The 242,955-nt window shown below is 47.0% G+C and overlaps 1 protein-coding gene across 1 annotated transcript; it reads left to right on the forward strand.

Moving 5' to 3' along the window:
- Positions 1-28,805: 28,805 nt before the first annotated feature.
- On the forward strand, positions 28,806-164,080 carry LOC134350351 (uncharacterized). Its single transcript, XM_063055428.1, has 5 exons — positions 28,806-28,903; positions 47,379-48,623; positions 52,458-59,525; positions 121,255-121,432; positions 163,801-164,080. The coding sequence occupies exons 2-3, from the start codon at positions 47,397-47,399 to the stop codon at positions 53,265-53,267; spliced, it is 2,037 nt and encodes a 678-aa protein (XP_062911498.1). The 5' UTR covers positions 28,806-28,903; positions 47,379-47,396; the 3' UTR covers positions 53,268-59,525; positions 121,255-121,432; positions 163,801-164,080.
- The last annotated feature ends 78,875 nt before the right edge of the window (positions 164,081-242,955 follow it).

Genomic DNA, 242,955 nt, shown 5'->3' on the forward strand with positions numbered 1-242,955 from the left:
TCTCAATTCTAAGATTTCGGTTTATTCTGCAGCAAAAACAAACATACAAATAAGAAGCAAACTAAATAAAGAGCTAAGAAACAATGCCAAGAGGTGAATGAATGGTGAGGACAGAAGTATAAAGATGGCGCCTCTGAAAAATCCACCTCTTTTATAGATAAGAAATTAAGATAGATGTAAACTAGTTAATAGATGACATAATTAAAACAATTGCATCGTGTGGGTAATGTGCTAATACTTAGCCACATGATGAGAAAAGTGATAAAATAAATTAATTTAGATGCTACGCCACTTTCTGCCATGGAGTGGCAATGAACCACCACGTACTGTGAAAAATACATGTTTGTTAAAAAGTATTTGATAAAAAGTATTATTTAAAAACCAATGGTTCACATTTTGATTTCTTAAGGGACCCTGGCAGAATGATATCTGAAAATTCAGAGAGGAAAAACTTAAAAGTATCTATGTTACAGAGCAATCAAAAACTACTTTTCAAAAGTATCGTAATACTGCATAATGATTTGGACTGCTTTATATGAGTTTGAGTTATTCTGGTAATAATTGCTTTTAAGCAAACATAAAAAAATGTAGATTATAATAATAATGTCCAATAAAAATATCCAATAATTTTAATTGTGCTTGAAGTCTTTGTCAGTACTTGTCTTTATTGGGAGTCACTTTAGTTCACTAGCAGTGGCCAGTGTGCATCCACTTACTTTTAAATAAAGGCATCCGTTAGTCTTGTGAGGCCATGGATCTGCGCCTGGAAAGTTCTCACTCTCCAGGGCACATGCCTAGGCAAGTTTGTATGGAAGACCAGCAGTTGCCCATACTGCAAGTCTCCCTTCTCCATGACACTGATGTTGTCCAAGGGAAGGGCATTAGGACCCATACAGCTTGGCACCAGTGTCATTGCAGAGCAATGTGTGATTAAGTGCCTTGCTCAAAGACACAACACGCTGCCTCAGCTGGGGCTCGAACTCACGACCTTCAGATCGCTAGTCGAATGCCTTAACCACTTGGCCACGTGCCCACACCTACTTACTTTTACCTTCTCCCTTAAATGCTGAATAAGGACTCAGATGAGACCTTCCCACTGAACTCCCAGGGGTTCCATATGCAGTTTCTTGACCAAAACCCACTCGCAACGAATCAAGGTGTGTTCTCCTTCCAACGGACCACTCCAAGCAGCGGAAACATGTTGCCAAGCAGACTGAATAGCTTGTGTTAGTTTTGCACAATAATCAACTGAACTATCTAACATTGCACGTACATTGGCCTCTCTGAGATCGAGAGCTCCCGGCAGTGACATAGTCACCCTGTCATCACTTCAAATGGACTCAGTTTTGTTTTCTTCTTTGAGGTTGCCCTGTTGCTGCATAAAAGCAACGGAAGAGCTGTAGGCTGTGGTATGCCTTCCTCGTCTTAGTTAATTAGCCGTTGTTTGAGGATGCCATTTATTCTTTCAACTTGTCCGAATTGTTGTGTTCTTTATACGTACTGTTAGTTACTAAGAACAAACCATATTCTGGAAGAATTAAAACTAGAACTTTTATTTAACACAGCAAACAGCAACCACATTTTCCTTACAGCCATGCTTTCTAGATCATTCTCTCATTTCTGCGCAAGCTCCAAACTCCAAACTCTATCACATGACACATGATATCACCACATCTTCCTTTCCTTAAAAAGAAAAACAATTAGCAACATTAATCAAAACAAATGCAAATTTAACATGTCTCTATCTGTCTCTCTGGGGGTTTATGAACACAAGTAGACCTTCTAAGTGGCTCACACAGTTCTTGTGTTTCGTTGTTATTTTCATGTTTCATCTGGTCTGCAACAGTTAACTGAAACTCCGAAGTTGGCTCTTTCTTGAGGTCTTCGAGAAGAAATCGCAATTCATTTATTAACTGTGTGATCTCTTTTTTATGCTGAGACTTCATTTCAATAAAACTCAATTCCTTCACTTGTGTTTTCACTTCTTCAATTGGATCCTGATTCTTGTCACTCTTTGGCTTCAGATCAGTATTGTCCTGTACTGGAATGTTTGGATTTTGGTGGCAATGCTTTGTCAGACGCTGGTAACAAAGGGATGGGTCTGGGAGCTTTCTTTATGACGTCTTTTACTTCTGCTGCATTAGAATCAAATTCTGTTCTCTCTCGCTCTTCCAACAAGTCACTGTATTCTGACTCTGTGTCACTGTCCAGGACTAATACTCTTTTCACCAAATTCAGTCTCTCACAGGCAGATAAATCAAGTATTGACTGTACATTTTTTGGCACGATGACAAATGAAAGCGTGTGCTCAATATTTTTGTGCGATACTTTTTGCCACACATGTTCCTTCAACTGGAATGTCTGCACCTGAATGCCCAGTCACTTTTACATTTGTCTGATGTAACTTTGGTCTTGGCTTTAATGCATTAAACTCAGATTCTGCAAGAAAACTTACTTGTGCTCCAGTATCCAATTTAAACAGAATAACGTTTTGGTTCACTTGCAATGGCATAGTCCAGTCATTCTTACTTTGTTTGTTTTCACAAAGCATTTCCGATATGCTGGACACTACTTTTAGATGATGTTGCTGCCCACAGTGATCACAAAGTTTTTTTCTTTCAGATGACGTCTTGCTTTCTGTCGGTTTCATTGTCGCTGAATTATTTTTTCTAATATGTTCGTGTTTTACAGTGTCTACGCAGTCATTCTCGATAAAAAGCTATTTAGCCTGCGACATCATGGTCTCATAAGCTTTGCAGAGTGCCACTGCTTTTTCCAAATTCAAATCTTGTTCTAACAGTCTTTATCTCAGACCATTATCCAGAATGCCGCAAACAATTCTGTCTTTAATGAGAGAGTCTGTAAGCACTGCAAACTCACATCTTTTACTGTGGTTTCTCAACTCCGTAACAAATTGATCAATCGTTTGACCAGGTCTCTGTTGACATTTGAAAAATTTATAGCGCTCATACATCACAATATGCTTCGGTATACAAAATGCGTCAAATTTGTCGATAGTAGCTTTTAGATTCAAATTATCTCCATTTTCAAAAACAAAATGGTTATATACCTCAATTGCATCGTCCCCTATTACGTGGAGTAGAATTGCAGCTTTCGTTTTTTCCGTTTTATTATCTGCTCCGATTGCCGATAAATAAATTTCAAAACGCTGTTTAAATCTTTTCCAGTTTTCAGCTACGTTTCCAATCAGCTGAAACGTCAATGGAGGTTGCAAAACTTCCATTTTTAAAGCTGTTAGCAAACAACGAAAAAGTTTGTGCTCTTTTTTTTCGATTATTTTCTCTTCTCCCATGTTAGCGAAACATATTATTCTTCCAGACTGACTTCTGACACCATGTTCTGTTTTTTTATACATACCGTGGGTTACTAAGAACAAACCATATTCTGGAAGAATTAAAACTAGAACTTTTATTTAACACAGCAAACAGCAACCACACGTTTCTTAAAGCCATGCTTTCTAGATCATTCTCTCATTTCTGCACAAGCTCCAAACTCCAAACTCTATCACATGACACATGATATCACCACATCTTCCTTTCCTTAAAAAGAAAAACAATTAGCAATATTAATCAAAGCAAATGCATATTTAACATGTCTCTATCAGTCTCTCTGGGGGTTTATGAACACAAGTAGACCTTCTAAGTGGCTCACACAGTTCTTGTGTTTCGTTGTTATTTTCATGTTTCGTCTGGTCTGCATCAGTTAACTGAAACTCCGAAGTTGGCTCTTTCTTGAGGTCTTTGAGAAGAAATCGCAATTCATTTATCAACTGTGTGATCTCTTTTTTATGCTGAGACTTCATTTCAATAAAACTCAATTCCTTCACTTGTGCTTTCACTTCTTCAATTGGATCCTGATTCTTGTCACTCTTTGGCTTCAGATCAGTATTGTCCTGTACTGGAATGTTTGGATTTTGGTGGCAATGCTTTGTCAGATGCTGGTAACAAAGGGATGGGTCTGGGAGCTTTCTTTATGACGTCTTTTACTTTTGCTGCATTAGAATCAAATTCTGTTCTCTCTCGCTCTTCCAGCAAGTCACTGTACTCTGACTCTGTGTCACTGTCCAGGACTAATACTCTTTTCACCAAATTCAGTCTCTCACAGGCAGATAAATCAAGTATTGACTGTACATTTTTTGGCACGATGACAAATGAAAGCGTGTGCACAATATTTTTGTGCGATACTTTTTGCCTCACGTGTTCCTTCAACTGGAATGTCTGCACCTGAATGCCCAGTCACTTTTATATTTGTCTGATGTAACTTTGGTCTTGGCTTTAATGCATTAAACTCAGATTCTGCAAGAACACTTACTCGTGCTCCAGTATCCAATTTAAACAGAATAATGTTTTTGTTCACTTGTTTCTTGACAAGCATTTCTAGTCAAATGTGTTCCTTGCTCAGAGTCAATGTGGCATGGCGATCCTCATCTTGGAATATAGTCGCTGATCAGAGTTCTGGCTGTGTGTGTGGCAGTAGCTTTTCTTGCTGGGGTAGTTTCCACCCATCCTGAAAATTTGCCCTCTAACACATCTGAGTACCCCTGGCACTTTGATAAAGTAATGTAGCCCACTTGTAGATGTGAAAATGGACCAGGTGGGGCAGGTAGCTTCTCCATTGGTCTGTAGGTTGTCTTCTGGCATGTCATACATCTCTCAACTGTTTGTTGAGCTTGCATCCTAATCTTCGGATTCCACCACCACTAGAAAACGTCATCCTTCTTTGCAACCCATTGTGTCCTAAGGAGTGCCAGGTAAGCAAGCAGCTCAGCTGGGGCTACCAGCCTATGACTAGTGCTATATCTCCATGCTCCATCATCATTAAATAACCCTCCATCTTCCACCCAGGACCACCTTCCTTCGTTTGAGCACCGATCTTGCATTTCTTGAATATCCCGCATGTTCACCGGTGACACGATGCTTAACTTGGTTTCAGTCACCGGGTTTTCTTCCGTTTCTCTGGTTTTCTTTATCCCTTCTCTCGCTGCCCTTTTTGCACTTTCATCTGCAAATGCTTTTCCACGGCTTTCCATTCTGGTTGTTTTCGAGTGACCTTTACATTTTAATACTGCAACTTCAAATGGTAGTTACACGGCTTCCACGAGTGCTTGTACCAGTTCACCATTCTTGATTGGAATTCCCACGGCTGTAAGAAATCCTCTGCCTCCACAAATTTCCGAAGTCGTGAACGACTCAGAAAGCATATGGAGAATCTGTATAGATATCAGCTGATCTTCCTCTGCTCGCTTACAGCTTTCTGTTCTGCCTGCTGTGCCGAGGTACCAGGAGCCATGGTTCCTGAGACCACCACTTCACTTTCTGTGACAACAGCCCAAACGGCCATTCTAATTCCTCCCTCGCTGGTTGAGGAGCCATTGATCAGATCTGGGTTCAATAAAGGAGCTTCTTTATGATAATTTGCATCTTCTTGGCATGTTACTGTTCTTTCACAGTCATGACCATCTTAATCTTCTGTGTCCACTGACAATGGTGTATACAAACCATCCGATTTTTGCTCGACCACTGTCGACGAAGGTTGCAGGGCTTGGACCCAGTCAGTTTTGCAGTTTTAACGATGCCTCTGTCACTTCTGCAATTGTAGCCTGAAGCTGTGACATCCAATCAATGTTTACCTTCCCTTGTGAGGTAGGGGGTTGAGCTAACCACTGAGGTTATTGCTGTCCTTGTGCCAGAGTTGATTTCTTGTGCCAACAAGATCTAGCCCAATGTCCCCCTCTTCTGCATTATTTGATTGATTGAGATTAGGCCCTACCAGGCCTTAGGGCTATGCCACCCAACAATCCCACCATTTAATCCCAGCCTAATCACGGGACAATTTAAAATGACCAATTAACCTACCAATGTATGAGACTATGAAGGAAACCAGAGCACCCAGAGGAAACCCACACAGTCACAGGGAGAACATACAAACTCCTTACAGTCAGCGCCGCGAATTGAACCCGGGTTGCCTTGACCATAAAGCGTTGTGCTAACCACTGCGATACTGTGCTGCTTCAACTGCATATCCAATTCCGCTTGTTCTGTTGCTCAGCAGGTTGAAACTGAACCGATTTTATTCAAACACCGATATCCCACTCCACTTGTTTAGCAGCTTGGACTAGTTCACTGTACGAAAACTCAGTTTCACTCCAATTTGCTTTAGTAGGCTTCACCATATAGGCGACATCTAGTTTAAACCATTGTTGAAAGTCGACTTGAGAGGGTCATATTTAGCGACTTCGATAATATCTTTGTTTATTTCTAGGACTCCTGAGTAACTGAGGCAAACTGTCTGTCATGGTCCTGACTGTTAATTCCTCATTTTCTCCTAATTCCCTTTGATCATGCCACGATTCCAAGAGTTAATTCCTCATTTTCTCCAAACTTCCTTTGATGGTGACACACCTGGTTCTCATCAAGATCTGAAGCATAAGAACCCCAGCTTTGCACCCACTGGTTGCCAGATCGTTGGTGTAGCCTGTGTGGTAATTAACATTTGCTGGCCTCTTAGGATTGTGTGTTCTAAGTTTTGCTTCAGTACCAAGACTTACCTGTGAAACTCAGTCTCTCCGTGTCAAGATAAGTATTCTAAGTTTTACTTCAGCACCAGGTTTTACCTGTGTAACTCCGTCTCTCCATGCTAAGAAAAATTTTGTCTGCTGCTTGCCTTTCTATGCTCTGTGTCAAGATAAGTTCTGCCTGCCTTCTGCTTTCCTGCACACCCTCCTGCCCTGTTTGCCGTTCAACTCCAACACCTTCATCTGCATCCTAACTCAACCTCCGTGCCTGTGTCCTGCGTTTGGTTTCACTTCATTCCTTGTAACACTGTCCTGTAGTGGTCTTCGTGTTCAGAAACATCCTCTGAAGGTTTTAGTTTCCAATTGACCACTTTCTTCCAATCAACGTAAACACGAGGAATTCTGCAGATGCTGGAAATTCAAGCAACACACATCAAAGTTGCTGGTGAACGCAGCAGGCCAGGCAGCATCTCTAGGAAGAGGTACAGAAGACGTTTCGGGCCCAGACCCTTCGTCAGGACTAACTGAAGGAAGAGCTAGTAAGAGATTTGAAAGTGGGAGGGGGCTAGTAAGAGATTTGAAAGTGGGAGGGGGTATTTCCATCTGGGTAGCCTCCAACCTGATGGCATGAACATTGACTTCTCTAACTTCCGCTAATGCGCCACCTCCCCCAGTACCCTATCTGTTATTTATTTATATACACACATTCTTTCTCTCTCTCTCTCCTTTTTCTCCCTCTGTCCCTCTGACTATACCGCTTGCCCATCCTCTGGTTTTTCCCCCCTCCCCCTTTTCCTTCTCCCTGGGCCTCCTGTCCCATGATCCTCTCGTATCCCCTTTTGCCTATCACCTGTCCAGCTCTGGGCTCCATCCCTCCCCCTCCTGTCTTCTCCTATCATTTTGGATCTCCCCCTCCCCCTCCCACTTTCAAATCTTTTACTAGCTCTTCTTTCAGTTAGTCCTGACGAAGGGTCTCGGCCCGAAACGTCGACTGTACCTCTTCCTAGAGATGCTGCCTGGCCTGCTGCGTTCACCGGCAACTTTGATGTGTGTTTCTTCCAATCGATCTGGTTTAGGGCTTGCCCCTCCAACCATGCCTTAATTGCATCCCAACCAACTGGTAAATTCTATCTATCCTCTCCTATACTATCTCCAACTCACCATGTCAACTGGTTTATTTGCTGAATGCAATTTGTATATATTCTTCATTTGTTAAAGGTCAGCCCAAGCTTAAGGATCAACACTGGAGCACCTTAGGGGTGTGTGCTTAGCCCACTGCTCTGTTCTCTCCATACCCATGACTGTGTGGCTAGGCATTGCTCAAACACCATCTATAAATTTCTTTGTATATTATCATGTTTTGCATTGTGGTGCTGCTGCAAAGTTAACACATTTCACAACACTTGCGGTGGGAATAAATCTGATTCTGAAGTCTTTGCTACCTTTTTCAGGATGTGGAAGTTCCCTGGGTCATCCGCCAAAGTTTTCCGGATCTGGTGGTTGATAACAAACCTCCTGTTTCCTTTCATACTCTCCATCATTAGTCTTGCGTGTTTTCGTGCTCTAAGTTTTTACTGGGGGCAAGTCTTGCCATACTGTTATCATCGCTGCAGCCACTAGAGGGCTCTGTTAGGTCAGAATCCCTTTGCAGTTGCTTGGAGTTCAAAGGTTTCGCCGTGTCTGGGGACTAGTCAGTGTTGGCTGCACTTCAACATGGCAGACATCACTATTAACACCGCCCACCGGTTGCCTTTCTTGCACAAACAAGACAAAATCTGCAGATGAATGTCACAAACAAGAGAAAATCTGCAGATGCTGGGAATCCAAGCAACACACACAGAATGTTGTTGGAACTCAGCAGGCCCGGCAGCATCTCTGAAAAAAGGTGCAGTCGACATTTCAGACCGAAGCCCTTCGGCACGACTGGAGAAAAAAAAGCTCACCTCTCGCCTGGAATTTCTCTCTCTTTCCCCTCCCGCCTTTTAAATCTACTCCTCAGCTCTTTATCTCCGACCCTGCCGAAGGGTTTCAGCCCGAAACGTCAGTTGTACTTTTTTCCATCGATGCTGCCTGGCCTACAGAGTTTCTCCAGCATTTTGTGTGTGTTGCCGCAGACGAATGTGTTGCCTTTCCGGCAGTACAAATTTGTGTCAATTCACTTTGCAACTCTGAACAGAGCTCTCCACTCCGCATGTACTTTGCACACCGTCTTTTTACCCATTCTGTTAATGCAGAAATCCGTTTTATTTTGCTGATTTATTATTATCTTCATATTGCCCTTTTAGCATGTTATGTATTTTTAAAAATTTTTCAACCAATTGAATTCTTTTAAATCACTGTGTTCTCATTTTACTGTATCTATCTGGACTTGCAGCTCATTACACTTATCGCTTTGCAGCTTTAAGGGTGCTAAATCCAAGCTGTCTACTTAGTTCCCAACTACATCTTTTTGATCTTCTAGCATATCATAGAAACGTAGAAAACCTACAGCGCAATACAGGCTATTCCACACACAAAGCTGTGCCAAACATATCATTAACTTAGAACTACCTAGGCTTACCCATAGCCCAATATTTTGCTAAGTCCCATGTATCCAACCGAGAGTCTCTTAAAAGACCCTGTCGTTTCCGCCTCCACCAACGCTGCCCGCAGCCCATTCCAAACTTACCCCTGACATCTCCTCTGTACCTGCTTCTAAGCACCTTAAAACTATGCCCTCTCGTGCTAGCAATTTCAGCCCTTGGGAAAAAGCCTCAGCATCACTTGTGAACCAGTCCTCACTAAACTTAGCATTGATAACACATTTCTTCTGTATTTCTTTACCAATGGTAACAAGTTTATATGCATCACTTAAGTAAGCGCTTAAGATTTCAGTTAACTTTTCCCTCTCAGCAGAGAATTCATGAGACCCACCACTGGTCTGTTTCAAAGCTTTGGCCATTATATTAGTTTTGATCTTAAGGAGTACTCTTCACTTTTAAACACCAAAAATCTCACAAAACTCACAACCCCGCGGTGACTAAAATACTAGGTTACAACCAAATAAACATCCGTTCAATATCTTAAAACTTTTGTCAGACAACTCACATCATCCTGTTGTAACTGTAATATCAGACACTGGGTTTCCAATAATTCATACCGGCCCAACATGGGTTGTACATGACTCTGCTTGCTCTTAAACTCCCTTAAAATGATGCACTGAACAGATTTATTTGTGGACAATTAAGAAACAGGGGAAAGGCCTGCCTCCCACTGCTCGCTTAAAACTTCCTTCCTCAGATTTATTTGTGGACAATTAAGGAACAGGGGAAAGGCCTGCCTCCCACTGCTCGCTTAAAACTTCCTTCCTTAGTCTTTTTTTCAAGTTATCGGCCTGCATTTGGGCGCCAATTGTTGGATCTCTGTTTATTTTCTAATCCTTAGGGTTTTTCCAGGAGTCAGGAATGACGAGCCAATTTAATTCTAAGATTCTGTACCTCCTACCTGATGGTAACAGTGAGAAAAGGGCATGGCCTGGGTGCTAGGATTTTTTTTATACTGGACACTATCTTTCTGAGACACCACTCCTTAAAGACGTCCTGGATACGTTGTGGGCTAGTACCCAAGATGGAGCCGACTAAATTTAAGACACTCTGTAGCTTCTTTCGATCCTGTGCAGTAACCACGCGCCCCCCCCCCGCCACCCTGCCAAATCAAACAGTGATGCAACCTGTCAGAATGCTCTCCATGGTACATCTATAGAAGTTTTTGAGTGTTTTTATTTACATACCAAATCTCTTCAAACTCCTACTGAAGTATAGACTCTGTCTTGCCTTCTTTATAGCTGCATTGATATGTTGGGACCAGGTTAGATCCTCAGAGATCTTGACACCCAGGAACTTGAAACTGCTCACCTTCTCCACTTCTGATCCCTCTATGAGGATTGGTATGTGTTCCTTCATCTTACCCTTCCTGAAGTCCACAATCAGCTCTTTCATCTTACTGACGTTGAGTGTAAGGTTGTTGCTGTGACACCACTCCACTAGTTGGCATATCTCACTCCTGTATGCCCTCTAGTCACTATCTGATTCTGCCAACAATGGTTGTAACATCAGCAAATTTATAGATGGTATTTGAGCTATGCCTAGTCACACAGTCATGGGTACAGAGAGAGTAGAGCAGTGGGCTAAGCACACACCCCTGAGTTGCACCAGTGTTGATTATCAGCAAGGAGGAGATGTTATCACCAATCCGCACAGATTGTGGTCTTCCAGTTAGGAAGTTGAGGATCCAATTGCAGAGGGAGGTACAGGGGCCCCGGTTCTGCAACTTCTCCATCAGGATTGTGGGAATGATGGTATTAAATACTGAGCTATAGTTGATGAACAGCATCCTGACGTAGGTGTTTGTATTGTCCTGGTGGTCTAAGACTGTGTAAAGAGCCATTGAGATTACATCTACAGTTGACCTATTGTGGCGATGGGCAAATTGCAATGGGTCCAGGTCCTTGCTGAGACAGGAGTTCAGGTTGGCCTTAATGACCAACCTCTCAATGCATTTCATCTCTGTAGAGTACTACTGAGTGATGGTCATTAAGGCAGCCCACATTATTATTCTTAGTCACTGGTATGATTTGCCTTTTTGAAGCAAATGGGAACAGCCTCATGTGTGGCACCTTGTCAAAGGCCTTCTGAAAATCCAAGTACACAACATCAACCGATTCACCTTTGTCTATCCTGCTTGTTATTTCTTCAAAGAATTTCGACAGATTTGTCAGGTGTTGATTTTCCCTTAAGGAAACCATGCTGACTATGGCTTATTTTATCATGTCTCCAAGTCCCCTGAGACCTCATCCTTAATAATCAACTCCAACATCTTCCCAACCAGTGAGGTCAGACTAACTGGCCTATAGTTTCCTTTCTTCTGCCCCTCTCCCTCATTGAAAAGTACAGTGACATTTGCAATTTTCCAGTCTTCCAGAACCATTCCAGAGTCTAATGATCTTGAAGGATCATTGCTGCTGCCCGGACAGTCTCCTCAGCCAGCTCTTTCAGAACTCTGGGGTCCAGGATTTGCCCTCTGCCCATTACTACCATCAGGGAGGAGATCCGCAAGCTGGAAGACGCACACTCAGTGTTTCAGAAACCGCTTCTTCCCCTCCGCCACCGGATTTCTGCACGGACAATAAACCCATGATATTAATATTCCTAAACACAAGAGATTCTGCAGTTGCTGGAAATCCAGCGCAACAGACACAAAGTGCTGGAGGAACTCAGTATCGATGAAAACGAGTGTTTCCGGCTGTAACCTGCTGAGTTCCTGCAGCATTTTGCGGGTGTTACCCTGGCATTCCCTTCTTTCTCGCGCTATTTATTTTGTAATTTATAGTAATTTTATGTCAAGCTGCACCGCTGTTGCAAAGTTGACGTCATCAGTGAGAATAAGGCCGGTTGCAAAGGTTCCGGTTTTGAAGGTGTGATTTGCTGTTGCGGATGGGAGAGGAGGGAAAGGAGGGAAAGGAGGGAGGGGAGGGAGAGGAGGGAGAGGGAGAGGAGGGAGGGGAGGGAGGGGAGGGAGAGGAGGGAAGGGAGGGAGAGGAGGGAGGGGAAGGGAGGGGAGGAAGGGGGAGGGGAGGGAGGGGGGAGGGGAGGGAGGGGGAGGGGAGGGAGGGGGAGGGGGAGGGGAGGGAGGGGGGAGGGGGGAGGGGAGGGAGAGGGAGGGAGAGGGAGAGAGATGAGGGAGAGGAGGGAGAGGAGGGAGCGGAGGGAGAGGAGGGAGTGGAGGGAGGGGAGGGAGGGGAGGGAGAGGGGGAGAGGGGGGAGGGGAGGGAGAGGAGGGAATGGAGGGAGGGGAGGGAGGGGAGGGAGAGGGAGGGGAGGGAGGGGAGGGAGAAGGAGGGGAGGGAGAGGAGCGAGAGGGAGAGGAGGGAGAGGAGGGGGAGGGAGAGGGAGAGGAGGGAGAGGAGGGGGAGGGAGAGGAGGGAGAGGAGGGGGAGGGAGAGGGAGAGGAGGGAGAGGAGGGAGAGGAGGGAGGGGAGGGAGAGGAGGGAGAGGAGGGAGAGGGAGAGGAGGGAGAGGAGGGAGAGGAGGGAGAGGAGGGAGAGGAGGGAGAGGAGGGAGGGGAGGGAGAGGAGGGAGAGGAGGGAGAGGGAGAGGAGGGAGAGGAGGGAGAGGGAGAGGAGGGGAAGGAGAGGAGGGAGGGGAGGGAGGGGAGGGAGAGGAGGGAGAGGAGGGAGAGGAGGGGAGGGAGAGGAGGGAGAGGAGGGAGAGGGAGAGGAGGGAGAGGAGGGAGAGGGAGAGGAGGGAGAGGAGGGAGAGGAGGTAGAGGGAGAGGAGGGAGAGGGAGAGGAGGGAGAGGAGGGAGAGGGAGAGGAGGGAGAGGAGGGAGAGGGAGAGGAGGGAGAGGAGGGGGAGGGAGAGGGAGAGGAGGGGGAGGGAGAGGGAGAGGAGCGGAGGGAGGGGAGGGAGAGGAGGGAGAGGAGGGAGGGGAGGGAGAGGAGGGAGGGGAGGGGAGGGAGAGGAGGGAGGGAGGGGAGGGAGAGGAGGGAGAGGGAGAGGAGGGAGAGGAGGGGAGGGAGAGGAGGGAGGGGAGGGAGAGGAGGGAGAGGAGGGAGAGGAGGGAGAGGAGGGAGAGGAGGGGAGGGAGAGGAGGGAGAGGAGGGAGAGGAGGGAGAGGAGGGAGAGGGAGAGGAGGGGGAGGGAGAGGGAGAGGAGGGAGGGGAGGGAGGGGAGGGGAGGGAGAGAAGGGAGAGGAGGGAGGGGAGGGAGAGGGAGAGGAGGGAGAGGAGGGGGAGGGAGAGGAGGGAGAGGGAGAGGAGGGAGAGGAGAGAGAGGAGGGAGAGGAGGGGGAGGGAGAGGAGGGAGAGGAGGGGGAGGGAGAGGAGGGGAGGGAGAGGAGGGAGAGGAGGGAGAGGAGGGGAGGGAGGGGAGGGAGAGGAGGGGAGGGAGGGGAGGGAGGGGAGGGAGGGGAGGGGAGGGAGAGGAGGGAGAGGAGGAAGAGGAGGGAGAGGAGGGAGAGGGAGAGGAGGGAGAGGAGTGAGAGGAGGGGGAGGCAGAGGGAAAGGAGGGAGGGGAGGAGGGAGGGGAGGGAGGGGAGGGGAGGGAGAGGAGGGAGAGGAGGAAGAGGAGGGAGAGGAGGGAGAGGGAGAGGAGGGAGAGGAGGGAGAGGAGGGGGAGGCAGAGGGAAAGGAGGGAGGGGAGGAGGGAGAGGAGGGAGGGGAGGAGAGGGAGAGGAGGGAGGGGAGGAGAGGGAGAGGAGGGAGGGGAGGGGGAGGGAGGGGAGGGAGGGGAGGGGGAGGGAGGGGAGGGAGAGGAGGGGGAGGGAGGGGAGGGGGACGGAGGGGGAGGGAGGGGAGGGAGAGGAGGGAGAGGAGGGGGAGGGAGAGGAGGGAGAGGGAGAGGAGGGAGAGGGAGAGGAGGGAGAGGAGGGAGAGGGAGAGGAGGGAGAGGAGGGGGAGGGAGAGGGAGAGGAGGGGGAGGAGAGGGAGAGGAGGGGGAGGGAGAGGGAGAGGAGGGGGAGGGAGAGGGAGAGGAGGGGGAGGGAGAGGGAGAGGAGGGAGAGGAGGGAGAGGAGAGGGAGAGGAGGGAGAGGAGGGAGAGGAGGGAGGGGAGGGGGAGGAGGGGGAGGAGGGGGAGGGAGAGGAGGGAGAGGAGGGAGAGGAGGGAGAGGGAGAGGAGGGAGAGGGAGAGGAGGGAGAGGGAGAGGAGGGAGAGGGAGAGGAGGGAGAGGGAGAGGAGGGAGAGGAGGGGGAGGGAGAGGGAGAGGAGGGAGAGGAGGGGGAGGGAGAGGAGGGAGAGGAGGGGGAGGGAGAGGGAGAGGAGGGAGAGGAGGGAGGGGAGGGAGGGGAGGGAGAGGAGGGAGAGGAGGGAGAGGGAGAGGAGGGAGAGGAGGGAGAGGAGGGAGAGGAGGGAGGGGAGGGAGAGGAGGGAGAGGAGGGAGAGGAGGGAGAGGGAGAGGAGGGAGAGGAGGGAGAGGGAGAGGAGGGGAAGGAGAGGAGGGAGGGGAGGGAGGGGAGGGAGAGGAGGGAGAGGAGGGAGAGGAGGGGAGGGAGAGGAGGGAGAGGAGGGAGAGGGAGAGGAGGGAGAGGAGGGAGAGGAGGGAGAGGGAGAGGAGGGAGAGGAGGGAGAGGAGGTAGAGGGAGAGGAGGGAGAGGGAGAGGAGGGAGAGGAGGGAGAGGGAGAGGGAGAGGAGGGAGAGGAGGGAGAGGGAGAGGAGGGAGAGGAGGGGGAGGGAGAGGGAGAGGAGGGGGAGGGAGAGGGAGAGGAGCGGAGGGAGAGGAGGGAGGGGAGGGAGAGGAGGGAGAGGAGGGAGAGGAGGGAGGGGAGGGAGGGGAGGGAGAGGAGGGAGGAGAGGGGAGGGAGAGGAGGGAGGGAGGGGAGGGAGAGGAGGGAGAGGGAGAGGAGGGAGAGGAGGGGAGGGAGAGGAGGGAGGGGAGGGAGAGGAGGGAGAGGAGGGAGAGGAGGGGAGGGAGAGGAGGGAGAGGAGGGAGAGGGAGAGGAGGGGGAGGGAGAGGGAGAGGAGGGAGAGGAGGAAGAGGAGGGAGAGGAGGGAGAGGGAGAGGAGGGAGAGGAGGGAGAGGAGGGGGAGGCAGAGGGAAAGGAGGGAGGGGAGGAGGGAGAGGAGGGAGGGGAGGAGAGGGAGAGGAGGGAGGGGAGGAGAGGGAGAGGAGGGAGGGGAGGGGGAGGGAGGGGAGGGAGGGGAGGGGGAGGGAGGGGAGGGAGAGGAGGGGGAGGGAGGGGAGGGGGACGGAGGGGGAGGGAGGGGAGGGAGAGGAGGGAGAGGAGGGGGAGGGAGAGGAGGGAGAGGGAGAGGAGGGAGAGGGAGAGGGAGAGGAGAGGAGAGGAGGGAGAGGGAGAGGGAGAGGAGGGGGAGGGAGAGGGAGAGGAGGGAGAGGAGAGGGAGCGAGGGAGAGGAGGGGGAGGGAGAGGGAGAGGAGGGAGAGGAGGGAGAGGAGGGAGAGGAGGGGGAGGAGGGGGAGGAGGGGGAGGGAGAGGAGGGAGAGGAGGGAGAGGGAGAGGAGGGAGAGGAGGGAGAGGGAGAGGAGGGAGAGGGAGAGGAGGGAGAGGAAGGAGAGGGAGAGGAGGGAGAGGGAGAGGAGGGAGAGGGAGAGGAGGGAGAGGGAGAGGAGAGGGAGAGGAGGAGGGAGAGGAGGGAGAGGGAGAGGAGGGAGAGGAGGGAGAGGGAGAGGAGGGGGAGGGAGAGGGAGAGGAGGGGGAGGGAGAGGGAGAGGAGGTAGGGGAGGAGAGGGAGAGAGGGGAGGGGAGGGAGAGGAGGGAGGGGAGGGAGGGGAGAGGAGGGGGAGGGAGAGGAGGGAGAGGAGGGGGAGGGAGAGGAGGGAGAGGGAGAGGGAGAGGAGGGAGAGGAGGGAGAGGGAGAGGAGGGAGAGGAGGGAGAGGGAGAGGAGGGAGAGGGAGAGGAGGGAGAGGGAGAGGAGGGAGAGGGAGAGGAGGGAGAGGAGGGAGAGGAGGGAGAGGGAGAGGAGGGAGAGGAGGGAGAGGGAGAGGAGGGAGAGGAGGGAGAGGAGGGAGAGGGAGAGGAGGGAGAGGAGGGAGAGGGAGAGGAGGGAGAGGAGGGAGAGGGAGAGGAGGGAGAGGAGGGAGAGGGAGAGGAGGGAGAGGGAGAGGAGGGAGAGGAGGGAGAGGAGGGAGAGGGAGAGGAGGGAGAGGAGGGAGAGGGAGAGGAGGGAGAGGAGGGAGAGGAGGGAGAGGGAGAGGAGGGAGAGGAGGGAGAGGGAGAGGAGGGAGAGGAGAGGAGGGAGAGGAGGGAGAGGGAGAGGAGGGAGAGGGAGAGGAGGGAGAGGGAGAGGAGGGAGAGGGAGAGGAGGGAGAGGGAGAGGAGGGAGAGAGAGAGGAGGGAGAGGAGGGAGAGGGAGAGGAGGGAGAGGAGGGGGAGGGAGAGGAGGTGGAGGGAGAGGGAGAGGAGGGGGAGGGAGAGGGAGAGGAGGGAGAGGAGGGGAGGGGAGGGAGGGAGGGGAGGGAGAGGAGGGAGAGGGAGAGGGAGAGGAGGGAGGGGAGGAGAGGGAGATGAGGGAGGGGAGGAGAGGGAGATGAGGGAGGGGAGGGGGAGGGAGGGGAGGGAGAGGAGGGGGAGGGAGGGGAGGGAGAGGAGGGGGAGGGAGAGGAGGGGGAGGGAGGGGAGGGAGAGGAGGGGGAGGGAGGGGAGGGAGAGGAGGGAGAGGGAGAGGAGGGAGAGGGAGAGGAGGGAGAGGAGGGGGAGGGAGAGGAGGGAGAGGGAGAGGAGGGAGAGGGAGAGGAGGGAGAGGGAGAGGAGGGAGAGGAGGGGGAGGGAGAGGAGGGAGAGGAGGGGGAGGGAGAGGGAGAGGAGGGGGAGGGAGAGGGACAGGAGGGGGAGGGAGAGGGAGAGGAGGGAGAGGAGGGAGAGGAGGGAGAGGAGGGGGAGGGAGAGGGAGAGGAGGGAGAGGAGGGAGAGGAGGGAGAGGAGGGAGGGGAGGGAGGGGAGGGAGAGGAGGGAGAGGAGGGGGAGGGAGAGGGAGAGGAGGGAGAGGAGGGAGAGGAGGGAGAGGGAGAGGAGGGAGAGGGAGAGGAGGGAGAGGGAGAGGAGGAGGAGGGAGAGGAGGGTGAGGGAGAGGAGGGAGAGGGAGAGGAGGGAGAGGGAGAGGAGGGAGAGGGAGAGGAGGGAGAGGAGGGAGATGAGGGAGAGGGAGAGGAGGGAGAGGGAGAGGAGGGAGAGGAGAGGAGGGAGAGGAGAGGAGGGAGAGGAGGAGGAGGGAGAGGAGGGAGAGGGAGAGGAGGGAGAGGGAGAGGAGGGAGAGGGAGAGGAGGGAGAGGGAGAGGAGGGGGAGGGAGAGGAGGGGGAGGGAGAGGGAGAGGAGGGGGAGGGAGAGGGAGAGGAGGGGAGGGAGAGGAGGGGAGGGAGAGGAGGGGAGGAGGGGAGGGAGAGGGAGAGGGAGAGGAGGGAGGGGAGGAGAGGGAGAGGGAGAGGAGGGAGGGGAGGAGAGGGAGAGGAGGGAGGGGAGGAGAGGGAGGGGAGGAGAGGGAGAGGAGGGAGGGGAGGGGAGGGAGAGGAGGGGGAGGGAGGGGAGGGAGAGGAGGGGGAGGGAGGGGAGGGAGGAGGGGGAGGGAGGGGAGGGAGAGGAGGGGGAGGGAGAGGAGGGAGAGGAGGGAGAGGAGGAAGAGGAGGGAGAGGGAGAGGAGGGGGAGGCAGAGGGAGAGGAGGGAGGGGAGGAGGGAGAGGAGGGAGGGGAGGAGAGGGAGAGGAGGGAGGGGAGGAGAGGGAGAGGAGGGAGGGAAGGGGGAGGGAGGGGAGGGAGGGGAGGGGGAGGGAGGGGAGGGAGAGGAGGGGGAGGGAGGGGAGGGGGAGGGACGGGAGGGGGAGGAGGGAGAGGAGGGGGAGGGAGAGGAGGGGGAGGAGGGGGAGGGAGAGGAGGGAGAGGGAGAGGAGGGAGAGGGAGAAGGAGGGAGAGGAGGGGGAGGGAGAGGGAGAGGAGGGGGAGGGAGAGGGAGAGGAGGGAGAGGAGGGAGAGGAGGGGAGGGAGAGGAGGGAGAGGAGGGAGAGGAGGGAGAGGGAGAGGAGGGAGAGGAGGGGGAGGGAGAGGAGGGAGAGGAGGGGGAGGGAGAGGGAGAGGAGGGAGAGGAGGAAGAGGAGGGAGAGGAGGGAGAGGAGGGAGAGGAGGGAGAGGAGGGAGAGGAGGGAGAGGAGGGGGAGGAGGGAGAGGAGGGAGAGGAGGGAGAGGGAGAGGAGGGAGAGGAGGGAGAGGGAGAGGAGGGAGAGGAGGGAGAGGAGGGAGAGGGAGAGGAGGGAGAGGGAGAGGAGGGAGAGGGAGAGGAGGGAGAGGGAGAGGAGGGAGAGGGAGAGGAGGGAGAGGAGGGAGAGGGAGAGGAGGGAGAGGGAGAGGAGGAGGAGGGAGAGGAGGGAGAGGGAGAGGAGGGAGAGGGAGAGGAGGGAGAGGGAGAGGAGGGAGAGGGAGAGGAGGGAGAGGGAGAGGAGGGAGAGGAGGGAGAGGGAGAGGAGGAAGAGGAGGGGGAGGGAGAGGGAGAGGAGGTAGGGGAGGAGAGGGAGAGGAGGGAGGGGAGAGGAGGGAGGGGAGGGGAGGGAGAGGAGGGAGGGGAGGGGAGGGAGAGGAGGGAGGGGAGGGGAGGGAGAGGAGGGAGGGGAGGGAGGGGAGAGGAGGGGGAGGGAGAGGAGGGAGAGGAGGGGGAGGGAGAGGAGGGAGAGGAGGGGGAGGGAGAGGAGGGAGAGGGAGAGGGAGAGGAGGGAGAGGAGGGAGAGGGAGAGGAGGGAGAGGGAGAGGAGGGAGAGGAGGGTGAGGGAGAGGAGGGAGAGGAGGGAGAGGGAGAGGAGGGAGAGGGAGAGGAGGGAGAGGAGGGAGAGGGAGAGGAGGGAGAGGGAGAGGAGGGAGAGGAGGGTGAGGGAGAGGAGGGAGAGGAGGGAGAGGGGGGAGGAGGGGGAGGAGGAGGAGGGCGAGGAGGGAGAGGACGGGGAGGGAGAGGAGGGAGAGGAGGGAGAGGAGGGAGAGGGAGAGGAGGGAGAGGAGGGAGAGGGAGAGGAGGGAGAGGAGGGAGAGGGAGAGGAGGGAGAGGGAGAGGAGGGAGAGGGAGAGGAGGAGGAGGGAGAGGAGGGAGAGGGAGAGGAGGGAGAGGGAGAGGAGGGAGAGGGAGAGGAGGGAGAGGGAGAGGAGGGAGAGGGAGAGGAGGTAGAGGAGGGGGAGGGAGAGGGAGAGGAGGGGGAGGGAGAGGGAGAGGAGGTAGGGGAGGAGAGGGAGAGAGGGGAGGGGAGGGAGAGGAGGGAGGGGAGGGAGGGGAGAGGAGGGGGAGGGAGAGGAGGGAGAGGAGGGGGAGGGAGAGGAGGGAGAGAAGGGAGAGGGAGAGGGAGAGGAGGGAGAGGAGGGAGAGGGAGAGGAGGGAGAGGAGGGAGAGGGAGAGGAGGGAGAGGAGGGAGAGGGAGAGGAGGGAGAGGAGGGAGAGGGAGAGGAGGGAGAGGAGGGAGAGGGAGAGGAGGGAGAGGGAGAGGAGGGAGAGGGAGAGGAGGGAGAGGGAGAGGAGGGAGAGGGAGAGGAGGGAGAGGGAGGGGGAGGGAGAGGGAGAGGAGGTGGAGGGAGAGGGAGAGGAGGGGGAGGGAGAGGGAGAGGAGGGAGAGGAGGGGAGGGAGAGGAGGGAGAGGAGGGGAGGGAGAGGAGGGAGAGGAGGGGAGGGAGAGGAGGGAGAGGAGGGGAGGGAGGGAGGGAGAGGAGGGAGAGGGAGAGGGAGAGGAGGGAGGGGAGGAGAGGGAGATGAGGGAGGGGAGGAGAGGGAGAGGAGGGAGGGGAGGGGGAGGGAGGGGAGGGAGAGGAGGGGGAGGGAGGGGAGGGAGAGGAGGGGAGGGAGAGGAGGGGGAAGGAGGGGAGGGAGAGGAGGGGGAGGGAGGGGAGGGAGAGGAGGGAGAGGAGGGGAGGGAGAGGAGGGAGAGGAGGGAGAGGGAGAGGGAGAGGAGGGAGAGGGAGAGGAGGGAGAGGAGGGGGAGGGAGAGGAGGGAGAGGGAAAGGAGGGAGAGGGAGAGGAGGGAGAGGGAGAGGAGGGGGAGGGAGAGGAGGGAGAGGAGGGGGAGGGAGAGGGAGAGGAGGGGGAGGGAGAGGGAGAGGAGGGGGAGGGAGAGGGAGAGGAGGGAGAGGAGGGAGAGGAGGGGAGGGAGAGGAGGGAGAGGGAGAGGAGGGAGAGGGAGAGGAGGGAGAGGGAGAGGAGGGAGAGGAGGGGGAGGGAGAGGAGGGAGAGGAGGGGGAGGGAGAGGAGGGGGAGGGAGAGGGAGAGGAGGGGGAGGGAGAGGGACAGGAGGGAGAGGAGGGAGAGGAGGGGAGGGAGAGGAGGGAGAGGAGGGGGAGGGAGAGGGAGAGGAGGGAGAGGAGGGAGAGGAGGGAGAGGAGGGAGAGGAGGGAGGGGAGGGAGAGGAGGGAGGGAGGGAGAGGAGGGAGAGGGAGAGGAGGGAGAGGGAGAGGAGGGAGAGGGAGAGGAGGGAGAGGGAGAGGAGGGAGAGGGAGAGGAGGAGGAGGGAGAGGAGGGTGAGGGAGAGGAGGGAGAGGGAGAGGAGGGAGAGGGAGAGGAGGGAGATGAGGGAGAGGGAGAGGAGGGAGAGGGAGAGGAGGGAGAGGAGAGGAGGGAGAGGAGGAGGAGGGAGAGGAGGGAGAGGGAGAGGAGGGAGAGGGAGAGGAGGGAGAGGGAGAGGAGGGAGAGGAGGGAGAGGGAGAGGAGGGGGAGGGAGAGGGAGAGGAGGGGGAGGGAGAGGGAGAGGAGGGAGAGGAGGGGAGGGAGAGGAGGGGAGGGAGAGGAGGGGAGGAGGGGAGGGAGAGGAGGAGGAGGGAGAGGAGAGGAGAGGAGGGAGGGGAGGAGAGGGAGAGGAGGGAGGGAGAGGGAGAGGAGGGAGGGGAGGAGGGAGAGGAGGGAGGGGAGGAGAGGAGAGGAGGGAGGGGAGGAGAGGGAGAGGAGGGAGGGGAGGAGGGAGGGAGGGAGGGAGGGGAGGGGGAGGGAGGGGAGGGAGGGAGGGGGAGGGAGGGGAGGGGGAGGGAGGGAGGGGGAGGAGGGAGGGAGGGGGGGGGAGGGAGGGAGGGGGAGGAGGGAGAGGAGGGGGAGGGAGAGGAGGGGAGGGAGAGGAGGGAGAGGGAGAGGGAGGGAGAGGAGAGGGAGGAGGGAGAGGGAGAGGAGAGGGAGAGGAGGGGGAGGGAGAGGGAGAGGAGGGGGAGGGAGAGGGAGAGGAGGGAGAGGAGGGAGAGGAGGGAGAGGGAGAGGAGGGAGAGGAGGGGGAGGGAGAGGAGGGAGAGGAGGGAGAGGGAGAGGAGGGAGAGGAGGGAGGGAGAGGGAGAGGAGGGAGAGGAGGGAGAGGAGGGGAGGGAGAGGAGGGAGAGGAGGGAGAGGGAGAGGAGGGAGAGGAGGGAGAGGGAGGGAGGGAGGGAGGGAGAGGAGGGAGAGGAGAGGAGGGAGAGGGAGAGGAGGGAGAGGAGGGAGGGGAGAGGAGGGAGAGGGAGGGAGGGAGAGGGAGAGGGGGAGAGGGAGAGGAGGGAGGGAGAGGAGGGAGAGGGAGAGGAGGAGGAGAGGAGGGAGAGGGAGAGGAGGGAGAGGAGGGAGGGGAGAGGAGGGAGAGGAGGGAGAGGGAGAGGAGGGAGAGGGAGAGGAGGGAGAGGAGGGAGAGGGAGAGGAGAGGAGGGGGAGGAGGGAGAGGAGAGGGGAGGGAGGGAGGGGAGGGGAGGGAGAGGAGGGAGGGAGGGGAGGGAGGGAGGGAGGGGAGGGAGGAGGGAGGGAGGGAGGGGAGGGAGGGAGAGGAGGGGGAGGGAGAGGGAGGGAGAGGAGGGGAGGGAGGGAGGGAGGGGGAGGGAGGGAGGGAGGGAGAGGAGAGGGAGGGAGAGGGAGGGAGAGGGGAGAGGAGGGAGAGAGGGGGAGGGAGAGGGAGAGGAGAGGAGGGAGGGAGAGGGAGAGGAGGGAGAGGAGAGGAGGGAGAGGAGAGGAGGGAGAGGAGGGAGAGGGAGAGGAGGGAGAGGGAGAGGAGGGAGAGGAGAGGAGAGGAGGAGAGGAGGGAGAGGGAGAGGAGGGAGAGGGAGAGGAGGGAGAGGGAGAGGAGGGAGAGGAGGGAGAGGGAGAGGAGGGAGAGGAGGGAGAGGAGGGAGAGGGAGAGGAGGGGGAGGGAGAGGGAGAGGAGGGGGAGGGAGAGGGAGAGGAGGGGGAGGGAGAGGGAGAGGAGGGGGAGGGAGAGGGAGAGGAGGGAGAGGAGGGGAGGGAGAGGAGGGGAGGGAGAGGAGGGGAGGAGGGGAGGGAGAGGAGGGACAGGAGGGAGAGGGAGAGGGAGAGGAGGGAGGGGAGGAGAGGGAGAGGAGGGAGGGGAGGAGAGGGAGAGGAGGGAGGGGAGGAGGGAGAGGAGGGAGGGGAGGAGAGGGAGAGGAGGGAGGGGAGGAGAGGGAGAGGAGGGAGGGGAGGAGAGGGAGAGGAGGGAGGGGAGGGGGAGGGAAGGGGAGGGAGGGGAGGGGGAGGGAGGGGAGGGAGAGGAGGGGGAGGGAGGGGAGGGGGAGGGACGGGAGGGGGAGGAGGGAGAGGAGGGGGAGGGAGAGGAGGGGGAGGGAGAGGAGGGAGAGGGAGAAGAGGGAGAGGGAGAGGGAGGGAGAGGAGGGGGAGGGAGTGGGAGAGGAGGGGGAGGGAGAGGGAGAGGAGGGGGAGGGAGAGGGAGAGGAGGGAGAGGAGGAAGAGGAGGGAGGGAGGGAGGGAGAGGAGGGAGAGGAGGGAGAGGAGGGAGAGGAGGGAGGAGAGGGAGAGGAGGGAGAGGGAGGGGGAGGGAGGAGGGAGAGGAGGGAGAGGAGGGAGAGGAGGGAGAGGAGGGAGAGGAGGGAGAGGAGGGGGAGGGAGAGGAGGGAGTTGAGGGAGAGGGAGAGGAGGGAGAGGAGGGAGAGGAGGGAGAGGGAGAGGAGGGAGAGGAGGGAGAGGGAGAGGAGGGAGAGGGAGAGGAGGGAGAGGAGGGAGTGGGAGAGGAGGGAGAGGGAGAGGAGGGAGAGGGAGAGGAGGGAGAGGGAGAGGAGAGAGAGGGAGAGGAGGGAGAGGGAGAGGAGGGAGAGGGAGAGGAGGGAGAGGGAGAGGAGGGAGAGGGAGAGGAGGGAGAGGGAGAGGAGGGAGAGGGAGAGGAGGGAGAGGGAGAGGAGGGAGAGGAGGGAGAGGGAGAGGAGGGAGAGGGAGAGGAGGGAGAGGAGGGGGAGGGAGAGGGAGAGGAGGTAGGGAGGAGAGGGAGAGGAGGGAGGGGAGAGGAGGGAGGGGAGGGGAGGGAGAGGAGGGAGGGAGGGGGAGGGAGAGGAGGGAGGGGAGGGGAGGGAGAGGAGGGAGGGGAGGGGAGGGAGAGGAGGGGGAGGGAGAGGAGGGAGAGGAGGGGGAGGGAGAGGAGGGAGAGGAGGGGGAGGGAGAGGAGGGAGAGGAGGGGGAGGGAGGGAGGGAGAGGAGGGGAGAGGAGGGAGAGGGAGAGGAGAGAGGGAGAGGGAGAGGAGGGAGAGGGAGAGGAGGGAGAGGGAGAGGAGGGAGAGGAGGGAGAGGGAGAGGAGGGAGAGGGAGAGGAGGGAGAGGAGGGTGAGGGAGAGGAGGGAGAGGAGGAAGAGGGAGAGGAGGGAGAGGGAGAGGAGGGAGAGGAGGGAGAGGGAGAGGAGGGAGAGGAGGGTGAGGGAGAGGAGGGAGAGGAGGGTGAGGGAGAGGAGGGAGAGGAGGGAGAGGGAGAGGAGGGAGAGGAGGGAGAGGAGGGAGAGGGAGAGGAGGGAGAGGAGGGAGAGGGAGAGGAGGGAGAGGGAGAGGAGGGAGAGGAGAGGAGGGAGAGGAGGAGGAGGGAGAGGAGGAGGAGGGAGAGGAGGGAGAGGGAGAGGAGGGAGAGGAGGGGAGGGGGGGAGGGAGAGGAGGGGGAGGGAGGGGAGGGGAGGGAGAGGAGGGAGAGGAGGGGGAGGGAGGGGAGGGAGAGGAGGGGAGGGAGAGGGAGAGGAGGGAGAGGAGGGGGAGGGAGAGGGAGAGGAGGGAGAGGGAGAGGAGGGGAGGAGGGGAGGGAGAGGAGGGAGAGGAGGGAGAGGGAGAGGGAGAGGAGGGAGGGGAGGAGAGGGAGAGGAGGGAGGGGAGGAGAGGGAGAGGAGGGAGGGGAGGAGAGGGAGGGGAGGAGAGGGAGGGGAGGAGAGGGAGAGGAGGGAGGGGAGGGGAGGGAGAGGAGGGGGAGGGAGGGGAGGGAGGGGAGGGAGAGGAGGGGGAGGGAGGGGGAGGGAGGGGGGGGGAGGAGGGGGAGGGAGGGGAGGGAGAGGAGGGAGAGGAGGGAGAGGAGGGAGAGGGAGAGGAGGGAGAGGGGGAGGAGGAGGAGGGAGAGGAGGGAGAGGGAGAGGAGGGAGAGGAGGGGGAGGGAGGGGAGGGAGAGGAGGGGGAGGGAGGGGAGGGAGAGGAGGGGGAGGGAGGGGAGGGAGAGGAGGGGAGGGAGAGGAGGGGGAGGGAGAGGAGGGGAGGGAGAGGGAGAGGAGGGAGAGGAGGGGGAGGGAGAGGGAGAGGAGGGAGAGGGAGAGGAGGGAGAGGAGGGAGGGGAGGGAGAGGAGGGAGAGGAGGGAGGGGAGGGAGAGGAGGGGGAGGGAGAGGAGGGATAGGAGGGGGAGGGAGAGGAGGGAGAGGAGGGAGAGGGAGAGGAGGGAGAGGAGGGAGAGGGAGAGGAGGGAGAGGAGGGAGAGGAGGGAGAGGGAGAGGAGGAGGAGGGAGAGGAGGGAGAGGGAGAGGAGGGAGAGGGAGAGGAGGGAGAGGGAGAGGAGGGAGAGGGAGAGGAGGGAGAGGAGGGGGAGGGAGAGGGAGAGGAGGGGGAGGGAGAGGGAGAGGAGGGAGGGGAGGAGAGGGAGAGGAGGGAGGGGAGGAGAGGGAGAGGAGGGAGGGGAGGGGAGGGAGAGGAGGGAGGGGAGGGGAGGGAGAGGAGGGAGGGGAGGGGAGGGAGAGGAGGGAGGGGAGGGGAGTGAGAGGAGGGAGGGGAGGGGAGGGAGAGGAGGGAGAGGAGGGAGGGGAGGGAGAGGAGGGGGAGGGAGAGGAGGGAGAGGATGGAGAGGAGGGGGAGGAGGGAGAGGAGGGAGAGGGAGAGGAGGGAGAGGAGGGAGAGGGAGAGGAGGGAGAGGAGGGAGAGGGAGAGGAGGGAGAGGAGGGAGAGGAGGGAGAGGAGGGAGAGGAGGGAGAGGGAGAGGAGGGAGAGGAGGGAGGAGGGAGAGGGAGAGGAGGGAGAGGAGGGAGGGGAGGGAGAGGAGGGAGGGGAGGGAGAGGAGGGGGAGGGAGAGGAGGGAGAGGAGGGGGAGGGAGAGGAGGGAGAGGAGGGAGAGGGAGAGGAGGGAGAGGAGGGAGAGGGAGAGGAGGGAGAGGAGGGAGAGGAGGGAGAGGAGGGAGAGGAGGGAGAGGAGGGAGAGGGAGAGGAGGGAGAGGAGGGAGAGGGAGAGGAGGGAGAGGAGGGAGAGGGAGAGGAAGGAGGGAGAGGAGGGAGAGGAGGGAGAGGGAGAGGAGGGAGAGGAGGGAGAGGAGGGAGAGGAGGGAGAGGAGGGAGAGGAGTGAGAGGAGGGGGAGGGAGAGGGAGAGGTGGGGGAGGGAGTGGAGGGAGAGGAGGGGGAGGGAGTGGAGGGAGAGGAGGGAGAGGGAGAGGAGGGAGAGGAGGGAGAGGAGGGAGAGGAGGGAGAGGAGGGAGAGGAGGGAGAGGAGGTAGAGGAGGGAGAGGAGGGAGAGGAGGGAGAGGAGGAGGGGAGGAGAGGAGGGAGAGGGAGAGGAGGGAGAGGAGGGAGAGGGAGAGGAGGGAGAGGAGGGAGAGGGGGAGGGAGAGGAGGGAGAGGAGGGAGAGGGAGAGGAGGGAGAGGGAGAGGAGGGAGAGGAGGGAGAGGGAGAGGAGGGAGAGGGAGAGGAGGGAGAGGAGGGAGAGGGAGAGGAGGGAGAGGAGGGAGAGGGAGAGGAGGGAGAGAGGAGAGGAGGGAGAGGAGGGGGGAGGGAGGGAGGGAGGAGGGAGAGGAGAGGGAGGGGAGGAGAGGGAGAGGAGGGAGGGGAGGGGAGGGAGAGGAGGGAGGGGAGGGGAGGGAGAGGAGGGAGGGGAGGGGAGGGAGAGGAGGGAGGGGAGGGGAGGGAGAGGAGGGAGGGGAGGGGAGGGAGAGGAGGGAGAGGAGGGAGGGGAGGGAGAGGAGGGAGGGGAGGGAGAGGAGGGAGAGGAGGGAGGGGAGGGAGAGGAGGGAGGGGAGGGAGGGGAGGGAGAGGAGGGGGAGGGAGAGGAGGGAGAGGAGGGAGAGGAGGGAGAGGAGGGAGAGGAGGGAGAGGGAGAGGAGGGAGAGGAGGGAGGGGAGGGAGAGGGAGAGGAGGGAGAGGGAGAGGAGGGAGAGGGAGAGGAGGGAGAGGGAGAGGAGGGAGAGGGAGAGGAGGGAGAGGAGGGAGAGGGAGAGGAGGGAGAGGAGGGAGAGGGAGAGGAGGGAGAGGGAGAGGAGGGAGAGGAGGGAGAGGGAGAGGAGGGAGAGGAGGGAGAGGAGGGAGAGGAGGAGGAGGGAGAGGAGGGGGAGGGAGAGGAGGGAGAGGAGGGAGAGGAGGGAGAGTAGGGAGAGGAGGGAGAGGAAGAGGAGGGAGAGGGAGAGGAGGGAGAGGAGGGAGAGGGAGAGGAGGGAGAGGGAGAGGAGGGAGAGGAGGGAGAGGGAGAGGAGGGAGAGGAGGGAGAGGGAGAGGAGGGAGAGGAGGGAGAGGAGGGAGAGGGAGAGGAGGGAGAGGAGGGAGAGGGAGAGGAGGGAGAGGAGGGAGAGGGAGAGGAGGGAGAGGAGGGAGAGGGAGAGGAGGGAGAGGAGGGAGAGGGAGAGGAGGGAGAGGGAGAGGAGGGAGAGGGAGAGGAGGAGGAGGGAGAGGAGGGAGGAGAGGGAGAGGAGGGAGAGGAGGGAGAGGGAGAGGAGGGAGAGGGAGAGGAGGGAGAGGGAGAGGAGGGAGAGGGAGAGGAGGGAGAGGAGGGAGAGGGAGAGGAGGGAGAGGAGGGAGAGGGAGAGGAGGGAGAGGGAGGAGGGAGAGGAGGGAGAGGAGGGAGAGGGAGAGGAGGGGGAGGGAGAGGGAGAGGAGGGAGGGGAGGAGAGGGAGAGGAGGGAGGGGAGGAGAGGGAGAGGAGGGAGGGGAGTTGAGGGAGAGGAGGGAGGGGAGGAGAGGGAGAGGAGGGAGGGGAGGAGAGGGAGAGGAGGGAGGGGAGGGGAGGGAGAGGAGGGAGGGAGGGGAGGGGAGGGAGAGGAGGGAGGGGAGGGGAGGGAGAGGAGGGAGAGGAGGGGAGGGAGAGGAGGGAGGGGAGGGGAGGGAGAGGAGGGAGGGGAGGGGAGGGAGAGGAGGGAGAGGAGGGAGGGGAGAGGAGGGAGGGGAGGGGAGGGAGAGGAGGGAGGGGAGGGGAGGGAGAGGAGGGAGGGGAGGGGAGGGAGAGGAGGGAGAGGAGGGAGGGGAGGGAGGGGAGGGAGAGGAGGGAGGGGAGGGAGAGGAGGGGGAGGGAGAGGAGGGGGAGGGAGAGGAGGGAGAGGAGGGAGAGGAGGGAGAGGAGGGAGAGGAGGGGGAGGGAGAGGAGGGAGAGGAGGGGGAGGGAGACGAGGGAGAGGAGGGAGAGGAGGGAGAGGGAGAGGAGGGAGAGGGAGAGGAGGGAGAGGAGGGAGAGGGAGAGGAGGGAGAGGGAGAGGAGGGAGGAGGGAGAGGGAGAGGAGGGAGAGGAGGGAGAGGAGGGAGAGGGAGAGGAGGGAGAGGAGGGAGAGGGAGAGGAGGGAGAGGGAGAGGAGGGAGAGGGAGAGGAGGGAGAGGGAGAGGAGGGAGAGGAGGGAGAGGGAGAGGAGGGAGAGGAGGGAGAGGGAGAGGAGGGAGAGGAGGGAGAGGGAGAGGGAGAGGAGGGAGAGGAGGGAGAGGGAGAGGGAGAGGAGTGAGAGGAGGGAGAGGGAGAGGAGGGAGAGGGAGAGGAGGGAGAGGAGGGAGAGGGAGAGGAGGGAGGGGAGGGGAGGGAGAGGAGGGAGGGGAGGGGAGGGAGAGTAGGGAGGGGAGGGGAGGGAGAGGAGGGAGGGGAGGGGAGGGAGAGGAGGGAGGGGAGGGGAGGGAGGGGAGGGGAGGGAGAGGAGGGAGAGGAGGGAGAGGAGGGAGGGAGAGGAGGGAGGGGAGGGGAGGGAGAGGAGGGAGAGGAGGGAGAGGAGGGAGGGAGAGGAGGGAGAGGAGGGAGGGGAGGGGAGGGAGAGGAGGGAGAGGAGGGAGGGGAGGGAGAGGAGGGGGAGGGAGAGGAGGGAGAGGAGGGAGAGGAGGGGGAGGGAGAGGAGGGAGAGGAGGGGGAGGGAGAGGAGGGGGAGGAGGGGGAGGGAGAGGGAGGAGGGGGAGGGAGAGGAGGGGGAGGAGGGGGAGGGAGAGGAGGGAGAGGAGGGAGAGGAGGGGGAGGGAGAGGAGGGAGAGGAGGGGGAGGGAGAGGAGGGAGAGGAGGGGGAGGGAGAGGAGGGAGAGGAGGGGGAGGAGGGGGAGGGAGAGGAGGGGGAGGAGGGGGAGGGAGAGGAAGGGGAGGAGGGGGAGGGAGAGGAGGGGGAGGAGGGGGAGGGAGAGGAGGGAGAGGAGGGGGAGGAGGGGGAGGGAGAGGAGGGGGAGGAGGGGGAGGGAGAGGAGGGGAGGAGGGGGAGGGAGAGGAGGGGAGGAGGGGGAGGGAGAGGAGGGGGAGAGGAGGGGGAGGGAGAGGAGGGAGAGGAGGGAGAGGAGGGAGAGGAGGGAGAGGAGGGAGAGGGAGAGGAGGGAGAGGAGGGAGAGGAGGGAGAGGAGGGAGAGGAGGGAGAGGAGGGAGGGGTCGGAAACCGGTCCTGCGACGCCTCTGGCCATGTGACAGGAAATCAGAGCGAAGAGCCAGGAGCCTCGGCGCCACTCAGCTGGATACAGCGGGCGCTGTCCGATCCTCGGACCCTCGCCGAATCGGAGCGCCATCCTCACCGCGTCTGCAGAAGCCGAGGTACGTGATTCACGGGCTGTCCTGCCGTTCCTACCCTTCCCGTTCACAGCCCCACCCTGCAGAGCCCGGGCGCAAGCCGGCATGTGAAGGCAGTGTTTGTCCGTGTCACAGAGACCGAGCGAGAGGCGGAGGGACGGGAGGGAGAGGAGGGGGAGGAAAAGGGAGGGAGAGGAGGGGGAGGAAAAGGGAGGGAGAGGAGGGGGAGGAAAAGGGAGGGAGAGGAGGGGGAGGAAAAGGGAGGGAGAGGAGGGGGAGGAAAAGGGAGGGAGAGGAGGGGGAGGAAAAGGGAGGGAGAGGAGGGGGAGGAAAGGGAGGGAGGGAGGGGGAGGAAAAGGGAGGGAGAGGAGGGAGAGGAGGGGGAGGGAGAGGAGGGAGAGGAGGGGGAGGGAGAGGAGGGGGAGGAAAAGGGAGGGAGAGGAGGGGGAGGAAAAGGGAGGGAGAGGAGGGGGAGGAAAAGGGAGGGAGAGGAGGGGGAGGAAAAGGGAGGGAGAGGAGGGGGAGGAAAAGGGAGGGAGAGGAGGGGAGGAAAAGGGAGGGAGAGGAGGTAGAAAGTGAGGGAGGAGAGGGGGGTTAGGGAGAGAAGGAGGGAGAAAGGGAAGCAGAGGAGGGAAAAGGGGACAGATGGAGAGAGAGAGAGAAAGGAGGGAGAAGGAGGAAGAGGGAAAGAAGGGGAGGGAGAGCGAGCGAGGAGGAGAGATGGAAGGTGAGGAAAGGAGGGAGAAGTGGAGAGGGGTTAGGAGGAGGAGAGAGGGAGGACGAAGGGGAAGGGGGTTAAAAGGGTAGACAGTGAGGGAGAAAGAGGGGAGGGAGAGGGAAAGACAGTGGGAGAGGGACGGAGTAGGAGAAAGAGAGGTAGGGAAAGGGGGATGGTGTAAGAGGGGGCAGAGAGAGAGTGAGGAGGGGAGGTGGGAGAGGAAAGACTGGGAGGTGGTGGTGAGGCAGGAGGTTTGATGGAGAATGGGCGAGGGATATGTGGTGAGTAGAGCTGGACTTGGTTGTCAGGCTATTGGAGTTGCATGCCACTGGGAGCATTTAATTGGTAGGGGGAGTTTGTCTCCATTGCCACCCCGACTATAACACCGGTCTGGGGATGCACACACAGCAACCTAGGCAGATACAGGGATCCTGGAATTCTCTCCAGCTGCCAGAGCGTGGTGAATCTGGGGAATTCATTGCCACACATTACTGTGGAGCCCAGATCACTGGGTCTTTTTGAAGCAGAGGTTCTTCTCGTCTCTGCCGAAATGGTACACCGACCCATTTTCCCCACCAGCCCGCAACACCCCAGTCGGAGAGGTGTTCACTCTCTACCACCAGCTCCCATTCTGAAACACAGAGTCCTTACATGTGTGGCAAACACAGTACCCCAGGGAACAACCTGGTGGGGTATCTGTTGCCCTCCCGGTGGGAAGTCTAACCCTCCCCAGGTGAGGAGACTGGACCTGTGCAGAATATTCCAGCGGCCTCCCTCCATGTGAGTGGAACAAAATGTTTCTCGCCTTGTGCTGGATCTTCTCGCAAAAAAGACGGGCAGACATGTCAGTCTGCAATGAAATGTGTCCAAAACCAGCCAGGTCCAGCTGAACATCAACACCGCTCTGTTTCAGAATTATCTCATCTTCCGGATATTTCCGCATGTTGTCCATAAAGCACAGGAGCAGGATTAGGCCACTCGGCCCGTCGAGAGTGTTCCACCATTCCATCATGGCTGATTTATTATCCCTCTCAACCCCATTCTCCTGCCTTCTCCCCGTAACCTTTTGCTTCCTGACTGTTCACAAACCTGTCAACCTTTGCTTCAAATACACCCAGGGACTTGGCCTCCACAGCCACCCTCTGGCTAAAGAAAGTCCTTCTCATTTCTATGCTACGGTTCGTCCTTCTACTCTGAGGCTGGAATGGAGACAGTTTTCAAAAATGAGGGACTTGAGAATTATAGTGAAGAGACCCAAGAGAACAGTGCAGATCAGGGGAAAACAGCCATCATCACGCTCTGAAATTTTACATTAGATTATGAGAACACTCAGTCCTCTTTTCGATGATTTTAAGTTCCCTGGCCCCCACCGCTTTATTTTCACCATGGATGTCCAGTCCCTGTATATCTCCATCCCCCATCAGGAAGGTCTCAAAGCTCTACGCTTCTTTTTGGATTCCAGACCTAATCAGTTCCCCTCTACCACCACTCTGCTCCGTCTAGCGGGATTAATCCTTACTCTTAATAATTTCTCCTTTGGCTCCTCCCATTTCCTCCAAACTAAAGGTGTGGCCATGGGCACCCGTATGGGTCCTAGCTATGCCTGCCTTTTTGTTGGGTTTGTGGAACAATCTATGTTCCGTGCCTATTCTGGTATCTGTCCCCCACTTTTCCTTCGCTACATCGACGACTGCATTGGTGCTGCTTCCTGCACGCATGCAGAGCTCGTTGACTTTATTAACTTTGCCTCCAACTTTCACCCTGCCCTCAAGTTTACCTGGTCCATTTCCGACACCTCCCTCCCCTTTCTAGATCTTTCTGTCTCTGTCTCTGGAGACAGCTTATCCACTGATGTCTACTATAAGCCTACTGACTCTCACAACTATCTGGACTATTCCTCTTCTCACCCTGTCTCTTGCAAAAATGCCATCCCCTTCTTGCAATTCCTCCATCTCCACCGTATCTGCTCTCAGGATGAGGCTTTTCATTCCAGGACGAGGGAGATGTCCTTTTTTAAAGAAAAGGGCTTCCCTTCCTCCACCATCAATTCTGCTTTCAAACGTATCTCCCCCATTTCACGCACATCTGCTCTCACTCCGTCCTCCCGCCACCCCACTAGGAATAGGGTTCCCCTTGTCCTCACCTACCACCCCACCAGCCTCCGGGTCCAACATATAATTCTCTGTAACTTCCGCCACCTCCAACGGGATCCCACGACTAAGCACATCTTTCCTCCCCCCCCCCTCGCTTTCCGCAGGGATCGCTCCCTACGCAACTCCCTTGTCCATTCGTCCCCCGCACCCCTTCCCACCGATCTCCCTCCCGGCACTTATCCTTGTAAGCGGAAGAAGTGCTACACATGCCCTTACACTTCCTCCCTTACCACCATTCAGGGCCCCAGACAGTCCTTCAAGGTGAGGCAACACTTCACCTGTGAGTCGGCTGGGGTGATATACTGCGTCCGGTGCTCCCGATGCGGCCTTCTATATATTGGCAAGACCCGATGCGGGCTGGGAGACCATTTCGCTGAACACCTACACTCTGTCCGCCAGAGAAAGCAGGATCTCCCAGTGGCCACACATTTTAATTCCATGTCCCATTCCCATTCTGATATGTCTATCCACGGCCTCCTGTACTGTCAAGATGAAGCCACACTCAGGTTGGAGGAACAACACCTTATATTCCGTCTGGGTAGCCTCCAACCTGATGGCATGAACATAGACTTCTCTAACTTCCATTAATGCCCCACCTCCCGCTCCTACCCCATCTGTTATTTATTTATACACACATTCTTTCTCTTTCTCTCTCCTTTTTCTCCCTCTGTCCCTCTCACTATATCCCTTGCCCATCCTCTGGGCTTCCCCCCCACCTCCCCTTTTCTTTCTCCCTGGGCCTCCTGTCCTGTAATCCTGTCAAATCCCTTTTACCAATCACCTTTTCAGCTCAAAGCTCCATCCCTCCCCCTCCTGTCTTCTTTCATTTTGGATCTCCCCCTCCCCCTCCCACTTTCAAATCTCTTACTAACTCTTCTTTCAGTTAGTCCTGACGAAGGGTCTCGGCCTGAAACGTCGACTGTACCTCTTCCTACAGATGCTGCCTGGCCTGCTGTGTTCACCAGCAACTTTTATGTGTGTTGCTTATCATCCGATTGAATGGTGGAGTAGCTTTGACAGACCTAGTGGCCTATTCCTGTTTCTGTTTGCTTGTATTCTTTCCTGCAGCTGACATTATATTCCATCTTCAATGCCTTTGTCCCCCTTTTCTCGTTGCCCCGAAGCCCCCCTGCATCCACCACGTGGTCACCCTTCTGCCCAGTGTTGTATCACTAGTAAACCTGGAATTGTGATACTTGATCCTTTTGCCCAGTCACTGATGCCAGTCGGGAACCAGCCCAACCCCTGCAGCACCTTGCCAGTCACAGTTGTAGAATCCTTTTATTCCCACACTCCCCCGTCAGTTAACTAATGGCATGAGTAGGAACTGGCCGAAGTTAACTGGAAAGGGATATTTGCAAGAAAGACAGCAGAGCAGCAATGGCTAGAGTTTCTGCGAAAAATAAGGGAAGTATAAGACAGATATATTCCAGATAATAAGAAATTTTCAAAGGGAAGAAGGACACTACCGTGGCTGACAAGTGAAGTCAGAGCCAAAGTAAAAGCAAAAGAGAGGGCATACAAGGTAGCCAAAGCTAGTGGGAAGATAGAGGATTGGGAAGCTTTTAAAAACTTGCAGAAGGAAACTAAGAAAGTCATTCGGAAAGAAAATGTGAATATGACAGGAAGTTGGCGACTGATATCAAAGAAGATACTAACAGAGAGCCTGCAGTGAGACTTAGATAGTTTAGGGGAATGGGCAAAGAAGTGGCAAATGAAATACAATGTTGGAATGTGTATGGTCATGCACTTTGGTGGAAGAATTAAACAGGCAGACTATTATTTAGATGGGGAGAGAATTCAAAATGCAGAGGTGCAAAGGGACTTTGGAGTCCTTGTGCAGGATACCCTAAAGATTACCCTCCAGGTTGAGTCGGTTATGAAGAAGATGAATGCAATGTTGGCATTCATTTCGAGAGGTATAGAATATAAGAGCAGGGATGTAATGTTGAGGCTCTATAAGGCCCTCGTGAGACCACACTTTGAGTATTGTGTGCAGATTTGGGCTCCTTATTTTAGAAAGGATGTACTGACATTGGAGAGGTTTCAGAGAAGATTCACGAGAATGATTCCAGGAATGAAAGGGTTACTATATGAGGAACGTCTGGCAGCTCTTGGGCTGTATTCCCTGGAGTTCAGGAGAATGAGGGGGGATCTCATAGAAACATTCTGAATGTTAAAAAGCCTGAACAGATTAGATATGGCAAAGTTATTTCCCATGGTAAGGGATTCTAGGACAAGAGGGCACAACTTCAGGATTGAAGGACATCCTTTTAGAACTGAGATGTGGAGAAATTACTTTAGTCAGAGGGTGGTAAATCTGTGGAATTTGTTGCTGCGAGCAGCTGTGGAGGCCAAGTCATAGGGTGCATTTAAGGCAGAGATAGATAGGTTCTTGATTAGCCAGGGCATCAAAGGGTATGGGATGAAAGCAGGGCAGTGGGGATGACTGGAAGAATTGGATCATCCCATGATTGAATGGCAGAGCAGACTTGATGGACCGAATGGCCCACTTCTGCTCCTATATCTTATGGTCTTATTATGGTCCACCCCCCCCCCCCCGCCCCAATGCGGTATGCTTTAATTGTACTAACCACTATGCCAATGCTTATCTGGATAGCTTTCAAATGTGCCCACCTGAACCACTATTTCTGACAGCTCATTCCAAATGCACACATAGATGAAAGGAAAATGGAGGAGAGGGGTAGATGGAGTCGGTTAAGAGGTCGGCATAACATTGTGGGCTGAAGGACCTGTACTACTCTATGTTCTTTGTATTGAGAAACTGCCCTTGATGTCCCTTTGAATGGTGCTCATGTTCCCATTTCAGCCGCTAATCGTGTTGGTGGCTTCTGTCCATCTGATTACATCACTTGTTCTCCCTTCTCCATTCGGCTTGGTGGAGCCCCAGGGACGATTCTGTCAAACATGGCATCTATTTCTGAAATTCACGTTAACTGCTCAATACAACTGTTGATCTCAAAGTGTCCTGCACCCACTGGAGAGCGGGTGTGGGTGACCTCAAGAGTCGTAGAACGTGACAGCACAGAAACAGGCCCTTCGGCCCATCGTGTACGTGCTGAGATGATGGGGAGAGTTGGGTGTTGGGACTCCTGGCGGGGTGGATGAGGTTCTGGAGAAGTCGTTGCTCGGATGTCCCAGTGGGTGTTTAGTTCCCACATTCTGTCCTTAGACTGAAGTCGGTGTGAATTAGAGGTCTGTCTCATGGTTACTAAATAAACTTTACGGTAATTCACCCAAAATACTGGAGGAACTCTGCAGGTGAGGCGGTATGTATGGAGAGGAATAAAGAGCCCACTTTTTTGTCCAAGGCCCTTCATTGGGACTGGGGGAAGAAGATGGTGGGAGGAGGGGGAGGAGTACATGCTGGCAGTTGATAGGTGAGGGGGAAGATGGGAGGGTGGGGTAGGGGGCAATTGAATTGAGAAACTGAGAGGTGATGGGTGGAAAAGGTAAAGGGCTGAAAAGGAAGGAATCTGATAGGAGACGAGGGTAGACCATGGGAGAAAGGGAAGGAGGAGGGGCACCAGCGGGAGGTGATAGGAAGGTGAGCAGAAGAGAAGGGGTAAGAGGGGAGCAAGAAAGCAGAAGGGGTGGGGGGAGATATTCCCAGAAGCTGGAGAAGTTGATGTTCATGCTGTCAGGTAGGAGGCTGTCCAGACACGAGAGAAGGTGCTTCTCCTCCAAACGGAAAGTAGCCTCACCATGGCAGTAAAGGAGACACTGTACGGTAGCTTTTCTTTCTTGATTACATGGGACTTGGGTGGGTTGGCAATTTGAATTTACTTTGTGTAGGATGGGGCAGAAGGTCAATTAACTAAAAGCAATTCCCAAAATAATGGGGAGTTACCTTGGGCTCTAAGTTCATAGCTCCCTCAACATGTCAACATAAGTAGACAGGATGGTAAAGGGTTACATATACAAAATGCAGGAAGATATCAGCTGGTCAGTCAGCATCTGTGGAAAGGAATATGTTTCGGGGCGAGACCCTCCATTAGATCTCTGGCAAGCTGTCCTTCATCGCATGAGGCTTAGAGTTCAACAGTCAGGAAGTCGTATTGGAGATGGATTCGACCCTTAGTTAGGCTGCAGCTAAGAGTATTGCCTGCCATTCTGGTCACCCCATTGTAGCAAAGTTGTGGGTCTCCGGAGAGAGTGCAGAATCAGTTCACCAGGACCCGGCCTGGATTTGAGAGCATGTTCTATTTCAAGAGTCTGCACAAACTTGGGTTGTTTTCTCCAGAGCAGCGAAGGCTGAAGGGAGATCTGATAGAATTTCATAAGATTATGAGAAGCATAGATAGTGTAGAGTGCTGGTATATTTGAACTTAATTGACTTTATTACTTGCATCCTTCACATACATGATGAGTAAACATTTTCACGTTACGTCTCCATCTAAATGTGCAATGTGCAATTTATAGTAATCTGTAATAAATAGTTGTCGTCGTGACTATCCCTCAAGGTCAAGGATGATGGTCTTCGTTCTGTTGATCTATTTATGGGCTCTCAAATGGCTTATGAGTCCAATCTTGAATAAATAGTATGTACAACAGGACAGCTAAAAAATCATAGAAGTACAATTGTATCAGTATGAATTAAGCAGTCTGATGGCCTGTTGGAAGAAGCTGTCCCGGAGCCTGTTGGTCCGGGCTTTTATGCTGTGGTACTGTTTTCCGGATGGTAGCAGCTGGAATAGATTGTTGTTAGGGTGACTCGGGTCCCCAATGATCCTTGTTTATGCAGCTGTCGCTGTAAGTGTCCTGAGCAGTGGGAAGTTCACATCTACAGATGCGCTGGGCTGTCCGCACCACTCTCTGCAGAGTCCTGCGATTGAGGGAGGTACAGTTCCCATACCAGGCAGTGATGCAGCCAGGCAGGATGCTCTCAATTGTGCCCCTGTAGAAAGTTCTTAGGATTTCGGGGCCCATACCAAACTTCTTCAATGGTCTGAGGTAAAAGAGGCGCTGTTGTGCTTTTTTACCACACAGCCGGTGTGTACAGACCACGTGAGATCCTCAGTGATGTTTATGATGAGAAACTTAAAGCTGTTCACCCTCTCAACTCCAGATCCATTGATGTCAATAGGGGTTAGCCTGTCTCCATTCCTGCTGGAGTCCACAACCAGCTCCTTTGTTTTTGCGACATTGAGGGAGAGGTTGTTTTCTTGACACCACTGTGTCAGGGTGATGACTTCTTCCCTGTAAACAGCCTTGGTATTGTTTGAGATTAGGCCAATCAGTGTAGTATCATCAGCAAATTTAATTATCGGATTGGAGCTGTGGGTAGCGACACAGTCATGGGTATACAGAGAGTAATGGAGGGGCTTAGTATACAGCCCTGAGGGGCATCTGTGTTGAGAGTCGGAGGGGCAGAGGTGAGGGAGCCCACTCTTACCACCTGCCGGCGATCTGACAGGAAGTCCAGGATCCAGCTACACAAGGCAGGGTGAAGGCCGAGGTCTCTGAGCTGCTTGTTGAGCCTGGAGGGAATTATGGTGTTGAATGCTGAAATGCAGTCCGAGAACAGCATTCTCACGTAAGCCTCCTTCTCCAGATGTGTAAGGTCTGTGGCAATTGTGTCATCTGTCGATTGATTTTGGCGGTAGGTGAATCGTAGGAGTCCAGTGTGGGTGATAGCAAGCTGCAGATGTAATCCTTGACCAGCCTCTCAAAGCATTATTGAGGTGAGTGCGACAGGACACCAGTTGTTCAGACATGTTACCTTGGTCTTTTTTGGTACAGGGACAATGGTGGATAATTTGAAGCAGGAGGGCACTCTACACTGGGAGAGGGAGAGATTAAAAATGTCTGTAAACACAGCTGCCAGTTGTGCTGCGCACATCCTGACTACTCGCCCTGGGATGCCGACCGGTCGGTCCCGCAGCCTTGCGACTGTCCACTCGTTGGAAACACCTGCGTACCTCGGCCTCGGAGGTGACCAAGCTGCAGGTCTCTTCGGTCGCTCTCCTCGGGCTCAGTGTCGGCGACATCGAATAGAGTGTAAAGAAAGATTGAGCTCATCTGGGAGAGAGGCACTGACACTTGACAGCACCACTGCGCTTAGCTTTGAAGTCCGTGATAGTGTGCAGACTTTGCCATAAGCTGCGTGTGTTGTTGGTGGGGAGTTGTCCCTGTATTGTTTTGCTGCCTTGATGACTGTACGTCGATCGTAGCTGCATTTCTTGAGTTCCTGCTGATTACCGGCAATGTAACCTCTGTCTCGCAGGGTAAAAGTTGCCCGCACAGAACTGTGATCCATGGTTTCTGGTTTGGGTAGACCCTGACCAATTTTGCGGGGGAGCAATGTCTGTCATGCACTTCAGTATGAAACTTATGACCCCATCTGTGAACTCGGAGACATCCTCGTCATGGAAGGCATTTCAGTTGATGTCATCAAAGCAGTCCTATAGCATGGAGGCCGTCGACGGTGGACGGTTTTAAATATGGACGCCTCTTGTTTCAACTTCTGCCTGTACATCGGCAGAAGCAAGATGGAGGAATGATCCGACTTTCCAAGCAGTGGACGGAGGAGCACTTTGTAAGCGTTGCGGAAGGGAGATTATCAGTGGTTGAGTATGCTATCTCCCCATGCGCTCACCTGGATGTGTTGACAAAGCTTCAGAGAGAAAGTAGACAGTGACGCTGTTTTAAAGTCTCCAGCAACGATGAAGGCAGCCTCTGGGTGTGCAGTCTCCACGGTGCTGGTCTTGTACAGTTCTGTGAGAGCCAGGTCAGTATCAGCCTGCGGCAGAATGTACACAGCTGTGATAATAACAGCCACAAACTCCCTGGGCAGCCAGAAAGGTCTACACAGCAGCCCCAGGCACTCCAGATCCAGGGAACAAAAGAATTTGAGGGCTTGCATATTCCAGGGGATCGCACCAAGTATTATTGACCCTGAAGCCTACCCCACCTCCTTTATTCTTCCCAGAGAGGCTTTTTGACCGATCTGCCCAGAACAGGGCGAACCCAGAGGGCTCAATGGCGTGATGTGGTATCTCCTCCGTCAGCCAGGTCCCACGAAACACAAAACGTTACATTCCATTGTTTCCCACTGGCAGGAGATTCAGGCTGTCAGTTTGCACAGCTTATTGAATATGGACTGAACTTTAGCCAGGAGTATGCTAGGGAGCAGCAGCCTTTTTAACAAACTTTTTTTTAAACACAGTTAGTTCATCACCAGTTGCCCAATTACAGGAAGGAGTTGGCAGGCTTTGGAAAGGGCGCAGGAGAGGTTCACCTAGGTTCAGCCTAGGTTAGAGGGTATGAGGGTTAGAGGTTATGTAGTGCGTATGCGCCGGTCGTGCATGCAGCCTGTTACAGCTGCTCCGGCTAGTCTTCTTACTTTTTCTTCTTATTTTTTTAACTTACGTTATTCGTTGTATTTTTTTTCACAGTAACACATTGAAGCTGCACCCTCTCTAACATGCTGGTGGAGAGAGTTTTATCTGGGTTTTTAGCGCTGGAAATAGTTACATTCCGACATGTCTCATTAGCCGGGCAGCAGTATGGTCACATTGTTTATTCCAGGGACCAGCTGATTGAGTTTATGCCGGCCGGTTTAGCGAACAGAGCGGCGGACACCCCAGCTGAATTCTGGAGGAAAACACACAGAGGATGCAGAGGGGGATCAAAAAGGCGAGGGAAGAGGACTGGGTCGAGACAACAGAGACTTATGAAGAAGAGGATTTATGAGCCGTGTCTTCCCTCTCTCATAATGGGCAATGTGAGATCGCTGGGTAATAAAATGGATGAGTTGACGGCGCTAGCCAGGAGTCAGAGAACATTTCGGGAGTGCAGTCTTATGTGTTCTACTGAAACATGGCTGCACGAGGACATACCCGACCAAAACGTTTCCATAGAGGGTTTCCAGACTGTTCAGGCTGACCGGAAGTGCACTGAGAGCGGTAAGCGTAAAGGAGAGGGGCTTGCTGTTCTGGTTAACAACAGATGGTGCAATCCTAGTCATGTTACGATCGAGGAACGTGTTTGTAGTCCAGATATTGAACTTTTTGCTGTTGGACCCCGGCCATATTCCACCGAGATACAACACTGGGCGTCACGGGAGGTTGTTCCTGCCTGTGGCCATCGAACTTTGCAGCTCCTCCTGTGGAGGGTCAGACACCCTGAGCTAATAGGCTGGTCCTGGACTTTTCCATCTGGCATAGTTTGCATATTGTTGTTTGATAGTTTGTGGTTTTGTATTTCTATATTTATGCTCTATTCTTGGTTGGTGCAGCTGTAACGAAACCCAATTTCCCTTGGGATCAATAAAGTATGTCTATCTAAGGAGAGGCAGGGCAAACTTAAGTTTTTTTTCTCTGGAGTGTCTGCATAAGGTAGATAGTCAGAATCTTTTAGATAAAAGAGGTGGAGATTCACGGTTGTGGGTGGAGTGGTGGGGGCCTGGAACAGACCGCAAGGATGCAAATGCAAGCAAATGAGATGCTGGGGAGCAAGAAGCCTTAATGTACAGGGGATGGAGTGATATGGATCACGTGCAGGCAGGTCAGTTTAATTTGGAATTGTGTCCAGCTGAAGGCTGAAGGGCCTGTTGTTGCTCTGCACTGTTTCACTCTCAGTGGTCATTTTATTAGATACACCTGCTCGCTAATGCTAACGTCTAATCAGCCAATCATGTGGCGGCAACTCAATGCATAAAAGCATGCAGACATGGTCAAGAGGTTCAGCTGTTGTTCAGACCAAATATCAGAACAGGGTAGAAATCTGATCTACATGACCTTGACCGTGGAATGATTGTTGGTGCCCAGCAGGGTGGTTGGAGTATCTCAGAATCTCGTGGTATTTTCAAAAACCTCTATCTCTAGAGTTTACAGAGAAGAGCGCGATAAACAGAAAAAAATGATGAGTGGCAGTTCAGTGGAGGAAAAAAGCTTGTTTTTAAGAGAAGTCTGAGGAGAATGGCCAGTTTGGTTTAAGCTGACAGGAAGTCAACAACCCAAATAACCAATTGTTACAACGGTAGTTTGTAGTAGAGCATCTCGGAACACACAATATATCAAACTTTTACGGGGATAAACGACAGCAGCAGACCTTAGGTCTTCTGCTTCTCTAGGCCATCCCCTTCAAAAGCAGGATGACACAACTGTGGCTAACAAGGGAAGTCAAAGCCAACACAAAAGCAAAAGACAGGACATATAATCGAGTAAAAAAATTAGTGGGAAGTTAGAGGATTGGGAGACTTTCAAAACCAACAGAAGGCAACTAAAAAGCCATAAGGAAGGAAAAGATGAAATATGAAGGTAAGTTAGCCAATAATATACAAGGATACCAAAAGGTTTTTGAATTATATAAAGATAAAATAGATGAGAATAGATCTCAGACCTCTGGAAAAATTATGCTGAAGAGGTAATAATGGGGTCAAGGAAATGACGGATGAACTGAATAAGTATTTTGCATCTGTCTTCACTTTGGAAGATGCTAGCAGTGTGCCGGAAGTTCAAGAGTGTCAGGGGGCAGAAGTGAGTGCAATTGCTTTTACTAGGGGGAAGGGGAGGGAACGTCGACTCAGACCATGAGAGGCCTGCGTCGGGCATTTTCATGCCTTACAAGGCGCAGATTGGAAGTCTGTGTGGGGCGACACTCCTCACACAGACTAGAGCAATGTGTGATTAAATGCCTTGCACAAGGTGCTTGGGAAACTGTAAGGTCTGAAGGTAGATGAGTCACCTGGACCAGATGGTGTACACCCCAGGGTTCTGAAAGAGGTGACTGAAGGGATTGTAGAGGCATTAGTAATGATCTTTCAAGAATCATGAGATTCTGGAATAGTTCTGGAAGAATGAAAAATTGCAAGTGTCATTCCACACTTCAAGAAGGGAGGGAGGCAGAAGAAAGGAAATTATAGGCCAATTAGCCTGACTTCGATGGTTGGGAAGCTTTTGGAGTCGATGGTTAAGGATGTGGTTTTGGAGTACTTGGAGACACATGATAAAATAGGCCATAGTCAGCATGGTTTCCTCAAGGAAAATCTTGCCTGACAAATCTGTTGGAATTCTTTGATGGAATAGCAAGCGGGATAGACAAAGGAGAGTTGGAAGAGGTTGTGTGCTTGTATTCTCTAAAGGCCTTTAACAAAGTGCCACACATGAGGCTACTTAACAAGCTACAAGCCCGTGGTATTACAGGAAATAATACACGGGTAAAGCAGCAGATGATTGGCAGGAGGCAAAGGGTGGAAATAAAGGGAGCTTTTTCTGGTTGTCTGCCTGTAACTAGTGGTATTCCACAGGGGTCTGTGTTGGGACTGATTCTTTCTATGTTATATGAGGGGTGATTGACAAGTTCATGGCCTAAGGTAGAAGCAGTCAATTTTAGAAAACCTAGCACATTTATTTTTCCTACATCCACAAGTGGTCGTGGAGCAAATGGATCCCTTCTTTGTAGAAGTTGGTGTCTTGGACCTCCAGAAAGTGGTCCACAGCAGGGGTGATTGATAAGTTTGTGGCCTAAAGTAGAAGGAGATGAGGAGAAACTTCCAATTTTCTGCATTTTCACTCAAAAATTTGAACTGCACGTGCATGTAACGAGAGCTGTGTAACTCATCTCCTTCTACCCTAGGCCACAATCTTGTCAATCACCCCTGCTGTGGGCCACCTGGAGGTCCAAAAGGCTCTCGTTACATGCTCGTGCAATTCAACTCTTTGAGTGATGATGCAGAAAGTTTGAAGTTAATAACTCATCTCCTTCTACCCTAGGCCATGAACTTATCAATCACCCCTGCTGTGAACCACTCCTACAAAGAAGGGATCCGTATGCTCCACGACCACTGGACTAAGTGTGTACATGTAGGAGGGGACTGTGTTGAAAAATAAATGTGCTAGGTTTTCTAAAATTGACTCCTTCTACTTTAGGCCATGAACTTATCAATCACCCCTCATATGTCAATGATTTGGATGATGGAATTGATGGCTTTGTAGCCCAGTTTGTGGACAATATGAAGATAGGTGGAGGGGCAGGTAGTATTGAGGTAGTAGGGAGGCTGCTGATGGACTTTGATGGATTAGGAGAATGGACAAAGAAGTGGCAAATGAAAAACGGTGTCGGAGAGTTTATGGTAATATAATTTGGTAAAAGGAACAAAAGTAGATTATTTTTTAATTGGGGAGAAAATTCAAAAATCAGAGGTGCAGAGGGACTTGGTAGTTCTTGTGCAGGAATCCTTAAAGGTTAATTTGCAGGTTGAGTCTGTGGTGAGAAAGGCAAATGCAATATTATCATTCATTTCGAGCATATAAATAGAAAAACAGATATTTAATGTTGAGGCTTTATAATGCACTTGTGAGGCTTCACTTGGAGAATTGTGAGTAGTTTTGGACCCCTTATCAAGTTAAGTCAAGTTTATTGTACTTTCCACCATAAGCTGCTGGTACAGTGCACAGTAAAAACGAAACAACGTTCCTCCAAGACACTGGTGCTACATGAAACAACACAAAACTACACTAGACTATGTAAAACAACATAAAAACTACACTAGACTACAGACCTGCACAGGACTACATAAAGTGCACAAAACAGTGCAGGGCAGTACAATAATTAATAATTATTTAAGAAAGGATCTGCTGATATTGGAAAGGGTTCAGAGGAGGTTCACAGAAATGATTTCAGGAATGATAAGCTTATCATATGAGGAGCATTTGATAGCTTTGGGCCTGTACTCACTGGAATTTAGAAGAATGAGGTGTGATCTTATTGAAATCTATGGAATGTTGATAGAGTGGATGCTGAGAGGACGTTTCCTATATAGTAGGACCAGAGGGCATCTCAGGATGGAGGGATGTCTATTTAGAATGGAGATGAGGAATTTCTTTAGCCAAAGGGTGGTTAATCTGGAATTCGTTGCCATGGGTGTCTGTGAAGGCCAGGTCATTGAGTGTATTTAAGGCAGAGGTTGATGGATTCTTGATAAGTCGGGGTGTGAAAGGTTATGGGGAGCAGGCAGGCGAATGATGTTGAGAGGGAATGAATCAGTCATGACTATGGTGGTCTTAAAGTTGTACCTAATAAAGTGGCCACTGAGCTTTTGTCCTTTGTGAAAGGCTTTAGCTGGAATGGTGGAGCTATCTTTTGAGAAAAGATTTGACAAACTGTATTTGTCTCCGTGGGAGTTTCCGGGACCACCAGTACTTTTAAGTTGCTGAGTTGAGTGGACGAGGTGGATGTGGAGAGGAGGTTTCCTCTTGTGGGAGACTCGATCTGAGGGTCATTGTTCAAGGAAAAAGGTGAGCCATTACAGATACAGCAGCTGAAGAAGGTGGTGTCTGAAGGACATCCCTCAATGGTGGGGCTTGGGGGACTGGTGTGTGTTGGTGAGGGACATAGTGCCACAGCCTTCCGCTCACCCAACGTGAACCAGCGCTCTCCCGTCCACTCCTGCACGGGCACTGTCGCGTCACACGATACAGTGCCAGCTGTAAGATGGGTTCCAGTTCACACCGTCATCTATAAGGACTTTGTATATTCTCCCGCAAACAACAGGAATTCTGCAGATGCTGGAAATTCAAGCAACACACATCAAAGTTGCTGGTGAACGCAGCAGGCCAGGCAGCATCTATAGGAAGAGGCGCAGTCGACGTTTCAGGCTGAGACCCTTCGTCAGGACTAACTGAAGGAAGAGTGAGTAAGGGATTTGAAAGCTGGAGGGGGAGGGGGAGATGCAAAATGATAGGAGAAGACAGGAGGGGGAGGGATAGAGCCGAGAGCTGGACAGGTGATAGGCAAAAGGGGATACGAGAGGATCATGGGACAGGAGGTCCGGGAAGAAAGACAGGCGGGGGGGGTGACCCAGAGGATGGGCAAGAGGTATATTCAGAGGGACAGAGGGAGAAAAAGGAGAGTGAGAGAAAGAATGTGTGCATAAAAATGAGTAACAGCTGGGGTACGAGGGGGAGGTGGGGCCTAGCGGAAGTTAGAGAAGTCAATGTTCATGCCATCAGGTTGGAGGCTACCCAGATGGAATATAAGGTGTTGTTCCTCCAACCTGAGTGTGGCTTCATCTTTACAGTAGAGGAGGCCGTGGATAGACATGTCAGAATGGGAATGGGATGTGGAATTAAAATGTGTGGCCACTGGGAGATCCTGCTTTCTCTGGCGGACAGAGCGTAGATGTTCAGCAAAGCAGTCTCCCAGTCTGCGTCGGGTCTCACCAATATATAAAAGGCCACATCGGGAGCACCGGACGCAGTATATCACCCCAGTCGACTCACAGGTGAAGTGATGCCTCACCTGGAAGGACTGTTTGGGGCCCTGAATGGTGGTAAGGGAGGAAGTGTAAGGGCATGTGTAGCACTTGTTCCGCTTACACGGATAAGTGCCAGGAGGGAGATCAGTGGGGAGGGATGGGGGGGACGAATGGACAAGGGAGTTGTGTAGGGAGCGATCCCTGCGGAATGCAGAGAGAGGGGAGGAGGGAAAGATGTGCTTAGTGGTGGGATCCCGTTGGAGGTGGCGGAAGTTACGGAGAATAATATGTTGGACCCGGAGGCTGGTGGGGTGGTAAGTGAGGACCAGGGGAACCCTATTCCTAGTAGGGTGGTGGGAGGATGGAGTGAGAGCAGATGTACGTGAAATGGGGGAGATGCGTTTAAGAGCAGAGTTGATAGTGGAGGAAGGGAAGCCCCTTTCTTTAAAAAATGAAGACATCTCCCTCGTCCTAGAATGAAAAGCCTCATCCTGAGAGCAGATGCGGCGGAGACGGAGGAATTGCGAGAAGGGGATGGCATTTTTGCAAGAGACAGGGTGAGAAGAGGAATAGTCCAGATAGCTGTGAGAGTCAGTAGGCTTATAGTAGACATCAGTGGATAAGCTGTCTCCAGAGACAGAGACAGAAAGATCTAGAAAGGGGAGGGAGGTGTCGGAAATGTACCAGGTAAACTTGAGGGCAGGGTGAAAGTTGGAGGCAAAGTTAATAAAGTCAACGAGTTCTGCATGCGTGCAGGAAGCAGCGCCAATGCAGTCGTCGATGTAGCGAAGGAAAAGTGGGGGACAGATACCAGAATAGGCACGGAACATAGATTGTTCCACAAAGCTAACAAAAAGGCAGGCATAGCTAGGACCCATACGGGTGCCCATAGCTACACCTTTAGTTTGGAGGAAATGGGAGGAGCAAAAGGAGAAATTATTAAGAGTAAGGACTAATCCCGCTAGACGGAGCAGAGTGGTGGTAGAGGGGAACTGATTAGGTCTGGAATCCAAAAAGAAGCGTAGAGCTTTGAGACCTTCCTGATGGGGGATGGAAGTATATAAGGACTGGACATCCATGGTGAAAATAAAGCGGTGGGGGCCAGGGAACTTAAAATCATCGAAAAGTTTAAGAGCGTGAGAAGTGTCACGAACATAGGTCGGAAGGGATTGAACAAGGGGTGATAAAACAGTGTCGAGGTATGCAGAAACGAGTTCGGTGGGGCAGGAGCAAGCTGAGACAATAGGTCGGCCAGGACAGGCAGGTTTGTGGATCTTGGGTAGGAGGTAGAAACGGGAAGTGCGGGGTGTGGGAACTATAAGGTTGGTAGCAGTGGATGGGAGATCCCCTGAGCGGATAAAGTCGTTGATAGTGTGGGAGACAATGGCCTGGTGCTCCTTAGTGCGGTCACGATCGAGGGGTAAATAAGAGGAGGTATCCGCGAGTATATTCTCCCTGTGACCACGTGGCTTTCACCCGAGTGCTCCAGTTTCTTCCCACGTTCCAAAGACATACCGGTTCGGGTCAGTGAGTTGTGGGCATGCTGGAAGTGTGGTGTCATTTGTGAGTTGACCCAAATGCATCCTTGGACTCTGTTGATTGTCAACACAAACGATGCGTTCCACTCAACATACATGTGGCAAATCAGATTCAAAGTAAATTTATTTTCAAAGTACATGTATGTCACCATATACAATCCCAAACGTTCATTTTCTCGCGGGCATTCTCAATAAATCCATAATAGACTAATAAGCATGATAGAATCAATGAAAAGCCATCTCAAATTGGATGTTCAACCAGTCTGCAAAAGAAATAATAATAACAAATAAATATATAAGCAATAAATATCGAGTACACGAGATGAAGAGTCCATGAAAGTGAGACCATAGGTTGTGGGAATAGTTCGGTATTGAGGTGAGTGAATTTATCCCCTCTGGTCCATGAACCTGATGGTTGAAGGGTACTAACTGTTCCTGAACCTGGTGGTGTGGGTCCAGAGGCTCCTGTACCTTCTACCTAATGAAGCTAATAGGTCTGTCGTCTTTTCTTTTAAAGGGCAGGCTGGCAGTGGGTGCATCGAGGTGAGGAGGGGTGATAGGGAGATGGAGGAGGGGAGTGTGTACATAGCAACAGAGGCTGTGAGGTGAAAAGAGGGCTGCAGATGGTGGGATCTGATAGGAGAGGAAGGTAGAGTGGAATGGAGGGAGGGAGGTGTTGAGGGCAGATGGAATCATGAGGGGCGGGTGACCCAGTGGGGTGAGGGACAGGTAGAGTGGGTAGAAACAGGGTGACACATTTCACTGTATTGGTGTTTAAATAGGCACATAACTGAAAGTTAATCTTTAACACTTTGCTCTTTATCTTTGGATCACTGACTCATCCCAAGCTTCCCACTTCTGTTGCCAGGTGAAGAGCCTGGTCATCATGGCAGCAGAAGGGCCCCAGGCCCTGGCCAAGGTCAGCAGCATGGCGATGCTAGATGCGGCGGAGGACGCCAGGAAGGACCTGGAGCTGATCATGAAACCCTACGCCAACTGGGAGGAGTTTCTGACGCCGGGGCCTGTCTCCATTGCCGTCCTGGGCGAGCTGATCTTCATCTCCGCGGCAGAGGCCTTCCAGGTGAAGCTGGGCCCAGCAGGCGGCTCGTCGCGGTCCCTGAGGCAGCCAGAGTCTTTCCACGCCTGCCTGATGCAGGTGAGTGACCAGGGATGGAAGGCCTTCCAGCAGGCCCACAAGAAGATGGACCAGATCCGCCTGTACACAATGATGGCCCCCAAGCACCTGGCCAGCGCTGTCCAAGTACTGGCCCGCCCACCCAGTGTGGTCAAGGCCATGTTGCCCAGTCGGCTGAACAGCCTGAGGAAGGTGGCTGACCAGTGCCAGGGACTGGCGGCATCCGTCGAGGGGGAGTTTGCCGCGCTGATGGACCTGGTGCAGGAGCTGCTGGAGCTGTGCGCCGCCTCCCGCACGGAGTGCCACCACCAGGCCAAGGAGGTCGGGCAGGCGCTGGAGGAGGCTCGGGCGCAGAAAGCGGCAGCCGAGAGGGACAAAGGGCGGCTGGAGGCCCAGTTTGCTGAAGCCTGTGCTAGGATGGAGGAGACACGCGCCCTGTACCAGAAAGCTGTGCGGGCCATCCCCAGCGGGAAGAACCTGGTGGGGGTCTACGTGACGCAGTCCCTGCTGGACCTCACCAGTAGCCTAGCCACTGAACTGGTGGCGGCGGGCTTGACTGAGCCTGTGGGCCTGGCCCTGGAGATCACCAACACGGCCACGCAGCACTTCAAGAAGAAGCTGCAGGACAAGAAGGCGGCGGCCAAGGGGGACGGGGGCCCTGGGAGCTCAGCTGCCCTCTGTCTGAGAGCTATGGAGATGGTGATGGGCAGCGTGCTGCTCCAGGACCTGGTGTCGGACAGCGGGACCCTGGACCCGGCAAAGCTGGGCACTACTCCCTCGGACAGTGGGGCCATGTTCCAGAGCAGCAGGGATCAGCTGGAGCAGGAGCCGGAGGGAGCCGACAGGAATGCGGGCCTGGAGCTGTGCCGGGCTGGGGTCGAGCTGTGCCAGAGGCTGGAGCAGCTTGGCCAGGCCGAGAAGCCCAGTGAGGCCCAGCTGCAGGAACTGGCCTCTGCCGTGCAGGAGCAGAGCACCAAGGTACTGTAAGAAAAATATCTCAAAACTTATTCCGTTGTTCGTTTCTGATTCAAGAGATATCCACAAATGATAAAGTCACGGAGCATGTGTTAAAAGTTGTAAGGGATCAGAGTTACTTAATTTTATTCAGAGATACAACATGGTAACAGGCCCAAGCCACCCAATTACACCCACGTTCCCAGCTGACCTACTAACCCGTACGTCTTTTGAATATAGGAGGAAACCCACTCTGGTTATGGGAAGGATATCTAAACCTCTCACAGCCAGCAGTCGGAGTTGAACCCGGGCTGTTGGCTCTGTAACAGTCTTCCGCTAACAGCCACATCTATATATTCTTCTGTATAAAGAATAAAATACATAGAAAAAGGAAAAATGTTTAATGTATTAGTAGGAGAAACAAAATAGTACTTACAGTGGCATGCAAAAGTTTGAGCACTCCTGGTCAAAATTTCTGTTACTGTGAATAGCTAAGCGAGTAAAAGATGAACTGATTTCCAAAAGGCATAATGTTAAAGATGGCACATTTCGTTAGTATTTTAAGCAAGAAAACTTTTTTATTTCCATCTTTTGTAGTTTCAAAATAACAAAAAAGGAAAAGGGCCCGAAGCAAAAGTTTGGGCACCCTGCATGGCAGTACTTAGTAACACCCCCTTTGCAAGTATCACAGCTTGTAAATGCTTTTTGTAGCCAGCTAAGAGTCTTTTAATTCTTGTTTGGGGGATTTTGGCCCATTCTTCCTTACAAAAGGCTTCTAGTTCTGTGAGATTCTTGGGCCGTCTTGCACGCACTGCTCTTTTGAGGTCTATCCACAGATTCTCGATGATGTTTAGGTCAGGGGACTGTGAGGGCCATGGCAAAACCTTCAGCTTGCACCTCTTGAGGTAGCCCATTGTGGATTTTGAGGTGTGTTTAGGTTCATTAAGCTGTTGTAGAAGCCATCCTCTTTTCATCTTCGGCTTTTTTACAGACGGTGTGATGTTTGCTTCCAGAATTTGCTGGTATTTAATTGAATTCATTCTTCTCTCTACCAGTAAATGTTCCCCATTGCCACTGGCTGCAACACAAGCCCAAAGCATGATCGATCCACCCCCATGCTTAACAGTTGTAGAGGTGTAATTTTCATGAAATTCTGCACCCTTTTTTCTCCAAACATACCTTTGCTCATTGTGGCCAAAAAGTTCTATTTTAACTTCATCAGTCCACAGGATTTGTTTCCAAAATGTATCAGGCTTGTTTAGATGTTCCTTTGAACCTTTTGAATAGAACTTTGTGGCCGCAATGAGCAAAGGTATGTTTGGAGAAAAAAATACCGGAAAATTCTGGAAGCAAACATCACACCGTCTGTTTAAAAAAAAAGCCAAAGATGAAAAGAGGATGGCTTCTACAACAGGATACTGAACGTGTAAACACACACATCAAAATCCACAATGGACTACCTCAAGAGGCGCAAGCTGAAGGTTTTGCCATGGCCCTCACAGTCCCCTGACCTAAACATCATCGAGAATCTGTGGTTAGACCTCAGAAGAGCATTGCATGCAAGACGGCCCAAGAATCTCACAGAACTAGAAGCCTTTTGCAAGGAAGAATGGGCGAAAATCCCCCAAACAAGAATTGAAAGACTCTTAGTTGGCTACAAAAAGCACTTACACCCTATCCTCATTATATGCAAAGGATATGTTCCTCGAAGTTGACGCATAATGTGAAATCGCATAATGTGAATAATTATTTAAGTGGAGAAAATGGGGATGCGTTCCAGAGGGCTTCCTAAATATGTTTTGTCTGTAACTTATTCACATTATTATACCAATACGACACAAAAGCAGTATTACAAGACAACATTTGTATTTAATCAATTTAAGGTAATATTCAATGTAATAAATCATAGGAAGTCAACATCCTAGGGTGTACAGTACTCACCAACAGTGGCAGGTGTGTTCGCTCCGGGAGATGAGTGGTTGTTGTGGTATCGGGCAGCTTTACACGGATAACGTGGATGGTTGTGGTCGTCGGGATAATATCAAGCTCAGCAAGGGGTGAAGAAAGACTCACAGAACTCTTAGAACTGCCGGCAGCAGAAGATTACAGCGATTTGCATAAAGTGGTGAGGGTTGTTTGCTTGGCAGCATTTCATTTTTCAGCATAAATTTGCTTGTAGGGAAGAAGGGTTGACGGCAGGGAACGACTGAAATGCTGACTCCGATCTAAACTTGGGTCCATGTCCATCGCCATTGCCATTTGTGCCAAGTGTTTATTCCCTCACCATTGGTAAACTCCCAGGATTTTCAAAATCGTCTGTTGCTTGCAGCATCTGAGAGACAGTTCGCCGTAAAAAAAATGCGCACGTCTTGAATGTGGATTACACCTTGGTCGAGTGGTTGAATCAGCGATGTTGTGTTAAGCGGCAGGAAATAGGATGAATGCTGTCCAAATGTTTAGGATGGGCTGGCGCATTGGAAGCAACAAAAGAACTTTAAAGGCAAGATTCTGTTCCTGGCAATAGCGTCCCAGAGCTGTGTTACCTTCAGCTGATACCGCACTGTTTATAATTTCCAACTTTTTTTCAAGTGTTAAAGCAGTTCTCTGCCGCTCGGCTGACGGCCCAGGACATGACATCGGACGCTTAGGAGGCATAGTTAAATATTTCAAGCGCAAAATCACTGCACCGTAGGTAAAACCAACAAAAGTTTAAGATTGCGCATCCACACCTTGCCAAAACCAATGCGAGAGTGGCGGGGGAGAGATTGTGAGGCACGCGCACCTGGCTTGTATTGGCGGGAAGGCAGTGCTCCTCGCATAACTGTGAATCCGCACAGTCTGAAGATGCATATAACGAGGATTGAGTTTACAAGCTGTGATACTTGCCAAAGGGGGTTTCACTAAGTGCAGGGTGCCCAAACTTTTGCTTCGGGCCCTTTTACTTTTTTTGTTATTTTGAAACTGTAAAAGATAGAAATAATAAAGTTTTCTTGCTTAAGATATTAAAGAAATGTGTCACCTTTAACTTCATGCCTTTTGAAAATCAGTTCATCTTTTACTCGCATAGCTATTCACAGTAACAGAAATTTTGACCAGGGTGCCCAAACTTTTGCATGTCATTATATCAACTAATCACTAAGCCACTTCATACAGTACATTGCCAGAGGGAACCACAGCTGCCCAGCAGGTTTTCCAGTCCCTCCCTCTCCCCATGTCCTCATCTCTATCTCCAAGTCTTAGCACTGCTCACGAGCCAGAGAAGATTCGCACATGCACAACGGATTTGGCCCTTTTTGTATCCCGCAAGACCCTTTACTCTAATTATTTCCCAGAGAAACATTTTCTCAAAAGGAAGATTGGGTTGTTGGTCACATGTGTATTAGAACGCACAGTGAAATGCGTCATTTGCGACAAATCCATTCAGCGAGGATTTTGCTGGGGGCACAACAGCCCCCAAGTGTCGCCAGAGTTCAGGTGCCAACACAGCATGCCACAACTCTGTAACCCAAACCTGAACGTCTTCCTAATGTGGGAGGAAACCTACATGGTGAAAGGGAGAATGTGCAAACTGCTCACAGCCAGTGGTGGGAATTGAGCCCTGATCGGTGATCACAGACTTGCGCTGTAGAACAAGGCACTAACCACTGTGCTACCATGCCACCTCGTTATACTGTGTCATCGACTATCGTATATGGTATGTACTATCACTTCTCCATGATCTACTGTAGACTGCTACTCACATTAAATTCCCAAAACGTTCCCCCTTGAACTTTCCCAAAACGTCCCAACTTCCCAGACTGACAAACTGCCATTTTGTGACACACCACGGAGGAATCAAATGTAACTCTTTCCTTACAGGTGCAGGCGTACCTGTTGGATGTCAAGAAGTCAATCAAGGCTCCAGCCATTGCACCGCAGCCGCCCAACCTGAGCAGTGCCACCGGGGTGGGGAAGGTGGAGAAGTTGCAGGAGGGGTTGTCCAAGATGGTGCTGGAGCAGGCCTGCTTCAGGGTGGAGCAGGCCAAGTCTCAGCTGGACACCAGCAGGGAGAACTACCAGAAGGTAGCCGAGAGCAAGGAGAAGGTGACCAAGGAGCTCGATGAGGTGCTGCTGACCATGAAGAGGTGCCAGGTGAAGGAGGTAGACTACGACACCACCCTCAAGCTGCTGGTGACAGGTCTGGGCGCCCTGAGCCAGGTCAAAGCGCAGTGGGCAAAGATGACCAACTTCTTCCAGATGATGTCCAACCTGATCCAGGTCTCCCTCAATGATGCCGTCACCCAGTTTGCCAGCGACAGCGAGGGCTGTGAGCTCATCCCCGGCTACACCCAGGATGCTTTCGTCAAGGATATGATCTACACCGAGGCCTTCCAGGCCTGCAGTGTGGCCAGCCTCTGCCACCTCATCGCCAGCACTTATGTCGACGTCTCCGCGAAGCACCTGATGGACCAGGTCACCAGCCTGGAGACCTACATCAGCCTGAGCCCCTCGGACCCCCTCTTCAACGTGGAGCGCTCCAAGTTCCAGGAGGGCTACACAGTCGCCCAGGAGGCCGTCAGGCAGCTGGTCCTGAAGAACAAGGAGGAGTTCGAGGCCCAGATACAGCAGAGGATTGACCGCATCAACTCGACGCTGCAAGAGGTCACGCCTTTGGCAATGAAGCAGTAGGTCACAGTCGTCCAGCACCACCTCCCCGCAACCCTACCCCACCCCCAGCAGCCAGCCCTCCACCGGTTTCCAGGCAAGAGAGTGTGAATGAGCTGCCATGCAGTGCAAAACCAAGTAGAGCCTTGCCTTGCGCACTGAGCACCGAGCAGGTCAACACCTGGTTGGTCATGGTCCCCTCCCTCCCTGCCCCCGGCCGCCAGGTCACCCCTCGGGGTTCTGTGCGCAGACTGACAGATATGACGACTCCTTGATGCTGGGAGCCAGGTGCTTGCTCAGTGCCTACACCATGGTCCTTTCTCGGCAGGTGCCAGGGGTTGTCTGGATGTCCTACGGCAGAAAGCAATTTCCAATAATTCCCAAGAAAGAAGCACGGTAGCTTCATTTGCCACGTGTACATTGAAACATACAGTGAAATGCATCGTATTGTGTCGGGTCAAACCAGAGAGGGCTGTGCTGGAACAGCCCCCAAATGCCACCATGCCGCTGGTGCCAGTATAGCGTGCCCACAAATGACTAACCCTAACCCGTCCATTTTGTACTGGGGAGGGGGGAACCAAAGCACTTGGGGGTCACAGGGAGAGCATGCAAACTCCTCAAAGGCTGTGCCGGGAGTTGAAACCCAATCTTCATTGTGAAGTGGTGTGCTGACCGCTACTCAGCAGTGCTGCCCCTCTTGTAATGACCAAGCTGGACATCCCATTGGCAGTCCCTCCTCCCGATTCAAGATGGGGAAGAGGTTTGTTTTACAGGTGCAAATGGATTTGGTCCTCCGGCACGTGATGACCCCATTACCTGTAGCACTGACGAAGGTCTTGCACGGTTCCCTCCTGCTGACGGAAGACGTGCTGTGTCCTGGTCTAGGCAGACACAACAGCAGTGTTATCGTTATTGAGTCGGACCCAAGGCACTGCCCAGCATCGAAACCACTGCCTAGCATTTCCATAGCACCTCTTGTGTCCTTGAGAGATCCCTGTGCTCTACTGCTGCTAAAGTACTTCCCAGTTTAGAAGTACTTTGCTACAATGTCAGCTTGGCAGCCATTCTGTGCACGGCAGAGGTTCTTGGCGTGTGGCATTGATTTGGAGAATGCTGGGGGAGCTCTCTGCGTTCTGGAGCCGAGACTGTGGGAACCTCTACGGAGGCAGATCACGGACAAAGTCGCAGTAGAATGGGCCATCTTTCAGTTTGTTGGTCGCACCATTGAAATGCGTAATTTGCGTTAACGGCCAACACGCACAAGGACTTGCGGGGGGCGGCCTGCAAGTGTCGCCTCACTTCACTGGGAACGGCCACCACTGAAGTAGCAACCCAGCTAAGACCAGCGGAGCGCTGCTCGTCACACCGTACCCTGTGAATGAATGGTTAACTCCAGAAACCTTGTGACAATCCCAGCCCAAGTGTCAGGTCACCTCGAGGTCGACACGGGCCTACCGTCCGTGTGAGTTGGAGAGGAGATGTGATGGGGTATCAGTTTTAAGAGGTAATCTGTAGAAGCCACATTAGTGGGGTTGGGTGAACTGTGTTCACCTTGGTCACCCAGGCCTCCCAAAGCACGACTCCCCTCAAAATTCCCACACCGATCTGTTTGTCCTCGGCCTTCTCCACTGCCAGGGTGAGGCAAAGCTCAAATTAGGGGGACATCTGGGATGTACTCTGGGTACTTGGAAATGCTGGCTCCAGCCTCTCTGAAAATGTGGAAATGAGGCAAAACAATATTTGCTCCCAACATGAGCGGGCCACTGAACACATGTCTCTGGCCCCAAAGGAATGCTTCAATAAATAATCTAAAAGCACTTCTCTGTTATTATTTTCTGTGTTTTTTTTCTACTTCCATCTGCTCCAGTCTGGCCTGTGGATCAGAATCAGGTTTATAATCATTGACAGATTGTGTGTCAAGAGATTTGTTGTTTAGCAGCAGCAGTACAATACAACAAGTAAAATGTACTAAGAATTGTAATTAAGAAATATATTTTTTAAAAGTGCAAAAAAAGAGCAAAAGTAATGTTCATGAACTGTTTAGAAATCTGATGGTGGAAGGGAAGAAGTTGTTCTTAAACCATTGAATTTGTGCCTCCACCCTGATGGTCGTGATGGGAAGGTGCTGGGGAGGCTGGTGCCCGGGATGGAGCTGGTTGAGTCTACAACCTTCTGCAGCTTTTTCCGATCCTGTGCAGGGGTCCCTCCATACCGGACGGTGATGCAGCCAGTTAGAATGCTCTCCATGGTACATCTGTAGAAATTTGCCAGTGTCCTTCAAAGTTCTCAGTACGTTTATTATCAAAGGATGTATATATTATACAACCTTGAGATTTCTCTCCTTACAGGCAGCCACAAAGCATGAAACCCAAAAAACCATCAGACACCCAGTGTGCAGAGGGAAGAAAAACATAAACCGTGCAAACAATAAAAGTAAGCAAATAGGCTTCAGAGCGAAAGTGAATCCACAGAAACAAAGCCCGGAGCAGTTGGAGCAGGCCCGGAGCCTCAGCCTTTCTCAGCTCATCACACAGTGGAGCCAAAGGGTCACGGAGCTTACAGATACAAGGCCCGGAGCCTCAGCCTCAGGTCATCACACAGTAGAGCAAAGGGTTGCGGAGCTTACAGACACCAGGCCCGGAGCCTCAGACTCACTGCAGCGGAGAGCAGAACTGGCCCAGCGCTCGTCTCCGGTCTCAATCCATCTGGCCCAGCATTTAAATTGTCCAAAAATTGGGTTGTCCTTCGCTTAGGACCCAGGCCCTGTCACATTGATACGATCTGGGCCTGGGTTTAGCTGGATGGGCTCAGAAACTCCTCCATAACAAGATATGAAACAGGAGCAGGAGTTGGCCATCTGTCTCGTCAGGCCTGATCTGGCGATGGACTCATCACCTTCCTGCCTTTTCCCCATAACCCTTAATTCCCTTACTATGTTAAAATCTATCCAGCCTTGCCTTAAATATATTTACTGAGGTAGCCTCCACCGCTTCATTGGGCTCCACACTCTTCAATTCTGTCTCAACCTTCTTCCAACCACTTCTCTTCGAACGTGCCTTGACCTCGCTCTGATCTTGCACTATACCTGCACACCTTGATCCTCGAGTTAGCCTCGCCTTCACTCGCCTCTTCATCGTTTGTGCTCACCGTTTACCACAGTTTCCACAGAAAAAGTGTTATTGGTGACATTTAAAAAATCTCCACAAACTCCTAATAAAATATAGCTGCTGTCGTGCCTTCTTTGTGATTGAATCAATATTGATGTAAGGATGTCAAAGGTTACAGGGAGGAGGCAAGAGGATGGGGGTTGAGAGGGAAAATAAATCAGCCGTGATGGAATGGTGAAGACCTGATGGCCTAATACTGCTCCTGTGTTTTATGGTCTCATCAGCTGCCCCAAGATTCTTTCTCCCACCAATATTGAGGGACAATGACCTACACATCTATACGGTGTGGGGGGAAACAGGAGCACCTGGAGCAATGTTCTGGTGGAGGGTGCTCAATCTGAAACTTCTACTGTCTCTCCAGAAAGCTGTGTTTTAATTTATTCGTACCGGTTCATAGATGTACGATTGTTCCTTGTGTTTGGGGAGGGTGGTGCGGAGGAAGTGCTCCCAATGTAGTGCATCTTACTGTGAAACTGGGTATCAAAAAACATTTATTACAGGTTCTTTAAGGTTGTTGTAATCGGGGTGGTAATAGGAACAAGCTCCCACTGCCTATCAGATGCTCCCAATGTTGTGCATCTTAAATAGCCTCTGACAACCAAGTCTGGCTCCTGGCCTTCACATGTGGCTTAGCTACGAACCCTGACGGAACTGTTTACTGGTGCCATAAAACCGGTCACGTCAGGCAGATGGGGCTCGTCATCCATGGCAATTCTTCTGAGAAGGAAAATTGATCTCAAACCTCTGCTGTCTTGTGGTTTTACCCACTCGTGGCAAAGGCTTTGGGAGTAACCCCCAAGGGGAAAATCTGGAGCTGGATTTCCTAAGGCAGGTCAATGCTGGCTGGTAACTCCTGTGACACTGCTGGTGCCAAACTCTATCGGTCTCTGCCATTCCCTGGGATTCATCAGCTGCATGGCGAGGGGAGCCTGCTACATGGGCAACAGCTTGCTCTTCGTATCGTACTGCCCTGGCTTTCGTATCACATAGGCAGCCGGGACACAATATTAGTGGTCATTCGCAACACTCACAACACGCTGGAGGAACCCAGCAGGTTGGGCAGCATCCGTGGAAAAGATCGGTCGACGTTTCGGGCCAGAACCCTTCGTCAGGACTGTAGGGGGAAGGGGCAAAATAATCTGCAGATTATTTTGTGTTAGCGTGTTGTGAGTGTTGCTTTGACCCCAGCATCTGCAGATTATTTCGTGTTTATCAGTGGTCATTCCCTAGCCAACGTAGGGACTCCAATATGTGATTTAAAACAGGAACTGCTGGAAACATTCAACAAGTCAGGCAGCGTCTGTGGAGAGGGAAGGCGGTTTAACGTTCCTGGTTCAGAGCCCTCTCTCAGAATGAGGAAAGAGAAGGTAAATTGGTGTTAAATTGAAGAGTTGGGAGGGACGGCTAAGACAAAGGGAACATCCCTGATAGAGCAAGGTCACAATTGCCACGGGGATCATCTGTAAAAGTCTAGTCAGAAAGCTCGTTCAATGCAGGAAGTGACTTTTGGCCCATTGAGTTTATACTGCCAACTGAGCACCCATTTACACTCAACCCACTGTGTGGACTGGGCACAGGTGACGTGTAAGCACGATAGAGGAGATCACGCAGTGCACAGTGAGTGTGTTACAGCAGAGGGCATGGGAGGGTCGTGAGGAGTAGGTTTCAATGGGCAGAACTGCCGGAGGAAATGGTCGAGGTGGATACAATGACAATTTAAAAGACATTTGGACAGGTAAATTGGTTTATCATTGTCACATGTATTGAGATACTGTGAAAAATGCTTTTCCACCCAACATACAGATCATTTCATTCCCACAGGCATTGAGGTAAGAAATGGGAAATGTCTAATAACATGGTGCAGAACAAGGTGTTACAGTTACAGAGAAAATGCAGTGCAGGCAGACAATAAGGTGCAAGATCATTATGAGGGAGATGGAGAGGTTGAGGGTCCATCTCATCATGTTAGTCATGTCAATGGTCTTATAACAGCGGGGTAGAAGCTGTCCTTGAGTCTTGTGGAATGTGTAATCAGGTTATTGTGTTTTCTGTTTCATGTAGCACCATGGTCCTGAAAAACGTCTTGTTGTTACTGTGTACTGTACCAGCAGTTATTGTCGAAATGACAATAAAAAGTGACGACTTGACTTGAGAAGAGACAATGGTTGGGGTCTTTGGGGGAGGGGAGAAAAGACAATGCCATTGATTGTGTTGGCTGCCTTACCAAAGGAATAAGACCACAGAAGGAAGACCGGTTTCTGTGATCTTCATTGTCCTGGGGTCCTGAGCAAGACAGTTGCATACCAGGCTATGATGAATTGGTACATGGATAGGAACTATTTGGAGGGATAAGGCAAATTAAATTGGCTCATGTACATACAAACAATTCGATTTAGATTTCCGAATGGTGTATGTCTCTGACTATATGCACATCACCTCCCTTTTCTTTGATACCACCTATGCTCAGAGTAATTAACACGAGCCAGATATCTGTGGAGAAGCCCGCAACAGGTGGAAAAGGGAGGCTATGATCACCATCAGATCAACCGTGTCTTTACCGGATGCTGGGTCAGGGTGGATGGACTAAATGGACCCCTCCTGCTGCTAATTCGTGTATACACTTCCAGACTCACCTTGGTTCCTGAGAGTCATAGAGCACAATAGCACAGAAACAGGCCCTTGGGCTATCAAGTCAAATTAAGGAAATGTATCGTCATGCACCTTGGTAGAAAGAATAAAGGTGTATGTGTACGGGGTCTTTCTTTTGTTACATTTAAAATGGCGATTTTGTTATGTTAATCTGGGGAATGCGGCTTTGTTGTGTTTTAACGCTGCAGAGAGTTTGCGCTAACAGTTTGTTTTATTTTAAAATGAGATAACAAGGTTCTATTAGCCAATGGGTGGTTATGTATCGTTCTGTTTTCGGATGCCATGCTGTATGATATGAGTTTTGGCGGGGGGTCGGAGGAGAGACGAGGAAGACCGTGGACGTGCGGAGAGGCTCCGGTCGATCACTCCGGGTGGTCCCGAGCCGTGAGTCGACGGGATTCGGGTGGTCGTCTGAAGTCGAATTGAGCTCCAACGTAGCGCGCAAAGAACTTGGACTTTGATAAGTGTTGGCGCCTTTTTTTCCCATTACTTTCCTCTCTGTGTCAAATGCATATTAATGTCATAGAATTAGTAATATCTATAAAGTGCATTTGTTAAAATTTACTGGGTGTGCTGGCTGATGATTGATGTTTGTGATTGATTCGGGTGGCGACTGACCCGGTTTCTGAATAAAGTGTTTTTGGGAAAAAAAAGTGTTGAAGCAGGTGCTGGGCGGGATTTCCCCTAGACATACACGAGCCAATATAACGGAACGTTACATATGCAATACACAAAATGACTTCAGTACTGTGCAAAAGTATTACGCATCTTGGCTATGTACATGTGCCTAAGATATTTGCACAGTACTGTATGTAACACCCAGCTCCTGTACTCAATATGTTGATATATGAAGGCCAACTGCCAAAAGCTCTCTTTATGATCCTATCTACCTGCGATGCCACTTTGTTCTATGACACTCCTCAGAGCCCTAATGCCCACTACGTAAGTTGTACACTAGCTTGTCCTCCTAAAGAGCAACACCTCACATTTGCCTGCATTAAGTTCCATCTGCTGTTTCTCAGCCTATTTTTTCCAGCTGGTCCAGATTCCCTTTCATAAGCTTTGATACTCTTCTTTGCTGTCCAAACTTTGCGTCATCTGCAAGATTAAACATCCAGTTTGCTAAGTTATCATCCAGATCGTTGATATAGGTAACATATAATATCAGATCCAGCACTAATCCCTGCAGCACACCGCTAGTCATAGGCCTCCATTTAGAGAGGCAATCATTTACTACCACTTTCTGGCTTTTCCTGTAAGATTAATATATAATCCAATTTAATACCTTATCATGAATGCTATTATTGACAAGCCTCCCTTGCGGGATCTTATCAAAGACTTTGCTAAAGTCAATATAGACAACATCCACTGTTTTGCCTTCATCCACTTTCCTGACAACTTTCTTGAAAAGCTCAGGGAAAGTTGCTCAAGATTGATTAGGCATGACGTACCACACACAAAACTATGTTGACTATCCCTAATCAGCCCCTGTCTATCCAAGTGCTTACATATCCAGTCCCTTAGAATACCTTCCAATAACTTACCCACAACTGATATCAGGCTCATCAGCTGATAATTTTTGACTTGTTCTTAGAGCCTTTCTTAAACAATGGAACAACATTAGCTATCCTCCAGTCCTAGACAATAAAATAGCCATCCGTTAGTCTCGTGAGACCATGGATTTGCGCCTTGGAAGGTTTCCAAGGCATAGGCCTGGGCAAGGTTGTATGGAAGACCGGCAGTTGCCCATGCTGCAAGTCTCCCCTCTCCACGACACTGATGTTGTCCAAGGGAAAGGCATTAGGACCCACACAGCTTGGCACCGGTGTCGTCGCAGAACAATGTGTGGTTAAGTGCCTTGCTCAAGGACACAACATGCTGCCTCAGCCAAGGCTCGAACTAGCGACCTTCAGATCACTAGACGAACGCTTTAACCACTTGGCCACGTGCCAACACTCCTAGACAATAAGACCACAAGATATAGCAGCAAAATAAGGCCATTTGGTCCATTGACCTGGCTGATCCATTTTTCCTCTCTGCCCCAATCTCCTGCCTTCCCCCCGTATCCTTTCATGCCCTGATCAATCAGGAATCTATCAACCTCTGCCTTAAATATATATATATATATATATATATAGACTTGGCCTCCACAGCTGCTTGTGGCAACGATTTACACAGATTCACCACTCTGGCTAAAGAAATTCTTCTTCATCTTGAAAGGATGCTCCTTGATTCTGAGGCTGTGTCTTCTGGTCTTAGTCTCCCCCACCACAGGAAACATCCTCTCTACATCCAATCTATCGAGGACTTTAACCATTCGATAGGTTTCAATGAGGTCACCCCTCATTCTTCTGAGTTCCAGTGAATACAGGCTCAGAGCCATCAAACGCTTCATATCCTGGAATAATTTTTGTGAACCTTCTTTGAACGCTCCCCAGTTTCAGCACAGCCTTTATAAGATAAGGGGCACAAAACTGCACACAATTCTGCAAATGAGGCCTCACCAGTGCTTTAAAACGTCTCACATTATATCCTTGCTTTTATATACTAGTCCTCTTGAAATGAATGCTAACCTTGCATTTGCCTTCCTTAGCACAGACTCAACCTGCAAATTAACCTTTTGGGAATCTTGCACAATGACTCCCAAGTCCCTTTGCACCTCAGCTTTTAGTATTTTCTTGTCATTTAGAAAATAGTCAACCCTTTCATTTCTTCTACCAAAGTGCATGACCATACACTTCCCAACACTGTATTCCATCTGCCACTTCCTTGCCCATTCCCCTAATCTGTCAAAGTCCTTTTGTAGCCTTTCTACTTCCTCAAAACTACCTTCCCCTTCACCAACTTTCATATTGTCTGAAACTTTGCAACAAAGCTATCAATTCTATCATCTAAATCATTAACGTGGAAGGTAAAAATAATTGAACCCGACACGGGCCCCTGTGGAACACCACTAGTCGCCAGCAGCCAACCAGAAAAGGCACCCTTACTGGAGAACCTCTGCAATTTCCACACAAGCCTCCCACAAAGATCCGAGGGAACCCCTTGTCAGGCCCTGGAGATTTATCCAACCTAATTTTCCAAAGACAGCAAACAGTTCGCAATTGCTTGTTATGTGACTACAACCAACAAAACACCATTCCTCTGGACCACAGTGCGCCCACAAAGCATATATCACACACAGCACAAAAAACAAAATAGTACCATAAGTAAGTCAATAAATATAATTCAGAATGCTTGTAGTGCACAGCACAGGTAAACAATAAACAGCTCACAGTCCTAGTGACGAGACCTCAGTGGTGGCAGGGTATTCATTAGTCTCACAGCCTGAGGGAAGAAGCTGTTACCCAGTCTGACAGTCTCATCTCCTTCCACCTTAGGCCACGAACTTATCAATCACCTTTGCTGTGGACTCTTTCTGAAGGTCCAAGATCTGTATGCTCCACAACCGCTGGACTAAGTAGGTTTTCTAAAACTGACTCCTTCTACCTTGGGCCACGAACTGATCAATCACCCCTCATAAATGTCACCATATAAAGCTCTGGAATTCATTTTCTTGCAGGCATACTCAGTAAATCCAAGAACCATAATAGAATCAATGAAAGACCACACCCAACAGGATGGACAAACAAGCAATGTGCTAAAGACAACAATCTGTGCAAATACAAAAGAAAGAACAATAAAAATAACTTAAGCAATAAGCATCAAGAATAGGAGATGAAGAGTTCTCGAACAGTGAGTCGATAGGCATCTGCGGCTGTCGTTGTGTCTTCCCGTGCCCCATGGCACATCGGGCAGCAGCTTGCCACTTCTTTAGCATTTGTTTTTCATGAGGCTGAGTTGCTGGCTAAAAGCTCAACCCAGCATGGATGGATAGTGAGCAAGGAACGGCTGGGTTCAGACCAGGGACAACTCACCTTGAAGTCCAGTGTGGATGCTACTGTAGGTGCTGTAAACTATTTTGCCAGTAGGCAAATTGGAGTGGAGCTGAGTCACTTCCCAGGTACGAGTTGATACGTTTCATCACCCAACCTCTGAAAGCACTTCTTCACTGTGATTAAAAGACTATATTTGTGATTCTTAATTTGACTGAAGGGCTAGTAAAGGAAAGAACCAAAAAAAAGGAAAAGAGCCCATTCACATTCAGATCTTCACAAGTTGGAGCTCAAAGTTTCTCCATAGTCACCAATCCTCAATCGATCTCACACTTGGCTCCATCAAATCACGATCCCGTTCCGGGTCGAATTCCACAACATTTTCTCTCCTGTGCCTTTCCTCTTCATCTCCCCTCAAACAAAAACCCCAACCCCTTAGTGTCCCTCACCAGAGAAACCTTACCTTAATTCGACCATCCTAATTGGATGGCATAGATTTCTCCTCATCTCTTATCTTCAACAGTAACTCAAACAAGCTGAAAACAGAACAGACTGTTCTTACAGAGCAGCTGAATGTAGTACAAACAGTATAACAGTAACAATATGAACCAGGGCATTACAAATGGTTTTACTTTGTTGGAGCTGATTGCATTCAACCCCTGCTAATCTGTTGAGCATCCTTCAGTGATTCAAGTTTGGTCCGGGATGCTATTTTGCACGTGAAATGGTTTTCTGGAGATCGTTAAAGTCAAAGTGTTTTTGTTATCAAAGTACACATATTCTACCTTGACAATTTTGTTCTTGTAGACATTTACAAGAAAATGAAGAAATACAATAGAAATAGAAACTACACACAAAGACTGATAAACAGCAAATATGGTATAGAAGGCAAATCAGGCAAATAATAAAAAAGTAAGTAAATAAATAAACAAACAAATACGGTCACAGGCAGAGCAGTCACCGCATCGAATCGTGATGGGAAGATCAGTTGCCACACTGAGCCGTTATGGGCAAAGCAGTTGTCACACTGATCCATTACAGGAAGAGCAGTTGCCACACTGATCCATTACAGGAAGAGCTGTTGTCACACTGATCCATTACAGGAAGAGTTGTTGTCACACTGATCCATTACAGGAAGAGCAGTTGTCACACTGATCCATTACAGGAAGAGCAGTTGTCGCACTGATCCATTACAGGAAGATCAGTTGTCGCACTGATTCATTGCAGGAAGATCAGTTGTCACACAGAGCTGTGATGGATCCAGACAGAATGTTTTCTCTATTGCATCTATAGCCTCCTGGCCACCCTCAGGGTCACTTGGCTCACTGTCATCTCAGAAAACAGCCCTCCGCCCCGCCAAACTGGGTAATCAGTTTGTGTGGATGCTGTGTGATGTACCCCACCCTGCCCAAATAACAGACAATACACCAGATACGATTAAATGATTTACAGTTTATAGATATTACTGGAACTATATAATTAATAGAGAATAAAATATAAAAGGAAATTAAAAGGCGCCACACTTATCAAAGTGCAATCTCTTCATGCACAAATAGTTGGAGCTCAGAACCCTTCTTCTTCACCCTGCGACCCTTCAGACCACCTCAACCGGCCGCCTGGGACCGACAACAGTGGTTGACCAGACGCTCCACACGAGTCCATCTCTGTCTCCGCCTTCTCTCCTCGCTGAATGCCCTCCTCGGGGTCCGACCCCGTTAGCGGACATCACAGCACCTGGTCCATCCTCTGTCTCTCTCTCTCTCTCTCTCCCGCCTTCTGCCTCCAAAACCCCGCGCATACAAATCTTCCAGATACACCAAAATCATAACAACTATCCCAATTGGTTCGTAACATCTTCATATCACCGCCTAACCCAAAACAAGCTGCTAGCGCAAAACTTTCTCAGGGTTTAACATAACAAAGAAGCATTCCCAAGTATAACATAACAAAGAAGCCATTTCAATTAACCTACGCAGTAACATAAAGATTGGTAAGGGTTGATGGGAAGATGCCAATTTTCTTTTGTCTCCTGAGGAAGTAGAGATGTCTGTGAGGTTGCTTGGCCATTAAATCAAAGTGGTTGTTCCAGGACAGGCTGTTGGTGATATTCACACCTAGACTTGAGGAAGTAGAGGTGTTGGTGAGCATTCATGGCCAGGTTCTGGTTTTAGATAGTTGCAATGGCACCACTGAAGTTGGGCAACTGTTTACTGCTGATTAATAAAGCAAGAAATATGACTAAATCCTTTAATAATAACACTTTTTCAGTGCTAAATTAGGGTAAACTATCACCACAAACAATGAAGAGGCAAGAGAAGGCAGGGTTGACTCGAGTGTTGATCATTGCAAATTCAGAGCATGGCATGTTTGAGGAGAAGTGAAGTCAAGACACAGTTGAGATGGAGTTGGATTGAGCGATGCAGAGAGGAGTCGGTGGGAGGAATGTTGCAGCCCGCCCACCTAAGCCAAGAGTGAGGTTGGGTTGATCAAAGTGATGAGCTGATTTGGAAAGGTCGAGAATGACCCCGTTCTGGGAAGTGGTTTACAGGCCCAGAGTGTGTCACTGTGGTGGGGCCTGGTGTTTGGATGAACTAAATACCGGCCCACATAGACTGAAAAGGCAGGATGTCGGCACCGGAGGCGAGAGTCAGGCAGATTCCACTTGCTCTTCTGCGACATTGACTCCTCTCACTGGTACTGAGGCTGAGTGACTGCTCCGGGCTTCGTGTCTGCCGTGTGAGGAACCGAGACTGAGGCTCTGGGCCTACTCTGGCTGCTCTGCGATTCAGGCCTATGGACTCAGTTTGGTTCAGAATGCTCTCCTTTGCATGATTTGTGCCTTGTTTCCTCTCTTGATGTACATTGGGTGTTGATCTTGTAGTTTTTAAATTGGGTTCTTTCAGCTTTCTTGCTTAGTGGCTGCCTGTGAGCAGACGAATCACAAAGTTGTATAACTTATACATTTTTTTGTCGATAAATGTACTTTGAATCCTTTACATGGACGGACCAGGAGCAGCTGCAGTTCCTGAAGTGCTGCTTACCATTCTTCCGTCGAACCCCCGATATTCAGTCTGTAAGTCAACACCCCTGGGTGGTGACAGTCTGACTGGACAATTCCTGATCCCTTTCCCAGTAAGGCACCAGCTGGAAAACAACAGCCCAATCAGTGTCGGGAGCAGGCTACAGCAATGAAGTTGTTACAGGTTGTTTAAAAGCACAGAATAGACAAGGAAGCGGCCATTGTTGTGAGTAGGCCGGTGGTGAGAGTAGGAATGTCAGGCTTTGGCTCGAAAGAGGTGTTTGCTCTGAGTAAGTGTCTTTAAAATTCCCTGTTTTTTCCCTCTCACTGTACCAAGTGTAGTAAATGGCTAACAACAGGAATTCTGCAGATGCTGGAAATTCAAGCAACATACATCAAAGTTGCTGGTGAACGCAGCAGGCCAGGCAGCATCTATAGGAAGAGGCGCAGTCGACGTTTCAGGCCGAGACCCTTCGTCAGGACTAACTGAAGGAAGAGTGAGTAAGGGATTTGAAAGCTGGAGGGGGAGGGGGAGATGCAAAATGATAGGAGAAGACAGGAGGGGGAGGGATGGAGCAGAGAGCTGGACAGGTGATAGGCAGAAGGGGATACGAGAGGATGGCTGTTGTGTGTTCTTCATGCCGGATGTTAGAGTCACAGGAGACCCAGAGTCTCCCAGGATCTACATCTGAGTGAAGTGCATCCGGCTGCAGCTCCTTGAAGACCACGTTGGGGAACTGGAGCAGCAGCTGGATGATCTTCGGCTTGTACAGGAGAGTGAGGAGATAATCGATCAGAGTTACGGGGAAGTAGTCACCCAAAATTGCAGGAGGTGAGTAGCTGCGTGACTGTCAGGAGAAATGGAAATGTGAGTAGGCAGTTAGTGCACATCAGCCCTGTGGCTATTCCCTTCAACAATAAATATGCTGCTTTGCATACTGTTGTGGTGGATGAGTTCCCAGGGAATTTCCATGGAGACCAGGTTACTGGCATTGAGCAGGGGTCTATGGTGCAGAAGATAAAGAGGGAGAATGGGGTGCTCTAGTGATAGGGAACTCAATAGTGAGGGGAGCAGACAGGAGATTCTGTGGACGTGAACGGGACACCCAGATGGTATGTTGCCTCCCAGGTGCCAGGGTCAGGGACGTCTTGCACCTTGTCCACAACATTTTGGAGAGGGAGGGAGAGCAGCCAGATGTCTGGCTGGACTGAATAAACTGGACTGGTCAAAGAACACTGAGGCTGTCTACAAGAAGGGTCAGAGCTGTCTCTGACAAGGCGCTGGTGAGGCCTCACCTTGAGTATTCCGTACAGTCTTGGACCCCTCATCTTTGAAAAGATGTGCTGGCATTGGAGAAGTTTCAGAGGAGGATTCCGGGAATGAAAGGTTTATCATACAAGGAACGTTTGGTAGCTCTGGGTCTGTACTTGCTGGAATTTAGAAAGGTGAGAGGGAATGTCATTGAACCCTTTCGAATGTCGAAAGGCCAAGACAGAGTAGATGTGGAAAGGATGTTTCCCATGGTGGGGGAGTCTAAAACAAGTGGGTACAGCATGAGGATATAGGGGTGTCCAATTAAAACAGAGATGTGAAGAAATTACTTTCACTAGATGGAGGTAAATTTGTAGAATTTATTGGCATGTACATCTGTGCAGGCCAGGTCATTGGGTGTATTTAAGGCAGAGCTTGGTAAGTCCTTGACTGGACACAGTTTCAATGGTTGTGGGGAGAAGGCCGGGTAGTGGGGCCGAAAAGGGGAAAAATGGATCAGCCATGATTGAATGATGGAAAAGACTCATGGGCCAAATAGTCTAATTTTGCTCCTATGTCTTATGGTCTTAGGGTCTGAAAAAAGCCCACAACCTAGTTCCGTGGAACTGTCAGATCCTGACAGTGAACAAGGCTTGAACTGTGTTTGAATCATCCCTCCCTGTTCAACCATCTCAACTAGACTGGTTGAGAGCAGTTTTGTTGGCAGGGAGGCATGGTATGTCTTCATCTGAAAAATACCAGACCCAGTAAACAGGTACTACCAGTCTTGTACAGCTCCTGTTGTCAGACTATTGAATGGTCCCACAGCATTCTACCTCACTGTGGCTTTGCAGCTACATGCACTACACTTTCTCTGTAACTGTAACACTACATTCTGCAACATCGACAAAATGCTGGAGGGTCTCAGCAGGTCAGGCAGCATTTCTGCAGAGGAATAAACAGTTGATATTTCAAGGCAAAACCTTTCATCAGGACTGGAAAGTTTAGGGGAGAAGCCAGAATAAGAAGTTGGGGGTGGGGGGGGAGGAGGGAGGGGAGGGTTTTCCAGCTGGCAGGTTACAGGTTAGGGGGAGGGGGAATGAAGTGAGAAGCTGAGTGGTGACAGGTGGCAAAGGAAGGGGTGAAAGAAGAAGGAATCTGATTGGAGAGGAGAGCGGACTACAGGAGAAAAGGAAGGAGGGCAGGCAGCAGAGGGAGGTAATAAGATCATAAGATATAAGAGCTGAATTAAGCTCTATGGCCTACAATCTCTGTTTCACCATTTCATCATGGCTGATCCATTTTCTCTCTCATCCCAAGTGTCAGGACATCCTTTCTAAGATATGGGGCTCAAAACTGCTCATAATATTCCAAGTGAGGCCTCATCACTTCTTTATAAACCCTCAATAATACATCCTTGCTTTTATATTCTTGTCCTCTTGAAATGAATGCTAACTTTGCAATTGCCTTCCTTACCATAGACTCGACCTGCAAATTAACCTTCAAGGAATCAGATCTTTGAATTGTCTCTTCATTTAGAAAATAGTCTACACTTTTATTTCTTCTACCAAAGTGCATGACTATACACTTCCTGACACTGTAATCAATCTGCCACTTCTTTGCTCATTCTCCAATCTGTCAAAGTCCTTCTGTAGTCTCACTACTTCCTCAAACCTACGTATCCCTCCACCTATCTTCATATCATCTGCAAACTTTGCAACAAAGCCATCAATTCTGTCTTCCAAGTCTTTGACATATAATTTAAAAAAGAGCCATTCCAACAGAGACCACTGTGGAACACCACTAGTCACTAGAAGCCAACCAGAAAAGGCTCCCTTTATTCCCACTCAGCCACTGCTTTATCCATTCTAGTATCTTTTCTGCCATACCATGAGCTCTTAACTTGTTTAGCAGCTTCATGTGTGGCACCTTGTCAAAGGCTTTCTACAAACCCAAATACAAAACATCCACCGATTCTCCTTTGTTTAATCTGCTTCGTATTTCTTCAAGGAATTCCCACAGATTTGTCAGGCAAGATTTTTCCTTGAGGAAACTATTCTGATTTTGGCCTATTTCCTATGTGCCTCGAAATGCACCAAAACCACATCCTTCCAATTGACTCTAACATCTTCCCAGCCTCTGAGGTCGGACTAACTGGTCTATAATTTCATTTCGTCTGCCTCTCTCCCCGCTTAAAGAGTGGAGGGACATTTGCAATTCCCCAGTCTTCCCGAACCGTTCCAGAATCTAGTGATTATTGAAGAATCATTACTAATGCCTCCACGATCTCTTCAGCCACCTCTTTCAGAACAATAGTGTAGACTATTATCTAAATGGGGAGAAGGTTCGAATATTGGAGGTGCAGAGGGACTTGATGGTTTTGTGGCAAAGTTGTGCATGATACAAAGATAGGTGGAGGGGTAGTTAGTGCTGAGGAAGCAATGCGATTGCAGCAGGACAAAATGGAAGAATGGGCAAGAAAGTGGAAGATGGAATACAGTATTGGCAAAAGTATGATAATGCCTTTTGGTAAAAGGAACAATAGTGTAGACTATTATCTAAATGAGGAGAAGGTTCAAACATCAGAGGTGCAGAGGGACTTGGGAGTCCTCGTGCAAGATTCCCAAAAGGTTAACTTACAAGTTGAATCTGTGGTAATGAAGTTAAATATAATGTTGGCATTTATTTCAAGGGGAACAGAATTTAAAAGCAAGAAGATAATGCTGAGGCTTTATAAGCCCCTAGTCAGGCTGCACTTGGAGTATTGTCAATGGTTTTGGCCTCAGGTCTCAGAAAGGATGTGTTGTCATTGGAGTGAGTCCAGAGGAGGTTCACGAGGATGATTCTGGGAATGAAGGGGTTAACACGTGAGGACTGTTTCTTAGCTTTGGGCCTGTACGCAGTAGAATTTAAAAGAATGTGGGGGGATCTCGTTGAAACCTAGCGAATGTTGAATGGACTACATAGGGTGGATGTGGAGAGGATGTTTCCTGTGGTGGGGGTATCCAGCACAAGAGGGCACGGCCTCAAAAGTGAGCAGCTACCTTTTAGAACAGAAGCAAGGAGGAATTTTTTAATGCAGAGAGTAGTGACTGGGTGGAATGCTCTATCCCAGTGGAGGAGGAGGCCAGGTCCGTGGGTATATTTCAGGTGGAAGTTGATTGATTCCTGATTGGTCAGCATCAAACGATATGGCGAGAAGGCAGGTGTATAGGGTTGAGTTTGAAACATAGAAACATAGAAAACCTACAGCACAATACAGGCCCTTCAGCCCAAATTGCTGTGATGAACATGTATTTAACATAGAATTAACCTCGGGTTACCCATAGCCCTCTATTTTTCTAAACTTCAGATACCTGTCCAGGGGTCTCTTAAAAGACCCTATGGTATCCGCCTCCCACCACTGTCTCCGGCAGCCCATTCCACGCACTCACTACTCTCTGTGTCAAAAACTTACCCTAACATCTCCTCTGTACCTACTTCCAAGCACCTTAAAACTGTGCCCTCTAGTGTTAGCCATTTCAGCCCTGGGAAAAAGCCTCTGACTATCCACACGATCAATGCCTCACATCAACTTATACGCCTCCATCAGGTCACCTCTCATCCTCCATCACTCCAAGGAGAAAAGGCCGAGTTCACTCAACCTATTCTCATAAGGCATGCTCCCCAATCCAGGCAACATCCTTGTAAATCTCCTCTGCACCCTTTCTATAGTTTTCACATCCTTCCTGTAGTGAGGCGGCCAGAACTGAGCACAGTACTCCAAATGGGGTCAGATCAGGGTCCTATATAGCTGTAACATTACCTCTTGGCTCCTAAACTCAATCCCATGGTTGAATAAGGCCAATGCACCGTACGCCTTCTTTACCACAGATCCAACCTGCGCAGCAGCTTTGAGTGTCCTATGGACTCGGACCCCAAGATCCCTCTGATCCTCCACGCTGCCAAGAGTCTTACCATTAATACTATATTCTGTCATCATATTTGACCTACCAAAATGAACCACCTCACACTTAACTGGGTTGAACTCCATCTGCCAATTCTCAGCCCAACTTACATCATATCGATTTCCCGCTGTAACCTCAGAGCCTTCCACACTACCCACAACACCCCTGACCATCGTGTCTTCAGAAAAGTTACTAACCCATCCCTCCACTTCCTCATCCAGGTTATTTATAAAAATGGCCAAGAGAAGGGGTCCCAGAACAGATCCCTGAGGCACACCGCTGGTCACCGATCTCCATGCAGAATATGACCCGTCTACAGCTACTCTTTGGCTTCTGTGGGCAAACCAATTCTGGATCCACAAAGCAATGTCCCCTTGGATCCCATGCCTCTTTACTTTCTCAATAAGCCTTGCATGGGGTACCTTATCAAATGCCTTGCTGAAATCCATATACACTACATCGACTGTTCTACCTTCATCAATGTGTTCAGTCACATCCTCAAAAAATTCAATCAGGCTCGTAAGGCACAACCTGCCTTGGACAAAGCCATGCTGACTATTCCTCATCATTTTATGCCTCTCCAAATGTTCATAAATCCTGCCTCTTGGGATCTTTTCCATCAACTTACAAACCATTGAAGTAAGACTTACTGGTCTATAATTTCCTGGGATATCTCTAATCCCTTTCTTGAATAAGGGAACAACCTCTGCATTCCTCCAGTCCTCTGGACCCTCACCCATCCCTCTGATGATTCAAAGATCATTGCCAGAGGCTCAACAGTCTCCTGTCTTGCCTCCTACAGTGGACTGTGGTACATCTCATCCAGTCCTGGTGACATCCAACTTGATGCTTTCCAATAGCTCCAGCACATCCTCTTTCTTAATGTCTACATGCTCAAGCTTTTCCGTCCGCTGTAAGTCACGCCTACTATCGCCAAGATCCTTTTCCATAGTGAATACTGAAGTAAAGTATTCACTAAGTACCTCTGCTATCTCCTCTGGTTCCATACACACTTTTCCACTGTCACACTTGACTAGTCCTATTCTCTCATGTCTTATCCTTGTGCTCTTCACATACTTGTGGAATGCCTTGGGGTTTTCCTTAATCCTGTCTGCCAAAGCCTTCTCATGTCCCCTTCTGACTCTCCTAATTTCATTCTTAAACTCCTTCCTGCAAGCATTCTAGATCTCCAGCATTACCTAGTTCTTTGAGCCTTCCGTAAGTTTTTCTTTTCTTCTTGACGAGATTCTCAACAACCTTTCTACACCATGATTCCTGTACCCTAACATCTTTTCCCTGTCTTATTGGAACATAGCTATGCAGAACACCACACAAATATCCCCTGAACATTTGCCACATTTCTGCCATACATTTTCCTGAGAACATCCATTCCCAATTTATGCTTCCAAGTTCCTGCCTGATAGCCTCATATTTCCCCTTACTACAATTAAACGATTTCTTAACTTGTCTGTTTCTATCTCTCTCCAATGCTATGGTAAAGGAGATAGAGTTGTGATCACTATCTCCAAAATGCTCTCCCACTGAGAGATCTGTCACCTGACCAGGTTCATTTCCCAATACCAGATCAAGTACAGCTTCTCCTCTTGTAAGATTATCTACATATTGTGTCACCAAACCTTCCTGAACACACCTAACAAATTCCACCCCATCCCTTGCTCTAGGGAGATGCCAATCAACATTTAGGAAATTAAAATCTCCCAACACAACAACTCTGTTATTATTACACCTTCCCAGAATCTGTCTCCCTATCTGCTCCCCGATGTCGCTGTTACTATTGGGTGGTATATAAAATAACCCAGGAGAGTTATTGACCCTTTCCTTTTTCTAACTTCCACCCACAGAAACTCCGTAGACAATCCCTCCATGACTTCCTCCTTTTCTGCAGCCGTGACACCATCTCTGATCAACAGTGCCACCCCTCCCCCCACCTCTTTTGCCTCCCTCCCTGTCCTTTCTGAAACATCTATAGCCTAGCAGTCTAAGGAACCATTCCTGCTCCTGAGCCATCCAAGTCTCTGTAATGGCCACAACATCATAGCTCGAAGTACAGATCCACGCTGTAAACTCATATGCTTTGAACGCATCCCTTCTCTATCACCTGCCTATCCTCCCTCTCGCACACTCTACAAGCTTTCTCTATTTGTGAGCCAACCGCCCCTTCCTCCAATTCTTCAGTTTGTTTCCCACCTCCCAGCAATTCTAGTTTAAACTCTCCCCAGTAGCCTTCGCAAATCTCCCTGCCAGGATATTGGTCCCCCTGGAATTCAAGTGCAACCCGTCCTTTTTGTACAGGTCACGCCTGCCCCAACGAGGTGCCAGTGATCCAGAAATCTGAATCCCTGCCCCCTGCTCCAATCCCTCAGCCTACATTTATCCTCCACCTCACTCTATTCCTATACTCACTGTCACATGGCACAGGCAGTAATCCCGAGATTGCTACCTTTGAGGTCTTACTTCTCAACTTCCTTCCTAACTCCCTGTAGTCTGTTTTCAGGACCTTCTCCCTTTTCCTACCTATGTCATTGGTACCAATATGTACCATGACCTCTGGCTCTTCTCCTTCCTACTTCAGGATATTATGGACGCGATCAGACACATCTCAGACCTTGGCACCTGGGAGACAAACTACCATCCGTGTTTCCTTCCTGCATCCACAGAATCTCCTGTCTGACCTTCTAACTGTGGAATCCCTTATTGCTGCTGCCATCCTCTTCCTTTCCCTACCGTACTGAGCCACAGGACCAGACTCTGTGCCAGAGGTGCGACCACTGTTGCTACCCCCCGTTAGGTGGTTCCCCCACCCCCAACAGTACTCAAACAGGAGTACTTATTGTTAAGGGGGACAGCCACAGGGGTGTTTTCTAGTATCTGACTCTTGCTCTTCTCTCTCCTGACTGTTTCCCTCTTTTCTATCACCCAAAGCTACTTGCCTATAGCTCCTCTCTACCACCTACTCACTCTCCCTGACCAGTCAAAGGTCATCAAGCTGCATCTCCAGCTCCCTAACCCGGTCCCTGAGGAGCTGCAGCTCGACGCACCTGGCATAGAAGTAGCCGTCCGGGAGGGTGGGAGTCTCCAGGATCTCCCATATCTGACACCCAGTGCAGAACACCAACCTCACGCACATACTTCCTGTTTCTATATTCACAATTAACTGACCGTGCCTCGACCCATTATCACCTCAGCCCCGTTGAGCCCTCCTACTCTGGCTCCCCTTGCCCTATAAAGCTGTCTCCTGTTAAACTCTTCTCGCTGGTCTAACTCGCTGACGTGCTGAAACCCCTTAGGGGCCGGGTTAGGGAGCAGGAGATGCAGCTTGATGACCTTTGACTAGTCAGTTGTGTCTCAATCAAACCGCTGAAGGAAAAACTGTCTCCTTTTAAACTCCTCTCGATCGGGGATCCGGGATCAGCCATAATGGAATGCCAGACCAGACTCGATGGGCTGAATGGCCTAATTCTGCTTCTGTGTCTTATGGTTATATGGTCTCTGTTCATCATCACTGTTGAAGATTTTGCCACTAACAGTGTACTGTTTCTTTACATTTAAACTACCAAAGTGCAGCAGTTCATGTTAGTCTGGGTTAAACTCCCCCTGGCATTTCTCTGCCCATTGCAGCACCTGATCGATATCTCGCTTACTCTTTACCAGTCATCTACTCTGTCCACAACATGACCAAATGTGATCTGTAATCTTACTAACACACGCATCTGATGCAGCACAAATAAAACTACTTAAGATAAAGATTAAAACACACCATACACAAGATAGCTTATGTAAATAGATTGATCATATATTCATAAAAAAAAAGGCACCGAACCATTCAGGCTCTCACGACCAGACTGTGTAACAGTTTCTTCCCCCAAGCCATCAGACTCCTCAATACCCAGAGCCTGGACTGACACCAACCTACTGCCCTCTACTGTGCCTATTGTCTTGTTTATTATTTATTATTATTTATTGCAATGCCTGCACTGTTTTGTGCACTTTATGCAGTCCTGGATAGGTCTCTAGTCTAGTGTAGTTTTTGTGTTTTTTCTTATGTAGTTCAGTGTAGTTTTTGTATTGTTTCATGTCGCACCATGGTCCTGGAAAACATTGTCTCATTTTGGCTATGTTCTGTACATGTCCTGAATGCTGAAGAACTTTCAAAGCCAAGATTGGACTCATAAGCCACTTGAGAGCCCAGAAGTAGATCAACAGAATGAAGACCATCATCTTCGACCTTGAGGGATAGCCGCGACGATGATGTTCTGTACCAGCAGTTATGGTTGAAATGACAATTAAAAGTGACTTGACTTGACTTGACTTGGTTAGACTGAACATAAGGTAACTAATGGGAAATAATGAAGTAGAGGTAGATTTAGTGGGTTGAGGTCTTGATCAGCCTTTCTGCCTGGGAAATGTAAATGTTTTTGAGTCTGGGGGTCCGAGCATGGAAAGTGTGTAGTCTCACCCTGATGGATGTGGGATAATCTTGCTTGATAGAGAGGGTGGGATCCTTCATGATCCTGGCACCAGGGCAGGAATGGATTCTCAATATTCCTGGATTTCAGTGCTTTAAAAGGGATAGAGAGGGGGTAAAAGGGGAGGAGGGGGTGGCATTACTGGTCAGGGATACTATTATAGCTACAGAAAGGGTGGGTAATGTAGCAGGATCCTCCTTTGAGTCAGTATGGGTGGAAGTCAGGAACAGGAAGGGAGCAGTTACTCTATTGCGGGTATTCTATTGGCCCCCTGGTAGCAGCAGAGATACAGAGGAGCAGATTGGGAGGCAGATTTTGGAAGGGTGCAAAAATAACAGGGTTGTTGACAATCCTTCACATTGTCAAGGGTGAGGTTACAGAGTACCTGGAGGCATATGACAAGATAGGCAGAATTCAGCATGGATTCCTTAAAGGAAAATCCTACCTGACAAACCTATCACAATTTTTTGAGGAAATTACCAGTACGCTAGACAAGGGAGATGCAGTGGATGTTGTATATTTGGATTTTCAGAAGGCCTTTGACAAGGTGCCACACATGAGGCTGCTTAACAAGATAAGAGCCCATGGAATTATGGGAAAGTTACATACATGGATAGAGCGTTGGCTGATTGGCAGGAAACAGAGAGTGGGAATAAAGGGATCCTATTCTGGTTGGCTGCCGGTTACCAGTGGTGTTCCGCAGGGTTCAGTGTTGGGGCCGCTTCTTTTTACATTGTACATCAACGATTTAGATTATGGAATAGATGGCTTTGTGGCTAAGTTTGCTGACGATACGAAGATAGGTGGAGGGGCCGGTAGTGCTGAGGAAACGGGGAGTCTGCAGAGAGACTTGGATAGATTGGAAGAATGGGCAGAGAAGTGGCAAATGAAGTACAATGTTGGAAAGTGTATGGTTATGCACTTTGGCAGAAAAAATAAACAGGCAGACTATTATTTAAATGGGGAAAGAATTCAAAGTTCTGAGATGCAATGGGACTTGGGAGTCCTCGTACAAGATACCCTTAAAGTTAACCTCCAGGTTGAGTCAGTAGTGAAGAAGGCGAATGCAATGTTGGCATTCAATTCTAGAGGATTAGAGTATAGGAGCAGGGATGTGATGTTGAGGCTCTGTAAGGCGCTGGTGAGACCTCACTTGGAGTACTGTGGGCAGTTTTGGTCTCCTTATGTCAGAAAGGATGTGCCGACGTTGGAGAGGGTACAGAGAAGATTCACTAGAATGATTCTGGGAATGAGAGGGTTAACATATGAGGAACGTTTGTCCGCTCTTGGACTGTATTCCTTGGAGTTTAGAAGAATGAGGGGAGACCTCATAGAAACATTTCGAATGTTAAAGGCATGGACAGAGTGGATGTGGCAAAGTTGTTCCCATGATGGGGAAGTCTAGTGCGAGAGGGCATGACTTAAGGATTGAAGGGCGCCCTTTCGGAACAGAAATGCGAAGAAATTTTTTTAGTCAGAGGGTGGTGAATCGATGGAATTTGTTGCCACAGGCAGCAGTGGAGGCCAAGTCATTGGGTGTATTTAAGGCAGAGATTGATAGGTATCTGAGTAGCCAGGGCATCAAAGGTTATGGTAAGAAGGCAGGGGAGTGGGACTAAATAGGAGAAAATGGATCAGCTCATGATAAAATGGCGGAGCAGACTCGATGGGCCGAATGGCCTACTTCTGCTCCTTTGTCTTATGGTCTTATGGTCTTATGGTCTTGTTATCATGGGTCACTTTAACATTCCTGATACTGATTGGCACCTGATTAGTTCCAAGGGTTTAGATGGGGCAGAGTTTGTTAAGTGTGTCCAGGACGGATTCCTGTCACAGTATGTTGACAGGCTGACTCGGGGGAATGCCATACTAGATCTAGTATTACGTAACGAACCGGGTCAGGTCTAGATCTCACAGTGGGTGAGCATCTGGGGGACAGTGACCACCACTCCCTGGCCTTCAGCATTATCATGGAAAAGGATAGAATCAGAGAGGACAGGAAAATTTTTAATTGGGGAAGGGCAAATTGTGAGGCTCTGAGGCTAGAACATATGGGTGTGAATTGGGATGATGTTTTTGCAGGAAAATATACTATGGACATGTGGTCGATGTCTAGGGATCTCTTGCAGGATGTTAGGGATAAATTTGTCCCGGTGAGGAGGATAAAGAATGGTAGGGTGAAGGAACCATGGGTGACAAGTGAGGTGGAAAATCTAGTCAGGTGGAAGAAGGCAGCATACATGAGGTTTAGGAAGCAAGGATCAGATGGGTCTATTGATGAATATAGGGAAGCAAGTAAACAGCTTAAGAAGGGGCTGAGAAGAGCAAGAAGGGGGCATGAGAAGGCCTTGGTGAGTAGGGTAAAGGAAAACCCCAAGGCATTCTTCAATTATGTGAAGAACAAAAGGATGACAGGAGTGAAGGTAGGAACGATTAGAGATAAAGGTGGGAAGATGTGCCTGGAGGCTGTGGAAGTGAGCGAGGTCCTCAATGGATACTTCTCTTCGGTATTCAGCAATGACAGGGAACTTGATAACGGTGAGGACAATATGAGTGAGGTTGATGTTCTGGAGCATGTTGATATTGGGAGAGGAGGTGTTGGAGTTGTTAAAATACATTAGGACAGATAAGTCCCCGGGGCCTGATGGAATATTCCCCAGGCTGCTCCACGAGGCTGAGCCTCTGGCTAGGATCTTTATGTCCTCATTGTCCACAGGAATGGTACCAGAGGATTGGAGGGAGAAGAATGTTGTCCCTTGGTTCAAAAAAGATAGTGGGGATAGTCCGAGTAATGATAGACCAGTGAGCCTTACATCTGTGGTGGGAAAGCTGTTGGAAAAGATTCTTAGAGATAGGATCTATGGGCATTCAGAGAATCATGGTCTGATCAGGGACAGTCAGCATGGCTTTGTGAAGGGCAGATCGTGTCTAGCAAGCCTGATAGAGTTCTTTGAGGAGGTGACCAGGCATATAGATGAGGGTAGTGCAGTGGATGTGATCTACATGGATTTTAGAAAGGCATTTGACAAGGTTCCACACAGTAGGCTTATTCAGAAAGTCAGAAGGCATGGGATCCAGGGAAGTTTGGCCAGGTGGATTCAGAATTGGCTTGCCTGCAGAAGGCAGAGGGTCGTGGTGGAGGGAGTACATTCGGATTGGAAGGTTGTGACTAGTGGTGTCCCACAAGGATCGGTTCTGGGACCTCTACCTTTCGTGATTTTTATTAACAACCTGGATGTGGGGGCAGAAGGGTGAGTTGGCAAGTTTGCAGACGACATAAAGGTTGGTGCTGTTGTAGATAGTGTAGAGGATTGTCAAAGATTGCAGAGAGACATTAATGGGATTCAGAAGTAGGCTGAGAAGTGGCAGATGGAGTTCAACCCGGAGAAGTGTGAGGTGGTACACTTTGGAAGGACAAACTCCAAGGCAGAGTACAAAGTAAATGGTAGGATACTTGGTAGTGTGGAGGAGCAGAGGGATCTCGGGGTACATGTCCACAGGTCCCTGAAAGTTGCCTCACAGTTAGATAGGGTAGTTAAGAAAGCTTATGGGGTGTCAGCTTTCATAAGTCGAGGGATAGAGTTTAAGAGTCGCGATGTAATGATGCAGCTCTATAAAACTCTGGTTAGGCCACACTTGGAGTATTGTGTCCAGTTCTGGTCACCTCACTATAGGAAGGATTTGGAAGCATTGGAAAGGGTACAGAGGAGATTTACCAGGATGCTGCCTGGTTTAGAGAGTATGCATTATGATCAGAGATTAAGGGAGCTAGGGCTTTACTCTTTGGAGAGAAGGAGGATGAGAGGAGACATGATAGAGGTGTACAAGATAATAAGAGGAATAGATAGAGTGGATAGCCAGCGCCTCCTCCCCAGAGCACCACTGCTCAATACAAGAGGACATAGCTTTAAGGTGAGGGGTGGGAAGTTCAAGGGAGATATTAGAGGAAGGTTTTTTACTCAGAGAGTGGTTGGTGCATGGAATGCACTGCCTGAGTCAGTGGTGGAGGCAGATACACTAGTGAAGTTCAAGAGACTACTAGACAGGTATATGGAGGAATTTAAGGTGGGGGGCTTATAGGGGAGGCAGGGTTTGAGGGTCGGCACAACAATGTGGGCCGAAGGGCCTGTACTGTGCTGTACTATTCTATGTTCTGTGTTCTATGTTCTATGTTACTAGCCCTGTTCTGCCACCTTTCTGTATATTTGTCCTTCATAGTGTAGGGACTGGTGCTGGTGATGCGTTGGGCAGTTTTGACTATCTGTTTCAGAGTCTTTTTGTCCACTGCAAAGCTGTCTCTATATCCAGTACCGATGCAGCATGTTAGGATGCCCTCTACTGAGCATCTGTGGAATGACGTGAGTATGGATGTGCAAAGTTCTCTCTCTACAGCCTCCTCAGAAATTGAGTCACTTATAGAACATAGAACATAGAACATAGAATAGAACAGCACAGTACAGGCTCTTCGGCCCACAATGTTGTGCTGACCCTCAAACCCTGCCTCCCATATAACCCGCCACCTTAAATTCCTCCATATACCTGTCTAGTAGCTCTTAAACTTCACTAGTGTATCTGCCTCCACCACTGACTCAGGCAGTGCATTCCACGCACCAACCACTCTCTGAGTAAAAAACCTTCCTCTAATATCTCCCTTGAACTTCCCACCCCTTACCTTAAAGCCATGTCCTCTTGTATTGAGCAGTGGTGCCCTGGGGAAGAGGTGCTGGCTATCCACTCTATCTATTCCTCTTATTATCTTGTACACCTCTATCATGTCTCCTCTCATCCTCCTTCTCTCCAAAGAGTAAAGCCCTAGCTCCCTTAATCTCTTGTCATAATGCATACTCTCTAAACCAGGCAGCGTCCTGGTAAATCTCCTCTGTACCCTTTCCAATGCTTCCACATCTTTCCTATAGTGAGGTGACCAGAACTGGGCACAGTACTCCAAATGTAGCCTAACCAGAGTTTTATAGAGCTGCATCATTACATCGCGACTCTTAAACTCTATCCCTCGGTTTATGAAAGCTAACACCCCATAAGCTTTCTTAACTACCCTATCTACCTGTGAGACAACTTTCGGGGATCTGTGGACATGTACCCCCAGATCCCTCTGCTCCTCCACACCACCAAGTATCCTGCCATTTATTTTGTACTCTGCCTTGGAGTTTGTCCTTCCAAAGTGTACCACCTCACACTTCTCCGGGTTGAACTCCATCTGCCACTTCTCAGCCCACTTCTGCATCCCATCAATGTGTCTCTGCAATCTTCGACAATCCTCTACACTATCTACAACACCACCAACCTTTGTGTTGTCTGCAAACTTGCCAACCCTCCCTTCTACCCCCACATCCAGGAAAAAATCACGAAAAGTAGAGGTCCCAGAACAGATCCTTGGGACACCACCAGTCACAATCCTCCAATCTGAATGTGCTCCCTCCACCACAACCCTCTGCCTTCTGCAGGCAAGCCAATTCTGAATCCACCTGGCCAAACTTCCCTCGATCCCATGCCTTCTGACTTTCTAAATAAGCCTACCGTGTGGAACCTTGTCAAATGCCTTACTAAAATCCATGTAGATCACATCCACTGCACTACCGTCATCTATATGCCTGGTCACCCCCTCAAAGAACTCTATCAGGCTTGTTAGAAACCATCTGCCCTTCACAAAGCCATGCTGACTGTCCCTGATCAGACCATGATTCTCTAAAAGCCGAGAGATCCTATCTCTAAGAATCTATTCCAACAGCTTTCCCACCACACACGTAAGGCTCACTGGTCTATAATTACTCAGGCTATCCCTACTACCTTTTTTGAACCAGGGGACAGCATTCGCCTCCCTCCAATCCTCCGGTACCATTCCCGTGGATAACGAGGACATAAAGATCCTAGCCAGAGGGTCAGCAATCTCTTCTCTCGCCTCGTGGAGCAGCCCGGGGAATATTCCATCAGGCCCCGGGGACTTATCCGTCCTGATGTATTTTAACAACTCCAACGCCTCCTCTCCCTTAATATCAACATGCTCCAGAACATCAACCTCACTCATATTGTCCTCACCATCATCAAGTTCCCTCTCACTGGTGAATATTGAAGAGAAGTATTCATTGAGGACCTCACTCACTTCCACAGCCTCCAGGCACATCTTCCCACCTTTATCTGTAATCGGTCCTACCTTCACTCCTGTCATCCTTTTGTTCTTCTCATAATTGAAGAATGCCTTGGGGTTTTCCTTTACCCTACCCGCCAAGGCCTTCTCATGCCCCCATCTTGCTCTCCTCAGCCCCTTCTTAAGCTCCTTTCTTGATTCCCTATATTCCTCAATAGACCATCTGATCCTTGCTTCCTAAACCTCATGTATGCTGCCTTCTTCCACCTGACTAGATTTTCCACCTCACTTGTCACCCATGGTTCCTTCAACCTACCATTCTTTATCTTCCTCACCGGGACAAATTTATCCCTAACATCCTGCAAGAGATCTCTAAACATCGACCACATGTCCATAGTACATTTCCCTGCAAAAACATGAGTTTTTTTGACCATGTCGGATGTGTCATGAGACCATGAGAGGTTGTGAGAGATGTGCCCTCCCAGGAGTTTGAAACTGTTTTCAATTTCCACTGCTGTGCTGCTGATGTGATGGAGAGTGTAAGGGGTGTGAGTTCTCCTTCAGTCAATAGCCATCTCTTTTCTCTTTTTACATTAAGGAAGAGGTTATTTGCCTGGCACCTGGACTCCAGTCTTTCACTCCTCTCTGTAAGCCGTCTCATCATTGTTGGTGATGAGCCCCATCTCTGTCATGCCATCGGTGAACTTGACAATGTGATAGCTCGGGTGTTTGGTGACACAGTCGTGTGTGAGCAGAGTGTACAGCAGTGGGCTCAGCTCACAGCCCTGGGGGCTCCTGTGCTGAGGATGATGGGGAGGGAGGTGTGGTCTCGCATCCTGACTATCTGGGGTCTGCTCGTTAGGATGTCTAACACCCAGTTGAACAGTGAGTATTTGGTCAGAAGAATAGTAGTTTGTTCATCTAGTCTGTGGGACAATGGAAAATGAAATCCGGAAAAGCATTTTGACAGAGGTGTCCTTGTTTTCTGGGTGAGTGACAGGTGCTGTGACCTCTGTCGTGGAAAAGTTCTGTCAGTAAGCATATTAATGAGTGTCCAATATTGCAGGAATAGAGTTTTTGATATGTGCCATTACCAGCCATTCAAAGCATTTCATTAGGGTAGGCGTCAGTGCCACTGGGGAGTAGTCATTTTGTTCTGAAGGTGCAGAGTTCTTTGGTACAGGGATGATGGTGGCTGATTTGAAGCATGTGGGGACATCAGCCTGGATGAGGGAAGTGTTGAAGATGTCTGTGACGACACTTTGCAGAGTTCTGCTGCTGCTACGGGCAGTGGCTGCTCACTTTTGTGGCCAGCATTGTGTTGCATGTCTCGAAGCGTGAATAAAGGTTATTTAAGGAGGGAGGCTTCACTGGTACAGTTGATGCTGTTTTTCCTTGTGTCATCGGGAATGCGCTTGAAACCCCACCACATATAACGAAAATAATTGGTCCCAACACTGACCCCTGTACAACACCACACATCACCAGCAGCCAACGTGGGATTGCCCCTGTATACCAGTGATAAAGTTCTAACCTACTCAATTTATCCCTGTATCTCAGGTCCTCAACTCCTGGCAACATCCCTGCAAATTTTCTCTGCACTCTTTCAGTCTTATTGTTACCTTTTCTCTAGGTAGGTAGCCAGAGATGTGCCCAATATTCTACATTTGGGCTCATCAACATCATATGATATATAACATCCCAACCATATCCTGTACTCATTGTCCTGATTTATAAAGGCCAATGTGTCAAATCTCTCTTTCTTCTATCTATCTGTGCTGCCAGGTCCCTTTGTGCTGCTGTGCACACCAGCGTCTACCATTTACAGTGTAAGTCCTACCCTGGGTTGTCATCTCAAAGTACAACACCTCACACGTTTCTGCATTAAAATTCCAGCTGCCATTTTTCCGCTCATTTTCGCATTTTTTCCAGACCCCACTGCAAGCTTTGATAGCCTTCCTCACTGTACATTATGACCCAAATCTTGGTGTCATCCACAAATTTGCTGATCTGCAAATTTACTAAATTATCATCCAAATCATTAATATAGTGACAAACAACAACAGGCCAAGCATTGATCCCTGTGACACTCCAGGAGTCACAGACCGCCAGTCAAGGCATCCATTTGATATCACTTGCTGGATTTTCTCACTAAGGCATTGTTGAATCTAATGGACTACTTCATCCTAAACACCAAGTAACTTTACCTTCTGGACCGGCCTCCCATGTGGGACTTTGTCAAAGGCCTTGCTAAAGTTCATGTAGACAACATCCACCACCCTCCAGCTAACCTCCCTGAAAAACTCTGTTAGACAGGTTTGACACAGAAGACCATGTTGACTATTACTAATCAGGTCCGATCCAGGGACCGGCGCTTGCGCTAATGCCGACCGGTTTAGCGAGCAGAGCGGCGGATACCCCTGTTGAAATCTGGAGGAAAACACACAGAGGATACAGAGGGGGATCACAAAGTCGAGGAAAGTGGACCGGGTCAAGACAACAGAGACTTATGGAGAAGAGGAGTTTGGTGGGTAATAAAATGGACGAGTTCACGGCACTAGCCAGGCGTCAGAGAACATTTCGGGAGTGCAGTGTTATGTGTTTCACTGGAACGAGGCTGCACGAGGACATACCCGATCAAAACTTTTCCATGGACGGCTTCCAGACCGTTCGGGCTGACCGGAAGTGCACTGAGAGCGGTAAGCGTAAAGGAGTTGGGTGCTTACTGTTCTGGTTAACAATGGATGGTGCAATCCGGGTCATATTACGATCGAGGAACGTGTTTGTAGCCCAGATATTGAACTTTTTACTGTTGGACTTCGGCCATATTCCACCCAGATACAACACTGGGCGGCACGGGAGGTCGTTCCTGCCTGTGGCCATCGAAGTTGCAGCTCCTCCCATGGAGGGTCAGACACCCTGAGCCAATAGACTGGTCCTGGACTTATTTTCCATCTGGCATAGTTTGCATTTGTTGTTTGATTGTTTGTGGTTTTTGTATTGCTATATTTATGCTCTATTCTTGGTTGGTGCGGCTGTAACGAAACCCAATTTCCCTCAGGATCAATAAAGTATATCTATCTAGAATATATGCTGTCCAAATGGTTGATGTGATGGGTCCAGTGTGGAAGTGTAGTGGGTAGCGCTTGTCTCTCTCACTTTCAGCCACCACTGGCTAACAGTCTTGCGAAAAGGAGAGCAAAGTGTGTAAGTCTCTCACTGCCAGTACAGAGCCTCATGTGGTGCCTCCTCACTGCCAATGCATGGAAACTGAACTAATTTCAGACTCTGGCTGAATTACAGAGGATGGGGAGGAGATCTGTCCCCTGCACTCGCAGCACGCAGGTTGACTGGTGTGCGGACACGCCCTGGTGCTCGTGAACCAGATCTCTAGCAATGGGTTAATAGTCCCACTGACTTGTGGGCAGCGCCAGGAGAGGCAAAGGCTCCAGGAGTAAACGCAGATATCACATCCTGAGTGGAGCCCCTAAGGTGGCTGGATGTCATACAACATCCTTCTGGCAGCTGCTGTTTCATAAGCTGTCCTCTGGTCTACACTGGTGAGGCCAAGAGGGGGATAGTGACAACTGGGCACCTCAGGGTCTCCACACCTTCCTCCCAGGCTTGTGATGATGATGATTATCACCCACTGTCCATCAAGTCAGGCGGATGCCAACCATCCATCTATATCCTGTCCATCATAATGAAAGAGGAAAGCTGAACAGAATTTAACCTCAATAGCATGTTTTATCAAGGGCAAATCACATTTGAATAAAAATCCCAAGTTCTTTGAGGATTTACAGAGGGATTTGTTAGAGGGAATCCTATAGATGTTTGTACTAAGATTTCCTGAAGAGAATTGACAAGGTTCCACAGGTGGCCGTTGCATAACCTAAAAGTCTGTGCTGTTGATGGATTAACAGGACTGGGGATGTGTTGACAGCATTTTCAGTCGGATTAAGTAATCTCCATTCAAGAGTATAAATACTTCTAAGACACATTCGTGATCTTATAAGAATAATCTGTGAGCATGATCAGAGAAAATTGAAGGATTCAGTCAAACACTTTATCAAGTTCTGAGCAAAGCCAATTTATTGAAAAGCAGATGCAGTACATGGATATATCGCATTCTGGATTATTTTAAGCAAAATACAATAGAGCTTCATCTAAAACAAGGGGTGGCCCTGGGGGACACTTGGTCTCAATTAAAGCAATCCTCCAAGACCACTTCCATTGCTGGAAACCACTTAAATCAGAACCACAAGGTCTTTACTGAATCATACAAGTGCATAGGAGAAACGTTGGCCCACTCGGTTTATGTTGGGGTCTGTCAAGAAATTCTTCTCAGTTCCATTCTCCAACGCTTCAAAGAGAGAACTGCATCCTATTTTCTCTCATGGTCCTGATGTAATCCCCTTCGAAAGCCACAATTGAATTTCATTTTGAAACATTCGATGTTGCAGAGGATCATCTGGATCTATAGGTGGTGGAAGGAGGTACTCTCACAACCCCTCCCAGCTTCTCACTTCACTTCCCCCCTTACCTGGTCTCACCTGTACCCAGCCAGCTTCAACTCCTTGCCCTCACCCCACCTTCTTATTCTGGCTTCTCCCCTGCTCCTTTCCCGTCCTAATGAAGGGTCCCAGCCTGATACTACGACTGTTTATTCCCCTCCATGGATGCTGCCTGACCTGCTGAGTTCCTCGAGCATTTGGTGTGTGTTCTTTCAAGCAATGCTGTGTTGCTCTGTCACTCTATCATTAATAGTGGTCCTATCTGCTACCCAGCAATACCAATCCACCATTCTCCAGCCAGATAAACAACCATTTTCCACTTTTTCTGCCCCGGATCAGATCCGGTTAAACATTTCCCCAATCTCCCTCCTCATCAGCCAAGTGGCAACATCCATCTCAGTAAGTGCTGATGTCAAACATTAATGGAGACATTTATTTGCACTCGCTGTGGACCCTCTGATCTCCAAGATCTACAGCTGTGTGCCCCATTGAGCCTACAACTTGGGCCACCCTGGTTTAGATGAAGACTTGATTAACATTGAATGTAATTCCCTATGTTTCTATTAAATTTATACAGCAAGGATATAAGCAACCAAAACACTCAGGTGGGGTGGAATTTATAAAATGCATTCAAAAAGGGGAGGGTAGATTTTAAATCAGTATATAGAAATCCCATCAAGGGAGGGAATGAGAGTGGTCATATGGTGGGAGATACCTTGGAAAACAGCATCCATATGTTACAGACCCCGTGGGTATCTTGTGACTGTCTTATGAGCTTGATGTAATGGTCTTGTGGGGGTCACTTGATGTAATTTTCCCGCCAGTGTGAGGTCACATGATGACGTGCTCTCAAAAGGGAAACCCTGTTGTGACACAGTTAGTTTCAGTTTAGTTTTGTGATAGTTCGTCAATTACTCAGTTATGCTGCGTACTTGTCTCATGACGCAGTTCCGTCTTAAAACGGAGTTCTCCTTTCTATTTTACAGTGCAAAGATTGATGCTGGCAGTTTCGCCAATTGCTGCCAGGTTTGTGTGTTGCATCTACAAAGGATTGACCTTAACGAGCATTCATTCAAAAGTGCTGACCTGTATCTGAGCTAACTCCTGCATGAGCTGGGAAGTTTGTGCAGTGTTCACTCACCAGGAAAAGTCGTGAATCCTTTGGAAAATCAGCAGTAACGTCACGTCTTCGAAGAAATCTGTTTCCAGAGAAGTCTCTCCTTAGTGACTGCGAAAATCACTTGGACTTTCGAATTTACCATTTTAAGACTGGGTTCAAATTTTTCACTTTAAGAACTGTTTTCACATTTACCCTTTTAAGAACAGTTCCAGAGTTGACCTCCCACATCATTGAAGACCCTGGAGAGACTTGTTCTGGAGCTGCTCCGGCCTACGGTCAGGCTACACTTAGATCCCCTCCAGTTCGCCTATCAGCCCCGACTAGGAGTTGAGGATGCCGTCGTCTACCTGCTGAACCGTGTCTACGCCCACCTGGACAAGCCAGCGAGCACTGTGAGGGTCATGTTTTTTGACTTCTCCAGTGTGTTCAACACCATCTGCCCTGCTCTGCTGGGGGAGAAGCTGACAGCGATGCAGATGGATGCTTTCCTGGTGTCATGGATTCTTGATTACCTGACTGGCAGACCACAGTACGACAGAGTGATCAGCAGCACTGGGGCTCCACAGGGGACTGTCTTGTCTCCCTTTCTCTTCACCATTTACACCTCGAACTTCAACTACTGCACAGAGTCTTGTCATCTTCAGAAGTTTTCAGATGACTCTGCCATAGTTGGATGCATCAGCAAGGGAGATGAGGCTGAGTACAGGGCTACGGTAGGAAACTTTGTCACATGGTGTGAGCAGAATTATCTGCAGCTTAATGTGAAAAAGACTAAGGAGCTGGTGGTGGACCTGAGGAGGGTTAAGGCACTGGTGACCCCTGTTTCCATCCAGGGAGTCAGTGTGGACATGGTGGAGGATTACAAATACCTGGGGATACGAAATGACAATAAACTGGACTGGTCAAAGAACACTGAGGCTGTCTACAAGAAGGGTCAGAGCCGTCTCTATTTCCTGAGGAGACTGAGGTCCTTTAACATCTATCGGACGATGCTGACGATGTTTTACGAGTCTGTGGTGCCCAGTGCTATCATGTTTGCTGTTGTGTGCTGGGGCAGCAGGCTGAGGGTAGCAGACACCAGCAGAATCAACAAACTTATTTGTAAGGCCAGTGATGTTGTGGGGATGGAACTGGACTCTCTCACGGTGGTGTCTGAAAAGAGGATGCTGTCTAAGTTGCATGCCATATTGGACAATGTCTCCCATCCACTACATAATGTACTGGTTGGGCACAGGAGTACATTCAGCCAGAGACTCATTCCACCGAGATGCAGCACAGAGCGTCATAGGAAGTCATTCCTGCCTGTGGCCATCAAACTTTACAACTCCTCCCTTGGAGGGTCAGACACCCTGAGCCAATAGGCTGGTCCTGGACTTATTTCCTGGCATAATTTACATATTACTATTTAATTATTTATAGTTTTATATTGCTATATTTATACTCTATTCTTGGTTGGGCAACTGTAGTGAAAATCAATTTCCCTCGGGATCAATAAAGTATGACTACGACTATGACTATTACTATGTATAGCAGTTAACTTCTGGTTAAGTTAGTCGTTTGAATATTTTTCGCTATTGTTGAGCAGAGTTTAATAACTGTTTGTTTATTTTTATAAAAACTGTCTCAATTGAGAATTCATGTTGCCAAACACATGACATACAATTCAATACGTTTCAAGATAGTTATCGAGAACCATCAGGAGGACCACCAACTTGTCATAGGGTTGCTGGCTTTATGTGACTCAAAGACCCAGCGAGCGATGTTGGCTGGAGTCAAGGCTTCATGCTTTGACTCTTCGTAAGGTCACCCATGCCAAACAGGTCAAAGGGTAGAGGTCACACTAAGAGCGGTCCAGCGGTCCTCCAGGTTCAGGGGTTCAGCTCAGAGCCAACAACTCTGAATGAAAAAACAAAATTGTTACCAAAAAAGCAATGAAGAATCCTTCTACATCTCAGAGTGACAGTATTCCTCAGTCTCCACCTGGAACTTGCATGACTGACAGTAGTGAAAACCAAGCCACTGACACGATGAAGGAAGCCCTGAACATCACTGGAGATGGAGGCCATTCATTGCTGCCCTAAACGCCAGTGGTGAAATAGGCAGTAGAGAATTATTGAGAAAGATTGGGTTGGTTGCATAGATAAGGTGTGAGATTGGGAGAGAACTGTTTTTTTTTCGCATTATAAGGAAGGTGCAGGTAACAGTAAACCAGGTGCAGCTGCCAGAGTGTAAAACAATATCTGAATAATAGAAGGTATTTGAAGCAAGTGAAAGATCAGGGTCAGAGTGTCCTGGTGAGAATGAAAAACAGCCATGATGATATTAAAGAGACTTGACTAACACAGGAAAGTACAGACTTGATTAGGGAAAAAAGAGTCAGTTATGAAGCAATCGGAATCGAACATGTCCTTTGTTGTTTACGGAAATACAGAAGAACTCGTGCTCTCCTTTTGCCCTTGAAGATGTAAAGAAGAACAAAAAATGGCATTGTCAATCTGGTTTAAGAAGTACAAAGGCTATTTTTAGCATATTAGAAACAAGTGTGAGGTTTTGCACTCTGGATGTCAGTGTGAGATTTTATACTCGTGGAAGTCAGTGTGAGATTTATTCACTCTGGAATGTCAGTGTGAGGTTTTTCACTCTGGGATGTCAGTGTGAGGTTTTGCACTCTGGGATATCAGTGTGAGGTTTTGCACTCTGGATGTCAGTGTGAGGTTTTTGCACTCTGGAATGTCATTGTGACATTTTACACATCGGATGTCAGTGTGAGGTTTTGCACTCTGGGAAGACAGTGTGAGATTTTTTTGCTCTGGTATATCAGTGTGAGATTTTGCACTCTGGATATCAGAGTGAGTTTTTTTCACTCCACGATGGCAGTGGGAGGTTTTGCACCCTGGGCTGTCAGTGTGAGGTTTTTGAACCCTGGGCTGTCAGCGTGAGGTTTTTGCACTCTGGATATCAGCGTGGGGTGTTTAGAATCTGGATGTCAGCTACTCTGTGATGTCAGTATGAAGTTTTATACTCGGGGATGCCAGCGTGAGTTTACTTCATTCTGGATGTCAGTGTGAGATTTTGCGCTCTGGATGTCAGTGTGAGGTTTTATACTCGTGGAAGTCAGTGTGAGATTTATTCACTCTGGAATGTCAGTGTGAGGTTTTTGCACTCTGGATGTCAGTGTGAGGTTTTGCACTCTGGGATGTCAGTGTGAGGTTTTTGCACTCTGGGATATCAGTGTGAGATTTTGCACCCTGGAATGTCAGTGTGAGATTTTGCACTCTGGATGTCAGTGTGAGGTTTTTGCACTCTGGGATGTCATTGTGACATTTTACACATCGGATGTCAGTGTGAGGTTTTGCCCTCTGGATGTTAGTGTGAGGTTTTTGCACTCTGGGATGTCAGTGTGAGATTTTGCACTCTGGATGTCAGTGTGAGGTTTTTGCACTCTGGATGTCAGTGTGAGGTTTTTGCACTCTGGGATGTCATTGTGACATTTTACACATCGGATGTCAGTGTGAGGTTTTGCCCTCTGGATGTTAGTGTGAGGTTTTTGCACTCTGGGATGTCAGTGTGAGATTTTGCCCTCTGGATGTCAGTGTGAGATTTTGCACACTGTATGTCAGTGTGAGGTTTTGCAATCTGGATGTCAGTGTGAGATTTTGCACTCTGGATGTCAGTGTGAGATTTTGCACTCTGGGATGTCAGTGTGAAATTTTGCCCTCTGGATGTCAGTGTGAGATTTTGCACTCTGGATGTCAGTGTGAGATTTTGCACTCTGGGATGTCAGTGTGAGGTTTTTGCACTCTGAGATATCAGAGTGAGATTTTGCACTCTGGATGTCAGTGTGAGATTTTGCCCTCCGGGATGTCAGTGTGAGGTTTTTGCACTCTGGGATATCAGTGTGAGATTTTGCATTCTGCATGTCAGTGTGAGATTTTGCACTCCGGATGTCAGTGTGAGAGTTTGCACTGTGGATGTCAGTGTGAGATTTTGCACTCCGGATGTCAGTGTGAGATTTTGCACTCTGGATGTCAGTGTGAGATTTTGCACTCCGGATGTCAGTGTGAGATTTTGCACTCTGGATGTCAGTGTGAGGTTTTGCAATCTGGATGTCAGTGTGAGATTTTGCATTCTGGGATGACAGTGTGAAATTTTGCCCTCTGGATGTCAGTGTGAGATTTTGCACTCTGGATGTCAGTGTGAGATTTTGCATTCTGGATGTCAGTGTGAGATTTTGCACTCTGGATGTCAGTGTGAGATTTTGCCCTCCGGGATGTCAGTGTGAGGTTTTTGCACTCTGGGATATCAGAGTGAGATTTTGCACTCTGGATGTCAGTGTGAGATTTTGCCCTCCGGGATGTCAGTGTGAGGTTTTTGCACTCTGGGATATCAGTGTGAGATTTTGCATTCTGCATGTCAGTGTGAGATTTTGCACTCCGGATGTCAGTGTGAGAGTTTGCATTCTGGATGTCAGTGTGAGATTTTGCCCTCTGGATGTCAGTGTGAGATTTTGCCCTCTGGATGTCAGTGTGAGATTTTGCACTCTGGGATGTCAGTGTGAGGTTTTTCACACTGGATGTCAGTGTGAGATTTTGCCCTCTGGATGTCAGTGCGAGATTTTGCCCTCTGGATGTCAGTGTGAGATTTTGCACTCTGGGATGTCAGTGTGAGATTTTGCACTCTGGATGTCAGTGTGAGGTTTTGCACTCTGGGATGAGAGTGTGAGGTTTTGCCCTCTGGATGTCAGTGTGAGATTTTGCCCTCTGGATGTCAGTGTGAGGTTTTGCACCCTGGGATGTCAGTGTGAGGTTTTGCACTCTGGGATGTCAGTGTGAGATTTTACACTCTGGGATGTCAGTGTGAGATTTTGCACTCTTGGATGTCAGTGTGAGATTTTGCACTCTGGATGTCAGTGTGAGGTTTTGCACTCTGGGATGTCAGTGTGAGATTTTACACTCTGGATGTCAGTGTGAGATTTTGCTCTCTGGGATGTCAGTGTGAGGTTTTTGCACTCTGGGATGTCAGTGTGAGGTTTTTGCACTCTGGATGTCAGTGTGAGATTTTGCACTCTGGGATGTCAGTGTGAGGTTTTGCACTCTGGATGTCAGTGTGAGATTTTACACTCTGGATGTCAGTGTGAGATTTTGCACTCTGGGATGTCAGTGTGAGGTTTTTGCACTCTGGGATGTCAGTGTGAGGTTTTGCACTATGGGATGTGAGTGTGAGGTTTTGCACACTGGATGTCAGTGTGAGATTTTGCCCTCTGGGATGTCAGTGTGAGATTTTGCACTCTGGGATGTCAGTGTGAGATTTTGCCCTCCGGATGTCAGTGTGAGATTTTGCACTCTGGGATGTCAGTGTGAGATTTTGCACTCTGGATGTCAGTGTGAGGTTTTGCAATCTGGATGTCAGTGTGAGATTTTGCACTCTGCATGTCAGTGTGAGATTTTGCATTCTGGGATGTCAGTGTGAAATTTTGCCCTCTGGATGTCAGTGTGAGGTTTTGCACTCTGGATGTCAGTGTGAGATTTTGCATTCTGGATGTCAGTGTGAGATTTTGCACTCTGGATGTCAGTGTGAGATTTTGCCCTCCGGGATGTCAGTGTGAGGTTTTTGCACTCTGGGATATCAGAGTGAGATTTTGCACTCTGGATGTCAGTGTGAGATTTTGCCCTCCGGGATGTCAGTGTGAGGTTTTTGCACTCTGGGATATCAGTATGAGATTTTGCATTCTGCATTCTCAGTGTGAGATTTTGCACTCCGGATGTCAGTGTGAGAGTTTGCATTCTGGATGTCAGTGTGAGATTTTGCCCTCTGGATGTCAGTGTGAGATTTTGCCCTCTGGATGTCAGTGTGAGATTTTGCACTCTGGGATGTCAGTGTGAGGTTTTTCACACTGGATGTCAGTGTGAGATTTTGCCCTCTGGATGTCAGTGTGAGATTTTGCCCTCCGGATGTCAGTGTGAGATTTTGCACTCTGGGATGTCAGTGTGAGATTTTGCACTCTGGATGTCAGTGTGAGGTTTTGCACTCTGGGATGTGAGTGTGAGGTTTTGCCCTCTGGATGTCAGTGTGAGATTTTGCCCTCTGGATGTCAGTGTGAGGTTTTGCACCCTGGGATGTCAGTGTGAGGTTTTGCACTCTGGGATGTCAGTGTGAGATTTTACACTCTGGGATGTCAGTGTGAGATTTTGCACTCTGGGATGTCAGTGTGAGATTTTGCACTCTGGATGTCAGTGTGAGGTTTTGCACTCTGGGATGTCAGTGTGAGATTTTACACTCTGGATGTCAGTGTGAGATTTTGCTCTCTGGGATGTCAGTGTGAGGTTTTTGCACTCTGGGATGTCAGTGTGAGGTTTTTGCACTCTGGATGTCAGTGTGAGATTTTGCACTCTGGGATGTCAGTGTGAGGTTTTGCACTCTGGATGTCAGTGTGAGATTTTACACTCTGGATGTCAGTGTGAGATTTTGCACTCTGGGATGTCAGTGTGAGGTTTTTGCACTCTGGGATGTCAGTGTGAGGTTTTGCACTCTGGGATGTCAGTGTGAGGTTTTGCACACTGGATGACAGTGTGAGGTTTTGCACTCTGGGATGTCAGTGTGAGATTTTGCCCTCTGGATGTCAGTGTGAGATTTTGCCCTCCGGATGTCAGTGTGAGATTTTGCACTCTGGGATGTCAGTGTGAGATTTTGCACTCTGGATGTCAGTGTGAGGTTTTGCACTCTGGGATGTGAGTGTGAGGTTTTGCCCTCTGGATGTCAGTGTGAGATTTTGCCCTCTGGATGTCAGTGTGAGGTTTTGCACTCTGGATGTCAGTGTGAGATTTTGCACTCTGGATGTCAGTGTGAGATTTTGCATTCTGGATGTCAGTGTGAGATTTTGCACTCTGGATGTCAGTGTGAGATTTTGCACTCTGGATGTCAGTGTGAGATTTTGCATTCTGGATGTCAGTGTGAGATTTTGCACTCTGGATGTCAGTGTGAGATTTTGCCCTCCGGGATGTCAGTGTGAGGTTTTTGCACTCTGGGATATCAGAGTGAGATTTTGCACTCTGGATGTCAGTGTGAGATTTTGCCCTCCGGGATGTCAGTGTGAGGTTTTTGCACTCTGGGATATCAGTGTGAGATTTTGCATTCTGCATGTCAGTGTGAGATTTTGCACTCCGGATGTCAGTGTGAGATTTTGCCCTCCGGATGTCAGTGTGAGATTTTGCACTCTGGGATGTCAGTGTGAGATTTTGCACTCTGGGATGTCAGTGTGAGGTTTTGCACTCTGGATGTCAGTGTGAGATTTTGCACTCTGGATGTCAGTGTGAGATTTTGCACTCTGGATGTCAGTGTGAGATTTTGCACTCTGGGATGTCAGTGTGAGGTTTTTGCACTCTGGGATGTCAGTGTGAGGTTTTGCACTATGGGATGTGAGTGTGAGGTTTTGCACACTGGATGTCAGTGTGAGGTTTTGCACTCTGGGATGTCAGTGTGAGATTTTGCCCTCTGGATGTCAGTGTGAGATTTTGCCCTCCGGATGTCAGTGTGAGATTTTGCACTCTGGGATGTCAGTGTGAGATTTTGCACTCTGGATGTCAGTGTGAGGTTTTGCACTCTGGATGTCAGTGTGAGATTTTGCACTCTGGATGTCAGTGTGAGATTTTGCCCTCTGGATGTCAGTGTGAGATTTTGCCCTCCGGATGTCAGTGTGAGATTTTGCACTCTGGGATGTCAGTGTGAGATTTTGCACTCTGGATGTCAGTGTGAGGTTTTGCACTCTGGGATGTGAGTGTGAGGTTTTGCCCTCTGGATGTCAGTGTGAGATTTTGCCCTCTGGATGTCAGTGTGAGGTTTTGCACCCTGGGATGTCAGTGTGAGGTTTTGCACTCTGGGATGTCAGTGTGAGATTTTGCACTCTGGATGTCAGTGTGAGGTTTTGCACTCTGGGATGTGAGTGTGAGGTTTTGCCCTCTGGATGTCAGTGTGAGATTTTGCACTCTGGATGTCATTGTGAGATTTTGCATTCTGGATGTCAGTGTGAGATTTTGCACTCTGGATGTCAGTGTGAGATTTTGCCCTCCGGGATGTCAGTGTGAGGTTTTTGCACTCTGGGATATCAGAGTGAGATTTTGCACTCTGGATGTCAGTGTGAGATTTTGCCCTCCGGGATGTCAGTGTGAGGTTTTTGCACTCTGGGATATCAGTGTGAGATTTTGCATTCTGCATGTCAGTGTGAGATTTTGCACTCCGGATGTCAGTGTGAGAGTTTGCATTCTGGATGTCAGTGTGAGATTTTGCCCTCTGGATGTCAGTGTGAGATTTTGCCCTCTGGATGTCAGTGTGAGATTTTGCACTCTGGGATGTCAGTGTGAGGTTTTTCACACTGGATGTCAGTGTGAGATTTTGCCCTCTGGATGTCAGTGTGAGATTTTGCCCTCCGGATGTCAGTGTGAGATTTTGCACTCTGGGATGTCAGTGTGAGATTTTGCACTCTGGATGTCAGTGTGAGGTTTTGCACTCTGGGATGTCAGTGTGAGGTTTTGCACTCTGGGATGTCAGTGTGAGATTTTGCACTCTGGATGTCAGTGTGAGGTTTTGCACTCTGGGATGTCAGTGTGAGGTTTTGCACTCTGGGATGTCAGTGTGAGATTTTACACTCTGGGATGTCAGTGTGAGATTTTGCACTCTGGGATGTCAGTGTGAGATTTTGCACTCTGGGATGTCAGTGTGAGATTTTGCACTCTGGATGTCAGTGTGAGGTTTTGCACTCTGGGATGTCAGTGTGAGATTTTACACTCTGGATGTCAGTGTGAGATTTTGCTCTCTGGGATGTCAGTGTGAGGTTTTTGCACTCTGGGATGTCAGTGTGAGGTTTTTGCACTCTGGATGTCAGTGTGAGATTTTCAACACTGGGATGTCAGTGTGAGGTTTTGCACTCTGGATGTCAGTGTGAGATTTTACACTCTGGATGTCAGTGTGAGATTTTGCACTCTGGGATGTCAGTGTGAGGTTTTTGCACTCTGGGATGTCAGTGTGAGGTTTTGCACTCTGGGATGTGAGTGTGAGGTTTTGCACACTGGATGTCAGTGTGAGGTTTTGCACTCTGGGATGTCAGTGTGAGATTTTGCCCTCTGGATGTCAGTGTGAGATTTTGCCCTCCGGATGTCAGTGTGAGATTTTGCACTCTGGGATGTCAGTGTGAGATTTTGCACTCTGGATGTCAGTGTGAGGTTTTGCACTCTGGGATGTGAGTGTGAGGTTTTGCACTCTGGATGTCAGTGTGAGATTTTGCCCTCTGGATGTCAGTGTGAGGTTTTGCACCCTGGGATGTCAGTGTGAGGTTTTGCACTCTGGGATGTCAGTGTGAGATTTTGCACTCTGGGATGTCAGTGTGAGATTTTGCACTCTGGATGTCAGTGTGAGATTTTACACTCTGGATGTCAGTGTGAGATTTTGCCCTCTGGATGTCAGTGTGAGATTTTGCCCTCCGGATGTCAGTGTGAGATTTTGCACTCTGGGATGTCAGTGTGAGATTTTGCACTCTGGATGTCAGTGTGAGGTTTTGCACTCTGGGATGTGAGTGTGAGGTTTTGCCCTCTGGATGTCAGTGTGAGATTTTGCCCTCTGGATGTCAGTGTGAGGTTTTGCACTCTGGATGTCAGTGTGAGATTTTGCACTCTGGATGTCAGTGTGAGATTTTGCATTCTGGATGTCAGTGTTAGATTTTGCACTCTGGATGTCAGTGTGAGATTTTGCCCTCCGGGATGTCAGTGTGAGGTTTTTGCACTCTGGGATATCAGAGTGAGATTTTGCACTCTGGATGTCAGTGTGAGATTTTGCCCTCCGGGATGTCAGTGTGAGGTTTTTGCACTCTGGGATATCAGTGTGAGATTTTGCATTCTGCATGTCAGTGTGAGATTTTGCACTCCGGATGTCAGTGTGAGAGTTTGCATTCTGGATGTCAGTGTGAGATTTTGCCCTCTGGATGTCAGTGTGAGATTTTGCCCTCTGGATGTCAGTGTGAGATTTTGCACTCTGGGATGTCAGTGTGAGGTTGTTCACACTGGATGTCAGTGTGAGATTTTGCCCTCTGGATGTCAGTGCGAGATTTTGCCCTCCGGATGTCAGTGTGAGATTTTGCACTCTGGGATGTCAGTGTGAGATTTTGCACTCTGGATGTCAGTGTGAGGTTTTGCACTCTGGGATGAGAGTGTGAGGTTTTGCCCTCTGGATGTCAGTGTGAGATTTTGCCCTCTGGATGTCAGTGTGAGGTTTTGCACCCTGGGATGTCAGTGTGAGGTTTTGCACTCTGGGATGTCAGTGTGAGATTTTGCACTCTGGATGTCAGTGTGAGGTTTTGCACTCTGGGATGTCAGTGTGAGATTTTACACTCTGGATGTCAGTGTGAGATTTTGCACTCTGGGATGTTAGTGTGAGATTTTGCACTCTGGGATGTCAGTGTGAGATTTTGCTCTCTGGGATGTCAGTGTGAGGTTTTTGCACTCTGGGATGTCAGTGTGAGGTTTTTGCACTCTGGATGTCAGTGTGAGATTTTGCACTCTGGGATGTCAGTGTGAGGTTTTGCACTCTGGGATGTCAGTGTGAGGTTTTGCACTCTGGATGTCAGTGTGAGATTTTGCACTCTGGGATGTCAGTGTGAGGCTTTTGCACTCTGGGATGTCAGTGTGAGGTTTTGCACTCTGGGATGTGAGTGTGAGGTTTTGCACACTGGATGTCAGTGTGAGGTTTTGCACTCTGGGATGTCAGTGTGAGATTTTACACTCTGGATGTCAGTGTGAGATTTTGCACTCTGGGATGTCAGTGTGAGGTTTTTGCACTCTGGATGTCAGTGTGAGGTTTTGCACTCTGGGATGTCAGTGTGAGGTTTTTGCACTCTGGATGTCAGTGTGAGGTTTTGCACTCTGGGATGTTAGTGTGAGGTTTTTGCACTCTGGATGTCAGTGTGAGATTTTGCTCTGGGAGTAAAACCGGAGGGGAAAATTCGGAGCTGGAGTCCCTAGGACAGTCCTACATTAAGCTCGATGTTGACTTGCAACTCCTGCTATGCTGCTGATACCAAACTGCCGTTCCTTTGGGTTCATCAGATGGGGAGCCTGCTACATGGGCAACAGTTTGCTCTCCATATCGTACTGCCCAGGCTTGTGTATCTGGAGAGTTAGGATGCAATATCCATGGTCATCCCTGACCGACGGAGGCCTCATTTATCCAACGTACATCAAAACATACAGTGAATTTCATCACCATGTTTCTACCCCCTCCTGCACCAACCCTACCTGTCCCTCACCCACACAGCCCAGACACTGTGTTCCAACAACCCCCCCACTGATACCATCTACCCACCACACCTCCCTTATCTGATTCAATGCTTCACAATCCTCTCGTATCAAATCCCACCACCTACAGCAGTTTGTCACCTCCACCTCACACCACCAAACCACCCCCACCACCCCAGCCTCCATCGCGATTCCCACCCTTCCCTCCATCGCAAACTCACTCAGATCACATTTCTTCCGCATTCTATTACTTGGTCTGAACAACAACCGAACCTCTTGACCATGTCTGCATGCTTTTGTGCATTGAGTTGCTGCCACATGATTGGCTGATTAGACGTTAGCGTTAACGAGCAGGTGCATCTAATAGAATGGCCAGTGAGTGTGGAACGGTACAGAGCAAGAACAGGCCCTTCAGCCCTCAAAGTCTGTGCTGGACACAATTCCAAATTCAACTGACCTGCCTGCATGTGATCCACATCACTCCATTCCCTGCACGTTAAGGCTTCTTGCTCCCCACCATCTCATTTCTTCCCATTTGCATCCCTGCAGTCTGTTCCAGGCCCCCACCTCTCCACCCCACACCTCTGAAACTTCTCCCCTTTCACCTTCGACCTTTGCCCTCTGGTACTTGATATTTCTACCTTGGGATGAAAATTCTCACTCTGCCCTATCTATGCCGCAGAGAATTTCACAAGCCTCGATCAGGTCTCACCTCTGCCACTCCAGAGAAAATAAACCATGTCTTTCCAATTTCACCTCTTCATGTGCACCTCCCTCTCCCCCTTCCTCTCCTTCTCTCTCCCACCCTCTCTCTCTGTCTCTCTCACTCACTCACACACAAACACAGTTGCATAGACGCCCACACACTGTCTCACACTCTGCCCTCACGTGTCGGCTTGTGTGCGCTGTATCCGTGCTGGGGCTAAGAATGATGGTGGGGAGGGGGAGTTGGTGATGGGAAGAGCAGGGACACGTACCCCTGGAGATGAAGATGGGATGAGGTGGTGCTCAAAGCCAGCAAAGCTCGGAAACACCAGGGTCCGCTGCCTGCGTATAGTGTCTCCAGTCAGTGTTTGCCCAGGCTCCCCGCTCTTCACTGTTTGCAGCTCCTGGCAGGGTGGACAATCTGATTCCCCGTCACAAGCTCTGTACTTAAAGCTGTCTGTTCAGGCAAAAAAAAATCTTAATGGAACGCTTTCAGACCTCTCCCTCATTGACCAGAGTCCAGGTCAGAATCAGAATCAGATTTAATATAACCATATAACCATATAACAATTACAGCACGGAAATAGGCCATCTCGGCTCTTCTAGTCCATGCTGAACTCTTACTCTCACCTAGTCCCGCCGACCTGCACTCAGCCCATAACCCTCCATTCCTTTCCTGTCCATATACCTATCCAATTTAACTTTAAACGACAACATCGAACCTGCCTCAACCACTTCTGCTGGAAGCTCGTTCCACACAGCTACCACTCTCTGAGTAAAGAAGTTCCCCCTCATGTTACCCCTAAACTTTTGCCCTTTGACTCTCAACTCATATCCTCTTGTGTGAATTTCCCCCAGTACCAATGGAAAAAGCCTATCCATGTCAACTCTATCTATCCCCCTCATAATTTTAAATGCCTCTATCAAGTCCCCCCTCAACCTTCTATGCTCCAAAGAATAAAGACCCAACTGTTCAGCCTTTCTCTGTAATGTAGGAGATGAAACCCAGGTTGCATTCTAGTAAATCTTCCCTGTATTCTCTGAATTTTGTTGACATCTTTCCTATAATTTGGCAACGAAACTGTACACAATACTCCAAATTTGGCCTTATCAATGCCTTATACAATTTTAGCATTACATCCCAACTCCTATACTCAATGCTCTGATTTATAAAGGCCAGCATACCAAAGGCCTTCTTCACCACCCTATCCACATGAGATTCCACCTTCAGGGAACTATGCACCATTATTCCTAGATCCCTCTGTTCTACAGCATTCTTCAATGTCCTACCATTTACCATGTATGTCCTATTTTGATTAGTCCTACCAAAATGTAGCACCTCACATTTATCAGCATTAAACTCCATCTGCCATCTTTCAGCCCACTCTTCTAACTGGCCTAAATCTCTCTGCAAAACCTACTTCATTATCCACAACTCCACCTATCTTAGTATCATCTGCATACTTACTAATCCAATTTACCACCCCATCATCCAGATCATTAATATATATGACAAATAACATTGGATCCAGTACAGATCCCTGAGGCACACCAGTAGACACCGACTTCCAATCTGACAAACAGTTATCCATCACTACTCTCTGGCTGGTTTAAGAATTACAAAGACTATACTTAGCATATTAGAAACAAGTGTGAGGTCTTTCACTCTGGATGTCAGTGTGAGATTTTGCACTCTGGAAGTCAGTGTGAGATTTTGAACTCTGGGATGTCAGTGTGAGATTTTGCACTCTGTCAGTGTGAGATTTTGAACTCTGGGATGCCAGTGTGAGATTTTGCACTCTGGATGTCAGTGTGAGAGTTTGCACTCTGGGATGTCAGTGTGAGATTTTAAACACTGAATGTCAGTGTGAAGTTTTACACTCTGGATGTCATTGTGAGATTTTGCACTCTGTCAGTGTGAGATTTTGAACTCCAGGATGTCAGTGTGAGATTTTAAACCCTGAATGTCAGTGTGAAGATTTACACTCTGGATGTCAGTGTGAGATTTTGCACTCTGGATGTCAGTGTGAGATTTTGCACTCTGGGATGTCAGTGTGAGATTTTGCACTCTGGGATGTTGGTGTGAAGTTTTTGCACTCTGGGATGTTGGTGTGAAGTTTTTGCACTCTGGGATGTCAGTGTGAGATTTTGCACTCTGGGATGTCAGTGTGAGGTTTTTGCACACTGGATGTCAGCTACTCTGGGAGAAGGGAAACTCTGATCTCAAACCTCCGCTGCCTCGCAGCTATACCCACTCATGCAGAAAGCTCCGGGAGTAAACCCAAAGGGAAAATTCGGAGCTGGAATCGCTAGGGCAGTCCTACATTGAGCCTAATGTTGACTGGCATCTCCTGCTATGCTGCTGATAACAAACTGTATCGGTCTCTGCCGTTCCTTTGGGTTCACCAGATGTGTGGAGTTGGGGAGCCTGCTACATGGGCAACAGCTTGCTCTCCATATCGTACTGCCCAGGCTTGTGTACCTGGAGAGTTAGGATGCAATATCCATGGTCATCCCTGACCGACGGAGGCCTCATTTATCCAGCGTACATCAAAACATACAGTGAATTTCATCACCATGTTTCTACCCCTCCTACTCAACCCACACTGAACCACTTTGGTTCTGTCTTCACTAAGGAGGACATAAATAATCTTCTGGAAATAGTAGGGGACAGAGGGTCCAGTGAGATGGAGGAAGTGAGGGAAATACATGTTAGTAGGGAAGTGGTGTTAGGTATATTGAAGGGATTAAAGGCAGATAAATCCCCAGGGCCAGATGGTCTGCATCCCAGAGTGCTTAAGGCAGTAGCCCAAGAAATAGTGGATGCAGTAGTGATAATTTTTCAAAACTCTTTAGATTCTGGACTAGTTCCTGAGGATTGGAGGGTGGCTAATGTAACTCCACTTTTTGAAAAAGGAGGGAGAGAGAAACTAGGGAATTATAGACCGGTTAGCCTAACATCGGTGGTGGGGAAAATGCTAGAGTCAGTTATCAAAGATGTGATAACAGCACATTTGGAAAGCGGTGAAATCATCGGACAAAGTCAGCATGGATTTGTGAAAGGAAAATCATGTCTGACGAATCTCATAGAATTTTTTGAGGATGTAACTAGTAGAGTGGATAGGGGAGAACCAATGGATGTGGTATATTTGGATTTTCAAAAGGCTTTTGACAAGGTCCCACACAGGAGATTAGTGTGCAAACTTAAAACACATGGTATTGGGGGTATGGTATTGATGTGGATAGAGAATTGGTTGGCAGACAGGAAGCAAAGAGTGAGAATAAACAGGACTTTTTCAGAATGGCAGGGAGTGACTGGTGGGGTACCGCAAGGCTCAGTGCTGGGACCCCAGTTGTTTACAATATATATTAATGACTTGGATGAGGGAATTAAATGCAGTATCTCCAAGTTTGCGGATGACACGAAGCTGGGCGGCAGTGTTAGCTGTGAGGAAGATGCTAAGAGGATCCAGAGTGACTTGGATAGGTTGGGTGAGTGGGCAAGTTCATGGCAGATGCAATTTAATGTGGATAAATGTGAGGTTATCCACTTTGGTGGCAAAAACAGGAAAACAGATTATTATCTGAATGGTGGCCAATTAGGAAAAAGGGAGGTGCAACGAGACCTGGGTGTCATTATACACCAGTCATTGAAAGTGGGCATGCAGGTACAGCAGGCGGTGAAAAACGCGAATGGTATGCTGGCATTTATAGCAAGAGGATTCGAGTACAGGAGCAGGGAGGTTCTACTGCAGTTGTACAAGGCCTTGGTGAGACCACACCTGGAGTATTGTGTGCAGTTTTGGTCCCCTAATCTGAGGAAAGACATTCTTGCCATAGAGGGAGTACAAGGAAGGTTCACCAGATTGATTCCTGGGATGGCAGAACTTTCATATGATGAAAGACTGGATCGACTAGGCTTATACTCATTGGAATTTAGAAGATTGAGGGGGGATCTTATTGAAACGTATAAAATCCTTAAGGGATTGGACAGGCTAGATGCAGGAAGATTGTTCCCGATGTTGGGGAAGTCCAGAACGAGGGGTCACAGTTTGAGGATAAAGGGGAAGCCTTTTAGGACCAAGATTAGGAAAAACTTCTTCACACAGAGAGTGGTAAATCTGTGGAATTCTCTGCCACAGGAAACAGTTGAGGCCAGTTCATTGGCTATATTTAAGAGGGAGCTACTTATGGCCCTTGTGGCTAAAGGGATCAGGGGGTATGGAGGGAAGGCTGGTACAGGGTTCTGAGTTGGATGATCAGCCATGATCATACTGAATGGCGGTGCAGGCTCGAAGGGCCGAATGGCCTACTCCTGCACCTATTTTCTATGTTTCTATGATCTGTCAGTGTGGACTGGGCACAGGTGATGTGTAAGCACGATAGAGGAGATCACGCAGTGCACAGTGAGTGTGTTACAGCAGAGGGCATGGGAGGGTCATGAGGAGTAGGTTTTAATGGGAGGAACTGCTGGAGGAAATGGTCGAGGTGGATACAATGACAATTTAAAAGGCATTTGGACAGGTAAATTGGTTTATCATTGTCACATGTATTGAGATACTGTGAAAAATGCTTTTCCACCCAACATACAGATCATTTCATTCCCACAGGCATTGAGGTAAGAAATGGGAAATGTCTAATAACATGGTGCAGAACAAGGTGTTACAGTTACAGAGAAAATGCAGTGCAGGCAGACAATAAGGTGCAAGATCATTATGAGGGAGATGGAGAGGTTGAGGGTCCATCTCATCATGTTAGTCATGTCAATGGTCTTACAACAGCGGGGTAGAAGCTGTCCTTGAGCCTTGTGGAATGTGTAATCAGGTTGTTGTGTCTTCTACCCGATGAGAGAGGGGAGAAGAGACAATGCCATTGATTAGTTGGCTGCCTTACATCTTAGCTATGTATATGTGCCTAAGACGTATGCACAGTACTGTACATAACACCCATCTCCTTCTACCTTAGGCCACAAACTTATCAATCACCCCTGTTGTGGACACTTTCTGAAGGTCCAAGATCCGTATGCTCTACGACCGCTGGACTAAGTGTGCAAATGTAGGAGGGGACTATGTTGAAAAATATATGTGCTAGGTTTTCTAAAATTAACGCCTTGTACCTTAGGCCACAAACTGATCAATCATCCCTCATATATGTCACTATATAAAGCTCTGGAATTCATTTTCTTGCCGGCATACTCAGTAAATCCAAGAACCATAATAGAATCAATGAAAGACCACACCCAACAGGATGGACAAACAAGCAATGTGCAAAAGACAACAATCTGTGCAAATACAAAAGAAAGAACAATAAAAATAACTTAAGCAATAAGCATCAAGAATAGGAGATGAAGAGTTCTCGAACAGTGAGTCGATAGGCATCTGCGGTTGTCGTTGTGTCTTCCCGTGCCCTGTGGCACATCAGGCAGCAGCTTGCCAGTTCTTTAGCATTTGTTTTTCATGAGGCTGAGTTGCTGGCTAAAAGCTCAACCCAGCATGAATGGATAGTGAGCAAGGAACGGCTGGGTTCAGACCAGGGACAACTCACCTTGAATCATCACCCAACCTCTGAAAGCACTTCTTCACTGTGATTAAAAGACTATATTTATGAATCTTAATTTGACTGAAGGGTTAGTAAAGAAAAGAACAAAAAAAAGGAAAAGAGCCCATTCACATTCAGATCTTCACAAGTTGGAGCTCAAAGTTTCTCCATAGTCACCAATCCTCAATCGATCTCACACTTGGCTCCATCAAATCACGATCCCGTTCCGGGTCGAATTCCACAACATTTTCTCTCCTGCGTCTTTCCTCTTCATCTCCCCTCAAACAAAAACCCCAACCCCTTAGTGTCCCTCACCAGAGAAACCTTACCTTAATTCGACCATCCTAATTGGATGGCATAGATTTCTCCTCATCTCTTATCTTCAACAGTAACTCAAACAAGCTGAAAACAGAACAGACTGTTCTTACAGAGCAGCTGAATGTAGTACAAACAGTATAACAGTAACAATATGAACCAGGGCATTACAAATGGTTTTACTTTGTTAGAGCCGATAGCATTCAACCCCTGCTAATCTGTTGAGCATCCTTCAGTGATTCAAGTTTGGTCCGGGATGCTACTTTGCACGTGAAATGGTTTTCTGGAGATCGTTAAAGTCAAAGTCAAAGTGTTTTTGTTATCAAAGTACATTTATGACACCATATTCTACCTTGAGAATTTTGTTCTTGTAGGAATTTACAAGAAAATGAAGAAATACAATAGAAATAATGAAAAACTACACACAAAGACTGATAAACAGCAAATATGGTAAAGGAGGCAAATCATGCAAATAATAAAAAAAGTAATTAAATAAATAAAAAAACAAATATGGTCACAGGCAGAGCAGTCACCACATCGAATCGTGATGGGAAGAGCAGTTGCCACACTGAGCCGTTGTTCTTACGTACTCCAATTTAAAACTCTTTTGCTATATATGTAGCTATCCAGAAAGATATTTGACAGGAAGGACCATTGTTTTCTGCAGTGTGTAACCTTACTGGAACATATAGAGCAGCAGAGCAGCTACACGGACATTTCCTGTGCCCAGGAGATTAGGGCTCAGTTTCATGAGCATTGAGACAGGATTTTGGAGGATCTTTGATACAGGGGATGGAATTCTGAAACCAACAGAGATGTGAGATTCAGCGTGGCTTTCAGGAAGCTCAAACAAAATTTATTACTAAAGTTCACAAGCGTCACCCTATACAACCCTGAGATTCTTTTCATTGTCTGCCCTTTCAGTAAACCCAGAAACCACAACAGAATCAATGAAAGACCGTACTCAACAGGGTGAACAAACAACCAATGTGCTAAGGACAACAAAACGTGCAAGTACAAAAGAAAAAATAAATAATAATAATAATTAAATATGCAATAAATATCAAGAACATGAGATGAAGAGTTCTTGGAAATGAGTCCACAGACTGTGGGAATAGTTCAGTGATGCGGCCAGTGACGTTGAGTGGATTAATCCCATTTGGTTCAAGAGCCTGATGGTTGAGAGGTAATAGCTGTTCCCGAACCTGGTGATGTGAGTCCTGATGCTCCTGTACTTTCTTCCCGATGGAAGCAGAGAGAAGAGAGCATGATCTGTGTGGTGGGGTTCTCTGGTGATGGATGCTAGATCCCCATGACAATGCTCTGTATAGATGTGTTTAAAGGTGGAGACGGCTTCACCCATGATGGTCTGCCCATGAAGACTGGATTCTGTGATGTGCAGAGCTGTGTCCACAATTCTCTGCTGTGTCTTGTGGTCTCGGGCAGAGCAGTTACCATACCAAGCCATGCTGCATCCGGATAGGATGCTTTCTATGGTGCATTGATAGAGTTAGTGAGGGTTAAAATGGACAGGATAAATTTCTTTAGCCTCCTGAGGAACTAGAAGTACAATTGAGCTTTCCTGGCCATGGCAACTATGCGGGGGGTGATCTTAAATGAATGAAAATGGATCTAATGCTCTCCCGGCGTATATGACAAATAAATTCTTTTTGTGCTTCCAGACGGGTATTGATTATAACTGACGCTTCGATGACAAACTCTGCCATCTTGATCAGGGATGATACCTGGGCACGTCTAGTCCGATGGTATTTATACCCCCATCGTCCATCCCTCCTGATTGGTTAGCCCTCATCCAGTCAAGTTTCTGCTCTCCCACCTTGTGTAGAATCAAATTCTAGTCCTTAGAGTGAGGCCTTCATCTTTGTTAAGACTTTTCTCTTCTAGTTTTATTTCAATGGCTTCCTTCACCAGACGTTCCCAAAAGTCATTTCCGTAGTACAGTAGTTTTGTGCCGTCAAAGTCAATCCTATGGGCATTACAAATACAGTGTTCTGTTACTGCCGATTTCTCCATTTAACCCAAACGGATTCACCTCCTGTGCTCCATGGTGTGGGTTTCCACCATGCGTCCCATCTGGCTGATATACGCTGCTCCACATTCACAGCGAATGCTGTAAACACCAGCTGTCTTGAGTTCCAGGTCAGCTTTGTCCCACATAAGCTGTGATATGAGCTTCCCTACAGGTTTGTGGATGGTATTGATATGGTACTTCTTCAGGATCTTGGCGATCCTTCCGGAGACTATGGAAATATTGGGAACACAGGCCGTAGCGATGGGTTCCTCTTTGTTGTGAGGTTTCCTGGTTTTTCTATCGGCCCTATTAAGGATCCAATTGATTTCTTTCACCTTGCAGCCATTCTGTAGGAATGTCATGCATAATCATCTTATTCCCTCGTGGAGACTCTCCAGGTCCAAAATAGTTAAACAAAGTGGAAAGAACCACTCTACGTTGGGAGGCGTGATTGTGGCTGTTATTTTGAGGTACAAGTCCATGTGAGTGAATTTCCAACAGACACCATGTCCAAGGCTACCGTCCAATTTCTGTCATTTTAGAATGACCAGGGATGGGAGGCAACTGTTCTTCCCCATCTCCACTGTAAATTGAATGTTTGGATGTGTGCTGTTCAGATGGTCATCAAACTGTTAGAGTGTCTGGAATCCATGAGGCCACACTATGAAGGTGTCATCGACATACCTGAAGAAGCATTTGGGACATTGGGTGATGAACTCCAGGCCCTGTCCTCAAAGTCCTCCATGTAAAATTAGCAACAGTCAATTACAAGGGTGATCCCACGGCCACTCTGTCCCTTTGCTCACGGGTGTGGTAGTTCATACTCTGTGTTTTGATGGTCAAAGCAAACATAGAAGACATTGATCTCATCTGGATGCGAAGCCCTGTTCTCACCTTTGTCGCTTTGATTCACTTTGTAAGAGGTGATAGGGGTATATGGGGTGTCAGGGAGGGGTAGCACCTCTGGTGGGGGAACATGTCGCGTCCTTTTCAGGGCGGTTAGTCCACCTTTGGTCCCCACCTGGCACTCAGTTCTCACCTGTGGCTCCCCGTAGCTGTTTGCATGCGACAGCGGCCACACCCCGGGCAACGGCTTCGACAAGCCGGCTAAACCAGGTGAGGGTGGCCGACGGGTCTCAAACCCTCGGTAAGATAGGGAGTTGTCTATCCCAGCATGTGAAGACAGACTCCGGCGGATTGAGCGGACGAGACCAACGGAAGGTCCAACGGTCAGGAAGGCGGTCTCTGCAAGCGTCGTGGAACGTGTAGAGCAGGACAAGACACAGAAGACGTCCTGGTCATCCACTGCGCCTAGTCCCATCTCCAGCCGTCTAGACTCTGTCTTGCCACTGGACCCAGATGGGAATTGGGAAGAGAGAGTGAGGCTGACGCTGCGCAACTCTCCCTCACTTAAATCCAAATCATGCGCTAGTCTTGAGACCATCATTATGGTGTCGAGGTCCTCATCGACGTCAACGATAGACGAACAACAAGAGGTGATAGCATTCAAGCCCCACCACTGCAGTCGAGCATCTTTCATTGATTCAAGTTTAATCTGGAATAGTCCCTCCACCTCTGAGATGGCTTTCCAGAAATCACACCTAGACCAGTTGTATCTTACTTAGTCGCGAGACCTGAATGTCACTAATCTGGCCCGCAGCAAATTGCAGATCTCATGGTTTATCCAGGGCTTCTGACTGGAGAAGACTAAATGATTCTGTCTCGACTCTGACTCATTTTATAAAGACAGTGACAACTGTGCTGTATTTATTCAGATTCACAGATCAGTCCTTGAACACAGCCCAGTCTGTCTACTCAAATTAATCCCAAAGCCAAACATCGGACTCCTGCGTCTACCTTCTTGTTGTCCTTCACTCTGGAACTTTGCTTTTTCGCCATAACCATGAATTCCCCTGCTATGCAAAAATATATCGAACCTAATTATATTTAATGGGGTAGCCTGAATTTTCTAGGCTGGGTCACCAGTTGCAAATTTTCCAGTTTTGAATGAATTGGCTCACTGTTGTGGGATGGAACAGTTTCAGGTAGTTGGGTGTTAACATCTCTGAGGTCAAAAGGTAATGCCTCAAAAAGGCAGCATTCATCATTAAGGAGCTCATCACCCAGGATACGACCTCTTCCCATTGCTACCATCGGGGTGAAGGTACTACAGTCTGAAGACACACACTCACCATTTCAGGAACAGCTTCTTCCCCTCCGCCATCCGATTTCGGAACAGATAATGAACCCACGAACACTACCTCAGCACTTCTTTCCTCTCCTTTTGCACAAGTTATTTGATTAAATTTTCCTTTTTTACATACACTTCTCATTGTAATTTATAATTTTTTTAATTATGTTTTGCTATGTACTGCTGACACAGAACAAAGATTTCATGACAAATGCCAGTGATATTAAACCTGATTCTGATTCTGATCTGGACTCTGGTCATTGAGGGAGAGGTCTGAAAGTTTTCCAATAAAGTTTTTTTTTGCCTGAACAAACAGCTTTAAGTACAGAGCTTGTGACGGGGAATCAGATTGTCCACCCTGCCAGGAGCTGCAAACAGTGAAGAGCGGGGATCCTGGGCAAACACTGACTGGAGACACTATACGCAGGCAGCGGACCCTGGTGTTTCCGAGCTTTGCTGGCTTTGAGCACCACCTCATCCCATCTTCATCTCCAGGGGTACGTGTCCCTGCTCTTCCCATCACCAACTCCCCCTCCCCACCATCATTCTTAGCCCCAGCACGGATACAGCGCACACAAGCCGACACGTGAGGGCAGAGTGTGAGACAGTATGTGGGTGTCTATGCAACTGTGTTTGTGTGCGAGTGAGTGAGAGAGACAGAGAGAGAGGGTGGGAGAGAGAAGGAGAGGAAGGGGGAGAGGGAGGTGCACATGATGAGGTGAAATTGGACAGACATGGTTTATTTTCTCTGGAGTGGCAGAGGTGAGACCTGATCGAGGCTTGTGAAATTCTCTGCGGCATAGATAGGGCAGAGTGAGAATTTTCATCCCAAGGTAGAAATATCAAGTACCAGAGGGCAAAGGTCGAAGGTGAGAGGGGAGAAGTTTCAGGGGTGTGGGGTGGAGAGGTGGGGGCCTGGAACAGACTGCAGGGATGCAAATGGGAAGAAATGAGATGGTGGGGAGCAAGAAGCCTTAATGTTCAGGGAATGGAGTGATGTGGATCACGTGCAGGCAGGTCAGTTGAATTTGGAATTGTGTCCAGCACAGACTTTGAGGGCTGAAGGGCCTGTTCTTGCTCTGTACCGGTCCACACTCACTGGCCATTTTATTAGATGCACCTGCTCGTTAACGCTAACGTCTAATCAGCCAATCATGTGGCAGCAACTCAATGCACAAAAGCATGCAGACATGGTCAAGAGGTTCAGTTGTTGTTCAGACCAAGTAACAGAATGCGGAAGAAATGTGATCTGAGTGAGTTTGCGGTGGAGGGAAGGGTGGGAATCGCGATGGAGGCTGGGGTGGTGGGGGTGGTTTGGTGGTGTGAGGTGGAGGTGACAAACTGTTGTTGGCGGTGGGATTTCATACGAGAGGATTGTGAAGCATTGAATCAGATAAGGGAGGTGTGGTGGGTAGATTGATCAGTGGGGGGTTGTCGGAACACAGTGTCTGGGCTGTGTGGGTGAGGGACAGGTAGGGTTGGTGCAGGAGGGGGTAGAAACATGGTGATGAAATTCACTGTATGTTTTGATGTACGTTGGATAAATGAGGCCTCCGTCGGTCAGGGATGACCATGGATATTGCATCCTAACTCTCCAGGTACACAAGCCTGGGCAGTACGATATGGAGAGCAAGCTGTTGCCCATGTAGCAGGCTCCCCATCTGATGAACCCAAAGGAACGGCAGTTTGGTATCAGCAGCATAGCAGGAGTTGCAAGTCAACATCGAGCTTAATGTAGGACTGTCCTAGGGACTCCAGCTCCGAATTTTCCCCTCCGGTTTTACTCCCAGAGCAAAATCTCACACTGACATCCAGAGCGCAAAATCGCACACTGACATCCAGAGCGCAAAATCTCACACTGTCATCCCAGAGTGCAAAATCTCACACTGACATCCCAGAGTGAGAAACCTCACACTGACATCCAGAGTGCAAAACCTCACACTTGTTTCTAATATGCTAAAAATAGCCTTTGTAATTCTTAAACCGTTTGACAATGCCATTTTGTGTTCTTCTTTACATCTTTAAGGGCAAAAAGAAGACACGAGTTCTTAAGTTCCCTCCTGTATTTCCGTAAACAACAAAGGACACGTTCCATTCCGATTGCTCATAACTGACTCCTTTTTCCCTAATCAAGTCTGTACTTTCCTGTGTTAGTCAAGTCTCTTTAATATCATCATGGCTGTTTTTCACTCTCACCAGGACACTCTGACCCTGATCTTTCACTTGCTTCAAATACCTTCTATTATTCAGATATTGTTTTACACTCTGGCAGCTGCACCTGGTTTACTGTTACCTGCTCCTTCCTTATACTGCGAAAAAAAAACAGTTCTCTCCCAATCTCACACCTTATCTATGCAACCAACCCAATCTTTCTCAATAATTCTCTACTGCCTATTTCACCACTGGCGTTTAGGGCAGCAATGAATGGCCTCCATCTCCAGTGATGTTCAGGGCTTCCTTCATTGTGTCAGTGGCTTGGTTTTCACTACTGTCAGTCATGCAAGTTCCAGGTGGAGACTGAGGAATACTGTCACTCTGAGATGTAGAAGGATTCTTCATTGCTTTTTTTGTAACAATTTTGTTTTTTCATTCAGAGTTGTTGGCTCTGAGCTGAACCCCTGAACCTGGAGGACCGCTGGACTGCTCTTAGTTTGACCTCTACCCTTTGACCTGTTTGGCATGGGTGACCCTACGAAGAGTCAAAGCATGAAGCCCTGACTCCAGCAAACATCGCTCGCTGGGTCTTTGAGTCACATAAAGCCAGCAACCCTATGACAAGTTGGTGGTCCTCCTGATGGTTCTCGATAACTATCTTGAAACATATTGAATTGAATTTTTCTTATGGAATTATGGATGCTGTTTTCCGTGGTATCTCCCACCACATGTCCACTCTCATTCCCTCTCGTGATAGGATTTCTATATACTGATTTAAAATCTACTCTCCCCCTCTTGGGAGGCAGGGTTTGAGGGTTGGCTCAACATTGTGGGACGAAGGGCCTGTAATGTGCTGTACTATTCTATGTTCTATGTTCTAAACCGGGTGGCCCAAGTTGTAAGCTCAATGGGGCACACAGCTGTAGATCTTGGAGATCAGAGGGTTCACAGCGAGTGCAAATAAATGTCTCCATTAATGTTTGACATCAGCACTTACCGAGATGGATGTTGCCACTTGGCTGGTGAGGAGGGAGATTGGGGAAAGGTTTACCTGGGTCTGATCTGGGGCAGGAAGAGTGGAAAATGGTTATTTATCTGGCTGGAGAATGGTGGATTGGTATTGCTGGATAGCAGATAGGACCACTATTAATGATAGAGTGACAGAGCAACACAGCATTGTTCTAAAGAGCACACAAGAAATATTCGAGGAACTCAGCAGGTCAGGCAGCATCCATGGAGGGGAATAAACAGTCGTAGTATCAGGCTGGGACCCTTCATTAGGACGGGAAAGGAGCAGGGGAGAAGCCAGAATAAGAAGGTGGGGTGAGGGCAAGGAGTTGAAGCTGGCTGGGTACAGGTGAGACCAGATAAGGGGGGAGGTGAAGTGAGAAGCTGGGAGGGGTTGTGAGAGTACCTCCTTCCACCACCTATAGATCCAGATGATCCTCTGCAACATCGAATGTTTCAAAATGAAATTCAATTGTGGCTTTCGAAGGGGATTACATCAGGACCATGAGAGAAAATAGGATGCAGTTCTCTCTTTGAAGCGTTGGAGAATGGAACTGAGAGGAATTTCTTGACAGACCCCAACATAAACCGAGTGGGCCAACGTTTCTCCTATGCATTTAGAACTTGGATGATTCAGTAAAGACCTTGTGGTTCTGATTTAAGTGGTTTCCAGCAATGGAAGTGGTCTTGGAGGATTGCTTTAATTGAGACCAAGTGTCCCCCAGGGCCACCCCTTGTTTTAGATGAAGCTTTATTGTATTTTGCTTAAAATAATCCAGAATGCGGTATATCCATGTACTGCATCTGCTTTTCAATAAACTGGCTTTGCTCAGAACTTGATAAAATGTTTGACTGAATCCTTCAATTTTCTCTGATCATGCTCACAGATTATTCTATTAAGATCACTAATGTGTCTTAGAAGTATTTATACACTTGAATCAAGATTACTTAACCCGACTGAAGATGCTGTTAACACATCCCCAGTCCAGCTAATCCATTAACAGCACAGACTTTTAACTTATGCAACGGCCACCTGTGGAACCTTGTCAATTCTCTTTGGGAAATCTTAGTACAAACATCTATAGGATTCCCTCTAACAAATCTCCCTGTAAATCCTCAAAGAACTTGGGATTTTTATTCAAATATGGTTTGCCCTTGATAAAACATGCTATTGAGGTTAAATTCTGTTCAGCTTTCCTCTTTCATTATGATGGACAGGATATAGATGGGATGTTATATATCAAATGAAGTTGACGAGCCCAAATGTAGAATATTGGGCACATCTCTGGTTACCTACTTAGAGAAAAGTTAACAGTAAGATTGAAAGAGCGCAGAGAAAATTTACAGGGATGTTTCCAACAGTTGAGGACCTGAGATACAGGGATAAATTGAGTAGGTTAGGACTTTATCACTGGTATACAGGGGCAATCCCACGTTGGCTGCTGGTGATGTGTGGTGTTGTACAGGGGTCAGTGTTGGGACTGATTCTTTTCATTATATGTGGTGAGGTTTCAAGTGCATTCCCGATGACACAAGGTAAAACAGCATCAACTGTACCAGTGAAGCCTCCCTCCTTAAATAATCTTTATTCACGCTTCGAGACATGCAACACAACGCTGGCCACAAAAGTGAGCAGCCACTGCCCGTAGCAGCAGCAGAACTCTGCAAAGTGTCGTCACAGACATCTTCAACACTTCCCTCACCCAGGCTGATGTCCCCACATGCTTCAAATCAGCCACCATCATCCCTGTACCAAAGAACTCTGCACCTTCAGAACAAAATGACTACTCCCCAGTGGCACTGACGCCTACCCTAATGAAATGCTTTGAATGGCTGGTAATGGCACATATCAAAAACTCTATTCCTGCAATATTGGACACTCATTAATATGCTTACTGACAGAACCTTTCCACGACAGAGGTCACAGCACCTGTCACTCACCCAGAAAACAAGGACACCTCTGTCAAAATGCTTTTCCGGATTTCATTTTCCATTGTCCCACAGACTTGATGAACAAACTACTATTCTTCTGACCAAGTACTCACTGTTCAACTGGGTGTTAGACATCCTAACGAGCAGACCCCAGATAGTCAGGATGCGAGACCACACCTCCCTCCCCATCATCCTCAGCACAGGAGCCCCCAGGGCTGTGAGCTGAGCCCACTGCTGTACACTCTGCTCACACACGACTGTGTGGCCAAACACCCGAGCTATCACATTGTCAAGTTCACCGATGGCATGACAGAGATGGGGCTCATCAGCAACAGTGATGAGACGGCTTACAGAGAGGAGTGGAAGAACTTGAGTCCTGGTGCCAGGCAAATAACCTCCTCCTTGAAGTAAAAAGAGAATAGAGATGGCTACTGACTGAAGAAGAACCCACACCCCTTACACTCTCTATCACATCGCCAGCACAGCAGTGGAAACTGAAAACACTTTCAAACTCCTGGGAGTGCACATCTCTCACAACCTCTCATGGTCCCAGAAACATATCCTGCACAGTCAAGAAAACTCATCAGTGACCCAGTTTCTGAGGAGGGTGAAGAGAGAGGACTTTGCACATCCATACTCACGTCATTCCACCGATGCACGGCACAGAGCGTCCTGCCATGCTGCATCAGAACCGGGTACAGAGACAGCATTGCAGTGGACCAAACTGCCCAACGCATCACCGGCTCCAGTCTCTACACCATGAAAGACAGATATACAGAAAGGTGCCTGAACAGGGCCAGTAACGTCATGAAGGATCCCACCCTTCCTGATCAAGCACTGTTCATCCCATATTCATCGGGGTGAGGCTACACACTTTCCACGCTCGGACCCCCAGACTCAAAAACATTTACATTTCCCAAACAGAGAGCCTGATCAAGACCTCCAGCCACTAAAATCTGCGTCTACGTCATTATTTCCCATTAGTCACCTTATGTTCAGTCTAACCACTTTATGAACATATGATCAATCTATTTATATAAACTATCTTGTGTATTTACATTTATGGTGTGTTTTAATCTTTATCATAAGTAGTTTTTTTTGTGCTGCATCAGATGGGTGTGTTAGTAAGATTACAGATCACGTTTGATCATGTTGTGGACAGAGTAGATGACTGGTAAAGAGTAAACGAGATATCGATCAGGTGCTGCAATGGGCAGAGAAATGCCAGGGGGAGTTTAACCCAGACTAACACAAAGTGCTGCACTTTCATAGTTCAAATGTAAAGAAACAGTACACGGTTAATGGCAAGACCTTCAACAGCGATGATGAGCAGAGACCATAAAACCATAAGACATAGAAATAGAATTAGGCCATTCAGCCCATCGAGTGTGGTCTGGCATTCCATTATGGTTGATCCCGGATCCCCGATCGAGAGGAGTTCAAAAGGAGACAGTTTTTCCTTCAGCGGTTTGATTGAGACACGACTGCGCAAGCACGTGGACGTCAGCGAGTTAGACCAGCGAGAAGAGTTTAACAGGAGACAGCTTTATAGAGTGGGGGAGCCAGAGTAGGAGGGCTCAACGGGGCTTAGGCGTAAACAGGTTGAGGCGAGGTCAGTTACTTGTGAATAATAGAAACAAGAAGTATGCGTGTAAGGTTGGTGTTCTGTACTGGGTGTTATGTGGGAAGTCCGGAAGACTCCCAGCCTCCCAGATGGCCACATCTGTGCCAGGTGCGTCAAGCTACCTGCCGCCAAGGCCTTCTCATGGCCCCTTCTGACCCTCCTAATTTCATTCTTCAGCTCCTTCCAGCTAGCCTTCTTGATCTTTATCATTACCTAGTTTTTTTAACCTTTTGTAAGCTTTTCTTTTCTTCTTGAGTAGATTTTCAACAGCCTTTGTACACCATGGTTCCTATACCCTACCATCCTCTCCCTGTCTTATTGGAACATAGCTATGCAGAACACCACGCAAATATCCCCTGAACATTTGCCATATTTCTGCCGTACCTTTCCCTGAGAAAATCTGTTCCCAATTTATGCTTCCAAGTTCCTGATAGCCTAATATTTCCCCTGACTCCAATTAAACGCTTTCCTAACTTGTCTGTTCCCATCCCTCTCCAATGCTATGGTAAAGGAGATAGAAACATAGAAACATAGAAAATAGGTGCAGGAGTAGGCCATTCGGCCCTTCGAGCCTGCACCACCATTTATTATGATCATGGCTGATCATCCAACTCAGAACCCCGCCCCAGCCTTCCCTCCATACCCCCTGACCCTCGTAGCCACAAGGGCCATATCTAACTCCCTCTTAAATATAGCCAATGAACTGGCCTCAACTGTTTCCTGTGGCAGAGAATTCCACAGATTCACCACTCTCTGTGTGAAGAAGTTTTTCCTAATCTCGGTCCTAAAAGGCTTCCCCTCTATCCTCAAACTGTGGCCCCTCGTTCTGGACTTTCCCAACATCGGGAACAATCTTCCTGCATCTAGCCTGTCCAATCCCTTTAGGATCTTAATTGAGAATTGTGATCACTCTCTCCAAAATGCTCTCCCACTGAGAGACCTGACACCTGGTCCAGGTCCAGGCATACATATGGCAGTGAAGATCTCCTGCATCTGCCCTCCTGAAGATGCTCTTTCATTTCACACAACCACGCACATAACTTAACTCCACTTCCCCTCTTGAGGGATATTTATTACGTGAAACTGAATTGGGCAAAGTTATACCGACAACTGCAGAATTCAGGGAGCTGGAGATATCACTCGGAGGAAGTCTGAAATGAGTCCACCAGCACACACTCAATAACCTGCATTTACATAGCAACTTTGTGTGATAAAGTGAATGAAAATGTAATTCAGGAGTGGAAAGCAAAACTGGGAGTACAGGCTATTTTGTTCGACTCTGAAGAGAATACATTTTAATAGAACATCGAAGAGTACAGTACAGGAACAGACCCTTCACCCACAATGGTTCAATTAAATTAGTAACCAAATGGACAACCAAACTAATCTCTTCTGCCTACACGTCTATATCTTTCCATTTTCGTAATATTCACGTGCCTATCTAAACGTCTCTCAGTGCCTCGACAACCACTCCAGGCAGTAAATTCCAGGCAGCCACCACTCTGTGTAAAACACACATGCCCCACACATCTGCTCTGAAATGATCCCCTCTCACCTTCAGTGCATGCCCTCTGGACGTAAACATGTCAACCCTGGAAAAAGATACTGTCTGCCTACTGCCATTGGTTCCCAACCTGCAGCCTCACAATGATGATTCCGGGAATGAAAGGATTAACATGTGAGGAGTGTTTGGCACTTTTGAGCCTGTACTCATTGGAATTTAGGAGAATGCGGAGGTGGTGGCGGGGGGGTGGGGGCACGGATTTCATTGAAACCTACCAAATGTTGAAATACTAGTTAATGTGGATGTGAAGAGGATGTTTCCTGTGGTGGGGATGTCTGGAACTAGAGGACACAGCTTCAAAATTGAGGGGCAATCCTTTAGAATAGAGGTAAGGAGGTATTTTTTTTTTAGCCAGAGAGTAGCAAATCTGTGCCACAGACAGCTGTGGGTATATTTAGAGTGAAAATTGATAGTTTCCGATTGGTCAGGGCATCAAAGGATATGGCGAGAGGGCAGGTGTTTGGGGTTGAGTGGGATCCGGGATCAGCCATGATGGAATGGCGGAGCAGACTCAATGGGCTGAATGGCCTAATTCTGCTCCTATGTCTTCTGGTTTTATGGAGTCCACAGACCTCTCAGTTAATCATAGGGGTCCATGGGCCGAAAAAGATTGGGGAGCCTTGGACTCTACACTATCCATGCCTCTCATTATATTATTAACCTTTCTCAGCTCTCCCCTCAGTCTCCACCATTCCAGAGAAAACAATGCAAGTTTCTCCAACCTCACATGCCCTCCAGTCCAGGGAACTTCCTGGTAACCTCTTCTGCACCCTCTCCAAAACCTCGACTTCACATCCTTACTATAAGTGGAAAACCAAGACGGTATGCAAGATTCCAGACGTTGCCTAAACTAGAGTTTTATCAGACTGCAACATAACTTCCTGACCTTTGAACTCAGTACCTTGACTAATGAAGGCCAGCAAGCCATACGTTTTCCTAACGACCTAACCAACCAATGTAACTATTTTCAGGGAGCTATGAACTTGGACCCCAAAATCCCTCTGCTCATCAACACTGTTAAGGGTCAGTGTACTGTCTCTTTACGTCTGACTGACCAAGCTACAACACTTCGCATGCAGCCAGGCTATATGCTTTCTGCCATTCCTCTGCCAAAATCTGCAGTGATCTATATTCCACTCTTTTCTTTGTCAATCTTCTACACCACCAATCTTCGTATCATCGCCATCCTAAGTCTACTACCCTGAATCATGAGGTTATGGTCAATTAATGGTGCTGTCAATCCGTGGAACTCTCTGTCCAGGGAAGCACTAAGGTTTACTTTATGAAATATATTTCAAAATTAGAATCAGCTTTAATATCACCAACATATGTCATGAAATCTGTTGTTTTGCGTCAGCAAGACATTCCAATAAATAGTGATAAAATCAGCAAGATGAAGGAATTGGTTATTGACTTCAGAAGGAGTAGCGGACCGCAAGACCCAATTTACATCGGTAGTGTGCAAGTGGAACAGGTCAAAAGCTTTAAGTTCCTCAGGGTCAATATCACAAATGACCTGACTTGGTCCAACCAAACAGAGTTCACTGCCAAGAAGGCCCACCAGCACCTTTACTTCCTGAGAAAACTAAAGAAATTTGGCCTGTCCCCTAAAACCCTCACTAATTTTTATAGATGCACCGTAGAAAGCATTCTTCTAGGGTGCATCACAACCTGGTATGGAAGTTGTCCTGTCCAAGATTGAAAGAAGCTGCAGAAGATCGTGAACACGGCGCAGTACATCACACAAACCAATCTTCCATCCTTGGACTCACTTTACACCGCACGCTGTCGGAGCAGTGCTGCCAGGATAATCAAGGACACGACCCACTCAGCCAACACACTTTTCGTCCCTCTTCCCTCTGGGAGAAGACTCAGGAGCTTGAAGACTCGTACGGCCAGATTTGGGAACAGCTTCTTTCCAACTGTGATAAGACTGCTGAACGGATCCCGACCCGGATCTGGGCTGTACCCTCCAAATATCCGGACCTGCCTCGTGGTTTTTTTGCACTACCTTACTCCCCATTTTTCTATTTTCTATTTATGATTTATATTTAAATTTTTAATATTTACTAATTTTTACTATTTTTGATATTTTTTAATATTTAATATTTGTAATCCAGGTAGTGGGAAGCACAGAATCAAATATCGCTGTGATGATTGTACGTTCTAGTATCAATTGTTTGGTGACAATGAAGTATAAAATCAATAAATTATAATAGGAATTTGCAGGAGCCCTCACAGAGATATTTAAAACATCCATAGCAACGAATTAGATGCTGGAGGATTGGAGGACAGCAAATGTTATTCAATTGTTTAAAAAAGGCTCTAAAAGTAAACCAGGAAATTATAGCAACACACATAAAAGTTGCTTGAATTTCCAGCATCTGCAGAATTCCTGTTGTTCAGGAAATTATAGGCCAGTGAGCCTGATATCAGTAGTGGGTAGGTTATTGGAAGGTATTCTAAGGGATGGATACATAAGTATTTGGATAGACATGGACTGATCAGCGATAGTCAGCATGGTTTTGTACATGGTGGGTCGTGTCTAACCAAACTTCCAGAGTTTTTGAGGAAATTACTTGGAAAGTTAATGAAGTCAAAGCAGTGGATGTTGTCTATATAGACTTTAGCAAGGCATTGGGCAAGGTCCTGCATGGGAAATTGGTCAAGAAAGTCCCAGATGACGTAATAAATTGGATTAGTCACTGGCTTTGTGGGAGAAGACAGAGGGTGGTAGTAGGTGGCTGCCTCTCTGCCTGAAGGCCTCTGACTAGTGGAATGCCGCAGGGATCGGTGCTGGGTCCATTGTTCTTTGTCATCCATGTCAACGATCTTGGTGATAACGTGGTTAACTGGATTATCAAATTTGCAGATGAGAAGATTGGGGGTGTAATGGACAGTGAGGGAGACTATCAAATCTTGCAGCGAGATCTCGAACAGCTTGAAAAATGGGCTGAAAAATGGCAGATGGAATTTAATGGGATACAGATCCATAATTCCTTGAAAGTGGTGTCACAGGGAGACAGTGCTGTAAAGAAAGCTTTTTGCCCACTGACCTTCCTAAATCAATGTACTGGGTACAGGATGGTATGTTGAGATTTTATAATACAGCGGAGAGGCCTAATTTGGAGTATTTTGTGCAGTTTTGGCCACCTACTTACAGGAGAGTGTTACAACACGCACCCATCCACACCAGCTTCTGAAGTTTAGACGCTCTAACTCCCCAGAGCATGGATAGCTGGAATGGCCCCTTTAAAGATGTAGGACAGTCCTGCTAATTGGCAATCATGTTTTAGGTGCCAAGGATTGAGCATTTAAGGAGCACCTGTTCAATCATAAGGCTCCTGGTGATTTTGTCCAGTGTTTGTTTTGTGCTCAGATTCTCAATCCAGTTTGAAACCGTGACTTGATCCTAACCTAGGATACTCCGCATTTGAGTCCTTGGAGGATTAATGGCGCCTAACGGTAACTCCTTTGTTTGCATCTTTGGAAACAGCTCTATTTCCATCTTTAATGTCCCTATTTTTCCCTTTCAGGGTTCTTTCGAAGACCCTGACCTGAAGTTACACACAGACTATGGTTCTTTGCGGGAATGAGACCGGCTCTCGGGGTTTCATGACTGGCTGTTATTCGGCATGCCAAGGGCTCAGCCTAAGAGCTCATCTTGCCTCGGAGGGCCAAGATCTTGTAGCTCTGGAGACGGGCAGATTGAAGGTCAGTGTCCGGGCAGATCAGTGTGTCATGGGAGGTGGAAGATCTAAGGCTGTGTGCCCAGAGACCTGAGACCTTTGGGCACAGAGCTCAGAAAAAACGATGCAACAGACTTTTATCATGATAAACCACTGACCTCTCGATGTGAAATGTAGTCACATCTTTCTCCCTTATTAGGGGGGGGGAGGAGAGGAGAGGAGAGAGAGAGAGAGAGAGAGAGAGAGAGAGGTGTCGAATACTGGGTGAACAAGTAGTCTTTGGAGTACTGCAAGTCTGTGTCTTCAGCAACTTTGATGTGTGCTGCTTGAATTTCCAGCATATGCAGAATTCCTCGTGTTTGCACTGTGTCTTTACCGTTGCCTTCCTCATGCTTGAGTGCTCAGTGACGGGAGCCATTGCTTTTTTTTTGCCGGTGCGGGGAGGGGGAATGTTGCTTGCTGCTGCTTGCACACGAGAGGGGGGGAGCTGGGTGAGACTTTGGGGTTCTAACATTTAGCTGTTGTTCATTCTTTGGGGAAACTCCTCTGTTTTTGTGGATGGTTGAGAAGAAAAAGCATTTCAGGATGTATGTTGTATACATTTCTCTGATATTAAGTGTACCTTTGAAGCCATTCTTGTCAAGGACTCGTGTCTCAGAAAGATGTAAATAAAAGTGAAGACAAAACTTACATGGATGTTGTTGAGACTTGAGGCCCTGAGTTATAGGGAAAGGTTGAATATGTACGACTTTATCTCACAGAATGTAAAGGTCTGAGGGGAGATTTGATAGAAGTATAGAAAATTATGAAGGGTATAGATAGGGTCAATACAAGCAGGCTTTTTCCACTGAGGTTGGGTGAAACTAGAATTATAGGTCATGGGTTAAGGGTGAAATGTTTGAAGGGAATATGAGGGGAAACTTCTTCACTCAGAGCATGATGTGAGTGTGGAACAAGTTGACAGTGCAAGTGGTGGATGTGAGTTTGGTTTCAACATTGAAGAGAAATTTGGATAGGTACATGGCTGGGAGGGGTATGGAACAATGGTCCAGGTACAGGTCAATGGGACTAGGCAGCTTAATGGTTCAACATGGACTAGATGGGCTGATGGGCCTGTTTCTGTGCTGTATTGTTCTATGAATCTGTGCCTGTATAGTAGTGGACCAAGGGAGAAAGGGAAGTAGGAGGGGCACCTGAGGGAGATGATAGGCAGATGGAAGAGGTAAGGGGCCAGGGTGGGGAATGGAAGAACAGGGAAAGGGGAGGGGAAAATTACTGCAAGGAGAAATCAATGTTCATGTCATCAGGTTGGAGACTACCTAGATGGAATATGAGGTGTTGCTCCTCCACTCTGAGAGTGGCTTCATTACGTAGAAGAGGAGGACATCGACTGATATGTCGGAATGGGAATGTGCATCGGACTTAAAATGTTTGGCCACCAGGAAATTCTACTTTTGGCAAATGGATGGAGGTGCTTGACAAAGTGGCCCCCCAATTTATGATGGGTCTCACCAATATAGAGGAGGCCACATTGAGAGCTCTGGGTACAAGAGACGACTCCAGCAGATTCACAGCCTCACCTGGAAGGACTGTTTGGGGGCCCTGAATGGAGGAGAGTGAGGAGGTGAAATGGGCAGGTGTAGCATTTTTCTCATATGTGCCGGGAGGGAGGTTAGTGGGGAGGGACAGATGGAGAATGGAATCACGGAGGGAGTGAATCTTGCAGAAAGAGGAGAGTGGGAGGGGAAAAGTGAAGATGTGTATGGTGGTAGAGTCCCATTGAAAATGGCGGAAGTTGCAGAGAATGATGTTTTGGATGTGAAGGCTCTTGGGGTGGTAGGTGAGGAGAAGAGGAACTCTATGCAAAGGCAGAGGGAAAATAGGGTGAGTGCAGATGTTTGGGAAATGGAGGAGATGTGAGTGGCGGAAGCATCAATGGTGGAGGAAGGGAAACCCCATTCTTTGAAGAAGGCTGACGCCTCTGATGTCCCGGAAAGGAAAGCCTCATCGCAGTAACGCTTGAGGTAGAGGTAGAGGTGAAGAAAATGAGAGAAGGATTTGTACAGGAGACAGGGTAAATAAACAGTGTGAAAAAGAGCAAAAATAGTGAGCTGGTGTTCATGGACTGTTCAGAAATGTGATGGTGGAGGGGAAGAATCAGTTCCTAAAAAGCTGAGTGTGGGTCTTTAGGCCCCTCTCTCATGGTAGTAATGATAAGAGGGCATGTACTGGCTGATGGGGTCCTTAATGATGGATGCCACCGCCTTGAGGTGCTGTCTTCTTAAGATACCACCTTTTGAATATGTCTTCGGTACTGGCGAGCTGAGTGCCAGTGATGACTCTAGCCAAGGCTACAATGCTCCACAGCTTTTTCCAGTCGTGTGCATCGGTGCCTCCATATCAGGCGGTGGCAGCAATTTGTAGAAATTTGTCTGAGTGTTTGGTGACATACGAAATCTCCTCAAATTCTGATCGAAATATAGCCACTCGCTCAATCAGTCCTAAAGACAGGTGGATATGAAGGGGATGGGAGGACATGGATGCCGCATAGAGAGTCAGATCGCTACAGCATTCTGGGCCGAGTGGTCTGTCCAGGCTCTCATGACAGCACATACCCTCTAAACCAGGCAGCATCCTAGTGAACCTCTTCTTCACCCTCTCCAAAGCCTCAACATCCTTCCTATAGTGGCCTCGATAGTTTTATAAAGTTGCAACATAACCTCTTGACCGTTGAACTTAGTGCCTGGACTAATGAAAGCAAGCATTCCATAAGCCGCCTTAACCACCCTATCAACCTGTGTGGCCACTCTCAAGCATCTACAAACTTGGATCCCAAAATCTCTCCGCTCAGCAACATCTTGCTCTATGTCTCTTATCATCTTTTACACCTCTATCAAGTCATCTCTCATCTTCCTTTGCTCCAGAGAGAAAAACTCTCGCTCACTCAATCAACCCTAAAGGCAGATGATTATGAAGGGAATGGAGGACTATGGATGATACACAGAAATATGTTTATTATAAACTGGTAACAAGATCAACACAACATTGTGGGCTGAATGGCCTTTCCAATGTACTATTCTATGTTTATCATCCCTGGGACAGAGAGGTGCCTTAGCTCAATACTGTATGATCACTTCATCCGGTCATCTCCCCGTTCACTGTTTGCCCTTCTCCCAGAGAGGTGACTGGACTCTCCCACCAGTAACCTGGCCCGTGTATTACTCACTGGGGTAGTCAGTATGACTGAGATTACAGGGAATCTCATGAGACATCTGGAACCAGGCTCCCATGAGGGCTCATGTTTAGCAATCTCTGAGTGAACACCATTACTTTCTTAATAACATTGAGGCTTGTGAAATAAATTGGAAAGTATCTAAAAGATTAAAAAGCGGCAAGGCAGCAAAACGGAATTTACTGATGCGGGAAATGGCCAATCAGGAGGTGATCAGTCAATTTGTATCAATATAAACTGGAAGAGTCAGCAGCTATAAACGGCAGCAGGACTAATTATTATCGACTAATGCAGGGAACTGGGGCTTTATTTTCTTCTTAATTTTTATTGTAAAAGATACAGTCTCCTCCATAAAATCATAAGACCATAAAATAGCTGAGTGGAATAAGGCCATTTGGCCCATTGAATTGCTCTGCCATTTCATCATGGCTGATTTGTTTTCCATCTCCGTTCCAGTCATAGAGAAGGACAGCACAGCATCAGGCTCTTCAGCTCATCTAGTCAATACTGAAATTATTTAAATTGTCTAGTCCCGTCGACCTGCACCGGGACCATAGCACTCCATATCTCTACTATCTATGTACCTATCCAAATTTCTCTTAAACATTGAAATCAAGCTCCACTTGTGTCGGAAGCACATTCCACACTCTCATGAGCCTCTCATGTTCCTCTTAAAACTTTTCACCTTTCACCCTTAAACTATGACCTCTGGTTGTAGTCCCATCCAACCGCAGTGGGAAAAACCTGTTTGCATTTTCCCTATCTATACCCCTCAAATTTTGTATACCTCTATCAAATCGCCTCTCAATAACCATATAACAATTACAGCACAGAAACAGGCCATCTGGGCCCTTCTAGTCCGTGCCGAACTCTTACTCTCACCTAGTCCCACCGACCTGCACTCAACCCATAACCCTCCATTCCTTTCCTCTCCATATATCTATCCAATTTAACTTTAAATGACAACATCGAACCTGCCTCAACCACTTCTACTGGAAGCTCATTCCACCCAGCTACCACTCTCTGAGTAAAGAAGTTCCCCCTCATGTTACCCGTAAACTTTTGCCCTTTAACTCTCAACTTATGTCCTCTTGTTTGAATCTCCCCCAATCTCAATGGAAAAAGCCTATCCACGTCAACTCTATCTACCCACATCATAATTTTAAATACCTGTATCAAGTCCCCCCTCAACCTTCTACGCTCCAAAGAATAAAGACCTAACAATTTTCTATGTTATAAAGAATAAAGTTCTAACCTATTCAATCTTCCTTTATAACTTAGGTTCTCCAGACCTGGCGACATCCTTGTGACTTTTTTCTGCACTCTTTCAAATTTGTTTACATCTTTCCAGTAGGTAGATGACCAAAACTGCACACAAAACTCCAAATTCGGCCCTACCATTGTCTTGTACAACTTGAACATAACAATACATTGATTTATGAAGGCCAAAGTGCCAAAAGATTTCTTTAAGACCTTAGCATCCTGTGATGCCACTTTCTATGAATTATGGACCTGTATTCCCAGATCCCTTTGTTCTACCACACTCCTCAGTGCCCTACCATTCACTGCCCTGGATGGTCCTACAGAAGTGCAAAGCCTCTCACTTTTCCGCTTTAAATTCAATCTGCTATTTTTCAGCCAATTTTGCCAGCTGATGCAGATCTCTCTGCAAGCCATGATAGCCTTCCTCACTGTCCACTACACCCCCAATCTTGGTGTCATCCACAAATTTTCACATTATCATCCGGATCATTGCTATAGATGACAAACAGCAGAGGATCCAGCACCAATCCCTGCAGCACATCACTATTTATAGGCCTCCAGTCAGAGGCAACTTTCTACCACCACTCTCTGGTTTCTCCCACGAAGCCATTGTCTAATCCAATTTACTACCTCCTCCTGAATGCTGAGGGAGTGAACCTTCTTGACCAAACTCCCATGCGGGACCTTGTCAAGTGCCTTATTAAAGTCCATGTAGACAACATCCACTGTGTTGCTTTCATCCACTTTCCTGGTAACGTCCTCAAAACTCTATAACATTGATCAGATATGACCTACCACGCACAAAGCCATCCTGACTAGCCTTAATCAGTGCACGTCTATCCAAAAGCTTTAATATCCGTTCCCTTAGAATAACTTCCAAAAACTTTTCCACAACTGATGTCAGATTCACCAGGCTAAAACTTCCCAGTTTGTTTATGTCACCCGGTTCAGATCTGGCCCAAGTGCGGAGTGAGAGACACTGAAGCAGGTTGATTGTTTACAGATTTTAATGCGAACAGTGTTAAAGGGAAAAGAAAACAATAAATGCTAGGCCAAACAGGACCATTAACTAAAACTCTCAAATGGAAAATGAAGCCTACACTGCAGCTAAAAAGAACAACTAAGTATTAAACGAATACCACTAGCATTCAGGGTCAGTTGACTCAACAGTCCAATTTCTCAGGCAAGGCCGAACGCAAACAGGCAGTGAAGCGTTGCTGTGCTGTGTCCAAGTCTTGACAAATACTACAACAGAATGAATGGAGTTAAATACTATCACATTGAAATAATAATTAGTTGACACATGCATATTCACGAGCACAATTGTCGTATCTACTGTGCTGCTGAATGTGTGGTTGTGACAGTTTAGAGCCTTTCTTAAACCACGGAACAACATTGGTTACCCTCCAATCCTCTGGTACCACTCCTGTTGCTAAGGATGTTTTAAGTATCTTTGCTAGGGCCCAGGCAATTTCAGGACTTGCCTCCCCTAAGGTCTGAGGCAACACCATGTCAGACCCTGGGGATTTATCCATCCTGATTTGCCTCAGGGTACCAAGCACCTCCTCCTCTGTAATCTGTACAGGGTCCATGAAGTTGATGCCATTTTGCCTCACTTCTGTAGACTCTGTGTCCATCTCCTGAGTAAATACAGATGTAAAGAATTCATTTAAGAGCTCCCACGTCTATTTTGGCTCCACACATGATTACTATCCTGATCTTCCAGGGGACCAATTTTGTCCCTTGCAATCCTTTTGCTCTTAGTATATCTGTAGAATCTCTTAAGGTTCTCCTTCACCTTGTCAGCTAGAGCAACTTCGTGCTTTCTTTTAATCCTCCTGATTTCCTTCTTAAGTGTTCTCTTACATTTCTTATACTCCATAAGTACCTCAGTTGTTCCGACTTGCCTATACCTGCTGTGCACCTCCCTTTTTCTCTTAACCAGGGTCTCAATATCTCTTGAAAACCAAGGTTCCCCACTCTGGTTACCTTAACCTTTATTCTGACAGGCTTTGTACTCCCAAAATTTCGTTATTGAACGCCTCCCTCTTTCCAAATACATCTTTGCCAGAAAACAGCCTGGCCCAATCCACACTTGCCAGATCATTTCTGATACCATCAAAATTGTCTTTTCTCCAATTTAGAATCTCAACCAGCGAGCCAGAACTATCTTATTTGAATATTTACTTTGAAACTAATGGCACTGTGGTCTCTGGATACAAAGTGTTCCTTACACAAACTTCTGTCACCTGCTCTGTCTCATAAGGACCTCTTTCCTGAACTTTCCTGAACACATTTGATAAACTTGATCCCACCTACTCCTTTTACAGTATAGGATTCCTAGTCAATATGTGGAAAGTTAAAAATCACCTACTGTAACGACCTTATGTTTATCACAACAGTCTGTAATCGCTTTTTTAATTTAAAAAAAAATGTGTTCCTCTAAACCCCTAGGACCGTTGGGTGGTCTGTAATTAATGTGGCCATAGCTTTCTTATTTCTCAGTTCCACTCATAACTCGAGTTCTCTGTTGTGACATTTTCCCTCACTCATAACGTCACACTCCTCCTTTAATCCCTCCCGCTTTGTCACGTCAAAAACAATGGAACCCTGGAATTTCGAGCAGTCAGTCCTGCCCCTCCTGCAACCAAGTCTCACTAATAACTACAATATCATAATTTCAGGTGTTGATCCATGCTCTGAGCTCATCTGCCTTTCCTACCATACTTCTTGCTTTGAAACATACACCGCTCAGAACACCAGTCACACCAGGCTCAACCTTTTGATTCCTGACTTTGTCTGAGATCTTACCAACATCTGTCCCCACAACCTCTCCACTAACACTCTGATTCCCATCCCCGTGCAAATCTAGTTTAAACCCCGCCGTGCAGCATTAACAAACCTTCCCACTGGGATATTAGTCCCCCTCCAGTTCAGATGCAAACTATCCCTTCTGTACAGGTCCCACCTTCCCTGAAAGAAAGAGAGCCTATTGATACAAAATTTTTATGCCCTCCCTCCTACTCCAACTTTTTAGCCATGTATTAAAAACCATAAGACCTTAGACCATAAGACAAAGGAGCAGAAGTCGGCCATTCAGCCCATCGAGTCTGCTCAGCTATTTTATCATGAGCTGACCCATTCTCCCAATTAGTCCCACTCCCCCGCCTTCTCACCATAACCTTTGATGCCCTGGCTACTCAGATACCTATCAATCTCTGCCTTAAATACACCCAATGACTTGGCCTCCACTGCCGCCCATGGCAACAAATTCCATAGATTCACCACCTTCTGATTAAAAAAATTTCTTCGCATCTCTGTTCTGAATGGACGCCCTTCAATCCTTAAGTCATGCCCTCTCGTACTAGACTCCCCCATCGTGGGAAACGACTTTGCAACATCCACTCTGTCCATGCCTTTCAACATTCGAAATGTTTCTGAGTTCTCCCCTCATTCTTCTAACTGCATAATCGTCCTTGTTCTGGCCTCACTAACTCATGGCACAGGTAGCAATCCTGAGATCACAACCGTGGTCATGCCCTTTAATTTAGCACCTAACTCCCTGAACTCCCTATGCAGAACCTCTCGTCACTTGTCCTACCTGTCATTGATACCTACATGTACCATGACCTCTGGCTGTTCGCCCTCCCACTTAAAAATGCTGAGGACTCGATCTGAGATGTCCTGGACCCTGGCACCTGGGAGACAAAATACCATCCGGGAATTTGATCTCACCCACAGAACCTCCTGTCTGTTCCCCTAAATAACGAATCCCCTATCACCATAGCGTGCCTCTTCTTCCCCACTTCCCTTCTGAGTCACAGAGTCCAACTCAGTGCCAGAGACTTTCCTCTGCTTGGTCAATCCCCTCCCCAACAGTATCCAAAGTGATATTACTCTGCTCTGGCTCTTTAACTCCTTTCCCCTTCCTGACTGTCAGTCAGTTTCCAGCGTCCTGCACCTTGGGTGCAACTACCTCTATATGTCCTGTCTATAAGCCCCTCAGCCTCCCGAATGATCCGGAGTTCATCCAGTTCCTGCTCCAACTCCTTAACGTGGATTGTTCGAAGTTGCAGCTGAATGCACTTCTCGCTGTGTTCATGGTCAAGGGGAGTAGAGGTCTCCCTGCTCCCTCACATTGTATTATCCTGCCTGGTATCTCTACTGTCCTAATTGAGCAGATATAAAACAGGGAAGGAAAATAAAAACTTTACCCAGAGCTTTTCTTTTCTTTGATTTTTCTGACTGAAGCCTCAAGATCTCCACTCTGACTCTGGCTGCTGAGTTTGCCCCCGCCTTCCTTTAATTTGCTCTTACTAACCATTCCCAAACGCAGATTGGTCGCTAGTCCATGCTTAATTATGCTGCCACAATCTGCTCGGGCAATGGTTCTGAGCGAAATCGCCTCCTCTCAAACTTCCAATGTCCAGATTGGTCACTGGCCAGAGCTCCTGCCTTCTCCCCGAATCCCGTCACGCCTTAACTATTCAAGAATCTATCAGCCTCAGCCTTAAATGTACCCAATGACTTGGCCTCCACAGCTGCCTGTGGTAAGGATTTCCAGTCCAAGTAGCCCGCACTGCCCAATTACATTCATGTGGACTATTTTCCAACTGAGGAGCAAATACAGAAATTCAGAATTCCCGAAACATTAACATGCAGGTTCAGTCAGTGATGAGGAAGGCAAATGCAACGTTAGCGTTGATTTTTGAGAGGACTAGAATATAAAAGCAAAGGTGTAATGCTGAGGCTTTATAAGGCATTGGAGTATTGTGAGCAATTTTGAGCCCCTTATCTAAGAAAGGACGAGCTGGCATTAGAGAGGGTTCACAAAAATATTCCCAGGAAAGAAAGAGTTAACATATGAGGAGTGTTTGATGTCTCTGGGCCTGTACTCACTGGTGTTTAGAAGAATGAGGGGAGGATCCCATTGACATCTATCGAATATTGAAAGGCCAAAATAAAGTGGGTGTGGAGTGGATGTTTCCTATAGTGGGGGAGTCTAGGACAGAGGGCATAGCCTCAGAATAGAGGGGTGTCCTTTCAGAACAGAGATGAGGAGGAACTTCTTTTGCCAGAGAGTGATGAATCTGTGGGATTCGTTGGGTACATTATATATGATGGTAGTAATGGTCGTTTAGGGTAATGTAATTGGTGGATGCTGTCAGACATTTCCAGAGTTATTGAACATGTTGGCCAACACAGTCACTTGAAGCTGCCTGAGTTTTGGGAGCTAAATGCCGTCGCTTGGTTTGTACAAGCTGAGGCCCAATTCACGCTGCGATAAATTACCAGTCACAACACCAAATCTTCTGTGTGGTAGCATTGTTCAGAAACACCATGACTGCAAGAGTGGTGAGTTTGCTTGAACACCTGCCTGAATATGATACAGTGAATACCAGTCGCTGAAAACTCACCTTTTATAGACTTCAGAATCAGAACTTTGTACTATCCGAGTCTGAACGTGTCAAACAGTTGCTCTCCTTGCTCAGCCCTGGTGATGGTAAGCCTTCGGAGCTAATGGACTACGTGCTGTCACACCTACGACATTACCATCCTTGTCTTATCTTTAAAGAATGCTTCATGCAGCAAGTGCCTGACCAATTCATCCATGATGGACTACAGGGAGCTTGCTATACTCCGCCAGGCAGAGGTACATAAATCTTCTTGCTTTTCCTGCCCCAAAAAGTCGCCACACAATGCTGGGTCTGTGATATTACCACACTCGCTTTGGTATGAACGCTAGAAAGTGCCTTACAGCTTCAACAGTGTCAGTGCATTGGGACGTCAGAAGTCTGTGAAAGCCATGGTTTCCAGCCACAGTCATCAACTGTTCATTACAGACACCCTTTCAGGGTAACGCGTCCTGTGTGACACGGTGCTCAAGTGAGTGCGCTGCCAGCATCGCCTATTGATCAGAAGGCAAAGAGCGAGGAAACCTCGCTGGAGACCACCAACGGCAGCAGGACCCAGACTTGCAGGACACGAGGGGTGACACTCTGTTTCAATGGCCAACACTACACACGGGACTTCTTCTTGGCTAAAGTGGTCTGTTCAGTGCTGACTAACAGCCCACGGAAATCAGAATCAGGCTTATTATCACCGACATGTGTTGTGAAATTTGTTAACATAGCAGCAGCAGTTCAATGCAATACAGAATATAGAGGAAAGAATAAAATATAATAATAAATAAAATACTGTATACATATATTGAATAGATTTAAAATAGTGCAAAAACAGAAATAATATATATTTTTTAAGAAGTGAGGTAGTGTCCAGGGGTTTAATGTCCATTTAGGAATTGGATGGTAGAGGGGAAGAAGCTGGTCCTGAATCACTGAGTGTGTGCCTTCAGGCTTCTGTATCTCCTACCTGATGGTAACAGTGAGAAAAGGGCATGCCCTGGGTGCTGAAGATCCTTAATAATGGACGCTGCCTTTCTGAGACACCGCTCCTTAAAGATGTCCTGGGTACTTTGTAGGCTAGTATCCAAGATGGAGCCGACTAAGTTTACAACCCTCTGCAGCTTCTTTCAGTCCTGTACAGTAGCCCCTCCATACCAGTCAGTGATGCATCTTGTCAGAATGCTCTCCATGGTACAACTGTAGAAGTTTTTGAGTGTATTTGTTGACATTCCAAATCTCTTCAGACTCCTAATGAAGTGTAGCCGCTGTCCTGCCTTCTTTATAACTACATCAATATGTTGGGATCAGGCTAGATCCTCAGAGATCTTGACACCAAGGAACTTGAAGTTGCTCACTCTCTCCACTTCTGATCTGTCTATGAGAATTGGTGTGTGTTCCTTTGTCTTACCCTTCCTGAAGTCCACAATCAGCTGTTTTGTCTTACTGACATTGAGTACCAGGTTGTTGCTGTGGCACCATTCCACTAGTTGGCATATCTCATTCCTGTACGCCCTCTCGTCACCACCTGAGATTCTACCAACAATGGTTATATCATCAGCGAATTTATCGATGGTACTTGAGCTATGCCTAGCCACACAGTCATGGGAATATAGAGAGTAGAGCAGTGGGTTAAGCACACACCCCTGAGGTGCGCCAGTGTTGATCCTTAGTGAGGAAGAGATGTTATCACCAATCCACACAGATTGTGGTCTTCCAGTTAGGAAGTCGAGGATCCAATTGCAGAGGGAGGTACAGAGGCCCAGGTTCTGCAACTTCTCAATCAGGATTGAGGGAATGATGGTATTAAATGCTGAGCTATGGTCGATGAACAGCATCCTGATGTAGGTGTTTGTGTTGTCCAAGTGGTTTGAAGCCGTGTGAAGAGCCATTGAGATTGCCTCTGCCATTGACCTATTGTGGCGACTGGCAAGTTGCAATGGTTCCAGGTCCTTGCTGAGGCAGGAGTTAAGTCCAGTCATGACCAACCTCTCAAAGCATTTCATCACTGTCTATGTGAGTGCTACCAAGTGATAGTCATTAAGGCAGCTCACATTATTCTTCTTAGGCACTGGTATAATTGTTGCCTTTTTGAAGCAAGTGGGAACTTCTGCCCGTAGCAGTGAGAAGCTGAAAATGTCCTTGAATACTCCCGCCAGTTGGTTGGCACAGGTTTTCAGAGCCTTACCAGGTACTCCATTGGGACCTTCCACCTTACAGATTAGATTAGATTAGATTCAACTTTATTGTCATTGTGCCGAATACAGATACAAAGCCAATGAAATGCAATTAGCATCTGACCAGAAGTGCAAAAGAATAGCATTATTTACAAAATAACTGTGAATAAAAAGTAAGTGCTACAGCACACAAATATAAAAGCACTGAGACAGTACAATATGGGTGCAATACTGCTTAGCACTGTGATGTGAGGTTCAGCAGGATCACAGCCTCAAGGGAAGAAGCTCTTCCTGTGCCTGCTGGTGTGGGAGCGGAGGCTCCTGTAGCACCTACCAGATGGGAGGAGAGTAAAGAGTCCGTGGTTAGAGTGAGATACATCCTTGATAATGCTTTTCGCCCTGTCCAGGCAGTGCTTATGGTAGATGCTCTCAATGGTGGGCAATTGGGTGCCGATAATCCGCTGGGCAGTTTTTACCAGTGTTCAAGCACTCATTTGTGAATACACCAGAGTTGCAACAGACTAAATCATTCAGAGTTTTCACCACCCGCTGGAGTGCTTTGCAGTCTGATACGGGACAATTGCCATACCACACCGAGATGCAGTTGGTGAGTATGCTCTCAATGGTACAGCGGTAAAAGTCCGTCAGTATCCTGGGACAGAGGTGAGCTTTCTTTCTTTTTTCTGTAATTTGTTTTTTATTGAATTTCATCATCAAACAAACATTTCCATAAGATGTATTTCAGATACTGTACATATAATCATACTTGTCACAAATCTCCACATAATATTTATCTGAGGTATACACTTATAGAAAGGAGAGGAAAGAAAGAACAATCGATAGAAGAAAACTATGTACAGAGTAGTGAGTGATTTTTTTACAACTTATTCATTGACTTGTGAGAATAAAATCAGGCCTATGAGGTGTTATGTAGTTAAACCATTTTTTCCGATAGGAGTAAAATTGTTCCAACTTATGATTAACAAATGCTGTTATCTTCTCCATTTCGTAAATGTCCATTGTAATTTCCATCCATACATTTAAAGTTGGGCTCTCCTGTGATAACCATTTCCTGGTAAGGGTCTTTTTACCAGCCATCAGCAGTATATTCGTTAATTATTTATCTCTTTTCAACCATTCTTGAGGTATATACCCGAAATATATGGTCTTACTCTCTAAGGGTATTTCACATTTAAAGATGTCTTGTAGGGCATTATGTATCCCACTCCAATAGTCTTTAATAACGGGGCATTCCCAGAAAATATGATAATGGTTTGCATTTTGATTTCCACAATTTCTCCAGCAAGCAGGGGACCTACTGTACTATTATAACAGGATTTCTGAGAGGGTGTAATAAAATATCTTATCAAGTTTTTCCACCCGAACTCCCTCCATTTCTGTGAACCGGTACACTTCCATTGATACCTCCATACTATTGTCCAGTCTTCCTCAGATATTATTATCCCTCCTTCCTTCTCCCATTTTGTTTTAATATATGAAGTCAAGTGTGCTTTAAGATTTGACAAGCCCTTATAAACGCTTGAAATTATTCTACTACCATTGTCTGAATTATATGCTTTTCTAAATAACTCTATCAGACATGTACTTGCCTTGGTTACATTTTTAACCGTCCTGTTAACATACTGTCGCATCTGCAAATACCGGTAGAAGTCTTGTTTTTCAAATAAGTGTTTCTCTTTAGCATTTCAAAACTGAACAGTGTTCCTTCTTTCATTATATTGCAAATAGCTGTTATTCCTTTAGCTGTCCAGTCCTTAAATCTAGCATCCAGATTATTCAGTGTAAAATCCGAGTCATATGCACACCATTTAAGAGTTGCAATGTCTCTCTCCAGTTTATATTCTTTTATAATAGTTTTCCATATTTTAAGAGTCCATTTCACCCACGGGTTATCAATATTATTTATGTAACTTTGTAGGTTGTTATCAGCCAAAATTGACTGTATGGGGATGGAAAGTATCCTCTCCTCAATGTTTTTCCATTGAGCATCATATGATGGGTTGCACCAGCATATCACAGCTCTCAACTGTGCTGCAAAATAATAATCTCTAAGAGAAGGTAGGCCCCATCCCCCCTTTGCCTTAGCTAATTGCAAAGTTTTGAGACGAACCTTTGTCTTGCCGTATCTATCCTGATAGCGTCTTGTTCCATTCATTGAATTGATTTTGGTTCATCTTTATTGGTAGGGTCTGAAAGAGATGTCTGGGCAGTATATTCATTTTAATAGATTCAATCCTTGAACTGAGAACAAGAAAAGGAATTAGATTCCATCTTGTTATATCTTGCTTAATTTTTTTATATATACCTGTAGGCTGATAATTGCATTCTGATAATTTTGCCAAATCTTTTGGCGTAATGATGCCCAAATATTTGATGGACTCTTGTTTGCCGTGCCCAAGGATATCTACTTTCAATTTCTCTTGGTGGGCTATAGTTATATGAAAGTAGTTGGGTTTTATCTATGTTGATCTTGTATCCTGATAATTGGCCATATTGTTCAAAGGATTGCATCAATTTAGGTAGAGTATGTTGGTTGCCCTAGATATATCAAAATGTCATCCACATAACAGGCCAATTTATGCTCTGTCCCTTTAATAGTAATTCCCCTGATATCTTCATTTGTCTGATGTATTGAGCTAATGGTTCCAGATATAATGCGAAGAGTAGCGGTGACTATGCACAACCCTGTCTCGTGCCCCTTTCTAGGGTAAAACTATTAGATAAATATCCATTGATTTTAATCCTAGCAGTAGGATTGTTGTATAGTGCCTGTATAGTTTTAATAATTGTGTCATGTAGACCAAATTTATGTAAAACTCTGTAAAGAAAATTCCAATTAACCGAATCAAATGTCTTTTCAGCGTCTACGTTTATCACTATTGCTTCAATTTCATTTTTTTAATATGATCCATAATGTGAAGTGTCCTTCGTATATTGTCTTGTGTTTGGCGTTGTTGTATAAAACCTGTTCGATCATTATGTATCAGTGTGGGTAGAAACTCTTCTAATAGTTTGGCCATGATGGAAGTAAGTATTCTATAATCCACATTAAGAACAGATATTGGTCTAAATGACCCACATTCCATTTTATCCTTGCCTTCTTTCGGTACAGCTGAGATTATCGCCTCCTTCCACCTGGGGGGCATTTGCACCTTTCTTAGAGCCCAGTTCAGTGTGGGGAGTAAAACAGGAATCAATTCATTTCTAAATTCTTTATACCACTCTGCCGTATATCCATCTGATCCTGGTGACTTGCTTAATTTAAGCCTACTAATTGCAGTTTTTAGTTCAGCTTCAGTTATGTCAGCAGTCATCGTTCTATTTTGTTCTTTGCTTAAAGTGGATAACTCTGAAGAATTCAGAAAGCTGTCAGTTTGGGTTGTGCTTACCCCTGGAACTTTGGAATATAGAGTTTTGTAAAACATTTCAAAAGCTTCTTGAATTTCACCTAGCTTATTTTTTTATCACTTTTGTTCTTGGATCCCTAATTCTATGAATCATATTTTCTGCTATTTTTTTTTCAGTTTCCACGCCAGTATTTTCATAGATTTAAATCCACTTTCATAGTGTCCCTGTTTCAGAAACATTAATTTTTTTTCTAATTTCTTGTGTAGCCAAACTATTGATTTCATTGCTAATTTTTTTAACTTTCCTCTAGTATATCCGGTGCCAAACTCAATGTGTTTTTTTTTCTAGTTCATTCAGTTTATTTTGTAATTCCTCTAATGTTCTATTCCTTATTTTTTTCTTATATGAAGATATCACTATAATTTTCCCCCTTAAGACAGCCTTCAGAGTATCCCATAGAATGGGAGGTGAAACCTCTCCATTATCATTGAATTCTAAGTAAAGACCAATTTCTTTTTTAATTTCTTCCTTAAAAGAGGGATCATTGAGTAGACTTGAATTTAGTTTCCAAATAGTATTCTTTGGTCGTAGGTCAAAATCAACAGATAAATATACAGGTGCATGGTCACTTACATCTATTGTCCCAATTCCACAGGTGATTATTTTGTATTTATCTCTTCCAGATGTTATGAAATAGTCTATTCTTGTATATATGGAATGGGGGGCAGACTAATGAGTGTAATCCCTTCTGTAGGGAAAAAGGTCCCTCCATATATCAATTAGACCAACATCCTCAAAAAGAGTGTTAACTTTCTTATTTAAGGACTTTATTTCATAAGTTTCTATTGGAAAAGTGTAACTTTGGTTGTAATTGTAAATTTAAGTCTCCCCCACATATCAAGAAACCTTCTGTTTCTGTTACCATAATATTAGTAATTTTCTGGAAAAAACCAATATCACTTCCTGGGGGTGCATACTTTATACTTTATACTTTATTGTCACCAAACAATTGATACTAGAACGTACAATCATCACAGCGATATTTGATTCTGCTCTTCGAGCTCCCTGGAGTACAAATTGATAGTAAATATTAAAAATTTAAATTATAATCATAAATAGAAAATAGAAAAGGGAAAGTAAGGTAGTGCAAAAAAACCGAGAGGCAGGTCTGGATATTTGGAGGGTACGGCCCAGATCCGGGTCAGGATCTGTTCAGCAGTCTTATCACAGTTGGAAAGAAGCTATTCCCAAATCTGGTTGTATGAGTCTTCAAGCTCCTGAGCCTTCTCCCAGAGGGAAGAGGGACGAAAAGTGTATTGGCTAGGTGGGTCGTGTTCTTGATTATCCTGGCAGCACTGCTCTGACAGCGTGCGGTGTAAAGTGAGTCCAAGGACGGAAAATTGGTTTGTGTGATGTGCTGGGCTGTGTTCACGATCTTCTGCAGCTTCTTCCGGTCTTGGACAGGACAGCTTCCATACCAGGTTGTGATGCACACTAGAAGAATGCTTTCTACAGTGTATCTATAAAAATTAGTGAGGGTTTTAGGGGACAGGCCAAATTTCCTTAGCTTCCTCAGGAAGTAAAGACGCTGGTGGGCCTTCTTGACAGTGGACTCTGCTTGGTTGGACCAAGTCAGGTCATTTGTGATATTGACCCTGAGGAACTTAAAGCTTTCAAGAAAGTAACTGGATTTCCATCTATATTCCCTCTTACCAGAATATATCTGCCCTCCTTATCTCCCATTTCAAATACCTTTTCAAAATTTAGCTTACTTGAAATGAGAATAGCAACTCCTCTTCTATGTTCTGATTTATATGAGGAGAAAAACAAATTAGTGAAGCCCATTCTCTTTAATTTTCCATGCTCATTATCACTTAAGTGAGGGTCCTGTAAATATACTACATGGGCTTGTTCTTTTTTCATTTTTGATAGAATTTTACTGCGCTTGACTGGATTCAACAGCCCATTGACATTAAAAGAAATGAATTTTACTTTGTCCTTAGCCATGTGTATTTATCTGTTAGTATATCATTTAAATTTGCAGAATATAACTTAATCGATCTACTCCCTGAACAAATAAGAGCCAAGAAACGCGAATAATAAAAAAAAGGTAATGAAGGTGTGATTCCAAGGCTGGGGTCTCTAGATGACGCTGGGTTGGGCTGGAAGAAAACTCTAACCGTGGGGGATATTCCCTCCTACCTGTGGGTTGAGGGCCCCTGTTGCAGTACCTACAAAAGTAAGTTTTTAAAAAAACTACGTCTATTACACAAATGATTTCTCTGTGTATTCCTCCCATGTATATATTCTCATATAGGTGGGGGAAAGGAATGAATGAATAAATGAATTTTTAAAAATTAAGTAATATAAAATCCACATTATAACGCGTATTTCTCGAGATAGCTATATCACCATCTATTTTTGCTTCCATTTAGTTTATCAGCACTTTTAAAGTTAGCCAAACATTATGGCTCTTCTGGAGGAGGTGAGGGCTGCCCTCGGAGAACTGACAGTCTCTCGTCCTGTTCCCGTCCCCTGCTTTCTCGGTTCTCTTACTATTTCCCAAGCAGCTCGGGACAACTGCTCAGCCAGAGTTTCCCTTGGTTTGACCACGCTAATGGGTAGTCCTTGGCTATTCATGTCTGTAGTCGCCTCTTCCACCGTCTGGTACAGTCGTATCCCTTCTTGGTAAAATACCCTCAGTTTAGCAGGGTAGGGGGTTTGGAATTTAATCGTTTCTTGCTTTAATATTCGTTTCACTTTGAAATATTCCTTCCGTTTCTGTAGGACCGCCGGGGGGGGGGGGGGTGTAATCACGATCGAAGTATATTAACTTCCTGTTCCAAAAAACCCTCTTCTTACCCCAGGCCCTTCGTAGAATCTCGCCTTGCTCTTGAATCGAAGGAATTTAAGTACAACTGAGCACGGTTTACTTTGTCTGTCTCCGGAAGGCCGCTGGACGAGCAAACGATGTGCCCTCTTCTCAATGTCAATCTCCAGTCGGGGGAATCTCCAGCGCGTCCCGCAGCAGCTTGTCTACAAAGTCCATCATCGATAATCCCCCCGCTCCTTCGGGAACTTTATAAATCCTGATATTTTTCCGTCGTGATCTTCCCTCCTGGTCAAGCAATTTACTTTCCTGTTGATTTAATAGTTTTATCGTCTTACTTAGTAATATCTTTTTGGACTTCCTTTATCTCTTCCGGAATTTTTTATCATATTTGCCGCTTCGCCTGCACGAGGCCCATTGTCAGCCTCACCGCCACGCGCACGTGTCGGAGAGCCGCGTGCTGCACCTCTCTCTTCCATAGGCTCCACGGTGATGCTTTTTTATCTCCATTCTTTCTCCCCATTCTTGCCCCCCTTATCAATTCAGATATTTTCGAAAGATCTTGTACTTGAGGGATTAACGGGGCAAAATATGCGTTTTTCCGGAGGAGCTGTTGATTTAAGCTGCCGTTCTGAACGATGGCGCCACCAGAACAGAGGTGAGCTTTCTTGATGATCCACAGGAAATAGAGGCACTGTTGCGCCTTTTTGATCAGGATGGAGAATTTCAGGGACCAGGTGAGATCATCGGAAATGTGGACACCAAGGAATTTGAAGCTTGATACACGCTCCACTACAGCTCCGTTGATGTAGATGGAGATGTGGGTGTTGCTCCTAACATGTCCGAGGTCCACAATGATCTCCTTGGTCTTCTGGGTGTTAAGGGCCAGGTTGTTGTCGGCACACCACGCGGCCAGGTGCTGGACTACATTCCTGTAGGCCGTCTCGTCATCCCCTCTGATCAGGCCAACCACCGTGGTGTCATCTGCGAACTTGATTATGGAGTTGGAACCATGTACAGGAACACAGTCATAGGTGAAAAGGGAGTACAGAAGAGGGCTCAGCACACAGCCTTGAGGCACGCCGGTGTTCAGGGTGAGAGTGGAGGAGGAGAGGTTGTTTAACTTAACAGATTGGGTTCTGTTAGTCAGAAAGTCCAAGGTCCATTTGCAGCGGGATGGGCTGATACCAAGCAGGCGAAGTTTGGCGATCAGCTTGGAGGGGATCACAGCATTGAATGCTAAAGTCAATAAACAACATTCTGACGTAAGAGTTGGGGCTGTCCAGGTGGGTCAGGGCAGAGTGAAGTGCCGTGGAGATGGTGTCCTCTGTTGACCTGTTGGTGCGATAGGCAAATTGATGGGGGTCCAGGGTAGTGAGCAGCCAGGATTTCAGATGTGATAGAACCAGTTTCTCACTTTAGAACATAGAACAGTACAGTACAGTACAGGCCCTTCAGCCCACAATGTTGTGCCAACCCTTAAACCCTGCCTCCCATATAACCCCCCACCTTAAATTCCTCCATATTCCTGTCCAGTAGTCTCTTAAATTTCACCAGTGTATCCGCCTCCACCACTGACTCAGGCAGTGCATTCCACGCACCAACCACTCTCTGAGTAAAAAAAAAAACCTTCCTCTAATATCCCCCTTGAACTTCCCACCCCTTACCTTAAAGCCATGTCCTCTTGTATTGAGCAGTAGTGCCCTGGGGAAGAGGCGCTGATTGTCCACTCTATCTATTCCTCTTAATACCTTGTAGACCTCTATCATATCTCTTCTCATCCTCCTTCTCTCCAAAGAGTAAAGCCCTAGCTCCCTTAATCTTCTGATCATAATGCATACTCCCTAAACCAGGCAGCATCCTGGTAAATCTCCTCTGAACCCTGTCCAATGTTTCCACATTTCCTTCCTATAGTGAGGCGACCAGAACTGAACACAGCACTCCAAGTGTAGCCTAACCAGAGTTTTATAGAGCTGCATCATTACCTCGCAACTCTTAAAATCTATCCCTTGACTTATGAAAGCTAACACCTGTTACGTACCCCGTAACTGGGTTGCCATACCAGCAGAAATGGATCACTCAGTTGTAGTCTGGAGTACTAGAACTAAGAAAGTTTTATTAAAGAAACAAGCAACACAGTAATCGAAAGGATAATAAATGCAACAATTCAACAATGATAACCACACATGTGCACAGAATTAAGATAACAGCATCAATCAAGCTCTATCGTTGTCTAGGGGTAAATGACCAATTTCAAAATGACTCAAAGTTCAGTCCAGTTTGTAGTTCAGTTTGCAGTAATCGTTTCCATGGCGATGGACAAGGTGGGGGAAGAGAGACATAGAATAGGAACAACTGATCATTCAGCACAGCTTCACTCACAGACCAGCGGGATGGCTCACAAACAGCATTTGGGCGGGTCCTTGGTGATGTCACCTGAGGTCACCGACTGTGACCCCTCCTCCAGATGCGGTCGATCCTCTGCAGTGAACCCGGCACCCAGGCAAGGGCGGACACACACCGGGTTCCCGCTGATCGTACCTTTCCACCCTTGTCGTTGTCTGGCACTTCTCACCCACTCGTGAGAAGCGCACCGCTTCCAGGGTCTCGTTACCTCGGGTGGCGTGTGTGTCTGTCTTAGCGAACCTGTCCCTTTTTATCCCCCTGCTGGGGTATCGCCTGTCCATCACTTCAAACAGTTCAGGGTTCAAAGGGGGGAGCCGCTCCAGACAGCTCTTCCTCCCACATCCCTTCATTACACATCTCCAGACGCTGCTCCATTGTTCCTTATCTCTCCTTCCCCTGAGGGCAGGTGGCAGACCAACTGCTGATGCCACTGATGCTAGCCCAGGCCAGCAAACATCTTAATTTTATGTGTATTCTCGTAACACACCCCATAAGCTTTCTTGACTACCCTATCCACCTGTGAGGCAACTTTCAGGGATCTGTGTACATGTACCCCCAGATCCCTCTGCTCCTCCACCCTACCAAGTATCCTGCCATTTACTTTGTACTCTGCCTTGGAGTTTGTCCTTCCAAAGTGTAGAACCTCACACTTCTCAGGGTTGAACTCCATCTGCCACTTCTCAGCCCACTTCTACAGCTTATTAATGTCTCTCTGCAGTTTGCGACAATCCTCTACACTATCTGCAACACCACCGACCTTTGTGTCGTCTGCAAACTTGCCAACCCACCCTTCTACCTCCACATCCAGGTTGTTAATAAAAATCACGAAAAGTAGAGGTCCCAGAACCTATCGTTGTGGGACACCACTAGTCACACCCTCCAGTCCGAATGTACTCCCTCCACCATGACCCTCTGCTTTCTGCAGGCTAGCCAATTCTGAATCCACCTGGCCAAACTTCCCTGCATCCCATGCCTTCTGACTTTCTGAATAAGCCTACCGTGTGAAACCTTGTCAAATGACTTACTAAAATCCATATAGATCACATCCACTGCACTACCCTCATCTATATGCCTGGTCACCTCCTCAAAGAACTCTATCAGGCTTGTTAAACATGATCTGCCCTTCACAAAGCCATGCTGACTGTTCCTGATCAGACCATGATTCTCTAAATGCCCAGAGATCCTATCTCTAAGAATCTTTTCCAACAGCTTTCCCACCACAGACGTAAGGCTCACTGGTCTATAATTACCCGGACTATCACTACTACTTTTTTTGAACAAGGTGACAACATTCACCTCCCTCCAATCCTCCGGTACCATTCCCGTAGACAACGAGGACATAAAGATCCTAGCCAGAGAATCAGCAATCTCTTCCCTCACCTCGTGGAGCAGCCTGGGGAATATTCCGTCAGGTCCCGGGGACTTATCCGTTCTAATGTATTTTAACAACTCCAACACCTCCTCTCCCTTAATATCAACATGCTCCAGAACATCAACCTCACTCATATTGTCCTCACCATCATCAAGTTCCCTTTCATTGGTGAATACTGAAGAGAAGTATTCATTGAGGACCTCACTCATTTCCACAGCCTCCAGGCACACCTTCCCACCTTTATCTCTAATCGGTCCTACCTACCTTCACTCCTGTCATCCTTTTTTTTCTTTACCCTACTCGCCAAGCCCTTCTCATGCCCCCTTCTTGCTCTTCTCAGCCCATTCTTAAGCTTCTTTCTTGCTTCCCTATATTCCTCAATAGACCCATCTGATCCTTGCTTCCTAAACCTCAAATATGCTGCCTTCTTCCACCTGACTAGATTTTCCACCTCACTTGTCACCCATGGTTCCTTCACCCTACCATTCTTTATCTTCCTCACCGGGACAAAATTATCCCTAACATCCTGCAAGAGATCTCTAAACATCGACCACGTGTCCATAGTACATTTCCCTGCAAAAACTTCACCCCAATTCACACCCGCAAGTTCTAGCCTTGTGGCCTCATAATTTGCCCTTATCCAATTAAAAAATTTTCCTGTCATCTCTGATTCTATCCTTTTCCATGATAATGTTAAAGGCCAGGGAGTGGTGGTCACTGTCCCCCAGATGCTCACCCACTGAGAGATCTGTGACCTGAACTGGTTCGTTACCTAATACTAGATCTAGTATGACATTCCCCCTAGTTGGCCCGTCAACATACTGTGACAGGAATCCGTCCTGGACACACTTAACAAACTCTGCCCTGTCTAAGCTATTGGAACGAATCAGGTGCCAATCAGTATTGGGGAAGTTAAAGTCACCCATGATAACAACCCTGTTATTTTTGCACCTTTCCAAAATCTGCCTCCCAATCTGCTCCTCTGTATCCCTGCTGCTACCAGGGGGCCTATAGAATACCCCCAATAGAGTAACTGCTCTATTCCCGTTCCTGACTTCCACCCATACTGACTCAAAAGAGGATCCTGCTACATTACCCACCCTTTCTGTAGCTGTAATAGTATCCCTGACCAGTAATGCCACCCCTCCTCCCCTTTCCCCCCTCTCTATCCCTTTTAAAGCACTGAAATCCGGGAATATTGAGAATCCATTCTTGCCGTGGTGCCAGCCAAGTCTCTGTAATGGCCACTACATCATAATTCCATGTATGTATCCAAGCTCTCAGTTCATCACCTTTGTTCCTGATGCTTCTTGCATTGAAGTACGCACACTTTAGCCCTTCTACCTTACTAACTTTACACCCTTTATTCTGCTTCTCTTTCCTCAAAGCCTCTTTATATTTTAGATCTGGCTTTAGACAATAGACAATAGACAATAGACAATAGAAGCAGGAGTAGGCCATGCACTGTACTTGCAGTTCTCTCATGACCTTTATCCTCCTCCACATCACTATCTGTTCTAAGACTCTGGTTACCCTCCCCCTGCAAACCTAGTTTAAATCTCTCTCTTCCCCCCCCCCCCCCATCCCGAAGCAGCACTAGCAAACCTTCCCGCAAGGATGTTTGTCCCCCTCCAGTTCAGGTGCAACCTGCCCTGTTGGACAAGATCCCACCTTCCCTGGAACAAGGCCCAATTGTCCAGAAACATGAAGCCCTCCCTCCTGCACCAACTCCTTAGCTATGTTTTTAGCTGCTTTATCTTCCTATTTCTCACCTCACTAGCACGTGACACAGGTAGCAATCCTGAGATTGCAACCCTGGACGTCCTGTCCTTCAACTTTGCACCTAACTCCCTAAACTCACCTTTCAGGACCTCCTCCTCCTTCCTATCCATGTCATTGGTCCCTACATGAACCACGACATCCGGCTGCTCACCCTCCCTCCTGAGAATACTGAGAACTCGATCCGAGATATCGCGGACCCTGGCACCAGGGAGGCAACAGACCATCCGGGATTCTTGATCTCTTCCATAGAACCACTTATCTGTCCCCCTAACTATTGAATCCCCTATCACTACTGCTCTCCTCTTTTCCCTCCTTCCCTTCTGAGCTGAGGGTCCTGTCTCGGTGCCAGAGACGCAACCACTGCAACTTGTCCCTGGTAGGTCGTCCCCATCAACAGTATCCAAAATGATGTACTTATTATTGGTGGGAACGGCCACAGGGGTGCTCTGCTCATTCTGTCTATTCCCTTTCCCTCTCCTGACAGTCACCCAGCTACCTGTCTCCTGGCTCTTGGGGGTGACTATCTCCTTGTAACTCCTGTTTATTTCTGCCTCTGCCTCATGAATGATCCGAAGTTCATCTAGCTCCACTTTGCAATGATGGGGGTGAGTGCAACTGGGCGGAAGTCATTCAGGCCCGCGGCAGTGGAATGCTTTGGCACTGGCACGATGGCGGTGATCTTGTAGCTTGTGGGGACAACTGCCTGGGCCAGGGACAGATTGAAAATGTCCGTGAAGACCCCGGCCAACTGCCATACACAGACTCTGAGCACATGGCCAGGTATTCCATCCGGACCAGCTGCCTTCCGTACATTCACCCTGCTCAGGGTGGCGTAAACATCGAAGGTAGGAAGTGAGAGAGGCAGTTCACCAGGTGGGAGATCCGCTTTGAGGGTGACGATCTTGTTCTCTCGGTCAAAGCGAGCATAGAAGTAATTGAGCTCATCAGGGAGGGAAGCAGAGCTGGAAGGGGGCACAGTAATAGGTGGTCTGAAGTCTGTAATGATCTGTATGCTATGCCACGTGTGCCGGGGGTCCGAGGAGTTGAAATGCTCCTCGATTCTCTGTTTGTATGTGTGTTTAGCCTGAGAGATTCCCCTCCTCAGGTTGGCCCTGGCTGACCTGTAAGCCTCCCAGTCTCCAGACCTGAAGGCTGAATTTCTGGCTTTGAGCAGGAGGCGAACCTTTCTGTTCATCCATGGTTTCTGATTGGGGAAAACTTTTATTTGTTTTTGTGGTGTCACTCAATCTACACACTTGTTGATGTGCTCAAGGACAGAGTTGGTATATAAATCAATGTTAATCTGAGTCTGTTGTGGCATGGGCAGCAAACGAGGGTTCACTCTCTTTAAAGACATGCTAATATCAGTCTCCAAGACAGAGATCACAGGGTCATCAGGTGCAGCAGGAATCTTCACAGCTGTAGTTATATTCTCCCTTTCAAGGCGGGTATAGAGGTGTTGAGTTCATCTGGTAGTGAAGTATTTCTGCCATTCATGCTATTGGGTTTCCCTTTGTAAGATGTAATGTCTTGCAAACCCTACCAGAGTAGTCATGCATCTGATGTCACCTCCAACCTCGTTCAAAATTGTCTCTTCGCCATTGAAATAGCCCTCTGCAGATCATACCTGGTTTTCAGGTACAGGCCTGGGTCGCCAGACTTGAAGGCCACAGATCTAGCCTTCAGCAGGCGACGTACCTCCTGGTTTATGCATGGCTTTTGGCTTGGCAATGTCTTTGTGGGCACACATTCATCCATACAGGTTATAATGTAGTTGGTAACAACTGCAGATTACTTATCCAGGTTCGAGGATGAATCCTCGAATACAGTCCAGTCCACCGATTTTCAATGCAGTCCTGTAGTCGCTCCTGTTCTTCCCCTATCCATACCTTCTTGGTCCTCACTACTGGTGCTACAATCTTCAGTCTCTGCCTATTCTCAGGGAGTAGAAGTACAGCCAAGTGATCAGACTTCCCAAAGTGAGGGCATGGAATAGCATTGTAGGCATTCTTGGTGGTGGTGTAGCAATGGTCCAGTGTGTTGTTTCCTCTGGTGTTGCAAGTGATCTGTTGATGGTGATTGCTTCATGATTTTTTTTTTCCAGACTGGCTTGTTAAAATCTCCCAAAACGATGGTGAAGGTGTCAGGGTGTGCTGATTCGTGCAAGTTGATCCCATTGCTCAGATCATTGAAAGCCTGATTGACATTGGCCTGAGATGGAATGTGTACTGCTACCAGAATGATCCTGGAGAACTCCCACATAGGTAAAAAGGACGGCACTTACTGCTAGATAGTCGGTATTGGGAGTTTAAAACCCCGTTTCCTTAAACGCACTTGCGTTCCTGATACTTGTATTCCTGCTCTGTGGAATTTTACAAGGACACATCCGTCCACAATCAGTATTGTTTCCATCATTTTTAAGCAGCGATAGTTCATTTAAACGCATTCAGACATCTTTGTTGACTGTACTGACCTTGGAAGCAGTTGTGCTTTTTAGCTGTATCAGGTTGAAACAAGAATATTTAATTGTATCCATTGAGAGTTCTGCTGCTATTCAAGTCACCCCCTTCGCGCCCCAGATGTCAAGGTCTTTAGGTGGTTACCCTGCTGCATAGGCGGCCTTAAGCATCTAGGGGCCTGTTTCAAGAGTTAATGAAACTCTTGCTACCCCTGCCTCCCAAAAAATAAGAAAGAAAAAAAACGAGTATTCAAGTTGGTTTGCATCAATAATGGTATAATTTCGGACTTAAACGTTGATGCACTTTCAGCAAAATGGACAGATAGCTCAACATAATCCAAACAATTCTCTTAACTAAAAACTGAAACAGTGACATTTTTTGCTTTGGAGTGAGAAGCCTCGCCCTTTTCAGCAACTAGTCTGCACTGAATGGCACTATATGTTAGGCATCAGCTGACATAACAACAGCTTAAACAATTTCCCTCTAATTAAATTAATAACGAAAGCGATGTCATATTTAATGAAAGTTCACACTTCATTTATTCAATGAACAGTGTCTGAAAGTTAACTACTGAAAGTTTACAACAAACTGCGTCTCACGCTCTTTCAGCACCACGGACAGCTCACGTAAGGCCTGGAGTGCGAACAGGAGGAGGGTGAGAGAGAGGGGATGCAAGCGGGAGAGAGAAATTACGATTTGTGGAAACGCCGCCTAATTGCCTAGACACATTTTGAGTGAAATACATGGTTTGTTTTATTATTTTAATTATAAACTTTATTTCTGCTTGAAATGTGTTAAAAGACTTGCCACAAGAACTTCACCACCCTCCTGTGCTTGAGTGCTGAGAATGCTTTAATGAGCTCATCTTTGTCCAGCGATCTTGTTATTTCATGCTCAATTGATATCTGAGCAAGAGCTGACAGATGCTCCTGGAACAAGGTTGTCCTCAGATGTGTTTTGACAAGCTTTAGCCTCGAAAAACTTCTCTCTCCACTCGCTACAGTCACAGGCACTGTCAGCATGAGTCTTAGAGCAATGGTGAGGTTAGGATACAGTTCAACCAGACTGTTGCTGTAAATGTAGCTCAGAATCTGCAGGCCAGTGGTTTCTTTTGCAGGCACGGCACTGACAGCAGCCGACACCTCGCACAAAATGGTCCTCAGCACCCACATCACCAAGTGTCCTCTCCATGTTTACGCAGCTGTCTTTCAGTGTGCGACTTTGGGTGGCTTTTTTCATTTCCTCTCTTCCATAAATGAAGCCAAACAGACTGTAAAATGACTCCATCAGCTTGAAGCGCTCACTAATGCCTGCGATGGCAGAGTCCACTAGTCGAAGGAAAACTTCTCTCTTGTACCGTTCCTCGGGTGCCACTGTCAGGGAAGGATCTGCACTTTGGGATTCATACCGGAACTGGCGCTTTGGTTTTCTGATTCATGCAGAAGGAAAGACCATTGGCATCCCTATCTCTTCAGCTATGTCCCTGGCATCTGTTTGGGTGGATGAAAGGCTGTTCTCTCTGTATTCCTTGAGAAATTTCAGAACGTATTCCACCTCGCACTGTAACACATCGATTCCCACGTGGGCTCTGGGGCAGCTTGCTGACACGATTCACCTCGTGTAAAACGTTGTACCAGATGATAACAGTCAGCAGGAATTTCCATGACGTGATCTCCTGTTCTAGGCCTCTGGCTGCAGATGTGGTTTCACTGTCACCCTTCTGTGTGGCATGTTCAATCAGTGACAGGAGCGCATTGCCGACACCGGGAAGCTGGTAGCGCAGAACTTTCACACTTTCCACACGGCACTCCCATCGCGTGTTGGATATGGCCTTGAGGGTCATCTGTGGCACGTTCTCCTTGAAAAGCTCCCATCTCTGTGTCGATGAGCTGAATAGTGTGTATAGACGTTGCAGCACCCCAAAGAAGCTCACAGACTCCACTGTTGATTTTGCAGCGTCGATAATGACTAGGTTTAGGCTGTGGCTGGCGCATGGCATGAACAGTGCTTGCTTGTTAATATCTAGCACCCTCTTCTGCACCCCGCTATTTTCCCCCCGCGTATTGCTCCCGTTATCATATGCCTGCCCCTGCATTTTGAGATATCTAATCCTAACTTCTCCATATGCGTTAAGAAAACATCGGTTAGGCCTGCACCTGTTGCGTCAAGCACTGGTAGGAAACCGACAAAATGCTCACTAACAGTAGCTCCGACATTTACTTGGCATGTGACAATGCGCAGTGTCACAGAGAGCTGCTCTATGTGTGCAGTGTCAGTGGTGCAGTCCATTATCACCAAGTAGTAACGTGATTGTTTTACTCTCTGTGATCGCTTCCAGTGTCTTGTCTCCAAAAAGTGTGATTAACTCACTTTGTATGGTTTTCCCCTTGTAGTGGTCAGCAATCTCTTTTTTCTCTGCTCATCTGACATGTTCGCTCATCACTGGGTCGAACTCAGCAAGCAGCTTCACCAGACCTAGAAAGTTCACGTAGGGTGGAATTGTGGCCACGGAAAGCAAGGTTTCATTCTGCAAGGTGACAGACTATGGCAATGAACCTCTTCCTGATGTCATTCCAGTGTTTTTTTTTCCCAACATTTGCATTTCTTGGTACGTGCTGTCAATGGCACTGTGTGTTCTTAAGCGCATTTCCAGCTCGCGCCAGCTATCCATGTTGGCACGGTGCACATTTGACTTCTCACGATCCTGGAGTGTGAGAGTGAATTGCTCCCACACTCTGAAACCTCCGCAACTGAGGCTGTGATTTCGCTTGCCAAATAGGGTACAGCAGACACAGAAGATTGAATCAAGTGATTCTGAGTGCACTAACCATGACCTAGAAATGGTTTCTCTATTTTTCATCTTCATAAGATATCTGTCCTTGGTAAAATGACGGCATGATTGGCTCTGTGGAAAGTTAATGTCCTCTAACTGAACGGGACCTCTCCTAACAATGTCGATCCGTTGGTCACTGGTAATATGCGTTGGCCAATGTGCCGGATCGGTCTCTGTGAATGTTAGTGGGGCTTTCTCTCTGTCTGGTGTGTTAGTGGCGGCATCTCCCTCACCTGTCTCAGTTGTAGGACTGTCATCATGCTGTGGTGCTTGTTCATCAAACAAAGTTTGGTCATCATTATCACCATCTCTTTGAGTAGAATTGTTCTTCTCATTTTCATTGCTCTGATTATCAACATCTCCTGTACCGCTCACACTGTCACTTGGCACTGCAGTCCCATGCTGTGACGATGGTCCAGCAGCAACTGCAGTCAGTGGATCTTTTACAGATGCTGGACCAAAGAAAGATGTCACTTTTGGGAGACTATTTAGACGTTTTGTTCTGTTGTCTAAAATTTTCTGTTTTTTAACACCACTAGGATAGGAGCATTTCATTTTCCTCTCATTGAAAAGTAGCCTTCTTTGCTAGGAGCAATGTTTACAAGTGAAGTAAATATTTTAATGTATTTTCTCAGATGTCAGTCAGCGAGCGCCCACTGATGGTTTGGCTGGCAATAGCAGGAGAATATTGTGGCGTCTGGGAGCTGTGCATTAAGGTTTTGCATGTCAGTCGGGGGCCCCTGGGAGGGCGGGGCCCATTTCAGTTGAAATGGGTGTAACATAGCCAAGGCCGCCTGTGCCCTGCTCCCCCAGTAAGTTTCCCAGTGCATATGAGCTTATTCGACTGCTGGGCAAATCCCCAGACCTCTCCAAGCCCACGCTCTCCACTACAGTCACAAAACATAGGGTCAGGCGCCACATTCCCACAGCCGGCCCGCCAGTCCATGCCCGCGTGCATAGGCTGGACTCAGAAAAGCTGGCAATCGCAAAGGCTGAGCTTGCCAATGTGCATTGTGTGCCAGTCAAACAGCCCCCGGCCATCACCCCTCCCTGTGGTCCCTGCATCCGATGGTGGATACCACCCACGTGGCAATTACGACTCATTAATGAGGTCACCACCCCTGATCACTACCCGGTCCCACACATCCAAGACTATTCAGCACTTTTAGCCGGAAAGTTAATATTTTCCTAAGTTGTCTCAGCTCGCAGTTGAATCAGGCGCCTGTGTACTCAGAGGACATTTCCAAAATGGCTGTGATAACCCTGCTTGGCCTTTTTGAGTTTCTGTACATGCTATTTGGGCTGGAAAATGCAGCACAGACCTTCCAACGGCTGATGGACCCTGTATTAAAAGACTTTAGACTTTCTTTTTGTTTACCTGGATGACATACTTTGTCACTAGTGCAACCAAGTCCAAACATGTATCGCATCTCCACGCATTTATTTGAGTGCTTTAAGCCAAACAGGGTTGATTATTAATCCTGCTAAATGTCAGTTTGGGCTGTCAGCCATCACATCTCCACAGAAGGTGCAAAACCCCTTCCATCAAAAGTAGCCGCTGTAAAAGATTTCCCACCACCCCACACAACTAGGCGCAGTCTTCAGATGTGGTGAAATTCTATCACCGCTTCATTCCGCGAGCTGCTGAACTTCTGCTCCCCCTGCATAGTGCGTTTAAAGGCAATACCCCTAATCGCGTGTTTCACTCGTCAGCAGACATGACCAGAGCATTTGACCATACCAGACAAGCTCTTCCCAACACGACCCCACTGGCACACCGGCTCCCCATCACACCCATGGTCACTACTACTGACACTCAGACTCTGCTGTGGGTGCTGTGCACAATCAGTTGGTCGGAGGCATGTGGTAGCCACTCGCCTTCTTCAGCCGGCAGCTCCACCACCCCCCCCCCCCCCCAGGGGAAGTACAACGTGTTTGACCACGAGCTTTTCTGTCTCTATCTGACTGTCCGCCTTTTTTGTTATCTTCTAGAGGGTCACCATTTCACAGCGTTTGATGACCACAAATCCCTTGTGCATGTGATGGCCAAAATATCAGACCCTTGGTCTGCACAGCAACAACGCCACCTGGCAAATCCGATTTCACAACTGATATACAAGATACCAAGGGAAAAATAACACCATGGCTGATTGATTGTCTCTTATGGCCAGCTGATGAGGCCATATACATAGGGGTTGACTATGCTGGCATGGCAGCCAACCAAGCTACTGAGCCAGAGGTCCAGGCTTACTGAACAGCAGTCACTGGTCTGTGCTTGGCTGACATTAAACTCAGGGAAGCTAGGGTGTCTCTCCTGAGCAATGCCTCAACCAGTCACCCTCGCCTCATAGTGCCCAGAAACTGGAGTTGGACTGCTTTTGACTCCATACGTGGCCTCTCGCATCTGGGCTGGAAGGCCTCACAGAAACTGGTTGCATTAAAGTTTGGGTTGGCACTGCCTTAGGGAGGACTTGCATGACGGGTCTGCAGCCTGTGCGGACTGCCAGTGGGCAAAAATCACCCACCATGTTCAGGCACCATTGGCACCTTTCGAGGTCTCTGAGAGATGGTTTGACCATGTCAATGTGGACCCTGCAGATTCTCTTCCCCCCCCCCACCCCCCTCGCCGTCGGTTTCACGCATCTCATAACCATGGCAGACCATACCGCCTGACCAGAGGTGATCCCTTGAGCATTGACAATGGCCACAGACATGGCTCAGTCATTCATCAGCACCTGGGTTGCTCAATTTGGCACCCCATCTGATTTTCCCTCTGACTGCGGTCCCCAATTCATATCAGACCTCTGGGCTGCGATGGCCCAGGCGAGCAGTTTCACCACCCCTTAAAGGCTGCTCTGAGGGCTTCCTTGATGCATGAGTGTTAGCATGATCATCTCCCACGGGTCCTGCTGGAGCTAAGAACGGCTCCAAAAGACCTGCGGCTGGACTGGTATACAGGTAGACATTACAAGTGCCAGGTGATTTGATTTTTGACTCCACGACTGCTTCTTTGGCCTCTCAACAGCATTCCACCCTCCTCAGTAAATTCAATCGCTTAGATAAGGTCATCTGGACCAGATGGTCTATACCCCAGAGTTCTGAAAGAGATGGCTGAAGAGATTGTGGAGGCATTAGTAATGATCTTTCAAGAATCACTAGATTCTGGAATGGCTCCAGAAGACTGGAAAATTGCAAATGTCATTCTACTCTTCAGGAAGGTAGAGGGACAGAAGAAAGGAGGCTATAGGCCAGTAAGCCTGACCTCAGTGGATGGGAAGACATTGGAGCTGATTATTAAGGATGTTGTATCGGGGTGCCTGGAGGCACGTGATAAAATAGGCCATAATCCACAAGGTTTCCTCAAGGGAAAATTTTGCCTGACAATCTGTTGAAATACTTTGAAGAAATAACGAGCAGGATAGACAAAGGTCTATCAGTTGATGTTGTGTACTTGAATTTTCAGAAGGCCTTTGACAAGGTGCCACACATGAGGCTGTTTAACAAGCTATGAGCCCATGGTATTACAGGAAAGATTCTAGCATGGATAAAGCAGTGACTGATTGGCAGGAGGCAAAGAGTGGGAATAAAGGGAGCTTTTTCTGGTTGGCTGCCAGTGACATGGTATTCCACAGGGACCTGTGTTGAGATCAATTCCTTTTACCTTTTATGTCAATGATTTGGATGATGGAATTGATGGCTTTGTTGCAAAGTTAGCAGACTATATGAAGATGGGTGGAGGGTCAGGTGGTTTTGAGAAAATAAAGAGGCTACAGAAGAACATAAACAGATTAGAGAATGGCAGATGGAATATAATGTCAGGATGTGTATGGTCATGCACTTTGGTAGAAGAAATGAAAGGGCTGACTTTTCTGAAAGGAGAGAAAATACAAAAATCCAAGGTGCAAAGGGACTTGGGAATCCTTGTGCTGTCACAATGGGGGCATTGGGAACGGACCCAAATGCAAGACACAGAAACTGAAGTCAAGGAATAGGACTTGACTAGAGTAGGGATGTGACAGGATACAGACAAGGAGCAGGGACAAGAATGCAGACTTGGGTTAGGACAGGGACTAGACACAGGGGACCCGGACAAGGAACTATAAACTAGGAGCCTGGGCTTGGACTCCGAGTCAGAGACTGGACAAGGACCCAGGACCTGGGTCTTGCCCCGAGCTCGGACCCCAGAACTAGGCAAAGACATGACATGGCTACAGGACAGGACGTGGCTGGGGGCTGGGGTCTGGGGTCTTGGCTCTTGCGGCTTGAGGCTGGGGTCTTGGCTCTTGCGGCTTGAGGTTGGAGGCTGGTAACTCAGAGGCTAGAGCTTGGAAACAGATTTGGAACTGTACATCAACATAGAGTCGGGACTTATCCTTCGAAAAGCCAGGACTCATCTTTAACATGAGACTGGACAGTACATAGACATAGAGCCGGGACTTATACTTGGACAGGCTGGGACTCAACTTTATCTCCACACCAAGGTGGGACAGGACCATCCGTCGGGTAATGGCAGAACAGCCAGACTTGTCCAACAGAGGCAAAGACAAGACAGGTTCCCCCACAAGGTAACAGCAGAACGGCCTGACTTATCCCACGGAGGCAAGGACAAGAAGAGACAAACACCAAAGAGTGACAGACAGTTCCATCTCTGCATCAGGGTTGCTCCGAGTCGCAGTTATGGCCAGCGACCTTGGCTGGCTACGGAAACAGCTGAATCCATACTGCAAAGACGGCTCCGACTACCGACAGCACAGCTCCATGAAGCAATGGTTCACTAACACGGCCACTCTAGCCTTCCACCGGCAGGTTGCTCCCAGGGGATCTTGACAAGACAAATCAGCAGCCTACACTCAACCCCAAAGCTACCTATATTCCAAGCCCCAAGATGGGAATCAGGTGCCTATGATTAACTCAACCAAACAAGGGACAGCTGGAAGACCTGAAGTCCTGAGTCCACGGATCGGACCATGAACCGGAATGCAGACTTTACGTACCGGACCACGACATGTGCAGGATTCTCTGAAGGTTGATCTGCAGGCTGAGTCTGCAGTAAAGATGGCAAATGCAATGTTTGTGGTGATATCACGTGCAATGATGTGCCAGTACATGATTGGACAGAGCACTGACCATGCACGGGATTGCCAGAATGTTCCAGCATGTGTCTGGGTTAAGACGTGTTTGTTTACTACTGTAAATAAAAGTTCTCTAATTCTTCCAGAATATGATTCTTTACTGGTAACCCACGGTAAGTTTAAACAAAGTAACATAACATGGTGTCAGAAGTGGTTCTGGAAGAATAAGACAGCAGCGTGCACGGCGTCTCCGGTGATGAATATCTGTTATCTGTCAAGTAGGGGACCGGGTGCAGTTCTGATTTGATGGAGACGGACGTGAGAGTACGGAGGAACATCTGGAAAACTTCTGAAATGCCTGCTTCATTACCGCTGCTACTGTGTGGTAACCGGAATCACTGGAGCTGAAGGCCCCGAATCCTCGGCTTTGCTTGTTTCAGACTGAGGGGTGACTTCATGGAAACCTATCAAGTAGTGAAAGGCCTTGATAGAGTGAATGTGGAGAGGATGTTTCCTACGGGGCGAGAGTCTAAGACCAGAGAGCATAGCCTCAGAATAGAGGGACATCCTTTTAGAATTGAATTGACATTATTTCTTACATCCTTCACATACATGAGGAGTAAAAATCTTTATGTTACAACTCCATCTAAATGTGCAATGTGCAATCATTGTAATTTATAATAATTTATAATAAATAGAGCAGTCAATGTAATATAGAGTTCTCTCAAATCAGCATGAGTTCATCAGTCTGATGGCCTGGTGGAAGAAGCTGTCCTGGAGCCTGTTGGTTCTGGCTTTTATGCTGCGGTACCGTTTCCCAGATGGTAGCAGCTGGAATAGATTTTATTTGGGGTAACTCGGGTCCCCAATGATCCTACGGACCCTTTTTACACACCTGTCCTTGTAAATGTCCTGAATCATGGGAAGTTCACAACTACAGAGGCCCTGGGCTGTCCTCACCACGCTCTGCAGAGTCCTGTGATTAAGGGAGGTATAGATTAATGGAGAAGAGGAGGAAACTATTTAGCCAGAGAGTGGTGAGTCTGTGGAATTCGTTGCCACAGGTAGCTGCAGAGGCCAAGTCTTTATGTATATTTAAGGCAGAGGTTGAGAGTGTCTTGACCGGTCAGGGCATGAAGGGATAAAGGGAGAAGGCAGGAGACTGGGGCTGAGAGGAAAAATGGATCAGCTATAATGAAATTGCAGAGCCGACTTAATGGGCCAAATGGCCTCATTCTTATACCTTATGGTCTTATGGAAAAGAGTAAGCTGTCGACGTTTTGGGCCAAGATCTATCATCAGGACTGAAAAGGAAAGGGGAGGGAGTCAGACCAAGAAGATGAGGGAGAGGGGAGGAAGTAGGTGATAGATGAAAATGGGAGAGAGGAAGAGGTGAAGTAACAAGCTGGGAAATTGATTGGTAAAGGAGATAAAGGGATGGAGAAGTGGGGAATCTGATACAGGAGGACAGAAGACCATGGAAGGAAGGGAATGGAGAGAAGCACCAGAGGGAGGTGATGGGCATGTAAGGCGATGAGGTGAGAGAGAGAGAGAGAAACAGGATACTCTGACTTCTCCTCCTCCTTTCCAGTCCTGATGAAGGTTCTCAACCTGAAACGCCAATGGTATTCTTTTCCATCGATGCTGCCTGGCCTGTTGAGTTCCTCCAGTATTTTCTTTGTTGTTGTCCATGGGGGCGTGGCTTATTCTATTTGTCAACAGGTGCTTCCTTCGTGATTGGTTAGTTTAGAAACTGCAGCTGCTTTTCCCATTGGTTAGCTGCCTGGTGTCCAGTTTCAAGTATCCCAGGTACAGAAGAGCACGTGAAAGAGGCTTTTTCTCCCTTCCCTTGTCTGAAGCAAGCTGCACATGACCATTACGAAGGTACGCCCTGTGCACATTTTTATCTAAATATGTTTGCTGAATGTTTGACTTTGCAGTGTCTGTAACTCGAGGAACATGAGTGTTTGGTGAAATTTGTACTGTTTGTAAATAAATAATTAATATACTTTTTTGCAGTCAGCATTTTCTGTCTCACTCAGCAGACATACAAACCTGATTCAACGTTACAGTTGCTTTGTTTTGTTATGTTCTCATTTCATTCTTCCTTTATTATAAAAATATATATGATTTATGCTTAATTTCTGTTTTTCTTGTGAATGCTGCTTACCTGATGTTCTATAAGTTATTCATTCCATCTGTGCAGATGTGGACTTTGACAATAAACTTGACTTTAACCAATCTATCACACCATTACATGTATGACCATATAACCATATAACAATTACAGCACGGAAACAGACCATCTCGGCTCTTGTAGTCCATACTGAACGCTTACTCTCACCTAGTCCCACCGACCTGCACTCAGCCCATAACCCTCCATTCCTTTCCTCTCCGTATACCTATCCAATTTTTCTTTAAATGACAATATCGAACCTGCCTCTACTGGAAGCTCGTTCCACACAGTCACCACTCTCTCAGTAAAGAAGTTCCCCCTTGTGTTACCCCTAAACTTTTACCCACTAACTCTCAGCTCATGTCCTCTTGTTTGAATATCCCCTACTCTCAAGGGAAAAAGCCTATCCACGTCAACTCTATCTATCCCCCTTATAATTTTAAATACCTCTATCATGTACCCCCTCAACCTTGTACAATTTTAACATTACATCCCAACTCCTATACTCAATGCTCTGACTTATAAAGGCCAGCATACCAAAAGCTTTCTTCACCACCCTATCCACATGAGATTCCAGCTTCAGGGAACTATGCACCATTATTCCTAGATCACTCTGTTCTACTGCATTCCTCAATGCCCTACCAATTACCATGTATGTCCTATTTTGATTATTCCTACCAAAATGTAGCACCTCACACTTATTAGCATTAAACTCCATCTGCCATCTTTCAGCCCACTCTTCTAACTGGCCTAAATCTCTCTGCAAGCTTTGAAAACCTACTTCATTATCCACAACTCCACTTATCTTAGTATCATCTGCAAACTTTTTTTGTGCGCATGCACTGGTCGTGCATGCAGCCTGTTACAGTCGCCTGTGGCCATCAAACTTTACAACTCCTCCCTTGGAGGGTCAGACACCCTGAGCCAATAGGCTGGTCCTGGACTTATTTCCTGGCATAATTTACAAATGTTTGTACATATTACTATTTAATTATTTATGGTTTTATATTGCTATGTTTATACTCTATTCTTGGTTGGGGCAACTGTAACGAAAGTCAATTTCCCTTAGGATCAATAAAGTATGACTATGACTATACTTACTAATCCAATTTATCACCCCATCATCCAGATCATTAATGTATATGACAAACCACCTTGGACCCAGTACAGATCCCTGAGGCACACCACCGGTCACCGGCCTCCAATCTGACACACAGTTATCCACCCCTACTCTCTGGCATTTCCCATCCAGCTACTGTTGAATCCATTTTACTACTTCAATTTTAATACCTAACGATTGAACCTTCCTAACTAACCTTCCGTGTGGAACCTTGTCAAAGGCCTTACTGAAGTCCATATAGACAACATCCACTGCTTTACCCTCATCAACTTTCCTAGTAACCTCTTCAAAAAATTCAATAAGATCTTCCACTCACAAATCCATGTGGACTGTTCCTAATCAGACTTTGTCTATCCAGATAATTATATATACCATCTCTAAGAATACTTTCCATTAATTTACCCACCACTGACGTCAAACTTACAGGCTAATAATTGCTAAGTTTACTCTTAGAACCTTTTTTAAAACAATGGAACAACATGAGCAATACGCCAATCCTCCCGCACCATCCTCGTTTCTAATGACATTTGAAATATTTCTGTCAGAGCCCCTGCTATTTCCACACTAACTTCCCTCAAGGTCCTAGGGAATATCCTGTCAGGACCAAGAGACTTATCCACTTTTATATTCCTTAAAAGCACCAGTACTTCCTCTTCTTTAATCATCATACTTTCCATAACTTCCCTACTTGTTTCCCTTACCTTACACAATTCAATATCCTTCTCCTTAGTGAATACCGAAGAAAAGAAATTGTTCAAAATCTCCCCCATCTCTTTTGGCTCCATACATAGCTGTCCACTCTGATTCTCTAAGGGACCAATTTTATCCCTCACTATCCTTTTGCTATTAATATAACTGTAGAAACCCATTGGATTTATTTTCACCTTACTTGCCAAAGCAAGCTCGTATGTTCTTTTAGCTTGTCTAATTTCTTTCTTAAGATCTTTTTACATTCTTTATATTCCTCGAGCACCTCATTTACTCCATGCTGCCTATATTTATTGTAGATATCTCTCTTTTTTCCAAACCAAGTTTCCAATATCCCTTGAAAACCATGGCTCTCTCAAACTTTTAAAAAGAGGTAAAAGCCCATTCCACCACTGAGTATATCTACATGGTGTGTTGTTGCAGAAAAGCAACATACATCATCTGGGACCTCCTTCCCCCACCACCACCATCCAGACATAGAACAGTACTGCACCGGAACCGACCCTTTGCCCAAAACATTGTGCTGAACCAGCTAAATAGTAAATCAAAACCCTCCAAAAAGTAATCCCTCTTACCTACACAATGTTCAAATCTCTCCATCTTCCTTGCACTGATGTGCCTATCTAAATGTTTTTTAAAAAGTGCTAATTTATTTGCTTCTACCACCATACCATGCAGTGCATTCCAAGAATCCACCGCTCTCTGAGTAAAAAACCCTCTCCTTCATATCCACTTTGCAACTACCATGTCTAACCTTTTGTGCATGCCTCCTGGTATTAGACATTTCAATCCTGGGATGAAGATATTCCCTGTCTACTCTATGAATGTCTCCCATAATCTGATAATCCTCTATCAGATCTCCCCTCAGCCTCTACTGCTCCAGAAAAAAAACAACCCAAGTTCGTCCAGCCTCTCTAGATAGCACATGCCTTCTAAACCAGGCAGCAACTTGGTAACCTTCTTCAGGACACTCTCCAAAACCTCAACATCCTTCCTCTAGAGGGACAACCAGAAATGTATGTAATACTCCAGATATAGCCTAACCAGAGTTTTATAAAGTCACAGCATAACCTCTGTTACATACCTCAAGGAGATCTTGTGACTTTCTTGTGAGAATGATGTAATGGTCTTTTGGAGGTCACCTGATGTAATTTTCCCGCCGATGTGAGGTCACGTGATCACATGTTCACCAGGGGTATAAAAGGAAAGACTTCAGGTGATGCAGTTAGATCTTAGTTTTCCAGCTAGAACGTTCACCATTGTCCCCGTTCAGTTGCGTATTTGTTTTATGACACAGTTTCATTTTTAAAACGGAGTTTTACGTTCTATTGTAAGGTACAATAGTGCTAGATTGGCAGTTTACCCTTTTTGCTAGATTTGTTGATGTACCTTTTCTCAGTAGTTTTGGAGAGTGAAGACTTTATCGAAGTACAGAATATGAAGGATTAAGAGAAGTTAGTATCGTTCGGCAGTTTAACAAAGGATCAACCTTATTGAGTCTTCGTTGAAGAAGTAGCGATCTGCATCGAAGATAACTCCTGCCGAAAGAGAAACGTAGTTCATGCAAGGTGCCCTCTAGAAATTAAGGTCAGTTGTTTTAAGCCGTTTATTTCCTTCGTTGTGAATCCTTTGGACAGAACCAGCAGGAAAGTCGCGTCTATGAAGAAATCCTTCTCCAGAGAAGTCTCTCCCAATTGAATGTATAAATCTGTTGGACTTTCAAATTTACCATATTAAGAACTGGATTTGACTTTACTGCTTTAAGAACTGTTTTCGCATTTATCGCTCTAAGAACCAGTAGCGAGTGACGATTTGTTGAACGGCCGCATAGCGGTTAACTTCTGGTTAAGGTCTTCATTTTTTTTTATTGTTTATCCGTGTTTAATAAACGTTTGGTTGTTTTTATATAACCTGACTCGATTGATATTCATTGTTGCCGGTTACGTAACACCTCAATATTTGAGCTCAATGCCTTGACTAATGAAAGTAAGCATTCCATGACCCTTCTTAGCCACCCTATTGACCTGTGTAACCATTTTCATGGAGCTATGAACTTGGACCCCAAGACCTATCTGCTCAGTAACAGATAAGGATCTTGCCATGTTCTCTTCTCACTGCTGCCATCAGGCAGGAGGTACAGGAGCCTCAGGGCCTACAGCACCAGGTTCAGGAACGGACATTACCCCTCAACCATCAGGCAGGAGGTACAGGAGCCTCAGGGCCTACAGCACCAGGTTCAGGAACGGACATTACCCCTCAACCATCAGGCAGGAGGTACAGGAGACTCAGGGCCTACAGCACCAGGTTCAGGAACTGACATTACCCCTCACCCATCAGGCAGGAGGTACAGAAGCCTCAGGGCCTACAGCACCAGGTTCAGGAACTGAGATTACCCCTCACCCATTAGGCTGCTGAGCCAGAGGAAATAACACCACTCACCTCAACACTGAACTGATTCCACAACCTATGGTTTCACTTTTAAGGACTCTAAAATTCATGTGCTCAATACTTATTGCTTACTTATTGGTTTTTTAAAAATTTTATTTTTGTACTTGCATCCCAGAGTGCTTAAGGAAGTAGCCCAAGAAATAGTGGATGCATTAGTGATAATTTTTCAAATCTCTTTAGATTCTGGACTAATTCCTGAGGATCGGAGGGTGGCTAATGTAACCCCACTTTTTAAAAAAGGAGGGAGAGAGAAACAGGGGAACTATAGACTGGTTAGCCTAACGTCGGTGGTGGGGAAAATGCTAGAGTCAGTTATCAAACATGTGATAACAGCACATTTGGAAAGCGGTGAAATCATCGGACAAAGTCAGCATGGATTTCTGAAAGGAAAATCATGTCTGACGAATCTCATAGAATTTCTTGAGGATGTAACTAGTAGAGTGGATAGGGGAGAACCAGTGGATGTGGTATATTTGGATTTTCAAAAGGCTTTTGACAAGGTCCCACACAGGAGATTAGTGTGCAAACTTAAAGCGCATGGTATTGGGGGTAAGGTATTGATGTGGATAGAGAATTAGTTGGCAGACAGGAAGCAAAGAGTGGGAATGAACGGGACCTTTTCAGAATGGCAGGCAGTGACTAGTCGCAAGGCTCAGTGCTGGGACCCCAGTTGTTTACAATATATATTAATGACTTAGATGAGGGAATTAAATGCAGCATCTCCAAGTTTGCGAATGACACAAAGCTGGGCGGCAGTGTTAGCTGTGAGGAGAATGCTAAGAGGATGCAGGGTGACTTGGATAGGTTAGGTGAGTGGGCAAATTCATGGCAGATGCAATTTAATGTGGATAAATGTGAAGTTATCCACTTTGGTGGCAAAAACAGGAAAACAGATTATTATCTGAATGGTGGCCAATTAGGAAAAGGGGAGGTGCAACGAGACCTGGGTGTCATTATACACCAGTCATTGAAAGTGGGTATGCAGGTACAGCAGGCAGTGAAAAAGGCGAATGGTATGCTGGCATTTATAGCGAGAGGATTCGAGTACAGGAGCAGGGAGGTACTACTGCAGTTGTACAAGGCCTTGGTGAGACCACACCTGGAGTATTGTGTGCAGTTTTGGTCCCCTAATCTGAGGAAAGACATTCTTGCCATAGAGGGAGTATAAAGAAGGTTCACCAGATTGATTCCTGGGATGGCAGGACTTTCATATGATGAAAGACTGGATCGACTAGGCTTATACTCATTGGAATTTAGAAGATTGAGGGGGGATCTTATTGAAACGTATAAAATCCTAAAGGGATTGGACAGGCTAGATGCAGGAAGATTGTTCCCGATGTTGGGGAAGTCCAGAATGAGGGGTCACAGTTTGAAGATAAAGGGGAAGCCTTTTAGGATGGAGATTGGGAAAAACTTCTTCACGCAGAGACTGGTGAATCTGTGGAATTCTCTGCCACAGGAAACAGTTGAGGCCAGTTCATTGGCTATATTTAAGAGGGAGTTAGATATGGCCCTTGTGGCTAAAGGGATCAGGGGGTATGGAGGGAAGGCTGGTGCAGGGTTCTGAGTTGGATGATCAGCCATGATCATACTGAATGGCGGTGCAGGCTTGAAGCGCCGAATGGCCTACTCCTGCACCTATTTTCTATGTTTCTGTGTTTATTGTCTTTTACACGTTGGTTATTTGTCTGTCTCATGTGCAGTTTTTCATGGATTCTATTGTGGTATTTTTTCTATTTATAAGAAAACGCTCGATGCGGACTGGGCTGCTTTGATGATGAATGGCCTGTGTTGGTGAGCGGCATGGCGCTGAACTGAACTAAACTGAGTACTACTGGTCCGATGGTTGATCAGACCACTGGCCTGAGGCTCCGGAGGGTTCCTGTGCTGTGGAAGACGTCCTGCCTCGTCCCTGTGCCGAAGACACCGCGCCCCAGCGGCCTCAATGACTACAGACCGGTGGCATTGACCTCCCACATCATGAAGACCCTGGAGAGACTTGTTCTGGAGCTGCTCCGGCCTATGGTTAGGCCACACTTAGATCCCCTCCAGTTCGCCTACCAGCCCCGACTAGGAGTTGAGGATGCCATCGTCTACCTGCTGAACCATGTCTACACCCACCTGGACAAGCCAGCGAGCACTGTGAGGGTCATGTTTTTTGACTTCTCCAGTGCGTTCAACACCATCTGCCCTGCTCTGCTGGGGGAGAAGCTGACAGCGATGCAGATGGATGCTTTCCTGGTGTCATGGATTCTTGATTACCTGACTGGCAGACCACAGTACGACAGAGTGATCAGCAGCACTGGGGCTCCACAGGGGACTGCCTTGTCTCCCTTTCTCTTCACCATTTACACCTCAGACTTCAACTACTGCACAGAGTCTTGTCACCTTCAGAAGTTTTCAGATGACTCTGCCATAGTTGGATGCATCAGCAAGGGAGATGAGGCTGAGTACAGGGCTACTGTAGGAAACTTTGTCACATGGTGTGAGCAGAATTATCTGCAGCTTAATGTGAAAAAGACTAAGGAGCTGGTGGTAGACCTGAGGAGAACTAAGGTACCGGTGACCCCTGTTTCCATCCAGGGAGTCAGTGTGGACATGGTGGAGGATTACAAATACAAATTGACAATAAACTGGACTGGTCAAAGAACACTGAGGCTGTCTGCAAGAAGGGTCAGAGCCGTCTCTATTTCCTGAGGAGACTGAGGTCCTTTAACATCTGCCAGACGATGCTGAGGATGTTCTATGAGTCTGTGGTGGCCAGTGCGATGATGTTTGTTGTTGTGTGCTGGGGCAGTAGGCTGAGGGTAGCAGACACCAACAGAATCAACAAACTCATTCGTAAGGCCAGTGATGATGTGGGGATGGAACTGGACTCTCTGACAGTGGTGTCTGAAAAGAGGATGCTGTCCAAGTTGCATGCCATCTTGGTCAATGTCTCCCATCCGCTACATAATGTACTGGGTGGGCACAGGAGTACATTCAGCCAGAGACTCATTCCACCGAGATGCAACACAGAGCATCATAGGAAGTCATTCCTACCTGTGGCCATCAAACTTTACAACTCCTCCCTTGGAGGGTCAGACACCCTGAGCCAATAGGCTGATCCTGGACTTATTTCATAATTTACTGGCATAATTTACATATTACTATTTAACTATTTATGGTTCTATTACTATTTATTATTTATGGTGCAACTGTAATGAAAACCAATTTCCCCCGGGATCAATAAAATATGACTATGACTATGGATATTCTGTGTGCTGTTTTTTTTTACTTTTTGCCATTTGCACAATTGGTTCTTTTTTTGTGTGTTGTTTGAAGTTTTCTTGAACGGGTTCCATGGTGTTTCTTTATTGTATTCTGGATAGATACTTTGATAATAAACGTACTTTGAATCTTGACTCATCCCCACCCTGTTCAATCATCTCAACTGGACCAGTTGAGACCAGAGTTGTAGGCAATGAGCCACGGTATGACTTCATCTGAAAAATACAAAACCCAGTAAACAGGTACTACCAGTCTCGTACCGCTCCTGTTATCAGACTAATGAATGGTCCTGTGGTACAATAAGATGGACTTTGACCTCACATTCTGCCTCATTGTGGCTTTGCACCTACCTGCACTGCACTTCCTCTGTAATTGTAACGTCTACAAAGTGCTGGAGGAACTCAGCAGGTCAGGCAGCATCTATGCAGAGGAATAAATGATCAACGTGTCAGGCCAAAACCCAGGGCTGGAAAGGAAAGGGGAGACGCCAAAATAAGAAGGGGAGGGGAGGGGAAAGGAGTACAAGCAGGAAAGTGATGGGTGAAGGCAGGTGATGGGGAAGGAGTGGGTATGAGGTACGAAACCGGGAAAGGCACCAGAGGGAGGTGATTGGCAGGTAATGGGAACAGAAGGGGTGCAGTGGAAACCAGAAGGAGGAATATAAAAGGAGAGAAGGAGAAGGGAGAAAGTAGGGGGCTGGGCTCGGGGGTGGGGGGGTATTGTTGAGCTGAGAAACTGGAGGTGATGGATGGAAAAAGGTAAAGGGATGAAAAAGTTGGAATCTGATAGGAGAGGAGAGTGGACCTTGGGAGAAATGGAAGGAGGAAGGGAACCAGAGAGAGGTGATGGGCAGGTGAGGGAAAGGGGTAAGGGGTAATCTTGAAATGGTTCCAAAAGACTGAGCCTCACCCAGACTCTGCTCTGCCAAAGAATGTGCTTGTGTTTTCTACACCATATGAGGGATGTTATTTCCTTTGAACAGATTCAGAGAAGCGGAAATGACGATCTTTTCAGTCCTCATGCAGTAAACAAAGTTATAAATGGGTATTTCTGACAAGCAGTTTATTTTTTTTCCCCATAGCTGATGTTGTTTTCTGCTGTGCCGTGTTCAGGGAGTCATTAGCACCAATGAGGGCCAACACTGCCGGGGAAGCTACCTGTTCAGATGGCCCCCAGCACACTTTGCAGCTGTGTTCAAGTAAGCGGATTGGAAGAGGGGATGTTGTGTCATCAATGCAAACACACCAGGGAGAAAACCTCCCTGAGAAAAACATTCATAAACATGGCACAGGTGTTACTAACATAGGAAAAGTCCTGCGCCTCGCCTTGTTAAAGTGGCAGCCAGCTGAGAACAGAACATGGATCATAGAATATAGAACATACACAGAGCAAAGAAAATGACTTGCTTACCCACAATCTCAGAGCCCCGAGCGAAGAGGGCAAGCTTGCTTTCTACAGACTTTGCCTAGTCACTCTCACAGATCAGTAGACTTGGACCCACCCCACTCCTTACCTTTCCCACTGGGAGCTGTTGAGCCTCAGTAGGGTAAAAAGGTTGGAGAGGGTGCTGGGGGAAAGGGCTGTGTTTACCAGGCAACCATAGAACAGAACAGTGCACACAGCACAGGTCCTTCCGCCCATGATGTTGTGCTGACCTATTAACCTACTCCAAGATTAACCTAACCCTTCCTTCCCACATAGCCCTCCCTTTTTCTTTCATCTATGTTTCTCTCTAAGAGTCTCTTAAATGTATCTAATGTGCCTGCCTCAGCCACCACCCCTTGAAGCATGTTCCACATGTTAGTCATAGCCATAGTCATAGTCATACTTTATTGATCCCAGGGGAAATTGGTTAATGGTCCCTACTCTGTGTAAAATACTTACCTCTGACATCCTCCCACAAACAAGAGAAATCTGCAGATGCTGGAAATCCGAGCAACACACACACAAAATGCTGGAGGAACTCAGCAGGTCAAGCAGCATCTAGGAAAAGAGTAAACAGTCGACATTTCTGGCCAAAAGCTTTTGGCAGGACTGCTGAGTTCCTCCAGCATTTTGTGTGTGTTGCTCTGACATCCTCCCTAAACTTTACTCAAATTGTCTGAAAATTAGACTCCCCACCCCCCTCACTTCCACCCTGGGGAAAACTTCTGGCTGTCCAATCTGTCATTTGGCAGGAACAGATAGCACCAGTCTGAGTCAGTAAAAGGTCCAGTACAGAACCAATGTCTGTCAGTACAGACAGATACATTTTTCAAAAGCAATCTCAAGAGCAGTTCAATCACAAACATGAGAAAATCTGCAGATCCAAGCAATTCATTACCTTGAAGGGTCTTGGCCCAAAACGTTAATTGTATACTCTTTTCCATAAATACTGCCTGGCCTGCTGAGTTCCTCCAGCGTTTTCTAAAAGAGCAGGTTGTGACTGAGCCCACTAGGGGAAAGGCAATTCTGGTTTGGGTGTTGCGTAATGAACCAGATTTGATAAGAGAGCTTAAAGTAAAGGACCCCTAAGGAGGCAGTGATCATAAGACGATAGAATTCATCCTGCAGTTTGAGAGGAAGAAGCTAAAGTTTGATGAATCAGTACTGCAGTGTAGAAAAGGAGAGGAGCTGGCTAAAGTTGATTGGAAGGGCACTATCAGGGATGATAGTAGAACTACAATGGCTGGAGTTTCTGGAAGCACAGGATAGGTACATTCCATAGATGAAGTATTCTAAAAGGAGGATTGCACAACCATGGCTGACGAGGGAAGTAAAAGACAGCATAAAAGAAAAAGTGGGGCATATAATATAGCAAAAATTAGTGGGAAGTTAGAAGGTTTTTTTTCCTCAGATATATGAAGTGTAAAAGAGAGGCGAGAGTAATTGCAAGTATCATTCCACTCATCAAGAAGTGGGGGGGGGAGGCAGAAGAATGGAAATTATTGGCCAGTTAACCTGACTTTAGTGGTTGGAAAGATGCTGGAGTCCAGTATTAAGAATGAGGTTTCAGGGTATTTGGAGGTGCGTGATAAAATGGTTTCTTTAAAGGGAAATCTTGCCTGACAAATCTGTTGGAATTCTTTGTGGAAATAACAAGCAGAATAGACAGAGGAAAATTGTGGATGTTGTTTACTTCGACTTTCAGAAGGCCTTTGGTAAGGTACCACACATGAGGCTGCTTAACAAGTTAAGAGCAAGTATTACAGGAAATGGGCAGAAGATTGGCTGACTGGCAGGAGGCAAAAAATGAGAAGGAAAGGTGTCCTTTCTGGTTAGCTGCCAGTGACTAGTTTTGTTCCGTAGGGGTCAGCGTTGTGGCTGCTTCTTTTTATGTTATATGTCAATGATTGGATGGCGGAATTGATGGCTTTGTGGCCAAGTTTGCAGACAATACAAAGATAAATTAAGGGGCAGGTAGTGTTGAGAAATCGGGGATTTTGCAGAAGGACTTAGATTGCTTTGGAGAATGTGCAAAGAATTGGTAGATGGAATATAGTGTAGGAAACTATCGTCATGCACATATGCAGAAGGAATAAAGTTGTAGACTGTATTCTCAATGGGAAGAAAATTCAGAAATATAAGTTCAATGGGAATTGGGAGTCCTTGTACATGCACGTTGCTTGCACGTTGAGTCCATGGTAAGGAAAGCTAATGTAATGTTAACATTAATTTCAAGAGGACTAGAATATAAAAGCATGAATGTAATGTTGAGATTTGAAAAACCACTGGTGAAGTCTCACGTGGAGTATTCAGCAGTTTTGGACCCCATATCTATGAAAAGATGTGCTGGCATTGGAAAGGGTTCAGAGGAAGTTCACAAGAATTATTCTGTGCATGAAAGGGTTAATAAGACCATAAGCTATAGGAGCAGAATTAGGCTATTTGCCCCATCGAGTGTACTCCGCCATTTCATCATGGCTGATCAATTTTGCTCTCAGCCCCAATCTCCCATCTTCTCCCCATATCACTTCATGCCCTGATTAATAAAGAATCTATCAACCTCTGCCTTAAATATACCCAATGACTTGGTCTTCACAGCTGTCTGTGGCAACAAATTCACAGATTCACCACTCTCTGGCTAAAGATATTCCTCCTCAGCTCTGTACTAAAGGACTATGTCCTCTGGTCTGAGACTCCCCCACCATAGAAAACAACTGCTCCAAACCTACCCTGTCAAGGCCTTTCAACATTCGATAGGTTTCAATGAGCTCTCCCCTCATTATTCTGAATTCCAGCGAGTGCAGTCCCAGATCCATCAAACACACCTCATATGATAAGTCTTTCAATCCTGGAATCATATTCATGAACCTCCTTTGAACCCTCTTCAATGTAAGCACATCCCTTCTTAGGTAAGTGGCTCAAAATTGCTCACAATACTCCAAATGAGGCCTCACCAATGCCTTATAAAGCTTTAACATTACATCCTTGCTTTTATATGGAATACATCCTTGCTTTTAACTGAGCTCGACAGAGGAGTGCTTCTCGCGGGTCAGAGTCAGTGATTTAAAACGAGAGCTTTGCGGGTGTTAGTCCATTGTGCGGGGCCTATCAGCGGCGGCAAATGAGCTTGACGAACGAAGTAAAACTACAGAAGGGATAAGCAGAGCAGCCATTGTCGGGAGTAGGCCAGTGGTGAGAGTAGAAGTGACTGGCTTTTGCTCATTCAGGATCCAGTGAAAGCGGGCTTCATCGAGGTAAGTGGACTTTGTTTTTGGTTTTTCTTTGCTTTATTTTGAGGAATAGAGAGCAGGTCGGTAGGTTGAGGATTTTGCTCTGGGTGTCAGATGTGGGAATCCTGGGAATCTTCCAGTCTCCCAGATGGCCACATCTGTGCCAGATGCACCGAGATGCATCTTCTGAGAGACCGTGTTAGGGATCTGGCGCTTTGGCTCGATGACCTACAGCTTATTAGGGAGAGTGAACAGGAGATAGAGGAGCTACAGGGAGTTAGTCACCCCGAGGCTGCAAGAGTTAGATAAGTGGGTGACTGTCAGGGAAGTGAATGAAAGAGCTCAGATAGTAGAAAGCACCCCTGTGGCCATCCCCCTCAGTAATCATTATCTCATTTTGGATGCGGTTGAGGGGGGTACCTGACAGAGGACGACAATGGTGATCGGGTCTCTGGCACTAAGCCTGGTTCTGTGGTGCAGAAGGGAGAGAAGAAGATGAGGAATGTGGTAGTCATAGGGGATTCCATAGTGAGGGGAAGAGACAGGAGGTTCTGTCAGCCTGATAGACATACCCGCATGGTGTGTTGCCACTCGGGTGCCAGGGTACGGGATGTCTCGGATCGGGTGCAGAGTATTCTGAAGGGAGAGGGTGAACAGTTAGAAGTCTCGGTACACGTTGGTACCAATGACAGGCAGAAAAAGAGAAGAAGTCCTGAAGAGAGAATTCAGGGAGTTGGGTAGGAAGCTGAAAAGCAGGACCTTTATGGTAGTAATCTCAGGATTGCTGCCTGTGCCACGTGCTAACGAGTGCAAGAATAGTATGATCAGGTGTATTAATGTGTGGCTGAGAGACTGGTGCAGGGGGCAGGAATTCAGGTTCCTGGATCATTGAGGCCTCTTCTGGGGGAGGTATGACCTGTACGAAAAGGACGGGTTATTCCTGAACCCAAAGGGGTCCAATATCCTAGCAGGCAGGTTTAATAGAGCTGTTAGGGAGGTTTTAAACTAATTTGGCGGGGGAATGGGAACTGGAGTGATAGGGTTGAGGAAGGGGAAAACAGAAATAAATCAAAGATAGCGTGCAACAGAGATGATAGAAAGAACAGGCGGGAGATGAGGCTTAATCACAGCCAGTGGCATGAGTTACAGGGCAATAGAGGTGTGGTGCAGTTAAAACAGAAAGTAACAAATACTGGACTGAGAGTGTTGTATTTGAATGCACGTAGCATAAGGAATAAAATGGATGATCTTGAAATTCAGCTACAGATTGGCAAATATGACACTGTGGCCACCTCTGAAAATTGGCTAAAGGATGGCTGCTTTGGGAGCTGAATGTCCAAGGATATACAGTGTATCGGAAAGAGAGGTTAGTAGGCAGAGGGGGTGGTGTGGCTCTGTGTATAAGGAATAATATTAAATCATTAGAAAGATATGACATAGGATTGGAAGGTGTAGAGTCTCTATGGGTTGAGTTAAGAAATGGCAAGGGTAAAAGGACCCTAATGGAAGTTGTATACAGGCCGCCAAACAGCAGCTGGGATGTGGATTACAACTTACAGCAGGAGATAGAAAAGGCATATCAGAAAGGCAGTCATGATAATCGTTGAGGGTTTTAACATGAAAGTGGATTGGGAAAACCAGGCCAGTACTGGTCCTCAGGACAGAGAATTTGTACAATGTCTAAGGGATAGTTTTTTAGAACAGACTTGTTGTTGAGCCCACCAGTGGATTGGCTGTGCTGGATTGGGTGTTGTGCAATGATCCAGAGGTGATAAGAGAGCTTAAGGTTAAAGAACCCTTAGGGAACAGTGATCACAATATGATGGCGTTCACATTGAAATTTGAAAGAGAAAACATAAGATCCAGCGTGTGGGTATTTCAGTGGAGTAAAGGAAATTTCAATGGCATGAGTAGGATCTGGCCGAAGTTGACTGGAAAGAGACATTTGCAGGAAGGACAGCAGAGCAGCAATGGCTGGAGTTTCTGTGAAAAATAGGGAAGTATAAGACAGATATATTCCAAATAATAAGAAATATTCAAAGGGAAGAAGGACAATACCGTGGCTGACAAGTGAAGTCAGAGGCAAAGTAAAAGCAAATGAGAGGGCATACAAGGAAGCCAAAACTAGTGGGAAGATAGAGGATTGGGAAGCTTTTAAAAACTTGCAGAAGAAAACTAAGAAGGTCATTCAAAAGGAAGAGCTGAATTATGAGAGGAAGCTGGCCACTAATGTCAAGGAGGATACTAAAAGCTTCTTTTAAATATATAGAGGGTAAAAGAGAGTCGAGGGTAGATATAGGACCAATAGAAAATGACACTGGAGATATTGTAATGAGAGATGCAGAGATGGCAGAGGAACTGAATGCGTATTTTGCATCAGTCTTCACAGTGGAAGATGTCTACAGTATACCGGACATTCAAGAGTGTCAGGGAAGTGAAGTTTGTGCAGTGAAAATTACAACAGGAAACTTAATGGTCAGAGGGTGGATAAATCTCCTGGACCTGATGGAATGCAGGTTCTGAAGGAAGTAGCTGGAGAGATTGCGGAGGCATTAACAATGATCTTTCAATAATCGATAGATTCTGGCATTGTACTGGATGACTGGAAAATAGGAAATGTTACTCCACTATTTAATAAGGGTGGGAGGCAGCAGAAAGGAAACTATAGACCTGTTAACTTGACATCAGTGGTAGGAAAGTTGTTGGAATCGATCGTTATGGATCAGATTACAGAGTACCTGGAGGCACATGACAAGATAGGCCAAAGCCAGCATGGTTTCCTGAAAGGAGAATCCTGCCTGACAAATGGATTGCAATTTTTTGAGGAAATTACAAGCAGAGTAGACAATGGAGATGCAGTAGACATGGTGTACTTAGATTTTCAGAAGGCCTTTGACAAGGTGCCACACATGAGGCTGCTGAGCAAGATAAGAGCCCATGGAATTACAGGGAAATTACTAATGTGGGTAGAGCATTGGCTGATTGACAGAAAACAGAGAGTGGGAATAAAGGGATCCTATTCTGGCTGGCTGCCAGTTACCAGTGGAGTTCCACAGGGGTCGGTGTTGGACCACTGTTTTTTACGATGTATGTCAATGATTTGGACTATGGTATGAATGGATTTGTGGCTAAGTTTGCAGATGATGCAAAGATAGATGGAGGAGCGGGTAGTGTTGAGTAAACAGAGAGCCTGCAGAGAGACTTAGATTAGTTTAGGGAACTGGGCAAAGAAGTGGCAAATGAAATACAATGTTGGAAAGTGTATGGTCATGCACTTTGGTGGAAGAAATAAACGGGCAGACTCTTAATTTGGATGGGGAGAGAATTCAAAATACAAAGATGCAAAGGGACTTGGGAGTCCTTGTGCAAGATACCCTAAAGGTTAACCTTCAGGTTGAGTCAGTTGTGAAGATGGTGAATGCAATGTTGGCATTCATTTCTAGAGGTATAGAATATAAGAGCAAGGATGTGATGTTGAGGCTCTATAAGGCCCTCGTGAGACCACACTTGAAGTATTGTGTGAAGTTTTGGGTTCCTTATTTTAGAAAGGGTATACTGACATCAGAGAAGGTTCAGAGAAGATTCACAAGAATGATTCCAGGAATGAAAGGGTTACCATATGAGGAATGTCTGGCAGTTTTTGGGCTGTATTCCCTGGAGTTCAGGAGAATGAGGGGGGAACTCATAGAAATATTCTGAATGTTAAAAGGCCTGAACAGATTAGATATGGCAAAGTTATTTCCCATGGTAGGGGATTCTAGGACAAGAGGGCATGACTTCAGGATTGAAGGACGTTCTCTTAGAACTGAGATGTGGAGAAATTACTTCAGTCAAAGGGTGTAGAATTTGTTGCCACGAGTGGCTGTGGAGGCCAAGTCACTGGGTGTATTTAAGGCAGAGAAAGATAGGTTCTTGATTAGCCAGGGCATCAAAGGGTATGGGGAGAAGGCAGGGGAGTGGGGATGACTGGAAGAATTGGATCAGCCCATGGTTGAATAGCAGAGCAGACTCGATGGGCCAAATGGCCTACTTCTGCTCCTATATCTTATGGTCTTATTCTAGTCCACTCAAAATTAATACTGACGTTACATTAGCTTCTCTCCTGGCTGGCTGTAAACAGGTGACACTGCGGCTTGAGGTCTTGTTCTCACCATGACTGAGGCCAGACAGCTCCTCTGCCGTCTGCCAACAAATCGGTGAAATGGACTTCCGGCATGCCACATAAACAATGTCCAAAAGGGTCCTGCAATCGCAAGAAAAGCGACTAAGGCGATCACTCAGCGTTACACTGCACACCTCCTTCGTGCACCGACTGCTCCAACGCCTCCCTAACGCGGGCAGCAGCACATCCAACACCTTCACTTTCTCCACCAATGAGCAACTCATCGATGGGGTAGACCTAAAGTACCACAAGACCAGCAGAGTCTCGTGATCATGAAAAAATGCATTTATAAACGACAATAACAACTTTGGTTGATCCCATACAAGATGCTGCGACTGAGCATGCCACCATCTTACCAGCAGATGAGTGGGAGTCCAGGATAGAGCCTCAGAATAGAGGGATGTCCACTTGGAACAGAAATGAGAAGGAACTTCTTTGGCCATCGGGTGGTGAACCTGGGGGATTCATTGTCACAGATGACTGTGGAGGAAAGTCATCGAGCAAATTTAAAGCGGGGGTTGATAGGTTCTTGATGAGTCAGGATGTCAAAGGTTACAGGGAGAAGGCAAGTGAATGGAGTTGAACAGGTTAATAAATCAGCCATGATGGAATGGAGGAGAACACTCAAAGAGACAAATGGCCTAAATCTACTCCTAAATCTTACTGTCTAAAGGAATGGTTTTGACCATTTTTATTTTAGTTATTTAGAGATACAGACATTTCTCACCCAACAAGCCTGCACCACCCAATTATGTCCACATGACCATTTGACCGACTAAACCATACATCTTTGGAATGTGGGAGGAAACCAGGCCACCTGGAGGAAATCTACACAGTCACAAGGAGACATACAAACTCCCTTCACACCGCGGCAGGAACTAAACCCAGATCGCGAGTGCTTTAAAGTGCCACACTAACCTCCACATGACCATACCGTGCAGCAGACCGCCAGTGACGCAGCATCTGTACAGCAAAGTGACGACTGAAGTGTCGAAATGAAGGATCTTGGCCCAAAATGTCAAGGGGTTTGAATGCAACGTTAAAGAGAAACTCTGATACGTACTTGGATGTGAGGGATATTCAGGATTATGGTCTGGGTGCAGCGAGAACAACCATTCAGCATTGAGTAGAGGGGCTGAAGGGATTGTTACTGTGATAAAGTGCACTAAGACACTGTGTGGCAGAACAAGCTTGATAAGCTGAATGGCCTGCTGCTGCTTCTACTTCTTATATTTTTATAATCATCAAATTTTGTTAAGTGTGGAATGATCTGCCGACGAAAGTGGTAGACAAAGTTTCACCAAGACTGGTCCTATCCGGGTCTCTACTGACCCAGACCGGTCCTGTCTATGCAATTTACCAGATCTATAGAACAGGAACTTTAAACAGGATCAATGTACTAACTGTGTAAAGGCAAATCTAAATAAATAACAATAAACAACAAAAGCATGAAAGAACAAGAATAGTTGAATGCAACTCTGAGGTTTGTCTTCTCCAGATAGCCATAAAATGCAGAAAACTATAGAAGTAGTTAAAACACAGACATCAATCCCCCCACGAAAAGAAAAAGAAACAAATCTCGCAAACTCTAAACCCCCACATCCGCTCCCTCTCACAAAAACAAACAGATCGCCCAACGCATTTGCCAGCCGATTGGCAACAAGAAAAAATGGGCAAGAACATGAAAAAAACATAGAAATGAAAAAGGCCAATATGTCTCAGAATTTCGTTAACATCTCCGAGAACATCGGGACCCAGTGGCCTCTCTGAGGGAAGCAACTCGGATCAGTAGCCTCTCCAAGGACTGCAACGTGGTCCAGCAGCCCCTCTGAGTGCAGTGACATAAACCAGTAGGCCCTCCAAGGACAGTGACTTGAACCAGCAGCCCCTCCCATGGCAGACATGATCCAGCAGCCCCTCCCATGGCAGAGACATAAATCTGAGGGCCGTGGCATGAACCAGCAGCTCTCTGAGGGAAGTGAATTGAACCAGGGGCCCCTCTGAGGGCAGTGACTCAAACAAGAGCCCCCTTCGACGTCAGCAACAGAAACCAGCGGCGCCCACGAGGTCAGCAACATGAACCAGTGGCTCACTAAGGGCAGCGAGTCGAACCAGCCGAGGGAATCACTATGAACCTGTGGCCTCTCCAATGCCAGTGACTCGATCCAGCAGCCCCTCTGATGGCAGCGAGTCAAACCAATAGCCCTTCCAACAGCTCACACCAGTGGTCTTTCGGAGAACCGTTTCCTCTCCTCCACATTTTGCCTCTATGAAAAAAAAACCATAGAAACTACAGCACAGAAACAGGCCTTTTGGCCCTTCTTGGTTGTGCCGAACCATTTTCTATATAGTCCCACTGACCTGCACACGGACCATATCCCTCCATACACCTCCCATCCATGTATCTGTCCAATTTATTCTTAAATGTTAAAAAAGAACCCGCATTTACCACCTCGTCTGGCAGCTCATTCCATATTCCCACCACTCTCTGTGTGAAGAAGCCCCCACTAATGTTCCCTTTAAACTTTTCCCCCCTCACCCTTAACCCATGTCCTCTGGTTTTTTTCTCCCGTTGCCTCTGTGGAAAAAGCCTGCTTGCATTCACTCTATTTATACCCATCATAATTTTATATACTTCTATCAAATCTCCCCTCATTCTTCTACACTCCAGGGAATAAAGTCCTAACCTATTCAACCTTTCTTTGTAACTGAGTTTCTCAAGTCCCAGCAACATCCTTGTAAACCTTCTCTGCACTCTTTCAACCTTATTTATATCCTTCCTGTAATTTGGTGACCAAAACTGAACACAATACTCCAGATTCGGCCTCACCAATGCTTCAATCTTCCTTGACAACTTAATCAGTGAGTCAGTCTTGGCCCCTAATCTCATCTCTGAGCTTCTCCTCATGGTAGATCATGCTTGCATTTCTCTCCTGGAGTTTTCTCAGGGACAGCAGAACACAGCTCACTCGATCGAACTTCAGACTGCAAGACACAGGCTCCAAACGTTTCAAAAACAAAATTAAGATAAAAAGAATAAGTAGAAGACATAGAAAAACTGAAATGATTGGCTATCAGGAAGATTTCACCTGAGGAATCTTTGTTCGCTGGCGCCATCTTGACTGGAAGAACACTTTGTACTGACCCAGACTGGTTCTGTCCGGTCTGTTCAGACCCAGACTGGTACTGTCCAGTCTGTACCAGAGAAATATAGAAACACAGAAAACCTACAGCACAATACAGGCCCTTCGGCCCACAAAGCTGTGCCAAACATGTCCCTACATTAGAACTACCCAGGCTTTACCCACAGCCCTCTATTAAGAACTTCTTCACACAGAGAGTGGTGAATCTGTGGAATTCTCTGCCACAGGAAACAGTTGAGGCCAGTTCATTGGCTATATTTAAGAGGGAGTTAGATATGGCCCTTGTGGCTAAAGGGATCAGGGGGTATGGAGGGAAGGCTGATGCAGGGTTCTGAGTTGGATGATCAGCCATGATCATAATAAATGGCGGTGCAGGCTCGAAGGGCCGAATGGCCTACTCCTGCACCTATTTTCTATGTTTCTAAGAGACTGTCATCAGAGACTTGTTGTTTGCTGATGACTGCGCACTCAACGCCAGCACAGAGCAGGAGATGCAGCGTGAAATGGACTGCTTCTCACAAGCCTGCAACAACTTTGGACTCACTATCAGCACCAAAAAGACCGAAGTTATGTACCAGCCTGCCCCAGGAAAGCCATACCAGGAACCGCGCATCACGGTGAAGGGCCAGAACCTCCAGGCAGTCAACAACTTCACCTACCTGGGCAGCATACTCTCTCGCGCAGTGAACATAGAAGCTGGGGTCAACAACAGGATTGCCAAAGCCAGCGCCACCTTTGGGAGACTCCGTGAGAACGTCTGGGAGCGGAGAGGACTCAGCCTTACCACCAAGCTGAAGGTCTACTGGGCAGTGGTCCTTACCACCCTCCTTTACGCCAGCGAGACCTGTTCTGTCTACAGCAGACACGCCAAACAGCTCAACCACTTTCACCTGAGCTGTCTCCGCAGACTCCTCCACATCAGGTGGCAGGACAAAGTCCCCGACATGGAAATCCTGGAACGAGCTGGGCTCTGCAGCGTCTACACCCTCCTGCTGAAAGCCCAAGCCAGGTGGGCTGGACATGTGGTCAGAATGCCAGACAGCCGATTGCCTAAGCAGCTGCTGTACGGAGAACTGTGTCAGGGCAAGCGCTCAGTCGGGGGGCAGAAGAAACGTTACAAAGACTGCCTCAAAGTGTCCCTCAAAGGCCTGGGTGGCGACATCAGCACATGGGAGACGCTTGCCCTCGACCGTCCAGCTTGGCGCAGCAAGATCACCACAGGAGCCCGTGCAGCTGAAGTCAGGCGCATCATCGAGGCGCAACGAAAGCGTGCTGTGCGCAAGGCCCGAGCAGCATCCACTGCCACGACAGCACCCACCCATTTGTGTCCCGCATGTGGGCGAGCCTTCAGAGCCCGGATTGGCCTCATCGGTCACCTCCGGACCCACAGCCACCAATCTCCCAGTTGACTTTGAAGCCATGGTCATCTTCGACTACGAAGGACGAACAACAACAAACAATTCTGCATCCATATTTGACCTACCAAAATGAACCACCTCACATTTATCTGAGTTGAACTCCATCTACCACTTCTCAGCCCAGTTTTGCATCCTATCAATGACCTGTTGTAACATCTGACAGCCTTCCACACTATCCACAACACCCCCAACTTTTGTGTCATCAGTAAATTTACTAACCCATCCTTCCACTTCCTCGTCCAGATCATTTATAAAAATCATAACGAGTAGGGGTCCCAAGAGAGATCCCTGAGGCACACCACTGGTCACTGGCCTCCATGCAGAATATGACCTGTCTACAACCACTCTTTGCCTTCTGTGGGCAAACCAGTTCTGGATCCTCAAAACAATGTCCCCTTGGATCCCATGCCTCCTTACTTTCTCAATAAGCCTTTCATGGGGTACCTTATCCAATGCCTTGCTAAAATCCATATACACTACATCTACTGCTCTTCCTTCATCAATGTGTTTGGTCATATCCTCAAAAAATTCAATCAGGCTCGTAAGGCACGACCTGCCTTTGACAAAGCCATTCTGACTATTCCTAATCATATTATGCCTCTCCAAATGTTCATAAATCCTGCCTCTCAGGATCTTCTCCATCAACTTACCAACCACTAAAGTAAGACTCACTGGCCTATAATTTCCTGGGCTATCCCTACTCCCTTTCTCGAATAAGGGAACAACATCCACAACCCTCCAATCCTCCGGAATCTCTCCCATCCTCATTGATGATGCAAAGATCATTGCCAGAGGCTCAGCAATCTCCTCCCTCACTTCCCATAGTAGCCTGGGGTACATCCCGTCCAGTCCCAGTGACTTAACCAACTTGATGTTTTCCAAAAGCTCCAGCACATCGTCTTTCTTAATATTTACATGCTCAAGCTTTTTAGTCCGCTGCAAGTCATCCCTACAATTGCCAAGATCCTTTTCCTTAGTGAATACTGAAGCAAAATATTCATTAAGTACCTCCGCTATTTCCTCCGGTTCCATACACACTTTTCCAATGTCACACTTGATTGGTCCTATTCGCTCACATCTTATCCTCTTGCTCTTCACATACTTGTAGAATGCCTTGGGGCTTTGCATAATCCTGTCTGCCAAGACTTTCTCACAGCCCCTTCTGGCTCTCCTAATTTCATTCTCAAGCTCCTTCCTGCTAGCCTTATAATCTTCTAGATTCCTATCATTACCCAGTTTTTTGAACCTTTCGTAAGCTCTTCTTTTCTTCTTGATTAGATTTACAGCAGCCTTTGTACACCACGGATCTTGTACCCTACCATCCTTTCCATGTCTCACTGGAACGTACCTACTCAGAACCCCACACAAACATCCACTGAACATTAGTCACATTTTTTCCGTGCGTTTCCCTGAGAACATCTGTTTCCAATTTATGCTTCCAAGTTCCTGCCTGATAGCCTCATATTTCCCCTTACTCCAATTAAACGTTTCCCTAACTTGTCTGTTCCTATCCCTCTCCAATGCTATGGTAAAGGAGATAGAGTTGTGATCACTGTCTCCAAGATGCTCTCCCACTGAAAGATCTGACACCTGACCAGGTTCATTTCCCAATACCAGATCAAGTACAGTCTCTCCTCTTGTAGGCTTATCTACATATTGTGTCAAGAAACCTTCCTGAACACACCTAACAAACTCTACCCCATCTAAATCCCTCACTCTAGGGAGATGTCAATCAAGATTTGGGAAATTAAAATCTCCCACAACAACAACCCTGTTATTATTACTCCTTTCCAGAATCTGTCTCTCTATCTGCTCCTCAACGTCCCTGTTAATATTGAGTGGTTTATAAAAAAACACGCAGTAGAGTTATTGACTGCTTCCTATTCCTAACTTTCACCTACATAGACTCCGTAGACAACCCCCCCATGACTTCCTCCTTTTCAGCAACCGTGACACTATCTCTGATCAACAGTGCCATGCCCCCACCTCTTTTGCCTCCCTCCCTGTCCTTTCTGAAACATCTGAAGTCTGGCACTTGAAGTAGCCATTCCTGCCCCTGAATCATCCAAGTCTTTGTAATGGCCACAACATCATAGCTCCAAGTGCTGATCCACACTCTAATCTCATCCACTTTATTCATAATATTCCTCACATTAAAATAGACACATCTCAAGCCATCAGTCTGAGCGCGTCCCTTCTCTATCACCTGCCCATCCTCCCTCTCACACTGCCTCCAAACTTTCCCCATTTGTGAGCCAGCCTCCCTTTCCTCTGTCACTTCAGTTTGGTTCCCACCCCTCAACAATTCTAGTTGAAACTCTCCCCAATAGCCTTAGTAAACTTCCCCACCAGGACATTGGTCCCCCTCGGATTCAAGTGCAACCCATCCTCTTTGTACCTACCCCAACGAGGTCCCGATGATCCAGAAATCAGAATCCCTGCCCCTGCTCCAATCCCTCAGCCACGCATTTATCCTCCACCTCATTCTATTCCTATACTCACTGTCACGTGGCACAGGCAGTAATCCCAAGATTACTACCTTTGAGGACCTGCTTCTCAACTTCTTTCCTAACTCCCCGTAGTCTGTTTCAGGATCTCCTCCCTTTTCCTACCAAAGTCGTTGGTACCAATATGTACCACAACCTCTGGCTGTTCTCCTTCCCACTTCAAGAAGTTGTGGACTCAATCAGAAACATCCTGGACTCTGGCATCCGGGAGGCAAACTACCATCCGCGTTTCTTTCCTGCATCCACAGAATCGCCTATCTGACCCCCTAACTATACAATCCCCTATCATTGCTGCCATCTTCTTTCTTTCCCTACCCTTCTGAGCCACAGGGCCAGACTCTGTGCCAGAGGCGTGACCACTGTTGCTTCCCCCAGTTAGGCCGTCCCCACCCCCCCAGCAGTACTCAAACAGGAATACTTATTGTTAAGGGGGACAGCCACTGGGGTACTCTCTAGCACCTGCTTCTTGCCCTTCCCTCTCATGACTGTTATCCACTTCTCTGTCTCCTGGTGTCCTGGGGTGACTACCTGCCTATAGCTCCTCTCTATCACCTCCTCACTCTCCCTGACCAGACGAAGGTCATCGAGCTGCCTCTCCAGTTCCCTCACCCGGTCCCTAAGGAGCTGCAGCTCGACACACCTGGTACAGATGTGGTCACCAGAGAGGCCGGGAGTCTCTAGGGACTCCCACTTCCGACACCGAGCACAGAAAACCGGCCTCACACACATACCTTGTCTGCATTCTAAACAGATAACCTACCTCGCCTCAACCCTTTATCACCGAAGCCCTGTTGAGCCAAAGCCCTCCTACTCTGTCTCCCACTACTCCGTCGCCCGCTCCTCTGACTGGTTCTGTCTGGTCTGTCCTGACCCAGGCCGGTTCTCTCTGGTCTGTTCTGACCCAGGCTGGTTCTGTCTGGTCTCTAGACTTTTTTCTGTCTGGACCCCATTCCACCTGAGACTGGTCCTGTCTGGTCCTTGCACTGTCACAGACTCATTCTGTCTGATCCCTCTACTATCCCAGACTGGTATGGTCTGGTCCTCATACTGTACCAGACTTATTCTACTAGTCCATGAAGCCATAAAAACATAAGACATTGGAGCAGAACTAGGCCATTCAGCCCATCAAGTCTGCTCTACCATTCCATCATGGCTGATCCCAGATCCCACTCATCTCTATACACCTGCCTTCTTGCCATATCCTTTGATGTCCCAACCAATCAGGAAACTATCAACTTCTGCCTTAAATAAATACACACACTAGGCTTCCACTGCAATCTGTGGCAGAGCATTCCACAGATTCACTACTCTCTGGCTAAAAAAATTCCTCCATGCTTCTGTTCTGAAGGGTTGTCCCTCAATTTTGAGGCAGTGCCCTCTAGTTCTGGAAACATCCACCATAGGAAACATCCTCTTCACATCAACCCAATCTAGACCTTTCAACTTTCGATAGGTTTCAATGAGATGCCTCTCGCATTCTTCTGAGTACAGAGCCAAAGATGCCAAATGCTCCTCATATGATAACCCCTTCATTCCCAGAATCATCCTCATGAACCTCTTCCGGACTCTCTCCAATGACAATACATTCTTTCTGAGATCTGGGTCCCAAACCTCTTGACAATACTCCATATACCATCTGAATAGTGCCTTATAAAAGCTCAGCATTATCTCCTTGCTTTTATATTCTATTCCCCTTAAAATAAGTTCCAACATAGCATTTGCCTTCTTTACCACAGACTCAACCTATAAATTAACCTTCTGGAAGTTCCTCTGCACCTCTGATATTTGAATTTTGTCCCCATTCTTCCAATTTGTCTAAGTCCTGCTGCAATTGCATTGCTCCCTCAGCACTACCTACCCCTCCACCTATCTTCGTATCATCCGCAAACTTTGCCACAAAGCCATTAATTCTATTATCCAAATCACTGAGAAACAATGTGAAAAGTAGCGGTCCCAATACTGACCCTTGAGAAACATCACTAGTCACTGGCAGCCAAACAAAGAAGGCCCCTTTTATTCCCACTCGCTACCTCCTTCCTGTCAGGCATTCCTCTATCCATGCCAGTATCTTTCCTGTAATACCATGGGATTTTATCTTATTAAGCAGCCTCACGTGTGGCACCTTATCAAAAGCCTTCTGAAAATGCAAGTAAATGACATCCACTGCCTCTCCTTTGTCCACCCTGCTTGTTATTTCCTTGGAGAACTCTAACAGATTTGTTAGGCAAGATTTCCCTTCACAGAAACCATGCTGACTTTGACTTACTTTATCATTAGTTTCCAAGCACCCGGAAATCTCATCCTTAATAATAGACTCCAACACTTTCCCAGCCACTGTGGTTAGGCTAACTGGAGTTAATTAACGGCCTGTAATTTTGTAAACATGAGGAATTCTGCAGATGCTGGAAATTCAAGCAACACACATCAAAGTTGCTGGTGATCTCTTTATTGCTAACCCGGCAGTTAGCAATAAAGAGATCCAGAGCAGGCAGAAGACCAGAGCGGCCTCCTCTACTGTAAAGATGAAGCCACACTCAGGTTGGAGGAACAACACCTTATATTCCGTCTGCATAGCCTCCAACCTGACGGCATGAACATCGACTTCTCTAACTTCCGCTAATGCCCCACCTCCCCCTCGTACCCTATCCATTATTTATTTATACACACACATCCCCCCCTCCCCCTTTCCTTCTCCCTGGGCCTCCTGTCCCATGATCCTCTCATATCCCTTTTGCCAATCACCTGTCCAGCTCTTGGCTCCATCCCTCCCCCTCCTGTCTTCTCCTATCATTTCGGATCTCCCCTCCTCCTCTCACTTTCATATCTCTTACTAGCTCTTCTTTAAGTTAGTCCTGACGAAGGGTCTCGGCCTGAAACGTTGACTGTACCTCTTTCTAGAGATGCTGCCTAGCCTGCTGCGTTCACCAGCAACTTTTATGTGTGTTGCATGTAATCCATCTGGCCCAGTTGACTTATCCACCTTAAGACCTTTGAGTTTGCCTAGCACTTTTTCCATTGGAATAGTAATGGCACTCACTCCTGCTCTTTGACAGTCACAGACCTTTGGCACACTGCTTGTGTCTTCCACAGTGAAATCTGATGAAAAGTACCCATTAAGTTCATCTGCCATTTCTTTGTCCCCCATTACTACCTCACTAGCATTATTTTCCAGTGATCCAATATCAACTCCCTTTTACTCTGTCTATAAGTGAAAAAGCTTTCAGTATCCTGCTTTATATTATTGGCTGGTTTGCCCTCATCTTTCATCTTTTCCCTTCTTATAGCTTTTTTAGTTGCCTGTTGTTGGATTTTAAAAGCTTCCCAATCATCCCCTCACTTTTGCTACCTTATATGTCCTTTCCTTGGCTACTATACAGTCCTTAATTTTCCATGTCTGCCACAGTTGCCTAGTGCTGCCATTTGAGAACTTCTTCTGTGGGACATATCTATCCTGCGCCTTGTACTGTCCCAGACCGGTTCTGTCTAGTCGCCATAGTGACCCAGACTGATTCTTGCTTGTTCCTGTATTGTCCCAGGCTGGTGCTGTCTGGTCCCAGTGGACAGCCGGAGCCGTTTTCCCAGGTTGGATGTGGTCAAGGGGTTTGTTTCTCTGCTGCTGTGCCCTATGGGTCTATTCGGACTGGCTTGTTAAGAACACAGTCGGGTTTTACCCCCAGCCTCGTGCCTTTGACGTGTGAGGGATCCACGTCGATTTGCCATAAGGCAGACTTGACTCTCATGTCTTCCTCAGGAAAGCTGTGAGAGTGTTAAACATCGGAATGCACTTCTGGCTGCTCGACGCGTTTCCTGTTGTGGCTCGCCTGTTTCTAGGCAACCTTGTGTAATTGTTTCTGATAAAAAAACACACACACCAGCACACAGCTCTTTAAATTGGACTCCTCCCAACTCAAACATCTGACAAGCCTGACATTAACTGCTCCAGGGCAGTGCCTGAGGATAGATTCAGTAAATGGGGCTTTTCTCTTTGCAGTGAAAGAGAATGAGAGGCAACTTGATAGTAGGCAGCTGATCATCCCAGGGGATCATGGGTTTGCCCCTCTGGTGGACTTGTGTCCTCTCCAGGGCGCAAGCCTGGGCAGGAAGATTTGGAGATTTGCAGAGGTTGCCAGAGTGAAGTTGTAAACAACATCAAACTGCCTTAGGGACCCCGGCTCCGGATTTCTTCCTCGGGGTTTACTCCTGAGCCTTTCCCATGGGCGGGTATGGCCACAAGGCAGCGGAGATTTAAAATCAGAGTTTTCCTTCTCCTAGGCAGGCTGCCATCTAAGGCTGACAAGCCCCACCTTCCCGAAGAAACTTGTTTTGAGACGCCAAAAGTCCGCCTTTGTCCCTTCTCTTGTTAGTAGAAACAGCTCCGCCGGGCCTAGTAGCTAAGCTACACATGAAGGCCAAGAGTTGGACTTGGTTGTCAGAGGCTGTTAGAGTCGCACGCCATTTGGAGCACTTTATGGGTAGTGGGAGCTTCTCCCCACTACCACCCCTGGCTAAGACAACCGTAGGAACCAGACTTGACAAAGGTGTTCAGGATGATATAGAAACATAGAAACATAGAAAATAGGTGCAGGAGTAGGCCATTCAGCCCTTCGAGCCTGCACCGCCATTTATTATGATCATGGCTGATCATCCAACTCAGAACCCCGCCCCAGCCTTCCCTCCATACCCCCTGACCCCTGTAGCCACAAGGGCCATATCTAACTCCCTCTTAAACATAGCCAATGAACTGGCCTCAACAGTTTGCTGTGGCAGAGAATTCCACAGATTCACCACTCTCTGTGTGAAGAAGTTTTTCCTAATCTCGGTCCTAAAAGGCTTCCCCTCTATCCTCAAACTGTGACCCCTCGTTCTGGACTTCCCCAACATCGGGAACAATCTTCCTGCATCTAGCCTGTCCAATCCCTTTAGGATCTTATACGTTTCAATCAGATCCCCAATGAAGCATTGATAGAGTGAACAGTCAGAGACTTCTTCCCAGGGCAGAAATAGCTAATATGAGGGGGCATAATTTTAATGTGATTGGAGGAAAATATAGGGGGGGGGTGCAGAGATAGGTTCTTTACACAGAGAGTGGTAGGTGTGTGGAACACCCTGCCAGGGATGGTGGTAGAGACAGACACATTGGAGAGACTCTTGGATGGGCACATGGATGATAGAAAAATGGAGGGCCATGTGGGAGGGAAGGGTTAGATTGATCCTAGAGTTGGTTAAAAGGTTCTATGTTCTGTGTTAAATAGACCTGATTAACTTCAGATTTCCTCTCAAACTGGCTTAAACTGAGATCGCTCAATTCTCATGAAAGAAGGAATGATTCTCGTTCTTTGACAGGACATTATGTTGATAGGATCATAGAGCCAACAACAGGAAACATCTACATACAAGAATTTTTTCAAGCAGAGATTTTGGAAATCAAAAACAACACACACAAAGTGCTGGTGGAACTCAGCAGGTCAGGCAGCATCTATGTTAATTTATAAACGATCGACATTTTGGGCCAAGACCCTTCATCAGTATATCGACCTTTGACTGTGAGGTAACCACAGCTTCAGGAAACATTGACCACAAGACATACAATCAGAATTAGGCCATTCAGCCCATCAAGTCTGCTCCACCACACCTCATTTATCATCTCTCTCAACCCCTTCTCCTGATTTCTCCCCGTAAATTTTGATGCCTTACTAATCAAGAATCTACCAACCTCCGCATTAAGCATACGGTGACTAATTTTTTGACCTTCACAGCCTTCAGTGGCAATGAATTCCACAGATTCTCCATTCCCTGGCTAAAGAAATTCCTCCTATTCAAGGTACATCCACATATAGAACATAGAACATAGAATAGTACAGCACAGTACAGGCCCTTCGGCCCACAATGTTGTGCCGACCCTCAAACCCTGCCTCCCATATAACCCCCCACCTTAAATTCCTCCATATACCTGTCTAGTAGTCTCTTAAACTTCACTGGTGTATCTGCCTCCACCACTGACTCAGGCAGTGCATTCCACGCACCAACCACTCTCTGAGTAAAAAACCTTCCTCTAATATCCCCCTTGAACTTCCCACCCCTTACCTTAAAGCCATGTCCTCTTGTATTGAGCAGTGGTGCCCTGGGGAAGAGGCGCTGGCTATCCACTCTATCTATTCCTCTTATTATCTTGTACACCTCTATCATGTCTCCTCTCATCCTCCTTCTCTCCAAAGAGTAAAACCCTAGCTCCCTTAATCTCTGATCATAATGCATACTTTCTAAACCAGGCAGCATCCTGGTAAATCCCCTCTGTACCCGTTCCAATGCTTCCACATCCTTCCTATAGTGAGATGACCAGAACTGGACACAGTACTCCAAGTGTAGCCTAACCAGAGTTTTACAGAGCTGCATCATTACATCGCGACTCTTAAACTCTATCCCTCGACTTATGAAAGCTAACACCCCATAAGCTTTCTTAACTACCCTATCCACCTGTGAGGCAACTTTCAGGGATCTGTGGACATGTACCCCGAGATCCCTCTGCTCCTCTACACTACCAAGTATCCTGCCATTTACTTTGTACTCTGCCTTGGAGTTTGTCCTTCCAAAGTGTACCACCTCACATATTCTGAGACTGTGCCCTCTGGTCCTAGACTTCCCAATGATAGAAAACATCCTTTCCACATCCAGTGTTCATTAGGACAGGAATCTCCTCAGCCCCATTGTCCTGAACTCCAGACCTCAAACTCCAGACTCACTGATGTCGGGACCATAAACTCCGGGCATTCATCTTTGCACTGGCCATCATGTCACCTGTTCGCACAAACATCTGCCAACCTGTGATCTAATCCACAGTGCTTGCCAGCCCAAAATCGACTTGAGATCGATGCATGAGGAGTGTATGTACGTGGTGAAGTGGGGGAGATGATAAGCTGAACAAAGTGGACATAAGACACCTCAACAGTGTCTCAAAGATAACATCAAAATCTGGAGGGGAGGAGAAGATGGTGGCGCGACACAGAGCGCGCGGCCACTCTGAATTAATATCGTATTTGTGAAGTAGAATGCCATGCACAATCCTGATTTGATGGAGACAGACGTGAGAAGCATGGAGGAACATCTGGAGAAACTTCTGAAATGTCCGCTTCGCTGCCGCTGCTACTGTGCGATCGAGAATCTCCGGGGAGAAGGTCCCAAATCCTTGGCTTTGTCTATTGCCTGTTGTCGGGGGCGGGGTCAAAGCGCTCGGCAGAGATGGTGCTCAGTGCTCGGTGTCGGAGAGCTGGTCGGAGGCTCGAAATTTTTGGACGGACTCGGAGTCGGACTGTGGTCGGGTGCTTCCAGGATGCTGCATCAGCAAGTTTGCGGTGCTGGAGGTTCATGGCAGGGAGAGTTTTCTTCCTTCAACCGTCTGCGTGAGATGATGGGACTTTCGAGAGACTTTGAGATTTTTTTTTACCGTGCCCATGGTCTGTTCTTCATCAAGTTACGGTATTGCTTGCACTGTTGTAACTATATGTTATAATTATGTGGTTTTTGTCAGTTTGTTTTAGTCTTGGTTTGTCTTGTGTTTCTGTGATATTATTCTGGAGGAACAAGTTGTATCGTTTCTTAATGCATGCATTACTAAATAACAATAAAAGAGGACTGTGTGACCTCATAATCTAATCTAATCAAAATCAGCCTGAAAAAGTTCAACATGATGCCTAAAAATGGGAAGAGTAGGCATTGCACTCAGTAGACACACCTGGAGGAAATCTGTTCAAGAGGGAGCTGTCTGACATGACAACAACCTCCACTGTGCCACAGAGAACAAGTGACAGCTGTGAGAAGAGAGACTGAACAACCAAAAGACCCAACCACTCAGCACAGTCACCACTTACTCTCGCCCACACTGAACCAGTATAGGTGGATTCTGGATCAGCCTCTACAGATACCTGAGAAACCACTAATAAGTTCAAAGTAAATTTATTATCAAACTACATACTGTATATGTCACCATATTCAACCCTGAGAATCATTTTCCTGTAGGCATTCTCAGTAAATCTATACTTTATACTTTATTGTCGCCAAACAATTGATACTAGAACGTACAATCATCACAGCGATATTTGATTCTGCGCTTCCCGCTCCCTGGAGTACAAATCGATAGTAAATATTAAAAGTTTAAATTATAAATCATAAGTAGAAAATAGAAAATGGAAAGTAAGATAGTGCAAAAAAACCGAGAGGCAGGTCCGGATATTTAGAGGGTACGGCCCAGATCCGGGCCAGGATCCGTTCAGCAGTCTTATCACAGTTGGAAAGAAGCTGTTCCCAAATCTGGCCGTACGAGTCTTCAAGCTCCTGAGCCTTCTCCCGGAGGGAAGAGGGACGAAAAGTGTGTTGGCTGGGTGGGTCGTGTCCTTGATTATCCTGGCAGCACTGCTCCGACAGCGTGCGGTGTAAAGTGAGTCCACGGACGGAAGATTGGTTTGTGTGATGTGCTGCGCCGTGTTCACGAACTTCTGCACCTTCTTCCGGTCTTGGACAGGACAACTTCCATACCAGGTTGTGATGCACCCTAGAAGAATGCTTTCTACAGTGCATCTATAAAAAATTAGTGAGGGTTTTAGGGGACAGGCCAAATTTCTTTTGTTTTCTCAAGAAGTAAAGGCGCTGGTGGGCCTTCTTGGCAGTGGACTCTGCTTGGTTGGTCCAAGTCAGGTCATTTGTGATATTGATCCCGAGGAACTTAAAGCTTTTGACCTGTTCCACTTGCGCACCACCGATGTAAAATTGGTCGTGCGGTCCGCTACTCCTTCTGAAGTCAACAACCAATTCCTTCGTCTTGCTGACGTTGAGGGATAGGTTATTGTCTTTGCACCATGCCACCAGGTTCTTAATTTCCTCTCTGTACTCAAACTCATCATTACCCAAGATACGGCCTACAATTGTTGTGTCATCAGAAAGCTTGTATATTGAGTTCAATGGAAACTTGGCTACACAATCATGGACGTACAGTGAGTACAGCGGGGGGCTGAGTACACAGCCTTGTGGGGCACCGGTGCTCAGAGTGATTATAGAGGAGAGCTTGTCCCCTATTTTTACAGCCTGGGTCCTGTCTGTGAGGAAGTTGAAGATCCAGCTGCAGATCTGAGTGCTAAGGCCCAGGTTCCGGAGCTTAGGAATCAGTTTATTTGGCATGATGGTATTAAAGGCAGAGCTGTAGTCAATGAAAAGGAGCCTTACATATGCGTCTTTATTCTCCAGGTGTTCTAAGGAGGAATGTAGGGCCAGAGAGATGGCATCTGCCGTTGACCTGTTGCTCCGGTAGGCGAATTGCAAAGCGTCGAGGTTGACCGGTAGGCTGTGGTTGATGCGTGCCATAACCAATCGCTCGAAGCACTATATTTATCAATAAATAAATAAATAAATAAATAAATAAATAGATAAATAAATAAAAATCTATAGAATAATAACCATAACAGCTCTGCATTTCCTGCACATACATACACACAAAAGGTACCCTGTACACCGGCTCATTAAAGCAAATATCTAATCAGCCAATCATGTGGAAACAACTCAGTGCATAAAAGCATGCAGACATGGTCAAGAGGTTTGGTTGTTGTTCAGACTAAAACACCAGAATGGGGAAGAAATGTGATTTAATTACTTTGACTGTGGAATGATTGATGGTGCCAGACAGGGTGGTTTGAGCCTCTCAGAAACTGCTGATCTCATATACCAGAAGATATAGGAGCAGAAGTAGGCCATTTGGCCCATCGAGTCTGCTCCACCATTCAATCATGGGCTGATCCAATTCTTCCAGTCATCCCCACTCCCCCTATTTTCACCCCATACCCTTTGATGCCCTGGCTAATCAGGAACCTATCTATCTCTGCCTTAAATACACCCAATGACTTGGCCTCCACAGCTGCTCGTGGCAACAAATTCCACAGATTTACTACCTTCTGACTAAAGTAATTATACCATAATTGTACTATAAATCTCCTGTGATTTTGACACACAACCGTCAGTAAGTTAAGAGAGAATGGTGCAAAATACAAGAAAAAAAATCCAGTGAGTGGCAGTTCTGAGGGCGAAAACGCCTTGTTAATGAGAGAGGTCAGAGGAGAATGGCCAGACTGGTTCAAGCTGACAGTAACTCAAATAATCATGCGTTACAACATTGGTGTCCTCCAGGAGGACCTCAACCTTGTCATGGCTTGGAGACTTGCATGCTTAAATGACCCAGAGAGCTATGCTGGCTGGAGTCACAGCTTTATGCTTTGGCTCTTGGTAGGGTCACCGATGCCAGACAGGTCAAAGGGTAGAGGCCAGACTAACAGTGGACCACCAGTCCTCCAGGTTCCAGAGTTCCCTGTCTGGTAAAACAAAATTGTTATGGAAACAGCAGTGAAAAATCCTTCTACATCTGAGTGCAATGGTATCCCTGAGTCAGCAGGCCAGGCAGTATCTATGGAAAAGAGTAAGCAGTTGACATTGCAGGCCAAGACAATTCTCCACCCAGGACTTGGATGACTGACAGAAGTGAAAACTGAGAGGAAGTAACAGTCACAATGCAGGAATCCCTGAACACCACAGGGATGAGGACATTCATCGCTGCCTTAAAAGCTGATGGTGTGTTCCTATGTGCTTCAAGGCCGCCACCATCGTCCCTGCACGGAAGAAGTCTTCAGTGTCCTGCCTCAACGACTACCATCCCGTCGCACTCACATCCATCATCATGAAGTGTTTCGAGAGGCTCGTCATGAGGCACATCAAGACCCGCTGCCCCCCTCACTGGACCCCCTGCAGTTCGCGTACCGTCCCAACCGTTCAACAGACGATGCCATCGCCATCACCCTCCACCTGGCCTTAACCCACCTGGACTAAAAAGACACGTACGTTCGAATGCTGTTCATAGACTTCAGTTCAGCATTCAACACAATCATTCCTCAGCACCTGATTGGAAAGCTGAGCCTGCTGGGCCTGAACACCTCCCTCTGCAACCGGATCCTAGACTTCCTGACTGGGAGACCTCAGTCAGACCGGATCGGGAGCAGCATCTCCAACACCATCACACTGAGCACGGGGGCCTTCCAGGGCTGTGTGCTCAGTCCACTGCTGTTCACTCTGCTGACCCACGACTGTGCTGCAACACACAGCTCGAATCACATCATCAAGTTCACCGATGACACGACCGTGGTGGGTCTCATCAGCAAGAACGATGAGTCAGCATACAGAGAGGAGGTGCAACGGTTAACAGACTGGTGCAGAGCCAACAACCTGTCTCTGAATGTGAACAAAACAAAAGAGATGGTTGTTGACTTCAGGAGGACACGGAGCGACCACTCTCCGCTGAACTTCAACGACTCCTCCGTAGAGATTGTTAAGAGCACCAAGTTTCTTGGTGTTCACCTGGCGGAGAATCTCACCTGGTCCCTCAACACCAGCTCCTTAGCAAAGAAAGCCCAGCAGCGTCTCTACTTTCTGTGAAGGTTGAGAAAAGTCCATCTCCCATCCCCCATCCTCACCACATTCTACAGAGGATGTATCGAGAGCATCCTGAGCAGCTGCATCACTGCCTGGTTCGGAAATTGCACCATCTCGGATCGCAAGACCCTGCAGCGGATAGTGAGGTCAGCTGAGAAGATCATCGGGGTCTCTCTTCCCACCATTACAGACATTCACACCACACGATGCATCCGCAAAGCAAACAGCATTATGAAGGACCCCACGTACCCCTCATATAAACTCTTCACCCTCCTGCCATCTGGTAAAAGGCACTGATGTATTCAGGGTCTCATGACCAGACTATGTAACAGTTTCTTCCCCCAAGCCATCAGACTCCTCAATGCCCAGAGCCTGGACTGACACCAACCTACTGCCCTCTACTGTGCCTATTGTCTTGTTTATTATTTATTGTAATGCCTGCACTGTTTTGTGCACTTTATGCAGTCCTGGGTAGGTCTGTAGTCTAGTGTAGTTTTTGTGCTGTTTTACATAGTTCAGCGTAGTTTTTGTATTGTTCGTGTAGCACCATGGTCCTGAAAAACATCTCGTTTTTACTGTGTACTGTAGCAGCAGTTATGGTCGAAATGACAATAAAAAGTGACTTGACTTGACCTGTGTGACGGGCAGGAAGACACCAGCAGTGTGCAGAAGAGCATCTCTGAACACACAACATGTCATTTCTTGAAGTGGGTGGGCTACAGCATCTGAAGACCATGAACATGCACACAGCGGCCACTTTATTAGGTACAAGAGGTGCCTAAAAAAGCGGCCACTGAATGTAATTGTGTCTGAGCCTCTTAAATTCCACCATCATGTCTGATTGCAGCACCATCCCAACAGTTCATTCCAGGCACTCTCCGCTCCCTGTGTAAGAATATTGTCCACACACTTCCTTTAAACTTAAACCTCCCCCCCCACCTTAAATGCACGTCCCCTGGTATTCAACATTTTGCCATTCATATTTTAACCACAATCAATGTCATGAAGTTTTTCCGGTTGTTTTCATCGTGCATACTATGGGATTTTGTTGTGCACAGCTGGGCTGTGAAAGTTTCCCATCTTACATCTGTGACCTCCTTCAGAAGGTCCTCGCTGTGGGTGCTGCAGATTTAGGACGATCAGAGCTAGTGAAAGGTCAAGGAGATTATATCAACGTTCCTCCAATGAAATGTCAAGACCAGCTCGACTTCAATCTGTATAAGGGTGTCAAAGTTACCACTTCCTGCAGAGTGAGTGTTGATGTAGTTGTTGTGAGAGAGAGAGAGAGATGGGGGTGGGGGGGATGGAGAGAGAGAGGGGAAGAGAGAGAGATTGATTCATATTCAGTAATTTATCAAAACAGAGTGGAATGCATTGTTTGTATGAGCAGTCAACAGAATCTTAAGACATACTGGGGCCAGTCCACAAGTGTTACCATACACATTCCAGTGCCAGAGAGACAGACAGGGAGAGAGAGAGAGAGAGCGAGAGATACAGAGAGACAGGGAAAGGGACAGAGAGAGACAGACAGACAGACAGATGCACAGAGACACAGTGGGAGGGAGAAGGACAGACACATACACAGAGGGAGAGATAGAGACACAGGAGAGGTAGACAGATATAGACAGAAAAAGAAAATAAAGATACAGGCAGACAGAGAGGTAGAGAGAGAGACAGAAACAGAGCAAGAGAGAAATAGAGACAGACATAGGCAGAGATAGAGACACAGAGACACAAAGGGAGAAAGAAAGACAGACAGGCAGACAGAGGCAGAGAGACAGACTGACAGGCAGAGACAGAAACAGGCACAGGGAGAACAAAGTAACGCTGGATAAAAAGATCTTCAAAGTGCTTCCAAGTATTGATTACCGGCAGCTCATGGACAGGAGCCAACCCTGAGCCTTCTAAAAGTTTATTAAACTTTACAATCTTACGTAAACAGCATTGTGTGATTCAGGTCTGTTTCTCTTACTTGGCTTAGATTCAAATTAGAACAGATTTCTCCTTCCTGGTTCAGTGTTTAAAAGGCCCTTCAAGTTCAAGTTTAATTGTCATTCCACCATACCCCTGCATACAGCTAAACGTAACATCGTTCCTCCTGGGCCAATGGACATAAATTCCCACACAGTACAGAGGATTTGTAGAGTTAGAGAATACTACACCACAGAAGCAGACCCTTCAGCCCATCTAATCTGTGCTGCAATATTAATTTGCCTAGTCCCATCGGCCAGCACCTGGACCTCAGCCCTCCATACCCCTCCTGTACATGCACTTATAACCATATATAACCATATAACCATATAACAATTACAGCACGGAAACAGGCCATCTCAGCCCTTCTAGTCCATGCCGAACTCTTACCCTATCCTAGTCCCACCAACCTGCACTCAGCCCATAACCCTCCATTCCTTTCCTCTCCATATATCTATCCAAATTAACTTTAAACGACAACATCGAACCTGCCTCAACCACTTCTGCTGGAAGCTCGTTCCACACAGCTACCAGTCTCTGAGTAAAGAAGTTCCCCCTCATGTTACCCCTAAACTTTTGCCCTCTAACTCTCAACCCATCTCCTCTTATTTGAATCTTCCCCACTCTCAACGGAAAAAGTCTAACCACGTCAACTCTATCAATCCCCCTCATAACTTTAAACACCTCTATCAAGTCCCCCCTCAACCTTCTACGCTCCAAAGAATAAAGACCTAACTTGTTCAACCTTCCTCTGTAATTTAGGAGATGAAACCCAGGCAACATTTTAGTAAACCTCCTCTGTACTCTCTCAATTTTATTGACATCTTTCCTATAATCCGGTGACCAGAACTGTACACAATACTCCAGATTTGGCCTTACCAATGCCTTATACAAATTCAACATTACATCCCAACTCCAATACTCAATGCTCTGATTAATAAAGGCCAGCAAACCAAAAGCTTTCTTCACCACCCTATCCACATGAGATAGATAGGTAGATAGATAGATAGATATACTTTAATAATCCCGAGGGAAATTTGGTTTCGTTACAGCCGCACCAACCAAGAATAGAGGGTAAATATAGCAATACAAAAACCCCAACAATCAAACACCAAATGCAAACTATGCCAGATGGAAAATAAGTCCAGGACCAGTCTATTGGCTCAGGGTGTCTGACCCTCCATGGGAGGAGCTGCACATTCGATGGCCACAGGCAGGAACGACCTCCCATGCCGCCCAGTGTTGTATCACAGTGAAGATTCCATCTTCAGAGAACTATGCACCATTATTTCTAGATCCCTCTGTTCTACAGCATTCTTCAATGCACTACCATTTACCATGTATGTCCTATTTTGATTAGTTCTACCAAAATGTAGCACCTCACATTTTTCAGCATTAAACTCCATCTCCCATCTTGCAGCCCACTCTTCTAACTGGCCTAAATCTCTCTGCAAGTTTTGAAAACCTACCTCATCATCCACAACACCACCTATCTTAGTATCATCTGCATACTTACTAATCCAATTTACCACCCCATCATCCACATCATTAATATACATTACAAACAACATTGGACTCAGTACAGAACCCTGAGGCACACTGCTACATACTGTCCTCCAATCTGACACGCAGTTATCCACCACTACTCTCAGGCGTCTCCCATCTAGCCACTGCTGAATCCATTATACTACTTCCATATTAATGCCTAACGATTGAACCTTCCTAACTAACCTTCCGTGTGGAACCTTGTCAAAGGCCTTACTGAAGTCCATATAGACAACATCCACCGCTTTACCCTTGTCAACTTTCCTAGTAACCTCATCAAAAAATTCAATAAGATTTGTCAAACATGACTTTCCACGCACAAATCCATGTTGACTGTTTCTAATCAGACCCTGTCTATCCAGATAATTATATACATCATCTCTAAGAATACTTTCCATCAATTTACCCACCACTGACGTCAAATTCACAGGCCGATAGTTGCCAGGTTTACTCTTAGAACCCTTTTTAAACAATGGAACAATATGAGCAATACGCCAATCCTCCGGCACCATCCCTGTTTCTAATGACATTTGAAATATTTCTGTCAGAGCCCCTGCTATTTCCACACTAACTTCCCTCAAGGTCCTAGAGAATATCTTGTCCGGACCCGGAGACTTATCCACTTTTATATTCCTTAAAAGTGCCAGTACTTCCTCTTCGTTAATCGTCATACTTTCCATAACTACCCTACTTGTTTCCTTTACTTTACACAATTCAATATCCTTCTCCTTAGTGAATACCGAAGAAAAGAAATTGTTCAAATTCTCCCCCATCTCCTTTGGCTCTGCACACAGCCATCCACTCTGATCCTCCAAGGGACCAATTTTATCCCTCACTGTCCTTTTGCCACTAACATAACTGTAGAAACCCTTTGGGTTTATTTTCACCTTACTTGCCAAAGCAGCCTCGTATTTTCTTTTAGCTTTTCTAATATCTTTCTTAAGATTCTTTTCACATTCTTTATATTCCTCGAGTACCTCATTAACTCCAAGCTGCCTATATTTATTGTAAATCCCTCTCTTTTTCTGAACCAAGTTTCTAATATCTCTTGAAAACCATGGCTCTCTCAAACTTTTAATCTTTCCTTTCAACCTAACAGGAACATAAAGATTCTGAACCCTCAAAATTTCACCTTTAAATGACCTCCATTTCTCTGTTACATCCTTCCCATAAAACAAATTTTCCCAATCCACTCCTCCTAAATCCTTTCGTATCTCCTCAAGGGTAGCCTTACCACTTATCCAAATTTCTCTTCAACTTTGCAATCAAACCCACGTACACCACCTCTGCTGGCAGCGCGTTCCACACTCTCACAATCCTCTGAGTGTAGAAATTCCCCCTCATGTTCCCCTTAAATATTTCACCTTTCACCCTTAACCCATGACCTCTAGTTGTAATCCCACCCATCCCCAGTGGAAAAATACTGCTTGCATTTACCCTATCTATATCCCTCATACTTTTGCATGCCTCTATCAAATCTCCACTCCTTCTCCCACACTACAGGAAATAAAGTCCTAACCTACGCAACCTTTCCATATAACTCAGGTCCTCATGTCCTCGCAATGATGGTTACGGCAGCACACACAGTCACAGGAGCACAGGTCCCCGAGAGGCCTAGCCTGAAGGCTGATGGTGCAGGGGATACTGTCCCTGGAGCCCTCCCCATGTCTGTACCAAACACAATCTCAAATTAAACTGATTCCTTCTGCCTCTACATGGTCCATATCTCTCCATTTCCTGCAGACTCATGCCAACCTTACCATCAGACCCACAGATAAAGGAGGTGCTGTTATACTGTGACACACTGACCTCTACCTTGCTGAGGCCGGGCTGAATCTCTCAGACTCTTCCTCATACCTACCCCTCAAGGAAGACCCTACTCCACCCCATCAGAAAACTGTCTCTGACACCATCACTGACCGCATGAACTCTGGAGAACTCCCATCCACCGCCACCAAGCTCATAGCTCTCTTACCCCAGGACTGAGTGGCTCATATGAAGAATGTTTGATGGCTCTGGGCCTGTATTCGCTGGAATTCAGTTGAATGAGGGATGACCTCATTGAAACCTATTGTGTGCTGAAAGACCTTGATAGGGAGGATGTGGGAAGGATAATTCCTATGGTGGGGAAGTCTGAGACCAGAGGTCACAGTTCAAAATAGCATGGCATCCTTTTAGAACGGAGAAGAGGAAGAATTTCATTAGCCACAGAGTGGTGAGTCTGTGGAATTCATTGCCACAGGCAACTGTGGAGTCCAAGTCTTTATGCATATTTAAGTCAGAGGTTGACAAATTCCTGATTGGTCAGGGCAATTGGAAGGAGGAGTTGAAACAGGAGAGATAATGGGCAAGAGAGGAGGAGGTAAAGGGCCAGAGCAGGGAATGAAAGAATAATCAACAGGGTGGGGGAAAACAGAATGAGTTTTTGCACGATTTTTAATCTATTGAATATACATATATTGAAGGCTTCCGAGTTCGAATCCAAGTCGGGTCACTCCCCGAGCACGCTTTCCATCCGAACGTTCGTATCGTGACACGGTAAATCCGAAAGGAGACCAATCTTGACACCACGCGCCAGACAAGAATGGATGACTGTCTGGTGTGACAAGCTAAAAAAAATTACTGTAATTGATTTACTTATTTATTTATTTATCACTATTATTATTATTATTATTATTATTATTATTATTATTATTATTATTATTATTTTATTATTTTTTCTTCTACATTATGTATTGGATTGAACTGCTGCTGCTGAGTTAACAAATTTCACAACACAGGCCGGTGATAATAAACCTGATTCTGATTCTGATAAATTGATGTTCATGCCATCAGTTCGGAGGCTCCAGGGACAGAGTCCGAGGTGCTGCTCCTCCAGCCTGAGAGGATTCTCATTGTGGCAGAAGAGGGGGCCATGGACTGCCATGTCAGAGCAGGAACAGTGATAGCAATTAAAAAGGTTTTCTTCCGGGAAGTTCCATTTTGGGACTTACGTCCCTCAGTGTGGCCCAGCTGGTAGAGCCGCTGAAGTCCAGCATCTGAGATCTGGGTTCAGTCCTGGCCTTGGGTTTGGTCTTTGAGGAAGTTACATGTTCTCCCTGCGACCATGAGGTTTCCCCAGGAATTCTGATACCACAGGACATAGAACATTAAACCACAGTCAGGCCCTTTGGCCCTCGATATTGTGGCAAACTGTTAAACTACTCTAAAATCAATCTAACCCTTCCCTCCCACAAACCTCTCCATTTTTTTATCATCCGTGTGCCTCTAAATGCCCCTAATGTACCAGCCTCCATGACAGGGCATTCCATCCACCCACTTCTTTCTGTTTAAAAAAAAACTTCCCTCTGTAATCCCCCAATACTTTCCTTCAATCCCTTGTATTAACCATTTCCATCCTGGGACAAAGTCTCTGGCTGTGCACTCAATCTATCCTTTTTATAACCTCTATCAAGTCACCTCTCATCTTCCTTCACTCCAAAGTGAAAAGCCCTATCTCATCCAACCTACCTTCATAAGTTATGCCGTCTAGTCCAGGCAGTATCTTGATAAAGCTCCTCTGCACCCTCTCTAAAGCTTCCACATCCTTCCTGCATTGAAGCATTCAGAACTGAATACAATATTCCCAGTGTGGTCTAACCAGGACTTTATAGAGCTGCAACATTACCTCCCACTTCTTGAACTCAATCCTATGACAGATGAAGGCCAACACACCATACACCTCTTAATAATCATATCATCTTGCATGGCTGTGGACACGTACCACAAGACTGATTCCAGAGACATGTAGGTTGGTGGGTTACTTGCTCACTGTAAATTGTCTCTGGTGTGTAGATTCTCGGGGAATCGATGGGAGGGGGGAGGGAATACAAAGAGTGGGTTAAAGTAGGGTTAGATTGGTAGATGGTCAGCACAAACTCAATGGGCTGAAGGGCCTGTTTCCAGTCTAGAGATCTCAGTGGTTCTAGACTCAACAGTGAATCAACAATTTCAAGATTCAATATTCAAGATTTTTAATGTCATTTCCAGTACGCAAGTACAAAGGAGAGCAAAATTATTTTAACTTCAGATCTGATGCAGGACACAATGATATAAATGCGTAAGCTAGCTCACATACATAGATTGAATGCATGTCCATAAAGTGATGTGAGGCACAAGAGTGTCTGTACATAAGGGGACTGACAGGAAATGATAAATTATTGGTGGTTTGGGCGTGAAGGAGTGTGATAGTTGGGTGGAGGTGTTGATCAGCTTTACTGCTTTGAGAAAGTAACTGTGTTTGGGTCTCGTGGTCATAGAGTCAAAGAGTCATAAAACACAACAGCACAGAAACAGGCCCTTTGGCCCATCTAATCTGCATATTTCTATCGACCTGCACCTGAACCATAGCACTCCATACCCCTGTCATCCATGAACCTATCCAATTCCTCTTAAATGTTGAAGTTAACCCCACTTCCCTCACTTCTACACTCGATCTACACTCGCACCACCCTCTGAGTGAAGAAGTTTCCCCCTCAGGCTTCCCTTAAATATTTCACCTTTCAGTCGAATGACCTCGAGTTTTAATCTCACCCAATCTCAATGGAAAAAGCCTGTTTGCATTTGCCCTATCTATACACTTCATAATTTCGTAATTCTCTATCAAATCTCCCCTCAATCCTCTGCAGGACGTACAAGGGAATAAAGTGCTAACCTATTCAATACTTCCTTATAACTCAGGTCCTCCAGACTCAGCCACATCCCTTGTACATTTTCTCTGCACTCTTTCAATCTTATTTACATCTGCCCTGTAGATAGGTGACCAAAACTGCACACAATACTCCAAATTAGGCCTCACCAATGTCTTATACAATTTCAACATAACACCCCAACTTCTGTTCTCAAAACTTTCTTTTATGAAGCCCAATGTACCTGATGCACTATCAATTACTCCAAAAGACTGGAAGTAGAGTAAATACTAAAAGGCTTTTATTAACTTTATTAACATTAATGGGACCTCATCCATGCTGAGTGTCTGCCCCTGAACTGAGGGAGGGGCAGTGGCACAATCCCTTTATTCAGGTCTCTATGGGAGGAGCCACAGGGGCAGTCAGCAGAGGGGCATGTCCAGACAGGTAACCCAGTTACAACCTATATATATGGTTTACCACAGTACCAAAAGCTTTCTTTATGACCCTTTCTACCTCTGATGCCTCTCTCAATGAATTATGGATCTGCATTCCCAGATCCCTTTGTTCTACCGCAATCCTCAGTGCCCTTCTATTCACCATGTTAGACCTACCCTGATTGATCCTCTTAAAGTTCAACACCTCACACTTGCCTTCATTAAATTCCGTCTGCCAGCTGTCAGCCCCTTCTTCCAACTGGTCCAGTTCTTGTTGCAAGCACTGATAGTCCTCCTCGTGTCCACTACACCTCCAGTCTTGATGTCATCCTCAAATTTGCTGATCCAGTTTACCACGTTATCATCCAAGTTGTTGATATCGCTGGCAAACAGCAATGGACCTAGCACCGATCTCTGTGGCACACTACCTGTCACTGTCCTCCAGTCAGAGGGGCAAACATCTACCACCACTCGCTGGCTTCTTCCAAAAGCCAATGTCTAATCCAGTTTACTACGTCATCTTGAATGCCAAGTGACTGAATCTTCTTGGCGAACCTCCCATGTGGGACATTGTCAAAAGCCTTGCTAATATTCATGTAGGGAACATCCACTGCCTTGCCTTCATCATCGTTACTGGTGACTTCCCTATAAAGCACTAGTGAGGCCTCACTTGGAGTGTTATGAGCAGTTTTGGGGCCCTTGTATTAAAAAGATGTGCTGAAACTGGAGGGGATTCAAAGGAGGTTCATGAAAATGACTCCAGGATTGAATGGCTTGTCATATGAAGAGCGTTTCATGCCTTTAACTTAGACATTGGCTTAGTGGGAGAAGTCAGTGAGTAGTAGTAAATGGTTGCCTCTCTGACTGGTGGCCTGTAACTAGTGGTGTGCTACAGTGAAGAAGCCCATCATAGCTTGCAGAGGAATCTGCCTCTGCTGGATAAATAGGCTGGAAAATGGAGGTTCAACGCAGACAAATGCAAGAAATGCATGAACATCGACTTCTCTAACTTCCGCTAATGCCCCACCTCCCCCTCATCCGTTATTTATTTTTATACACACATTCTTTCTCTCGCTCTCCTTTTTCTCCCGCTGTCCCTCTGACTATACCCCTTGCCCATCCTCTGGGTTTTTTCCCCCCTCCCCCTTTGTCTTTCCCCCTAGGCCTCCTGTCCCATGATCCTCTCATATCCCTTTTGCCAATCACCTGTCCAGCTCTTGGCTCCATCCCTCCCCCTCCTGTCTTCTCCTATCATTTTGGATCTCCCCCTCCCCCTCCAACTTTCAAATCCCTTACTCACTCTTCCTTCAGTTAGTCCTGACGAAGGGTCTCGGCCTGAAACATCGACTGTACCTCTTTCTAGAATGCTGCCTGGCCTGCTGCGTTCACCAGCAACTTTGATGTGTGTTGATTGAATTTCCAGCACCTGCAGAATTCCTGTTGTTTGCAAGAATTTTCACTTTGGTAGGACCAATCAGAGTAGGTTGTACACAGTGAATGGTAGGGTACTGAGGAGTGAGGTAGAATAAAGGGATCTGAGAATACAGGTCCATAATTTGTTAAATGTGTTATCACAGGTAGATAGGGTCATAAAGAAAGCTTTTGGCACATTGGCCTTCATGAATTTAGAGAGTGAGTACAGAAGATGGGATGTTATGTTGAAGTTGTATAAGATATTGGTGAGGTCAGGTCTTCACGCCAGCAGGCCTGGTCGTCTCCAGACCACGATGCCTGCTGCTGGTCTCAATGGCTCTGACGATCCAGAGCAGGCTGAAAACCTGGACTCCACTGCCATCAACGCAGGTTCCAACGACCTCGGACATCGCTGAAGTGCCAATTGCACAACCTCCAACTCCAGCTCCAGCCTTGACCTCCATGCTGGGTCTTCATGCACTGCTGCTGGAATCCCCGTCTCACCATCCCCGACCACCGCTCCGCAATCCCGTCTCTCTCAAGTCCCACCACCAATCCTTGGGTCCTCAGAGACTCCATCATCCTCTCACTCCACCACCCCTGAACACCCCAAACCTCCCCTCCCCTCAGACACCACCAATCCCCTTCCCCACTCCAATCCCAGCTCTCATTCATGCCGGGTTTTCACCATTCCCTCTGACCTTTCCCTCTCTGAGACAGAATGTTCTGTCCTCAGTAAGGACCTCACCTTTGTCCCCCTGCGCCCACACCTCAATGAGTTCCTCGAACAGGATACCACTAAGGAGCACCAGGCCACTGTCACCCACGCCATCCCCAATCTTATTGACTCTGGGGATCTCCCATCCACCATCACCGATCTCATACATCACGCACCCTGCAACTTCCCAAGATCCACAAACCCGCTTGCTCAGGTAGACCCATTGTTTCAGCTTGCTCTGGCCCCCCACTGAGCTCATATCTGCATTCTTCAACTCTGTTTTATCTCCCCAAGTTCAGTCCCTTCCTACTTACATCCGTGGAATTCACATGCTGTGGATCTTTTCAAGAATTTCAAGTTCCCTGGTTCCCATCATCTTATTTTCACTATGGATGTCCTGTCCCTATACACCTCCATCCTCCCCAGGAAGGACTCAAAAGGCTCAGTTTTTTTCTGGACACCAGACCTAACTAGTTCCCCCTCCACCACCCCTCTCCTCCGCCTAGCGGAACTTGTCCTCACCCTTAATAATTTCTCCTTTGACTCCTCCCATTTCCTTCAAACAAAAGGGCTAGCCATGGGCACGCACACGGTTTCCAGCTATGCTTACATGTTTGTCGGCTATGTGGAACAGTCTATGTTCCAAACCTACACTGGTGATCGTCTCCCACCTTTCCTACGCTACATCGATGACTGCGTTGGTGCTGCTTCCTGCACCCTTGCTGAACTTGTCAACTTCATCCACTTTGCCTCCAGCTTCCACCCTGCCCCCAAATTTAGAAAACATAGAAACATAGAAAACATACAGCACAATACAAACCCTTCAGACCACAAAGCTGTGCCAAACATGTCCCTATCTTAGAACTACCTAGGCTTTACCCATAGCCCTCTATTTTTCTAAGCTCCATGTATCCATCCAGGAGTCTTTTAAAAGACCCTATCATTTCCGCCTCCACCGCCGCCGGCAGCCCATTCCACGCACTGACCACTCAGCGTAAAAAAACTTACCCCTGACATCCCCTCTGTACCTACTCCCCAGCACCTTAAAACTATGCACTCTTGTACTAGCCATTTCAGCCCTGGGAAAAAGCCTCTGACTATCCACACAATCAATGCCTCTCATTATCATGTACACCTCTATCAGGTTACTTCTCATCCTCCATTGCTCCAAGGAGAAAAGGCCGAGTTCACTCAACCTATTCTCATAAGACATGCTCCCCAATCCAGGCAACATCCCTGTAAATCTCCTCTGCACCCTTTCTATGGTTTCCACATCCTTCCTGTAGTGAGCGACCAGAATTGAGCACAATACTCCAAGTTAATTTCTGACACCTCCCTCCTCTTTCTTGATCTCTCTGCGTCTATCTCTGGAGACAGCTGATGTCTATTTTAAACCCTGTGACTCTCACAGCTACCTGGACTATAGCTCTTCCCACACTGTTACTTGTAAAACTGCCATCCCCTTCTCTCAATTCCTCTGACTCCACTGCATCTGCTCTCAGGATGAGGCTTTTCATTCTAGAACAAAGGAGATGTCCTCCTTCTTCAAAGAAAGGGGCTTCCCTTCCTCCACCATCAACACTGCCCTCTACCACATCTCTGTCATTTCATGCACATCTGCTCCCTCCCTATCCTCCCTCCACCCTACCAGGGATAGGGCTCCTCATGTCCTCAGCTACCATCCCACCAGCCTCCGTGTTCAGCGCATAATTCTCCGCAAATTCCGCTTTCCCCAACGGGATCCCACCACCAAGCACATCCTTCTCTCTCCCCCATTCTTTGTTTTCCGCAGGGATCGCTCCCTATGCGCCTCCCTTGTCTACTCGTCCCTCCCCACCAATCTCCCTCCTGGCACTTATCCTTGCAAGCTGAACAAGCGCTACACCTGCCCCTATACCTCCTCCCTCACTACCATTCAGGAACCCAAACAGTCCTTCCAGGTGAGGCGACACTTCACCAGTGAGTCTGTCGGGGTCAAATACTGTGTCCGGTGCTCCCGGTGTGGCCTCCTGTATATCGGTGGGACCCAACATAGATTTCAACGAGCACTTAGGCTCCGTATGCCAGAAAAAGCAGGAACTTCCCATGGCCACCTATTTTAATTAGACTCCCCACTCCCATTCTGATATGTCTATCCATGGCTTCCTTGTCGTGATGAGGCCACACACAGGTTGGAGGAACAACACCTCATATTCTGTTTAGGTAGCCTCCAACCTGATGGCACGAACATCGATTTCTCGAACTTCCGGTAAAGGCCCACGCCACTCTTTCAGGATCTCCATTCCCTTTTCCCTCTCTCACCTTATCTCCTTGCCTGCCCATCGCCTCCTCCTTTTCTTTCTTTCTTCCATGGCCTTCTGTCCTCTCCTATTAAATTCCCCCTTCTCTAGGCCTGTTACTCTTTCACACACCAACCGACTTCCCAGCTCTTTACTTCAGCCCTCTCCCCTCCCGGTTTCACCTATCACCTTGTGACCTTTCACCTATCACTCACACCCCTCCCCCTACCGTTTAACTCTATTTAACTTTCTTCTCCAATCCTGCGACTGGGTCTCGGCCTGAAGCATCAACTGTACTCCATCAATCTGGCCTGCTGAGTTCCTCCAGCATTTTGTGTGTGTTGCTTGGATTTGCAGCATCTGCAGATTCTCTCTTGTTTGTGATTGGTTTACAAGGATGTTGTCGAATCTGGAGGAATTGAGTAAAAGGCAAAAATTGAACTGTTTAGGTCTGTATTCCTTTGAACATAGAAGATAGAGAGGATATTTGATAGAGGTAGAGTAGTAAAGATGTAGTCTGCAAATTACAATGGGGGATAGAAAATGCATGCCAAGGGGGCAATTTTACAATAGTCATGGGGGACTTTAATATGCAGGTAGATTGGGAAAATCAGCTAATGCTGAATTACCAGAGGGGGAGTCTCGAGAATGCCTACGAGATGGCTTTTTAGAGCAGCTCATGGATAAGCCCACTAGGGGATCAGCTATTCTGGATTGGATGTTGTGCAATGAACTAGAATTGATCAGAGAGCTTAGGGTAAAAGAACCCTAAGGGAGTGTGATCATATTATGATCAAATTCACTCTGAAAATTGAGAAGGAGAAGCTGTCAGATGTATCAGTATTACAGTGGAGTAAAGGGAATTACAGAGGCGTGAGAGAGGAGCTGGCCAGAATTGATTGGAAAAGAACACTGGCAGGGATGACAGCAGAGCAGCAATGGCTGGAATTTCTGGGAGCAATTCAGAAGGCACAGGATATAAAGCTCCTAAAGAGGAAGATGTATTCTAAAGGCAGGATGACGCAACCATGGCTAACAACAGAAGTCAAAACCAACATAAAAGCCAAAGAGAGGTCATATAATAGAGCAAAAATTAGTAGAAAGTTAGAAGACTGGGAAGTTTTAAAATACCAACAGATGGCAACTAAAAAAAGTCATTAAGAAGTTAAAGATGGAATACAAAAGTAAGTTAGCCAATAATATTAAAGGGGATACCTAATTCCACAACTATCCCAACAGTTCATTCCAGACACCTGCTACTCTCTGTGTAAGAATATTGACCCGCACACTTCCTTTAAATTTAACCCCCTCTCACCTTAAATGCATGTTCCCTGGTATTCAACATTTTACCGTTAATATTTTTAACCACAATCAATGTCATGAAGTTTTTCCAATCATCTTCATAGTATGTTTTATGGGATCTTTCTGTGCACAAAGTTTCCCATCCTACATCTGTGACGTCCCTTCAGAAGGTCCTCGCTGTGGGCACTGCAGATTTAGGATGATCAGAGCTGGTGAAAGGCCAAGGAGATTATATCAACGTTCCTCCATTGAAATGTCAAGACCAGCTCCACTTGAATTTGTACAAGGGCGTCAAAGTTACCACTTCCTGCAATGAGTGTTGATGCAGTTGTTGTGTGTGAGAGAGAGAAGGGGGTGGGGAGAGACAAACGAACGGAGAGAGACAGAGAGAGAGAGGGATGGAGAGAGGAAGAGAGAGAGAGAGGCAGAGAGAGAACCAGGGTGAGGGTGAGTAAGAGAGAAAGTCACAGAGACAGACAGACAGGGCGAGAGTGATTCAGATTCCGATCCAGTACTTTATCACAACATAGAGTGGAATGCGCTGTTTGTGTGTGCAGCCAGCAGAATCTTCGGACGTGCTGAGGCCAGTCCACAAGTGTCACCACATACATTCCAGTGCCAGAGAGACAGAGCGAGGGAGAGAGAGAGAGATGCAGAGAGACAGGCAGACAGGCATATACACACTCAGAGGGAGGGAGAAAGACAGACAGAGACACAGAGAGAGAGACAGAGACAGACAGACAGAGACAGCAAGAGAAAAAAAGATACAGGCAGACAGAGAGGTAAAGAGAGAGCAAGAGAGAAACAGAGACAGGCATAGTCAGAGATAGAGACACAGAGACACAAAGGGAGAAAGAAAGACAGACAGGCAGACAGAGGCAGGGAGACAGACTGACAGGCAGAGACAGAAACAGGCACAGAGAGAACAAAGTAACGCTGGATAAAAAGATCTTCAAAATGCCTCCAAGTATTGACCATCGGCAGCTCATGGACAGAAGCCAAACCCAAGCCTTCTAAAAGTTTATTAAACATTACAATCTTACGTAAACAGCATTGTGTGATACAGGTCTGTTTCTCTTACTTGGCTAAGTTTCAAATTAGAACAGATTTCTCCTACTGGTTCAGTGTTTAAAACACAGAACAGTGCAGCAGAGGAACAGGCCCTTCAAGTTCAAGTTTAATCGTCATTCCGCCATACCCCTGCATACAGCTAAATGCAACATCGTTCCTCCTGGGCCAACAGACATAAAGTCCCACACAGTACAGAGGATGTGTAGAGTTAGAGAATACTACACCACAGAAGCAGACCCTTCAGCCCATCTAATCTGTGCTGAAATATTAATTTGCCTAGTCCCATCAGCCTGCACCTAGGCCTCAGCCCTCCATACCCCTCCTGTACATGTACTCATCCAAATTTCTCTTCAACTTTGCAATCAAACCCACGTACACCACCTCTGCTGGCAGCGTGTTCCACGCTCTCACAACCCTCTGAGTGTAGGAGTCCCCTCTCATGTTCCCCTTAAATATTTCACCTTTCACCCTTAACCCATGACCTCTAGTTGTAATCCCACCCAACCTCAGTGGAAAAACACTGCTTGCATTTACCCTATCTATACCCCTCATACTTTCTGCATGCCGCCATCAAATCTCCCCTCATTCTCCTACACTACAGGAAATAAAGTCCTAACACGCAAACTCTCCATATAACTCAGGTCCTCATGTCCTGGCAATGATGGTTATGGCAGCACACACAGTCACAGGAGTGATATCAGCACAGGTCCCCGAGAGGCCTAGTCTGAAGGCTGATGGTGCAGGGAATGCTGTCCCTGGAGCCCTCCCCATGTCTGTGCCAAACACAATCTCAAATTAAACTGATCCCTTCTGCCTCTACATGGTCCATATCTCTCCATTTCCTGCAGACTCATGCCAACCTTACCATCAGACCCACAGATAAAGGGGGTGCTGTTATACTGTGACACACTGACCTCTACCTTGCTGAGGCCGGGCTGAATCTCTCAGACTCTTCCTCATACCTACCCCTCAAGGAAGACCCTACTCCACCCCATCAGAAAACTGTCTCTGACACCATCACTGACCGCATGAACTCTGGAGAACTCCCATCCACCGCCACCAAGCTCATAGCTCTCTTACCCCACACTGCTCACTTCTACCTCCTACGCAAGATCAACAAAAAAGACTGTCTGGGTAAGCCTATTGTTTCCACCTGCTCTGCCCTACTGAACTCATGTCCTCATACCTCGATTCCATTCTATCCCCCTTGGTTCAGTCCCTTCCCACCTACATCTGCAACAATTCTCATGCCCTCATCTCCTTAGTAACTTTCAATTCTCTGGTACTGACCGCCTTATCTTCACCATGGATGTTCAGTCCCTATACACTTCAATCCCCCATCAGGATGGCCTGAAAGCTCTCTGCCTTTTTGTTGACAAAAGAACTAACCAATTCCCTTCCATCACCAGCCTCCTCCATCTCGCAGAACTGGTCCCTCACCCTGAGCAATGTTCCCTTCGGCTCCTCCTACTTTCTCCAAACTTGAGGGGTAGCCATGGCTACTTGCACAGGCCCAAGCTAAGCCTGCCTCTGTTTCATGTACCCATGCTGAGCTCATCAATTTTATCAACTTTGCCTCTAACTTCCACCCTGTCCTTAAATTCACTTGGTCCATCTCTGACACCACCCTCCCCTTTCTCGATCTTTCTCTGTCTCCATCTCTGGAGGGAAACTGTCAACCGACATCATTTATAAATGTTCTGATTCCCATGGTTATCTTGGTTTTTCCTCTTCCCGTCCTATCTCCTATAAAAACGCTGTTCCCTTTTCCCAGTTCCATCCCCTCTCCTTCATCTGTTGCCAGGATGTGGCTTTCCATTCCAGGACATCGGGAGTTGGGATGTAATGTTGAAATTGTACAAGGCATTGGTAAGGCCAAATTTGGAGTATTGTGTACAGTTCTGATCACCGAATTATAGGAAAGATGTCAATAAAATTGAGAGAGTACAGAGTAGGTTTACTAAAATGTTGCCTGGGTTTCACCTCCTAAGTTACTGAGAAAGGTTGAACAAGTTAGGTCTTTATTCTTTGGAGCGTAGAAGGTTGAGGGGGGACTTGATAGAGGTGTTTAAAATTATGAGGGGATTGATAGAGTTGACATGGATAGGCTTTTTCCATTGAGAGTGGGGAAAATTCAAACAAGAGGACATGAGTTGAGAGTTAAAGGACAAAAGTTTAGGGGTAACATGAGGGGGAACTTCTTTACTCAGAGAGTGGTAGCTGTGTGGAACGAGCTTCCAGCAGAAGTGGTTGAGGCAGGTTCGATGTTGTCATTTAAAGTTAAATTGGATAGATATATGGACAGGAAAGGAATGGAGGGTTATGGGCTGAGTGCAGGTCGGAGGGACTAGGTGAGAGTAAGAATTCAGCACAGATTAGAAGGGCCGAGATAGCCTGTTTCCATGCTGTAATTGTTATATGGTTATATATGGTTATGTCCAAGTTGTTTAAAGGATAGGGTTTCCCTCCCTCCACTATTGAAGCTATCCTCACCCATATCACCTCCATTTCCCAAACATCCACACTCACCCCAGCTTCCCATCGCTGTAATAGTGACAGAATCCATCGTGTCCTTACCTATAACCGTCACCCTCGACATCCAACACATCATCCTCTGCAACTTCTGCCATCTCCAAAGGGATCCGATCACTAAATATATCCTTACTTCTCCTAACCCCCACTTTCCAAAGGAATCACTCCCTCTGTGATTCCCTTGGCCATTTATCTCTCACCACTAATCACCCTCCAGGCACATCCCTGCACCTGCTTCTCACCTGCCTTTACTTCTCCTTATGTTCTCTCCCCCTTCCCTTTCTTCTATCGTCCAATCTCTTCTCCTATTGGATTCTTTCTTTTCCAGTCCTTGACCTTTCCCACCCACCTGGTTCCACCTATCATCTTCCAGTCAGCCTCTTCTCCACCTTTTTATTCCGGCATCTTCCCCCTTCCTTCTCAGCCCTCATGAAGGGTCTCAGTCTGAAACATCGAGTATTTGATCTTTTCCATAGATGCTGCCTGACCTGCTGAGTTCCTCCATCATTTTGTGTATGTTGATTTACATATTAATATGTCTGTCCAACAGTCTCTTAAACATCTCTATCATATCTGCTTCCCCCAGCAGACCTGCTGATCCATTCCAGACACCCATCATCCTCTGTGTAAAAAATAAAATCCAGCCCACACATCACCTTTGGACATTTTCCCTCTTACCTTCAATTCATGTCCTCCAACATTTGACATTTCTAAAAAATTGATTGTTTGGCTTTATTTATCATATGTTACAGTTCCGGTTTCAGATCCCGCAGCCCGCCTGGGTTGTAGGGGTGCTGTACCAGTTGCCTCCATCTCTCACGGTTGTGGGCACGTGCCTGGGTTGTAGGGGTGCTGTACCAGTTGCCTCCATCTCTCACGGTTGTGGGCACGTGCCTGGGTTGTAGGGGTGCTGTACCAGTTGCCTCCATCTCTCACGGTTGTGGGCACGTGCCTGGGTTGTGGCAAAGCTGTCTCTGGTCCACTCTGCAAGGTTGTCTGTCCATTTCTTCCTCTGTCTGCCCATTTTTCTCTTCCCCTGTTCCATTTCCTTAAGAACGTTCTTTGAGAGTCCACTTGTTCTCGTTCTGTGGCCATGCCATCTCAGTTTCCTCTTCTTTACTGTGGAGAGTAGATCTTCATAGTGTCTCATGTATTTGGAGATGTTTCTTCAGACTTTATTGCTTGAGACATGGTGTGTATTGGAGATGCCAAGAATCCTTCTAAAGCATCTCATTTCTACTGCCTGGATCTTCTTTTGCCGTTCTGCTGAGAAAGTCCATGATTCACATGCATACAAGAAGATGGAGAGCACAAATGTATGCAGGAGTTTCAACTTGGATCTGAGGGTGATGTTATTGTCTCTCCAGACTGGTTTTAGTTTAGCCAGTATTGCTGCTTTTTGGGCTGTCCTTGCAAGTGCTTTGATTTTTCTTAGTTGATCATGACGCCAAGATATTTGAACCACTTTACAGTCTCTAGTTCTTGTCCACTGACTGTGATTCTTCTTGTGATTGGCTCCTCCTCTTTCTCATCAGTTTGGCTTTCTCTGTACTGACCTCCATGCCATATCTGGTAGATGTATCATCCAAGGCAGGCCAATTCATCCTCTCTTCCTGCCAGCCCATCAATGTCAATGGTGAACCTGAGGTTGGTTGTGATCTGTCCTCCAATGTTGACCGTGCTGATATGGTCTTCCAGGGCATCTGTCATTATTTGCTCCAGGAAAACGTTGAACAGCGTGGGTGAAAGGAGGCAGCATTGTCAGATTCCAACCTCACTCCAACTATGCCTTGAACAAGTGCTGCACTTCAAGCTTTGGTGTAGAGCTGCTTGATGGCTTGGATAAGCTTCTGACCCATGTTGTATCTCTTCATTGTAGCCCAGAGGGCACCATGCCACACCCTATTGAATGCCTTCTTGAAGTCTATGAACACGTGGAAGATGTCCTGTAGATGTTGGTTCTATTTCTCACACAGTTCTTGGAGGCTGAATATCTGTTCTGTTGTATTACTTCCACTTCTGAATTCAGCTGCTCTTCGGTGATTATTTCTTCTGCCTGTGGTTTCAGTCTGTTCAAGATGTCTTTTTTTTAGATTATGAGGACACACAGTCCTCTTTTATTGTCATTTAGTAATGCATGCATTAAGAAATGATACAATGTTCCTCCAGAATGATATCACAGAAACACAAGACAGACCAAAACTGAAAAACTGACAAAAACCACATAATTATAACATATAGTTACAACAGTGCAAAGCAATACCGTAATTTGATAAAGAACAGACCATGGGCACGGTAAAAAAAAAGTCTCAAAGTCTCTTGAAAGTCCCATCATCTCACGCAGACGGTAGAAGGAAAAAAACTCTCCCTGCCATGAACCTCCAGCGCCGCAAACTTGCTGATGCAGCATCCTGGAAGCACCCGACCACAGCCAACTCGAGTTCGTCCGAAAACTTCGCGCCTCCAACACCGAGCACCGAGCACCACCTCTGCCGTGCGCTTCGACCCTGGCCCCGGCCGCCAAGCAATAAGCAAAGCTGAGGAATTGGAGCCTTCCGCCCCCACCCCGGAGATTCTCGATCGCACAGTAGCAACGACAGCGAAGCGGGCATTTCAGAAGTTTCTCCAGATGTTCCTCCATGCTTCTCACGTCTGTCTCCATCAAATCAGGGTTGTGCACAGTACCTACTTAACAAATACAGATATCATTCCGGAGCGGCCGCGCGATCTGCGTCACACCGCCATCTTCTTCTCCCCTCCTTTCAACATCACTTTGCTTGCATGTCTGATAAGACTTATGGTTCTATAATTCTGGCACTGCTGTCAGTTGTCTTTCTCGGGGAGAGTGATGATGAATGATTTTGTCCAGGGTTTTGGCCTTTCTCCAGTCTGTCAGATTTTGTTTCAGATATTTCAAAAAGATTGGTTAAGACAAATGTAGGTCCCTTACAGTCAGAAACAGGTGAATTGATCATAGGGAACAAGGACATGGCTGACCAATTGAATAATTACTTTGGTTCTGTCTTCACTAAGGAGGACATAAATAATCTTCCGGAAATAGTAAGGGACAGAGGGTCCAGTGAGATGGAGGAACTCAGTGAAATACATGTTAGTAGGGAAGTGGTGTTAGGTAAATTGAAGGGATTGAAGGCAGATAAATCCCCAGGGCCAGATGGTCTGCATCCCAGAGTGCTTAAGGAAGTAGCCCAAGAAATAGTGGATGCATTAGTGATAATTTTTCAAAACTCTTTAGATTCTGGACTAGTTCCTGAGGATTGGAGGGTGACTAATGTAACCCTGCTTTTTAAAAAAGGAGGGAGAGAGAAACTAGGGAATTATAGACTGGTTAGCCTGACATCGGTGGCGGGGAAAATGCCAGTTATCAAAGATGTGATAACAGCACATTTGGGAAGCAGTGAAATCATCGGACAAAGACAGCATGGATTTGTGAAAGGAAAATCATGTCTGACGAATCTCATAGAAATTTTTGACGATGTAACTAGTAGAGTGGATAGGGGAGAACCAGTGGATGTGGTATATTTGGATTTTCAAAAGGCTTTTGACAAGGTCCCACACAGGAGATTAGTGTGCAAATTTAAAGCACACGGTATTGGGGGTAAGGTATTACTGTGGATAGAAAATTGGTTGGCAGACAGGAAGCAAAGAGTGGGAATAAACGGAATCTTTTCAGAATGGCAGGCAGTGACTAGTGGGGTACCGCAAGGCTCAGGGCTGGGACCCCAGTTGTTTACAATATATATTAATGACTTGGATGAGGGAATTAAATGCAGCATCTCCAAGTTTGCGGATGACATGAAGCTGGGCGGCAGTGTTAGCTGTGAGGAGGATGCTAAGAGGATGCAGGGTGACTTGGATAGGTTAGGTGGGTGGGCAAATTCATGGCAGATGCAATTTAATGTGGATAAATGTGAGGTTATCCACTTTGGTGGCAAGAACAGGAAAACAGATTATTATCTGAATGGTGGCCAATTAGGAAAAGGGAAGGTGCAACGAGACCTGGGTGTCATTATACACCAGTCATTGAAAGTGGGCATGCAGGTACAGCAGGCGGTGAAAAAGGCGAATGGTATGCTGGCATTCATAGCAAGAGGATTCGAGTACAGGAGCAGGGAGGTACTACTGCAGTTGTACAAGGCCTTGGTGAGACCACACCGAGAGTATTGTGTGCAGTTTTGGTCCCCTAATCTGAGGAAAGACATTCTTGCCATAGGGGGGGTACAAAGAAGGTTCACCAGATTGATTCCTGGGATGGCAGGACTTTCATATGATGAAAGACTGGATCAACTAGGCTTATACTCTCTGGAATTTAGAAGATTGAGGGGGGATCTGATTGAAATGAATAAAATTCTAAAGGGATTGGACAGGCTAGATGCAGGAAGATTGTTCCCGATGTTGGGGAAGTCCAGAATGAGGGGTCACAGTTTGAGGATAAAGGGGAAGCCTTTTAGGACCGAGATTAGGAAAAACATCTTCACACAGAGAGTGGTGAATCTGTGGAATTCTCTGCCACAGGAAACAGTTGAGGCCAGTTCATCGGCTATATTTAAGAGGGAGTAAGATATGGCCCTTGTGGCTAAAGGGATCGGGGGTATGGAGGCAAGGCTAGTACAGGGTTCTGAGTTGGATGATCAGCCATGATCGTAATGAATGACGGTGCAGGCTCGAAGGGCCGAAAGGCCTACTCCTGCACCTATTTTCTATGTTTCTATATTGGTGAGGATGTCTATCACTGTCTCAGGGTATTTGGAGGCACCTGACAAAATAGGCCGTAGTCAGCATGGTTTCCTCAAGGGAAGATCTTACCTAACATATCTGTTGGGATTCTTTGAAGAAATAACAAGCAGGAGAGTTTGTTGAAGTTGTGTACTTGGATTTTCAGAAGGCCTTTGACAAAGTGCCGTGCAAGAGGCTGCTTAACAAGCTATGAGCCCATCGTATTACAGGAAAGATTCTAGCATGAATAAAGCAGTGGCTGATTGGTGACTAGTGGTGTTCCACAAGGATCTTTGTTGGGACTTTTATGTTATATGTCAATGATTTGGATGGTGGAATTGATGGCTTTGTTGCAAAGTTGCAGATGATATAGAGATACTGTAGGTGGAGGTGCAGGTAGTTTTGAGGAAGTAGGAAGGGCTTAGACAGATTAGGAGAAGGGCCAAGGAAATGGCAGATGGAATACAGTACTGTATGATCATGCACTTGGTTAGAAGAATTGAAAGGATTGTCTATTTTCTAAACGAAATGGAGAGAAAATTTTTTTTTAAACTGACACATAAAGGGACTTGGGAGTCCTTGTGCAGGATTCCCTAAAGGTTAATTTGCAGATTGAGTCTGTGGTGAGGAAGGCAAATGTGGTCAGCATTCATTTGAAGAGAACTAGAATATAAAAGCAAGGATGCAATGTTGAGGCTTTATAAAGGACTGGTGAGGCAAACGTGAGAAAGCACGTGCTGAAACTGTAGAGTGTACAAAGGAGGTTCATGAACATGATTCCAGGATTGACTGTCATATGAAGAATGTTTGATGGCTCTGGGCCTGCGTTGACTAGAATTCAGAAGTATGAGGGGTGCCCTCATTGAAAGGCCTTGATAGAGCGAATGTGGAGAGGATGTTTCCTACAGTAGGAGAGTCTAAGCCCAGAGGACACAGCCTCAGAATAGAGGAGCATCCTTTAGAACGGTGATGAGGAGGGATTTCTTCAGCCAGAGAGTGGTGAATCTGTGGACTTTTTTGCCACAGGCAGCTGTGGAGGCCAAGTCTGTATGTATATTTAGTGCAGAAATTGAGAGATTCTCAGTTTTCAGGGCAAGGAGGGATACAGGGAGAAGGCTAGAGCAGAGAGGAGAATTGGATCAGCCATGATGAAATGACAAAGCAGACTCAAAGGGCCTAATTCACTTGCTATATCTTACGGTCTTACGGTTATGTTCAACCATGAGAAAATCTGCAGATGCAAGAAATCCATAGCAACACACAAAATGCTAAAGGAACTAAGCATGTCAGCAGCATCTTTAGAAATGACTAAACTGTTGATGCTTCTGGCCAAGACCCAAAGGAAAGGTCAAGGGCTGGAGGGGAAAGAATCTGATAGGAGAGGAGAATAGACAATAGGAGGAAGGGAAGGAGGAGGGAACCCAGGGGGAAGTAATCGGCAGGTGAGAAGAAGTAGGTCAGAGTGGGGAATAGAGGGGGTGGATGAATTTGTTTACCAGGAGAAATCATTATTCGTGCCATCAGATTGGAGAGTACCCAGACAGAATATAAGGTGTTCAACCCACATCAATTGATGATTTTTTTTGTTCTAATTGTGTTAAGATTGTGAATTTGGTGTTTCTGTTGCTGTTTGCGTTTGCTGTACGTTGTGGGAACATTTCACTGATGGGGTGAGTGAGGTTGAGTAAAGTTATTCCCTCTGGCTGAAGTGTAATAACTGATCCTGAACTGGTGGCCTGGGAGCTGAAGCTCCTGTGTACCCTCCTTCCTGATGGTAGCATCAGGAAGAGAACTTCTCCAGTGTTGTGCGAGTCTTTGCCTCCACCACACATTGATTACAAAGTTCCAGATTACAAACCCCTCTCTGGGTGAAAATAACTTTCCTCTGATCCCCTCACAATCCCTTACTCTTTGCCTTAAATTTGTGACCTTTGATTTTATACTCCATTCAAGGTCCAAATAGGATAGGCATTAATATGAACACTCACAGCCTGCATGAGGGAGTTGATCTATTTATTCACAGCACAGAAGAAGCCACTCAACCCTTCATGCTATGCCACCCAGCAACCCCCGATTTAACCATAGCCTAATCGCGGGACAATTTATAACGACCAATTAACCTACTAGCCAGTCTCTGGACAGTGGAAAGAAACCAGAGCACCTGGAGAAAACCCACACATTCCCTTGTGAGGATGTACAAACTCCTTATTGAGGACACCAGGATTGAACTGGAAACTCTGATGCACCGAGCTGTAACAGTGTTGCACTAACCACTACGCTCCTGTCCCTTGTACTGAGAGACGAATATTGGTAACTTACGGTTTCTTGTGAACGCTGTGTATCTGACACTCTGTGCCCGTGATGCTGATGCGGATAAGTTTTTCATCACACCTCTACACACATGGACTTGTGCATCTGACGATAAACTTGACTTTAACTTTGATTCACACACATGGGAGACCTTGGCTTTTGTCAATGAAAGATTATCTTTATAAAGATCAGCTTTACTTTGTGCGAATGACCAACTCAGTCCAAGGGTGTGCTGGGGGCAATCCGTAAGTGTCGCCATGCTTCTGCCGCCAATATAGCCTTCTCTAACCCGGACTGTATCGTCTTGGAGTGCGGGCGGGCGGAAACCGGAGTACCTGGAGGAAACCTACACAGGTAACAGGTTAGTTAAAGTTAAAGTCTGTCCCGAGTCTTATAGGCTCATCAGGTTGGTGCTTAGGCCAGTTTCTGAGCTCGTACTGAGAGTACGAGACTCCCCCCGCCCCCCGAATAGGACGCCAGTCTTTCGCGAGGTTAACCCCCAGCATTTTGCTGGTACCCACTTTCAGCTGGACTGGAGCAGTGTGTGGTTAAGTGCCTTGCTCAAGGACACAAAACGCCGCCTTGGCTGGGGTTCGAACTCACGACCTTCAGATCGCTAGTCCAATGCTTTAACCACTTGGCCACACGCCACGCACACACAGTCACAGGCAGAACATACAAATTCCTTACAGAGAGCAGCAGCACCTATTTATTTATTTATTTATTTAGAAATACATAACGGAATGGTCCCTTCTGGCCCCTCGATCCTCATTGCCAGCAACCGCCAATTAACCTCTCCCCCGCCTCAGAATCAGAATCAGGTTTATTATCACCGGCATGTGCCGTGAAATTTGTTAATTTAGCAGCAGCAGTTCAGTGCAATACATGGAAATATAGAAAGAAAATAAATAAATAATAAATAAATTAGAGCAAATACATATAAATATATAGAATAGATTAAGATAGTGCAAAAACAGAAATAATATGTATTAAAAAGTAGTGAGGTAGTGTCCAAGGATTCAGTGTCTATTTTGGAACTAATGGCAGAGGGAAAGAAGCTGTTCCTGAATCACTGAGTGTGTGCCTTCAGACTTCTGTACCTCCTACCTGACGGCAACAAAGAAAAGAGGGTATGCCTTGGGTGATGGGAGTCCTTGGTAATGGACGTCGCCTTTCAGAGGCACCGCTCCTTGAAGACGTCTTGGGTACTCTGGAGGCTAGATGAAGCTGACTAAATTTACGATTTCCTGTAGCTTCTTTCAGTCCTGTGCAGTAGCCCCCCACTCACCTCCCCTCCCCACCCCCCGTACCAGACACCCCAGAGAAATTGCCCTAATCATGGGACAATTTAAAATGACCAATTAACAGTACATCTTTAGACTGCAGGAGGAAACCAGACACCCAGAGGAAACCCATACGCACATGGGAAGGAACATACAAACTTGCTGGAATTACTCCAGCGTCAGGAACTTTGATCACTGGTACTGTAAAGTGATTGTGCTAGCCACTACACTATCATGACACTCCAAAGGAAGTGAAATAAATGTTCTGACTCCTTTGGACAAAGATTTATCACATTGTAGTGTGCAAAGGCACTTAGAAATCTTCGTGCAGGTTGAGTCTGTGGTGAGGAAGGCAAATGCAATGTTAGCATCTATTTCAAGAGGACTAGAATATAAAAGCAAGGATGTAATACTGGTGAGGCCTCACTTGGAATATTGTGAGCAGTTTTGGGCCTCTTATCTAAGAAAGGATGTGCTGACATTAGAGATGGTTCAAAGGAGGTTCACAGAAATGATTCAGGGATTGAAAGGTTTGTCATATGAGGAGTGTTTGATGGCTCTAGGCCTGTGTTCACTGGAATTCAGAAGAATGAGGGGTGACCTAATTGAAACCGATTGAATATTGAAAGGCCTCGATAGAGAGGATGTAGAAAGGGAGTTTCCAATGGTGGGGAAGTCGAAGACCAGAGGGCATAACCTTAAAATAGAGGGGCGTCCTTTTAGGACGGAGAAGAGAAGGAATTTCTTTAGCCAGAGAGTGATGAATCTGTGGAGTTTGTTGCCACAGGTGGTCGTAGATGGCAGGTCTTTAGGTATATTCATCTAAAGGTTGATAGATTCTTGATTAGTCAGGAAGTGAAGGGATACAAGAAGAAGGCAGGAGTTTGGGGCTGAGAGAGAAAATGCATCGATCACGATGAAATGGCGGAGCAGACTCGATTGGCCAGATGGCCCAATTCTGCTTCTATATAGTGTGAGATGAGAAAAGACAGGAAGAGGTTGATTATGAACTGGATGGACCAAACAGACTCACTTTATTTGAGGGGGAACGGAGGAAGAACAAGCTAGAAGGTGATAGGTGAAGCCAGGTAGGTAGTGGAGGGGAAGGGGGGATGAAGCAAGAAGCTGGGAGGTGAAAAGTGCAAAAGTTAAAGGGCTGGAGAAGAAGGAATCTGATAGGAGAGGAGAGTGGACCATGAGAGAAAGGGAAGGAGGAGGGGCACTGGGGGCATCTGAGAAGAAGAGGTAAGAGGCTAGATTAGGGAATGAGAGAAGTTCATGCCATCAGTTTGGAGGCTACCTCCACAGAGTCCGAGGTGTTGCTCATTCCAACCTGAGAGGATTGTCATTGTGGCAGAAGAGGGAGCCATGGACTAACATGTCAGAACAGGAATAGTGATAGCAATTAAAATGGCTGTCTTCCAGGAAGTTCCATTTTGGGACTTAAATCCCTCAGTGTGGCACAGCTGGTAGAGCTACTGAAGTCCAGCATCTGAGACCCGGGTTCAATCCTGGCCTTGGGCTTGGTCTTTAAGGAAATTACATGTTCTCCCTGCGACCATGAGGTTTCCCCTGGAATTCTGGTACCACAAAACAGAGAACATCTGCCCACTTCTTTCTGTTTAAAAAAAAACTTCCCTCTGTAATCCCCTAATACTTTTCTTCAATTATCTTAAAACTATGGCCCCTTGTATTAAGCATTTCCACCCTGGGACAAAGACTTCGGCTGTCCACTCAATCTATCTTTTTTATAATCTTGTACACCTCTATCAACCTCCTTCATTCCAAAAAGAAAAGCCCTAGGTCATTCAACTTCTCCTCATAAGTTATGCCGTCTAGTCCAGGCAGCATCCTGATAAAGTTCCTCTGCACCCTCTCTAAAGCTTGCACATCCTTCCTGCAATGAAGCACCCAGAGCTGAACACAATATTCCCAGTGTGGTCTAACCGGGACTTTATAGAGCTCTAACATTACCTCCCGGCTCTTGAACTCAATCCCATGGCTAATGACGGACAAAACACGATACACATTCTTAATAATCATATCATCTTGCAAGGCAATTTTGAGGGATCTGTGAACGTGTACCACAAGATAGATTGAAGAGACATGTAGGTTGGTGGGTTACTGGGTCACTGTAAATTGTCCCTGGTGTGTAGAGTCTCGGGCAGTCGATGGGAATGGGGAGGGAATACAAAGAGTGGGTTAAAGTAGGGTTAGATTGGTAGATGGTCAGCACAAACTCAATGGGCTGAAGGGCCTGTTTCCAGTCTAGAGATCTCAGTGGTTCTAGACTTAACAGTGAATCAACAATTTCAAGATTCAAGATTCAGGATTGTTCAATGTAATTTCGAGTGAAGTGTAAAGAAGAGCAAAATTATTTTTACTTCAGATCTGATGCAGCATAAAAAGACACAATGATATAAATGCGTAAGCTAGCTCACATACATAGATTGAGTGCATGTCCATAAAGTGATGTGAGGCACAAGAGTGTCTGTACATAAGGGGACTGACAGGAAATGATAAATTATTGGTGGTTTGGGCGTGAAGGAGTGTGATAGTTGGGTGGAGGTGTTGATCAGCTTTACTGCTTTGAGAAAGTAACTGTGTTTGGGTCTCGTGGTCATAGAGTCAAAGAGTCATAAAACACAACAGCACAGAAACAGGCCCTTCGGCCCATCTAATCTGCATATTTCTATCGACCTGCACCTGGACCATAGCACTGCATACCCCTGTCATCCGTACACCTATCTAATTCCTCTTGAACGTTGAAGTTAACCCCATTTCCCTCACTTCTACACTCGATCTACACTCGCACCACCCTCTGAGTGAAGAAGTTTCCCCCTCAGGTTTCCCTTAAATATTTCACCTTTCAGTCGAATGACCTCGAGTTTTAGTCTCACCCAACCTCAGTGGAAAAAGCCTGTTTGCATCCAACCCTTCACTATAACTCAGGTCCTCAAGCCTCAGCAACATCCTTGTACATTTTCTCTGCACTCTTTCAATCTTAATTACATCTGCCCTGTACGTAGGTAACTAAAACTGCACACAATACTCCAAATTAGGCCTCACCAATGTCTTATACAATTTCAACATAACATCCCAACTTCTGTTCTCAAAACTTTCATTTGTGAAGGCTAATGTGCCAAAAGCTCTCTTTATGAATCTTTCTACCTGTGCCATCACTTTCATTGAAGTATGGATCTGCAATCCCAGATCCCTTTGTTTTACCGCACTTTTCAGTGCCCTACCATTTACCATGTAGGACTTACCCTGATTGGTCCTCCGAAAGTGCAGCACATAGAAACATAGAAGCACAATACAGGCCCCTCGGCCCACAAAGCTGTGTGGAACATGCACTAACACCTCACACTTGTCTTCATTAAATTCCCTCTGCCAGTTTTCAGCCCATTTTTCCAGCTGATACAGATCCCTCTGCAAGCATTGATAATCTTCCTCACTATCCACTACGCCTCCAATCTTGGTGTCATCCACAAATTTGCTGATCCAGTTTACCACATTATCATCTAAATTGTTGATGTAGATGACAAACCACAAAGGTTGTCATCTAGCTTCGATCCCAGTGGCACACCACTAGTCACAGGCCTCCAGTCAGAGAAGAAAACATCCACTACCACTGTCTGGCTTCTTCCGCAAAGCCAATATCTAATCCAACTTACTACTTCATCTTCAATGCCAAGCGACTGAACATTCTTGACCAACCTCCCATGCGGGACCTTGTCAAATGCCTCTCTAAAGTTCATATAGACAACATCCACTGCCTTGCCTTCATCATCTTTCTTGGTAACTTTGTTATAAGCCCTCACCTGAAGTATTGTGAGCAGTTTTGGGCTCCCTATCTTAAAAAGGATGTGCTGAAAATGGAGAGGGTTCAAAGGGTGTTCATGAAAATTAGCCCAGGATTGAATGGCTTGTCATATGAAGAGCATCCGATCACTCTGGGTCTGTATTCACTACAATTCAGAAGAATGAGGGGTGACCTTATTGAAACCTTTTGAATAGTGAAAGGCCTTGATGGATGAAGAATGTTTTCTATGTAGAGAGAGTCTAAGACCAGAGGACACAGCCTCAGAATAGAGGGTTGTCCTTTTAGAATGGAGATTAGGAAGAATTTCTTTAGCCAGAGAGTGTGACTCTGTGGAATTCCTTGCCACAGGCAGGTGTGGAGGCCCAGCAGAGGCAGAGGTTGATATATACTTGATAGGTCAGGGAATGAAGGGATACAAGGAGAAGGCAGTGGACTGGAGCTGAGGCGAAAATTAGATCAGCCATGATGAAACAGTGGAGCTGACTTGATGGGCCAAATGGCCTAATTTTGCTCCTATATCTTACGGTCTATAAGATTGGTTAGACACAACCTACCACACACAAAGCCATGTTGACTATTCCTAATCAGTCCATGTCTGTCCAAATATTTATAAATACAGATGCAAAAAAATCCATTTCATAACTCCCCCATCTCTTACAGCTCCATGCATAGATTGCCATTCTGATCATCCAGAAGACCAATTTTGTCCCTTGCTATCCTTCTACTTTTAAAATACCTGTAGAAGCCCCCAGGATTCTCTTTCAGATTTTCTGCTAGAGCAAGCAGGTGCCTTCTTTTTGCCCTTCTGATTTCCTTCTTAAGTGTTTTCTTCCATTTCTTATACTCCTCAAGTACCTCACCTGTTCGTACCTGCAACCCCTTTTTTATTTCTTAACCAGGAACTCAATATATCTTGAAAACCAAGATTCCTTGAACCCGTTATACCTGCCTTTTATTTTGACAGGCACATCCAATCTCTCCTCTCAACATTTCACTTGTGAAGGTTTCCATTTCACCTTTGCTAGAAAACAGCCTGTCGCAATTCACACTTGCCAGACCCTTTCTGATACAATCCAAAATGGCCTTCATTCAATTTAGAATCTCAACCCGAAGACCAGACCTATCCTTCTCCATAATTATCATGAAATTAATGGCATTTTGATCACTGGATGCAAAGTCTGGATGCAAAGTGTTCCCCACACAAACGTCTGTCACCTGCCTGTCTCATTCCCTAATAGCAGATCCAATATTCCACACTCTCTCATTGAGACTTCTATGTACTGATGAAGGAAAATTGCCTTACATATTTGATAAACTCTATCCTTTATCTAGTCCTTTTACAATATAGGAGTCCCAGTCAATATCTAGAAAGTTAAAATCACTTACTATTACAGCCTTATGTTTCTTGCGACAGTCTGCAAATTCTCTGCAAATTTGCTCCTCTAAATCCTGAGGACAGTTTGGTGCTCTCCAATATAATCCCATTAACATGCTCATAGCTTTCTTATTCCTCATTTCTACCCAAAGACGAGCTCTCCAGTCTGTCCTGACTGATAATAGGGTCACTGAGATAGGTACATGGAACTTAGAGAAATAGAGGGCTATGTGCTAAGGAAATTCTAGGCAGTTTCTAAAGTAGGTCACATGGTCGGCACAACATTGTGGGCCGAAGGGCCTGTAATGTGCTGTAGTTCTACGTTCTATGACTGAACACTGCTCTGACTTTTTCCCTGACTAGTAATGCCACCTCTCCTCCTTTAAACTCTCCCACTCGAAATCAATGGAACCCTGGAACATTGAGCTGCCATTCCTATCCCTCCTGCAAACAAACCCCACTCATGGCTACAATATCATAACTCCATGTCTTGTTCCATGCCCTGAGCTCACCTGCTTTTCCAATGCTTGTTGCTTTGAAATATGTACAGTTCAGAACATTCATCTCACCATGCTCAAACTGTTGATTCCTGGCCTTGTATGTCGGCTTAATTACATCTTTCCCCACAACCGCTCCACGACCCGTTCTGGTGCTCTCGATCCCATTCCCCTGTAACTTCAGTCTGAGTTGTTTTAGTTGAGTGGTTTTAACTTTGCACACGTCCTGTCATCAATGCTACATAGCCTCCTCCCTGATGGGAGTGGGACAAACAGACCATGTGCAGGGTGAGTGGGATCCTTCATGATGTTGCAGGCCCTTTTCCGACTTCTCAGTCTTGTCATCAATGGTCAGCTTTGACCAAGCTCGTAACTTGTTATGTTGATTCAGTTCTTGTGTTTTCGCTGATGCTCTCTGCGGGTTCATCTCCCCTCTGTCTGTCAGTCCAGAACTCGCCATTTCCTCCCCCTGGAGGCTGCCCGACCTGCAGATGGTTTTCGTCATTTTCTGCCTTTTGGGAGATGTTGATGCCTTTTGAAAGTGGGGCAGTTGAGGGAGGTGAGCGTGTGAGAAGAGAGGGGGTGTGAGGTAGAGCAAGAGGGGAGTGAGGGGGAGCTGGATGCACTTCTCACAGTTGTGGTCATCAGCGGTGAGAGGGAGTGAGTGGAGAGTGGGGCAAGTGAACGGAGAGTGAGGGGGGATGAAAGGAAGGAAGAGGAGAGATGTTTCCAGGAACAGGAGAGGAAAGGAAATGAGAGGCCCTCTGTTCCTTGGACCCTCTGGCACCCCTCAGCAGACCCTGAGGGTCACTTTGTCAATCTTATCATGGTTAAAACTGACACATTATTCTCAGTAGCATCGTTGCAGCGGTTACAGCTGGTTACTACAAGAGAGGAAGTTTTGTACAGTGGGGAAGTATAGGACCAAAGAGCACAACCTCAGAATACAACAGAGTTGAGGAGCAATATTTGTAGCCGATGGATTTCAATACCTCAGACAGCTGTGGCAGCCAGGTCATTGAGTATATTTAAAACGGTGGTTGATAGGTTCTTGTTTGTTGTTCCTCTCCACACCTTGGGGGGCAATTGCCATTTCTTTAGCATTCGTCTGTTTTTTACGAGGCCAAGTTGCTAGTTCAACGCTCGACCCAGCTCAGATGGAAAACGTGCAAGGACCCAGCCAGTTTCAAACCTGGGTCCACTCGTCCCGAAGTCCGGTGTGCGGATGCCACTACAGCACCAGCTGCCTTAGGTTCTTGTTTAATAAGGCTATTAAAGGTTGATGGGTGTAAAGAAAGGTCTTGGCACATTGGCCTCAGCAAGAACAACTAGAGGAAGACAGGGACAAGCAAAGCGGCAATCGTCACGGTGGCTAATGTTGGAGTTAGGGTTGGGATTTTGAGGCTTCAGTACAGAAAGCTAAGAGAGATGGAGGTTTAGCATTACCTAACTTTAGATTTTATTATTGGGCTATTAATATTCGACATATGAAATTTTGGTTACTTGACCGGGATATACTATCTATTCCTAAATGGGTAGCATTGGAATTACAATCTGTTCAGGGTTATACACTTGGTTCTATTTTAGGTTCATCTCTTCCTTTTGATTCGAAACGCCTTAAGCAGGTCTCTAACCCGATCGTTAAATATGCTTTGCGTATTTGGTTTCAATTCAGAAAATTTTTTGATCTTAATCAATTCGGGTTAGCGATTCCTATTTTAGGTAACATATTTTTTCCTCCCTCTTTTACGGATCGCGCTTTTCAAACTTGGAAGACTAAGGGTATTTTACGGTTTTTGGATTTATTTTTGGATGGTTCCCTTATGTCTTTTGAACAATTATCTAATAAATATAACTTATCAAGAATACATTTTTTTAGATATTTACAAGTTAGAAATTTCCTAAGTACTATACTTTCTTCCTTTCCAATGCTTCCTCCTATATATATTTTAGATTCGATAATTAACCTTAATCCATGTCAGAAAGGTGCATCGGCTATGATTTATAATATTATTATGAAACTCAGGAAAGCTCCATTTGATAAGATTAGGGTAGATTGGGAACAGGAATTGGGGCTTACCATTTCTGTGGATGATTGGGGGCAGATTTTACAATTAGTTAATACTTCCTCTATTTGTGCTAAACATTCCCTAATTCAATTTAAAGTGGTGCATAGAGCACATATGTCCAAAGATAAGTTAGCGCGTTTTTACTCGCATATTAATCCTTTCTGTGATAGATGTTCGGGGCAGATAGCCTCTTTAACTCATATGTTTTGGTCTTGCCCTACTTTGGAAACTTTTTGGAGAGATATTTTCAATATTATTTCTAAGGTATTAAATATAGATATCTCTCCTCACCCTATTACTGCTATCTTTGGACTACCTAAAATTTCTAGTAATCTTTCCCCTTCAGCCCGTAGAATGATTGCATTTCTTACTTTAATGGCGAAAAGATATATTTTACAACATTGGAAAGAGCTTAATGCTCCAACTACCTTTTTTTGGTTTTCTCAGACGATTTTATGTTTGAATCTGGAGAAAATTAGAAGTAACCTTTATGATTCTTCATTTAAATTTGAACAGATTTGGGGACCTTTTATTCGTTATTTTCATTTAATGTAATATTTACCCTTCTTGTTTTTTTTCACTGTTTTAATGGAGGTCGGGATTGAGGACGTGATTTTAAGTTTAACTCTGTTTGGTTTCAAGTTAGCCCATTGCTTTGCTTTGCTTTTAGTTAGTTGCACGGTGGGTTTTTTTGGGGGGGTTTTTTTTTCTTTTTTTCCATTGATATATATAAAATCTAGTATACTATTATGTTATCTTGGTTTCTTATGCTTAAATTACATTGTTTGTAGTATTTTCTTTTTGGTATTGTTATCTTTTGGAATTTTATTATACTTTAACATTGTATTAATGTTTATATGGCTTACCTTTTTTGTATACTTACTCAATAAAAAGATTTAAAAAGAAAAGAAAGAGGCTTCAGCTCTTCAACGCTTCACAGAGAGATGCTTCAGTCAGAGAAGGCAAAAAAGAAAAGCTGTAGCTAGAGTTCCACCTCCCCCCCACTACATTCCCCCCACTTTACATTTTCTCATCTGGGACAGTGGAAATGCCAGGAGGGACAGTGGAATGCTCCTCTCGCCGGATGTGGGAAGGCAGGGAGACCTCCTGTGACCCTGACCACGACAACTGCATGAAGTGAATCCAGTTTCAGTTTCCAACAATCTGCATTAAGGAGTTGGAGCTGGAACTGGATGAGCTCCGGATCATTCGGGAGGCTGAAGGGGTGATAGATAGGACATAGAGAGATAATTACACCCTAGGTGCAGGAGACAGGAAAATAGGTGACAGTCAGGAAGGAGAAAGGGCAAAGAACCCTGTGGCTATCTCCTTCAACAACACATATATCACTTTGGATACTGTTGGACAACCTAGAGGATGAAAATCACAGCAGTCTTTGGCACTGTGACTGGCTCTGTGATTCAGAAGGGAAAGGGAAAGAAGAGACGAGCTGTGGTGATAGAAGATTCATGAGTTAGGGAAACAGACAGGAGGCTCTGTGGAAGAGAATGAGATTCCCGGATGGTATGTTGCCTCCCAGGTGCCATGGTCTGGGACACCAAGGATTGAGTCCTCAGCATTCTTAAGTGGGTGGGTGAACAGACAGAGGTCGTGGTCCATGTAGGTACCAATGACATGGGTAAGACAAGTGATAAGGTTCTGCATAGGAATTTCAGGGAGTTAAAGGGCAGTACCTTCAGGGTTGTAATCTCTGGATTGCTACCTGTGCCAGGAGCTAATCAGGCTAGAACTAGGAAGATTCATCATCATCATCAGGTGCCGTGCCCAGTTTGAGCTTTGACTGCCATGGCCCACACACTCCTGTTTTGGGTCAAGTGGATCAGTTCATTGGTATTCATTTCTAGTTCTCTGGCTGCTGTCTCCATCATCATTTGTCTTTGTCTTCCTCTTGCTTTCTTCCCTTCAATCTTTCCCATAATTACCGTGCATTCTAACTCTTCTTTCCTAATCACATGTCCAATGAAGTTACGTTACCTTTTCATGATCTCATACATTATTTCTTTTTTTGTGTTTGCTCTGTTCATGACATCCTTGTTAGATATTCATTTTGTCCATGATATTCTTTGTATTCTCCTCAAAAACCACATCCCTGCTGCTTCAATTTGTTTCTTCATGTTACTAGATATTATAGAAACATAGAAACATAGAAAATAGGTGCAGGAGTAGGCCATTCGGCCCTTCGAGCCTGCACCGCCATTTATTATGATCATGGCTGATCATCCAACTCAGAACCCAGCCTGCAGAGAATTCCACAGATTCACCACTCTCTGTGTGAAGAAGTTTTTCCTAACCTCGGTCCTAAAAGGCTTCCCCTCTATCCTCAAACTGTGACCCCTCGTTCTAGACCTCCCCAACATCGGGAACAATCTTCCTGCATCTAGCCTGTCCAATCCCTTTAGGATCTTATACGTTTCAATCAGATCCCCCCTCAATCTTCTAAATTCCAACGAGTACAAGCCCAGTTCATCCAGTCTTTCTTCATATGAAAGACCTGCCATCCCAGGAATCAATCTGGTGAACCTTCTTTGTACTCCCTCTATGGCAAAGATGTCTTTCCTCAGATTAGGGGACCAAAACTGCACACAATACTCCAGGTGTGGTCTCACCAAGGCCTTGTACAACTGCAGTAGTACCTCCCTGCTCCTGTACTCGAATCCTCTCGCTATAAATGCCAGCATACCGTTCGCCTTTTTCACCGCCTGCTGTACCTGCATGCCCACTTTCAATGACTGGTGTATAATGACACCCAGGTCTCGTTGCACCTCCCCTTTTCCTAATCGGCCACCATTCAGATAATAATCTGTTTTCCTATTTTTGCCACCAAAGTGGATAACTTCACATTTATCCACATTAAATTGCATCTGCCATGAGTTTGCCCACTCACCCAACCTATCCAAGTCACCCTGCATCCTCTTAGCATCCTCCTCACTGCTAACACTGCCACCCAGCTTCGTGTCATCCGCAAACTTGGAGATGCTGCATTTAATTCCCTCATCCAAGTCATTAATATATATTGTAAACAACTGGGGTCCCAGCACTGAGCCTTGCGGTACCCCACTAGTCACCGCCTGCCATTCTGAAAAGGTCCCGTTTATTCCCACTCTTTGCTTCCTGTCTGCTAACCAATTCTCCACCCACACCAATACCTTACCCCCAATACCGTGTGCTTTAAGTTTGCACACTAATCTCCTATGTGGGACCTTGTCAAAAGCCTTTTGAAAATCCAAATATACCACATCCACTGGTTCTCCCCTATCCACTCTACTAGTTACATCCTCAAAAAATTCTATGAGATTCGTCAGACATGATTTTCCTTTCACAAATCCATGCTGACTTTGTCCGATCATTTCACCGCTTTCCAAATGTGCTGTTATCACATCCTTGATAACTGACTCCAGCAGTTTCCCCACCACCGACGTTAGGCTAACCGGCCTATAATTCCCCGGTTTCTCTCTCCCTCCTTTTTTAAAAAGTGGGGTTACATTAGCCACCCTCCAATCCTCAGGAACTAGTCCAGAATCTAACGAGTTTTGAAAAATTATCACTAATGCATCCACTATTTCTTGGGCCACTTCCTTAAGCACTCTGGGATGCAGACCATCTGGCCCTGGGGATTTATCTGCCTTCAATCCCTTCAATTTACCTAACACCACTTCCCTACTAACATGTATTTCGCTCAGTTCCTCCATCTCACTGGACCCTCTGTCCCTTACTATTTCTGGAAGATTATTTATGTCCTCCTTAGTGAAGACAGAACCAAAGTAATTATTCAATTGGTCTGCCATGTCCTTGCTCCCCATAATCAATTCACCTGTTTCTGTTTGCAGGGGACCTACATTTGTCTTTATCAGTCTTTTCCTTTTTACATATCTATAAAAGCTTTTACAGTCCGTTTTTATGTTCTCTGCCAGTTTTCTCTCATAATCTTTTTTCCCCTTCCTAATTAAGCCCTTTGTCCTCCTCTGCTGAACTCTGAATTTCTCCCAGTCCTCAGGTGAGCCACTTTCTCTGGCTAATTTGTATGCTACTTCTTTGGAATTGATACTATCCCTAATTTCTCTTGTCAGCCACGGGTGCACTACCTTCCTTCATTTATTCTTTTGCCAAACTGGGATGAACAATTGTTGTAGTTCATCCATGCAACCTTTAAATGCCTGCCATTGCATATCCACCGTCAATCCTTGAAGTGACATTTGCCAGTCTATCTTAGCTAATTCATGTCTCATACCTTCAAAGTTACCCCTCTTTAAGTTCAGAACCTTTGTTTCTGAATTAACTACGTCACTCTCCATGTTAATGAAGAATTCCACCATATTATGGTCACTCTTACCCAAGGGGCCTCTCACGACAAGATCGCTAATTAACCCTTCCTCATTGCTCAAAACCCAGTCCAGAATAGCCTGCTCTCTAGTCGGTTCCTCGACATGTTGGTTCAAAAAACCATCCCGCATACATTCCAAGAAATCCTCTTCCTCAGCACCTTTACCAATTTGGTTCACCCAGTCTACATGTAGATTGAAGTCACCCATTATATTATCCAACATTCTGAGCCATATAACATAACTGGATAAACGGAGCATTTCAGTACTCTGAGGAGGGTTTTCATGCCTGGTATGGGTCAGTATCTAGGAAGGTTATACTGTTTAATACGTGGCAAAGGAGTTGGCGTAGGCAATAGGTGGGCATAATATTTTTGGATCATTGAGCTCTCTTCCAGTGGACGTGGGACCTGTACAGAAGAGACAGTTTGCACCCGAACTGCAAGGGACTAATATCCCAGCGGGAAGGTTTGCTCTTGCTACATGGTGCATTTAAAGTTGCAGGGGGATGGGAACCAGAGTGACAGAACAGTTAGTGGAGACAGATGTCGTTAAAACCTTAGAAAAAGTCAGGATCAAAAGGTTCAGGATTGTGTTGCGAATATACTGAGCTGCATATATTTCAATGCAAGAAGTATCATAGGAAAGGTGGATGAGCTCAGGGCATGGATCAACACCTGGAATTATGACATTGTAGCCATTAGTGAAACTTGGTTGCAGGAGGGGCAGGACTGGCAGCTCCTTATTCTGGGGTTCCAACTTTTAGGCGCGGCAGAGCATAGGGATTAAAGGAAGAGGGGTGGTGTTACTCCGCAGGGAAAATGTACTGGCAGTTCTCGGTCAGGACAGACTGGAGAACTTGACTACTGAGGAGTTAGAGGTGGAACTGAGAAATAAGAAAAGTATGGCCATATTACTGGGGCTATGTTACAGACCACCCAACAGTCCTATGGATTTAGAGGAACAAATTTGTAGAGAGATCACTGACTGCTGCAATTAACATAAAGTTGTTATAGCAGGTGATTTTAACTTTCTCCATGTTGACTGGGAATCTCATGCTGTGAAAGGACTAGAAGGGATAAAGTTTATCAAATGTGTCAGGAAACTTTCCTTCATCAGTACATAGAAGTCTCAATGAGAGAGTGTGTGATACTGGATCTGCTATTAGGGAATGAGAGAGGGCAGGTGATAGAAGTTTGTGTAGGGGAACATTTTGCATCTAGTGACCACAATGGCATTAGTTTCAAAGTAAATATGCGAAAAGTTTGGTCTGATATATGGGTTGAGATTCTAAATTGGAGAAAGGCCCATTTTGATGGTATCAGAAATGATACGGCAAGTGTGGATTGGGACAGGCTGTTTTCTGGCAAAGGTGCAGTTGGTAAGTGGGAGGCCTTCACAAGTGAAATTTTGAGAGTACAAAGCTTGTAAGTGCCTTTCAGAATAAAAGGTAAAGATAACATGAGCTATTGCGGCCCTGGTTAAGAAAAAAAGGAGGTTCATAGCAGGTACAGGCAAATAGGAACAAATGAGGTGCTTCTGGAGTTTAAGAAACACAAGACAACAGTTAAGAAAGAAATCAGGAGGGCTAAAAGAAGGCATGCAGTTGCTCTAGCAGACAGGGTGAAGGAGAATCCTAAGGGATTCCACAGATACATTAGGGGCAAAAGGATTGCAAGGGACAAAATTGGTCCTCTGGAAGTTCAGAATGGTAATCCATGTGTGGAGCCAAAACAGATTGGCAGATCTTAAATGCATGTTGTGTATCTGCATTTATTCAGCAGATGGACACAGAGTCTTGAAGTGAGGAAAAGCAGCAGCAACCTCATGGACTCTGTACAGATTACAGAGAAGGAGATGTTTCCTGTCCTGAGGCAAATCAGGGTGGATAACTCCCCAGATCCTGACAAAATGTTCCCTCGGACCCCATGGGAGGCAAGTGCAGAAATTGCCGGAGCCCTAGCAGAGATATTTAAATCATCCTTATTGACAGGAGAGATACCAGTGGATTGGAGGGTAACCAATGTTGTTCTGCTATTTAAGAAAGGCTCCAAACAAAAACCAGGAAATTATAGGCTGGTGAGTTTGACATCATTTGTGGTAGTTATTGGAAGGTATTCTAAGGGACCAGGTATATAAGTATTTGGATAGACATGATCTGATTAAGGATAGTCAACATAGCTTCAAGCGTGGCAGGTCATGTCTAACCAAATTTATAGAGTTTTTTGAGGAAGTTACCAAGAAACTGGATGAAGGAAAGTCATTGAATGCTGTCTATATGGATTTTAGAAAGGCATTTGATAAGGTCCTGCATGGGAGGTTGGTCAAGAAGTTTCCTTCACTTGGCATTCAGGATGAGGTAGTAAATTGGATTAGATTGGATTGGCTTTGTGGGATTAGATTATGAAGACACGCAGTCCTCTTTTATTGTCATTTAGTAATGCATGCATTAAGAAATGATACAATATTTCCTCCGGTGTGATATCACAAAACACAGGACAGACCAAGACTGAAAAAACTGACAAAACCACATAATTATAACATATAGTTACAACAGTGCAACAATACCATAACTTACATGAGCACAGTAAAAAGTTCAAAGTCTCTCAAATGTCCCACATCTCACGCAGACAGAAGAAGGGGTGAAAAACTCTCCCTACCATGCCCGACCACAATCCATCTCTGAATCATCCGAAAACTTTGAGCCTCCAAATCAGCTTTCCGACATCGAGTACTGAGCGCCATCTCTGTCCGAACGATTCGACCTCAATCTCAGTTGCCAACAGCGGGCAAAGCCGGGGATTTTGAGGCCTTCCCTCCGGCAGATTCCCGACCACACAGTAACGACAGCAGCGAAGGAGCGTTTCAGAAATTTCTCCAGATGTTCCTCTGTGCTTTCACATCCGTCTCCATCAAATCAGAATTGTCCATGGCCCCCATTTAATGGATATGATATCATTTTTCACCGGAGGGCTGCGCACGTGCGGCGTGCTGTTCTCTCTCCTCCCGCCTTCTCCAGAGAAGCCAGAGCGTGGTAGTAGATGGTTGCCTCTCTGACTGGAGGCCTGTGACTGGTGGAATGCCACAGGGATCGGTACTGGGTCCTTTGTTGTTTGTCATCCATATCAATGATCTGGATGATAATGTGGTTAACTGGATCAGCAAATTTGCAGATGACACCATGATTGGGAGTGTATTGGATAATGAGGAAGGGCATCATGGCTTGCAGAGGGATCTGCACCAGTTGGAAAAATGGGCTAAAAAATGGCAGATGGAATTTAATGCAGGTGTGAAGTGTTGCACTTTGGTAGGACCAACCAGGGTAGATCTTACACAGTGAATGGATGAGCACTGATAATTTGTCGAAAGTGGCATCACATGAGATAGGATCATTAAGGAAGCTTTTGACACATTGGCCTTCATAAATGAAAGCTGGGATGCTACGTTGAAATTCTACAAAACATTGGTGAGGCCTAATTTAGAGTATTATGTGCAGTTTTAGTCACCTACCTACAGGAAAGATGTAAGCAAGGTTGAAAGAGTACTGAGAAATTTTACAAGGGTGTTGGAGGGTCTGGAGGACCTGGGTTATAAGCAACAATTGAATAGGTTAAGGCTGTATTCCTTTGAAAGTAAAAGATTGAGAAGAGATTTGATAAAGGTAGAGTAGTAAGGATGTGGTCTACAAATTACAACAGCAAATAGAAGTTCATGCTAAAAGGAAAATTTTACAACGGTCACTGGGGATTTCCATATGCAGTTAAGAAACAGCTTAGTGCAAGATTTCAAGAGGGGGGAATTTCTAGAATGCCTATGAGATGGCATTTTAGAGTCGCAAGGTTGAGCCCAATAGTGGATCAGCTATTTTGCATTGGGTGTTGTGCAATGAACCAGAATTGTTTAGAGGGCTTAGGGGAAAGTGATCAAAATATGATCAAATTCACTTTGAAATTTGAGAAGGAGAAGCTAAAGTTGGGTGCATCAATATTGCAGTGGAGTAAAGGAAATTACAGAGGCATGAGAGAGGAGTTGGCAGGAATCGATTGGAAAAGAATACTGGCTGGAATGACATCAGAGTAGCAATGGCTGGAATTTCCAGCAGCAATTCAGAAGGCACAATATATATACTGTAAATTCTAAAGAGGAAGAAGTATTCTAAAGGCAAGATGACATAACCATTGCTAACAAGAGAAGTCAAAGCCAACATAAAAGCCAAAGAGAGGGTATATAAAAGAGTAAAAACTAGTGGGAAGTTAGAGGATTAGAAAGCTTTTAAAAACCAACAGAAGGCAACTATAAAAATCATTAAGAATGTAAAGGTAGAATACATAATAATATTAAGAGGATACCAGAAGTTTCTTCAGATACATAAAGTATAAAAGAGTGGAAAGAGTGGATATTGGAGTGCTGGAAAATGATGCTGGAGAGGTAGTGATGGGGGCCAAGGAAATGGCAGGCAAACTGAATAAGAATTTCACTGTGGAAGACACCGGCAGAATGCTGTAAGTTGCAGGTGCCAGGGGTCATGAAGTATGTGAAGTTACCATTACTAGAGAGAAGCTTCTTAGGAAACTGAAAGGTATGAAGGTAGGATCAGACAGTATATACCTCAGGGTTCTGAAAGAGGTAGGTGAAGTGATTGTGAAGGCATTAGTAATGATCCTGGAATGGTTCCAGAAGACTGGAAAATTACAAATGTCACTTTACCCTTCAGAAAGGGAGAGAGGCAGAAGAAAAATGAAATTATAGGACAGATAGTCTAACCTCAGTGGTTGGGAAGATGTTGGAGTCAATTGATAAGGATGTGGTTTCATGATACTTGGAGGTACATGATGAAATATAAGGCAAAGTCAGCATTGTTTCCTCAAGGGAAAATCTTGTCTGACAAATCTATTGGAATTCTTTGAAGAAATAACAAGCAGGATAGAAAAAGAAGAATTGGTTGATGTTGTGTACTGGGATTTTCAGAAGGCCTGTGACAAGGTGCCACACATGAGGCTGCTAAACAAGTTACGAGCCCATGGTATTACAGGAAAGATTCTAGCGTAGATTCTAGTGGCTCATTGGCAAGAAGCAAGGAGTGGGAATAAAGGGAGACCTTTCTGACTGGCTGCCAGTGATGACTGGTGTTCCATAGGCATCTGTGTTGGAACAGTTTCTTTTTACATTATATGTCAATGATTTGGATGAAGGATCCTGGTGAAATATCAACTGTACTCTTTTCTATAGATGCTGCCTGGCCTGCTGAGTTTCTCCAGCCTTTTGTGTGTGTTGCTTGGGTTTCCAACATCTGCAGATTTTCTCATGTTTGTGGATGATGGAATTGATAGCTTTGTTGCAAAGTTATGAAATTGGGTGGGGTGCAGGTACCCTTATGGAAATAGGGAAGCTACAGAAGAACTTAGACAGATTAGGAAAATGGGCAAAGAAGTAGTAGGTGGAATATAGTGTCAGGAAGTGCATACCCATGTACTTGGTAGAAAAAATGAAATGGTTGACTATTTTCTAAATGGAGATAAAATACAAAAACTGAAGGTGCAAATGAATTTGGGAATCCTTATACAGGATTCCCTAAAGGTTTGTTTGCAGGTTGAGTCTGTGGTGAGGAAGGCAAATGCAATGTTAGCATTCATTTCAAGAGGACTAGAATATAAAAGCAAGGATGTAATGTTGAGACTCTATAAAGCACTGGTGAGGCTCCACTTGGAGTAATATAAGCAAATTTGGGCCCCTTATCTCAGAAAAGATGTGCAGAAACTGAAAAGTGTTCAAAGAAGGTTCACAAAAATGCTTCCAGGATTAATCAGCTTCTCATATGAAGAACATTTTGTAGCTCTGGGCCTGTTTGCACTAAAATTCAGAAGAATGAGGGGTGACCTGATTGAAACCTATCGAATGGTGAAAGGCCTTGATAGAGTAGATGTGCAGAGACGATTCCAGTGAAGGGAAAGTTTAAGACCAGAGGACACAGCGTCAGAATAGAGGGGTGTCCTTAAAAACGGAGATAAGGAGGAATTTCTTTAGCCAGAGAGTGGTGTATCTGTGAAATTCATTGCCACGTGTGGCTGTGGAGGCCAAGTCTTTATGTATATTTCAGGCAGAGGTTGATAGATTCTTGATTGGTCAGGGCATGAAGGGATACAGGGGAAAGCAGAAGATTGGGGCTGAGAGGGAAAATGGATGAAACGGTGGAGCAGATTTGATGGGTCAAAATAGCCTAATTCTGTTCCTTGTGATCTTATGGTATACAAAATTATGAGGGTTATAGATGTGGAAGTGTTGGAAAGGGTACAGGGGAGATTTACCAGGACACTGCCTGGTTTAGAAAGTATGCATTATGATCAGAGATTAAGGGAGCTAGGGCTTTACTCTTTGGAGAGAAGGAGGATGAGGGGAGACATGATAGAGGTGTACAAGATATTAAGAGGAATAGATAGAGTGGATAGCCAGCGCCTCTTCCCCAGGGCACCACTGCTCAATACAAGAGGACATGGCTTTAAGGTAAGGGGTGGGAAGTTCAAGGGGGATATTAGAGGAAGGTTTTTTACTCAGAGAGTGGTTGGTGCGAGGAATACACTGCCTGAGTCAATGGTGGAGGCAGATACACTAGTGAAATTTAAGAGACTACTAGACAGGTATATGGAGGAATTTAAGGTGGGGGGTTATATGGGAGGCAGGGTTTGAGGGTCGGCACAACATTGTGGGCCGAAGGGCCTGTACTGTGCTGTACTATTCTATGTTCTATGTTCTATGTTTTATAGATAGAGTAAATGCAAACAGGCTTTTTCCACGGATGTTGGGTGGGTTTACAACGAGAGGTCATGGGCTAAGGGTGAAAAGTGAAAAGTTTCAGGAGAACATGAGGGAAAACTCCTTCACTCGAGGGTCATTGGAGTGTGGAATGAGCTGCCAGCACAAGTGGTGCGTGTGAACTCAATTTCAACATTTAAGAGAAGTTTGGATAGGTGCATGGATATTAAGGGTATGGAGGGCTATGGTATCAGTGCAGGTCAATGGGAGTAGGCAGTTTAATTGGTTCAGCATGGACTAGATGGGCTGAAGGGCCTGTTTCTGTGCTGTACCTCTTTATTACTCTAAATCAAAGTATTGAGTACTGGATATGGGATGTTACATTGAAGTTGTATAAAATGTTGGTGATGCACAATTTAGAGTAGTTTTGGTCACCTACCCACAGGAAAAATGTAAATAAGATTGAAAGGGTACAGCGGAAATTTACAAGGATCTTGCTGAGCCGGGAGGACCTAAGGAAAGAGAAAAGATGGAATAAATGTAAGAAGGCTTTTTCCACTTAGTCAAGGTGGGACGACAACTAGAAATCATAGGTTAAGAGTGAAAGGTGAAAAATAGAAGATTGTCAAAGTTTTAGGTGACATGTTGAATCTGTGCAAACTTCTAAGAAACTAGAGCCAGTGACATGCCTTCTTTATAATAGAACGTATGTACTGGTTCCATGGCAGGTCCTTTGATATAGTAACAGCAAGAAATTTAAAGTTACTGACTCTCTCCACTTCCAATCCGGTGATAAGATCTAGCTCATGGACCTCCAGTTTCTCCCTACTATAGTTGAATTTAGCAATGAGTTGCCTTTAACAAATTCTGCTCTAGTCCCTCTGGGGTACCTCCCCTTCCCCATCTCTGTAACCCCCCTGGCCCTGCTACTTCTTAGGATCTCTACCTTAATCCATTTCTATCTTCTTCATCATCCTTAAATTGCTTCTAAGTTGACATTGGTACCTTGCACCTCCCCCTCGCACCTCATCCGTTATTTATTTATATACACATATTCTTTCCCTCTCTCTCCTTTTTCTCCCTCTGTCCCTGTCACTATACCCCTTGCCCATCCTCTGGGTTCCCGCCCCCCCTTGTCTTTCTCCCTGGGCCTCCTGTCCCATGATCCTCTCATGTCCCCTTTGCCAATCACCTGTCCAGCTCTTGGCTCCATCCCTCCTCCTCCTGTCTTCTCCTATCATTTTGGATCTCCCCCTCCCCCTCCCACTTTCAAATCCCTTACTCACTCTTCCTTCAGTTAGTCCTGACGAAGGGTCTCGGCCCGAAACGTCGACTGTACCTCTTCCTAGAGATGCTGCCTGGCCTGCTGCGTTCACCAGCAACTTTGATGTGTGTTCCTTACAAAGAGCGGCAGGAATTACTGGCACTGTGATAGTGTCATGCCTACTTTGAGGTTATTTAAATTTTCCCAATCTGAGGGAATGAGTTCAAGGGTTAGCTGAGAGTGTAAACATGAGAGTGAGTGTGTAAGAGAGAAAGAGGGGGTGTTTTATCTATTTGGTACTGCTTGATTTTCTATTCTATCTTAGGACACCCCAGGGCAGTTCATTAATTTGGAAATGTAACCTCTATAACAGGGATAGCAGCTGTCAAATTGTCTCCAGAGTCCCCAAGGCAGAAATGGGTTAAACTCTATGTGGGTGGAGGGTGAACAATAGCCGGGACCCCAGGGATAAACTCACATTTTCCTTCAACTGATGCTGTGGGATCGCCTGCATCCACTGTGGAAGGTCACGTGGGCCGTACAACAGGTTGGCTCTTCTCTTCAATCCCATCACACCCAGCCGTGCTGGGCTCCCCCTACACCACCGTCACGGGCTGGAGCAGGACTCAGATCCACAACTTCCGGATCCCGATCCATGATCCCCCTCCGAGTCACAGACAACACTTCTACAGCCAGTGATTTGTCCCTCAGAACAATGATCCCAGTCCATCAGTGAGCCGGAATCAGAACCGGTTTACTCTCACTGCCTTACGTCATGAAATGTGTTGTTTTGTGGCACCAGCATAATGCAACACATAAAATATTACTATAAATCACAACAAGAAATATATAATACAAATAAGTAATGCAAAAAGTAAGCAAAATACGAGGGGTGATTGATAAGTTCGTGGCCTAAGGTAGAAGGAGTAAATTTTAGAAAACCTAGCGCATTTATTTTTTAACATAATCCCCTCCTACATGTACACACTTAGTCCAGCGGTCGTGGAGCATACGGATCCCTTCTTTGTAGAAGTGGTCCACAGCAGGGGTGATTGATAAGTTCGTGACCTAAGGTAGAAGGAGATGAGTTATACAGCTCTTGTTACATGCACGTGCAGTTCAACTCTTTGAGTGAAAATGCAGAAAGTTTGAAGTTTCTCCTCATCTCCTTCTACTTTAGGCCATGAACTTATCCATCACCTCTGCTGTGGACCACTTTCTGGAGGCCCAAGACACCAACTTCTACAAAGAAGGGATCCGTATGCTCTATGACCACTGGACTAAGGGTATAAATGTAGGAAAAATAAATGTGCTAGGTTTTGTAAAATTGACTCCTTCTACCTTAGGCCACGAACTTATCAATCATCCCTTGTAGTGAGGTAGTGTTCACGGGTTCATGGACCATTCTGAAATCTGATGGTGGAAGGGAAGCTGTTCCTAAAACATTGAACGTGAGTCTTCATGGCTACGAACCTCCTCTCTGATGGCGGCATTGAGAAGCAGAAAGGGTGAGCAGTTTCAAGCACCTGGGTGTCAACATCTCTGAGGATCTATCCTGGGCCCAACATATTGATCCAGTTACAAAGAAGGCACGGCAGAGGAGTTTTACGAGCAGTTTGAGGAGTTTTGATATGTCACCAAAGACACTAGTAAATTTCTACAGATGTACGGCGGAGATCAAGAGAGGAGTTAGACAAGGATGTGTTTTCTCCCCTGATTTGTTTAATGTGTACAGTGAAACAATATTACAAAAAATAAGAGGCATCTTGGGAATCAAAGTTGGCGGTGAAAACATCAATAATTTCAGATATGCAGATGACGCTGTTAATTGCAAGTATGGAGGAAGAACTACAAAACTTGATAGATATAATTGTTGAAGAAAGTACAAAAATGGGTCTATCTATCAATTGCAAAAAGACAGAATGTACAGTAATATCCAAAAAGAAGGAGAATCCTATCTGCAGGCTGAGAATAAATGGGGAATATGTAAAACAAGTGCAGAACTTTTGCTACTTAAGTAGCTGGGTGACATCAGATGGCAGGTGCGACTTGGACATCAAAAAAAGAATAAGGATGGCAAAAGACACCCTTACTAGAATGAAGAGTATACTGACCAACACTAAACTAGGCACGACAACCCACCTCAGAGTACTGAAATATTACGTTTATCCAGTTATGTTACATGGCTCAGAATGTTGGACAATATCTAGTAACATGAGGAAATGAATTGTAGCAGCAGAGATATGGTTTTTGAGGAGGATGCAAAGAATATCATGGACGAAACAAATATCTAACGAGGATGTCATGAACAGAGCAAACACAAAAAGAGAAATAATGTATGAGATCATGAAAAGGCAACGTAACTTCATTGGACATGTGATTAGGAAAGAGGAGTTAGAATGCACGGTTATTATAGAAACATAGAAAATAGGTGCAGGAGTAGGCCATTCGGCCCTTCAAGCCTGCACCACCATTTATTATGATCATGGCTGATCATCCAATTCAGAACCCCGCCCCAGCCTTCCCTCCATACCCCCTGATCCCCGTAGCCACAAGGGCCATATCTAACTCCCTCTTAACTATAGCCAATGAACTGGCCTCAACTGTTTCCTGTGGCAGAGAATTCCACAGATTCACCACTCTCTGTGTGAAGAAGTTTTTCCTAATCTCGGTCCTAAAAGGCTTCCCCTTTATCCTCAAACTGTGACCCCTCGTTCTGGACTTCCCCAACATCGGGAACAATCTTCCTGCATCTAGCCTGTCCAATCCCTTTAGGATTTTATACGTTTCAATCAGATCCCCCCTCAATCTTCTAAATTCCAATGAGTACAAGCCCAGTTCATCCAGTCTTTCTTCATATGAAAGTCCTGCCATCCCAGGAATCAATCTGGTGAACCTTCTTTGTACTCCCTCTATGGCAAGGATGTCTTTCCTCAGATTAGGGGACCAAAACTGCACACAATACTCGAGGTGTGGTCTCACCAAGGCCTTGTACAACTGCAGTAGTACCTCCCTGCTCCTGTACTCGAATCCTCTCGCTATAAATGCCAGCATACCATTCGCCTTTTTCACCGCCTGCTGTACCTGCATGCCCACTTTCAATGACTGGTGTATAATGACACCCAGGTCTCATTGCACCTCCCCCTTTCCTAATCGGCCACCATTCAGATAATAATCTGTTTTCCTATTTTTGCCACCAAAGTGGATAACTTCACATTTATCCACATTAAATTGCATCTGCCATGAATTTGCCCACTCACCCAACCTATCCAAGTCACCCTGCATCCTCTTAGCATCCTCCTCACTGCTAACACTGCTGCCCAGCTTCGTGTCATCCGCAAACTTGGAGATGCTGCATTTAATTCCCTCATCCAAGTCATTAATATATATTGTAAACAACTGGGGTCCCAGCACTGAGCCTTGCGGTACCCCACTAGTCACCGCCTGCCATTCTGAAAAGGTCCCGTTTATTCCCACTCTTTGCTTCCTGTCTGCTAACCAATTCTCCATCCACATCAATACCTTACCCCCAATACCGTGTGCTTTAAGTTTGCACACTAATCTCCTGTGTGGGACCTTGTCAAAAGCCTTTTGAAAATCCAAATATAACATATCCACTGGTTCTCCCCTATCCACTCTACTAGTTACATCCTCAAAAAATTCTATGAGATTCGTCAGACATGGGAAAGATTGAAGGGAAGAAAGCAAGAGGAAGACAAAGACAAATGATGATGGAGACAGCAGCCAGAGAACTGGAAATGAATACCAATGAATTGATCCACTTGACCCAAAACAGGAGTGTGTGGGCCATGGCAGTCAAAGCTCAAACTGGGCACGGCACTTGATGACGATGATGGATGTGGAGAGCCTTCGGACTGGCTGTATCACCATCTGGTATGGG

The sequence above is a fragment of the Mobula hypostoma genome, chromosome 8, assembly GCF_963921235.1.
Source record: "Mobula hypostoma chromosome 8, sMobHyp1.1, whole genome shotgun sequence".
NCBI classification, from domain to species: Eukaryota; Metazoa; Chordata; class Chondrichthyes; order Myliobatiformes; family Myliobatidae; genus Mobula; species Mobula hypostoma.

Coding starts and splice junctions, on each gene's coding strand:
- LOC134350351 (XM_063055428.1), top strand. CDS start 47,397: ATGGCAGCAGAAGGGCCCCAGGCCCTGGCCAAGGTCAGCAGCATGGCG. Junction 48,624..52,457: donor TGCAGGAGCAGAGCACCAAG/GTACTGTAAGAA, acceptor CTTTCCTTACAG/GTGCAGGCGTACCTGTTGGA.